The following is a 266,007-nucleotide window of genomic DNA, read 5'->3' as shown; positions in this document are numbered from 1 at the left end:
GTGTTTCATTATTACTTCTACCTGGCCAGTTTATTTCGTGTACCTTTCTATTTTATTTTCTAACATTATTAAACAGATTAGAAGAATATTGTGTTAACCTAAAGAGACTTTTTTTTTTATTGTAGCAGATGGTCTTGTCTTCTGCCTGTTGATTGTCTCTTAACAAGGAAAAGGTTTTATTCCAGCCCACTTCATGGTGGAGGTAAAAATATTTTGAGTTGTCACCACTAGGGGGCACCTGAGGACCGAGCTAAATGCAATCTAAGCCAGAAGCCTCTGCTGAGATTGGAAGGTGTCCCCCATCCAAACAGCTAATTGCATTTGGTGACACGGATACTCAAAAATTATTTGATGATAGTTTTATAATGAAGTTAGTAAATATGCATACACTCCCCATTAAGATACTAAATTAAAACACTTCCTTTTCTTTTCCATACAATGCAAACTGGCTAATTCCGTAATTAGAATTAAATTTGCAAATGCCAAGTACAATAATGGCAATTATGCATCATATTATATTTACAGCTGCACCTGCCCGCATTTTAAAAGCTGGTAGGCAACTGCAAACAAACTGCTCACTAAAGGATGTGGGGCCCACTGGGCCAGACTGTGGTGGTGAAGCCTGTGTGTTCCCGTCCACAACCTTCCCCCACACACACACCTTGGAAACCTCCCAGCTGAAGGGGCTTTGGAGTCCCGGGCACTGGGGGTGTCCTGGGTGCACTGCAAGGAGGAAGGAGCAGCAGACGAACAGACAGATGGTCCTGTAGGTGCACTGCTGGTGCAGCATGGCTGGGGGTGTCTGTCCTGCAGGGGAGTGCCCGCACCCCTCAAAGGCAAATCTCTGCCTGTCTCAGACAGTGGCTCTCCAGCACAGGAACCTGCTGGCCTCGGGGCAGAGGTTTCTGTCCTCTCCCACCTCCTTCCGAGCCTCAGTTTCCCCTCGGAGAAGGGGTATCCCAGAGCCCCCACATTCAGTACACAGGTATGCAAGCAATCGTCACCTGGCTGGTTTTCTGGTGCTATCTGGAGCCAAGGACCCAGGTAGGGACACCCTAGACAGGAGGTACTGGTGTCCACTGCACCCAGGAGTGAGCTGGCACCGTGGGTGCCCTCTGACACAAGAGGGGGCCAAGGCTTTCCCATAAGAATCAGTATCCCCCTTTGGGCACTGTAGCTGGGACATTTTCATGCTTCTCTTAATCCTAGAGTCAGCCTTCCTCTTCCCTCCTTCTCCCTCACTCCCACCTCCCTGCCTCCTTCCTTCCTCCTCCCTCCCTCCATTTTCCCTCCCTTTCTTTCCCTCCCTTCTTCCTTGCTTTCCTCCTTCCTTCTTCTCTCCCTTCCTTCCTTCCTTCTTTCTTCCTCCCTTTGTCCCTCCCTCCTTTCTTCCTTCTCCCTCCCTCCTCTTCCTCCTTCCCTCCTTCTTTCCTTCCTTTCTTCCTCCCTATCTCTCCCTCCTTCCCTCCCTCTCTTCCCCTCCCACCCTTCCTTCTTTCCCTCTTTCCCACCTTCCTTATTCTTATTGTCCCAGAGTCTCAGGGTGGCTAGAACCATTATTTTTCTCTGTCAAACATGACTTTTACAAATGAAACCTACTCCTACTGCATCTGTGCACGAGTTTAACACTCCATGGCTGTCTTGTATGATATCATAATTCAGTCTTCATTTCTTAAAAGAAAAAGAAATCTCATCCGCGGAGTGCTAGGACTGGAGGACAATCACAAGTCACGTGTGTTTTTATTTTTCTTCAACCTATTTTTTTCTTTTGTTTTTTAAACTCTTATTTGCTGAGGCCTGGAAAGGCAGCCCCCAAACCAGAACCAGATGGCGACAGACGTGATCCTAGTCTCTCTCACTGAGGCTCAGTGTGTGGACCAAGGTTAACACTGTGAGGGGGCAGAAACGCCCAGTCGGGCTGCCCCTTGGATGCAGCAGAGTGAGAACATGGGCTGGGGGACCCTCAGGTGGGACGAGGCTGAAGCAGTGCTCTTTCAGCCTCCCCTCTGCTTTGGTTTTTGTTTTTTGCTTTTTTGCTTTTTGAGTCACACCCGGCAATGCACAGGGGTTTCTCCTAGTTCTGCACTCAGGAATTACTCCTGGTGGTGCTCAGGGGACCATATGGGATGCTGGGATTCGAACCTCGGTTGGCCGCATGCAAGGCAAACGCCCTACCCACTGTGCTATCGCTCCAACCCCTCCCCTCTGCTTTGGGCAGTCCTGTCCTGTGCTTGGCCCTTGCAGAGTCACCCAGGAAACACTTCTGTTAAACATCCAGGGCAGGGGTCCTTCGGGTTTGTTTCTGGGGAGCAGCCACAATCGCGCAGAGATTTTCTGTGTGGGGACGCAGGCCTGGCCTCCTGTGAGATGGAGCCAGAGGCCAGCAGAGCTGCGGTCAGTGGCTTGGCACGTGGGGGCCAGTCCTCAGGCCCCCAGCACTGCTGGGAGAGACGCCCAGCTCCGCCGGGTGTGGCAAACATGTGTTTGGATGAAAAGTCAATCAGTGTAAGCCAAGTGACTGCGTCAGAGCAATGAGGTTGGAGCAGGCGAGACGGGGGTGCCTGATGCCCCTTCACTCCCAGCCCATCCAGGCTACTCTGTTAATATGAACACTCCCTGGAGTGGGCTCAGGGAAGAGAGAGCCTGGTGGTTAGTGCCACTGTGGCTTCTCCCGTCCAGGGAGCCGCAGTGCAGTCGGTGTTTCTATCCTGTGTGGAAATCAGCCTTGACCCGGGCAGCTCTGCTCACGCGCCTGTGGGTCTCACATAACACAGAGCCTTGCTCACGCGTTTGTGGGGGGCACCACATAGCTCAGAACCTCGCCCTTATGCCTGAAGAGGGCGGGAGAGAGACGCTTGGGTGAGGAAAAGGGCTCGAACAGTCCCGGTCCCCGAAGCATGTTATTCTGCCCCGCGGCTTTATTTCTGGCTATTCTCATGGCCACCTGCAACCCACAGAGCTCCAAATGAAGCAAAACCATTTCCCAGAATGGGGCTTGGTTTCTACCGGGTACCCCATGCCGCCAGCTTGGGGTGTGTGAGGAGTAAGGACTGGGGGTGCTGGGGAAGTGGGTGGGCACAGGCCTTTCCCACTGTTTCAATAAAAACCTCAGGAGACTTTCTGAGCACTAATCAATTGTTTCAAGAGCCTAATTTGGTGACTTCAGAATCAGAAAATCAGAAGCAGATGGAGGAAATATTCCTTGAAGTGTGTCTGAGTTCCAAAATAAGGGGGGAAGGCATTTGGCAATATCCAGTCTGCCTTTGCCAAACCTAAGTGTTTGAAAAATAATTTGAGAGGCTTTTGCCAAACCCCACATGCCACTGTGTTCTCGATTCCCACCCAGGTCTCAGGACGGGGAGAGCCAAAGTGCCTGCTCTGCATTCCGAGTGGGTGGGGGTGGGGGCCTGGGTTGTCGGGCACTGTGGCAGAAGCTGGGGGTGGTGAGAGTGGGGGGGGGGGCAGAAGAAAACAGGGGAGACTGGGGAAACGCAGTGTGGGGAAACAGGGACGTGGGGAAACCAGGGGAACAGAGGGAAAGCGGGAGACGTCTCCTCCCTAGCATCAAGGGTCCAGAGCATTTTCTGGAGAAGCATGCTCTGAGCCACTCTCTGCTTCCCCTCCCTGCTCTGATCTCCCAGATCTCCATCTAACAATCTCTCTTTAAAAATCAGTCCAGGGTCACCCAAGGACCGTAGATACAAGGGCCAGGGGGATTGCCCCATAGCTGGAAGCCTGCTTCATGAGTGGAGGGGAGAAGGCAGATGGAATAAAGAAGGGATCACTAAGAAAATGATGGCTGGAGGAACCAGTTGGGATGGGAGATGCATGCCGAAAGTAGACAATGGACCAAACATGATGACCTCTCAGTGTCTGTGTTGCAAGCTATAATGCCCAAAAGTAGAGAGAGAGTATGAGGGATATTGTCTGCCCTAGAGGCAGGAGGAGGGAGGGAAAGGGGGGGTATACCTGGGATATTGGTGGTGGGGAATGTGCACTGGTGGAGGGATGGGTGTTTGATCATTGTAAGATTGTAACCCAAGCATGAAAGTTTGTAACTATCTCACGGTGATTCAATAAAATTTTAAATTTTTTTAAAAAACCTAATAAATAAATAAATAAATAAAAATCAGTGGGGGGGGAGGGCTAGAGCAATAGTACAGTGGGTAGGGCATTTGCCTTGCACTCGGCCAACCCGGGTTCGATTCCCAGCATCCCATATGATCCCCTGAGTACCGCCAGGAGTAATTCCTGAGTGCAGAGCCAGGAGTAACCCCAGTGCATCACCGGGTGTGACCCAAAAAGCAAAAATAAATAAATAAAAATCAGTCCAGGGCGGGAGAGAGGGACAGCAGGGGTTGGGGGAGGGGTGGAGCACTTGTCTCAAGTGGGGTCCCCCAAGCCCTGCCAGGAGTTACCCGGACACCTGTAGGGTGTGGCTCAAACACCAAACAAACAAACAAGGTTGGGAGACTGCGGTTGGGGGGCATCACTGAGATTCAACAGGAGGGATTTCACGAAGAGCAAGTGGAAGCTGTTACCCTAAAACGTGCAGAAGCCCCTCCTAGCCCCCGTCCCTCTCTCTGGCATGTTTCTGCCACCCCAATTCTTTCCGCTCAGAGGTCTCTGAACTCAAGCCGAATCTGAAAGATGGTCTGCTAGGAGGGGGGCTACTGGGGCCAAGATCCGGGAGGCCAGTGACACACCCTTGGGATCTGGTCCCCTCCTCACCTGTGTGCCTTCACCTGGGCAGGACCTTGCCACTGATGGCCACCAGGCTTTGTCACTTTGCTCTGAAAAGGGCCGGGACTCCCACCTGTGCCTTCCCACTGCACCCGGGGGGCCCAGGTTCCCCCTGCCCCGCAACGAGGCCCAGGCCTTTTATTCTGGGTGGACCTGGCTGGATTTTCCCATTTTTCTCTTCTTTCTAATTGTGTCTTGTATTCTTGATATTTTTTTAAAGGGGGCCCTTTATATCATGTCTCAAATATTTGCCGTTTGTGGAAACTCAGATGAGAGGCTCAGAAATGTTTTGTTCAGAAATAGGTTACGTTGCCTCTGAATCATTTTGGGTGGGGACAATTCATCCCCCCCACCCCACCACACCCCAGAACTTGATTTAAAATGCACTTTACTGAAGGGGAAGCTCTGGTGCGATTGCCCTCAAACTGATGAGATGGGGCTTCTTTGCCTCGGACGCATCCCTTGACGACCCAGCGGTGCCTGACTGTGGGAACGGTCCTGTGCGTATTGTCCAGCCTCGGGGGGCAAGAACAGGCTCCCTGGAAATGTCAACCTGGGCCGGGGGTGGCTTCTGCCCACAGACACTGACGTGGAAACAGGCCTGAGCCAGTAGCTGCACCGGCCGCCCTGCAGGGCACTAGCGTGCCAGGGCACCCAGGAGTGCACTGCAAAGGAGCCGTGAGGGCTGGAGAGAGAGCCCAGGACTGACGGCGCCAGCCTTGCACATGGCCAGACCCAGCTCACTCCCCAGCATCACCAAGGGTCCCCGAACCCCGTGGGAGTGACCCCCCTACTAACATAGCCACGAAGAAAACGTGGGACATTTGCAGACCCGGAATACCACATGCCACACAGCTTAGAGGGGGAGAATGTTCTGGAAGACCAGCAGAGAGACCAGGATGGCCCAGGCAATCAACGACTTCCCATAGAACCCTCCTGTAGACCCGTGTGGGTGGGAACACATCACAGCTCTGCCCCTGGGCCTTGCTGTGTAGATGGAGATGCAGGTGACAGCTCTGACCCTTGCTGTGTAGATGGGGGTGCAAGTGACAGCTCTGGCCCTCTGTGTGTGTGTCTGAGGCACAGTGCAGTATTTGGGGGTCCTGAGGTCTCTAGGTAGGTCAGGTTCTTTGCATAGATCTAGAACATTCCTGTCATTACTAATTTTTTGCTTTGGTCCCACGCCTGTCCTAGCCAGCCGAGGCCGCACAGCTCTGTGTTCTGGGCTCACTGCCAGTGGGCCAGGAGGTGCCGAGGGTCTATCCAGGCCCCCTGCATGATGCTTGGCCCATGAGCCATGTCTGAGGCCCCCAGATTAATTTTTTAAAATAAAAGCATTTCCCAAATCTCCTCTCTGGGGACTGATCTCTTCAGCAGGGCACCAACACGCTACTTCAGCCTTGGCTCTCCTGAGACAGATTTGCTCATCTATCCTCAGACAGCAGGGGGGTGGGTCCCCACAAGGCCGCGTCCCGGGCGCCAAGGCCGGCCGACAGATGAGCCCTCGGGAGCCCTGTTTGACGTGACACGTGGAACCGGGCGAGACTTGTCTGGGTGATGTCAGTGCTGAGAGCTGGGGGCGAGTTCAGGCAGGGAGGAGGAATGGAAGGGGGAGGGGTCCCACATGCCTGCAAGCTGCTAGACGGACCAAGGCAGGGGACACGGGGAAGGAGCAAGGCGGGAGCTTGGGCACGGGCAGCAAGGGTCCTGCTTCCCTGGGGGGGGGCGCCTCCACCCCCCACAGCCCCAGAATGGGGTCAGAGTTGGCTGCGCTCCCTTCTCTGCCCTCCAGCTCTGGAGAAAGTGGCCTTGGGAGCACAGGGGGCTCTGGGGCCGTGGCTCAGGACTGAGAAGAGCTTGTCACTGGGAAGAGCCCCTGCCCGTGTCCTAGCCGGGTGAGTGTGTTCGGGAAGGAGCCTGGAACCCTGCTTTGCTTACAGCCCCCCGGGTGCAGGGAGAGACACCTACACACGCCTCTCAGACTGTCCCCTCAAGGGCCCCACCCGGCCCGTCATACCCATCCCCCAGGGTGACCTTCTGCTACCCTGGGTGGGCCATTTCCAGGCAGGTGGCAGCACCTGTCCCTGCTCGCCCCCACAAGACGTGGCCAAGTCCCCATGGGCCCTGATGGGGCTCAGGGTCACCCACACATTGGGCCCTTCCCTTCAGGCTCTCCCACCCCACCCCCAGGCACTGTGCTAAGAGACTTCTGCCCCGTGCCTGTGCTCCCAGGGGCTTCCTCCCCCACGCCTCAGAGAAGGCTGAGGAGCGGCTCACGGTCCTTTACCACAGGACCAAGTCCACCCATTTACTTCTGGCCCCTTCTAGCTCCTTCCATGACCTCAGTCTGCCCCCGACCTCTGCCCTCAGCCTGCACACGTGCTTGGGCGTCACCGGTGGTTCAACCATCCAGCCCAACACGGCCCTCCCCTCCCCCACGCTCCTCCTCCAGCAGCCAGCCCAGCCTCACGGCCCGCCCTACACCCCAGGTCTAAAAATAAAGCTGGTCTCAGCCCAGGCTTGGCTTCCCGGCTCCCACCCCCTCGTCAGGCACCTGTAATCTTGGCAGCCTCCCCCCACTGTCCCTGAGATCACACTCCTGAAACTCTCCCGTCAGTGGGTCAGCCGGTGGCCACCGAAACCCAGGCCCTTACCTCATCCTGGCCTCTAATTGCCCCTCTGCCCTGGCCAGGCCTTTGTGTCGTTGCCTGGCTCACGGCGCGTGGGTCGCTCCTCGGCTGGCGGGTCTGTCCTGGGGCTGCATCTGACGAAGCCTCCCGAGTCACCCATCATCTCTGGCACCTTCACTGCTCGTTACTTCTTGCCCAGGTCACTGCGGCAGCTCCTCGTTGCACTCCGGCTGTGTCACGAGGGTCCCCGCACGTGAAGGCTTCTGAGGGGTCCATGCTGCGGTGTGGGGAGGGCATCTCGCCACGGGCCTCCAGGAGCACCTGGAGGGGCCTCAGCACGGCCCCCTGGAGGCTCCCTAGGACCCAGCCTTGCTCTTGGGCCTCTTCCTCTCCTCTGTGCATATCTCCAGGCCTCTGCATCTTCCTTGTCCTCTGCCTCAGTTTCTCTCCCTGATCTCTTCGGCAGGTGACACAACTGAGCTGTTTCCAATGCGTCTGAAGCCTCTCACTCTCTTGCTGTTTCACCCAAAGTCGCACAGGCAGGAGGTGGCTTTGCACGGACCTCGCTGTCCCCATGCTCATCTCCATCACGCTGGCACAGCGGCTTTGTAAAGGGCTGGCAGTCGATGGCAGGGACATGGAGTTGGTAGCAGGGGCTGAAGAGATGGCACTGCTGGCAAGGAGCTTTCCTGGCATGTGGCTGACTCTGGTTCAATTCTCAACACCCCCTAGGGTCTCCCATGACCCGCCAGGAGTGATTCCTGAGCCCAGAGCCAAGAGTAAGCCTGAGTATCACCAGGTGTGCCCCCTCGCCCCACAAAATAAAAATAAAAGGAACAGCAATAATTAATTTTGAGAGCCAGAAAGAGCACAAGTACAGAGGTTAAGGTGCTCGTCTTGCCTGGTTGGATCCTGGCACCTCCGGGGGGGGGGGGGAGCATCACCAGGGAGTCAGGGAGTGACCTCCCCCAACACAGAGCCAGAAGTGACCCTGAGCACTGCTGGGTGTAGCCAAACACCCCCTCCCCTAAGTGAAAAAAAAAGTGCATTTCCAAAGAGATCTGGCGGGTGATGGTTTCTCGGCACAGACCCATGGCTGGAGCCAGAGGCCAAGTTAAGGCTTGTTCCTTGCACCTGGGAGCCGGTCAGGGCTGTGTGTCGCCGTGAGCCCCTCCTGAAGGGACTAAGACCCCTGCTTCGAGATCTCCCCTGTCCTGGGAAGGGGCCAGGCCATGGACCAGCCTCGAGGGGGAGTTCTGCTCTGTGACGTTGTATGTTTACACTTTCTGCCCATGTTCAGGATGCCGGGATGCTGGCAACAGAGTCCTCCTGCACTGAGGGGTCCCCATCCTCAGCCCCACGGACAGGAGAGTCCGGCCTGTGGATGTGGTGACTCCTGGGCCCTGCTGACCCCTGAGGCATGAATGTCTGGTTCTGTTGCACCTGGGGTCCTGCTGTGTTCCTTCCCCCACCCCCATACTGCCATAGCATGGTGAGAGCCAAGGGGCCGTGGGGTTGGGGGTGATTTTGCCTGGGTCTTGACTACCTAGAGCTGCTGCCTCAGCAGAACCTGCACTTTGCAGCACTTAATAGCCCTTTGTGACACTTCGCAGCACTTTATAGCACTTTGTGACACTTTGCAGCACTTTGTGATACTTTGTAGCACTTTGTAGCCCTTTGCAGCAGCTGGCACATGAGGCAAGCAGGGAAGGGGAATGACGGATGTCTCCCACCTGCTTACCAAGCCGGCAGAGGAGACCAATGAGCCAGAGGTGGTGGCCCTTGGCGTGCGCTCTGTTTGTGGTGCCCATGAGAAGCCCGGGCCCAGGAGTCAGAGAGGTGGGTTTTGGCAGTGGCAAGGCAGGAAATTCTCTCCCCACAACAGGACTGACGCCAACAGAGGGGCCCCACAGAGCTGTCCTGGGCGGGGTGTGAACACCCCCGGGTTCCCACAGAAGTCACCCTGCACGGACACAGGAGGGTGAGTCACAGACCCCGTGCCTGCCCCCATGTTCCCGTGTGTGTGTCTCGCTTCTCCTTGGTGGCCTGTGTAAGTGGCTCCTGCAGCCCCCAGAGAATAGTTGGCTCCCCGCAGTGTGTTCACAGGATGGATGAGCAAGGGACATGCAGATGACACTCAGCGGGGCCTGGCCACAGTGCTTCTGTGCCTCAGCCACTTTCTACCTGGTCAGTCTGTGTGGGAGCCTCTGAATCCCACCGTGAGAGGCTTAGGGGGTCTGTCACATGCCGATGACTTCATGTCCTTTGGGGATTGGCAAATTTCTGTCTAATCACACCACTGCTCCCACATCCACTTCTTTAGGAGTCGCTCAGGGCCCTGAGGTCCAAGGGGCTCATCAGGAACCCCCGGGGCCCGTTTTCAACATCTGTGACTCCTTGGGGCTAGAGCCAAGGACAGTGGGTCAGGCTCTTGCCTTGCTCGCGCCCCCACCTGGGTGAGGTGCCAGCACCCCATGTGGTCCCCCGAGCCCACCAGGAGGGAGTCCTGAGCACAGAGGCAGGAGTAAACGCTGAGCATTTCCAGGAGTGGCCCTCAAAACAAACAAAACAAACAAATCTGGGAACACATTCCAAAATTGGACCAACTACTCTCCAGCAGCCCAGAACTCAGCTTCTTCAGCTCAGCTGCCTCTGGTCCAGACCCCCAGCCAGTGTGCCTGGTCTCACCCCTTCCCCAGTCAGTGAGGCAGTGACCCGCCCCCGCCCCCACTCTAACATGCTAAGAGGCTGCATGAGTCAGAACACTCCTGACTGCAAGAACACTCAATTCACAGTCACTTAAACAGTACGGAGGATGTGTTATGTCACAGAAATGACACATTACAGGCTCCAGAGTTGATAATTATGGGCTCAGTTGCTTTATCAAGGACTTAAATCCTTGTTTCCCCTCTCCCATCCCCACAGAACTGGCTTTGTCCTCTGCCATACGCCATCGAAATTGCTGACGCGTTTCCAGGAGTAGAAAATCCTGTTTCTTCCTCGGGGTTTCTTCTTATGTAAGGAAACCTTCTGAAAACAAACCTGGGCATAGACTCTCTTTTATATATCAGTCGCCACAATGATACCAACGTGTCCCTCGATAAGGCAAACTATGGTGAGGAACTGGCGGTGTCTGATTAGGATTTATCCTGAAGTAGGAATAGGCATCCAAAGAAACTTACCTCAACAACAACAAAATTATTCAGCTAATAAACAAAGGGAAAAAATGCCCTCTGCAAGTGTTTTGACACATTATTTGGGTCAATCAAAATCTTAGAGACTCTCAGAACAGAGCAGCTGGTTGAAATCCTTTCACCTATTCTTTTTTATTTTTTTTTAAATTGAATCACTGCGAGATAGACCCTTACAAAGATGTTCATGATTAGATTTCAGCCATACAATGTTCCAACACCCATCTTTCCTTCCGTGTGCATTTACCAGAACCAGTGTCTCCAGGTTCCCTCCCATCAACCCTCACTCTCCACCCCCTACCTGCCTATACAGCAGGTGCTTTTCTTCTCTCTCTCTCTCTCTCTCTCTCTCTCTCTCTCTCTCTCTCTCTCTCTCTCTCTCTCTCTCTCTCAATCTCTCACTCTCTCTCTCGCTCACTCTCGCTCTCCCTCTCACGCATGCACTCTCTCTCTGTGTCTCTGTCTCTGTCTCTGTATCTTTCTCTCTTGCTATCCTTTTGGACCTTGTGGTTTGCAATATTGGCACTGGGATTATCAAGAATATCCCTTTCCCTACATATAACACTCGGTTCTTGTCCAGCGTACTCATTTCCAGCTATACTGTCCTACTGGTCTCTTCTCTATCTTACGTACCCTCAGCCCCACATCACTTGTGGTTGCTTCCAACCATAGGAGGAGTGGTCAATGGTTGGAATCGCTTCATCTATTCTTATGGTGCTAAAGGTTAGTGAAGAGCATGTCTGCGCCAGTCTCTCTACAAACCACCTCACACAGCAGGGCGCTGGCTTGAAAATCAGCTGGAGAGGGCCCTGCTAGAGTGGACCCCGCCATTGCCTGTGTGTGCCAGGCACTCTCCCTCCCCTTGAAGGAGAGTGAAACTCCTCTCTGCTCAGGACTCACTCTGGGCTCTGTGCTCAGGGCTCACTCCTGGTGGGGACTGGGGGACCATGCATGCCAGGGATCGAACCCAGGCTGGCAGCGCTGCAAGGGAAGTGCCCGAACCCTGTGCTGTCTCTCTTCAGCGTGATTCTGAGCCGGCTCCTGGCTCCTCTGCGCCCTGCTTCAGATGACTCCTCCTCTGCCCTAGTCATCCAGACCTCAGGCTCATGAGCCTGTCAAATCAATCATAAAACTAATCAGTGCCATTGATTCTTTTTTAAAAATTTATTTTTATAGTTGTTCACAATCATTTATTACATTCAATATTTTAACACCAATCCCACTCCATTACACCTTCCCACCACCATTGTTTCGAATTTTACCACCACCACCCAAGCCTGCCCCAAAGGTAGATACTAAATAATTTATGTATTGCTTGTTATGAATAATCCACTAAAAGTGATCCAAAAAAGATTTCCTTAGAGGAAGGTGTGTGAAAATTGTTGTATCTCACCTTGTGGTCATTAAGCCCCTGTATGAGAGATCACTAACATGTTGTTATGGGTTGAGTCTTGTGTGCTCATATATATATATACACATATATATGTATATATATACATGTATATATGTATGTTTTTATTAAGATCAATTGCCTTCTACTTTACACACCCTCAAATGTGGTGTGCTACTCTTGGCTTATCAGTGGCATGAAGTATGAGATATAGCTTCAGGAATTTAAAAATTTTAAAAGGATGCTAGAGATGGAGTTAAATTTTTAACTGGATGGTGATTTTAGGGTCCAGAGGCATCCCTGCAGTATGTTGATCTCTTCTGAGATTTATTTGTGAGTCTCTGAATCATGGCTGATAATGAGCTTATAGGGCACCCAGAGGCAGCTCATGGTTCATGACTGCCAGGCACCCGGAAGTACAGGGAGATGGTGGGGAGGGTGCCCATTTCTGACTCCGTGTGAGCCTGGAGTTTCAGGCACAAAACCCACATACCTGGGCTTTTCAGCGGATTTATTCTCATGTGTGAGGGGCTCGTCCCAAGCCTGTGAAGGTTGGCCATGAGCATGGCGGTGATTGGGTTCTGGGGTTTGCAGCCACCAGGGTTCTGTTGGGGCAGGAGGAGGAACTCACCTGCCCCCACTCCGAGGTACCCAGGATGAAGTCAGCCTAGGTGCCACTGATTCTTATGTAGTAACTTCTTTGAAAACACCCTTTGCTTTTCTCAGATCCCATTCCTCGATTTCTTGGCGAGAAACCCTATCACACTTGCTCTGAGGAATATTTTCTGGGGAGCCAGTCAAGATCGTGGCAAGCTCTTGAGTTGGGCACAGGTTTGTGAGCTGCTGGAGGCAGCAGTGATGTCCAGTGTCTGCTCTGGGCCCTGCTGCCCCATCCTCCCCTCTGTAAAGCCACGTAGTGTGGCCCCATCCCTGGGGATCCAAAGTTCTAGTGTCTTCCAGAAGCACATTCAGCACATTGCCTAGAGGCTGGAGCACAATGCTGTAGGAACAGTGGTCCCTCGTGGTCAAAGAGGTAACCAGAGCAACCTGTACCCTCAACGGGTGGTGTGGGGGGTGACAGAGAGGAGAGCCAACTTTGGAAAGCAGAGGACACAGAGCCTGGGGATCCAACATCCCTGCAGAGCTTCCACAAATGCACCCTGGGTCTCGGTCACCTCCCTTTCATGACGCTTCTCAGCCGTTATTGCTGTAATTGTGTCCCATGGCCCTGAGCATTGAAGAAGGCAACGGAGGCCGTGGGTCTTGCCCTCGCTTGGTGGGAGACTCGGATGGAATGTGGGCCCAGACTTGGACCTTCTGAGGCCACTGGGTCTGGCAGGGTGGTGGAAGCCTGAGGTCCCCTGACATGGGGAGAGAGCTGGGAGGTAGGACAGGGAAGGTCCAGGCAGATGAGATGGGTACAAGGCATGATGGGGACCCGAGCGCGCAGGACAGTGCATGCAAGGCTCAGCCTTCCCCACCTCTGCAGCCTGCCACGTGCTTCTTATATGTTGCATCTGAGTCCACATCTCAGTCCATGGCTGCAGTGAGCGTCGGTGACTCCCCAAGAGAAGGTTGGTGTTTGACCCCCACAGTGCCCACACAGGAGCTATTACAGGTAAACCAGGAAACGGTCCCCATGGGGAAGATTATAGCCGTTGGGTTCCTTAGAAATAACAGGTCCTTCTGCAGTCCACAATTAAGCCAGAGTAACAGAAGATAATCACTAGATACTTTTATTATTATTTTTTTTTACTTTCCCCGTGTGTCCAGAAGCCCGTGTACACAGGACTCTGAGTTCTTTTCTCTGTCTCTTTTTTGTTTTTTTTCTATTATTGTTTTTAAAAGGACTGGAGCGATAGCACAGCGGGTAGGGTGTTTGCCTTGCACACGGCTGACCCGGGTTCGATTCCTCCGTCCCTCTCAGAGAGCCCAGCAAGCTACTGAGAGTATCCTGACCTCACGGCAGAGCCTGGCAAGCTACCCGTGGTGTATTTAATATGCCCCAAACAGTAACAACAAGTCTCACAATGGAGACGTTACTGGTGCCTGCTCGAGCAAATTGATGAACAATGGAATGTCAGTGCTATAACAGACAGTGCAGTGCTACTGTTTTTAACTTGGGGGAAAGTCAAGAGGAGGAGGAGAAGAAGCAGGGGAAGGAGGAGGAGGAGGAGAAGGAGAAAAAGAAGAGAAGGAAAAGAAGAGGAAGAAGAAGAAGAAGAAGAAGAAGAAGAAGAAGAAGAAGAAGAGGAGGAGGAGGAGGAGGAGGAAAAGAAGAGGAAGAAGAAGAAGAAGAGGAAGAAGAAGAAGAGGAAGAAGAAGAAGAAGAGGAGGAGGAGGAAAAGAAGAGGAAGAAGAAGAAGAAGAGGAAGAAGAAGAAGAAGAAGAAGAAGAAGAGGAAGAAGAAGAAGAGGAAGAAGAGGAAAAGAAGAAGAAGAAGAAGAAGAAGAAGAAGAAGAAGAAGAAGAAGAAGAAGAAGAAGAAGAAGAAGAAGAAGAAGAAGAAGAAGAAGAAGAAGAAGAAGAAGAAGAAGATGATGATGATGAGGAGGAGGAGGAGGAAAAGAAGAGGAAGAAGAGAAATAAGAAAAGGAAGAGGGCTGGAGAAATAGTACAGTGGGTAGGGTGTTTGCCTTGCACGCAGCTGACCTGCGTTCGATTCCCAGCATCCCATATGGTCCCCTGAGCACTGCCATGGGGTAATTCCTGAGTGCAGAGCCAGGAGTAACCCTTGTGCATTGCCGGGTGTGACCCAAAAAGGGAAAAAATAAAAGAGAAAAAAAGAAGAGGAAGAGGAAGAGGAGAAGGAGAAGGAGAAGGAGAAGGAGAAGGAGAAGGAGAAGGAGAAAGAGAAGGAGAAGGAGAAGGAGGAGGAGGAGGAGGAGGAGGAGGAGGAGGAGGAGGAGGAAGAGGAGGAGAGATGGGGGGAGGAGGAGAGATGGGGGGAGGAGGGGGAAAGGGGATGGGGAGGGGCAGGTGGAGGAGGTGGACAAGATCGGCTTCATGGAGTCCTGCAACACCGGGTTTGATTTTGAGTTTTCCCTCCGCTCTGGCCTCTTTGCCATATGGCAGGTGAGGCCAGGCCAGCTCCTCCCCACCAGCTATCTGGCCTGAGCGCTGCTCCTCCCCAAAGCACCTGCTCTGACCAACTCCAGAATCCTCACCCTATCACAGAACATGGAGCACTGGAACCAACAGAATGTGCATCCAGGGAGAGTTAGGGAAATGAGGAGAGGCAGAGCCATGGAGGCGTTGGGGTGTTAAAGTTCCAAATGCATATTAGGTCAGAAAATGACTCAAATTGCACAGGGACGGAAGGGGCACAGCAGGCCGGGCACTGGCCTCACTAGCTATTGCCCCGAGTTTGGTCCTGAGCACTGCAGATGATCCTGAGACCAGCAAAGGGGATGCCTGCATGCAGAAGATCCAGGGAGGGGAGGACACAGCCAGCAGTGACCTTGACCGCAGCACAGAGATGCTGCCCTTGCCCCAGGCTCTTGCCTCTTGTCCACACCCCTGGGATTCACACAAACGAAGATTCAGATACCTGGGTCTGGGTGGAGTGGGGCAGGGTGTGCCGTGTCCTCTGTGTGAGGCCTGGAGCAGCTTCGGGGCACAGACGAGGGGCCAGCAAACACCAGAGGGAAGTGTGGAAGTGTTAGAACTGAGTGTCCTGCCACATCCCCGCCATGAAGGACATGAAGCAACAGGGTCCCCAGCACCACCCTCAGGGGCAGAGAGGGGCTGAAACCCAGGAAAGGCCGCAGAGACGTCAGGAGGTGGGGGATGAGGAGGGGGTGAGGGAGAAAGTTCTAGGACCCAAACAGGAAGTGAGTCAGAGGGCCAGAGCCCAGAGTCAGGACTCAGAAATGTAAATATTTGCAGCTGCGGCTGTGGGTGCCGGAAGCACAGAGGAGAGGGCTGGAGGAGAGCATCTGTCCTCAGAGGAGAGCTGCACCCCAAGAAGGTGGGCTCTGCCTCTCTCCCCAGTGCTCCCTCCCGTGTGCACCTGCCCTGGGACAGGGGTCTGTGGCTCATCCCTCCGCGAGCTGCTCTCACCATTCCCAGGTCCACCGTGCAGCCTGGGGCTGGCTCTGGCTTCCTGTCCTGCCCTTCCCCGGGGCTGCGCTCACCAGTCTTGCTCCTGTAACTCCCTTTGACCATGGCCTGCAGGATCCAAGAGCATCCCTCTTCCCTCAGTCTCAGTGGCCCAAATGCATGTCCTTCCCAGGATTGCCCAGTCCACAGGCCTGAAGAACAAAAGCAACTGCGAAAGCACTGGTCAGGGCAGGACCCCTAATCAGACCAGTTCCACTTGTGTCCATCCCAGAGGCGTCTACTCACTGACCAGCAGTGACTGAGGCACTGAGCTCTGAGTGGAGCTGGGGGCAGTGTTGGGCACCGATACCACGGGCAGTGCGCATCTCTGTGGCACTGACCCCATGGGCAGTGGGCATCTCTGTGGCGGTGACCCAGAGGCCAGTGCACCTCTGTGGCACTGACCCAGCAGCCAGTGCACATCTCTGTGGCAGTGACCCTGTGGCCAATGTGTATCTCTGTGGCCCTGACCCTGTGGCCAGTGTGCGTCATCATGTGGAGGGAGAAGCGGGTCTCCGGGGGCACTGCTGGGTGCCACGAGTGCCATTTCCCAGGTCCAGGGGTTTGCCACCATTTAACGGGAATTTTCAGGGGCGGAGGAGATAGGACAGTGGGCAGGGCACTTGCCTTGCGCATGGCCAAGCTGGCTACATCCCAGCACCACGTAAAGTCTCCTGAGCACTGCCAGGAGTGATCCCTGAGCAGAGCCAGTGGTAAGCCCTGAGTACCACCAGGTGTGGGCCAACCCTCTCACATCCCCTCCCCACAGAAAGAAAGGAAACTGTTTAATGAAGCCAGAAGCCAACGTGTCCTTCCTCCCGGATGGCTGCTCCCAGCAGACTTCACACTGGGAGACCTGGCCACGGCCTTCTGGCCCCGCTGCTTTACCCCACAGAGCCTGTTGTCAGGGGCACGGGCTGCTGTTTGCAGGACTCCCTCTCACATTGTGTGGATTTTGTTTTCCCCTCACTGTGGGCCCCTGGTTGCAGCTCGTGAGCCCTCTCACTGCTTGAATACGTTACCCGAATCACAGCAGTCCTATAGTTACAGGGGTACATGTGGAAATTACCAGAAAGTCACCTCTAGGAGCCAGATTTCATGCCCCTTTGAGAGAAAGGGTGAGAACCCAGCAGGCTGGGCAATGCTTATGGCTGTTAGATTACCATTTAGAGTGCCCTAGGTCCAACATTTGTGCAGGAAAAGGCAGGCATTGGCCTCTGCTGCCGTCAAACTTGGAGTTGGTCGGGGAGATGGATGTTTACCCAGATCACACAAGGACATGGAAAGTCCCGTGGCAGGAACAATAGAGCAGGGGCCCAGGGAAACAGGCCCTTCCAGGGCCGGGAGTCTCCTTCGAAGGGGGTTTAGCACTGAGCACAGGAGGAGGAGAGAAAAGAGAAAAAGGCCCCAGGAAAGAGAAGAGTGTTGGGGACAGTAGAGGTCAGTGAAACTGAACTGAGGGCTCTGGGGAGCAGCAGCTGGATTCAAGAAATGTTTAAACAGTCAAAGCCTTACCATGATGTCATGGATCAGTCACAAAACCAGGGCTCACTGTGGCCACTGGCCATTCGTGACCTGCACAAATTAGCCCAAGGTCTTATTCAAGGCACCAGCAGAAAAGCTACTCAGTAACCATCAGCATCACAGAAATACGCACATCTTCAGGATCACAGAAGGCATGCAAGCCAAATCCCCACAGTGCTGGGACGGCCATGCAGGAGGACAGAACTGAGAGGCAGCCTGGGAAGATGAGGCACAGAGTGTTCTATGGAGAGCTGTGAGAGAGAACAGCCCCTGTCAGGGATACTGTGAGGCTAACTCCAAAACCTCAGGATGGAGTTATTATGCAACCCTTCCGTCGTTTCTGAGAAAACAGACTTTAAAACACCTCAAAGTAGGATCTCAGAGAAGTGTCTGCACACTCACGCTTCTCCTACAGCAGGCACCATATAAGCCAAGAGGCAGGGGGGACCGGATGTCCCTTAATGCCACCCGGATAAAGAAGATACTGCACATGCCTACAGGTGCATACAGGCAGAGAGATGGAGCACACACATGTATGTGTGCACACCAATGGCTGACTACCAAGTCTGTGCAAGCAGATGGAGCTCATGCATATGTGTGCACCAGTGGTTGACTACCATGTGCATGCGAGCAGAGAATTGAGGCACACACATGCATGTAGGTGCATCAATGACTGACTACTGTGTACATGCAAGCAGAGAGATGGATATGGACCATCATGTATCTGGGTACAACAACAGCCAACTACTGTGTGCATGTGAGCAGAGAGATGGAGCTCATGTATGTATGCACCAGGGAGAAAAGCCTGATGCTGGCCACAGACTGGATTAACCCCAAGGCGTTGTTCAAAGTGAAATCTGCCTGTTCCTTCAGGACAGCTACTAAATAGTCCCACGGGTACACATGAAACCTGGAATGAAAATTCGACTAATGGGAACAGGGAGAGAAGGTACTGTCCACAACTGTCCGTGGCTTGGAGATGGTGTTCAACAGTGCAGGTCTGCAGAGTTCCATGATCTAGCAGAGGCCAGGTAGCTACCAGTCTCTGAGTCACGGAGGTGGACAGCAGAGTGAAGAAGGCAGCCCTTTGTTTACAGATGCACTCAGGCTCAGTCTCAGCAGGACCCGAAAGGCTAATGACAGGAAATACAAAGGGACACCGGAAAGCAGATCAGACGGAAGGAGATCACGGGAAATGGCCGCCGAATGGAAGCTGAGAGCCTTGGGGGACCATCCGGGCTTCGGGCATGGGACCCAGGTCAGCTGTGTGCGAGGCAAGGACCCTCCCCACTCTGCTCTCTCTCCAGCCAACCCCCCACCCTCCTGGGTCTGCTTGATCTAGTCCTGCTGAGTATGAAACTGATGCTCTGCTTTCTCTATGCAGTTTCTTTTTCCTAATTTTTATTTTTATTGAGAAAAAAAGGGGTCTCTCTGACTGGGTTTCAGGGGACAGGTTTCCACCTCTGTCTTTTCACGGAGTACTCTGTCTGCCTCTGCCATCATAATATCATGGCGGGCATTTATCCCTCGCTTAAAAATAGATCTGAAGACAGGTGAGAATTTGAGGCTACTCACACAGTCTGCATCATGTCGGCCATCTAGATGTTGACAGAAGCCTTCCATTTGGATGAGCTTGCCAAAGAGGAGCAGAGTGAAAGGATTTGTTCTCTTCAGAGGGGGCTCTCCTCTACTTAATGATTTATTAAACATGCACACATGCAGCCATTAGAATCGAGAAAACTAGAAGCGACAATAGTAACATTGTCATGTGTCATTTTCTTTTTTCTTTTTTTCTTTTTGGGTCACACCCAGCAATGCTCAGGGGTTACTCCTGGCTCTGCACTCAGGAATCATTCCTGTCAGTGCTCAGGGGACCATATGGGATGCTGGGAATCGAACCCAGGTCGGCCACGTGCAAGGCAAACGCTCTACTTGCTGTACTATCGCTCCAGCCCCAAAGGCTTTTTTATTCTTTTTGGGGGGTGGGGGTCATACCCAGTGATGATCAGAGGTTACTCCTGGCTCTGCACTCAGAAATTACTCCTGGTGGTGCTTGAGGGACCATATGGGATGCCAGGGATTGAATTTGGGTCAGCTGGGTGCAAGGCAAATGCCCTACCCAATGTACTATCACTTCAGCCCCCGTGTATCATTTTCAAAGCAGGTTTCAAAATTGAGGAATGACGGGGAACGTGGAGCCAGGCACCAGGGCTACAGAGGGCACTGAGCCCATCTGTGGGCACCACACCTAAGCTTAAGAGAAGGATCAGAAGCCCTTGGTCCCTGACATCTCCCTCAGTACCCCAAGTGCAGGGGGTCTCTACATGGAGGGTGTCTTCAGACCTTCTCCCTCGCCTTCTCTAGGAGCGGAGGAGCGGCTGGGATTCCCTCGCTGTTTTAGATGATCCTGAAGGAGGAAGGACAGAGGTTCTGAAGCCATCAGCTGATTAGACTGCTTACCCCACCCCCTCGTCCCCCAGTGACTACCGAGTTGGTGATGCCTGATCTTGCCCTGTGCTGTGACCGCAGAAACGCCCATAGAACTAACTGGGTGAAGAAGGAACAGTTGGGTTTTGTTTTCCTTATCACAAAAGTTTAAACAGAAATGTTAAAGGAATCAGAAATGCAGAAAAGTAAAAAAGTTTCCCATGAAGACTGTTCACAGTTCCACTGCTAGAAATAGCCTCTGAACATGATGAAGGATTATTTTTAATAGCATCTTCTTGAGGGATGCTCATCCTTACCATACTGCAAATGTACACATGGGCATTCTGTGGATCCATGATTGTGGACATACACCATGCATGCTTGCTATTCCAGCATAGGGAGACAATGACCATGCCTCCGTCATCAGGGCCAATGAGCTCAGTGAGCTCTGCTCTTTAAGACTGTGAAGTTAGGAGTTGAAGATGGGCTGGCATCAGCCTCTATCGTGGCCCACGGCCCCATGTTCAAGGCCAGGGACGTGACTAAGCCCCTTCCAGAATCCCAGGCTTGTGGGGTTCTGTGGGGGGAGGGAGGGTGTATTTCCAGCACTCAGGACAGACTTGTCTTAGTAGGAAAACAAAAACCACAGGTATCACGACTGAGAAATTTTATTCTGACACAATTGGTTCAGTCGCTATGGGAGAACTGAAATGTGAAATACCACATCACACTGCATCACTGGGGCAGATCTGATGGCAAGTTTGGGTGGTCTTATGCAGACAAGTGTGGTGCAACCATTATGGACTCTTTTTAAAAGTTGTACCCGATTTGCTTAAAAAATAGGACATGGTGGAATGCAGCAGTGTGCTGAGGAGCCCTGTCACCTCAGCCGTGCAGGTGGAGAAGAGCACTGGGTGACTTATGCCAACTGTGAGGGACCCCGTCACCCCTGTGTCCCCTCCCCATGCCTGCCCCTGAGCTCCTGAGCACACCTTGACTGGCGGCTCTTGGTTCTCTCCACTGAGAAGTGTTCCGGAGCTTGGAGCACTTGTTTCTGTGGGGGGGGAGGGGGTCAGGGTAGGCTACTGCTGAGGGCTCAGGGGTTGGTCCTCAGGTTGAATTGTCTGGATTCAAATCCCGAACCTTTGCTTTGTTCGGGTCTTGCAGGAATTCTGAGAAGTGCCTGGGAGCACGCGGAGCTTGGGGTCAGGCCCTCGGGTTCCTGTCCCCTGCCCTCATGTCTCGTGTCCAGTAGTTACTAGCTGTGTGTGAGGATAGAAAGTCTGTGTTCCTGTTAGCAGAATTCGAATTCCGTGACTGAGTAGAATATCAAACCGGGCTAGTCATGTTAAGACAGAAAATTCCACAACCAAGCCCCAAAGGGAGTAGAGTCCCTTCTTTCCCTCTTGCAGGTTAGAACAATGCATGTGTGTTCACATTGTTTTTTTCCCAGCCCTGTGCACACAACCCAGCTGGTGATAGGTATTGAATAAATATTTGCCGAACGGATAGAGCCGTGGCACTTATCAGCCCTCTTCCCCCATGGGAAGTGCTGAGAAATGGTGGGGACAGTGCTGGCACATTGCAGAGAAAACTTAATTTTCAAACAAGGTGCAGTGAGTTCCTTAAGTCACCTGGAAGAACTGTGGCTTCTAGGTTCCCAGCACTTAGCCCTCTCCCTCTCGGTTCTCCTCAGCTTCCCATTTGGAACAGAAGCCAAAGAGAGAGTGGTGGTTCAGGGCATGGAGAGGAAGAACTGGAAGCAAGAGAGAACGTAGAGTGGGGGAAGGAAGGCATTTGCCACGCAGGTGACCCACCCTGGTTCAGATCCCCAGCACTGCAGACTGTGGCATGGCACTCTTAGAGGGTGATTCCTGAGCACAGAGCCAGAAATAGCCCATGAGCACTGCTGGGGGTGGCCCCAAGATTCCCACCCCCACCGACGTAAGCATCTCCAGGATTTCAGCTTCTGGGGAAAGCAAGAACAGGTGCTGGGGGCTGACACCACAGGAGGACATACTGTGGCTGGAAGAAGTCATTTCATATGTGCTGGAGTTGCCCAGATTAAATATCACTGTTGGTTTGTACTGCGTTGGAATTAAAAACTGGGGGTGCAGGGTGGGCACGGGGAGTTGGGGCCCGAACCACACCTGCTGGTTCTCAGTGAGACCATGTTGGAGATGGCAGCAGTCCCCGCACCTTCACCCTCAGTGCTCTCTCATCCCCTGTGCTCTCTCTCCTTCACCCTGCACTCTCTTTCCGTCACCCCTGCACTCTCTCTTTCACTCCTGAGCTTTCTCTCTCCTCTCCTGTGCTCTCTCTCCTTCACCCTTGCACTGTCTCTTTCACCCCTACACTTTCTCTCTCCTTCTCCCCCCCCCCCGCACTCTCTCTCCTTCACCCCTGTGCTCTTTCACCCCTGCGCTCTTTCTCCTTCACCCCTGCGCTCCCTCACCTTCACCCCCATGTTCTCTGTCTCCTTCACTCCTGTACTCTCTCTCCTTCACCCCTGTGTTCTCCCTCCAGCCCATGAATATTCCTTAAAATACCACCTCAGACCCCAATTCAGAATGACTTAGCAAGATCCCTCTGGTTCTCTCCAATAATCGTCAATGTCCACTTTATGAGGAAACCCTGGGAGCAAGAGGAAAATGACTCTTCCCAGGTCTCCCAGGGAGCAGCAGGGCATAATCACCAGTTAAATATTCAAAGACTCAAAGCAGCACTTGAGAAACAAGCAGGTAAGCACATGGGACCATTGTACTGGAAACTCCAGAGGGTTTTGTAAATCTCAATTAATGAGTATTTATAAACGACTATGAGATCATTAGATAAATAGTGGATAATAATTAAGTGCTATTATGTGAAATGCATGATTACTTCTAGCCTCTCATGAAAATCCCTAAAATGAAAAAAAGGAATGCCAAAAGGCAAAGCCCATGAAAGTTGTTTTCCCATGTGGGGAGCTACTCTGGGCTGAACCCAGAGAGAGGCTGGACACCGCTGGTGGCCAGGCAGTGACCCCACGTCTGGGCAGAGTGGACCCTGAGGAGGCTGGGGCAGCAGGAACAAGGCGGCTTTTTCCGGCCGTCTCCACGTCAGTGGGGAGCAGAGACTGATTCTGGGGATTCTGTGGAAGCACCGTGCTTGGGAGTCCACCCCCTCGGGACAGTCAGGGACATGGGAGACACTGGCCGAGAACAGTCGGTGCATGTTTTCTTGGCGAAACAGACTAAACTCTTGTTCTTCACCCGGTGCAGAGGTGCCAATGCCTTCAGTCCCACAAAGACGGACTGTTCAGAGGTCGGTGGGCACTGAAGTGTGCGTGCTGGGTTAGGAACATGGCTGGGAGTTGTGAGCGGGGGGGTGGGGAGGGGTAGAACCTGGTCCCCTGGACAGCCTCGTCCCCCACAGGCCCTTCCTCAGGCATTGCTCAGACATCAAACAGGCCCGTCTGTGCTTAGGCACCAGGGGACACGGCAAGAGTCTGCTTTGAATCCACCCAAGACCACGTCCACAGTTTGCGGTCAGTGCCTGCCCCGTGCCCCAGGGAGCAGGAAGCTGCTCATTCGTCCATGGAGACAGGCGAGCCAAGTGTGCAAAGAGAGGAGGGCAACACGGAACAGCGGGACAGCCGCCCTGGTCAGCCAGGACCTGGGGCATCAGAGCTGCCCATTTGCCCTTCCCTTCTAACCATAAAAACAAAGCTAATCTGATTTAGATAACAAGAGTTGGCACAGACTGCTTTAGAGCTACTAAGAATATCTTTTTTTCTGCTTCAGAAGACCATAAATGAATACCACGAGGTGATAATCTAGGGAAACATGATAACTAAAGGACAATAATTTAAAACTAAGGGCTGGAGCTCTACACAGGCAAGACACTGGCCTTGCTCGTGGTCAACCCCAGTTCAGATCCCCGGCCTGACATACAGTCCCCTGAGCAACCCCAGAAGAGAGCCCTGGGCACCATGCCAGGAACAAGAATTCTGCCAAATATGGCTCCAACCCAAAAATTAAAAATAAAAAGACATTTCAGGGGGAAGGCATTTGTCTTGTACAAGGACCAACCCGGGTTCAATTCCTCAGCCCCTCCTGGAGAGCCCAGCAAGCTACCAAGAGTATCTTGCCTGCACGGGAGACCCTGGCAAGCTCCCCATGACATATATCGAATATCGATGCCAAAAACAGTAACAAGTCTCACAATGGAGACATTACTGGTGCCTGATTGAGCAAATCGATGAGCAATGGGATGACAGTGATACAGTGATTCAGAAAAAAAGACAAACCAAGGGTGAAATAGCCTAAGCTTACCATAATGTGCCCACTCCTTACTAAAAGTTAAGCTTTGGAACAGTTTTGCAAATGTTCCCAGCAATCCCTTTCATTAATAACTGAATGTGAACCCCTTGTCAAATTTTACTGTCAACATGGGGTCATAGATTGCTCCTTTGACTGACTCAAGAAACGTAGTTCACTTTACAGGCACCGAACGCCTTCAATTTCTCACATGTCTATTTCCCTGAAACCAAGTATTGTGCTGTTTTCACAGCAAAAAGCCACAAGACTATTTTAAGCTCTAGGCTACCTTTTTTTGAGAAACCCCTTAATTAGCGGGCAAGAGGCTTTTATTGCTTATGAAATATTTCTAAGTGATGGTCATTTTCTCCCTCAGACCTCAAGACCCATGATCCATGAATTTGCTTCACAAGAGAGATATGCTTATAATTGCTCTGGGTTTGTTGATCTAATACGATTTTCCATGAATTCTAATTGATTTTTCTTTACTGGTCCATCAGAAACCTACATCCATGAAGGGTTTCTGCCCACCCCAGTGTAACCTTCCTTGGATGCGTTTGTCTGCGCTATTCTTTGCAGAATTTTTACCGACAACTCTTCCAATTTTTAATTTTAACTTTCTTCTAAAATTCTATTTTGGGGGAGGGTGAGTGGGTGGGTAGGGGTGGTTTGGGCCCCACCTGACTGTGCTCAGGGATCACTCCTGATGGTGTTCAGGAAGCCATATGGAACATCGGGGATCAAACCTGGGCCCATCACATGCAAGGCAAATGCCCTCCCCGCTGTGCTAGCTATCCAGCCCTTTCTAAGTCTCTCGCTGTCATATCCAGATGCTTTCCATGGATGGAAGGAGTCTCACAGTACAAGAAAGTGTTGAGGTGGGCTTGGTCTTACCCAGCAGGTCGCGTTCCACCAGTTGTATAGCTCTGGCTCGGGGGTGTTGAGGTTTGGAGATGGAGGTGCACAGTCCTACTTGCCACTGCAGACCAGACTTTTATCTTCCGGACCCAGGACCCCCCACCCCCAGCCTGTAGAAACTCTCTTGAGCCCAAGAGGTAGAGCCCTCAGGGCCATTCATTCTCATCTGCTTTCTCTGCACGTTCATCCAGGATCCCTGAGGAATACTCATGGGAAAGTGCATTTAGTGTGTCTCGTGAGTGTCTTTCAGTGCTCAGGAAGCTGCCTCTGGGGGTTACTTGGGGCCCCTGGTGGTGATTTGGCCCTCGCAGGGCTGTACCTAGAGATGCCCTGGGGGCCACGTGGGGGCGGGGCTGGAAGCAGGGTTAACCACAGGCAAAGGCAAAGCCCCCCAGCCCTGGACTGTGTCTCTGGTCCTGAGAGTTTGTTCAAAGCAAATTTCACTTCCTGGAGGAGGTTTTCCTTTTCCATGCCGGTGGTGTTCACAAATTAAGATGATAAAAATAAACCCAAATATGATGTCAGATTGATGTCACCATCACCTGACATCCTAACTGTGTTTATTCTTACAGAATGTTATTTCCAATCAGTGGAGAAAGTCATAACAAAACCGATGCCCAGTTTGGAGTTTGGGTGTTGAGGACTGCAGTGTATTGAGAGTGGCCATTTGCAGGTAACCCCGGCCAGCCCAGAGCACCCAGCTCTCTCGCCTTCTCACTCTCTCTCTCTTTCTCTCTCTCTCTCTCTCTCTCCCTCTCTCTCTGGAGCCAGCTACTATGTTGGTGTTTGCCCTTCTATTGAGAACAAAGCGTTTTTATTTGTTTGTTTTGGAGTCCAACCCCAGTGGTGCTCAGGGCTCACTCCTGAGGGCCCTGGGGGACCCTCTGGGACCCTGGGCACTGAACCCAGGATGACTGCATGCAAGGCAAACACCCAACCCACGGGGCTATCACTCTGTTCCCTGAGAATAAAGTATTTTTAAAAGCAATGAATGCGTTTTCTCATCTGAAGATCTGCAAAGAAAACCAAGAGAACAGGTCTGACTTAGCCCCTTAATGGTCCTGTGGACTTTTGCCAACCAGCCTCCCTGGGGCTCTCAGCAGGAGGGAGGGTCCTGTTCCAGGCATCCAAAATGACACAGTGGATGGTGTTGGCGAACCCTCCCTTGGGGCAGACCTCTGCACCCACGGAGCTCTCCTTCTGCCTCTAAGGAGTCATTTTCACTAGTGTTAGCTTCCCCGGCTTTGTTTCCTTTGCTGTGCTGGTGGGGGCTGGGGTGAGTGCCTGTTGTAGTTCTGTGCAGTTCTGGCACTGATCCTTGGCCCTGTTGACTTTGTGAGCACTCACGGGGCCTCCTCAGTGGGGACACTAGAGGTGGAGATAGACCCAGCTTGCTTTTTGCAGTGGCCTCGAAAGCTGCTAGTCCTCTTGGCCCTGGGCGATGGGCAGGCCTTTGGGAAGGACACTGCCTTGTCAGGGGCCTTGCCAGACCTCCCCTCTCCACCCCTTTTCTGGTGCTTTCTGAGTCCTGGTTGTGGGTATGGCCACACAGCAGTGCGATCCTGCTTGTCGCACATGAGAGCCCGGGGGTTTGAGCTCATGACCATCTGCAGGGCCCTCCACGGCACCACTCCAGATGGTTCTGATCCAAGATGAACCTCAGAAGCGCCGATCTCCGATGACCTGAGCTGGTCTGTTTGAATTTGCCCCTCTGCTGTAATTGGGCACCCGAGTCCCCAGGCACCTGGTGAGGGGGTGGGGGATCTGGAGAGGAGTGGGGGTAGCGTGAAGTCTTGGCCAGGTGAGCAGGTGGGTGTTGAAGGTCCCAGCTGGACCTGCGGAAGGTGGACTTCCCCAGCCACCCCATCCCCGCTTCCTGCCTCCCTGGAGCATGCTGGTCACTCACAGCCAAAAGGTGGGATTGACAAAGCATCGACGAAGGAAACAAGAGCAGAGGGACCTCGGCAGCTCCAGGGGGACAGAGGCAGCTCGTGCCCTCCCCCCCCACAGCCCAGAGCCAAAGCGGGGTCCTTCCTCCTAGGGTGGCTTCGAAGGCCACACCCTAGGAACAGCAGCTGCCACTCGCCACTGCACTGCCCCTTTCCTTGGGGCTGTCTTGTGCATAGACCTGAGCTGGCCTCTGATGGGCCCCTCTTCCTGGCTCTCCCGGGGGGCTCTGCTGACATCCCTGCACCACCACTCCCCACCCCTCTCCCCCGCCCATTCTGCCAGGCTGTGGCCTTAAAAGGCTGAGACGTGGCTGTGCCCGGCTGTAAACAGGCTGTGGTTAGTGAAGGCATCGGGAGGTTCAGAATGCGGCTGTGGCTTCCACCCCGCTGCAGGCAGGACCCCCAGGAGAGCCGTCTGCTTGGAGGTGGACACAGTGTCCAGCCTGGGAGAAGGGGCCAGGTAGTGCCTGGGCTGCGCTGGGTGCCAGACAGGGAGACGCCCAGCCCTCCTCCAGGACACGCGTATCTCACACATCCAGCATGCAAGGGAGAATCACTTGTTAGTCTGTGTCTTTCTCTTTTGGGAGTGGGGAGAGGGGAGTTGGCGCCACACCTGGGGGTGTGCAAGGGATACTCCTGGCTCTGTGCTCGGGGGTTGCTGCTGGCAGTTGCTTTGGGGAAAGTGTGGTGCCTGGGGAAAGCATTAGCGGGGGGCTACATGCAGGGAAGGGGCTCCCCCACTGTGTGACGGCTGTAGCCCTGGACTACCGGCAGCGGGTCTGCAATGTGCACTGAGGACAGGAGTGTGAGCCGAGGGCAGACAGGAGCTGGGGAGGTGGGCATGTCCTACCAACTCAGCCCCCTGCCCTGAGCTGCACGTACATGGTGAGGGGGGCAAGACAGAGGAACGCCCAGCAAAGGCTGCACTCGGGCCCCCCAGGAAGGGGCAGGGCTCTACTGGAAGTTCCTCTGTGCCTCCTCGCTACCTGGGAGACCGAGCTGGGGCCTGACCCTGGCCAGGGCTGTTCCCGGGTTGGGGTGAGGGTGGAGAGTCAGCATGCATGAGGCCCCTCTGTGGACAGTGGGCACCACCGAACACAGGACATCTGCTGTGCTGTCGGGACTGGGCAGCTGACTGCCAAGAGATTTTGGAGAGTGGCCACAACTTGGAGTCCGGGTTCAAGGACTGCAGAGTGTGAGGCAGAAGGCTGAGGGAGCCGGAGGAGAATCCCCTGTCCTCCTCGAGTCTCTCTTTAACAGAGATTCTCTCCGAGAGAGACAGGCTAGAACGAGTGAAGCACTGCATCCAGGGGTCTTGTGTGATAAGGCACAGGTGGCAGCTAGACTCACCAAACAGAACCCAGTGTACAACTTCACAGCTCTCCTCTCTGATGGGGGTGAAGGCCCGTCTCTGGCCATGGTAGTAGGGAATGGACAGAATAGGATGGCACCTACGTTGCGTCTCCAAGATCCACTCCCAATCCCCACTGTCTATCTCCCTCGTTAATGCCCACAGCAGACGGGGCTCTCAGGAAGAAGCCGCAGCCATTCTTGCCATCAAGTGTGCTCGACTCTATTCTCTCCTCGGAGGCAAGCTGAGGTCTGGCCCTTCGTGCAGTTCCAGGGACAGAGCTGGCTGAGCTCTGCCCTTTCATGCAATTCCCGGGACGGTGCTGCCCCAAACCCAAGGGTGAAGCCGAAACCGGAGTTGGGCCTGCCACCGCCACCAGGGGCTGCAGACCGTCCTGCTTGGCCAGGGGCCAGAAGCCCCCATTCCTGCTCACCCACCACGCCGAGCTGTCTTTTGCTGGAGGTTTGACTAGAGGTTTTTCAATCTTTCCATTCTATTTTTAGTTCTGATGAGGCATCAACCAAAATGTAATCACAATGTTCTTTGCACATTCTTTGAAAACTCTCTAAACGTTAACCTCAACATTCAGACCTCTGGGAGGTTAGTGAAAATAGAGACTGAACAGATTCTCTAGGGCTCAAGTTTAAAACAAAAAAAAAATTAATGTAAAAATAAATTTACATGCAGAAGAATGTTGCGATACTTTTTATTATCAAGCCATACTCAATAATGAGGGGGTCACCCTTGGCGGTGCCGGGGGGCCATGCAGTGTGATGGATGGACCCCGGGCTGTTGCATGCACAGCACACCATTGAGTTATGGACCTTCACAGCATTTTGTTTTTTATACTCGAGATGTTCCACATTCAGGAATCTAAACAGTCAGTCCGTGGACGCACTCTTTTTCTCCGCCTTACGCAGGAGCAAGCTGGTTTTATAGGCGTTCGGAAAATGTTTACTGAGCAAGTGACATGTGCCCAGGGCTGAACAAACAGAGCCAGGGAGGCCTTTGTCCCTGGGATAGAAGTAACAGCCTGGGCAGGGAGCAAACAGCAGACGATCAGCCACAAAGTGCTGGGGACGTCATCACAGAAACCAGGCCAAGTACAGTTAGAGCGAAAGGCGCAGCCAGGAGCCAGGATGGAGCCTGACAAGGAGCCATGGAGGGAAGTGGCCACTTGCCTAGTAGACGGGATGGGGACAGAGTCCACCAGCCATTCAGGAAGGGCAGAGGCAACGGCCCAGACAAGGGCCCAGTATGACTCACTCCAGTGTTTCTGCACCTTGACCTCTTACAAAACAGCCGACAAGGGTTGCTCTAAACTGTTTCCTGAACTGTAGCCGCCTAACACTGAGTTAAAGTCTAATGTTTACAGCTATCATATGATAACTGTCACTGTCACTGTCACTGTCATCCCGTTGCTCATCGATTTGTTCAAATGAGCACCAGTAACGTATCTCATTGTGAGACTAATTGTTACTGTTTTTGGCATATCCAATACGCCACAGGTAGCTTGCCAGGCTCTGCCGTGCGGGCGCGATACTCTCGGTAGCTTGCCAGGCTCTCTGAGAGGGGTGGAGGAATCGAACACGGGTCGGCGGCATGAAAGGCGAATGCCCTACTGCTATGCTGACACCAAGACAAATGGTTAAAGTCATTGCAGAGAAAAATATAGAGCTGGTATTGTTTGGGTGACCAAATCCAGTTGATGAGCTGAGGATAGTTGAGGCTGGGTTACTCTTCTTCATGCAGGTAATGACTCAGTTTGGCACCTTTTCTTTCATGGTGTCATGGATCAAAGGCACACACACACACAACACACACACACACACAACACACACACACATGCACACACACACACACACACACACACGGCAAGGGCTTCCCCACTGAGCTGCAGCCCCAGCCTTAGTGCCTTCCTCACTTTATGTTTAACCAGAACCATTGCAAGATCCCCATTCACACAGCAAGATATGACACCCCTCGGTCTGCATTTGTTTTTGTTTGTTTTGTTTTCAGTTGGTGAGCCACACCCGGCCGTGCTCAGGGATCCACTCTTGGTGGTGCTCAGGATACCATTTGTGGTGCCAAGGACGGAGCCAGAGTTGGCTGCCACCACGTGCAAGGCAGGCACCCTGCCCACTGTATTCTCTTGGGACAGAACTTCATTAGTAATGGATTTTTTGTTGGAAATAGCAAATGCCCCCTGTGCTAAGTCTGTGACAATGAGACATCCAGGATCGTGCAGAACCAGCCCCTTTGCAACAGCATCATGCCAGGGAGGAGCTGGTTGGAAACTCAGGACACACAGGATTAGAACCAGAGTGAGCACTTAACAAGGTCTTCAGGGGATCCCAACGAATTCTCAATTTTGAAAAGCACTAAAAAGATCTAGAAGATTCCAAACATACTTCTAGGGATTGGGGCCATTGTAGAGCAGGGAGGGCATTTGCCTTGAACAGGGCTGACCTGGTTCGTTCCCCCCATCCCACATGGTCTCTGAGCACTGCCAAGAGTGATCCCTGACTGTAGAGCCAGGCATACACCCTGAGCATTATCAGGTGTAGCTCCCCCCAAAAAACCTAAATAACAACCAAACATGCTTACTGTAGTGCTGTAGCACTGGTATCCCATTGTTCATCAATTTGCTCAAGTGGGCACCAATAATGTCTCCCTTGTGAGACTTGTTGTTACTATTTTTGGCATATTGAATACGCCACGGGTAGCTTGCCAGGCTCTGCTGTGAGGGCAGGATACTCTTGGTAGCTTGCTGGGCTCCCCAAGGGGATGGAGGAATTGAACCTGGGTCAGCCGCATACAAGGCAAATGCCTTACCCTGTAAAACAACTAAGCATGCCAAAGGGCGTGTGCACTCGCTGGCGGCTGTCTCACCGCCCGTGTTTAGTGCTCTGGAACCGCTGTGTATGGGCTGGATCAGGACGGCTGTTGGCCAAGGACAGGCAAAGGAAGAATGAGGACCAAGCTGGTTACTGATTAGTTACCATTTATTCAGTTTTCCATTGTTCTCATCTCCTACACTCCTAGCTCTGTCCTCTTCCTCTCTCTGGATCTACCACTGGATTTTCCCTCTTCCCTAGTCTCTCCTACTTGTCTCTCTCTACCTTGCCCTCTAGGCTGCACACAGCCAGTTAGCAAAAATCAACATAAGAAAGCCCTTCCTGAGGGCTGCCAGGTTCAAAGGGAACACAACCTAGGGGCATTCCAAAGCCCTTCCTGACTACCAGTAGGCAAAATACCTCTTAAGGTGTTTTTCTCCTTTCCTTAGTCCAAACACTCATTAACATCTTAATACTAATTATTTTTGTATGGACATAGCAAGAGATACACTGAGGCTTGCAAGGCAGCTCTCCTGGCAACATCTTGCCACAGACTCAGGCTACAGCACTCAGGCCAGATTAATCATTCCTAACCCTAGCAGGATCTGAATCTAGTTATTACTTTTTGGATCATGACACCATTTGTCCATGACCAAGCTCTTAACTTATAGTTAAGCATTAGGCACTTTGGCCAGGCCCATCTCGGTGCCAGGGTAGCACATAACTCACCACTTGCTCTGGGTCCGTCCCGTCCCTCATCGGGACCCTGCTTTTGGCAGTGCTAGGAAGTAAGGGCAGCTGAGGCTTAGGTCTAGAGGAAAATATCACGTAGAGGCAAATGACTCTCAGGTTACAAAAGCATAGCATTTGCTACAGTTTTCCTGTGTCCATACAAAAGGACATGGCTCTGAATAAACTATGCAAAGGACTCAAGGAGAAGAGAAAAACAATATATACAAGTCAACAGAACACTAAGAAACAAATAAACACAGGAATGGGAGCACTGTGATGGGAGTAACCCAATAAACCTAAACTACCTGAGGCTATGTTATCCTACATTACCCACTGTTCTATTGTTATTTTTTATTTGGTGGATGCATTCCAATTTGTGTTCCAGTGGTGTCCTGGAGACTCTCTGCGGAAGACACCTTCTCACTAGGAGAGTCCAAGGGCTCAGCCCTGGACTCAGGCCCTTTGGTATCAGGATGGCCTGGGTCACCCTGGCAGTGCTGGGGGCCTCAGGGCCATAGTGGGCAATGCTTGGGTGACCACAGGGTGCCAGGGACTGAACCCGCATTTGGGACAGGTCTGGTGAGCTCTTTCAGCCCTGCACTATCCTTCGGGTCCCAGAGCTTCTCTTTCCATAAGAGATACTCACCAAGATTAAAAGCTAATATGGAAAATTTCTCCTACAGAACCCAGACTCCTGATGATCCCTCCGTCTCGCCCAGGAAGGACACTTGAAGAGATTCGGCTTGTCTGTTGTAGAGTTTCAGGGGTAAAAATGCGGCAGCTGGCATGGCGAGGGCTCTGACAGAGCCTTATGCAGAGCTGGAGTCAGGCCCTCTCAGTCAGCAGGGGCAAAGGATGCAGAGAGTGATGGGAGTGGTGCTGGATGCCCTCCCTAGTCAGAGTGGAGGCTGAAGCCTGAGCAGCATGCTCGAGGCTTATTTTTAATTGCAGGGCTGAGAGCTGACCTAGTGCTGAAGCTGGGGAGACAGAAGGGCTGGCCAGAGGCTGGAGCAGGGATATGGGGTCTGGGCTCCTCTCTCTGCTGACTGAGGCAGGACCAGGACTCAAGAGCTTGCTTAGGAAGAGGGTTGAAGGGAGCCAAGTGGACCCCTGGAGCTCACCTATGCTCCCCTGGGAGGGCTGAGGGACGGCTACAAAGAGGCCAGCTGAAATGCACAACAGGGATCCCTGAGCATAGGGCCACGAGCAGCTCCTGAGTTCTACTGGGGGTGGCCCAGAGGCAAAATATCCATAAGAATGTTCAAACGCTTTAACTCCCACTTACTGTGAAACAGGGACTGTATAAGGACCATGAGCCTCACTTTTGCCAGGTGATGATTTGAATGTTAGTTTGGGAGTGGAGAGAGAGCTCAAGAGTGCAGCTGAGTTTTACATACGTATATATATACATATATATACACATATATGTACATATATATATATCACTGTGTCACTGTCATCCCGTTGTTCATCTATTTGCTCAAGCGGGCATCAGTAATGTCTCCATTCATCCCTCTTTCATGCTAGTGTAGCCCAATGGCATGTTGGGGGCTCTTTCAGAGTCAGGGGAATGAGGACCGTCATTGTTACTGTTTTTGGCATATCGAGTACGCCATGGGTACCTTGCCAGGCTTTGCTGTGCATATATATATATTATTTTCATAAAAGAAGTTCATAATAGTTCATTACAGATAATATGCAAACACCAATCCACTACTGAGTACCTGCAGCTGAGTTTGATCCCCAAGCCCTGAGCACTGCCTCTGAGATGACTCTTCTGCCCCCAGTCCCAAAGAACCATTTGCTTGCCCCTAAATGGTAGCTAGAGTGGCGCCTTCTCCTTGGAAGGTGCCTTAGGAGAGAACTGGGATTTATTTTCATTTATGTATTTATGGTTTGGGTATCTGAGTTGTCCTCAGGAGTCACTCCTGGCAGGGCTCAGAGGCCCTGTGTGGTCTGGGGACCAAACCTGGCCACATGCTGGGCCAGGAGGTACAGCAATGTGTTAGCCCCCACTCCCTGTTCCAGGCTTCCTTTCCCTCGGCATCCTGCCTCTACTCTCTCTTTCCAGCCTTTTCCGTGGAGACCCTTCTCAGTGAAGCTCACTGACAGTTCCTCATGCTTTAGATTGCATTTCTCCAATCATAACAGATGGTGAAGGTTTGTTTCATGTGCTATCTTCTTTGAAGAAAAATTCTCCACGGGGTGGGGAGGCAAAGCAACAGTACAGCAGGTAGGGCACTTGCCTTGCATGCAGCTGACTTGGGTTCGATCCCCAGCGTCCCATATGGTCTCCAAGCAGTGCCAGGAGTAATTCCTGAGTGCAGAGCCAGGAGGAACCCCTGAACATGGGTATGCACACACACACACACACACACACACACACACACACACACACACACCACTGCCAAATCATCTATAAGTGATTTTGCATCTTTTTTGACTGTCTTACTTGCTTTTTCCATGTTGTGTGAGGGTTTTATGTGTGTGTGTATTGACCCATTGTAGTTTATGACATGCAGACATCTTCTCCCTATTGCTTGCTTGTCTTCTTCTAGTTGTTCTTTTCTCTGTGTGAAACATTTTAGTCAATCTAGTCCCATTTGTTTCCTTTTTATTTGTTTCTCCTGCCATAGAGGCTGGGGCTTTGAATCTATCTCTGATACTGATGTCCTAAAATGTCTCACCTACCAATATTTTTGCAGCTATTGATAATTAGTCAAGTCCAGGTGGAGAACCATGACTTGGTAGCTGCTGTACTGTTGCTTAAACCTCTGTGTGTTTGGAAAAATTCGTAATGAAGTCTGGGGAAGAGGTTCAGGAGAGTTAGAACAATTCATCAAATATTCATCCGCCATAGCAATAAGGGTCTTCACTCCCAGGCAAATGTTTGGATACTAAGTGGAAATCTTGACACTAGGAAGCAACAGTTCAGAGCTTTCCGACTCTTTGAAACATTCTCAGAAGAATGGCAGAGGAAAGGATTAGAAGGTGAAGTGTAAAGCAGGATTAAGAGGGACACAGCCCATGTGCGCCACTGCCACTTTCATCTGGTAAACTGAAGTTCTCTCCCTAATCCATAATCCACCTGTCTTGTGTGGAAGCGTCCAATAAACTGGCAGCAGGAGAAAAGGGCTCTACTAGCAACTGTAACAAAGTAAAAACTCTTCCTCTCTGCAAAAATAACCTTGTCAGTTGTACCATAACATTTTGCATTCTGTTCTGTGAAGGTTTCCAATGCTACTGTCAGGTATAACGCAGCATGTCTGCTGATGTACTTTATTTTTTTGGATGATTTTTTTTGTTTTTGAAATACCAGGGTGTTGTTTGCTTGATTTGGTTTGTTTTGTTTTTTATTCTAGGCATGGTGGGGTGGCAGGTCATCTTCTGACTTTGTACCTGGGAGTGCTGGAAAGAGTGAAAAGTGACTAGATCCCCCTAGAGCATGTGGCGACTGCCCCTAACTCACTAGTCTGAAGTCCCCTGGGGGCGGTGAGGCCCGTGTTTGCAGCCCTATACCAGTGTTCACAGATCCCCAGGGCCCTGGCTGTGCTCTTCCAGGCCCTGCTGCTCAGACTGGGCTGAAATTCCAGCTCCTGGAGTTTTAGCTCTTGGTAATCAGCGGCAAGCAAACCCCTTCCTTTACGGCTGGAGGCAGTGGTGGTCTCAGAGGCAGTTTGGCAGTCAAACTGGGCTGCACCCTTGAGCTCTCTCCCCACCCTCAAGTTAATATTCAAATCATAACCTGGTGAAACAGGGGCTCATGGTCCTTACACAGTCCCTGCTTCACAGCCTGTGACATGCTCCGCTCAACCCTGGCCATACCAGTATCCAGCAGGTGCTCTGGGGCTGGCCTCGGTGCCCTTGTTCAGGGTTTGGAGCCAGCACCGTGGTCTGCCACAGGGGGGCGATACGAAGTGGAAGTCTAAATCTATAAATCAAACCCGAACCTAAACATCTTCTCTTTCTCTCAGCAAGGGACACCTGCTTGCAGTTCTGTCCTCTCCTTCCTGGTTTCTCCTGAAACTGACATCAGAGTGAAGCCCTAACTCTCAGGGGCCTTTCGGAGCCTTGTGGGAGGTTTCCACTCGCTGCTGCATCCACGGTCCTCGATGCCATGAACCACACACCCCAGAGCATCCCAGAGCATGGGTATCCTCATCCCCTTTGCCCTGCTCCCGCTGCCCAAACACACACCCCACCTCCCACTTAAACTCACCTGAGCTCATCATGGACCGCTAAGCCTATCTGTATTTATCAGGAAAAAAAAATGACTTCTGGAACAAGAATACAGCGGGGAGAGTATTTGCCTTGCACGTGGTCAACCCAGGTTCGATCCCTGGCATCCCATAGGGTCCCCCAAGCACCACCAGGAGTAATTCCTAAGTGCAGAGCCAGGAGTAACCCCTGGGCATCACAAGGTGTGACACCCCTATTGTCACTGCACCCATATCAAAAGATAACTTCTGGGTTCTGTAAACTCAGCTCTCAGGTCCTGTCCGGCTCCTGCCTGGTTCAGGCAGCCAAGAGTCCTTCCTGTTTAATCTGCTCCTTGCTTGCCTTGCCCCCATCCTCCTGTCTTCCCAGCTGGTCCAAGTGCCCTTTCTCACTCTCAGCTTGCTGTGCTTTGCTCTGTTGTCTTGCTGTCTAGTTCAATCCCCAGGCATGAAGCGTTTGGAGTCAGCTCTCACACGTGCGTGGTCTGAGTTTGCTCTTCTGGAACAGGTGTCCATTTCTTTTCTTTCTTTCGTGTGTGTGTGTGTGTGTGTGTGTGTGTGTGTGTGTGTGTGTGTGGTGGGGGGTGGGGTGGGGGTAGGGGGTTATACTCTGTGGTACTCGGGACTATTCCTGACTCTGTGCTCAGGAAGGACTATATATGGTGCCAGGGATTTGAATGATGGTTACTGGCAAGCAGGGCAAGTACCTTAACCCTTGCATGATCTCTATGATTCTTTAGGAGAAATACTTTTAGGGGAGCTACACTCAGGGGTGCTTAGGGGTTACTCCGGGCTCAGTACTCAGGAGACTCAGCAACCCTGGGCATCAAACCCAGGTCTCTTACACACTCCACCCATGCAGCTCTCTCTGGACCAACACTTGCCCCACTCACTCCCAGGACATAGAAGCCTCTTCTCTCTCACCGCATGACGCACTGCCTCTGTTTCCTGACAGCGGCGAGAGGAAGCAGCACAGACCGGCCTTCAGTGGACTCTGCCCTCCTGAGACTGTGCAGGGCGGTGTTGGCCAGCTCCTGGCTCATGGCTGCTGCTCCATGCACCCCCCTCCCCGAGTCCCATGGCTTGCTGGTAAGATATCTTCATCCATCCAGCATCACAAGCAGCAGGAAGGATTCGGAGCACACATTCTTTCTTGTTTTATATTTTGGGTCATGTGTGGCAGTGCTCAGTGTTGACTTCTGGCTCTGTGCTCAGGGATGACTCCTGGCTCAGTGCTCAGGGCTGACTCCTGGCAACCTTGGGGGACCATACAGGGTGCTGGGGATGGAACCTGGGTGAGCCACATGCAAGAGAAGAGCTCTATCTGTTGTATCCCCTGACGCACATGTTCTTGCTCATTTGGTTTTTGTGTTTGGGCCACATGCAGCCTGTTCCCAGGATGTTGCTCCCAGTGGTGCCTGGGAAGCCACATAGCGGGTGCAGAGGATCAAGCTCAAAGCCCCACAGGCGGTGGCTTTTCAGTGGGACCATTTTGGTTTGGGACATAGGGGAAGTCCAGAGGATGGATGGTGGCAATGGTTTCACAGCACCACCGTGAAATTGCTGGTAAATGTCTTTCTTAAGATATCTTCATTGTTTTTGTCATGAGGGGAAATAACACCACCATAGCTCTGAGGGGTTGGATGTGAATGATTTGTGTGATCATTCAGTAACATGCACAGATTCAGTTTATACCAAAAGGTGGGATGGCATATGTTGATGATATTCCTCGGTATCATATATATCATATTCATATTCATATATACATCATCATATATCATATTCCTTGATAGCAATATATATATATTTTGGGAGGGTCACAACCAGCATTGCACAGGGGTACTCCTGGCTCTGCACTCAGTAATTACTCCTGGAGGTGCTGGGGGACCATATGGGATGCTGGGAATCGAACCTGGGTCAGCTGCATACAAGGCAAACGCCCTACCCACTGTGCTATCACTCCAGCCCCTCGATACAATATTTTTCAAAAGGAAAAAAATGTTGAGAATAGCACTGATGGATTTCATATAAAGCTTCAGGCGTATAAGTCCCAGGCTCTGTTCAGCCCAGGAAGTCACCGGCAGATGTTTTTGTGCCATCTGCTCATTTCCTGTCGACCCAAGGCCACTGTGGCCTGTCTGTCTGTCTGTCTGTCTGTCTGTCACCACAGGCAGACAGACCTACGCATTCCATTTCGGCAAAGGAAGCAGAGCCAGGACTTTATCTGTGCCAGTGAGCGTGTCCTGAGCACCTGCAACACTGGCCGAGTAGCTGTTGGCCCCGTGTTGGGGGGTGGAGACCCCAGGGGCTGTCTTTGAGCCCATTATGTGTCCAGGGTGCTCTTTCCTCAGAAGACCTACTCTCTGAGGAAGAAGCCTGGGGAACACGGAGGGGAAACAGCATGGGAACACCAATTTGACGCTGGCTATAAATCTACCTCAAAGCAGAGCCACTTGTGGAGTGTCTCAGGCATGGGGTGACTGTGGCAGGAGGGAGAAGCTGCAGAGCAGGTATGACCAACGCGTGACTCACAGCCACCAGCTGGGAGGCGCTGAGCCACCTGACAGGAAGAATGTCCTGGGCCAGCAGCTAAGCTCAGAGACAAAGGGATGAGGGAAGAGAGGGGGGTCGGACCCCAGGTCAGTGCACAGATGGGCCTCGCAGAGACAGGATGATTAGGACACAGACACTCGGGGAGATCCAGGCCATGAGGGACATGGTATTCGCTCCCTGAACTGTGCCAAGTGCATGGACCCTGTAGGTCTAAGGCTTGTGAGACACACGGGAGTGGGCAAACAAGAGCCTGTCTTAGGCCCTAGAAAACACACATGGCACACAGACTTCCAGAGCTGTGAAGTTTGGGACCACTCCTGACAGTGCTCAGATTTGACTCCTGGTTATGTGCTCAGTGATCATTCCTGAGGCTCATGGGTCCTGTTTGGTGTAGGGGAAGAACCAGTGATGTCTGCACGCAAGACGTTAAGGGAAGACTTTAAAGAGGAAACCAGAAATTGACAGCCAGTCTACTAGGGGCTATTGGCCAAGGACAGTGGGTGCATTTCAAAAGACTAAGGCACAGGGACTTTCATCCAGTGAAAAACAGGCAGAGATTGTCTTTCATCCCATCTTTTCTCTCACTGTTGGCAACGGATCTGGTGGAAGTTGAAAGTAAACTGTTTTTGTGTCTCTTGGGCCAACCGGAATCTAGTACATGTGAAATCGCTTTAGGTGGAAGACCGGACTGGCTTCTGTCACTCCAGCACAAAGGACAGGTGTGTCTACCAGGCGTCCCGCCCACTGGCTTCTCTGTATGGGGGTGCATATGGGCGAGGGCCCAGCGTCAACCCCAGGCTCCTGGCTCGTCCCAGGACTATGTAAGAGACCATCAAATTCCCTGGTCACATTGCGTGTCTCAGTTTCAGGATCTCCTGTTGTTTACAATAGTCATTCCGCACTTAAGAAAAAATAAATTAAAACTAAGAATCTTGAACAGTCCCTGAAACCCAAACCCAGTGTGTGTGTGTGTGTGTGTGTGTGTGTGTGTGTGTGTGTGTGTGTGTGTGTGTAGTGGGGGATGTCCAGCATTTTAACGATTTTAACGGGATTCAACAGATGGTCCAGATGGCACAGGCAAGGAAAAGTCAGAAGCAGAGGGAGCCCGGGTATCGGGAGTCCTAAGGATGGGGCGGGGTGGGGCTGCGAGAGGCCTTCTGGGGACTGTGCAGGACCCCGGGCCGCCAGGTGAGGTCCCGGCCGCTGCGCCGTGCATGCAGACAGGTGCTGCGGGAGCCCTGTTCCCGGAGCGGCGGGGGGTGGGTGGGGAGGGCGACCTGGGGCCCTGTCCTTCGAGCCGGCAGCAGAGATACCACCTCCCCAGCGGCCAGGCCTGGACCGCCTCTCACCGGAACAGGCACCCGGCCCCCACCCGACGTCCCCCGCACACTTCCCCCGCCGGGTGGGCGCGGGCTGCGGCCCGGTCCGTGTGTCGGGCAGGCCCGTGCGCGTGCCGGGGGCGGGGCGCGGCGGGGCGGGGAGCGCGGGGCCTGCGCGCGCCGAGGGGGCCGGACTCCCGCGGCCGACGGGCGGGCGCGGCCGGGCCCGGGGCGCGCAGGAAGCGGGTGCGCGGCGCGGAGACGCCCCAGCTCGGGGCCGGCATGCGCCGACGCGCGCCCCGAGCCTGAGCGGCGCGGGGTCCCCCCGAGCCAGGGGCCATGGGGCTGCCCACGCTGGAGTTCAGCGACTCCTACCTGGACAGCCCCGACTTCAGGGAGCGCCTGCAGTGCCACGAGATCGAGCTGGAGCGCACCAACAAGTTCATCAAGGAGCTCATCAAGGACGGCTCGCTGCTCATCGGGGCTCTGCGCAGTGAGTGCGGGGCGCGGGGCGCGGGGGGCGCTGCGCAGTGAGTGCGGGAAGCCGGGGTCGCGGGGCGCGGGCAGGGGCGCGGGCGCGGGGCTTCTTTTGTTTGAATGGGGCCGGGGACAAAAGCCCGAGGGCTCCCCTGCTGGCGGCGCCGCACGCCGGACCCGGGACAGACTGTCCCTGCAGCTGCCGGCGCCAGACCGCGACTCCCGAGGAAATGTCGGGGTTGACACCCCCCTATATATGTGTGTGTGTGTGTGTGTGTGTGTGTGTACACACACACACACACACACACACACACACACACACATATATATATATATATTCATTTTAGTGTGCTGCGTTTGAACGCTGTAAAAAAAAAAGTCCTTAATGAGTTTTTGCTTTAAGGTAGAATCCAGCTACTTTGTCCAGTGAGACTTAAAGCTATTTCTTTATGTTTTCGGTGTTTCGGCCACACCCGGAGGTGATCAGGGATCGCTCCTAGTTCCGAGGCATTCAGGGGGCGCTCCTGGCGGTGCTCAGGGGACCATATGGGGTGCCAGGGGGCGAGCTCAGGTCAGCCTCGTGCAGGACAAGTGCCTAACCGCTGTACTAACTCTCCAGACCCTTCCCTCCCTCCCTCCCTCCCTCCTTCCTTCCTTCCTTCCTTCCTTCCTTCCTTCCTTCCTTCCTTCCTTCCTTCCTTCCTTCCTTCCTTCCTTCCTTCCTTCCTTCCTTCTTTCCTCCACCTCTCTCCATCTCTCTGTCTCTGTCTTTCTCTCTCTGTCTCTCTCTCCTTTCGTATTTGGGGACACGCTCTGATGCCCAGACCTTACTCCTCTGATGCCCAGACCTTACTCCTGGCTCTGTGCTCAGGGATCACCCATGGCAGGGCTTGTGGGACCCTGTGTGGTACCGAGCAGGGATTGAACCCCTGTCAACTTCCTGCAAGATATTCTCTCTCTGGCCCTCAATGACATTTCTCAGAGGCAGCGTCCAGCGGGTACGGTGGGTGGGTTGGCTTTCTGTCCGTGCCCATTTGTAGTTGGACAATACAGCAGGATGACCGGATGACCGGAGGAGCCCTGACACCAGTGGATCTTATCTCCTCTCCCTGCATGGTTTCCGCCTATCTGGTTCTGAACTGCATCCCGCCTGGGAATCTGGTGCTGGCTAAGGCCAGATGGGGCTAAACAGCCACTCGGAGCTGCCAGGCGCCCTGGAATTCCAAGGCTGCTGCTGGGGGCGTCTCCCTGCACTTTTCCCAGCTGCCTCCCCGGGGAGTCCCACCCTCCTGAACACCCGCAGACCTGCAGGAGTCCCAGTCAAAGCTCCAGGAGTTGCTGTCCCCTCCAGAAAGTGAGAAGTGATAAGGCTTGGCTGGTTGCCATTCCCAGGGTGTATTTGCATTTTAATAGAGGTTTGGGAATCTTTCAGCTGCTCTCTTGAAGCCCTGGAAACTGGCCTCTGAGGGCCTGAAGGATGGGGAGTGAGGACTTCTCACTGGGTGGACAGGCCTTTGGGTGATCTGACTGCAACCCTCCCCCCACCCAGCAGACGCTGTGTTCCTTGTCATGTGAGGGTGGATGACAGGGTGTTGTGAGCACCCGTGGCACCTGATTCACACCAGTGTCCAATCTGATTTTTTGTTTCTTTGGGGAGGGACAGGGCGGGGTGGGGGGGAGGCCTTCCACCCAGCAGTGCTTGGGCTGCTTCCTGGCTCTGTGCTCAGGGGTCATTTTTTGTTGGGATTCAGGGGAACATACGCCATGTGTCCAGGATCAAACCACGGCCTGCGGCACGCCAGGCAGGCGCCTCAAACTCCATGCCCTCCCTCTGTGCCCTCCCTTGGTCCCTGACCTCTGTTTTTAAGTATGGTCAGGATGGAGCGCACCAACATTGTCTTGAAGTGTGCTTCCAGTCTGTTTTTTTTCTAACCATCCCAAACCTGAAGCGGTCCCTTATCTCTTGGGTTCCAGGGCTCAGAGAAGAAAATAGGCCTAATTTCTGTGTCTAAGGTTACTGCTGATAGCAGTGTTTACTGGTTTGTGAGAAGTGCAGCTTATCTGCAGCGTGGCTCCTCCCATGGATACACAAACAGCTTCCTTCTGGCTTGCGAATTCTGGTGGAGGTCTCTGCAGCTGGGCTCCTGCATCGCGTCCCAAAGCTCCAGGCCCGAGCAGCTGCCAGGGCAGCGAGGGGGCCAGATGCCAAGCCCACTCTTGCCGGATGTTTTCTACAAATGACCCAGTGTTTCACGGAAAGGACTTGCATAGCTCCGTGCTGAAGAGTACTCTGAAATGGACATTATTTGACCAGGGTTGTGACGTACTTTTCCAGGGTTTTCCATTCTGGTCTTGCAAATGGCCCGGGCGGTTCCCAGCCTCCGGGTTGGGGCTTTGTTTAAGCCCTTGCAGATACTCTGGTATCTCTCCAGGCTGAGTGTGTAACTAGAATCCACGGGTGCATTACTGCTTCTCCATGTGTGTGTGTGTGGGGGGAGTGGGGGGCAGCTTGTTTCATTCCTCACTCAAAGAATCCCCAGCCTAGGCTGCCAAGTCCTTCCATCAGCACAGGGAGGAACTCTGAAGTCCCTTGATGGCATTGTTCTTCCACCATGCCACCCTGTCCCTAAGCTGCTGACAGCAGTGTCTGAGGACATGAAGCCTTGTCCTCCTCTAGCTAGAGGGGCCTGCGGCATGCCAGGCAGGTGTCTCGACCCCTGTACCCCTGTGCCCTCCCTCCATGCCCTCCCTTGGTCCCTGATCTCTGTTTTTTAAGTATGGTCAGGATGGAATGCACCAACATTGTCTTGAAGTAAGTGTGCTTCCAGTCTATGTGCTTCCAGCACCCTCTTTCCCCGAGACCGGGGCAGCCCCTGAAGCAAACCTCTGCATTGAGCCCCCTTGGTGCTCCTTCCCTCATCCTTAGCACTGGTGTGTAATTCTTACTGATAACAGCTGTCACTCACGAAGGCTTTCCTGAGCATCTAACCTTGTTTCTGTCCTGGGGAATTCACTTTCCCGGGGAAAGTTCCAGCCTTCCTTCTCAAGCTGACCCAAGGAAGGTGCCCACATCCACTTCTCCATCTGTTCCCAGCAGATGTTCCTTTAGGAGAATGAATATTGGGAGGGTTCTGATGCAGACTTTAAATAGGCGATCTCAAGATTTAAGGGTTATGGGGATCAGAACCATAGTCGAGGAGTATCAGGGTTAAGGAGTGTGCATTGTAATGCAGCAGGCATGACATAGGATCCCTGGCTGCATATGTGATCACTGGACACTGCTAAGGGTCACTCCTGAGCACAGAGCCAGGAGTAAGCTCTGGGTGCTGCTGGGTGTGGCTCCCACAACAAACAAAATTTATGTCAGGTACTTAAAATAGTTTAGAAATACAACTGTTGCATTTCATATTTTCACCTGCTCTGAAAAAATGAGGGTCCAGTTACTGGATTGGCTTAAAGCTTAAATTCTGCAGCTGTTAGCTTCTGCATAACTGGCAAATTACTTCACCTCTCTGGGTCTTTCTTTGAGGCACAGAGAATGAGGAGACATCATTTTTCTTACCCCAGTTTATCTGTTCACTTTGCCACATGCCACAGGGGCATTTGGTGGCATGTGAGAATATCTGATAGGATGAATCAAGTTTTAGTTCATGCCGCATGACTCAAAGCCCCACCTTGATCAGCCATAGTTCTGTGAACTTTGCTCCTTTCCCAGATGCCAGCCTTCAAGAGTTGAAGGTGAAACCAGGGCTCTTTTTGCATATTCCTCTCCTTGATTTAACAGATTATATCCCAAGACACATTTCAAAGTGACTTCCCTTATAATTTTCCTGCTTTTTTTTTTTTTATACTTTTCAGTTCCAGTGTGAATGTGAATAGGTAGATTCCTCCTTCCAGTGCAGTGAAGAGGAGAGATTCCCCCTTCTAGTGCAGTGAAGAGGAGAGAGTCGGTGGACAGAAGGAGAGAGACATGATGGAACGAAGTACACTGGCCCCTAGAAGGGCTGTGTTGGCACCGCCACCTTCCTGGCTGGTCCCTGTGGCATTCGGCCTCTCCCTCACCTCTGGCTCCTGTCCCATTGCCCTCAGAGGAACTGGGCAGCTGGCTCCTCCCCCCCTCAAGCTAGCATCTAAGCTCAGTTTGCAAGGGCAGCAAAGATGTTGGCGGGTGAGCTTTAAGCACTTCACCTCTGTCCTCTCTCCTGCTGTACTTTCTCTCTGGTCCCAGGCTGCTTGGTGTTTTTTTTCTCTTTTTTCCCCCCTTTGGACCACACTCTGAGGCTTTCAAGGCTTACTCCAGGCTCTGTTCTTAGACATCACACATGGAAACTCCAGCCAAGCACACTACTCGTGCTCTTTATTATCTTTCTCTTTGATGCCCAGGTTTCTGTTCTGGTTCTTTTTTTTTGGGAGGGGGGCGGTTTGGAACCACCCCTGCTGATGCCCAGGGGATTACCTGGGGTGCCCAGTCCTCTGCTCTTGGGTCAGGTGTCCCTCAATCCAGGTGAGGAGGCAGCTGTGGCTGTGGGGAAAAGCACGTGTCAAGGCAAGCTGCCTTGGTGGGAGCAGGAGGAGCTGGAGGAGGAAGAGAAAGTGGGGGGGAGGGAGGGAAGGTGAAGGGGGAGCAGGAGAAGCAGACTCACGCTTGGTGGGGGCAGCATCTCCCCAGCCCACCTTCCCCTTCCCCCCACCCCCTCTGTCCTCTTCCCAGAGCTTGTCTTCACTCGGACCCACTCCATCCCGTGTTTGGTGGCACAGGGCGAGGATTTCATGAGGGACAGAGAGCAGGCGTCAGCTGTTAGCAAGCCTTCCCTCTGCACCTGCCTCTGCCTTTCTGCTGGGCTGGGCTGTGGGGGCTGGGGGCAGGGGGTTTTTCTCTGAGGACTGCTGTGCTGTTCTTTCCGTTCTTTCCGTCCTGGCAGGGTTTGAATTGGGTGCAGTGAGTGGAAGGACCTGTCCCACAGAGGAGGGGAGTCAAGCTGGGGTCTGCATCATGGACAAGGAAGGCGCCTTCTGCCCTGCCCTACCCCTCCCCTGCAGACACAGGTGGATGGTTCATCTGGGGCTTGCCTGCTCCTTGTCCCCTGGCTTGTCCTGTTGTGTCCCTTGGTTCTGGTGGAGCTCGGGGGCTGATTCAGTGTCTCGGGGGGATTCTCAGAAAAAGCCAAGGGGCATCTTCAGGTTACTGAGCTGCCTCTGGGGGTCTGCAGCCTTGCGGGGTGACTGGAGGGGAGGGGAGACGGAAGAAAAGGGGACTCCCGGCCTTGGGGGCTGGGCACCCCTGTTTCTCCTTTTGCTTGCTAATTCCCTTCCTAAGTCCATTCAGACACTGCTTTAGTCCTGTTCCTGGTGGTTTTCTGGTCACTCCAGCACCACACTCCTGCCCGGTGTGCAGGATCCTTGGTCCTTGGCAGGTGCTGCTCTGGAGCTCCTGAAATAATCTGGGGATGGGGAACCCCCACTGCCCTCCGCCAACCTGCGGGAGTCTTGCTCGGCCCCGTGGATTTGTCCTCAGATGCCCAGCTCTTGCCACTTGCTTCCTGTTTGCGTCCACGCTGTAGTGGTCTGACTACCTGCACGGGCAGCTGTGGCTCAGGCCTGGGCTCAGGCCACTGTTGTGTGCAGAGTGCCCAGCTGGCTTGGTGTCAGCTCAGGGACTGAGAGTGTATGGCTGCCAGGTGGACGGAGCCTTCGGCCTGGCCTCTCTGCAGGACCACCTCCCTCTGGAATATCGGCTCAGGTCTGTGGCATTCACCCTCGTCACCAAGCACAGGCCTGTTATGTTGGAGTGTTTGGCAGAATACACATGTGCAGCAGACACTCGCAGGTACTGAGTACACAGGTCTCTGTGTGTGGAATGTGGACAGCTCCCCCAAAGGTGCATGTGGCTCCAGGTGGCACCTTCGGAAGCAGGACCGGGCAGCCAGGCCTGTGCGTGCCGGCGTCCACCTTGAGTGAAGGTGGGGAGGACCGGACAGGGCTTGCTGGGTTGTGTTTTGGGGTGATCCTGGCAGTGGCTGCTGCTGAGGTGCTTGCTCAGGCCTGCACCCTCCAATGCCTCTTTACTGTCTCTCCAGTTTCCCCTCCATGTGGCAACCACCCTCCCCCGCCTCTCCAAACTTGCGTGTCTCTTCAGAGTCCACCCATCTTCTGTTTTTCAGTGTCTTTTTTTTTCTGCATCCAGAGATGCTCGGGGCGCACTCCTGGCTCTGTTCTTAAGGGTCTTGCCTGATGGGGCCCCAGGAATCAGAGATGTTGCCTGGGATCAAGCCCTGTGTGGCCGTGTGCAACCCACCCTACTCTCTCCCTGGACCTCCATCTATGTCTTTCTCTGCCTTTAAAAAATTCCATTTCCTCTCACACCCTCAAGGTCCTTCCAAGTTGTCATACATGGCCAGATTTCCATTACTTGTGGCTGAGGGATGATCCAGGGAGTGTATCGCCCCCATCTGTTTGTCCATCTGCCTGCGCATGGTCACTGTGGCGGGGTCTGTGTCTCGGTGCTGCGGACAGTGCTGCAGTGAGCCCAGGGTGCCGGAGTCCCTATGAGACTATCTGCATCTCCCTGGGATGGTGTCCCGAAGTGGACCAGGAGCCCCGGAAGGATGCTTTGTTCTGGTTCCCACTGTGGCTGCCTGGTTGACATTCCCCCGGCCCTGCTCTGGGGCTGCCTTTTCTTCCTCCTCACAAACATGTACCATCGCTCACCTTTGACAGCTGTGTGAGGGCCAGTGGGGAGGAACATAGCCCGGTGGGGCTGAGTGCAGCCCCCTGGTCCTTAGTGATGGTGACACCTTTGGGCATTTGTCCATGGGGGCCGTGTCCGTCCTGGCCCTCGACACATCTCAGCCAAAGGCTCATCTCTTCTAATGAGCTAGATGGGCTCTGGGGTGGAGCCACTGTCTGAATTTAGGGTCTTTGTCCCCCCTCGCCACCCCGCTCCCCCACTCTCTGGCTCTCTGTCTTCTCTAGTCCTGGATGGGCAGTGAGAACTGTTCCCCTCACACTTTACTTCTCTGTGCTGCTTGTCCTGGGCTCTTTGAGTGGACAGGATTCTGTCGCCATGATTTTTTGTGAGTGATTCTTTCACTTAGCTTATTGGTACTCTATTCCTTTGTACTGCATGTTCTGTCTAATGGACACACCACATCTCTTTAGCTTATTCATGAGTTGAAGGACTTCCGGTGGTTTCTGCTTTTCATGTCTTTTAATTGTTCTCATCAATAATGCTACAAACATTTGTGTGCTGATTCTGTATAGAAATATTTGAATTTCCCTGGACATACTCCTTGCTGTGGAATTGCCGGGTATACGTCATGTGGTAACTGTATTTGGACTCTGTTATAAATAGAAGCAACAGGTTCATAAATGTTTACATTCTATTCTTTATGTTGGAAAGCAGTTTGGGAACTAAATGTATATTTAAAGAATGGCAAGGACTTCCTAGAGCATATTGAGCTATAGCCTTTGTATTTGTTGGAGAAGGCAGAATCTTTTGGTTATTTAAGGAGCAAACATTTCCATGTCCTATTAATTTTAATTATAGATGGATACACACTTAAGTCCCATGTAAATAGCAGATCAATAGTGATCTGGCGTACATGCTAAGAGAGGCCTAAGATGAGGAGGAAGGAGAAAATCTAAGAACCATGTGCCAGGCAGAATAGTACAGAAGGAAGAGAATGAAACTCACAGATCCATTCCACTTTTGTATCATTTGCTTTATGTCAGCCTCTGCTCTAGGTTCTAGGCCTTGGTAATAGAACACAGAGGCCCAGCTCTTACTGGTCTGTGTTCCGAGGCCATGCTGCTAATACTCTCTCTCTCTCTCTCTCTCTCTCTCTCTGTGTGTGTGTGTGTGTATGTGTCTAAGTTCTACATTCCTAACCCTAGCAAGGTCCTAATCTACTTGTTACTTTTTGGATCATGACAGAATTTGTCCATTACCATGCTCTTAACTTATAGTTAAGCACTTTGGCTTGGCCCATTTCAATGCCAGAGTAGCTCACAGCTTGCCCTGGGCCCATCCAGTCCCTCATCTGGACCCTGCTTTTGGAGTGCTAGGAAGTAAAGACAACTGAGGCTTAAGTTGAGAGAACAGATGCCCAGGAGTGAATATTATTCAGAGTCAGTTAACTCCCAAGTTACAAAAGCATAGCATTAACTATCTTCCTGTGTATATACAAAAAGGACATTTCTCTAAAATAACTATGCAAAGGACAAAAGGAGAAGAGAAAAGCAATATTTACAAGTTAGCAGAGTCTGATTAGGAGATAAAGGTGATTGACTGGTTGGGGAAGCAAAGCACAAAGAAAGAGGTTACAGATAAACACAGAGGAATGGGAGTGCCTTGGGAGCACTGTGAATGGATGTAACCCAATAAACCTAAGCTCCCTGTGGCAAGGCAGAAAGGACAAACCAATGTTAATTCTACAGTTGGGTGGGTGGATGGATGGATGGGTAGATGGATGTTGGATGGGTGGGGGGATGGATGGATGGTTGCATGGATGGATGGTTGCATGGATGGGTAGGAGAACAGATGGTTGTATGGATGGTTGGGTGCATGGATGGAGGGTTGGATTGATGGAGGTTGGCTGAGTGAATGGATGATTGATAGGTGAGTAGATGAGTAATGGATGGATGGATAGATAATCAGTTAGACTGTGTGCTAGTAAATTACTCTCTTCTTAAACCCTGGATTTCTCATTTTTACAATGGGGATAATAGAACTTATTCATGTTCGTGAGGATTAAATCCTTTTGTGAGCTCTGCTCAGCATATAGAAATAAGCCAATGGTTGATATAATCACACCTTAGCCTTTAATGCCAAAGGTGAAGTAGCATCCATATTAAATGTTTTAAAGGGAAACATTTTGTGTCTATGATGACAAACTTAATTTTATGCCCATAGAAACACTTAAAAACTATCAGTACAATAAAAGATACATAAATATTTATGCCATAGTGTCACCTATTTTTAATTTTTTATTAGTGAATCACCGTGTGGTACAGTTACAGACTTAGAATTTTTCATGCTTATGTTTCAGTCATACAATGCTCGAGTACCCATCCTTCCACTAGTGCCCATTCTGCACCACCAATGATCCCAATATCCCTCCCACGCCCCCACGCCACCCCACCTCTGTGGCAGGGCATTCCCTTTTTGGAGGCGTGTTGAGGTTTGCAATAGAGGTATTGAGTGGCCATCATGTTTGATCTATAGTCTACTTTTCAGTGCGCATCTCCCATCCCCAGCAAGTCCTGAACCACACTTTACCTGGTTTTTCCTTCTCTATCTGAGCTGCCTTTTCCTCCAGCTTGTGAGGCCAGCTTCCAAGCCATGGAGCCAACCTCCTGGTACTTATCTCTACTATTGTTCATGCTTTTTCATTTGTTTTATTAACATATTTATGGCTTGCAGCAGCCAGCTTGAAGGTGAGGCTTACTTGTTAAGTAATGTAAAACAGTCTACATAGGAAGTGTAACTCACACCGGAGAGATGACATTCTGAGTAAAGAAACATCTGCAGTTTGCTCCGGCTCCCCAAAAGGAAATTGGATCATGTGTCAGCTATGCGGCGGAATGGGACTTTCATCTTTCTAGGCATTCTTTCCGCCTCCACTGTGCCGTCATTGGCTCTCGGGATGCTCAGCCTGTGGGTTCGTGTCATGACGCAGAGTCTGGGAGCCCCGGCATCTTCCCTGACACGGGCCTGCAGCCACTGCTCCGGGGTGAGCCCATCCTCCCCTACACACAGCTCTATCCTGCGCTGTGGCATCGCAGGCCCACGAAGGCCTGTTTCTTCCTTTCCTTTCTTTTTTAAATAGTATTTTTAGATAAAAAATAATATTTAAAAAACTATATCTTACAGAGTTGTTGATAGTTGAGTTTTAGGCATATAATATTTCAATACCAGTCCCACTCCCAGTGCCAAAATCCTTCCACCAGCATTCCCAAACTCCATGCCCTTTACCTTCCACCCCACCTGCCACCTGCCGGGCTCGGTGCCAAGTCATTGGAGCTGGGATCTTCTGTGTCGCGGGTTGCTGGGTCAGGGCCTTGGGTGTGTGTAGACATTGCTCTTCCCACCCTTGGATGCTGTTCCCTCTCCCACATGTTCCCTGCACCACGGCAGGAAGGAAGGGGGGCTCTCCACATCACAGAGGAGAAAGTCACCCCTCAGGACGGATCTGCCCTGCCCTGTGTTCCTGTCCCCTGCCGGCCCTGCACACACAGGTGCCCCCCCCCCCTTGTTCTTCCCACAGTGTGTCCTCTGCTGGGTGACACAAGTTCAGCCCAAAATACCCTGATGTGAGGATTCTGGTGACCTCAGAGGGGCCAGGGTGGAACCCAGGTGTTCCCGCTAAGGCCCTGAACGTCTCCAGTTTCCTGTCTCAAGCTGTGACTCTACTTCCTTCCCATCCCTTAGTACTCTGGGGATGGTTTTGTTGTGTCTGTGACTTCCCCCACTTCCCCGCCAGTTCCTGGCTCCTGGATGGGCACTCTCCTCCATCGCTCCACTGCTGTAGAGATGGCTTGGCAGGGCCGTGACAGAATGTCACAGCCAGGGCGGGACAGTGTCTTCCGGCTGTGGGTGGCACACTCCCAACCGCCCGGGCTCATCTGCCCAACAGATGCGCTTGTGAGACTGGAGAATGCGCTGCTGCTGAGGGCTGAGACACGGAACCAAGGCTGGTTTGACTTCTTTCGTGAAGTTTCAGAAACCACCCACAGCAGATCTAGTTCCTGTGAAAACCCTTTGTCAGGAAGTGGGACCTTGGGGCAGGAACTGTAGTCCTGGGGGAGGGGGAGGGCCTGTGCCTTGAACACACACGACCAACCCAGGTTTGATCCCTGATACCCACTGGGAGTGGACCTGGAGTACAGAATAAGTTGGGAATAAGCCCTGAGCATCTCTGGGTGTGTTTCCACCCCCCCCCCCCCCCCATAAAAGATGAATAGAAAATAAGACTTAATTGTCTTCAAGGTACTAGCGACCCAGCTGTGGTGACTGGGGAGCTCTGCCTTCTAGGGGCTCTGGCCTCAGACACTCTGTGGGTGGTCAGGGCCCCTGGGGGGGGGGGTCCTCGCCACATCCCCCCTCCAGAACATCTGCAGCCCTGCCAGGCAGTGCCCCCTCCTTTGTATTTGGGACAGGCTATTTTTGCTAGGATCATTAAATCCATTCCTTCACCAGATTAATGTTTAATTATCTGCTGTGGGATTCCGCATTGCTCCGGGAACACACGTTCCCAGGCACAGTCTCCTGAAGGAGGCCCAGGAAGGGGGCAATGGAGCTGCCCCCTAGTAGCTGGCATTTGTTGGAGGGATTCAGCTCCCCTCACTGGGGTGTGGGTCACAGGGCCCCTGGGGACCTTGCTTCTTTGCTGGGTGACTGGGAGCCATGGGGACGTCAGGCCCACAGACTGGTACTCAGGGGCTCAGGTCACTCCCAATAGATCTGGACGGGTTTGTGACCTGACATCAGGTTCTGCTCTTCTGCTGCTTAAACTAAGAGGGAGTTTCCTTGGCAGAGCGATGCAGAGATTTCTCAAATCCTGTTTTTGTGGGAGTGGGCAGCCGTTTTAAATCATCTCTAGACAATGCAGTGATTTGCTTGAAGACGATTAAAACATACTAACCCTGTGAAGTCAGGGGGAAGAAGTCATTTTCATCTTTATTCTTGGTGCCATATATGGTGCCAGGGATTGAACCCGGGATGGTCATGTGCAAGGCAAGTGCCTTACCCACTGTATTATCTTTCTAGCTCCTTCAAAGGTAATTTTGTTATTGTTGTGGGGCCACACCGGTGGTGCTTGGGTGTACTCCTGGCTCTGTGGTCAGGAATCACTTCTGGAGGGTTCCTGGAGGGCTCAGGGGGATCAAATGGTGCATGCTGGGGATCAAGCCCCCATCAGCCATGAGCAAGAGTGGCTCCTTACCTGCTTTGGCCTCTTCAAAGGTTATTTTCTAATTTTTTTTTAGCTTTTTGGGTCACATCCAGCGATGCTCAGGGGTTACTCCTGGCTCTGCACTCAGGAATTACTCCTGGCAGTGCTCAGGGGACTATATGGGATGCTGTCTTTGCTAGGATCATTAAATCCATTCCTTCACCAGATTAATGTTTAATTACCTGCTGTGGGATCGAACCTGGGTTGGCTGCATGCAAGGCAAACACCCTCCTATTGCTTTGGCCCCTCCAAGATAATTTTTAAGGATGCCTCATATTCCCAGATTTTCTAACTTATTCTTTAAAGGAGGTTCCGTGAGTAGACCTGAAGCCCCCTCTGTGAGACTGGCAAGCACTTGTGTCTGCTGTGGGCAATGAGTGACATTTGAGCCTGTTCACTGCTCCCTGAAGCAGCTGCTCCCCCCTTACCCCTGTTTCCAAAGTGTTTTCTTGATCCATCGCCGACCACCAGTGGGAAAGGATTCCCGGGTCCCCATATGTGTGGATTTGGTGGAGCAGATGTGACCGCTGGCCTTCCAACATCTGGAGCAGGGTGCGCCAGGGAGGTGCTGGGCTCTGCCTTCCTGTGTTTTATTTTTCCAGCCCAGATTGACGGGGCAGCACTGGCCCAAAGTCGCCCCGCTTAGGCGTGTCTTTGTCCCATTAGCTCCTACCTGTTCCCGCACCATAGGAGAAACTCTTACTTCTGTCCGTATCTGTGGGGACCAGGACATGGCCTGCCTGGTGAGGTGACTGTCTGCCTGCTCTCTGGGCTTGCTGCCCATGTGGAGCTGGAAGGATGGGAACATGGAGAAGGTGCCCTGCAGGCCTGTGTCGGGGGGCAGTGCAGGTGCTCGCCCCATCTCTTCTACCTGGAACTAACTTCGTTTTCCTTGCTAAAATATTCTCAGGGAAGGAGATCACAAAAAGGAACACGGGGAAAGGTAAATGTGGACGGGATTTCGGTAGCCTTGACCAGGCAGACACAGCCTGAGGGTTGTGAGTCAGGAAGCAGCGAGTTTGTTCCTGACCATAGATGTGAGGGAGTCGTGGTGGGTGGGCCCGGGGGTGGGTGGGCTCCCATTGGGCTGCACACTGGGTACGGGGGATGAGGAGCTCGAAGGGCCTTGCACTAGGAACATCTTTGACAGTGACCCTGACCACAACCCTGATGAACCTGAGGCCCAGCCTAACTATGTCCATCCCAGATGTGGGTCCATTTCCGCTTCTGGCTCTGGAATTGAGTGGTCTGGAGTTAGACTTGGGCTGCAGTCATTCCTGTGGCACATGCCAATGGGTGCCTGGCAGTTTTAAATGGTCATTTGTTACTTAATATTTTTTTAAAAGTCTAATGTTAAATCTTTTTGGGTTCTTGTTTTAAATTTTTAAAAAGATAAACAACAGAAGTTTACTTTTGTAAGTAAATGTAATAAACAGATTCTGATTCTTTTTTATAAAAAATTTATTTTAATTGAATCACTGAGATATAGTTGCAAAGCTTTCATGTTTGAGTTTCAGCCATACAATGATCAAACACCCATCCCTCCACCAGTGCACATTTTCCACCACCAATGTCCCCAATATCCCCCTCACTTCCACCCATCCCAACCCTCCCCCTGCCTCTGTGGCAGACAGTTTCCCCCATACTCTCTCTCTACTTTGGGGTATTATGGCTTGCAATATAGATACTGAGAGGCTATAACATTTGGTCCTTTATCTACTTTCAGCACACATCTCCCATCTCGAATCATCATTGACTTAGTGACCCCATCTCTATCCCAGCTGCCTTCTCCCCCAGTTCGTGAGGGAACTTCGTGAGCAAGCTTCCAACTATGGGGCAATATTCCTGGCCCTTGTCTCTACTGCCCTTGGGTGTCAGTCTTATATTATATTCTGATTCTGATTCTGCATTGAAGAAACGATGAGTGTTGCTAAGGAAGATAGTAAAATTGAGTACGTAAGAAATAAGCCCATAAAAAGACGTCCTCTGGTTCATGAATCTACTAATTGTTGATTCTTGAAATTTCAGTTCTTTCTCTTGGCTTACTCATGTGTTTATTACGTGAAATAGAATTTTGGCCTGTGGTTTCATATCCTTTGGGTTTCAGATTTGTTTTCGGAGATTACAGAGAAGATGATATTATCAGAAAGTAACTTGAGTTTCATCATCAAAATGTACCCAAAGGACCGGGGAGAGAGTTCAGTGGGCTGAGCTCTTGCTGCCGTGCGGGAGGCTGGGTGTGATTGTAGCTGCTCGTGGTCCTTGGGCATTGCCAGGTGTGGCCCCCAAGCTAGAAACAAAAAATGTGCCCCAAATAGAAATGTGGTGAGTAGTATTATTTTCCTAGTAGAGATTTCTGAAAAGAAGGAAGTTATACAAAATACTTTCTGGAGGAATAGTTGCATGATCAGAAGATTATTTTGAGCTTAAGTCTGTTGAGTGGTGCAGCAACAACCACTGCTCAAGGGTGCTGAGAAAGCGGGTGTCTGAGTACAGAGAGGAGGGTGAGCTGTCCAGGATGAGCTGTCCAGATCTCAGGGCTGCGGGACTCAGCACCCAGGGGTCCCCAGCAGTTTAGACACCTGCCGAGTAGTAGCACCACTGTACATCTGGGGACCCAGGATAGTTCAGGGTTATGTGGGGGACTTGACTTTGGAAGGAGCCATAGAGAAGCATCCCTGGCTGATGTGCCATGAGCAGTGATGGAGCCCCAGGTGCACTCTGGGTTCAGCTCTCACCAGCTGCGCTGGGCTCGTCCTGGCACTCAGGGTCACTCACCTGAGGCATGACCTGCTCCAGTGCCTGTCCCAGGGGGTCTCACATCTGCCGAGCTATTGCCTCATGTCCTTGGGGAGGTGGGGGGCAGGGGCAAGATAGGTGCATGGGGAAAAGAGCAATTCTTTAGTTCTCCAAACGGTCTTTGGGATCTCTGAGCTTAGGGTTCAGATACTGAGCCCTCTGGGAGCAGTAGGCCCCGGCATTGCAGTGGCCTTCCATAGCTGCGGCTCTGAAGCTGCTCTCCCCTCCCCACTGCTGCAAGCAGCTCCCTTTTAGAGACATGGATGGCAGAGAGAGGGATTTACCTGGGCCTTTTAGAAGCAGAGCCAGAGGCCACTGTCCACGGTTTCCAGGTGACCCTAAGTCAATGAGGCAAAGTTTCAGACTCAGTAGGATGAGAAAAATTAAGATTCCGTGTACATGGAGCATTCAGAAATGGGGTTCAGGCTGGGGAGAACTCAGTGAGCTGAATGTCAAGACCTGGGTTCGCTCCCAGCTCCACACAGTCCTGGATCACTCCTAGGGCTGCCACCAAACAGCGCCCAGGCCCCAAAACCTGGGAGACGCCCAGATAGTGTGGTTGAAAGAGGAAAATGAATAATCCTATTGTTTGACCAAGGCAGCCCTGTTGTATGGGATACAGGTTATCAGGAAACCTCATAGCGAGTCCTGTATTGAGACAAGCATGTCAGTTTGTCCAAGTAATGGTTGAGACTCTCATGCAAGGTATTTACGTGTGTCTTGCCAGATCAGGTTGGTTCTGGCTGTCTGATTCAGGGTTCACATAGTTGCATGAAACTTAGGTGACATGTGACTCCCCACACCCCCACACATATGGGGGGTTTCGTGACCAGAGTCCCCAAGGGAAGGGAAGGACTGTGTGTGTGGGAAAGGGAGGGGCTGACCACAGGGCTAATTGAGAGCCTGACTTCCCAAATTGCCAGGACTTGGTGGCACGGACTCAGATCTTTTGCTTCCCACCCTGGGCTCTGGCCACCCCTGGACTCTGTCCTTGACTCTGCCATGTTGAGTACTGTCCGGCGACAGTGGCATTCCTGGCAGTGTGGAGTGACCTCTTCATGGGGGCGCAGGTTCGGGCAGGTAGGGATTTTATTGCTGCTTGAGGCTCCGGCTGCCGGATGCACCTTCAGCGAGTCCAGGCTGGAAGTTTCGGCCCTGAGATTTATTTAGCATCAGCTCCCTGGGAACAAGGGGGACGCCTCTCAGCAGCCACACTGACGGTCTGGGAAGAGCAAGGAGAGCTCTGGCCTGCCTGGCCGCCTCCTGTCTGTCCCTGGGCTGAGTTGGAGCCCGCAGCTGCCTGCAGGCTGGTTTCTGGTGTTGTTCCCACACCACCCCCAGCTCTCTGCCCTGTTCTCCCGCCGCTCTGCTGCCCTTCCGTTTTCCTGTATTTCTGTGTGTGTGTGTGTGTGTGTGTGTGTGTGTGTGTGTGTGTGAGAGAGAGAGAGAGAGAGAGAGAGAGAGAGAGAGAGAGAGAGAGAGAGAGGAAGAGAGGAGAGAGGTTGAGTAGTGAGAGGAAGAGAGGAGAGGGAGAGAGAGGAGAGGGAGACACACACAGAGAGAGAGAGAGAGAGAGAGAGAGAGAGAGAGAGAGAGAGAGAGAGAATGAGAGAGAGAATGTATGCATGTAGGTAGGTTCATAAGCCAGTGGAGAAGCTGGCACCCTGGGACACTCTTGTCCGCCCATGCTTCCTATCAGGATGCAGAAACTGCACCCACCTTGTGCCCAGGTGGCAGAGCCCAGAGGTCTGCCACACTCCCAGGCCTGGTGTCAGCAGTGAGCAGGGCAGAGGAGAGCGGGGCCACTGCGCTTTGCTCCTTCTGGCATTGGTGGGAGCCGGGTCTTTGCTGCTGGCTCTGGTGCCTGGCACTCTTGTCCCGCAGTCCACATCGATGGCTGTGTCTGCTGTGTCCCCGCCGTGGGGACTCCCTGTCCGTGCTGCTGACAGTTGTCCCTGGAGGTGACTAAGGCGCTGTCCAGGGGATAGGCCTTAGGCTGGCTCACCCCAGCTCACCTGGCATGATGTCACAACTCCTTTTGTTCTTCGGTGTCAGTGGCAGGGTAGGTGTGAGGAGGGACTCGGTGAAGTTCTGTATTTGGGTGCTTCTGGTCCTTCTTGTTCCTTGCTTTCGGGGTATGGGGATAGGATTCGTGCAAATGGTTGCTGGTGAGAACATGGTTGTTTTTGTTGCTTTCCTTCCCCCCCACCCCCCCGAACTTCCTCTAATGCCTCAGTATTGTTTATGCAGTGTTAGGAATCGTTTTCAGTAACAACAGAACTTGGTTTTGTTCTCGTGGGGAAAGAAAGTGTCCAAGATGAAAATCCCAGATTTATTAAAGTAAAAACATGCCCATGTTCTTGATCTTTAAAAATTAAAAACAAAAACATCCCAAGCTTGACATGAGGGCGTTGGTTAATTTTATCTGACTGAATCGTTGGAGGTAATGTTTGCTTATTTGCGGGTGTGGGGGGGACTCCCACATGCATATCTCCCTAGCAGTCATTGAGCATAGAGGCTCTAATCTGTCTTGCAGGGCTGGCGCTGACATAGCAGGTCATAGAATTGGGGGAGGGGGGTCGGGGGTGCAGGAATCTGCCCAGGCTGGGCAGGACTGGGGTGCATTGTGGGGGCCAGGGCTTTGCTTGGTTCTGGTTGCCGTCTCCGGGGTAAAGGCCCCTCAGATGCTGTTTCTGTTCGCGCCTTGCAGGTCCCATCAGCACACACACAGAAGGACTGCCAAGATTGAGCTCCCAGGGTAGAGACTGTGACATCCTTGGGGCTCTGGTCAGTGGAGTCCTGTCTGTGTCCCCAGGGTGCAGCTGTGGTCCCTTCTCTCACGTGTCCCACTGCTTCTGAGTACTTGAGTACTGCTGCCCTGGACAAGGTCACCCCCTGTCGCTCCCTTCCCGCCTCTCAGACCCACCAAATGCAGGGCACAATCACTGCTCAGTGGGGCAGTGCCCTGCGGTGGGCGGGCGGGCAGGCAGCTGGCACCTGCCCTCATCTCTCTGTGCTCACAGAAGACTCAGCACTGGAGGGGAAGCTACAGCAGCCGCCTGGAGGGGGCTGGGGTCGTGGGGTGCCACGATGCCTGCTGTAGGCATAGCAGGTGTGTGTGTGTGGGGGGGGGGGTGGGGGGTGGAGGCGTTTCTTGTCTCTCTTAGGGTCACAGCACTTTTAAAGGAGTATTTTAAAATTTATATTTTTTGGGGTGGGGGCCACACCCAGTGGTGCTCAGAGCTTACTCCTTGGTCCGAGCACCACCGCTCTTGGTGGTGCTCAGGAGACATATGGGGTGCCAGTGATGGAACCCAGGTCTGCCATGTGCTAGGCAAGTTCCTTATCCACGGTCCCATCTCTCTGGCCCCAGATAACTCTGAAGCCACAGATGTGGGGGGGTCATTTCTTCCTTGTCTGTCTGTCTCCGCCTCTTTGTCTCACGTCTCCGTTCATCAAGGGAACATTCTTTAAACATCAAATTCCACGCATTTCTTGTGTTGTCATTCCTGTAAATATCGGCTGGGACCATTTCCGTTCGGTGGAGAATGCATGAGAAGAAAGACCGTGTGAGAACCCCCCGTCCCCTGTTCCCTGTGTTTAGAACCGTCCACCAGCATCTCCTCAAAATGGGGTTCACAGGGCAGTGCTCCTGCAGCCCCACATCCTGTTTTGTGCACTCTGGGGATCTGCCACAGCCCATGGCACCAGTGCCTGTGTTTCACAGAACCCCCCAGGAGACCTCTGGGCCCCAAGCTTGCAAGGCTGCAGCCTACACGCAGTCACCTGCAGCAGCTGTGCCACACGGAGCGACCCATGGTGCGGGATGACTCCATCGTCCTTTCTGCTTCTATGGGACATGTCAGCCCGTGGTTCTGCCATGCAGTGGCAGCGCAGCAAAGCTCCCTGGCTGATTCCCTCCCAGTGCCCACAGAGCCCAGGCCGGCCCCAGCAAGGGAAGGGGCGCTTCTTGTGTCCTGCTCTTTGGTGTGACTGACTTCCATTCTCCTGGGGGCTCTGAGTCTGCATGTGCAGCTTGGCCCACCGTGGCTGGACCGTGGGGAGCGGGGTGCATGCCCAGTCTTTTCCCACGCAGGAGTGCCCCTGTGTGTTATTTGCCTTTGGATTGGTTGGTTACTGATTGGGGCCGCATCTGGTGGTGCTGGGGGTTGCTCTCAGCAGTGCGTGGGGGACTGAGTGCTTGGGATTTCCTGCAAGCAAAGCCTGGACGCCAGCCCTTTGAGCATCTCTGCAGCCCAGCACTCCTCAGTTTGGAAGGGCTTCAAAACTCATTGAAAAGAATTCCACTCGGCCACCTGTGACTGATTCCCCCCCCCCACACACCATGCACTAATCCCCCGTGCACAGAGGGGCGTCCCTGCATTCCAGAACATTCCCTGATGCTGAGGAGAGGCGCGGTGGCAAATGCCTTCCAGCTTCTGCTCTCCCCTGGGCTCCCAGTGTCCTGGGACCAGCTGGGCCGTGGGCAGCTGTGCAATGGAGGAAATTGTTTGCATGATGAAAAGTAAAAAGTGAACTACTGATGCGCATTTAGGGCTTTAGGAAAGAATTTTAAAAAGCAAAACAGACCCCCCCCCAAAAAAAAAACTGACTGAGGTGTTTGGGCCTTGACTCCTGGATACTGTGGGCCCCCCAGGAGGTGAAGGACCCATGAGCAAGCTCAGATGTCCCGAATTGCTTTTCCTCTTTTACCTGCATGTGCAGTGGACTGGATGCCACGGCCGTGCCAGGCCAGCGGGGTGGGTGCTGCCCCATGCTCAGGCTCTCCCCTTAGTGTCCAGGCCACTTTCTCAAGAGGCCCCATGCTCTGAAAGAGGAAATGCCAAGAATGACTCCAAGAGCAAAGTCCCTTGACGTCATTTTCTCTCTGCAGCTTGCTCTGGGAGTGATCTGCATGGGCCGCCTTGCAGAGCCTTAATTTATGAGCCAGCCCCTGGGTGCAGAGGGCAAAGGTCAGCCTAGGAGGGAAGAGGCTTTGGGGGAACTGTCCACCCACAGGTCCTGTGGCCTCATGAGGGAAGGAAAGGGTTAAAGTGCCTTCCTAGCTGGACCCCATGGGTACCCCCTGGCTGGCTTTCTGTTACAGCTCGGGCTGAGAAGGGCAACGAGTCCCACCGCAGAGCAAACACCACAAACTGGCGAGAGTCATGGGCCAGGCTGAGGTGGCCGTGTCCCCCGCACCTGTCTCTTGCTCCCCGCTCAGCCTCTGGGTGATGTATAGGTTTCTGGAAGAACTTGCAATGGGTCTCTCTCTTTCTGGTTTGCCTACACCCGTCTGTACCCAGGGCTTTCCTCCGGCCTCTGCACTCAGGAGTCACCCCTGGCAGGGCTGGCCAGCCCCTTACCTACTGGCCTATGTCTCCTGTCCTAACATTATATTGTTTCGTTTCTCTCTGGGGCCACACCAGGCTGTGCGAGGGGCTGACCCCTGGCTCTGTGCCCTGCGACCACCCCTGGCAGGACTGGGCCAGCCCCTTACCTGCTGGACTAGCCAAGATTTACTCATTTCTTGACTTAGAATGCCCAAGCTGGTCTGGCAGTACGGGGCCTGGTGGTCAGGGGCCACTTGGGTCAGCGGTGACAAGGCCACCCAGGCCACACCTGGCCGTGCTGCATAGGTGGGGGCATGAGGTGCCGCAGAGAACTCAGGGCTCTGAGTGTGCCAGGCCCGTGCCCAGTGCTGCCAATGGACTGAGCACCCAAGGGTGTCTGTCCCTGTTTTATGCCCGCGGTTCTGTGGGAGCGGCAGCAGGGAAGGTGCTGTGCTGAGGGAGTCCAGCCAGGGCCCTCGCCCGCGTTTTGTCACGGGTGGTTCTGAGTTTCTGAGGGACACACCACAGCCTCAGGGAAGAGCGGTTCGTTTCCTGCATTCCAGGTGAGCCCAGGAGGTCAGCTCCGAGAGAAGCGTGTGGATCTGGCAGTCCCTTCCCTGCTTTAAGTTGAATAGAGTCTCTTAAGCAAAGGAAAACTGGAATAAAAAAGGAGGGGTCGCTGATGTTCATCATGGCACCGGGTCTCTGTTAACTAGTTTTCTTAGTTTGAGTGTCAGCAGGGGTTGGGATAAGGAACTCTGGGCCCTCAGGATCCGAACCAAGCGTTTGTGGTACTGAGTGTTGTATCTGATCTGAGATACTTTACCTGGGCCCTAAAAATATCACCTTTCAACATGACATGAAAGTTGGAATTTTTGAGATTTTGTTTTTCCCCATTAGTTAGAAAAACAACTTTGTTTTTGATTTTTGGCCCACAGCTGGCAATGCTCAGGACTTGACTCTGTACTCCGGCTCTGTGCTCAGGGACCCCTCCTGGTGGGGCTCAAAGGATCCTCTGGGGTCCTGGGGTTTAGACCAGTCGACAGCCTGCAAGGCAGACATCATACCCACTGGACTATCTCTCTATCCCGAGAAAAAAAACCCTTTGTGTTTCTATTTTTCCTCCATGAAAATGATCTTGTAGACTGGGGCTTGAGTGTTTTCTTTCTTAAGTGAGCTGCATTTGGGACTGAATTGAGTAAAATCGCTGGGGTTGAAGTAGGCAGTTCGGGTGTAGAGGCTGAGGGTTCAGAGTGGAGCCCCAGGCATTCCATGTATGTGTGTATGTGTGTGCATGCGTGCGTGCACATGCCATGTGTGCACATGTGTATGTGCGTGTGTGTGCATGTGTATATGCATGTGTGTGCAAGTGTGTGCATGCTTGTGCATATGTGTGCACATGTGTGTGGTATGTGTGCGTATGTGGTGTGTGCGTGTGTTGTTGCCGCCCTGCCCGGAAAGCCCTCTGTGCCTGTCGCCCGTGTAAACACAGGGGCCGCCTGTGACCGTCCGGAGCGGGCTGCCAGGAAGTGGGGTGAGCAGAGCTGCTTTTCCCACGACCCTGGCTCTCATGTTGTTCCAAGGGCTCCCGCTTAAAATGCCTTGAGAACCGCAGTCATTCCTGCTGGCCTCCCCCATGGCTGCTCTTCCCACTGGGGCCTGCAGGCACTGGGCATCCCAGCAGTGGGCAGAGGGTAGGGTCAGGGGCCACAGGTGGTGCACGCATGTGAAAAAGAAATTTTTTAAAAAATAAATTAAGTCACTTGGTGTCATCTTGCAAATTAAAAGTTGATTAATAGGGCATGGGTGCTAGTATGGGAGTAAGGTGCTTGTCCTGAATGCCGCTGGCTGGGGCTCTACCCCTAGCCCCCCATATGGTGCCTTGAGCTCTGCCAGGAGGGATCCCTGAGGTGCCACCGCTGTGTGCCACCCCACCATCTCTGGGGTTTTTGGAGGCCCCCTTTGGTTTGATTTTGTGAATGCTTCCTCCTGATGTTGAAATCCAAAGTGCTGAAACAGTCACTGGATCCCCTGGTCACACCACTTGTATGTGAACATAAACATTTGTTTGAAAGAATCACACCTGGCGCCCACCCGACACGGGCACTCAGTGGGCAGACGCCATGAGCCAGGAGAGATCAGACAGGGTTTGGGGAAGGTGCTGGCCCCTAGTGACAGGCCTCAGGCCGATCCCTGAGCACTGTAGGCGACACCCTCTGCCCCTCTGAGTGCCTGACCCCGCCTCACTGTGAGGGTGCGGACGGGTCAGGCAACAGAACCCAGTTGCCCCAGAATTGGGGACTTCAGCCTGCCTGAGGGTGGAGGCTCAGCTTTGCCTTTTGGTTGCTGCTGACTCTTCAGGCTTGTGTCCCCAGGTGGGAGGAAAATGCCTTGAAGGTTCCTGAAATGAGGGACAGCTCGTCACTGCAGCCCACACCATGGCCGCCCATCCTCCGTCCACCAGCTTGCTGGGAGGCCGCGCACTGACAGAGCATGCAGTGCTCACTGGCATGTTTCAGCCAGTGCTGAGGCCTTAGTCAGCTTCTCCTGTGGGCAGGAGATTCAGGCACGTCCATGTATGAGACCCAGTTGGTCCTGGGTGAGGCGCCGAGACCCCCTGCCCACCCCGAACTCGGGGGAAAGCTTGGCCCCATGCAGGCCAGGCTAGGGTAGGCAGAGGAGAACCTTGCTCGGTCAGCAGTGATGGACAGAAGGGACAGGAAGGGCCTCCCCTCAGCCACGTGTCCCCCATCCCACCTGTCTCAGTGACAGGGCCAGTATCACTCATAGCCCATTATTATTTTGGAGGGAGAGGTATTAATATTTTTAATGTTTCACATTGCTTCTCTAAAGAGACTTACCAAAGAAATACATGAAATCCTGACGCGTTTCAATACACAGAATCTGAACAAGATTTTTTTTTTTTTTTTTTAGCCACGGCTCTTTATTTCCTCACAAGCCATGTTTCTGGGGCCCAGTGTTCTCACATGACAGTAGAAAACCAAAATTGTCCCTTAAAGAATTGAGTACTTATTTAAAAAAAAAAAAAGAATTGAGTACAAAAAACATAACCTTCCATCACTGTTCAGAGGAGAGGAATGTAGTTGTTTCTGAACGGTGCTCCAGTTCTGGCCTAGCACTTGGCACACATTTCTGCTACCCACTCCTGGGAAGGACGAGGAGGAAGCAGCCACCGAAACATTTCTTTCTGGGCCAGAGTTACAGACAGCAGGTGGGGCTTTTGCCCTGCATGCAGCCAACCTGGGTTGGATCCCTGGCACCCCGTATGGTCTCCCAAGTTCTTCTAGGAGTGGCCCCTGAGTGCAAAGCCAGGACTAAGCCTTGAGCACCTCCAGGTATGGGCCAAAAAGAAAATAATAATAAATTTTAAAGTTACACATTATATGAATAACAGTGATCACCAAGTACATCTGTATATGCCTTCTAGCCTGGCTTTAGAAAAACCGTTTTCAGGCTACTACAAAAAAGTATTTAGGAAGAAAATCCCTTAAGCCCCTTAAAACTACCATTTACTTGTGATATGCTAATTTCTGTTAGATTTGCTGCCCCAACTGCAAAACCACAAGGAGTTGTGTTTGGTCAGGACTCCAGAGGAGGCCCCTGGGGAAGTGCCTTGGCTGCGTCCACGGAGACCTGGAGGTTCAGAGCATGCGGCTTTCCTGGTGCTCGAATTGGGGGCCGGAATGTGTGCGAGGAAGGAGAGGCTGAGGAGGGGCGTGGTCCTGGTCTCCTCACACAGAGAGTAGATTTGCTCCCAGTGTGGGGATGGCTCATTGGCTTCCAGAGGTGACTGTGCGCTGGGTCCTGGCAGTGACTGAGGCAGGGGCACAGCTGGACGTGGTCACACCACTCTCCGAAGGCAGCGTTCCCCTGGGGCCCCCCTCATACCCAAGGCTTGAGCGGACCTTTGTTCCTCCCCACTGAGTCAGTGCCTCGCCACCAGGGGAAGGTTGGGTGCTGAGGAACGTGGGTTCATGTGCCAGGGCCAGGCTGCTTGATGGCTGGCTGTGGGCACGCTGCAAAGCAAGAATCTCCCTTTCAGAGCCGGGAGCGGTTCCCGCAGCCGTTGTCACTCCTGCGTTTCATTGTTGGGTGGCGCTTGGGTGGCACTAAGTTTGCTGTACCCCAGATGGTGAGTTGGCCCCTTCTGGGCCATCCTGTCCCATCGTATTGTTGAGCTGTTCCCTTCTGGCCCCAGAGGCCCCTGTATGCAAGGGGAGAACCAGGAAGCCCGGCCGTGTGTGTGCTTTTCGTCATTCCCCTCTGAAATGGCAGTGAGTGAAGTGAGGAGCATCTATCACTCTCTTGCTTGCTCCATGCCTAAACACGTCTGTAGCCCTCTGACAGACTCATGAGAGTGTCACTGTCCCATGGGTGGGAAGCCCACAGCTTGCAGTGTCCGATCACTTACCTGACCGCCTGGAGCTGGGAGTTGGTCAGACTCCCAAATCCCCACTCGCAAACCTTTTCCAAGCAGGTCTTACTGTGTTAGCAGGTCACATAAGGGGCCAATAATCATCACTAGTGTTCTTTAAGCAGGGTTAGGGGGTGGATCTTGACTACTGTGAACGGTGCCAGAAAGAGAGCCCAGTGGTCTGTTTATTGCCAAGATGAGAGACATCAGCATCAAAACCCAGATTATTGAAGCAGAGTTCTGAGTTCTCTGTACTGTCTCCCTACACTGGATTAGCATGGATGTCCCTAGAAATGAATTTACAGATTGTTCCTGCAGGCAGGCCAGCATCTAATTAAAAATAGAAACAAGAAGGGCTGGAGCCATAGCACGAAAGGTAGGGCATTTGCCTTGCACACAGCTACTTCAGGTTCGATTCCCAGCATCCCATATAGTCCCCCAAGCATTGTGCATGAGCCAGGAGTAACTCCTGTGGAACACCAGGTGTGACCCAAAAAGAAAAAAAAGAAAGAGAAACAAGAACTTTTGATTTTTGATATCTTTCAATTGCTGTTTGCAAGTAATTTTCCACTTGTTTTATAACTGATCAAATGATGGCGGTTTAACTGAACATAGTGTTGAGAGAGCTTCAAAGTCTTTGGGCTTAAATATAAAGTTGCATGATACATGCCGTGGGTCCTCTATGGAAACAGGGTGTCCACGGGTCAGTTATTTGCAGCCTCTGCAAAACAGAACAGTGGCAGCCAGCGTGCAGCACTTGTTTTCACATTCTGCTGCTTTCTGTAACTTCTGGTATATAATATTGTGGAGTACTTATACTCTTTCGAGTAAAATAAAATTTTTTTAATGCAGGAGAGAGAGAGAGAGAGAGAGAGAGGGAAAGAGAGAGAGAGAGGGGGGAGAGAGAGCGCACTCAGTGGACTAAGCTCTGCGTGCAGAACCTTTGCATGCAGAACCTTTGCGTGCAGGAACCTTTGCATGCAGGAACCTTTGCGTATATAATATTGTGGAGTACTTACACTCTTTCGAGTAAAATAAAAAATTTTAAATGCAGGAGAGAGAGAGAGAGAGAGGAGAGAGAGAGAGCTCAGTGGACTAAGCTCTGCGTGCAGAACCTTTGCATGCAGGAACCTTTGTGAGGAGGACGTTCAAGGGCTCCCTAGGCAGAGTTGGAAAGTGCTGGAACACTGCAAATGGTGATCCCCAAAATCAGAACAGCAATGACAGGGACAGATTCTGTAGCCGAAAGCTCTCAGACTCACCCACATCAGCTTCAGGCGTCTAATGTTGAGGCTGTAGGTCGCTTACCAGCTCCCAGGGCTGCCCTGGGCTTGTCCTCACTTCCCCTAGCCCAGCTGCCTGCCCAGCAGACCGCCCTGGGAAGTACCTTCAGCCCTGCTCTCTGCTGGAGGCAAACCTGTGCCTGGCCTCCAGTCCTTTTCCTTTCCCAGCCCCAGGAGACCTGGGAGACTGCCGCTCACCTTCCTGTATACCAAGGGTGCCTTCTCTGCGTCCCTGGACAGCGGCCACCTGGAGGGCCTACTCTGCGGAATGGGCCAAGATGAAGCAGTTTTTACAGTGAGGGACCGGACTTCAGGCACTGGAGTGTGATGGCAGGAGGTTGCAGTCGCAGGGAGTGTCCCTGGTCACCCTAGGGGGAGAGAGCTTGCACCTATGGCATAAGGGAAGCTGTCCTGCCAGGTGTGTTCCAGAATATTCTGCTTTATCCACAGGCGAGGCCGTGCTGTTCCAGTGTGCACCGCTGTGTAGCTCCCCTCCCTGCAGTGCTCTTGAGTGGGGCTTGGCTATGTCCATCACTGCAGTCTGTAAAGCATCAGGCTTGTGCTGGAGGACACGCCCCAGGGCTGGGCTCTGCCCCTGTGTGTAGCTGCTGTAAAGCTATGTGATGCATGCGGGGTGCATGTTGCCATGGGGTGATTTAGCTTGGCTCTCGGATTACCCTGACATTAGACAGGTCTCGAAGGCACCTTCAATGCTGCTCTGGGCCATCCTGGGGAAGGTTTCTGCTTGTGGACAGACCCGAGGCTGCTTTCTAGGCCGTGAGGGCACCCCCGTGGGTAAGCTGCTCCGAGGAGGTCCCCCCATGACCTTGGAAGGTTGCAGCAGAGACCAAGGGCTGTTGACTACCGTGAACCATGGATGTTGAGAGAGTGAAGGTTTGGACTGTTTGTCTGGAGGGAAGGCTGTGGGTGCAAAGAGGAATCTGAGTAAAGGGATTAGTTAGTAACTGATGGCCAGCCAAGTATGGATTGAAAGGGGTGGGATTTTACAAGTTCTCCATATCTATACTTCGTGAAAGTGTTTGGTATTTTTTTGGGTGTTTGTTTGTTTGTTTTTTGCTTTTCGGGTCACACCCAGCGATGCACAGAGGTTATTCCTGGCTCTGCACTCAGGAATTACTCCTGGCGGTGCTGGGGGACCATACGGGATGCTGGAAATTGAACCCGGGTCAGCCGCATGCAAGGCAAATGCCCTACCCACTGTGCTATCACTCTAGCCCCGAAAGTGTTGTTTTAAAAGAAGTTCTAATGGAAGTCAGATTTGATAGCACAGCAAGGAGGGCACCACTGGATGTGTGTGTGTGTGTGGGGGGGGGGCTTGACCCAAAAAACCAGCAAACGAACAAGGAAGCAAAAACCCCAAGAAGTTCTAATCATTGACAATAGGCTGGCCAGGTCCCTGAGAGAAGACGCAGCACCTGCCCCCCTTGCCCCAGAGGCCAGAGGGAAGTGGCCTGGAGGGCAGGTAGGTCAGTGGCTCTGTGGGCTCATACTCACGCTGCAGGTGCTGAACAAATTTTGGAGAAGAGTGGTGAGTGGACTAGGAAGAGGCCCGGAGTCAGGGGCGGGTAATGCAGAAGGCCCAGGATGCACGCAGCCATCCCCGCCCTGTGCTGCCAGGAAGACACAAGCCCCACGTGGGGGGCATCTCAATGCTCTCCATTAAATCATAAAAGGCAAAGGGATATTCTGGAAGATTCCAGACTTCAGTCCCCACGGGGACATGGCCTGTGTGTTGAGTCGCCGGCACATTCTTCAGTGTGAAAAAACAAGCCAAGTGGTTAAAGATGAGTCCCTGTGAAGAAGGGAAAAAACCAACAGAACGTGGGGATGAGCAGAAGGATGCTGAGACCGGAAGAGACTCTTACGGAGAAGTGGCCTTGAGGTGTTGCCCGCCCCCCTCCACCCCCACCCACCACATTTTTCAAGTTTCCCCAGGGTAGAAGATGGGGGTGGGGCTGTCTCTCCCTTTGAACTTACTATTTTTAACTGGAATTGTGGCGATGGCGGAGTCCCTGTGGTTGGGAGTCTAGATTTTTATGGGACTTTCAGCTTCATAGAAACGGGATAAAAATCTGGCCCAGTGTGGGTCCTTGTTTGTTATTTTTAGGCTGGAATCTTCATCAAGTAGGGGATCGAATGCTCCTTTGTCTTCCGGAGAGGCTGATGATGGCTGAAGGTGCCCTGAGGCTAGGAAGCCAAGGCTTGGGTCCCATAGATCCTGCTGACAGGGAAAAGGTTCCGAGTTGGCGTTTGCCACCGTCATCAGTCATGAGGGCATCATTTACGCAGTGCCAGTTTCTGTCCTCGCCCTTGGTGCTGGGCCAGTCTCGTAGTATTGCTCAGGGCCTTGTGTGGGTTAGCATCTTCCTATGGAATATGGAGAGCTTGGTATGGGAACAAGTGAATGAGGCCATTCGACACAGAGGCCTCCAGAAGACAAAAGTGGGAGTGGCCACTTCGGGTCACAGACCTGAAGTTGGCCGGCTGTGCGCCGCTGCTGATTCTGGCCCGTGACCGTCAGTGAACACTGTGGGTGCTGGGCAGTTTTGTTTTTTTTCTTTCGGTGACGTTGGCTTCCATCCCTGTGTGTGCTCTGAGAGTCTAAATGCATGCGGCACCATCCACCCAGCCCCCAGCACCCGGGACCCCTCACACCATCCACCCACCCCGAAGCACCCAGGACCCCTCCACCTTTGCTCCCACCTGCCTCCCCTCCCCTTGACACCTCATTCTGATCTGGGGCTGGCTTCAGCTTGGTTTTGTTTGTTGTGTTGTTGTGTTGCTGAACATCTGGTGCTCAGGGGTTGCTTCTGGCTCTTTGCTCAGAGATCACTCCTGGTGGGGCCTGGGGGACCGTATGGGGTGCTGAGGTGAGGGTGGGGTGAACCAGGCTCAGCTGCATGCAGGCCAAGTGCCTTAACCCTGTGCTGTCTCTGGCCCTGCTATTTTATTTTTCTCATCACTTTAAATGGATTTTTTTCCCTCATAACTTGAAATGAATTTTTTCCTTCTTTTTGGTTTGTCATTTGCATAGAGGAATGCAACCAAGTTTTTTTTTTTAATTAACTCTCCATAACCAGTGTTGAATGGGTAGCCTGCACTTTACTGATTTAACATGTCTAACAGTTTTTAATGGAATCTTTAGGGCTTTTAAAAAAATCTCTAGTTAATCAGCAAATGTTGCAGGTTTCTTTTGTTGCCAATGTGGGATTCTTTGGATTTTCTTCCTTAATTGTTCTGCAGAGGACTTTTAATACTATGTTGCATAATAGTGGAGAGGGTGGAGATCCTTGTCTTGTGCCTGATCTTAGAGGGAAAGTATGCAGTTGTCGTTGCTGATTATGACAAACTTGCAGTGGGTTTGTGGTATACAGCCTATAGCATGTGGAGGGATGTTCTGCCTGTCCTCATTCTGTTGGGTTTTTAACCATAATCAGACGTGGATTCTTATTGGCATTCCTGTGTGTCTCTGCATCTTTTGACATGATTCCACACTCTGCATCTTTCTGTTGCTGGGGTACGTGACATTAATCAGTTTGTGGACCTTGAAGTCTAGCCTCAAGTCTCTGATTTTTTTTTTCTTTTTGGGTCATACCCGGTGATGCACAGGGGTCACTCCTGGCTCTGCACTAGCTCAGGAATTACCCTTGGCGGTGCTCAGGGGACCATATGGGATGCTGGGAATCGAACCCGGGTTGGCCGCATGCAAGACAAATGTCCTACCCGCTGTGCTATCACTCCAGCCCCAAGTCTCTGATTGTTTCACTGGGTCACCGTGTGATCCTTTCATCTTTTATAAGTCCATTGAGTTTGGCTCTTGTATATTTTGTTTTTTGTTTTTTTTTTTTTTACTTTTTGGGTCACACCCAGCAATGCACAGGGGTTACTCCTGGTTCTACACTCAGGAATTACCCCTGGCGGTGCTCAGGGGACCATATGGGATGCTGGGATTCGAACCTGGGTCAGCCTGGGTTGGCCGCGTGCAAGGCAAGCGCCCTACCCGCTGTGCTATTGCTCCAGCCCCAGCTCTTGTATATTTTGTTGAGGATTAATTACATTGGGGTCTGTGCTTTTTTTTTTTTTTTTCATGCCTCTGCCTGCTTTTGGTATTAGGGCAATGCTGGTGTTGTAAAATGTGTGTGGGGAGCATTTGCTCCCCTTGCAATATTTTGAAGGAAAAGCTTGTCTTAAAGGTTGTATTTTCTTTTGAACACTCAGCTAAGGACGCTGAGAAAGATAGGCCTGTGGTCTTGGAGACTTGTAATTGTTGGTTTCAGGTGGCTCCTGTTTTCTAGCCATTGGCATGGAGCAGAAAACAGCAGATGATATTTCAAGATTTTAGTTAAGAATCAGAGATGCTTTTTGTTAACAGGAAGCTTCATGGTGCTTGTCACAGGTTTTGCTGTCCTCAATCTTTTCTCTAGTTTGGGCTTTTTAGTTCAACCCTTGGGTTCCCAAGTGCAGTCAACTAACAATCAAGTCATTTGGTGATTGCTTGGCATATCAGTGTGCTGTGTGTGTGTGTGTGTGTGTGTGTGTGTGTGTGTGTGTGTGTGTGTGTGTGTGTGTGTGTGTGTGTGTGTGTGTGTGTGTGCCACTGAGCTGAGATTCGTGATGGTACCTGCGTGTTCCCTGCACTATAGCTTTCCAGGAATTTGCCATAGTGGCTTCTCAACATGGTGCACGTGCTTTCCCTTTCTGCTTCTCTCTGCTTTTGTGTCTCTTTTCTCCTGGAAATGCCACAAATGGTTAAGGAATATGCACCTTCCTGCCTTCGAGAAGCTCAGCAAGGAAGCCACATTGTGCAAGCGAGCTGCGGTGTTGGGAAGCAGAGAACCTTCTTGCCGGGGATTCTCTTTTTTTAAAAAATGTTTATTTTATTTTTAATTTAATTTTTATCTTTTTTTTTTCTTTTTGGGTCACACCTAGTGATGCACAAGGGTTACTCCTGGTGGTATTCAGGGGACCATATGGGATGCTGGAAATTGAACCCGGGTCAGCCGTGTGCAAGGCAAATGCCCTACCCGCTGTGCTATTGCTCCAGCCCCTTTATTCTTAGCTTTATAAAGTTATTCGCAGTAATTCATTACAAATAATGTTCAAACACCAATTTCACCACCATGCACCTTCCCACCACCATAAGAGGAAAGCATGTGAAGATGGTTGTATTTCACCCTGGAGCCATCTAAGCCCTTACATAAGAGATTACAAGCATGTATATTAAAACCAAACAAATGTGCACTTTTGGTACATCAGCGGGCTAGAGTGTGAGAGGACACGTGGCCGCATTTGTTCCAGGATGTTCTGTGTTGCTTTCTTCTGGGAGCTTTATTTCATAGTCTCTGGGTCTTGGCCATTGATGACATGGCACTGGGGGCAGTTTGTGGGTGTGACTGCCAAGCCACTGGAAAACTGGGGAGCTGGAGGGAGGAGGCCCAGTCCCATTCCGAGTGGGGTTGGAAATCTCAGTCACGCGTTCCCGAGTACTTTGCCAGGGACTCTTGGAAGGACCCAAATTTCTGCAGGCTGATGCCAAGCTCTCCGACTTCCAGCCATGATTCGGGGTCGGGATCCGGATAACAGCTTGCCTTACTGGGCTCTTGTCTGACAGCCCCACTTTCCCTGGTTCTGACATGTGTTGGAAGAGAGGCTGACTCAGAGCAGAGCCCTCCCTGTCCAGGCGACAGCTTAGCTCTGACTCTGCAGGTGGTTACTGAAGAGTTTCAGAGCTTTGGTGTTCGCAGTTTGTGTGAGAATTGATAAAAGCTGTAAGAACCTTGAACCGGTCAGACATCTTTTGCTTCTGTCACTGTAAACTTGTATTAAAGCGTCTTGTGAATAATGAAACTTTTTTATTATTACTGAAAGTGGTTAACCCATGTTTTACAAGTGGTTGAAAAGGCCTCCTGGGCAGCTTGCAAGAGCATGAAAGGGAAGAAGGAAGGTTAAAAAGCTTTTGGAAGTTTCTGTCTCTCAGAAACTGTATTTCAACAGTTTTACTCTTACAAGCAAGCTGTGGGGCCTGGATCCTTGAGTACTGTTTATAGGCGGTAAAGGTTCTATCCTTAATACATTGTAAGCCATAGGAGAGCAGGGACAAGTGTTGGCCTTGCATGCGGCTGACCTGGGTTCAATCTCCTGCATCCCACATTGTCCCCCAAGCATCACCAGAGGTAACTAACTCTTGAGCACCACCGGGTGTGGCCCCCAAACAAAAAGGACTAGAAAGATAAACTAGCTTCATGAGTAATTGGATTAAAGGCAAAATAAAGTCAGCCTAGCTAGGGTGTGGTGGAGGTGCTAGTTAATTTTTTTTTTTTTTTGCCTCTTGGGGCCACACCCAGTGGTGCGTAGGGCTAACTCCTGGCTCTGGCTCAGGTGTTGCTCCTGGCTGTTTGTTTTGGGTGTTGGGGATTGAATCCTGGTCAGCAGCACTCAAGGCAAGCTTCCTCCCTGCTGGAGTACCGCCAGCCCTGTAAGGATAATTAACCCCCATGTCTGGGCATGTTTATTACTCCTCTGGGTCTTCGTTTTTGAATTTTTGTTTGTTTGTTTGTTTTTTGGGCCCATACCCAACAGTGCTCAGTCAGAAATGACTCCTGGCTGTGCTCGGGGGACCATAAGGGATGTTGGGGATCGAGCCTGGGTCAAGCGCATGCAAGGCAGACACCCTCCCCACTGTGCTCTTGCTCCAGTCCCCATCTGAGACTTTTGAGTCCCTTGCCAAGCCGGGGGGCTTCTGCAGGGCTCTATTGTGTGTGCTGGCCGGCTCTGCCCGGGGCGACATTCCCAGCCCCAGACACTGCCACAGTACACTCTCAGCTCACACCAGCTCTTCTGTCCCAGTGCCAGGAAAGGGCCACCGTGAAACATTGAAGAGTTTTAAGTCTGTCTGCACACAGTGACTTTTGAGAGCCTGGCAGCACCCTCGGCTCCTAAAGCCACAGGAGAAGAAAAGTGTTTGCTGACTGAGTGAAACCTGGGACTCTCTCTCAAGTGCTCCCGTACCTAACATGGGGCTCCTGCCTCTTGAGGGAAGCATTTCTCTGACATTGCATTAATGGTTGGACTGGGCCCTGGTGCAGAGGGGCCACAGCAGGAGGCAGGGCAGGGGTGTGGCGGCGGCTTTTAGCTGGGAGGGGATTCAGGAGGGAGGAGGAAGGATGGGGTGGGAGGATTCTGATATTTGATCTGTGTGTGTGGCAGGGAAGGGGCTCCCCCACAATGCTCATAATCAGCCTGGCTGCATCCTGATGATCGGTGTTGGGGGTCCCCAGAGTCCCTGGCAGCAGTGCTGGGGAGTCACAGGGCCATACCGGCCATGCGGGGGGGGGGAGGAGGCTTTAGGGCACACGGAGCAGACTCCTACCTCAGCTCTGGGCTACAGTGCTCCAACGAGGGGCAGGCTGATCCCTTCAGTGCCGGGCCCTGCCCAGAGCACTTGGCAGGGGTTGGTGCCCGTCCTCATCCTCAGAAGAGCCTGGGGTGGGGGTGGGCTGTGCCTTTGTTTCTCACTTCGTACAGACCAGCCACTAAGGTGATGGGGGGCTCAAAGAGGAGCCGGGGAGCTGGACCAGGCAGCCTGGTGCCCGAGTCCACTCTCTGCTGCATCACGGGCACCTGCCGCCCCCATTTACCGCTCACTGTTCAGGCTTGGCTTTCGTTCACTCTCAGGCCTGTGCTTGGCTCGTCTCCTCAGCAACAGGCTGCAGATGGCTCCAGCTTTCCCCGTCAACAGCTATGGGTCAGCAGAGGCGCCTTCCCTACCTGCTCTCCTACCAGTTCCACTTGGCTTCGCTTTCATTCCACTTGGCTTCGCTTTCCTTCCTTTACAGCCACTCGCGGGTAGGGGGTGTATGGGGGTTCTCCAGGCCCAGCCCCACAGTTCTGTTAAAGGCCCTTCCCCTCTGGGCAGAGAGCGCCCAGCTCTGAAATATTCCTGTCTGCTCCCAGCACGCTGCTCGCCTTGGTCACGCTGGTATTTTGAAAGGGCTGGTTCACAAAGTGTTAAAGATCCAAGTTTCATATAACTTGTTTTATACCCACTGCTCTGAACCATTCCATGGTATCTTTGGTGTCATGTTTTTGATTTGTTTTGTTTGGTGGGGGAGGGGGCTACAGCCAGGGTGCTCAGAGGCCCAGTGTCTAGAGGCTACTCCCGGTTCAGTGCTCAGAGGCTACTCCTGGCTCTGTGCTCAGCAGTGATCCCTGGCAATCCTCAGGGGGCCATATATGGCATCAGGAATTCAAACCAAAGTTGGCAGCGAGCAAGATAAGTGCATTTTCCTAGGACTCTGGCCTGTCAACCTAATGATTTTTTTTTCTTTTTTTCAAAATTTTCACTGCAGATCTGTCTATGGCGGTACAGAAGTTTTCGCAGTCGCTACAAGATTTCCAGTTCGAGTGTATTGGCGATGCGGAAACGGATGATGAAATTAGTATTGGTGAGTAGAGTTCCTCCACCTGCAGCATTTTCACCGTTCTCTTTCAGATACTGCCGTCGTTGAAACAAATAGTTCCACACGCCCAGCTGGGACACATCTAAAATACTCTGACTTTGTTCTAACCTTAATGATAGTTTTTGATCCCGACAGAAGAGAGTATTTCTTGTGGCTTTTCCCATAAGGAAATTACTTAAGCGTTCTATCACTCAGGTCAGCCCCTGAGAGGCTGTGGATAACAGTGTTTGTCTCTGCCTCAGTGAGTGACTCACTCAGACCAATACGTGCTGGGCGTTTGTTTGCCAGTGTCCACAGCACAGGTCACAGGCTGGAGGCATCTTCTTTTCTATAATGTAGTGCCCACTGCTCCTTAAACTGATATTTATGAAGAGACAGATCGGCTGTGAGGTGTTAAGCCCGTGCTTATGTAGACACGGGACTTCCTTAAGCCAATGCTAGTGTAGACACAGAACTTTACTGGTGTCACTGACCTGAGCCCGAATCTGACTTTGGAGGGGGGGGTAGGGGAGTGTCCCCGAGTCAGATGGCCAAAGCTGGGGTGATGGGTGTGAACGCTCTGCTTCTGTTCCTCTGTCTCCCTAGCAGTGTCCAGGGCCCCAGACCACTGCCCTTTGTCTCCAATAAGCAGCAAAGGACAGTTTGGTGCCAGGGTTCACTAGGGTTCAAGGAGAGACTGCTGCTTGGGCCCCATAGTGCCAGAGACGAAGCCACGATTTACACTCACAGAGCGTGTCCCCGGCCCCCGTCTGCCCAATCCCCTGTTTCCTGACCCCCATGTGTCCCAACCTCTGTGCGTATCTCGGCACAACTGTTCCCCGTCCCCTGTGTGTCCCGGCCCCTGATCTCAGAAGCCCTTTGTGTGTCTGAGGACAAGCCCAGGTAGCTTTTTCCCCCCCTTCAGGGTCCTGAAGCCCCTGCTGTCCAGATGTGAAGGCCTCTGAGGGGCAGGATCCGAGTCAGCACACTTAATTCTAGTGCCTGGAATATATGTGTGTGCTGGCTTTGGGGGGATGTGTTGGGGAAAGAGGGGAATTGAGCAGCCCTCCCCCCCTCGCCGGCGGTGCTCAGGGTTTGCTCCTGGCTCTGTGCTCTGGGGTCACTCCTGATGGGCAACCTTGCAGTCCCGGGGATGGACTCCCAGTCAGCCACACGGGGAGGTGAGGCCCTGCCTGTGCTCTCGGCCCCTGTGTGTGACTTTATTGATTGCTTGATTGATAGGATTACTAGTAATTTTTATTTTATTTGGGTTTTTAAATTTTTTAAAATTTTATAAGGTAGTTTGCAATATTTGATTACATTTAATATTCAAGCACCAGTCCTACCACCATTACACCTTCCCACCACCATATTTCGAATGTTTGCAGCCTGATCCCCAATCCCTGATCCAAAGCAGAACTGAAATAATATATTTTGTATTGTTTAATATAAAAGACCACTGATAATGCTACAAAAAGTATCCTTAGAGGAAAGAGTGTGAAGATTGTTATATTTCACCCAGGGGCCTTCTATAAGAGATCACTTACATGTTGTTAAAGGTTGAGCCTTGTGTGCTTTTTATATATCTATCTGTGAAAAAAAAATGTATATTTTCCTTTAAGATTGGTTGCCTCCTACTTTGAACCCTATCAAATGCAGTGTGGCAATCTTGGAGTATGTGTAAGGTATGTGGTTTGAAGTATCTTGCTGCCGCATTTGCGGCCGTGCAATCAGGAATAGATTCACTGGTGGGTGATGGTCAGCCCAAGTGTGTGGAGAGCGGCCGTGAGCATGGCGGTGGCTGAGTTCTGGAGGCTCGGTCCCTTGGGGCAGGGAAGGCTCTCACCCCCCCCCCCCCCTCCTGGGTGCCCTGAGTGAAACAGCTGGTGCGGGGTCTGGCGGCATGGTTATGGAGAGCCTCATGTTATGCTCCCTTCTGGAAGAGAGGAAGTGTGATCTGACCTGTGTGTGACTTTAAAGACTGACTCCAGATATGCCCACCTCATGGGCACTGAGCCCACCAGAGTCTCTGAAATATCAGTTCTGGGGCTCTGCCATCGATGGGGCTGTGTGGGGCGTCTCCGGAAGTGCAGATTCTGCCTTGGCATGTCTGGTGTGTGGGGGGGGTGCATCTGAGTCGGGGGACAGAGCGCTGTGTTGACCCCAGTTCCACGCTCTGTCCCTGTAGTGCCCTGACTCGGAGACCGAGTGATGTGTCCATCCCAGCCCCATAGTACTCTGTGCCCTTCTGCAGCCCCTCTGGGCCCAGTGCTGGCTGGCTGCCCGCTGCCCCATGTGCTGACCAATCAGATGTCACTGGCCTACGGGATGGGTGTCTGGGATCCAGTAGTGGATCCTGGGGCTCCGCAGGGTGGTGGCCTGGGATCTGGGGGTCCGAGCGGGGCGTGGCTGTCGTGGAACTGGCCACTCCTGCCCGTCCCAGTGGGGCCCATGTGTGAGAAGGAGCCGCTGGCCACTGGCCATCCCTCTTCCTGGCCCTCCAGAGTCCCCAGGGCCTGCTGCGGCCAGGCAGACACGGGAGCTGGGGAAGCAGTTTGGTCTCCTGGGCCAGAGGAATCGGGGACGGGACACGGTGGCCAACAGCTGGAGGAGTTGGTCCTCGCGCCTCGGTTGACGGGTCACTCGGTGAGGGCCACTGGCTGGGACACAGACACTGCGGGAGTATGTTCCAGAAGGTATCCCAGGCGCAGCCTGCCCTCGGGCCTGCTTGCAGGAACCGGCCGGACCGTCTGGCTCTGGAGAACCTGGAATCCCATTCTTCCATCAGCGGTGCCTCCAGGCCAGAGTAAACCCCAGGCCTTTCAGAGCCGACTGTCTTGGGCTTCAGGAGTGGGGCCTGTGCCCGGTCAGCCCTGACCTAGCCTCCAGGACACTGAGCCCTGACCCAGCACAGGACAGTGAGCTCTTGGTCACTGCGTTCCTGCCTGCACTTTGCGTGGACCATTGGAAATCACCTGTAACCCGTCTTGGTGGCCCTTGAGATTTAAACAAAAAATAAACAAAACAAAAACAAACCCACAGCAGATGTCCCGAGTCAGGCTGGAGGGAGCGCAGAACCCGGTGGGCTACTGCAGAGTGATCTCCAGAAGCTGTGGACATCAAACATTATGGTGGGGGGAGGGGGGTGGCGAGTGATAGCACAGCGGGTAGGGCGTTTACCTTGCACCTGGCCGACCCGGGTTTGATTCCCAGCATCCCATATGGTCCCCTGAGCACTGCCAGGAGTAATTCTTGAGTGCAGAGAGAGGAGTAACCCCTGAGCATTGCCGGCTATGACCCCTTGTATCACTTGTATCACTTGTCATCCTGTTGATCTTTGATTTGCTCGAGCGGGCGCCAGTAATGCCTTCATTCATCCCTGTAGTGTGCTAGTGTAGCCCAATGATATCTGCTCGCTCCAGGAACAGGGAGCGAGCAGATATCAAACTGTTCATTCAGGGTTTTGACGAAGTCTGACCATCTATGACCCCTACAAGAAACAAAAAACCAAAAAAACACGATGGGGATGGAGCCAGGCTTGCAGGTGGGGACCTGGATCCTGGAGGCATTTTCGGGGGCCCTGTCGGAGAAACCCCCATGAGCATCCCCCTGTCAGCACCTGCTGCAGATGTGCAGATTCTGCCCTGGTGGGCTGGTGCAAGATGGGCATTGGGCTGCAATCTGGGCACCCTGTCCTGGCACCCAGGGACTACAACCAAACCCAGCTTCACCACACGTGTCCACTGCGCCTGTGCACCTCTAAGCAGTGAAGATGTATGGCACAGGGTCCCCCAGGCTGTCCTGCAGGGAACACTGCTATGGCCAAACACACACACACACACACACACACACACACACACACACACACACACACACACACACATGCACGCACACGCAGGTCTGGGAGCCATTAGGGATGTCCGCTCAGGGGCTGTCAGAACCAGCAGCTCTTTGAGGGAGTGGCTGGGAAACATTTCTTTATTTTTCTTGCTAGAGGAATTAATGTGGAGGAAAAATGAGTAAACTCTCTGCCAAGTGAGTCCGTTCCCTTTGAGGATGCATCTGTCAGGCACAGAGGAAAGGTGGTGTTTGGGCCAGGGTTCCCATGCGGGGGAGGATGTGGCCGGGCAGGGAGGGGCACGGTGTGTGTGTGTGTGTGTGTGTGTGTGTGTGTCTTTGATTTGGGGTCCACCCCAGGCAGTGCTCAGAGTTTACTCTGGAGTTACTCCTGGCAGTGCCAAAGAAGCGTATGGGATACTCCTGTTGGCTGCTTGCAAGGCAAGTGCCCCGCCCGCTGTACTATCTCTCCAGCCCGCTGTGAGTGTTTTGAAGGAATTCCCACCTGGTGTAGAAACACACCCACCACTCATGGCCCGTCGAGGTGGTCAGCAGGAGCTTATATTGACTAATCCAGGAAATGCCTGGAAAACCGAACAAGAAAAACAACTTAAACTCACATAATCTCCAATGATGGAACTCGGGCTATGAAGTCCCACATGAATTAGATGACCAGAGAGGCTGTAATTTGGTTATTTCTATAGCCGATCCCTCGTGTTTGTTGAGATTTTGCTGTAAAAGTGTAGGAACTGATCAGAAATCACTTTCTGGGCATTTCTTAGGGGGGGAAAGTTTGCAAAAGCAGAGGACAGTACCATTTACTGCCATACTCAAGTTCTTCAAAAAGGAGACCTGTGATTTCTGTTAAATCCCAGGAAACAAATTACCTCCTCCTTTGCTAAATCAAAAGAGAATCCACCCTTGTCTCGAGCCCTCATTACACAGCCCACTTGCATGTGGTTCTATGAATCAGGAAGTCTTCTATTAAAGTGGAACATTTCCAAATGCCTAAATTGTTTATACAAATAACATTTTCTTTTGAACTCTGTAGAGGAAGCATATTTTACTTTTTTAATGGCTCTCAGTTGGACCATTGAAAGGTTGTTTTTCAAAAGTTTTGACCGCCCTCCTCCCTGCACCCACCCACCCCCCACCCACCGCCCGCCGCAGATGGGAACACTGGGAAAGTGGCCGGTTCAGGTGCTCTCCGCGCCCCGGAAAGCATTCCACACTAGAGAGGTGCTTTGCGCTGTTAATTATGTTATTTCATTGAATGTGGGACTCAGGGGCTTAGGGGTGTGTGTGTGTGTGTGTGTGTGTGTGTGTGTGTGGCTTGTGGAAAAGCTTATGTCACAAGTCACATGTGAAAGAATGCTTTATTTTAACTGACTGAGCCGGATTAATCCCCTGAAGTTTCTTTTGTTGTAATTTGTTCTGCTAAATAGAAAGCAGTTGATTTCCCCCCCTCCCATCCCAACCAACCAAGCTGGCCTCTTATCTCCTCTGGCAAATCCTGGCCTTTGAGGTTGGGAACTTAGTTTCACTCACATTTCTGCTTTTTTTCTGTGCCCTATTTAGGTTTAAAAAAAAAGGGGGGAAAACTTAGACCTGTATGTGGCTAGCACTGTTCTTTTCAGTGTGGTAATAAGCCAGATTTTGGGGGTGGGGGGTTCTGGGTTGGATCTAGGTGTGGGGTCAGAGCTTGGGTGGGCTGGGGAGGGGGGTACCTGCTGCTCTGCCCACACCCTGACTTCTCGGCCGCACCCTGCAGTGTCAGAAACAGAAGCCGAGTGCTGCTGATGACCTGGTGACCCATGTTTGGTCCTCGGACCCTTGCACTGACCTGCTGGTCTGGCCGCTGAGAGCCACAGCAAGGCCACCGAGGCTTCTGTGCGGCGTGTGGGACCCGCATTCCCCTGGCTACCCCCACAAGCCCATTTCAGGGTGAGCGCTGGGGGAGAGAGAGAGCACTGGTGCAGCTGGAGAGGCCGTGGCTCAGGCATCGGTGCAGTGATGAGCCTTAAGTTCCGGGCCCTGTCTCCAGTTCTCTCCCGGCATCTTCTCCTCCAGGAGGTCTTGGCGCCTTCAGCCTCCACCCATGGTGCCTCACCTGCCATTCTTGGCTTCCTGTAAGGCAGCAGAAGGCTGGACAGCAGCCCCCAGAGCTGGGGGTGAGGGGGTGGCACTCACTGCCTCCCCGTCCCTGCTGACAAGCCCAGGAGTGACTCTGGGCTGGAGTCAGCACCCGCCTTCCCTCACCACGCTCACTCACCTGTCTGCCTCCCTGGACAGTGCTCACTTACCCACCCGCTTTCCCAGGTCGATTCATTTACCCACCTGCCTCCAACTCTGGCTAAGTCATGTCTGTGGAGTGACTGCCACCTGCTGCTTCCACAGGGGGCCTTGGGCGCAGGTTTCCAGGTGGCCGCCAGTCACCTCCACATGGTTAAACAGTCGTGAGAGTCGAGTCTGGCTGCTTGGCCACTGCGTGATCCGAAATGTGCTGACTGGTCCCCGGTCAAAAGGGAATAACTGGGGAGCTGGTGCCGTAGGTGGGGTCTGGAGAGAATGTCAGCAGGTGGTCGGAGGCAGATGGAAGGGGGGGTCCATATCTGCTTCTTTTTGTTTTGTTTTGTTTCGTTTTGTTTTTGCCTTTTGGGTCACACCCAGCGATGCTCAGGGCTAACTCCTGGCTCTGCACTCAGGAATTACTCCTGGCAGTGCTCGGGGGACTATATGGGATGCTGGTAATCGAACCTGGGTTGGCCGTGTGCAAGGCAAACACCCTACCCACTGTGTTATCGCTCCAGCCCCCCAGGTCTGCTCTGTCCAGATGCTAAAGCATGAGACTGATGCTTGGGATGGCCGAGCTCCCCTATGGGGGAAACCACCCCGGGCCATTGGCTACTGGAGACCCCGTGGTAAGCAGGGAGACGGGGAAGAAGGACGGAGAAGGCAGGAAGAAGGATAACCTTTGTAAAGGTTCTCACCAGCACATTTGACTTGTGGGCTGGCACCTAAGTTTCCGGCTGTACATTGGAGCAGACGGCCTGGGAAGTGCTCCTTCTCCGGTCCATCACCTCAGGGCCAGCTGGTCAGGATCTTGGAAAAGTGCCAGTAGTGGTCACTCATGCAGAACAGTCAGGGAGGAGAGCAGGCGCTGCAGGTGTGTACTCTCTCCAGCCTTTCTCCAGTTTGCTCTTTGCCAACTATGCTTTCTGGTGCTTCTCCCCGGGCGTGGACCTGCTGAGGGGCCAGGCCAGCGCACTGGACACCGATTGCCTTTGAATCTGTGGAGCTGAGAAAGATGAGGTGGGGTGTGTGTGGGGGGGGGGGTGGGAGACAATGGATTCCCAGCTGGACTCCAGGGTTGGGGAACTGGGGGCATCCCCAGGGCTCTGTCAGCTGGAGTTGGATCTCTGCGTTCTCAGGAGATGCCCGTCTGGCCTTGGGCTGCAGCTGCCCGGGAGGGGATAGTTCTGGCATGTGCATGAATCATGGCGCTCAGGAATTGCCAGTTCTCTGTGTCGGAGATGGGCCTCAGCAGCCCTACGGCAAGCAAGAGAGCCTTTGAAAACGTGAGGGAAACAGAAGTGCAGTTTCAATTCAGACATAAAATGTTCGGACCACACAGCAAGGGCTCCCATGCTGCACCTGGGGTCTGAGTATGCCCCCAGCTCTGCCTGCCTGCACCCACTGCCCAGGGCCTGAGCTATCCCGAATCCTCGGGGCTCCTGGCTGTTGCACTGAGCCGTCTGCCCCTGATGATCCAGTACTGCGAGGAATCCCTCAGCACCCCGAATGCTGCTCAGAGCCCCCTCCACCCCACTCACACAGGAGTAACATTTGCGTCCCGGAAACTGGCTGAACTCTGGGAGGTGCTCGGAGGCAGCTCGGTGACCCCGGAGGTGGTGGGGAATTCCAACGAGAGTGAACACGGATGTGGGCTGTGGGGAGAGGCTTCAGGCAGGGAGGAGGCAGTGTAGATGGTGCAAGGGAGCAGCCGGGCTGAAGAACGGATGGAGCGGGGAGAGCCTTATCCTTGGGCCCCGTGTAGTCCCCTGCAGACAGAAGGTGGGCAGCTGCAGACTCGGGAGGCTCGGGAGGCTGCAGAGGGGCACTGGGTGCTTCCCCTCCACCGGGCACAGACTGGCCTTCTGCACCTCTGCGGAGACCCTAGCCTGCGGGGATAGCCTGGAGTTTGGACAAAGTGCACATCCTTGGTGAAGGCATTGTTTGAATCTCCTGCTTGCAGTCAGCACCTCGGGGAGGAGAGCCCTCGGGAGAGCACTTCATGCAGGAGCACCCCAGGCAGGGGCAGCCGGGTAGGAGCGCTGGTTGCTGTCCTGTGTGAAGCCACTGCCATTGATGGGACTGAGCAGCTGACCATGGACTATGGGTCCCAGGACCTCTCTGTCGCTAAATCTTCTGGGTGTGAAGATGTTAATCCCTGCAAATGAGAGTGAGGGTTTGTGTCCCTGTCGGACTTACAGAGTAGAGGGGTGTGGAAACAAGCTCGCATCAGCTTCTGGCTGTGATGGCTGTGATGCCAGGGGCAGGTGGGGACACTGAGAGTGGGAGGCTGAGGGACACTGCAGGGAGGCTAGGCTGGGTCTGAGCCTGGGCGAGAGTAGCAGTGGGGTCCGCAGTGCATGGCTGGAGGCCAGAAGCACCGGGAAGTGGGGGGTCTTGGAACAGGCCCCAGGGTCCAGTGACAAGAGCTTTGCGTGATGCGCTGGAGAATGGTGTGGTCTCAGGGGTGCCCTCTGGGAGTCTGGCCCATCCTAAGTGTGCCTGATGTCCGTCCTGCAGGTCGGGAAATGGGACATCCCAGTGGGTACGAGAGGTGGCATGGGAGGTGGGTGCAGGGCGGCACTGGGCTGGCAGGTAGCGAGCAAGGGTGGGCAGAGCATGCTTGGGGTATGGAGAAGGACTCTAGGCACCTTGCAACACGGTGGAGTGTGGCACACGCTGCCCACAGGTCAGAGGACTGAGCTGGAACAGTGGTGGTGTGTAAGACGGGGGGCAGGAGTGTGGGTCTGGGTCTAGGATGTGGGGTCCTGGTGTAGTGGTGTGGGTTTTGGGTATAGGGTTCTTGTGTGGGGTCTGTGTGTAGGGTGTGGGGTTTGGGTATAGGGTGTGGGGTCCAGGTGTAGGGTCCGGATGTGGGGTCCAGGTGTAGAAGTATGGGGTTTGGATGTAGGGTCCTTGTGTGAAGTTTGGGTGTAGGGTGTGAGTCCAGGTATAGGGTGTTGGGTCCAAGTGTAAGGTCCTTGTGTGGGGTCTGGGTGTAGGGTGTGGGCTCTGGGTATAGGGTGTGAGGTCCAGGTGTAGGGTCCAGGTGTGGGGTCCGGGTGTAACTCTGCCAGCGCCTTAGACAGGCGCTGGCTCACCGATGCTCTGGTGCATGCACATTTTCTTAGCTGGAAACTGGGGAGGGTCGGGAGAGGAGATGCAAGTATGTGTGGCCATCTTTGGGGGTGCATGGACAGCGCAGCTGCCTCCTTGCCTGTCTCAGCACTTTCTCCATAGGGAGGGACAGGCTGGCCCTGGAGCCCCTTTGGAGGAAGGGCCCATAGGAGCAATGGGGACACATCTCCTGGACTGGAAGGGGAGTGTCAGGCCTCTGGGCTCCCATCAGAGGAATGAATGACATTGAGGGCTGCCCATGGGGCCTGCCCAGGATAGGGGCAGTGGGGGCCATCTGGTAGGGAGGGTAAGGCTGGGGAAAGAGCAGCTTCTTCCGAGAGGTACTGTGGGAAAGATCCGGAGTAGTCAGGGCTGGGCTCCGCTCTCCGTGGGCAGGCCTCCTGCTGGTCATGGGCTAGCCATGGCCTTGGGGAAGAGGCTGGACTGGACTAGGTGTATAAGGAAGCTTCAGAGACCGTGCCCGGGTACTGGGTGGAGGGGGACTGGGTGCCAGGGACTGGGTCCTGGGGTACTGTACTGGGGGCACTGGGTGCTAGGGACCAGGTGCCAGGGAACTGGTGAGGAGGTGCTCGTCTCAGGAGTGTGGGTGGGTATTTTCCGACTGTCCTCTGAGGCAGGGCATGAGGCCTGGTCTCTCTGCCTCTAGCACATGCCTCTAGCCATCTTACCCCTCTTTGGCCGCAGTGTTCTGTCTTGGAGGAAGCCTGGGCGGCCCCCTCTCCACCAACACAGACAGGCTTCCCAGCGCCTCCCCCTCCCTGTGCCCTGGCCGGGTCCCTATGCAGCCCCTCCCCTCCCGAAGAGAGAGATATGTGTGTCGTCCTGGACAGCGGAGCCCGAGCACGGTGCTAGCTGGACTTTGGGATCAGCTCAGATTCCCAGAATTACTGTGAGGACAGAAACTATGAAACCAGGCAATGCTGAGCCCCGAGGTGTGGCTGCAGTGGCTGTCAGGGGCCCTGGGCACCTCCATGTGGCCGAGCCGGGTTCTGTCTCAGCATTGCACCACTGGACCTTTCCCCCAGTACCTGCAGTCAACACTACTCTTCGCAGAAACAAGGACATGTGATTGGTCGATCACCATCCCCAAGACAGGGCCTACTGCGTTCACCGTGTCCCACCTGGCATCTTTGCTGAGGTCACTGGCCAGGAACCGGCTCAAGAGAAGCATTGGAACTGTGTGAGACAGAAATGCTTGTGTGTGTGTGTGTGTGTATGTGTGTATGAAGGTGTGTGTGTATGTGAAGGTATATGTGTAAAGGTGTCTGTGTGTGAAGATGTATGTATATGTGAAGATGTCTCTGTGTGTGTGTGAAGGAGTATCTCTGTGTGAAGGTGTGTTAGTATGTGTGAAGGTGTGTCTGTGTGTGAGTGAAGGTGTGTGTATGTGAAAGGGTGTGTGTGAAGATGTGTGTGTTTGTGTGTGTGAAGGTATGTCGGTGTGTGAGTTGAAGGTGTGTGTGTGTGTGTGTGTGTGTGTGTGTGTGTGTGTGTGAGAAGGTGTGTCTGTGTGTATTTATTGGTCAAGTTTGCCCTTTGTGAATTTATAGCTAATGCACAAACCCAGAGGATCGCATTGAACACACATATAAGAACTCTCAAACAACCTTGGAGTTGGGTCCTTTTCTTCGTATTTTGGGCCACACCTGGCTATGCACAGGACTCACCCCTGCTCTGTGCTCAGGGGTTCCTCCCGGCAGTGCCTGGGGACTATTACCGTGGCCATTTTCAAGACCTGCTGTTTGCTAGGAGCCAGCCTTGGTGATGGCTGGGCAGTGTTGAGCAGCCTTGTCTGAGCCTGGTGCGGGTGTGGCAGGTGCAGGAGAGGCCCACTCAGCCTCCGTGCCAGGGGAGCGCCTGGGCAGAGCGGCTGGTCGGCGGTTGAATGGCTCTGCAGGGACGAGGGGAGGAGCACATTTCCTTAGTCGCTCCTTCTGACTTGCAGACACTAACCAGGTTTTCCACCGTCTAAAGCAGTGAGGTGCTCTGGAGGCTGCTGAGAGACTGTGAGGAAATGGGTTTTTCAGACCGCCGAGTGGAAGGTTTGCTCAGGACCAAATGGCGAGCCGATGAGCTAGTGACACATTCCCGGAATCTAAGGTCACTGCACAGGACTGTATTCCACCAGGTGGCATTCCATCTGCCCCCTGGTTAGTGGAATGCCAGACAGAATGCCAGCACCATACTCCACCTCCCTCTCAGAAAGCATGCCTTCCTTTTGTCCTCTTTCTGCCAGACTTAAAAACACACACACACAAAAAAAAACCACTGAGCTTCTCCCAGTGCAGCTCTGACCCCAAACTCACTAGAGGTCAGGAGGGCCCACACCCAGGATCGCATCTCTAAACTCCTATTTCTTCACTTTTCTTGTCTTGTCCTTCTGTCTGCGCCAGGCATGGTCCCAGGTCTTACCCGGAGAGCTTTGGAAAGTGTTCTTATGATTGAACTATTGGGGTGGAGGGTAATGGTGATAGTCAGCTTTAAGCTCGAACTGTTCCTGCCATACCCAGCACCGAGTACCAGCACTCTGCACTGTCCACTTCCTGCTGGCAGAGACACCGAAGGATGTTTTGGAATTTATGATAATGGTAAATAGAGACGCCATTATTCCACTTCCTCACTGCCCAGAACCTGTCATAAATATATCTAATTAATGGATTTCTTTTGTTCCAGAAGTGTTTTTCTAGTATCATATTGTAGAGACTAAAAATAAATAAATAAATAAACGAATACATAAATAAATAAATAAATAAATGAATGAATAAAGAAAGCCTATAGAATACTTCCTTTTGAAAGCTCAGGTTTGTATGTGAAAGCCTTTTTTATTGCTCACCAGTGATCCCGTGGTCCTGATGGTGGGGAAGGTTATGACTGGCAAATGTTGCTGGCCGAGCCCTGGGCAGGTGGTGAGACCATGGAGAGTGAGCGTGACTTTCCCAAGTAGGCGTCGCTCCTTCCCAGGGTAGTTCACGAAGCCCCGATTTGGGCTTGTGCATGCTCCTGATGGGGCTAGCGGTCGGCAGGGCATTGTTAAATTCGTGAATTAATTTCACAGTCCTCTGTTGGAAGTCTGCTGCGTATGAGGTATTGTTCTTGGAATGCTGGTTGTCATTCGGAATCCGGTCCTAAGCAGGGGTATGGTCAAGGGCTCCAATTGCAGAACCAGATGTTGCATTTGACACTAACTCCAGGCCTCCAGATTGTCACTCTGAGGGAATATTAATAGTGACCAGTAAAATCAGGACCTCACTGAGGACGGCCAGGGCAGATGGTGGTGGAGAAATGTTGGTGCAATAGAAAGTGTCCTCAGATGGGCTCAGAGCTGCTCCATCCTCTGTGGGGGAGCAGAGGGCTCTTATCACATGTGGATCGGGGTGACAGATGAGACCCCAGGCCTCCCCCTTGCTCCCCGGCTCTACCTCTGCTCTCACCCTGGTCCCGGGGTACTAACAGTGCCCGCTAGCAGGTCACCTTCAAGGTCACAGTTTCCAGGGCAGAGCTTGGGATGCAGTTTCCCAGGTAGGGGCTTGGGGTAACCCACATGGGGCCATAATGCTGCTGCTGGGAGGACTAGCCCTGTCCCCTCAGACCCAGTGGACATGGGAATACTGCGCATGTCTGCTCCTGCTCAGGGGGGGGGTCATTTACCCAAGTTTTCTGTGTTCTGCTGTGACTGGTGTTGACCAAGAGATGGGCAGTGGCTGTTCCTGGCTATTTTTCCTCAGGAACAACAGCGAACCTGAGTGTTTGTGTTTCCATGAAATAAGGAAAAAAAAAAGAAATAATAAGAGGGGAAAGTAACAAAATTCACTGTCAAATTAAGGGGGAGTTGGTATGAATCCACAGTCCTTAAGCTCGTGCATGTCCAGTCTCCTCTTAGACACCTCATTAACCACCTCGAGATTGTGTGAATCTATAAATAGTGTTTATGTGCAGAACAGGCCAGAGGACACTCTGGAAGTGGAAACAGCATCATTCATTCATTCTTGCATTAAGAGGAACCGCGGCTAATGCAGACTAGACTCTCATGCTCATCCGCCCAGTGGATGGAGGCCTGGGGGGTATCTTGGGGACCCCTCATGGTACGGATGCCCCTCCCCCAACTCAGTGCCAGTCTCCGTTTTCTGAGTTGACAAAGCAGAGGTCACAGCATAACTTGTCAGTTCAATTTGATTTCTTTCTTTGGGGAGAGGGGTGGTGAAGGGAGTTTTGGACCTCAGGAAGAGATACTCTCTCCTGGCTCTTTGTTCAGGGATCACTTCTGGTGGGGCTTAGGGGAACAGTGTAGTGTGCCAGGGATAGAACCTGGGTCACCTACTCCCCTGCATGCAAAAAAAAACACTTTGCCCACTATGTTATCTCTTTTACCTCACCTCATTTCTTTCTGTGTTTCATTAGAGTGCATTATCTACTCATTTCTGATTTTGAAAACAACCATAGAAGAATACTTTGTGTAGATATATACACATATATATGTCTATATATAAAATCATTATTATTATTATCAAAACTTGGGCCTGGAAGTGGCAGTGCAAGGTTCAAGTGCTGCTTCTGCACCTCTGACCTCTCTCTCGTGTCAGCACCTGAGCATCTCACTCGCAAGAGTATTTGCTGCCTTCAGTTCTTGCAGCCCAAACCCACTGGCTTTCTGGGCCACTTCTTACCCTTCATGGCCTGTCACCAGACCCACCCTCATCACTGGTTACCATGGAGACCCACTCGCAGGACACAGCTGTTGTGATGTTTATAGGACGATTCCTTTACCCAAAGTACCAACTTCCATGACGCAGACCGCTCCATCTTTCAGAGCAAAGTTTGTATTATTTGTACTGTTTTTTTTTTTGTTTGTTTGGTGTGCTCAGCCCAGAGTTGTAATACTGATAGCACTTGTGGTAGAAATTAAAAACAAAAAAAAAAACCCATCTCATTTTTCAAACACACTCTTTGAATCCTGCTGGGCCGTGAACATGGTGTCCCGGCCCCTCGCTCTGTTCTGTTCTGGCTCCTGATGGAAACCCCAGGTCAGGTGAGACTGCAGTGCTGTCCGGGCCAGTGTCCGCCTTGCCTTTCTGAGGAGGGGAGAGAGTCCTACTTGGCACTGCTCATTCGTGGGCGGAAATGTGTTTCCTGCTTCCTTCGTGGATGTGACTGATGAGACCAGGCTTCTCTCCCTGCCCTTCCTGCGGCCTTCCTGACGGAATCTCCAGGCTTTGGCTTATATGGGGTGGTGACGGGATCCCGGGGCATGAGGCCACAAGGAAGTTCCAGCTTCAGTGAATCACCACGTGCGGTGTCAAGGGTGGAAATCCACAGGGATGGAATCCACAGGTTTGAAGAATAAGCCACTCTGACACCCCCCATCCTGACCCCATCCCATTTATTTCCTTTTGGTTTGCTTTCCCACAGTTTCTGTATACTTGGTGCTTTTTCCAGGATCTAGTGGTGTAGGTTGAGAGAGTTTTATGGAGTCTGATGGCTTTAAAGGTGTCACCCAGGGGTTCCACTACAGAGTAGCTCCTGCTACCGTGGGACCTGCAGGTTCCCCTTGCTCGCCCACATTCCTGGAGAGGTCCGTGCTGCAGCCTATAGCTTGGCCTAGAAGTGGGAGTCCCTGACGCAGGTCCCAGAAGCCTGTGTCTGTTGTTGGGCATCTAGAAAGAAGCTTCAGGGGTTAGGCTGGTGGTGACTGCTGCACGCATGGGTCAGACACCCTAGAGTTCCCGCTACTGGAAGCTGCTGTTTGGAAAAGACTTCATACAACTGGGGGAATACTCTTCTCTTGCTGGCTCTGACAGTTTCATAAACTCTACTTTTCTCGAGTCTTTGAGATAGAACTGTTGTCCTCCCTGCATTCCAGACATCACTGGAGCATGTAGACAGACCTATACTGCTCATCCCCATACCCGTGATTAAAACCTCTTGTCAATTCTGGCTTATTCTTCTACAAATGTAAAAGAGCAGAACATAATATGCAGTGTCCCACTCCCTGACCCACGGGGGTCAGATCAAGACCCCCAGTGGTTTACTAGAACCTTGAATAGTATTTGAGCACTTGGTGCATTCCTATTTACTTGTCTATCATAACATTTGATTTATGAATTAGACATCATTCATAAATTAGGGTAACATAGCAACAGCAGAATAGTAGTCACAGTAAGCTTTATTACAAGGGCTGTGGATTCAGTCTTCTGCCTGATTGCACAGAGTATTTCCAGATAATGGTTGGCTTCTTGTTTATTTATTTATTGGGCCACATCTGATGATGCCCAGGGTTTACTCCTGTCTCTGCCCTCAGAAATTACTCCTGGCAGTGTTCAGGGGACCATATGGGATGCTAGGGATAGAACCCAGGTTGGCTGCATGCAAGGCAAGTACCCTGACCACTGTACTATCTCTCTGGCTTCTCATGATTGGTTGCTTGTAAATGATACTGCAGAAGCAAAACCACAGATGGGGTACTGCTCTGCAGAGATCTTTCTGTTTGTTGGTACAGTAAGAGATCAGCAGTGAACAAAGGTTGATACTACTTTTCCATTTTATCTTTTAAACAGCTCAGTCTCTGAAAGAATTTGCAAGACTGCTCATTGCAGTGGAAGAGGAAAGGAGAAGGCTGGTAAGTTTACTTCTTATTGCCTCTGCATCCTGCTATGTTCGCATTTACTAGCAGACCTGGAGTATGCCCAGCAGCTATTCCAGACATGATGATTCAGTGTATGCGCTAAGTGTTACACAAAAGATTGATGAGTGTAACTATCAAATATTGCTAATGAGACATGTCATTTGCTCTGTATTCGATTGATTTGGCAGGTGTAAGTTACCGTCATTGGCGTTTTAGTTCTGAGGATTAGAAATACAGAACCGGTTCCCATTAAGAAACCTTTTTGTTGGCATTGAGCAAACCTATAAATCCGGATGGCGTAATGGAGCTAGATATGTTAGACGCATTCAAGACCCTGTTTCCAGAGCCTTAGCAGGAGACTTTCTTGAAAAGGTGACAGTTGAGCGTGCATATGCTGCCTGAGCCCATATGCTGCTTGTGCCCGCGTAGCCGAGCACATGTGTGGCCCGAGCACATGTGTCGCCCGCATCTCCCCTCTTGAGATGTGTATACTTTCATACTTTTGTGTCTAAAGCTCGGTTATGTGTAGGGGCTTCCTCCATCCTTGGAGAAGCCCGCATTCTCTCTTGAGCACATTATTCTTACTGTTCTCTCTCCCACTTATCCCTTCCTCCTTCCCTCAGAAACCTCTAAATAAAATCTATTTACTTCAAAAAAGAAAAAAGAAAAGAAAAAAAGAAAAGGTGACAGTTGAGTTAGACCTTGAAGACTTGAACTTTGGGAATGTAGGAAGAGTGGGGAGGGCACTGAAATAGGTGTATCGACATCCGTGATTGACCAGACATGTTATCCGAGCTCAGGTAGAGCTCCTTTTCAGAGTTCCATGATGACCCCTGAGGGCGTTTGCCTTGTCTCATTCTTCTCACTTGAAAAAACCATCTCATCTTCTGTGACGCCACCGAATGAGAGGTGAACCCCTGTCTGCATGGGACTCAGCTAAGAACAGCTTTCAGAGATGCAGATAGGACACAGAGACGTACCTGGCCCCAGGGAAAGGTTTATTTGTGAGTGACACTGACTTTTTAAAAGTGCATCTTTGTTGGAAATGCTGTCATTTCCCCTGTGGATGCAGATGTCAGATTCAGTCATCCATCAGCTGTATAGGGTGAGGCACTGAGACGGTCTCTCCTCAAGTAAAGAGGGTCTTGGACGAAGTGTAGACGCGGAAAGAGGTGTCCTGAGCCTCTGCCTTCAGATCCTGCTGACTGGGCTACACACATGCCTCGTCCTCCCCACGGGTGGTTTTGAGTGAATATGAAGAAGGCTGAGATACCCAGAGATGCCGCCTGGCAGCGGGAACTCTCCGAGGAGCCTTCTGGAAGAGAACCCTGTAGCCTCCTCTTGTTATTTGTAACTTGATAGTGAACTTGCTTTGCCTTTAGGCTTTTGGCTTTGAGTTTCTTCTCCCTGTTGCTGGGGGCCCTGTGGCCAGACAGCTGCTCCCCATCCCCCCAGCCTCAGTGCCCTGGGCTTCTTCCCACTCCCCAGCCCTCTGGCCCTCCCAGGGTGGCGGTCACCCCAAGCTGTTTCTGGACAGGACATAGGCATCTGCACTTGTCACCTCCTGCGCCCTGGACATCCGATCCACTTCCTCTCACAATTGGCTCTGTCTGTCTCATCTTTCAGATTTCAGCCCAGCTGTGTCCTGGTCACTTGCCTTCTCCATAATGGGGCTAAGTTAGTCCCTTTCCGTTCTTCTTTGTGGTGACAGGAATAACCTGGTGATGCAGTTTGTGTTCCATCACCAGAGAAAAGGATTTTGAAGAAAGATATTGTCTCTGCAGGGGATGAGAGAGAGAGAGAGAGACAGAGAGACAGAGAGAGAGAGACAGAGACAGAGAGACAGAGAGGTGGTGTTGGCATTTAATGAGATGAAGGGAAATGAGGAGTCAAGAGTTGAATTCTGAGTGGAGATGCCTGTTGGGTGTCCTGTCTGTTGGGGCAGGCCAGCGGGGCCCTCTGACACCCCTGCAGTACCCTGGAGCACCCTCTCGGCTCTGCTGGCTGGAGAATGGCGGCACTTCCTGTGGAGATGCAGGGCTGGCTGCCTCTGAAACTTTTCTCCATGGGACTCTGGGTTGCATGTTCACATCATTTCCAGTGAAGCTCCCATCTTATTTCTGTTAGGAAGCGCTGCTTATCTCTCACAGCTGACCCAGAGCGTGTCCAAGGCCCCGGGCCCAGCCATAACATCTTTATCCGTTGTTCTCAATTCTTGGCTCAGCTGCCCTCTGAGATGTAGTCTGTTAACTTCCCTGTGGAGAAATGGTGCAAACCCAAACAGCTCACAGTGGGCCAGGAAGGTTTCCCCTGCTGCTGGGCCCCAGAGCCGTCCCCTAATCTATGGTGTCACCACCTCAGACTTGTCGGGTTGAGTCAAGAATTGTGTGATGACATCAGTAGACGTGTGCGGTTGATGGAGTGTGTGAGATGCTCGATTAAGTGCGTTCCATGTATTCTGATGTTGTAAACAATTGAGAGGCCGGGGACGTGGCTCAGTGTAGGACAGATGCCTCACACTGCCTTGACATGGCCGAAACAGAGCAGACAAACAGCAAACCAATAACAAAGACCCCAGGCATTGCCGTATTTTATTTTATTTTATTTTGCTTTTTGGGTCACACCCACCGATGCTCGGGGGTTACTCCTGGCTCTGCACTCAGGAATTATTCCTGATGGTGCTTGGGGGATCATACGAGATGCTGGGGATTGAACCTGGGTTGGCTGCATGCAAGGCAAACGCCCTACCCACTGTACTATTGCTCCAGCCCCATTGTTATATTTTAATTCTAGACTAAATCCCAAAGTCATCCAAGAGGAGCCTGTTAGTGTTTTAGCAGAAAGTCCATCCAGGATTGGATTAATAGCACAGCGGGAAGGGCATTGGCCTTGCTTGCAACCGACCCCCCTCCCCCTAGTTTCATTCCCCAGCATCCCATATGGTCCCCTGAGCCCCGCCAGGAGTGGTCCGTGAGTGCAGAGCCAGGAGTAAGCCCTGAGCACAGCCAGGTGTAACCGAAAAGCAAACAAAAAGTTGATCCAAGTTGATCCATTATCCCATTCACAGTTTCCACAACAAATTCTTAGCACGTGAAAGCCAATGATTGCATTTGTTAGACCTAGTTAAGCCTCTGGGTCTCCCTGTGTTTCAGCAAGGACCCCTGAAATTGGAGAATATTTTAGAATGTTCAGCATTGCATGTATCTCTTTCTCTTGATGAAAGATTTTCCTTTGTTTTATCTTGAGCCATAAATTCTTGTCTTGCATGTGTGCTGTCGGTGGGTGATATTGATTATCTGTGATTCTGGCACTCGCCCTTGTACACTTCGGTCCAGTTATCCATGAAGTAATCCGGTTTCTTTGCTTGTCCCAGAGAGGTGAGACAGTATGCCAGCATTCCACATGCATGAGTGTGTCTTGGAGTTCGATTGTATCTTAAACTTAATTTTTATTAGAAACAAACTTTAGGTACACTGGCCTGCAGACCAGCATTTTTATACATTGACTTCTCCTGAAATTAAAAAAAAATAATAATAAAAAGAGAAAACGAATCTGCCTGTTCTTTTTACCCAAATTCTGATTTTCATCCATCGAGTGTGGTAGTTTCCCGTGTGTCCCCAAGTTCCCACTTGCCTGCAGGGTCTTGAGGCTGAGCCAAGAAGGGGCAGATCACACACAGTTCGTGACCTCCGTCTCGGTGGCTTCGGGTGGTTTTATTGCAGACAGTCATAGCATCCATTTGTGTGTTTTAAACACTGCAAATTGCTTTTATATACATTTTTATTTGATCCTTACAACAATCTGAAACTGAGCCCAGACTCATTAAATGAATCACTTGGGGTGATGGAGACGGGGACCGAGCCCATGCCTGGGCTTTCCTCTCCTGCCTCTCCTGCTCCACCTGATTCCTCAAGCCCCTGGACACTGCACTCCCCAGAGCTCACACCAGTGGGCAGCCCCTGGACACTGCACTCTACACAGAGTCTACACCAGTGGGCAGCCCTTGGACACTGCACTCTATACAGAGTCTACACCAGTGGGCAGCCCTTGGACACTGCACTCTACACAGAGTCTACACCAGTGGGAAGCCCTTGGACACTGCACTCTACACAGAGTCTACACCAGTGGGCAGCCCTTGGACACTGCACTCTACACAGAGTCTACACCAGTGGGCAGCCCTTGGACACTGCACTCTACACAGAGTCTACACCAGTGGGCAGCCCTTGGACACTGCACTCTACACAGAATCCATACCAGCGGGCAGTCCTTGGACACTGCACTCTATAGTGTCTACACCAGTGGGCAGCCCCTGGACACTGCACTCTCCAGAGCCCGTGCCAGTGGCACAGTGAAATCCATCAGCTTTCAGCTTTCACTGTGAAACATTGAGTCTCTGGTGCTGGCCCAAATTTTCATTGATGCTATTGGGACTGCGTTTGACTTCAGTGCGCTCATGCTTACACGCCGTGTTTTGTGTTTGATTTTGGTTTGGAGACTTAAGAAGCACAAGCAGGATGCTTGGAAATTCTAGAAGGTATATAGAAGTCATCGTGTAAACCCCTCTCTCTGCCCCCAGGGTTCGTTTTTAAGTGCCTGTGAAATGAGCCTGAGAAGACACAGGTAGAGAAACACATCAGCAAAAGACCCGGTGAAGGTCAATTTGAAACGCTGTAATCACTCGTGGTTGGCTGGGAAATCCCAGCTGGGAAAATCCCAGCCAGCAGCCCCTGAGCCAAGGGTGGTGCCTTGGAGTCCTGGGGCTGATGCCTGGGCAAGAAACTGCAGGTTTCATTTACACCAAGAGAAGAAACAAAGGCTTTCTGGAATCAAGCCCCTTCCCCCCAGGTCCCACACGGTCTGGAGAGGGGTGGCGGGGACCCCTGCTCTCCTGGTATTCAGCCTTCATGCCTGCGTTTCGATTGCCGAGGGATGCCACATCGACGTGAAACTCTAGACACGCAGGGACCTTCCATCCAGAAGCCATGTTAGAAGTCAATCTGCACAGACTTGGTGTGCTTTGTGTCCAGACATCCTGTGCCAGGCCCGGTTGCGGTTCGGCACTGTCCGTCCTTCTGTCTGTTTCCTTGGGTCTGACAGCCCGCGTGGGCCTCGAGGTCGGGGCCTGCAGTGGTCCGGTGATCCAGTTTTCCCTTTCTTAAAATCCGCAGCCCGTAGCCGAGGGCTGCATTTCTTCCCTCTTGCTGGTGGAATAATAAATAACCTATTGTCTGTCAAAAAACGGGCTCTCTCGGAGATGGTGGCTTTTTTGGGGGTCCCAGCCTGAGCTCTCCCACCGAGAGGGTCTGAGGGGGGGCAGTGCTCTTTGGGCACCATCTAAGCTTTCTCCTGGCAGGCTATCATCATGTCTGGTGTTTTCCCAGAGTTCCCCAGAAAGCTTTGAAGCCTTGGGGACGCTAGGCTGGTCAAAGCAGGGGCGTTAATAGGAGTTTTGAGTTGTTAAATGACCAGGAACAATTCCCAGACTATCTCTGAAGTACTGCGTATTCAGTGGATAATTGAGTCATATTTGAAGCTTTTTCATTTTAATTGACAATAGTTAAGTAATGGTAATTTCCTTTACTTTTGATTCTTTTCAGGCAAAACTCAAAAGGTTTTACTGCCCAGTCAGACTATTAAAAATAACAACAAGCAGAGCTGTAGCTTGATACTTTCTTGCAAACCGCCCTTTGTTACCTTCTTTCGAACTCCCTTTGTTGTTGTAAGGGAGCAGGTGAAACCGGGAGGGATGGCAGTGCAGGGCTGGCCTTGTAGGGGTGGGGCCAAAGAGCTGGAAGCAAAGGAGGAGCTGGAGGCAGAGGAGGAAGAAGAGGAGGATAGGAAGGATGGGGGAAAGAAGCAGGAACAGGAAGAGGAGAAAGGAGAGGAGGAGCAGGAGGAGGGAGAGGAGGAAGAGGGAGATGGGGAACTGAAGCAGGAGGAGGAAGAGGAAGACAGGTAGATGGAGCAGGAGGTGGAGCAGGAGGTGGAGGAGGAGGAGGGAGAGGTGGGAGAGGAGGAAGGAGAGGAGGAGGAGGAGGAGCTAGAGGAAACTCTGCCAAGGAGTGACCCAGCTGCTTGGGTTACTGGGGAGAGGGATGGAAGTTGCCACTGGGGTCTCTTTGGGCCATGGACAGCAGCCTGAGCCCTGCTGACCCCTGTGCAGGGCCCCACCCACTTAGGTGGGGGTGAGGCACATGGGGCTGGAGTGGGGGGAGTTCCCACCAGGACCAGCAGAAATGGCTCCCAAGTAGCACTATAGGACTGTCATCCCTCTGTTCATCGATTTACTCGAGTGGGCACCAGTAGTGTCTCCATTGTGACATATTACTGTTTTCAGCATATCGAATACGCCACGGGTAGCTTGCCAGGCTCTGCCGTGCAGGCGAGATACTTTCGGTAGCTTGCTGGGCTCTCCGAGAGGGACGGAGAAATCAAACCCGGGTGGGCCGCGTGCAAGGCAAATGCCATACCCGCTGTGCTCTCAAGTACCAGGGGAAAATCACTGGGGCATTTGCCGCTAGCCCCTGCCAGTCTGTCTGGCAGGCACTGTGTTTGAGTCTCAGCACTGTGTGTCCCCAGGCACTGTGTCTGTGCTCCCAAGCACTGTGTTCAAGCCCTCAGGGACTGTGTCTGTGTCCTGAAGCACTGTGTCTGAGTCCCTGAGCACCATGTTTATGTTCCCGAGCACTGTGTCTGAGTCCCTGGGCACTGTGTCTGTGTCACCTAGCACTGTGTCCGAAACTCTGAACACTGTCTGTGTCCCCAAGCACCGTGTCAGTCCCGAGCACTGTGTCCAAGCCCCCAAGCACTGTGTCCGAGACCCCAAGTATTGTGTCTGAGCCCCAAGCACTGTGTCGAGCCATGCTGCTAGAGTTGACTGTAGGTCGTGCCACTGGTGCTTGCCGGGCCCCATGACTGCAGGCAGAGGCTGTTGGCAGCTGGGTGGGTTCAGACGAAGTGTTGGATGGTGTCCGGCTGGAGGCGGCACACCCGCTTCCTGCTGCCTGGCAGATGCGGGCACAGCGGTGTCTCCCCAAGAACCTTCCCAGACCCTCCACAGCAGGTGGCAGCTCTGGCCTCTGTCTCTGCTCAGCTGCGCGGGGCAGGCGCTTCCTGCCAGACCCCACTGCAGAAGCCACCATGAGACAATAAAGGGGTCTGGGGGCTTGGGGGGGGTATGTTTAAATCAGCCTGACCTTGCCAGCACAGTGGAAGAAATTGAACCAGACCCAGAGGCAGAGAGTGGGGCACAGGGCTGGGAGAAACAGCGTCTGCAGGGCTGCCTTCTCTGGGGGTCTGGGAACGCTGCCCTTCCCCCCCAAATAAATGATAGCACATTCCCAGCCCCCCACAAGACAGCTCCTGGGTCTCCCAGGGAGCGCCCACTTTCCAGAGTCAGGGCACCCGCTCCTTCTCCAGGATGTAAATCTTCTCCCTGATCTGCAAGACAAAAGGAAATGGGACTGATTTTCGAAGTATCGCCTGCCCTGGTCCTGAGTTCATTCGGGAAGTTCAAGGTGTTGGTCTGGGCTGTGGCCCCGGGGTGGGAGTTGCCTTCCATCCACATCCTCAGGCCCTCGGTGCACAGAAGGAAAATAGCACAAATATTCAGGGTGTATCTCTGGAAGCACTCGTGTTTTGAAATATTTTTGTTTTTGCTTTTTTTTTTTTTTCTCTGTGATCCTACAGATAAATTCTGGTTGACTGGCTGGTGGAATATGGGGCGGGTGGGGGTTTGCCACACGCTTCAGCCTTTCAAGCTAGTGCTGCATGTGTGGAATGCTCCTTACTTCAGTTCCATTTTTTTTCTTGTTTAAAAACATGGAGTTCACGGGATTTCCCGTGCGGAGTTTCTCCAGAAAGGTCTTGGTCCTCCACTCTGCTCTGCTGCAGGGGGACCTGAAGCTCTGCTGAGCCCCGTTCCCGCCCACCCGGAATCCCCTCCCTGCTCACTTCTATTCCCTGCAGAAGGCAGAACAGGAAGTGCACAAGCAAAGGCCAGGCGGTCTCCTGAGGAGGGACAGGCCCCACCACTGACCCCCAGGGATGAACCAGGATGCTCAGTGCCTGCAGAATCGTGTCTGGGTTCTGAGGCCTGGCTCGTGTGGCACCTGTCCCTGTGGGCCGGAAGCGCGTGGCCAGGTCACGTGTCTGAGCCGCAGGAATGAGCCCAGCTGTGGCTCTGCTCCAGCCTCCGGCGGCGGCGGCGTCAGTCGGCAGGAGACCGCGCCCCATGTGAGAACTGGCCCTGACGCCCAGAGCTCCACTCATGCGAGCAGTCCCAGGGGTGTTTGCTTTGGAGAGTCTTGACATGCCTCGAGCTCTCGAGCTCGGCAGCAGCCAGGGAAGCCAGAGACGCTTTTCTTGCCGGGACAAAGGGTGTTGTTCTCTTCCCCCCTGCGTCTTGCAGGCTGTCACTGTAGAGGGCTGGAGCTGGGAGGTTCCTGGAATGTCACCAGGCCATCACGGTGCCAAGCAAGCCTTCAGCTGCGCTAGTCGCTATCCCCGCCTGCATCACACCCACCTGAAGAGGTCGTAAATGACATTTGGAGCAATCACAGCAGATCTCTGAAAGGAAGATTCACTCAGGGCCAGAGAGTGAACACCGAGTTGGCCTTGCATGCAGCCTGCATCCCCGGCACCCCATCCCCAAATCAGACACCTCCATGAGTCACTGCCGAACACAGAACCTGGAATAGCTTCTGAGCACTCCTGAGTGTGACCCCCTCCAGCCCATCCCCTTGCACTCCCTGATTGTCAGGAAGTTGAAAGGCTGGCTTCGAAAACTAAGCTCCTGAACTGGCCACCACATACCCCTAACAGGTTGGCCATCACCCACGTGGCTTCCTGTTCTCCCTTCCTGCTAGCTGGGACCCTGTGTCCTGTCTCACCCCCACTTTCCAAGGTGAAGTGATTTTCCTTATGGCCATCGTCACCTTCCACCTGTAGCCTTTGGAAGAGGTGAAGTTTTTCCAGGGAGAAGGAGGTGCCAAGAGGGCCAGCTGTGAAATGGCAGGAAGATGCCCTCAATTCCAGAGCCTGGAGACGGTTCATCTGAGCCCCTGGCTGGCCTGGAACTCAGATGCAGACCCAGGCAGGCCGGGGAGTCTGTGCCAGGCGGGGTGTGCTGGGCACTTTTGTCCAGGCACTGCCAGCTGCCCGATTTCGGGGAAGTCCCTGCTCTGTAGTAACAGAGGTTTCCACTCAATGCTCTTCTGCTCCATGACTTAACGTCATGAACTGCATTGATCCCTGGGAGGTTTGACTGTGAGGATTTGACATGGACGCGCTGTCTGTGGTGGGTTTCATGCTGTTGCTTCTCCTCATTCTGTCAGTTCTTAGCCAGGGGTGAGCTGAGCTCCATCATTAGCAAATATTTGTGTGAATGAACCATTCGAGGAACCAAGGAGAAGAGTGAAACGGGACTGGAGGTGTTGCTTGTTAGCCCTGAGAAGTCACATTCCAACAATAGCAGTGGAAGTGCTTGCTGGGAAAATTTTGGAGCATTTGATGCAGTTAAGAATAAATAGCTCTTTGCAAACCATAAAATCCAAAAGGGCAGAGAGAGTAAGAGGGATTGTGCTTGCCACAGAGGCTGGATGGGGGGAGGGGTGGGGTTGGGGGGAGGGATACTGGGAGCATTGGGGGTGGGGAATGGGCACTGGTGGAGGGGTGGGCACTTGCTCATTCTTGACTGAAATGCAATCATGAAAGTCTGTAAGTCTGTAGAAGTATTTCATGATGATTCATTAAAATAAAAAATTAAAAAGAAAGAAAATTAAAAAAAAGAAAAAAGAAAAATGCTTTGCATGTATAATTATGGGAGCGCATCATTATTTATCTGTCTCAAACCACGGAATTTATAATGCCATATATTTGCCTTAGGATTCATAAGTGAACCCTAAGGCAAAGCCATGGACTTTGAGTGATTATGATGTGTCAGTGCAGGTTCATTCTTGGTAAAAACAAAATAAAATGTGCCATTTTTAGAGGGTGATATTTAATACTGAGAGAGGATATATATGTGTGGGAAAGGCAGGCAAAAGAATAATAAATTGCTGTAGCATCTCTCAATTTTGTTGTTAACCCGCAACTACTATGAAAAATAAAGTAAAGCCAAAGCCTCAAAATAAATAAATAAATAAATAAATAGTTCCAGGGGTATGGCATTTGGCTTGCCCAAGGCTGACCCCGGTTCAATCCCCAGCATCCATGTGGTCCCCTGAGCACTGCCAGGGGTGATTCCTGAGTGCAGAGCCAGGAGTCAGCCCTGAGTACTGCTGGGTGTGGCCCCCAAACCAAAAAAGAATGAATAATGCTGGAGAGATAGTATAGCAGGAAGGCAGTTGCCTTGCAAGTGGCTGACTTGGGTCCAATCCCTGGCACCCCACGTGTTCCCTTAAGCTGCACCCTTCATGATCCCTGAGTGCAGAGCCAGGAGTACACCCTGAACACCTCCAGGTGTTGCCACAAAACAAAATAGGAATAAATAACTCCAGCGTAGTCGAAACACCTTATAATCCATTATTAGTCTAGCGATTCTCATTTAAAAGTTAAAACAATGTTAGCTCAGATTTCAGATGCAATGTGTGGTCATGCCACATTCTGTGCTTGTGACCTCTTCTGGCTCCTTCAGATCTGAGGGGACGTTATTTGTGATAACATCTATTTATTTATTTACTTATTGGCTTTTTGGGGGGGCGGGGGGGTCACACCTGGTGATGCACAGGGGTTACTCCTGGCTCTGCACTCAGGAATCACTCCTGGCAGTGCTCGGAGGACCATATGGGATGCTGGAGATTGAACCCAGGTTGGCCTCCCAGCTGTGCTGTCACTCTGGCCCTATTTGGGATCACATTTAATGGAAAGGGGTGTAGCCTTTTTGCAGGATAGGGGTTCACACAGCAGCCTTCCTTGCACTTTGTTTTGGGCTGCACCAAGTTGTGCTCACGGCTTATTCCTGGCTATGAGGATATACCCCTGGTGGGTTTGAGGGACCATCTGTGGTGCTCTAGGAGTCAGGCTCAGTTTGGCGGTCACTCAAAGCCAGCACCTCCTCCCTTGCTCTGTGGCCCCGAGTCAGTGCAATGCTTTTAACATCACGGGGCAATTGACTGTGCCCCACATAGTGTTTGGAGGACATGAACTCTGAAACCATGAACAAGAAGCATTGCAGTGCTTTTTCCCGACCGGTCACTGTGTGGAAGCACCTTCCATCCCTCTTCTGGCAGGGGAGAGAAGTCGGCTCCATCCTGGAAAGGATGGAGGGATACTGCGGAAGCCACAGAGGGACCACTGCCAGGTTCCTCGTGGCTTCCCTCGGCGTCTGGCCCATGTGGGCTTGCCACCACGTTCCGCGCGTGCGTTTGGCTGTTCCTGATCAGGTAGCTGTTTTTGAGGATAGAGTCTTTGGTGTCGGTTTATTTATTTGTTTTGACGTGGCTGCCAGCCACAAGCATCTGCACGTGTTCCGAGGCAGGGACCAGTCTCTGAGCCTCCCCCAGGACCCTGCACGCTCCCCCCTCCTCCCCGCCATGGATGCCCGAGGCCTCGTGAGAGGCAGCTGCTCTTGGCACTAGCCCAAGACATGCTGTGTCCCCCCTCTGTGTGCGGGAGACTGTGGCGCTGACAGCCCTCCCTCCCCCCCGCCCCGGCACCTATGCCAGGGGTTCTGAGTCTGCGCAGTGTTTCTGGCAAAGGCATTTGTGGCTCTGCAGGGAATCCATCCTATAATTTCCTGTCGGGAAAGGCATGAATCAGCTGGCGGAGGGACTGTGCGTGCCATCCATTTGGGGGCCTTCCTTTGGTTTAATTGTGAGTTCCCCCACCGGCCACCACTGCCACTCGACAGGCTTCTGGTTGAGTGGGCTCCATCCCCGCCCTCCTAAGATGAACGCTGGGGCCAGTTCCCCTGACTCACTCCCTACCTCTCAGGACCGAACAGACGCAGTTTCCAGTCTGTGGTGGCCTCTGCGGGTGTGTGTGTGTGTGTCCAAGAATTCACCCACGTATTTCTCAGTCAATGGGATTTGTGTCTTTTCCACCCACCCTCAAACCATTTGAGGAGTTGTGGTCTGTGTTTCACCGGCGTCCGGCCACCGTGCCTCAGGCTCCTGGGTTCATGGTCAGGAGCCTCAAAGGGAGGCGCCATCTGCCCTTCGTTGGAGCCCTGCCTGGCCCTCAGGTGCCAGACGGAGTATTTGGCTGTGGTCACCTGTGGCTTCTGATGGAGGTGCCACGTGGCCGAGGGCAGTGTGTGGGTGTGGACGGGTTCGCTGGAAGCCCCCGATTACTGGGCTTTGGAGATGGGAGCCAGAAAGGAGCACCGGCTGCTCTGACATGCCCAGAAATGGCACATCCCGGGGCACATGGTATAGACGGCCGGTCCTGTCGGGAGTATGTGCTTCTCTGCAGTGGGAGGGGGTGCTGGGTGCCAAGGAGGAAGCGTTTGTCCGGGGTCCTGGGATAGGTCATTCCAAGGGGACAGAGAATTCTGTCCCCTGAGAAGCTCTGTTGGGGATGAGTGGGGATGAGTGAGGACCAGCTGGCTAAAGGGAAGTTGCCTGAGGATCTCCTCGTGGGGAGTGAGCCCCTAAACAACCTCAGAAGGGCCCACAGCAGTGGGGAGGGTGCTGGCCTTGCACATAGCTGACTGGATTCAAACCCTGGGATCTCATACGGTCTGCTGAGCCCTGCCAAGAGCCAGGAGTAAGCCCTGAGCACTGCTGTGTGTGACTCCCCCCAAACAAAAACAACAGTACGGCATGGGGGAGAAAATACAAAATGTTCTCAAAGGGGGCTTCCCATGCAGACTGTGTTAGAAGCACTAGTGGGTGGGCAGACTTAGTGGCCTCCCTTGGGTGTCCAGCCTGTGTTCCTGTGGCCCCCAATGGCGGTGCCCATGGAGGGGCCCCATTCTGTGCCTGTGGGGGCTGTGGCAGATGCATCTCTGCCCTGTTTCCCTGGGAACGGAGGGCAGGGGCCATTCCCAGCCAAACGCTGGCAACTATAAATGGCTACAGTGTCTCAAGAGCTAATTTGAGCCGAGGGCAAATATATCACTTTAGTAGGAAAGTGCCTTCCTGCTCCCGTGCCTGCACTGACATGGGCAAACTTCTCTGTCATGACCCACATGGAAGCTGATGCCTTCGCCTCCTCATCAGACAGACCAGTCAGCAAAGGACGTGGGCTCCAGTGGGCTTGCAAACTGTCCCAGTCCCTTCTGTGGTGTCAGCTGGTTCCTCTCCAGGAACCTCCTCGCGACTGCACCCCCCCCCCCCAATTCCCCTGTTTGACTCAGCTCTCAGCAGGTGGGGAGTGAGGGGCGGACAGAAGGGTTAGCTTCTTCCTTACCTAGCCAGCACTTTGCTCATCAGAAGGCAGAGCCCAGTTACCATGCTCTGAACCATGATTTTGGGTGAATTCAGGTGTGTGCAGCTCCTGCTAAAGGACATGAACCTCAGACATAGACACACATGCACGGAGACAGACACAGATACAGACACAGAGAGACATACAGACACATACACAGACAGACACACACACTCATACACAGACACAGACACACAGGCCCGCACACAGACACAGGCACAGGCACAGTCACAGACACAGTCACAGACACAGAGACACACAGACACACGCAGACACACACAACAGACACACACACAGGCACACACACAAACACACATAAACACAGATACACACACAGACGCACAAGCACACATAACACAGACACACAGACTGGGTAACGCTCTTCGTTGGCTGAGAGCTCGGTGGGTGCCTGACGATGCAGAAGAAGGTTGGAATTTGTCCCCATGAGTGAGTTGACGGGAGTTCATGTACGGTCAGCTGGGGGTTGGTCTGGTGCTGTTGTTCAGCGCAGGTGAAATTTCCCCGGGGCAGCTCAGTGCTCCCTTTAGCTCCTGATTATTTCCCATCTAGCCGAACCTTGACTTGTGACAATACATTCAACTTGTAGATTGTAGCATAAAATAGTCTCTCGGCAGATCAAGACATACACACATGGGTGTGCAGACGTTTGCTTTAGAGTTAGGTGGCACTGGCTAGAGTAGATGGAGAGTCACTCCCTCCTCAGATTCACTCCGATGCAGAAATCCCCTTTCCTTCACCCCGGACAGCAGTTGCTTTGCCCTTGGAAGTGCTCGTCTGTCTCAAGTCATAACTGAAAGATGGGGAGTATTTGGGTTCATTTGATGGGAAGTTCTTGGCAGGGACCGCTAAAGGGTTTTTCCACAGTTCTCCTGTGGCTGCTGCTCGCGTTTGCAGTTCAGCTGAGGGGCAGAATTTCCCTTCAGCTCTAGGTGGCTGTCACGCTGCTCTGCCCTGGTCTGGGCTGAGGCACCCCGCCGGGTGAAAGCTTTGAGGAGTCATGCTTTGTCATGGCATGAGCTATCTATTTACATATGCTTTGGGTCCCTTTGTCCCATGCCTTGGAACCTGCAACTAAGTCTTAATTTTACTGTGTTCCTCAAGGCCTGGCCCATGCTGCCCAGGCCTTATTCTCTTCTCTGCCCTTCTAGATATGACTGCAGCTTGGGGGCATGAGAAGTTATTACAGTTCAGGCACATTTACACACGCACTTACACACACTCATGCACAGTCATATATGCACACACATCCACGCATGCACATACTCATTCACACACGCTCATGCACATAATCATACATGTATACACACATGCTTACAGACATGTGCATGCATACAGCACACATGCACTCATTCACACATGCACATACTCGTACATGCACACACATTCACACACCCATGCACACACTCATGCATGTACACACACGTGCACGTGTGTGCGCACGCGCACACACACACACACACACACACACACACACACACTCACGTTCTCCAGCCTGCATCACTTCCCTCAAAGTTCACATCACAGGAACGGTTGTGTTTATTTTGTAGTTGAACTTCCTTCTAGGTGACCCATCACCCCCCACCTTACAAGTCTGCCAGAAAACAATTTGCATCATAGTCGTGACAGGACCTGCCACCTAATGGCTGAAGTGCCACAGACTCGGATAATGGAGACATTCAGTCACGGTTCTTTGGCATTTCTTTGGGGAGTTTAGACTCTCACCTTGAGAACTGAGACCGCTCTATGGTGGCTTCGGTAGGGACAGCAATGTCACTGGGTGTGTCCCGTGGTCCTGCACTCCCTTGTCACTGCACAGAAGCAGCATCCCCAGCCCAGGTCCTGCTGCAGAGCTGATGGGCCATTACATACATTGTCTATTCCTGGGTAAACACCTGCTCCATTCCTGGTATGTGTGTGCACAGAGCAGGTTGCTGTTCCTCCCCTCACCCTTTCTTTGTCGGTGCCCGCTGAGGGGCTGGATTCCCACCATGGCTTTGGGGGTTGGACTTGCATTAGTTGGGAAACAGACCTGGTGGTTGCTAGGAAGCTGGAGAGGCTCTCGGAAGAGGAAGCCATGGAAGTATAAAGAGGCTGAGGGTGTGCCACTCGGGAAAGGCGGGGAATGCCCAGGGCTCAGCGTCCTTTGGAGCAGGCACCAGGGCAGAGGCCCACGGGGTGGAGGTGTATGAACTGCCCAGACTAAAGGCCACGGTAGGGCCTGCTTGGGGCGATCGAAGGGCCGCAAGCTTCTGAAAGATTGCTTGATCCGGCTTGCCCTTGCTCTCTCTCTGACTGCTTTAGCACTGACGGCTGGTCAGCTCCGGGCCCTGGGCAGTAGGGTGCTCGCTTCCTCGTTCTCCCAGGCTTGTTTAGAAGCTTGATTGCAGTTCTGGCATGGGGCCCATGGGAAGGCTTCGGCCGGGCTCCCGCGCCCCTGGTAATGGCATCGAGAGCGTCTCGGCTCTTCCCTCTGGTATTTATTCGAGCTCAATTTCCAAAAGGGTAACAAGAGCTGATAAAGAAGTTCCAGAAGTGACTGTGATTCATTCACCTTCTGGAGAGTACGAATGAAGATAGAAAGGCCCCCGCCTTGACGTGCCTGATCAAGACGCGGCCTGTGTTTTTCCTAAAACTCCCCCTTTCCAGCCCACCCCTGAAAGGCTGAGGGCGGTCTTACCAGCGACCCATATTCTTCCTTCTCCCTCCTTCGCTCCCTCAGAGCGCTTCTTGTTCAGCCCTCCCTGAAGGAGGAATGGGGAGAGGGTAGCCCTGGCTGCTGTGTCGCCACCAGACTCTCATTTCAGCACTGCAGGTCCCCAAATTCTTCCACTTTTCCCCTCACTCCTACTTTCCAACTGATGTACCTGTGTGAAGGACTTGGGGGCCATGATGGGACTTTGGATTCTGCCCTTTGCCAATTGGTGGGCGGTGCCAGATGGAAGATGGAGCCACAGTGCCCAGGCCCAGGATCCGGGCAAGAATTCACGGGAAGCTTCTGAGTTCTGAGGACTGCCATAGGAGTCTGAGGAATGTGGGCTAGTGAGCACTGGCCAGTGAGCTCACACGAGGCTGAGGAATCCAGGAGGGAGTGATGCTGGCACCAGAAGTGGATCAGGGAAACAGGGAGAGAATATTTTGGAAAAGGACAGAATGTTCTGGAAAGGGATGTATGTGTGCTTGTGTGAGTGTGTGTATATGTAAGAGTGTGTTTTCTCATGTGTGCTTGTGTGTGTGTTCCTGTGAGTGTTTGTGTGTGTGGTGTGTGTGTGTGCTTGTGTGAGTGTGTGTACTTATGTATTTGTTCTCATGTGTGTGCTTATGTGTGTGTGCTTGTGTGTGTGGTTTGTGTGTGTATATATGAGTATGTATTCTCGTTTGTGCTTGTGTGTGTCCTTGTGTGTATGTGCTCATGTGAGTGGAAGTGTGCTTGTGTGTGTGGTTTGTGTATATGTATATGTGAGTGTGTGTATTCTCGTGTATGCTTGTTTGTGTCCTTGTGTGTGTGTACTCATGTGAATGAGTGTGGTGTGTATATGTAAGAGTGTGTGTGTTCTCATGTGTGTGCTTGGTGTGTGTGAGTGTGTGCTTGTGTGTGTAATTGTGTGTGCTCATGTGTGTGTGGTGTATGTGCTCGTGTGTGTGCTCGTGTGTGTGCTTCTGTGTGTATGTGCAAGGTTTTGTGTGCATGATCGTGTGTATGAGAGTGTGTGTGCATGTGTGTGAGTGTGTGTGTGTGTTGTGTGTGTGGCCCCTGGTGCCAGAGAAGCAACCCCATGCATCGGGAGCTGGGGGTTCCCCTGGATTCAGGCCCAGGGGTGCTGGGTGAGGGAAACTGGTCCTGTTGGCGGTTGGGGACAGGAGACAGCAGAGCCCGAGGAGAGACGCTCTCTCCAGAGACTCTGGCACTGGGGTCAGCCCAGCCCTCAGCGGGGGCCGGCAGGGGGTCATGGGCAGGGTGAGGGGACTCAGAGCTCAGGGTGCCTGCACGCCCCACCCACCCAGCTATGCCTGGGCATTGCGGGGGACGTGGCCTGACCTCCCGCCCTCCGGCCTAGAGCTGCGAGGGTCCCTCAGCACCCCCTGGGACCCCAGGATGAGGGGATCCATCTGGGCTGTCCCCAGTCCTCTGTCTGCAGTAAACAGAGTTCTGATGCAGCCACAGAACAGGGCTGCGTGTCCCAGCATGACACCACCGGCTTCCTGTCAGCAGTGGCGAGAACGTGCCTGACGCCCGCTCAGCATCTGTGTGTGAGGTGCCCAAGACCCCTGTGGTTTGGGTTGGGGGCCTGCATTACGGAGGCACTACGGACCCATGTGATCAGTCACCGGTGGTCAGCCTCCAGCCCAGCCTTTGGGAGATCAAGACTGAAAGTTTTGATTCCAGAGCAGACTTTAGTGCAGACAGACAGACAGACAGACAGACAGACAGACACACACACACACACACACACACACACACACACACACACACATACCACAGCATAAATCGTTCTTGTTGTTAGGGATGGAGATTCCATCCCTGGGAATTTCCAAGTGTGTTTCGAGATTCGTGCCAGAGGGCAGTGATGGCTGTGCCTGCGTGTCCCCTGTGACCATGGCCACAGTGCCACGGAGCCTTTCTCTGCCTCCAGGTCTGACACATGTGGGCTTTTGTCTATTTGGGCCTGAGGCCAGTCCTGGTAGTGCTGGGGGGACCCTGTGGGACAGGGCCCACCCCCAGGCCTCCCACATTCGCACATGCTCCCGCCTTTGGAATTGTCTGGTCTGGGACCGCACCCAGCTGTGCTCAGGGATCACTCCTGGTGGGGTTCAGGGGTACCACGTGCAGTGTGGGGGGTTGAACCAGGCCACCACCTGCGAGGCCAGGCCCCTGCCCACTGTCCTATCTCGCCAGGCCCCTGGGCATGTGTTTGAAAGTACCTGTATGGAGGGGACACTCACGGGGCATTCAGTGACCGTGTCTGGGCTGGGCACACGTGGGTGAGTGGACACAGTGTGACTGACTGCTGTTGTGAGGAGTGGGTCAGGGTCCACTAGGCCTGCGCTCGCCGGTGCTCCCCCGACAGCAGGTTTGAGGGGGGCCCACAAGAGGCTGGGGGCAGCCACACCACGCTGGCGATGCTCCCATCGATGGCTGTTCAGTTTTATTAGACTCCCCGGTTACTGGACAGGATGTGTTTTCCCGTCTAGCATTTCCAGAGTCAGTAAAGCCGTCTTAGACTAATTAGAGCATTCCTGCCCGATAGTCCTGGGCCAGCATCTGGTAGGAATTACAAAGGCAAGCTGGGCTGCAGGATGTGATGGGGAGGGGCAGGGCAGCTTCTTGGAGTGTGTGTACAGGGGCCCGGGAACATGCCCTGTCGGGAGAGGGGCCGGAGTCTCACGCTCTCGGCCGCCTGTCCCTAGGTGGAGACACCGTGGCGTTTCCCACTTAGCAGGGGGCTCTTGAACATGCCAGGAACTGCTTCTGGGAACTGAGCGCCATGGCCGTGACCAGGCTGTGTCCACGGTGAAGTGTTCTGGGTTACACCCGCATGGGCTTTCCATCAATGATAAGGGAGGTTTGGTTGACCCTGCCGTTTATTTGTCCTGAGTGACAGAGAATTCCTCTGCCACTGAGTCACTCTCCCATGGGGCTGAGCCAGTCCCTGGTGGGAAACACCTCCAACAGCCGGGTGGCGTGGATGGTGACCCGGAGCCTGCGGGGACACTGACTTGGGAGCACCAGGTCTTACCCAGAGGCTGCGCCCAGCTGGCCCCAAAACCTGGGTAGCGTGAGGGGACAGTCCAGCCCGCCCCATCCCATTGCAGATCGTGGGACTCCAGTAACTTCCCGCCCTCTGGCGGACCCCCCTGCTCGCACTTTCATTTTCCCTGGCTTTATTTTTAACCACCCTGATTCAGTTTGCTGGTTCATTCAATTAGGGAATTATTTATTTTCAAGGGTTTTCTTACCCTGTGTCTCCCCAAGGTCCTTCAGACCGTCTGCATCCCTGCCACCACTCCCGGCACTTTATAGGACAGACCCAAGGACTGTGCACTGACTTCTGCTGCTGTTTGTTCTCAGCGGTGCAAGTTCCAATTACATTGTTTCCTGTGTTTATTTATACCAAGATAGTGTGTCACATAAACATCCCCAGTCAGCTTCGTCCGGGCGTTGGCACTTCTGACTGCTCTCTCATACCCTACATCTGAAGTGGGCAGAATGGTGTGGGGTGGGGGCAGAAGTGCTCTCTCTCTCTCTCTCTCTCTCTCTCTCTTTCTCTCTCTCTCTTTCTCCCCCCTCTCTCTCTCACTCTCACTTTCACTCTCCCTCCCTCCCTCTCTCTCACTATCTCTCTCCTTCTCTCTCATTCATTCACTCTTACTCTCTCGCTCTCCCTTCCTCTTTCTCTCTCTCTCTCACGTGCATGCTCATTTACTCTCACTCTCCTTCCCTCCCTCCCTCCCTCCCTCTCTCTCTTGCTCTCTGTCTCTGTCTCTCTGTCTCTGTTTCTCTCTCTCTGTCTCTCTCTCTCTCTCCCTCTCTCTGTTTTTGTTTGGAAACCACTCAGGGCTTATGCCTGACTCTGCACTCAGGAATTCCTCCTGGCAGTGCTCAAGAAACTCAGTGGGATCCAGGGATGAAACCGGTCAGCTGCTTGCAAGGCCCTACCTACTGAACTATCCCTCTGGCCCCAGAAGCTCTTTAATGGATGCCCTCAGTCACTGCATTCTCTTCCAAGTCCTGCCTCTTTCCACGCTGTTAGCAGTGCTTTGGGGGAGCATTTCCTATGCCAAGAAAAGCCATTCTTGTTCTTTTTCTGCCCAGCTAGACTTTCTATCACATAGAAGGAAGCCCAGCATCCACACAAGGTAAACTGGGGCGTGGCGAGCACTGGACTCAGCAGACAAAACGGGACTAGTCCGATTTAGAAATGAGAAGATGGGGCAGGAAGACCCTCATGCCAAGCCATGAACATGCAGTCCTCTTGAGTGATCCCTCCTGTTTTTGATTGCTAGACTCTTCTATATTTAGTTACTATTAGAGATAGAGGGAGACCACACAGCCTTTCTCGGGGATAACTCCTGCAGTGCTCAGGGGACCCAAGGTGGTGCCAGGGATGAAAATGAGCTTGGTTGCAGCCAAGGCAGTACTGTAACCCCTGCGCCATCTCTCTGCCACCCCCTGCCTTTATTTTTCTTGTGACTTAAAATGGGATTTTTGTTGAACTGTTTCTTGTAGTTTGTCATCACATATAGGAATGCTTTGGTCTTTGGAAAGAGAAGCCCAGATAGCTGTGCAAGCACTTAGATAGGAGTCTAAAAGAGATGGCTTAGGGGCCACACAGGTAGTACAATGGGTAGGACTCTTACCCTGAGCACTCCCAGGTGTGGCCCCCAAATAAAAGAGAGACTTCTTTAAGTAAATAAAGAGCAGAGAGATGATCCCAGTGGCTGGACATGAGGCCCTAAATTTTATTCCTGATACCTCAGGCCACTCTCTTCTTCCCCACCCCACAAACACCTCCAGATGTGGCCCTAGTGACCCCAAGCCCTGCCAGTCAGAGTCCCTCTGCCTTGTAAAATGTGCAGGACTGTCTCTGAGAGTTAGCACCCTGTACTGGCATCAGATTCACTATCTGTGTCATGTTTGACTTTAAGAAGTTGTTGTGGGGGGGCGCTGGAGCAATAGCACAGCGGGTAGGGCGTTTGCCTTGCACGTGGCTGACCCGGGTTCAATCCCTGGCATCCCATCTGGTGCCCTGAGCACTGCCAGGAGTCATTCCTGAGTGCAGAGCCAGGAGTAACCCCTGTGCATTGCTGGGTGTGACCCAAAAAGCAAAAAAAAGGGGAGGGCTGGCGGGGAGAGAACATTCATTCTTGAGGTACCCTTGTGTTCTAGCACCTCCCCTCCCAGTCTGCACCTTCCCTGCACATGTTCTTCCTCTCTTCTCTTCCCACCCCCTTCTCTCCTCACCCCTGGGTTTATCCAGAACTGCAGTAAGCAATTCGAGAAATTGCATAGACTTGGGGATATCTTAAATCTTAAGGTTTGAACAGTGTGCCATTACATAAATACTGAGCAATTATAATTAAAGTACATTAACATTTCGCTACTAAAATGTAATTGGTGTAAAACAACTGTGACTCTGGGAATTAATTTAATGAATTTTCATTTGTTTTATAAACTTACCGAGATGATTAGAAATTTGCTGGAGTGTACAAATGAAGAATTTAAAACAGATGAATGACTTGAATGTTTCTCTCCAAAGATCATTTTGGTCATGAGAAACAGCTCTGAGAGGGGCAGAGATACACAAATCATCGTTGTGTTGAAAACTTCTGCCCAGCCCTACCCCACCCCACCCCAAAGCCTCTTAGACGCCCTCCAAGCCTCAGGATGCAAGCCTGGGAAAAGTCCCGAGACCACTGTTAGTTGCAACCTCGATGAGGCTGGGGTGCGGGTGGGAGGGAGAGATGTTTCCATCAGCACAAAAGACCCAGGCCAGCTGGACTAGGGGCATCCTGGCATCTCCTGAGGCGCTCACCAGCCTGTTAGCATCTCCGCGTGGGCAGGACCCGGGGCTTCCTGATTGGGCCCAGGCTCGAGGAGCAGCAAATGTGCAGAACGTCGAGCTAGGGGGACCCAGCACCCCACTGCCCTGACCCCGGGTGCAGCTCGACCCTCCGGGAGAGGCTCACTGACAGTGTCTTCGTCATGTGGCTGTGGAGGTGACACGCCACCCAGGAGGCTGTGGAAAAGCGTCTCTGCATGCGCACTCAGGGTCAGTCTGGAAAGAAAAGCGTCTGTTCCAGTGACCGGGTGTGGAGAACATCTGGAGCGATTATTTTAAGTAGCTTTTACTGTGTCAGTTCTGATTTGACCCTTCATATATCTTTGTCATTTACAGCTGCAAAGAGTTTGACCTTTTGCTGATTTTTCTTTCTCCCTTTGGCCTCAATCATGGTGGAGTTATAAATGAGCGAGTAATTACTAGGATGGCTGAGCTGTGAGGAGGAACTGTATCGCTGTGATAGCAAATGTTTAACATATTTTTCCCCAGTAAATGGATGCTTTGGAAATGTTCTCAGTTTAAATTAGAGAATTCTGGTTTAGGAGAAATAAAATGAAGTTTTAGAACAACAACAACAACAACAACGAATCTTTTTAAAAAACGTGCCCCTCTGCTAGAGTAATCCAGTGCTCCGAGAATTTGATTTGGAACGGCCCAGAGTTATGACTCAATCATCAAATTGCTGGGTTCTATGAAATCTTGCAGATTTCCCACTCCTCCTGCTCTCTCAGCTCCAGTCTGAGAAAATAGCAGTTCCTTGGCTGAATTCCTTAGTTTATGAGTCTGCATGGTTTCATTAAAGACTTTGATTTCAGTCAGCGTAGCCAGGAGCCCGGAAAGGCGAGTCGCTTGCCTACTGCCTGCCTCAGCTGCTTCTCTACCTGGGAAGTCCGCCGGGGCCTGCCTTCAGCTCACACTCCACCCGGCAGTTAGAAAAAAAAACAAAAACAAAAAACGACACGGGCACTGCGATTGGCTGCACGAAAGAAGGAAAGTCCAGGAGGCTGCCCACACTGTCCATTTTCGTTAGGAATTAATGCCCTTGTGTATCTTGCCATTGCCATTGCTATTTTTTTTAAGCGTTCTATAGCCGCTCTACAGGAAATTCGAGTTTCTCCCTCTCCTTTCGGCTGGTGCCACCCACACAGCTGATGCCCTCCAGGGCTTCTCTCCCCCCCCCCCCCCCTTCTTGCTTCCAGAATGTTCTTTCTTTCCGGTGTCTGCAGCCCTCAGTCTGTCCAAACAGGACTCCAGCTCATCCCGCCCTCCTGGATCTTTCCTGTGGCGGTATTGATACAGAGATTTGCGGCATTGGCCGGTGGCCGTTCTTGCTGTTCTTGCTGTCTGTGTCTGTCTGGTTTTCCAGAAACGTGCATTCCCCCTACCCCCGCCCCCTCCCCCAGCCACCCTCTTCCCAGGGCTACGGCCTTCTGGGAAGCCTTGGCTGACACCTTCCCCTAGCCCCCACCCCGCCAGTATGCATGTGGGCACATGCCCGGGCACAGCTGTGGGGGGGAGGGGCGAGGAGGGGGGCTCTGTCCCACCCCTGCCTTTCTGGACTCTGCGGGGGCGGCTTGGAAACCAGTGCCCCACTGTGCAGCTGGGCGGCTCTCAGCCAGAAGGGCCTGCGGCGGGCTCGGGGGTAGGAGCAGAGAGAGAGGCTCCTTATCCCAGACTCTTGGGAAACAGGCACCCAGTGACCTTCGTTCTTGGAGCCATCACTGGCCACCATCAGTAGAGGGACAGCTGGTCAGGCCCCTCTGCCCTCCCTCCCCCTCACCCCCCACCGTCTCAGACAGACAGCTGGTCAGACCCCACCGTCCGTAGAGGGGCAACTGGTCAGGCCCCACTGTCTGTAGAGAGACAGCTAAGAAGGCTCCGGAGGGCTCAGTCAGTGGCACGAGGCTGAGGATGGCCTCAACCCTGCCTCCCCTTCCGCCTCTCCACTTGAGCGTGTCTCCCTGCTTTGAATCCTTGTTGCCAGCCAAGAATGAATTGAATAGCGAAATTCCCTCTTCTGGTTTTTTGGGTCACACCCGGCGATGCACAGGAGTTACTCCTGGCTTTGCACTCAGGAATTTCTCCTGGTGGTGCTCAGGGACCATATGGGATGCTGGGAATCGAACCCGGGTCGGCAGCATGCAAGGCAAATGCCCTACCCGCTGTGCTATCGCTCCAGCCCCAAAATTCCCTCTTCTGGGATAACTGCTTCCCAAGCGGACGCCGAGGTCTTCAGGACACTCTTTCCTCTAGGCCAGCTTCTTTCCTAAACACCATTCTTTGTGGGGCCAGAGGTTTTGTAGAGGTCTCTTTTGTTTGGTTGGGCTTGGTTTGGTGTGGGGGCACACCCAGTGGTGCTCAGGGCTTACTCTTGCCTTGGGGCTCAGGAATCATGCCTGTCTGGACTCCTGGGACCCTATGGGGTGCCAGATATTGAACCTGGCTTGGCCAGGAGCAGGGCAAAGACTGCGATCATTCTGGCCCAGAAAGTCTATTTTTAATGGCCTCAGACTGTGCTCTGCCTGCGGGGGGCCTGAGTTCAGTCCCTGGCACCGAGTGGTTCCCTCAAGCTCCTGGGGGAGTAATCTAGCTCCGAGCTGGGAGCAGACCCTAAGCATGGGACGGAGGGAGAAGAGAGTGTGAAGGTGGGGGGTGCCCAAACAGCAGATGACAAAGCACTTCACTGGGGCCAACATGTTAGGGGGCAGTGCTGACGCAGCTGAAAGCCAGGTGCTGCTGGCGCTCAGGCTAAGGGCGTCCCTTGTGAGGTCTCTGCCCCTCCCGGCCCCTTCAGACTTCCTTAAGGGTGGGGTCCCTGTTCGGTGCCTCTGTGCAGTTGACACCTGTGCATCTGTTCAGGTGTGGACTGTGGGTGTGTGGAGACAAAAGGACTAGAGGGAAGGAAGGAAGAGTAAAGATGGAGCTGCTCTAGAGGAATTGCCCACAGGAGTTCTGAGGAAGATGGAGGGAGCCGGGTGCTGGGGGCCAACGCCCCAGGGCCACCCACAGCATGGGGCTGTCTTGGGCCAGTGCCCTGTGTTCCTGCAGAATCGTGGAGGGAGCTCACATCCGAGTCCGTACTTTCATGCACATCCCCTCTGTCCTTGATCTTGGGGAGAATGTGATGAGGGTGCACTCACCCCCCTGGTCCAGTTATTCTGGTCCCAGCCGGCCGCTCCCTAAAGCTTTATTGAGACACGTTTGGCACGTGACCCCATGTGGGGTGGTTGTGCATTGTGTATTGTGAAGAAGAGCCTGGTGTGGAGACTGGACACGTTTTTACAGGACAGAACATCGTGGCCCCGTTCACCACATAACTTCTATTTCTGCTTTGTGGTCAAACAAAGCACTTACGACCTTACATTTAATTTTTTTAATGTTTTTTAATGTTCTTGTTTACTTTCTGGAGATTTTCCTCCCAGCCTGAAGCTACCCTCACTGCATCCATCCTAGTGATGGTCTCTGTCCCCTTCCCCGTCCCTGTCTTACAGATTGTTCCCCAAATACTGCTGTGTTTTAAAGTTGAAGTAAATCCCAATTAGGGCTCCAGTGCTATTCATGGAATTGAAACCAAGATACTATTTTAGTGGGGCTGGAAATATAATGAGAACATGCCGGCAAATCTCAAGTGTAAAAAAAAAAATCTAATTAAATAGGGAAAAAAAGTGAACCTGACTTTATTTTGCAGCTGTCAACTTCTAGAATTCTAGTGGCAAAACAAAAGAGCTTTTCAATGGGCTGTTTTTAAAGTGATGCTGGAGCTGGCTAAATTAAGCCCGTGTCATTAAAGGTATTTGTAAGTTTAATATTAGTGTGCTATCCTTGTTGAATCTTTGACATGCAGGTTAAATATTCAAGCTGAGATCTCACCCCTCCCCCCCCCCCACACTTGTTTTGATTGTTAGAATCATGTGAGCTGATTTGTAAGAAGTACACTCCCAGTAAAAACTTGGAGGTGTGGCTGGTTGGCAAAATAATGTCCACGTGTACTGCTCCAGGCTGGATTCTTGTGCCACAAACAAGCAAATAACCCTGACAACAACAGCAAAAATTAAAATAGAAAAACAAAGACATCACGCAAGCTATTTTTTAAAACATGTATTTAGATATGTATATGCAAGAGAACAAAGGTTTCATAGTTAAATAAGTTGAATAAAGGAATTGAATAATAAGTTGAATAAAGAAGTTAAATAAGTTGAATAAAGGAGTTATCCTTTTCACTATTGCTTGAATGAAATGATGCCTGATTTAATGTGTTTGCATTTTTAATTTCAGATTCAAAACGCCAACGATGTGTTAATTGCACCACTTGAGAAGTTTCGAAAAGAGCAGATAGGGGCGGCAAAAGTAAGTATTACGTGTTCCTTATCTTTTGGACGGTCTCCTGATGATTAAATCTGATATCATTTCAGATGTTAACGGTTTTGAAATTAGAATGACCTTTTAAAAAATCCCAGACGTCATTTTAACTTTTGCATAGAGCCCATCACAAAGACTAGAATTCTTTTCAACATACAAGATTCTATTCCATTGAGAGAGGAAAAGTCAGCCTGTTCTAAGCACATTCCTTTCTCCCAACAAGGGTTGGAAGTGAAGTATTTTCTTTCTTTTGAAATGAAGTCTTTTCAAAAGAGGATAAAGTTCTGATGAAATAGTGAGTCCTAATCCCAAAACACACCACATGAAAATGGTAGTAGAATTTACACTGAAATTCCAGGCAGTAATTCTGAAGTCACTTATTTCTCATGTTCGTTTGATTGCTGTTATAAAAATGTGTTTGGGAAGTTAGGTCTGTCAGTCACGAGCCCTTTGCATCTTTGTTTGGTCAATCACAGATCTATTTGCTTTGTCCTGAGCTGCATGGCCTCTGTCTTTGATATGGTTTCTCACTTAGCTCCACGTCCTAACCACCTGCCCACCGTCATGATCGCCCTTGAAACACAGGGTCTGTGACATGCAGAAAGACCCTGTGCCCACTCCCTGCCTTTGGTCTGGGCAGTTCCCAGCCTGCCATTACCTCTGGGCAGAACGTTCCGCCCTCTGCATAGATCTGGCTCCTCCTCACAGCTCCTCCTTTATTGCTTGTTTTTTTTTTGTGTGTGTGTATATGTGAGTGCATGTGTGTGTATGTGTGTGTTTGTGGGTGCATGTGTGTACGTGTGTGTGTGTGCGCATATGCATGTGTGCACATGTGTTTGCATGTGTGTATGTGTGAGTATATGTGTGTGCGTGTGTGTGCATGTGTGTTTGCATATGTGTGCATGTGTATATGTGAATGTGTGCATGTGTGTGCTATGTGTGTGTACATGTGTTGAGCCTTGGGGGCCATACCCGACTGTGCTCAGGGCTAAGTCTGGGCTCTGTGCTAAAGATGGTTCCTGGTGATGCTCCAAGGACCGTGTGTGCCACCAGGGATTGAGCTGGTGCCCACTATGGGCATGGAGAGACCCTTAACCCGTCCCATTCCCCAGCCCAACACTAATAGCATTTTCCCGTCTCAGATGGCCTTTTCTTCTGAGGAGCCCATCCCTGTCTCTCTCCATCCCTGTCTCTCTCCATCCCTGTCTCTCTCCATCCCTGTCTCTTTCAATCCCTGTCTCTCTCAATCCCTGTCTCTCTCCATCCCCTTCTCTCTCCGTCCCCATCTCTCCCAGTCCCTTCTCTCAATTGCCGTCTCTCTCCATCCCTGTCTCTCTCCGTGCCCGTCTCTCCGTGAGAGCTGGCTGGGCCTGGTCACAGGGGGGCACCTGCTCCCCGGGCAGCGCAGCTGTCTTGCGGGGTCTGCTGCTCACCCCTGACCTCGCCCTGGTCTCTGGCCCCCGCTTCGGGCCTGGCCCATCTCTCCAGGCCCACTTCATACCCGGCCCCCAAGGAAATCTCCTTATAAAACATTTTTGTTCCACACATCCAGCCCTTCCGGAATTGCTTCTTCCCCCCTTCCAGAATCAAGCCACTTTCTGTTTGCTTCCTGTGAGAAACTGGGCAGACTGTCTGGGTCGGGGGTGGAATATACTTGGCTCTGCCAGCCGGGAGCCCTTCTCACAGGCCTGGCCCTTCTTGTGTTCATCTGGCAGATTCAGTGTCTGGCAAGGTGAAGGCCAGCTGTGGATGGAACGGGGCTGCCCCTGTTACCTTTAGTGCTGGGTGGGGGACATTGTGGGCAGCCCCTCGCCTGGGGAATCAGGAGGTGCCTCCAGAGGAGGTGAGGATTAAGCAGAGGCCACATGCAGAGAGGGTAGTAGGTGTGGAGGGTGCTCGGAAAGGGGAGGGTACCATGTCAGGAGGGGCCACAGTATTTTGGCACTTTCTGGGGGCCTCGTGCTGTGGGCGCCCTGTGGGGGTTGGCTGTGGGCGTCACTGGGGGATTCAGTTCTCATAGAGGCCTGTGCTCAGGGCGTCCTTGCTAGTGTGTGGATGCTGAGGGTGAGTGTCGTTCTGGGGGAGCTGAAGATGGGAACTGACTGGACATGAGTTGTGGGACAGATTGGCTGCCTGCTGGGGTGGCCGCTGAGGGCAGTGCTGGGAGGGCTCCTGGGCCCTGGGTGACCTGGGACCTGTCCGTGTCTGACACTGGAAAAGGAAAGCCCGGCCAGGAAAGACAAGGCAGTGCTCCCCTAGGGCCCCAGGGTGGGTTTATTGGCATCGATGTGTGGGGTTTTTACTGTGACACACCTGCAACCTCATCAATACCCCCAACACATGCATGCACGCACACACCCAGACACACACACACATATACACATACAGAAAAAACACAAAGACACAAACACACAGAAACACACAAAAAACAAAGACACACACAGATAGACACAGACACACAGGCACACAAACACACATACATAGATACACTGACACACACAGACAGACACACAGCCAGGCACACAGACACACAGACACACATGCACACAACCTGTAAGGTGAGAGCTGGCTTTACAACCTGCCCAGCTCTGAGTGACCAAGGGGCCAGTGCCAAGAGCTAGGGACCCTGGAGCTACCCAGTACTGGCCTCAGGGCCTTGGCTGGGCTGTGAGTGGGCTCTGAAGAGGAAGAGGCCCCGGGTTGGTCTCCCTCAGTGTAGGGCGCAGGGCACAGGGCATGGGGCATCGTTAGTCATCAATCCCGTTCATTTCTAGAGCTTTCTTACTTTCCTTTTAATTTTGACAGTGCTCAGGGCTTGCTCCTGGCTCTGCACTAGGGGTCACTCAGGGGATGCTCAGAGGACTGTGCGGGGCACTGGGAATCGAACCCAGGTTGACTGCATGCAAGGCAAACGCCCTCCCTGCTGTGCTGTCACTCTGGAGACACATCTCTCTCACTTGAAGGTTGGTGTTAGCCGTCGTTGCGTGGGCAATGATACCCACTCTCTTCTCCATAATGAGTGGACCTGGGTCAGCATGGGCAGTGGGCCGGGAAGTTGAAGGGGTCCCCGCGAATCTGAGCGTGATTGCTCATGGCCTTTGGGGCTTGGGGAGGGTGTACCCAGGGATTTGTCGGCCTGATGCTCTGGGCTAAGTGTCTTTCCTAGTAGAGTGAGGCCAGGCCAGGCCGTTCTCCTGTGTTCTTCTGTGGCGAGTCGGCTTGATCCTGCTTCTCCCATCTTTACAGGACCAGGTCCCCGAGTAGGTGCCGACACAGGACATGGCTGGAGGTCAGGGGGAGCGACAGCACAGCGGGGAGGGCGTTAGCCTTACACACAGCTGTCCCAGGTTCCATCCCAGCATCCCATAGGGTCCCCTGAGCATCGTCGGGCGTGACCCAAAAAAACAAAACAAAACAAAACAGAACAGAAGTGGCTGGAGCCAGCGGCCTCCTGCCGCAACACCCAGCCTGGGCCGGTGGGAGACGCTGAGTGAGCGTGGCCCCTCCGCAGCCGCGGGACCGTCTAGCTGTGGAAAGCGCTGTCCGGAGAGAGCTGCAGCTGTGGAAAGAAAGCACCGAGAACCTTCCGGAAGGTTCCCAGGCGGCTGCTGAGCTGGATGGGGATGGCTGGATCAGGGGGATGGGCGAGAGTGGGTTGCTGGTGTGTTGCTGTGTGCACGTGAAATTGGACTGCGGGCCTGGCAGAAGTCAGGGTTTGCACTCTGGAGTGCCCCCAGAACTGCCAGGCTAGAGGAGGAGAGGAAAGCAGAGTGACACCCACCATCACTCCCTCCTCCCCCCGCCCCACAACCCTGTCCAGTGGGAGGGCAGAGCCAGCGCCGCCCCACGTTCCCCCAGCCCACTCGTGCCCCCGGCTGTGCCTCAGCTTCCACGCCAGCTTTTTAGTCTGGCAGCAGATCCGAGGAATGTGCGCTGACTCCAGGCCATCAGGGCGGGGGGGGGGGGAGGGGATTCTATGCCCAAAGGCCTCGTCATCGGGGGCAGGACACCTCCTGCCCGCACACCTGCACACAGGACCAGGTGTGTTGGGGCTGAGGGCGCTGGCAGCTGGCCGGGTCTGCCCATAGGCAATTGCAACCCCTCTGATCTGCCACTTTCCACTTTCTCTCCCCTCCATGCAGTTCTCAAGGCCGTTTTGTGATGCTGGGGTGTAGGGACCGCTGCCCTCCCCTCCCCCATCCATTGCTCTGGGTTCTTTCCGGGAGAACTTCATGGCCAGAGGAAACATCAGTCCGGCTTTGGGTAGCAGGAAGCTGTCCAGGAGGTGCTCACCAGGGGCGCCCAGGGGTGGGGGGATGACCTCATCTTACGCCTCCACAGATGATACCACCCCTCCGCCCCTGCGGCTCCTACATGGGGGCAGCCATGGTCTCTGCGAAGGTGGAGGGTGAAGGAGGGAGACGGACTCAGGCCCTCTCCCTATGTTCCTGCATCCCGAGCGTCTGCCCAGGCCACGGGCACCCAGGGACCTGCAGGCCACACGGAGGCCTTACCTGAGCCCTTGTTTACCAGAGAAGCCCATGACGTGCAGAGATGGCGCAGCCCCATGGGCGTCTCGGTTGCCCAAACTTGTCTGCTTGGCATCAGGCCTCAATAACCAGTTTCCCAGGATCTGGACATGCCACAGCCCCTCCACACGGCTGTTTCCCTGAGAGGCAGAGACGGATGCACCCAGGTGCCACGTTTCTTTTCGAGCTGGGCTCAGAGAAGAGGATCTGTGCTTAGTGCTTGTGAGGGGCACGGTTCAGTTCTGAGCCCCCCCCCCCCAACTCGCAACGCACATATATCCATACATCCATACACAACCTACATGTACAATATACATGCACACATACATGCAGGCATACCCAACACACATACATGCACACACACATATATCCATGCACAATATGCATGCATATATACACATATGCAGGCATATGCAACACAAATACACATATATGCACACACCGATATATTCATGCACAACATACATGCATACATACATGCAGGCATACCCAGCTTGCACACACACATGCACACACACTGCACAACCAGTTCCTCCATGAGTAAGGCCCCCCCTTTTTTTTTTGCTTTTTGGGTCACACCCAGCAATGCTCAGGGGTTACTCCGGGCTCTGCACTCAGGAATTACTCCAGGGTATTATATGGGATGACTTGGAATTAAACCTGGGTAGGCCTTGTAAAGGCAAATGCCCTACCCGCTGGACTACCAGGCCCCTTTTAAAATCAGCCCTGAAGCTGGAGTGATAGCACAGCAAATAGGGCGTTTGCCTTGCATGCGGCCGACACAGGTTCGATTCCCAGCATCCAATATGGTCCCCCAAGCACCACCAGGAGTAATTCCTGAGTGCAGAGCCAGGAGTAACCACTGACCATTGCTGGGTGTGACCCAAAAAGAAAAAAAAAAACAGTCCTATCTCAGGGTTATTTTTCAAGTCTTTATTATTATTGTTGTTGTTGTTGTTGTTGTTGTTGTTGTTGTTATTATTATTAGATCTCAGTGCAAATGTGAATCTTCCAGGGTCATTTTAATGGAAAAACAGTACAGGGAAGTCATTCCAGAGTAAGACTGGGTCTCTTTGCATTGGTTTCACGGTGTTGAAGATTGTACAGGACCCAGAACACTTTCTCTGCTCTGTGTAGCAGAGTTTGGGCCTGTGTTCTTGCTGTTTCGTTAAAAAGGGCTGCATGGTGATGTTTCATGGTATAGTTTCCCAAGCACCGACAATGATAGAAGGTAGAGGGGACTGTCCTGGCAGGTTCCCAACTCGGCCTTAGGCTCCATGAAGATGCCCCCAAGATGCTTCCATCCAGGGGCTGCAGGCAGGGGACATGAGCAACCGCACAAAGGGCCCTTCTCCACCCCCCTTGCCCTGTTGGACCATGATGCAGAGACAGTTTTCCTGACACTGTCTGTCAGTATGTCTGTCTGTCCGTTGGCTGCAGGAGAGAGCCAATCCCAGCCTTTCCAGTGGTCCTCAGAGTGGTGGGACGCTCTGGGGGCCTCTCCTATTCAAAGATAAATGGTCACGAATATTCTCCAATCCTTTCCTCCCCTAATGGTGCTCAGGGGAACCATGTGGAGTAGGGCTCCCTCCAGGGGCAGACTCCTTAACCCCGCGCTCTCTCTCTGACCCACTTATGGACTCATTGGGGCCGGGGCAGGCCGAGGTTGCCTGTTGGGACCACTCAGCAGTGCTCAGGGTCGCTGCTGGTGGTGCTGGGGATCAAACTGCCATTGGCCACCCGGCCTACCCACTGTACTGTCTGGAATTATCAGAGACATCCTGTTGACTCCTGTAGAAATCCAAAGAACACTGACTAGGGCGTGCTGCGGGGCGCCCGGGGGGGGGGGGCGGCGGGTGGAGAGGTAATAGTGCAGGAGGAGGCGCATTCATTGCCTTGCACACAGTCTTCTCTGCTCCAGACTCCCGCTATTGGCACATGGCCCCCTTGAGCACCGCCAGGGGTCACCCGTGAGCACAGCACCAGGAGTAGTCCCTGACTTCCCTGGGTGTGGCCCAAATCCTTTCCCCCTGTAGGAAACCCTCTAGAACTTGACATTTCATAATTCAGAACAAGTTCCGGCCACATGTGCATGTGGTGTGCCAGTGGCCAGGTGGACGTGAGGCTGAGTGGAGTGGGGAGCCTCAGAACGCTGATGAAGAAGAGCCCGCCCCAGGTCACGGCACTCTGCTGGAGGTTACACCCTAACGGCTGCTTGGTTTTGAGAAAACATGCCAAAAACATACTAGTTATTATTAGGGTGATCCTAGGAAAGAAGGAGAAAACATGGAATATTCACTCGGGCCCCTTGTCAAGTTCATGATGCAGCCTCCGGCCCAGGTGGTCTGGAGCCCACCTCCCTCCTTACCCTGACCCTCCATGAGGCCAGCGCACAGCTGGGGACCCTCTGTTGCCACAGCCACCTCCCGGCAGTTCATTGGCTTCCTACAGTGTTTACGGGGGGATAAACTTGGGCGTGACCTTGCAGAGACCAAGCTAAAAGGGTCATTTTGGTAACACAAGCACCAGAAATCACTCTGTCAAGGCTCTCTATCTTGATGATGACCTTTAGCCTCTGAAGTTGGCTGAGGGGCTCCGGCCTGAAGCCCAGGCCCCCAAGACCTCGGAGACTCTTCTTGGCCCCGGAGCAGAGCTTGGTGAAGTACGGAAGAGAGAACAAAGCAGCTAACGCCCTGTGCAGTCCGCAGTTCCTGCTGTCCCTACTCTGCAAATTTCCACACAGGGCTTTTTGTTGTTGTTTTGTTTTTGCTTTTGGGGTCACACCTGGTGATGCTCAGAGCTCACTTCTGGCTCTGCATTCAGGAATCATTCCTGGCGGTGCTTGGGGGACCCTATGGGATGCTAGGGATGGAACCCAGTTGGCCAAATGCAAGGCAAACACACCCTCCCTGCAGTACTATTTTAAGAATGGGGTAAATCTCAATGTTAGATTTAATTTTTCTTTCATCCACATTTTGCTTTTCCTACACTTTTTTTTTTTTTTTTTTGCTTTTTGAGTCACCCAGCGATGCACAGGGGTTACTCCTGGTTCTGCACTTAGGAACAGAGCTTAGGGGACCATTTGGGATGCTGGGAATCAACCCGGGTCAGTCAGACTCATTGACCAGAATGAAGAAACACTTGACTTTTAGGGGTTCGTGCAGTTAAGAAGGCTCATGGGTTGGCCCAAGACAAAATTTGTGCCCAGGCTATGGGGACTTGGCCTGAAGCAGACCCCCAGGCCGTAGCTTTCACCCACGGCAGAGTCGGGCTCTGACTGGGCAGGCAGCTTGTCTCAGGCCCTCCTCACCACTCAACATCCTCAGCGTCGTTCCTGTCTTTTCTCCTCTGCCTCCAGTGGGCATTGCTGTGCAGACAAACTCGAATGCTCTCCGGGGCCCGGGCAGCTCACGCTGCAGCGAGGGCCTGCTGATTTCCTGGCTCCGTGCCGGGGAGATGACCTCCGCAGTTCCTGGAGAAGCCGCGAGCATGAGCTCACTGCACAAGGATTTCAAGCCCGGGAAAAAAACTCGCCTTATTTGGTAAAAGGAGTTAACTGGTCACAGCTGGTCACGCTGGTGAGCTCATGGTGAGAGGGATTGTCTCCTTAGGCCAGCTTCTTATGTAAATGTGTATGTATACACACACACACACACACATATGTTAATTCGAGCTGGAGTGCTCAGGGAAATGTTACTTTCCTTGATTCACCCTAGACTAAATCAAGTTCAGTGCGCAGAGCTGCGTTTGCAAGTGCCAGCAGAGTCTCGGACATTCAGCATTTGGCCGTGGAGCGTTTTCTGGCCTAGCGCGTCGCTGACTTCCTTGGGGTTTGGTCTGGGGCGAGTGGTCACTCCCCTCAGGAGCAGGTCAGCTGTGCGCTGGGGCTGGGCTCTGTCTCTCTGCTGGCCTCCACGTTTGCCCAACCTGGGCCAGTATCCCGTAGCTCTCCTTGGGCAGAAGAGAAAGGCTGCATCTCCGGGGCTTCTCGGAGGCAGCGCCCGGAACCTGGCTCTTTATTCCTTGGATTTATAATTTATAATTTATTTGGGGGTCACACCTCGGCGGTGCACAGGGCTGACTCCTGGCAGGACTTGGGGAGCCCTCAGGGGTGCCAGGGATGGAGCCCAGCTCATGTGGGGAGGCGGCTCATGGCTGCAGGGATTCTCCACAGTGAGGACCAGACTCGCTGAGAGGGTGGACATGGAGAGCACTTGGCTGGCAAGTCCCGCAGCCCTGCCCCGCTCTCCTGTGCCCCAAAACTCTGCTTCCCATCCTCCTCCCTGGACTCCGCAGGCTGGGACATGGATACAAGGGGGGTTCAGCACTCTGTGGTGCCACCCAGAAGGAAGGTGAAAGCTGCGACCCCCAAGGAAGCGCCCATCCTCCCCATGCCCGTGAGAAGTGGGCAGTGTCGGGCGCCAACAGCCACTACTACCCGATGCACCCTCAACTGTGGAGTGGGCTCTGGCTACTGGACACAACCTGGCTGGAAGCGGAGCTGGGTGGATGCTGACCACCCCATGGCCCACTCAAGCAGAGGATTATCCTTTCTGTGGTGCGGCCCGGCCACTGCCCAGTTCCACGGTATCCTCCCACTGGACCCGTGGCTTCTGTGTCCCTCGACAGGAGCGGAGGGAGCAGGTCTCCCATCACGGAGCCTGACCCTGAGCCTGGCTGGGCTCCAGCTGCTGCCCACGTACTGGGCATTTCATTGACCACATCAGGCTGGTGCCTCACTACGGTGACGGAGGTTCTGTCCTCCTCCGGAAACAAGAAGAAACCTCATATTAACTCCGTAAGGTCCCAAAGTCCAGTTTGGTAAAGGGGTTTCCAAAGCGAGCCATCTATCTGAACGCTTCCTCAACTTCATGTTCTTGACAGCCCTAGGCCCTTGTCGTGCTGGCCAGGCTCTCTGGAACCTGCAGCTGCCCACTTTCAAGGAACTTTGCTTGTTGAGCTGCGTGCAGTGGTGCTGGGGACCCCTCCTGGGCAGAGCTGAACCACGGGGAGCTGTCTGCGTGGGGAGTGGATTCCGGCAGGGCAGAGGTCATTCCTGAGAAACGAGGGTCATCCACTCTGCCCCTGGGTGCAGAGAGTAGGGGCCAATTTGCCATTCTTTATGGGACGGGCGAGACCCAGTGAGGTTGCGGGAGACTGACCCCGTCTGTTCTCGGCATGAATTCTGTGCACGGGCCTAGTCTGAGCTCATGAAAGACTCAACGACGGTGACAAGAGTGTTTGTGAGCTGGCAGAGAGCAGACACCTGAGACCCAGAAGATGCTGCCCGATGTCCACCAGGCACCTCCAGCACAGCCCTAACAACCACATGGTCAGGCCATGAACTGGCTCAGCACTGCTGCTCCCCGCCCCTCTGCGTGTGCTCCACCTGTCGGGGAGAGAAGTTACACCAGTCATAGCCTTTGCACAACACGATTGCTGGACTTTAAAGTGTTGTCAGTGTACGAAATAGGATAATGCTTTCCTTTTAATGTCTTTAACCACAATAAATGACCCCAAAATCCATGAACTGTAAGGAGGTGGCAAGGAAACTTCTAAGTGCAAATAGTTGGAAAACTGTGTTTACTCTATTGGATTCCTGATCTCCAAGGCCTCCATTGCACCTGTCTTGCAATGTAAAGGGGAGGTTCAGAGGGCTGCGGCAGTAGTGCAGCACATAGGGTGTTTGCCCTGCACGTGGCTGACCTAGGTTCGATCCCCGGGACCCCATATAGTTCCCTGAACCCTGCCGGGAGTTATTCCTGTGTGCAGAGCTAGGAATAAACCCTGAGTACTGTTGTGACCCCTTAAAAAATAAAAAAGGAAAAAATAGAAAAAGTTAATGTGAGAAGCTGTGTCGTGGGAGATGTATTTAAGTCTATGGAATTCCCTGCACTGCAGATGTATCTGTTTGGCGTGTTGATATGTGGAGGAAGGAGGGCACTGGCTGTGTTGATAAGCGGCTGTGAAATACCTGCCACCACTACCACTGAGTAGGCTTTGAAGAATGAGCGTGCTACCTCGTGCTGTTGAGTTCCCGCCCCCGAGTCGAGAGTCTGGAGGTGGGAAGCCGCACTGAGCAGTGCAGAGACCCACCCACAGGGGGATGGAGCCTGGCCTGACCCTTGAAGCCCCCCCCGCCCCTCCTGCCCCCCACACACTGGGTTCTAGGTTTCTGAGCATTTCTGAAACGTTTGGCGATTACCCTTCACCGCTGCTCTTCATTCTCTCCTTCCTGTGAATTATGCATTGGCGGGAAGAAAGATTTTTCAAGAGTTACGTGTAGTATTTCTGTAGCAAACATTTGTAACAACAACACGTGACATAGCTGCTGCATGGGAAATCTAGCCATGACACAGAGAGAGAGAGAGAGAGAGAGAGAGAGAGAGAGAGAGAGAGAGAGAGAGAGAGAGAGAGAGAGAGAGAGAGAGAGAGAGAATATTTTTGAATCTTACTTATTTTTAAAATGTATGGCCCGGTAGCATTAACAGTTGCTCAGGCAATTGTTTAATGAAAGTTTAATTTGAGTCCTTTATAGAAAAAACAGGATCTAATACATTGGGAAATTTTTCTCTTGGGCCTCATCTCTGGCGCCCTCTGTTGGTAGCCATTGGAAGTTGGTGGCTCTGCGGCCAGCCCACTTCTGAACTTTTTCGGAGTGGAATTGGACTTGCCCGTTTGTAAACGGTGGCCTCTGTGCCCCCGCTTTCCAGCAGTGCTTATCTCCCAGGGCTTCTTTTCCCCCTTCTATAACAGGAGTGTTTCCCCACTTGCAAGCAGCCTGCTTTAGTGACGGCTTGTCCGGGTTTTGTTAAATGTCTCAAGGTGCCTCAAATTCTTTTTTGCTTTCAGGGTTGTTTGTGGCCATGCAGGAGGTGCTAGGGCTTGGGGATTGGCCCTGGGCCTCCCCGCTGGAACCTGTGCCCCCCCCCTCCGCAGTGCCGGAATCTGAAAGCTGGGTGGACCCCCGACTCTGGTCTCACTGCTTCTGAGTTTCTGTCCATGGAGCTGCATTGCACTGGGGGCCTGCATAGCCCCCCATGGAGGCTGCCGCTTGTGCCCCCTTCTTCTTCCCCTGCCCCTCTTTCCCTCATGGTGCTTAAGCACTCTTCCCCCCGTCTCACTCTCACCCCCCCTCCCACCCCAGGTTCTTAGCAAGCAAAGAGGAGCCTGGACAGAGGCGACAGTTCAGGGGCACAGTGCTCCCTGAGGAGAGTCCAGGTGCTAATGCAGGCTTTAAGGTGAAAGCCCGGGGGTGGGGGGTCTGCAGGAGGACCTGGGGCAGTGATGGATGGAGCGGCCACTCTAGTGGGCAGGTGAACGGTGGGGGCTGTGTTGGCCACGCGTGAAGCAATGCCATGGGCCAGGTGTCTGAAATAGAGTAATGGTCCTCCAAAGTCGGTCACTGCCAAGACTGGCCCTCATCCTGGAACTCTAATGGAGGAAGGAAAAGACCTTGGAGGCCTGTGCAGAGCAGAGGCCCCTCCCCTGGGCCTGTCTCAGGGGGCTTGGAGGGTGAAGGGGGAGGGGGAGTCCTTCCAGGGTGTGTGTGCGTATGTGTGTATATGCCTACGTGTATGTGTATGTATGTGTGTATATGTGTGTATATGTATATATGTGTATATATGTATGTGTATATATGTGTATGTGTGTATATGTATGTGTATATGTGTATGTGTGTTGTATCTGTGTGTATGTGCATGTATGTGTGTATGTGTATGTATGTGTGTATTGTGAATAGGAGTGTGTTTATGTGTGCGTATGTATGTGTATATTTTGTGTATATGTGTGTCTGTGTATTGTGTGTATGTGTATGTTTGTGTATTGTGTGTATGTGAGTGTGTGTGTGTGTGTGTGTGTGTGTGAGCATGTTGGAGGGAATGGGGGTGAGCCAGGTGCCACCGGGTCTCTGGATTCTGCTGTCTTGTGATTCCCGTTGGTGGCCCTGAGCGCCTCCCTTCCCAGAAAGCCCAGATGGCGGGGGGGGGGGGGGGCGGAGAGGGGGAGAGCAGTGATGGGCGTATGTCCAACCCCTGTTCCCCGGGCAGCGCCACACCCTCGGACCCGCACCTGCACCCCTGGCCCAGGTGTCCTGAGCACCTGTGTCCTGAGCACCTGTGTCCTGAGCACCTGTGCCATCCCCGTCCCCACTCCTACAAGTCAACACACAAAGTCCCGGTTTCTCCAAGGCCAAGGCTGTTGCACACTGCACACGGCTGATGAGCTCACCCTGAGAATCCTCTGCACAGTGCTCGCAGGGCTTGCTCACAGGCCGCCCCCTGCAGGCTGTGGCTCCAGAAGCTTCTCAGTGGGCAGCCAAGTCCCTCCCCTCCTGGCTCACCCGTCAGTCTGGGTGAAACTCTGGGTTCTCTCCATGCTGGTGTTTGACTCTGGGGTTTTGTTGTTGATTCTTCTTCTAGGATGGAAAGAAGAAATTCGACAAGGAGAGTGAAAAGTACTATTCGATTCTTGACAAGCACCTGAATTTGTCTGCCAAGAAGAAGGAATCTCACTTGCAAGAGGTAACTTTCCCCCCTGCATGTGGGAGCAAGGGGCAGGGTGGGTATCCTAACTTGATCCCCCTTTTCTCTCCTTCCTTTCCCAATGGGGTCTCCCGGGGACTCTTACCGATGTCTTTGTCTTCCCAACATCTAACTGTTGCCATGCTCACTTGGCCCCGGGCTTAGCAGCCGCTGACCTTCAAGGGTTCCAGGGTCCCTACACCTTGCAGCCCTCACGGGGGTCTCTTCTCTTCCTCAGGCAGACACGCAGCTCGACCGGGAGCACCAGAACTTCTATGAAGCATCACTGGAGTATGTCTTTAAGATTCAGGAGGTTCAGGAGAAAAAGAAGTTTGAATTCGTTGAACCGGTGAGTTTGTGTTTCCCTACAAAAGGGTCCATCCAGAGCACTCAGCGATAAAACTTGGATTGTTTTCCCATTAAGGGTTGTTGCTGCTGTTTCCCATTTGGGGGCCATATGCAGCTGGGCTTGGGGGGCCGTGAGGTGCTCCGGCCTTGGAGCCCCTCCCTGGTGTCTTTCTCAAGGTTTCTGAGAATTAAGGAGGCATGGGGTGAGCTGACTGAGGGCAGTGGAATATTCTCTATCACGGGTGGTGAATTGGGGCCACTGTGTGTTTTTCAGAGCCCACGGGATACGCAGCACAGAGGGGGGCTCTGGGTAGCCAGGGGGCTTCACTATGACATCTCAGAGCTGGATTATCATTTGTGACAAATGCCCCTTGTTGGTACCAGGTGCGGATGATAGGGGAACTGGGTGGGAGTGAAGACAGGATACAGGAACATTTTCTCTGCTCTCTGGCAAACAGCTCTCAAAGAGCCACGAATCAAGTCCATCATGCAGTGCCAGGTGTAAGCCGAGGCATCGGGAAGGGGCCTGGTTGCAGCCCACCCTACCAGCTTCCAGCTGAGAGGTCTACCCAGGCATCCACAGAGAGATTCCTCACAGATGCTCTCTAGTCCCTCCTGGGGGGGGGGGTTGTTCATTAAGTTCCTGGTGCCTGGGGATTATTGGAAGGGCCCCTCCTGTGTCTGGCATTGGGTCAGGACCACTTCTTACAGATTGATGCAGTTACAGGCACATGTAGCCATCCTCTGAACAACTGCGTGGTTATAAGTATTAAGAAGACAAGTGTAGTCCACATCTTTTAAGGCATTTTCCTACTTGCCTCTGAAAACCTCTGCATCTACATAGTCAAGTCCCAATTAAGGAAACATTTGATTGCGAGCTGGTTTTTGGTTTTTATTTTTTAAAATTAAGCTACAGCGTGTGCATATTCTATACTTTAAATGAGTGAATAATTTGGCAAATATGTCAAATTTGGCCAGTTTTAGCATCGTTTTAGTAGAGACCAATGTACTGAACACCGCTTTGATAACCATTACCAGTTAATGCAAAACTGGCAGTGCAGAATCATTCTACAGTTGGCAGACAATGTATCTTGACACATTGTCGAAAGCTGCCAAAGAAGAGAAATATTTAAAATGCGTCAACTCCAACATAAAAGCGTGTGCTTTCTGAAATGAGCGTAACTTCGGAAGCAGGATACCGGTATCAGGGAGAACCAGCGTTTCCCTGTGGGAACCCAAACACATCTGGTCTCCTGGTCCCGGCCCCTGCCGCCGGCAGGAAGTGACAGGATGTCACTCACAGAGGGTGGTGCTTTCAGATCCTGCCTTCCTTGGCCTGGAGGAGCAGCTTCGGACCTGCTCTGTCTGAATGGGGAAAAGTCCATCGCACCTCTCCGGGGTTGGGGTTCTCTGTTGTAGGAGGTGGTTGGGGGGGGGATGGCGTGGGTGGTCAAGTCTGGAATATGACCTGGGGAATAGAGCTTTAAATGCCTTATCATCTTTTGCTCGTGACTTCCTTGCCATAGGCAGCTGACCTGGGGACTCGGGAGAGCGGTAAGGAAGTCACGGGGATTGGGGTTGGAAGGCTTGGAGCAAATAAACGGTGGTTTCCCAAAGATTTCCCCCAACTTCTGGCTTCCGGTTCTGGCTGGGATCTGTAGTTTTGAGTCCGTGCCTGGGCTCTGCTGCCGCCCAGTGGTGGCCTGTGCCCTCACCCACCTCCTTGCTCCCCGAGTATCCCAGCCTGTTCCTTCTCCCCACATCTGCCCCAGCCGCATTAGGGACTCTGCAAGGGCAGGACAAGTGTTGCTCTCTACCTCCCGCCCCCCATGCTCCCATCTGGGGGCTTCCTTCCTTGTGTTAGAGTATCAGGGTTCTTAGCACACGCCTGGACGGCCAGACGCCCGCATCCAGTCTCTGTCACCCACACTGGACCCAGAGTTACCCTCTGTGTTTGCCTTCACGCCCCTGACTCTAGGGCCAGCCCGGAGGCTGGAGGCGCATCGCCAGCGGGAGGAGGGCGTAACGGGTCCCCTGTTTGCTCTAGTTGGCCGCTGTTCCCCTGAAGAACACGCCTTCACGGGCTTTTATTTTTCCAGCTCTTGTCCTTCCTCCAGGGCTTATTCACGTTCTACCATGAAGGCTACGAGCTCGCCCAGGAATTCGCGCCCTACAAGCAACAGCTGCAGTTCAACCTCCAGAACGTGAGTCTCCCACGCCTCAGCCTGGCCACCAGGAACCACCTGGGGCCACACGAACTATGCGGTCTCAGGCACAGGGGTGAAGGCGCTTGGGGACGCGGGGAGAGTTTCTTCCTTTTCCCTCACTGCCGATCGGGGAGTGCCCGGGAAGGATCGATTCCACATCAAAAGAGTTGCCCACTGGGCCCCGTACAGGAGTGGCTGAGTTCTGAGATTGTGCAGACACAGCCCTTCTGGCCATGGAGGGGCAGCAGCTGTGTGCAGTGAAGGAGCTTCTCAATACACACATACTCAAACTCACACACATAAACACATACACACTCACACACACATACACAAGCTCACATGTACATACACATACACAGCCTCACACACTCACATTCACACTCACACAAACACGTGAACACACACGCTCACACACATATAAACACTCACACATATACACTCACATGCATTCTCACACATATATTACACACTCACATGCATACACACTCACACGCGCATACACACTCACATACATAGCCATGCAAATACCTCACACACATTCACACTCACACACTCAAACACATACACTCATACACACATACACTCGCACACACACACACACCCTCACACACAGTCACGTGCACACACGCTCACACACACCCTCACACAGATGCACATAAACACATACACACATACACAGCCACACAAACACCTCACACACCACTCACACACTCAAACACATACACTCACACACATTCACACTCACACACACATACCCTCACACACACTCACGCACCCTCACACACACACATACACACACTCACACATCCTACACATTCACACACACTCAGACACACATACACTCACACATATATTCACATACATATACACATAAACACCCCCCCACACATCCACACATCCATGCACACACATCCATATCCATACACATGTCCACACACATTTACACCCACATCCACACTCACACGCCCATACTGCTCCACCCCCCCACATACACACTGACACCCACAAACATACCCCAAACATACCCCCCACACACATATACACACATACACACATATATTCACACACACACACACACACACACACACACACCCCAGTCTAAAACTGCACATTCTTGTGAAGCTTTAAAATAGCTCTTCAGGCTTCCCTAGAACTGCTCTCGGCATCCCTTCTGTTTCTGTTTGACTTTGTGGGTGAAGCTGACCAATGGAGCCTTCTGATCTCAGCACCGGCCACACGGATCCCGTCACCAGTGGCCATGCTCTTCGCACACTTGGGAACCCAACACATCTCACCCCATCACTGTCCAACAAGTGGTGCATCCTGTTGTTGGGGGTTTGCCTGAGATGAGAGTTCTGTCTGATCCTGTGGCCTAAATGCCGAGGAGAGACCTAACCTAGTCTCCGAGGAAAGCTTGTGCCTAGTGGTTCTCTAGGTTTTGCGATTGCCGAGCTGTTTGGTAAATAAAACTCTGGCATGGAAATGTCCCTTGAAATGTGGGTAACTGGATTTATTTCCTGTGTGTTTGAGTTGCAGCTTTTTAAAATTTAATCGAGGGGTGTGTTTTGTTTTTGTTTTTGTTTTTTTGCTTTTTGAGTCACACCCAGCGATGCACAGGGGTTACTCCTGGCTCTGCACTCAGGAATTACTCCTGGCGGTGCTCAGGGGACCGTATGGGATGATGGGAATTGAACCCAGGTCAGCTGTGTGAAAGGCAAACGCTGTACCCACTGTGCTACCGCTCCAGCCCCTGGTTTGTTTTGAGTGGAATTGATTTCACATGCAGTTCATCCCATTGTTTTTCAATAAGAAACACATTTGGGCCTTTTCAGTAGATACTGAATAGAAATATTATAAAAGGCAAAATGCCTTTATGATTTATTTCCATCTTCAATAAAAATGTATCATAATTTGTAGACCCCGGGGCTTCCTCCACCGCCTGCTGAGGGAGCGTTTTCCTGGGGACCCTGGTGGCCGCAGTGGGTGAGACTGTCGCTTCTCTGTCCTTAAGACACGGAATAACTTCGAGAGCACACGCCAGGAGGTGGAACGGCTGATGCAGAGGATGAAGTCGGCCAACCAGGACTACCGCGCCCCGGGTCAGTGGAGCATGGAGGGGTACCTGTACGTGCAGGAGAAACGTGAGTCCCGCGTTCGCGCCGTCCAGGGCTGGCTGATGCTTGGTGCTGCCTTGGGTTGGGGGCAGGATTGTGGTGTCTGAGTATGAGGCATAGAGAAGGAGAAGGGAGCTGAGTGCAGGGGTGTCAGGGTGGGGATGGCATCAGGCATGTGCAAAGAGTCTGGGGTAGCCACAGTGAGAGCAGAGGAGGGGATGCTGGGGAGATGTCTGCAGGGGCTGTCCAGGGGCTGCGCAAGGGCTGTGGCTCCGTTTCAGCAGGGCCTTGGGTGGGTTTGTGTGTGGACAATGGAGTTGGGAGAGGCCTGGCAGCTCCCACTCGTTTCCATGACCTGCCTTTGGAGGAGCAGCTCCGTCTCTGTTCCCAGGCCTCAGCACTCGGCAGCCAAGCCCGGCTGCTCACTGTGGGGGTGCAGGCCTCGGGGTGCTCTTTGCACAGAGCACAGTCCCCAGCCTAGATTTGTGCTCTGACCGGCCCCTGTCCCGTCCCGCAGGGCCGCTGGGCTTCACGTGGATCAAACACTACTGCACCTACGACAAGAGCAGCAAGACCTTCACCATGAGCGTCTCGGAGGTGAAGTCCAGCGGGAAGATGGTGAGTGGGGGCAGGGCCGTGAGACGGAGCCGGAGGGCGGTGCTGAGTGGGGGCACACACCCCGAGTCCAGCCCCAGTGCCACCAGGTGCAGGCCCTGAGCTCCACTGTCAGAGTGGCCGGGGGGACCATTGACAGACCATTTCGGGGTCACCCCACTTCTTCACTGGACACTGAGTGGCTCTGGGTGCCTGTCCTGGCCACATTCAGGCCCTCGGGGTCCCCGCCTGGTCCCAGGAGCCGCCGGCCCCTGCACCTCCATTCTGTCCTGCTGGGCGAGGTGCTGGCCAGCTGAACTCTCACAGGAGAAGCCGCCAGTGCTCACTAACTCCAGGCACAGATGACACCCGGGTGGGGTGGCCGGTGGCCGCTGAGGTAGCCGTGCAGCCTGGGCACCTTCCGGGGCTGTGTGCAGGCTGGCACTGCCCGAAGATAGATGGGTCGTAGATTGGCCCTGGGGACGAGGCGCCTCAGGCCATGCTCTGCGAATGGACAGCACCTTGTCCCCTCGATGTAGGATGACATTGCGTTGTCCTTTCCGCCCTTGCCACAAGGAGCTTAGGTTCATCCCCGTCACACCCATTAAGGTGCTCCCGAGTCACTCCCATTCCTTTGTTTAGCTGTAACCACTTCTGTAGAGAACTCTCCCCCAAAACAGTTAATCAGCTTTCCCCCTAATCTGACTCTGTTAATTTGTAAGGTCAGATCTTCCTAGGACACTGAACTTTATATTATAAGTTAATATTGAATATTATGACATTGAATATTATAATATTGCCTTTCTCCTCTCCTTATGCCTTTTGAATAATTTACTTTAAAGCAATGTCCTTTTTGTATAAACACAAGAAGACAATATTATGCTTTTGTAGCTTGGGACTTAATTGGCTTCGAATATTATTCATTCCCAGGCATCTGCTTTCTCCACTTAAGCCTCAGTTGCCCTCAGTTCCTAGCACCCCCAAAACAGGGTCCTGATGAGGGACGGGACGGATCCAGGGCAAGCGGTGAGTTATGTGGTACTCTGGCATTGAGATGGGCCTGGCCAAAGTGCCTAATTCTTAACTATAAGTTAAGAGCTTGATCATGGACGAATGCTGTCATGATCCAAAAGTAACGATGAGACTAGGACCCTGCTAGGGATAGGAAAGACTAATCTGGCCTGAGCACTGTAGTCTGAGATCGAGATGGCCCCAGGAGAGCAATTCTATAAGCTTTAATGCATTTCTTATTGTGTCCATACAAAATGATTAATATTATGAATGCTTATATGTTTGCTGGATAAGGAGAGGAGAAACACACTCATGGGACTCCGCCCTTGGGTGGATCCTCCTGCTGAAAGAGAATCAGTCCTAGGAGAAGCATCCCCTGAGGGAAAGGAACCTTACCCCTATTGATTGTGACCATACCTATGTGTAGCCCCAAGCCCCTCATGCTGGGGGGATTTAACTAGGCTGTAAGAGGGGGCCAGTTCCACAGAGAGAGATCCAGAACCGGGAGACAAGCAGAGAGAGAGAGAATGAAATAAACTGATCGAGCAACCAGTTTGGCTTTCTTCGTTCTGTTGCCTTCCCTTGACCAACAGCCACACACAGCGGTTCCAGGGTACCGAACTCGGGCAGTGAGACAGAGCCGCCCGGGGAGCCCACAAGTGCACACGCCCGTCGGCGTGCTTTAGGTTTTTACAGCAATGTCATCCTACACTCCCAGCTCAGCCGGCAGGGAAATGAGGGTGGCAGGTAGGGGCCTGCCTCCTGGCATGGGGGCTGACACGGGGCAGCCGTCAGGTGTGATCCCACCTTGGTTCATATGGGTCAGCCAAGATGCAGGTGTGTATCCACGGGGTGACCCTGCTCATCCAAACCCAGAGACTCGAAATCCAGGGGCACAAGGCAGAGGAAGGGAGTCGTGAGTGGGTGTGTCCCTGGAATTCGGGGCGTCGTGAGTAAACTCACTGCCCAATCAGCTTAGGAGAGAGTTGGGGAGCTGCTCGCAGAAGCAGGAGTCTAACGGTAAGGCTCCAGTGAGCAACAGAGAGGATGGCTGCATGCTCCGGACTAACGTGGGGAGGTGACTGTGTGAGGAGAGTTCTAGTAGCAGGCACATGGGTGATGAGAGGGATGGCCTGAGGGCCTGTGGGGACGAGCGCTCAGCTCGGCTGTGTCAAGGCCGGGCACCATGCCCACGAGCTCCTGAACCAGGCCAAGCCCCCAGCCTACCTCATTTCAAAGCTCTGAGCCCGCTGCTATGTAAGCCAATGGGCCGGGAAGCCTACCTACTCGTAACCCATCTCGCAGGGCACAGGCTGCTGGGGTCCGAGCATGTGCCGCGTCTTTGTGGCCATTCTGTGAGGCTCCAGGAAGAGCAGCTCCGAGTCTTCTGTGCGTCAGGAAAGCCAAGGGCTACACGGTCCGGGTGAAGGCGCTCAGTTAGCAGTGAACGGTCCTGGGCAGTGTGTGTATTATGATGAGTGGCTGGGATAGTGTGATTAATCAGGCGGTTGACATCAGTGAGCGGAAAGGCCCCGAGTGGAAGCAGGGACGGAGCCTGCTCCTGTGAGCTGTGCCTTGAACGTGCTTCTGCTCACCTTGTCCTAATGTCCCCTTCTTGTTTCAGAATGGACTTGTCACCGGCTCGCCTGAAATGTTTAAATTAAAATCTTGTATCAGACGAAAGACAGATTCGATTGACAAACGATTCTGCTTCGACATTGAAGTGGTTGAAAGGTTCGGAGCTTTCCTTTTCCCCCAAGTTTTTTTGTTGGATAAGTTGTGTGTGTTCTCAGAGATAAAGCAGCTCCTGTGGGTGTTTCTCGGCCTCCTTGGAGCTGGGGTGCATGCTTCATTCTCCCCAGCATTATTCAACAAATGCTCAGTGCCTGATGCTTTTGGAAGAAACAGCAGACACAGTGTTTGTTAGAAGCCCAGATTTCACTGCAGAAACCTGGGGAAGTAGAAGTGGCTGTGGCCAGGGAAGTGCATGACTGGCGCCTTCCCAGCCTGCCTGGAAATGAGCACTGAAGCCCAGACACAGCTGCAGACCTGCAATGCGCACAGCACAGCATAGCATGTGGAGGGGAGAAGCATCAGGACATGTCTGAGGGATGGTGCCTTTCTGTCTGCCATTTCAGGAACAAGACTGATTTCGGTTTCTGTCCTGCTCTCATCCACTCCTCTCTCCATTCCTCTCCTCCTTGTCTGAGGGCTTGAGAGGTGTGAATGATTCTCTCCTAGGGGACTCTAGCAGTGTGAGTACCCTAGTGGTTGTGCCAGTATACTCTAGCAGTGTGTGACAGTACTCTAGCAGTGTGAGTACTCTAGTGAGTTGTGAGTACTTTTGCAGTGTGTACTCTAGTAGGGTTTGTGGGTACTTAGTGGGGTGTGAGTACTTTTGCAGTGTGTGTGAGTACTCTAGCTATATGTGGGAGTATTCTTGCAGGGAGTGTGAGTACTCTAACGCTGTGAGTACTCTAGTGGTGTGTGTGAATATTCTAGTAGTGTGTGTGTGTAAGTACTATAGCAGTGTGTGAGTACTCTAGTGGTTGCAGTGTGTGAGTGTTCTAGTGGTTTGAGTACTCTAGCAGTATGCGTGAATATTCCAGTGGTATGTGTGAGTACTCTAGCAGTGTGTGAGTACTCTAGTGGGGTATATGAGTATTCTAGCAGTACTCTAGTAGTATGAGTACTCCAGTGGGCTGTGAATACTCTAGTAGTGTGTGAGTACTTAGCAGGGTGTGAATTTATTGCAGTGTATGAGAATACTCTAGTGCGTAAGAGTACTCCAGGGGTATTTGTGAGTACTCTAACTTCTGGTATGTGAAAGTACTCTTTGCTCTATCACTGTGACACATAGGAGCCCCAAATGTGATTCCTCTTTGCAGTAGTTGGCTATTTGGCCTTGCGTTCTTGAGTATTTCAGGTCTCAGAGTTGCCTTCCCCTGCAGAAACACCCCTTGGGACTTTGTTTTGTTTGAGTTTGGGCCACAGCGCTCCTCCCAGCTCAGTGTTCAGGCTGTGTGGCACTGGGGATGACCTTGAACTCTTGCCTGCCTGGAGCTCCCATCCACCAGCCCTCTGGGAGTTTTCACTAGAATCACGTTTACATTATTAATGTCTGGAATGTTCGCCTGTCTTTGAGGATGTCTTACATCTTTTTATTCATATTGGCTCTGGGACACCTTTTGATCCAGGCTTTGGAGAGCATTACACTCCCAGTAGTTGTGGCTGCTGTACAGAAAGGCAATAAACCAATAGGTTTATTCTATTTGTTGCTCAGATGTCACAGTCTTGTAACTTGGAGGTTCTGAGAATTTGCTGTCGGACTGTCTGATTTTCTACATAGACATCTGCCAGCCAAGTCTGCTTTCTCCTGATTTCAGAGCTGCCTGCTTCTGTAGCTTTGGGGCTTGTGGCTAAACTTCTCTGCTCTTCCCTGTAACGTAAGGCCAGTGGGGCCAACCCAGCAGGGTTGTCCAAGGAGTAAATAAATAGTCACCGTGGAAGGTGTTAGTGACGCAGCTGCAGGGACGTGGTCTGTAATTTTATGATTGATCTGTCCATTGGTTTGGATTCTCCATGATTAAGCTGCTGCATCTTTTACACATTGGTCCTTTTCTTGTCATTTGAGTGATCTGTTTTCCTGTTTACGAAAGAGATGTTTATGCCTTTATCACTGTTTCAAGTCATTCCAATTTTCATGATGAGACATCTAAATGGCATTTCCTTCATGGGATGCTTCTTCACAAAGCCCTCTGATTTCCTGTTCAAATTATTTTCCGATCGTCTACGGCATGAGCAGATTTCACTGTTGCTCCTTTCGTCATTTTTCTTTGTTCTCCTTGGTCCCTCCCTCCCTCTGCTGTTTTTTCCTCAAAGAACTAATAAACTAACTCAGAAGGGTTGCTTGGGAGTGAATTGTCTTTAAATGTACTGACTTGAATATTGTAATAAATGCTTTTGTTTTAGTGTTTTCTTAAGAATGAGCCATAACACTGCAAGGTCATAATTATGATTCCTGTGACCACTTGAGGGTCAGAATCTTCTCACTCCATGGAGCACTGAATGTGGGTGCTGTTGAACTTTGCTGGGTCTTCCTTCTGGGCCCATTGAGAGAAACAGTGAAACCAATCTCCTTAGTCCTGTACACTAAGCACTGAAAAAAATATACTGCCTGCAATCGTTGAACATTTCACCTGTGACCCTACAGTGCTTCATCTTCTTTTCATTTTCTACATTCTTTCTTTCCTGTCCCTTTTGCTGCTCCCTCCCCGCTTCCCCAGCCCCACTTATGTCACTTTGCTAGTGAAGAATTTAAAACTCACTGACCTTCACGGTCCGCCCTGCTGACCTGTCCCTGCCCCATGGCCGGCCCTGCTGATCTGTCCCCTGTCCCTTAGGCATGGCATCATCACCCTGCAGGCCTTCTCGGAGGCGAACCGCAAGCTCTGGCTGGAAGCCATGGACGGGAAAGAGCCGGTAAGGAGGCAGCCCAGCCCGTAAGCGTCATCCTGACGGCTGCAGGTCCTCTGGGAATGGCACTGAACCACCTGTGGTGGCTGGAGATGCTAAACAGGGATCCAGAGTCTGGGGATGGGTGCTGTTCCCAGCCTCTCAGGAGGAGCTTCTGGGACTCCTAAATATCTGACTCCTTCTTCTTCTTTATCTGTGTGGGGTAGGGGGAGGGCACACCCAGCAGTGCTCAGAGCCTGTTCCTGGCTCTACACTCAGGGATCCCTCCTGGTGGGCTCAGGGGACCATCTGGGGTGCAGGGGATCAAACCCAGGTGGGCCGCATGCGAGGCCAGTGCCCTCCCTGCTGTGCTGCGGCTCGGCTCCAGACCTGAGCGTGCCGAGTACCTACTCTCGGTGCAGCCCATCCCTGGAAGGCTCCTCAGGGTTGCGGGTGAGACACGTGTCTGACAGAGCCACTGCCCTGGTGTCGCCCAGCTTCCTCCTGACCCTCCGCTGCTGGCCTGACACCCCCTCAACAGCGTCAGGCTGTAGCTCAGCAGGAGGGCGGGGCATGAGCACCCCCTTCACCCCTTCAGCTCGCCGGGAGCCCCGAGTCCTAGGAGGAGTGGGGAGCGGGCAGGGGCTACAGCATGGTGGGCATGGACGCTGCCCAGTGCTGCTCTCTGCAGAAGCCTTCTGGGCCAGGGCTGAGGACCTTTCTGGATGCTCCATCTGCTCTCCATTTGTCACTCGCAGTTCTGCTGGAGTTTGTTTTAAAAACAAATGACAGTTGGGGACAGAGGATACACAATCCACCTGGGCCCTCCAGAGACTGGGGCTCACCCATGGTTAGAGGCTCCTGGGATTCAGGGAACCCCCCGGAGGGTGTGCTGGAAGGTGGGGCGGGGCGAGCCGCTGGGCAGTGAGTCTGCTCAGGGCAGGGGTGAAAACACTGGATTGGGTACAGGTGGGGGGCAAGGGGGACAGTGAGCATAGGGGCTGTAGCCACATCCCCCTCTCCTGGACATCCTGACCACTGCCTGTGGCCTCTGGGGAACCAACTCTTGCCCTCTGTTCCCTTTTCCAGATTTACACGCTACCTGCCATAATCAGCAAGAAGGAAGAAAGTAAGTTCCTTTCCCTCGTTCCCTCCAGCTTTCTGAGCATCCTTTGTATTAAAAGACCCTGAGTGATGGCAAGTTCGTGTGTGGAATCGTGGCCACGTGCCACTGAGCTGAGGCTACAGCAGACTGGAAGCTTCCGGAGAACTTTATGGAAGTTCCAGCCATGAGCTATTGGCCTCGTGGTCACCAGAACTTATTTCTTTATTTCTTTACTGCTTCCCCCTGCACGCCTGCCTGGTTTTCTTCTTTAATGATATGGGGCAGCTGATGCTTAGTGTTTTGTTGTTTTTGTTGTTGCTGTTGGGCTTTCATGGTGGCAGAGGGTTTATCTTACTTCCCCTGTGTGGCGGGGAGGGAACCTGGCACGCCCACCACCCTGGTTCTTACCCAGCTCTGGATGACTGGATGGAGGCCTCTCCATGTCTCCTGGTGTCCATGTTCCAGGCTTCTTGGTGTCTGCCCTGTCCACTCCAGGCCAGAGACAAGCCTGGGGAGGAGCTGACTGCAGGGCTTCTGTGGACTGGCCAGTGCTGGCCCCGGAGAGGCCGGTCACCGTAGGCCCCACGCAGCTGCCTTTTTCAGAGGAGGCTGGGGCTCTTCCCATCTTTGCTCCACTGAGGATGACCCTTGGGGCAGGCTCAGCTGCTGGGACCTGGCTGGGCAATGCCCACCTCACCCAGGGGCTCTGCTACACAGTGACAACTGAGATTGCTGCTGTGGCGGGACTTGGCAACACCCATTTCACCCAGACTGCTGCTTAGCAACACCCGCTGCATCCATTCTCTGCATCGCAACACCCGCTGCATCCAGTCTCTGCTGCTTAGCAACACCCAGTGCATCCAGTTTGCCGCTTAGCAACACCCACTTCACCCAGACTTCTGCTTAGCAACACCCACTTCACCCAGACTTCTGCTTAGCAACACCCACTTCACCCAGACTTCTGCTTAGCAACACCCACTTCACCCAGACTGCTGCTTAGCAACACCCACTTCACCCAGACTGCTGCTTAGCAACACCCCTGCATCTAGTCTGCTGCTTAACAACACTCACTGCATCCAGTCTGCTGCTTTACAACACCCCACCCGCCACATCCAGTCTCTGCTACTTAGCAACACCCGCTGCATCCAGTCTCTGCTGCTTAGCAATACCCGCTGCATCCAGTCTCTGCTTCTTGGCAACACCCGTAGCACCCATTCTGCTGCTTAGTAATACCCTACATTTTGTTTGGCCCCCAGGGAGCTCCCGGCTTTCCTTTATTGGGTTTTGAGACCTGTTTTCAATGGTATGTGCATGTCAACAGACATGCAGTAATAGAGTATCTGTATCTGTGCTGAGCGCACAGCTATTTCACCAACCATCTGTAAATGGTGACCAGCTGGAATTCCTCCTTGTTATAAGGCTAAACCCCGCCATGCCAGGGGTACTGGGCATGTGCCACACCTCCACCCCCAGTTATAGTTCAGTGGTTTGGACCATCTTTACCATCATCTTCCTGTTTCCTAGTCTTGCACTATGTCACCTGGAAATGCTATGGAAGAATAATCATTTCTTCGCTATTTGTGATGAAATGTCCATAATGATTCCATAACATGTTGGCCTTTTCCTCTGGGTTATTAGTTTATAGTCTCTAATTAAGTGCTCTCTCTTCAAACAGTGATATCATTTTATCTCACAACCCAAATCTTAAGAAACTTAGAACAGGAGAAAGTAAGAGTTAGGCACTTGCCCTGGATGCTGGACCCCAGTGTCACATGTGGTCCCTCAAGACAGACTAAGCCCTGAACATGGCCGGGTGTGGGTGCCCAAAACAGAAGGAAAGGGGGAAGGAAGAAGAGAAAGGGAGGAGGAAAGAAGAAGGAAGAAAGGGAGGGAGGAGGAAAGAAGAAGGAAAAAAGGGAGGGAGGGAGGGAGGGAGGGAGAGAGAGAGAGGAGGGTGAGAGGGAGAGGGAAAAAAGGAAGGAAGGAAGGAAGGAAGGAAGGAAGGAAGGAAGGAAGGAAGGAAGGAAGGAAGGAAGGAAGGAAGGAAGGAAGGAAGGAAGGAAGGAAGGAAGGAAGGAAGGAAGGAAGGAAGGAAGGAAGGAAGGAAGGAAGGAAGGAAGGAAGGAAGGAAGGAAGGAAGGAAGGAAGGAAGGAAGGTGAGGGCAGAGGAGGGCAGAGCAGAGGCGAGGCTGGAGGGGAAGCTCAGGGGTTGGTTTCAGGTCCTGGCTTGCAGGGACCCCAGATGTGGTCGTCGGTTCCTCGTGACTCCTGAGCTGCAGGGTGCAGTCCTGGTACTGCCCAGACCCCCAGAGATGCCCACAAACTGTCCCTGTTCTTCACAGTGTACCTCAATGAGGCTGGTTTCAACTTCGTGCGGAAATGCATCCAGGCTGTGGAGACGAGAGGTGAGCATGGCCATGCAGTTCTGCCTGGGAACTGCCCAGAAAACCTAGAGACGGAGCCTTGTCACCCTGGGGCGTTCTGGAGCACCAGAGCCGGCCAGTGCAGGAATGCCATGTGTCCACGCCAACTCTTCCATTCTGGCTCCACCCGTGGCTCTCAGCCTCGCTGGGTGTGTTCCCAGGGGCCTTGGCCCTGTTCCCGGAGGTTTCGTCCTGTCACGGCCACCCCTTGTCATGGCCTCTCCCAGCACCCCTGGGTGCCCTTGAGGCCCCTCCACCTGTTGAGAGCAGGAGCCCCATTGGGTTTGGGACACAGCCTGGCGCCCCTTTCAGGTCCCTTCCCTTCTCCGCGATGTGATTCCTGGGGCTGCGCCACCCTGTGGGTCAGGCCTTGGCCTCGAGTCCAGGCTGGAGCATCGTGCTCGTCCGTCCATGCCCTGAGGACCCTCTACACAGATCTGTGCCTCGGGGACAGTCCAGGGGCCTCCCACCAGCCTCTGTGTCTGCTCCAGGCCAAATGCTTGTCCCAGCGCCTCAGCCCAGCCCTGTCCTCCCTTCCTGCCAGGCATCACCATCCTGGGCCTCTACCGGATCGGCGGTGTGAACTCCAAGGTGCAGAAGCTCATGAACACGACGTTCTGTAAGTCATGGGCAAGCCCGGTTCTGTTCCGGCGCTGCTGCCGAGAGCCCAAGCTTGTTTGGAGGTGGTGTCAGGCTGCCCGGCCCGGCTGCCCCTATTCACATGTGCCATGTTGAAGTCCACTGCCCACGGAGGGGCAGCCGGTTCGGAAGGCCCTGGATGAGCTTGGGCATGGCCTGAATCCACTCGCTCCAGCCACCTGTGCTCAAGGGCCCCATTGGGGGCAGGGTCCGGCCTGATGTAGGGCATGTGCTGTCTGTAGGTGTGTGTGTGTGTGTGTGTCTCTCTCTCTCTCTCTCTCTCTCTCTCTCTCTCTCACACACACACACACACACACGGACAGGTGCCAGGTGCAGATGCATCCAGGGCTGTGGGCACTGGCTTCGTGCTGCCTGGCCTGGACTTGGGACAGGCCCTGGACCACTGTGTGACCCCAGCTCCTTCGCTGCACCTCTCAGGGTTGCCTCCTTATTTCTACAGTGAGGGGAAGGGCAGCGCCTGCCCCTCTGGCCCCTGCGAGGCCTGCCAGGCTGGGTCTGCACATGGACGAACCCCAAGCTGTATAGCTAGCAAACAGGCAACAAGCTTGAGGGACAGACGAGCCTTCCATCCCCGGCCCGCAGCTTCACCCTCTGACTTCTCTTCCAGCCCCCAAGTCTCCTCCCGACATTGACATTGACATCGACCTGTGGGACAACAAGACCATCACCAGTGGCCTGAAGAACTACCTCAGGTGAGCAGCCGCCTGGCCCTCGTTCCCTCAGAGCTGGGTGTAGGGCTCATGTCCCCACAGCAGCCTGGAGTCTGCTCTCCTCTGAATGTCTAGCCTGTCTCTAGCGTCCAGGCTGTGGGTGCCCCACGAGCCTCAGACGGTCAGGAACCCCCTCCCAGTGACAGGGTGCTACTGAGGCCTCGGTGTCTGGGGAGGCTCTGGGTTCCTCTGGGGGGGCTCTGGGGCCGCCCAGCCTGAGGCAGGCTGAGGCTGCCAGAGACACCACACCGGCCCTGACTGTAGCTCTGTCCACACAGGTGCCTTGCGGAGCCACTGATGACCTACCGGCTACACAAGGACTTCATCATGGCCGTCAGTAAGTGCCAGAGCTCATGCCAGCCACCTGTGCTCAGGGCCCCGCTGGGGGCAGGGGCAGGCCTGATGTAGGGCACGTGCTGTCTGTAGGTGTGTCAGGAGCTGAGGGGTGTGGATATGTGCACACACATAGGGACACACACACAGGGACACATACAGAGGGACACAGGGACACACACACACAAAGGGACACACATACACAGACACATAAGGACACATGCACAAACATACACAGGGGCACACACAGGGACCCAGGTATACATACACACACAAAGGAACACACATAAACAGACACATAGGGATACACGGACAAACACAGGGGCATACACTTAGTAACACACACACACAGGGACACACATACACACACATAAAGGGACACACACAGGTGCCAGTGGCAACCCCTGTACCTGTCTTTTAGATCAGTGACCCTGTCATGGGCGCGAGCAGACTGGATTCGGGGACCAGGGAAAGGGGATCGGTGAGAGATGTGACACCCCAGAAGTTGCCCTCCAAAATCCAAGAGCAAGACCTCGGGTTTATTACCACACACCACAAGTTTACATTGATGTCTCAGGAAAACATCTCCCAGGAAAGGCATGACCTTGGTGTTCAGTCCAGTTGACCCAACTGACCAGATGGTCCCACAGACTAGCTTTCTCCTAGCTCCTCATGCAACACCCTCTTCAAAACCCACTGTCACAACAGTCCGAATCTGAGCTCATTTCACAGACCGGGCAGTGAGGACAAAGCCTGGACTTGGTCCCAGGCCAGCAGTAAATCCACAGCAGGACGAGAACCCTGGAGCCAGTCCTGTGGACTCTCAGTTCTCCCCAGAGACCGTTGGTTGTCATGGAAGAGAGACGCTTGGGGCCGGGCGCAAGCCCTGCATGCTGAATCCCTGGTGCCAGCCCCCTAAATAGAAGCAGAAATACTGTGCTTGTAATCAATGAAACTCAAGCCACAAGCCACTAACAGGGCTCACCTTGCTCCTCAGCTGTGAGCCCGTGTCTACATGTCCAGGCATCCCATTTGCTAGGTGCCCTGCGAAGATGCTGCCCCAGGGCTGGGTGGTGCTTCTCTCCCTGCCCGAGGGGCAGCTCTTGCCCCTCCCCACTACCTGTGGGTCTCCTCCCAGCTTCCTCTCCTGTGCTCACCTTGGCTGCGATGACGTATGTGCAGACACTCGGGTCCCAACTCCCAGGTGATGCCTTCTGCTTGTCCCGGGTGGAGCTGTGCTCTTGACTCTCCCGTCACACCTGGACAGCTGTGAGCAGATGGTGGTGCTCCAGATGTGTGCTCCTACGGGGTCAGGCCCCTTCCGGGGAAAGGACTGGTCAGTGTGAGCTGCCTCCCCCAGAATGTCCAGTACTTGATCTGCATGTGCTTGACACTTCTATAGCAGAGGTGTCACCCTCTGGGCCTTTGCAGACCAGACTGGCCCGGGCTCAGTGATTTCAGGTTGGACCGTGGTCACATGGCTTCCATCTGCACAGGAGTCCTGGGGCCCTGGGCCAAGAACTCTGTTGACCCAAGTTTGTGGCTCACAGGAGGCTCACTGCCTCCTTTGGCCTGGTGGGGTCATGAGGTGGCTTCCCTGTCAGCTGACATCTTCCTCTCCGTGGCATGTCACAAAGTACATGACAGCGGCCGAGGTCACTGCACCAGCAACTCGCATATGCACATTCGAATGCGTTGAGCACTGAACGCATTCGTGGGTTTTTCTCTTCCAGAATCTGATGACCAGAACTACCGGGTGGAGGCTGTCCATGCGTTGGTGCACAAATTGCCTGAGAAAAACAGAGAGATGCTGGACATCCTGATAAAGCACCTGGTCAAGTAATTCTCTTCCCTTGTTATCTGAACCTCCTCGTGTCTATTTAAGGCACAGGATGGGGCCGTGTGCGGTGATTGTAATCACAGCTGCGGAATAGGCTGAAATACGGCTGTTTGCTCCCCTGTGTCTGCTTACCATGAGTCAGCCCTTTGCGAGTGGTCCAGTGGCAGGGCAGTAAAGACATACACAGGCATTTGCTGTGTTGAGCAAGCACAGTGGCAGGGTTGGGCACTGGGGTGGAGGTGGGCAGAACCCGTCTCACATGCAAGGCCTGTGCTCCACTCGCCCACAAACCCAGTTTCCTGCTGTTCTCTTTGGTCACGTGGCTCGACCAGGCCAACTGTTCCTGCAGTGTCTGCCCCCGCCTCTGCAGTCGGTCCCCGAGTAGGGAGGGCCCCATGTGTCTGTTTACGAGCACAAAGCCCCGTGAGGAGAAGACTTGGATTAGCAGGGCTGGTTCAGGAACGAAGAAAGCCAGTGTGCACTGGCCAGTCCCCGACCAGCACCCAGGGGGAGCCCAGATGCCTCTTCTCCAGGATGCCTGAGCTCCCAGGAAGCTGTGATGCAGGAGGAAGGGATGTCGTGGGAAGGCTCGGGGCAGTCATGCCAGTGAGAACCTGTGAGCAGGGTTGCCGCTAGGTCTGAGTCTCAGTGCAGGGATGGAGTTGAGCTACTTCTGTGTGTGTGGGGTCAGGGATGGACCCCAGGGTCTCACGTGGGCAAGGCGACTGGCGCCCACTCTGACTGCATCCCTGGCCCACAGCCTCCGCTCATGACTGTCGGCTGTAGAAGAACAAATCTCTGCCTAAAAGCAGAGCCAAGCCAGTGGTCATCCCAGGGGCGTGGGGGCGGGGGTTGGACTCTACTAAGGATATGGGGATCATTTCCCACTGGATCCATCAACCTTTTAACTATGGGCCAACTTTTTTTTTTTTTTTTTTTACACCCTATGAGTCTAGACCCGTGAGTTGAAAGTGGCGGAAGCTCTCTGGGAAAAGATGCGTCCAGTGCCATATTCTCTTTGGCCGAGGAAGTCATGTCCCAGTGATTAGACCTTTAACTCAAGGCCTTCCTGTCCCTCTCATCTGCAGAGTGTCCATGCACAGCCAGCAGAACCTCATGACCGTCTCCAACCTCGGAGTCATATTTGGCCCAACTCTGATGAGGGCGCAGGAAGAGACCGTGGCAGCCATGATGAATATTAAATTTCAGAACATTGTAGTTGAAATCCTAATAGAGCACTATGAAAAGGTGAGCCGGGCAGTGCCCAGGAAAGTGAGACTTCCTCGAGTTCCCACAAAGGGTTCTGGCATTCATCCTTGAGCTCTACGCTAGATCTCTGCTTCCTCTCTGCTCTCTTACATGCTGTTGGATTTCCTTCTTCTGGCAGACTTTCACTTCTTGGGTTCCGCATGTGAGAGCTTTCAGAATCCTGCAGTGGATGGTTTCCTTGGCTTCTGGTTACTGACTTCTCAGATTCTCCTCTTTAGCATTTATGTATCACTGTCATCCCATTACTCATCGATTTGCTCAAGCGGGCACCAGTAACACGTCCATGTGAGACTTCTTGTTACTGTTTTTGGCATAATGAATACGCCACAGGTAGCTTGCCAGGCTCTGCCGTGTAGGCGAGATACTCTCGGTATCTTGCCGGGCTCTCCGAGAGGGGCGGAGAAATTGAGCATTTCCATAACCAGTATTTTATGCAGTACTTAGACTCAGAGAATACTTTAGAGTCACTTCTAGTTCACTTGCAATATTTTTGTCTGTTATAATCAGACAGTTAGAACAATTAAGGAATAGAGTCTTGAAGTCCTCTCTGTGTGCAGTTCCTAAGGAAGGAGAATCTCTTTAGCACAGGGAGGTCTTCACATAATTATGGAAAGGGAGCACGTGGATGTTTCACCGATCAGCATCTGAGCCCAAAATACCTGCAACCTGCCAGTGTCTGCTTCGGCATCTCTGGCCGTTCTTGTTCCTTCGGGCCATTCTGAGTGCCCAGCATGTGGGGGCAGCTTGTTCTCACTACCCCAGAGCCCGTGGCCACCTTCTGCCACATTCCTTGGCACCTTTCTTGAAGCCAGGGGCAGCGCCCACCTCAGCCCCTGCCTGGTTGCATGAGCCACGGGGTGGCCTGAAGGGGCCCTCCCTTGGGAGGTTGGGGGTGTCTTCAGCTACTGGGAAGCCTGGACATCTGTCCTGTGCAGCTGGCAGGGATGAGGAGTGATGCTCCCAGTGGCTCGGTTTGGGGTGGGGGAGAGCTTTTCTTAAGGCTCCAAGGCTGCTGCTGCTCACACTTCTGGCCCCGGGGTGGGCCCGGCTGTTTTTCTTGTAGATCTTCCATTCGGCCCCAGACCCGAACATCCCTCTGCCCCAGCCTCAGCCCCGATCCGGATCCCGAAGGACGCGTGCCATCTGCCTCTCCACAGGCCCCCGCAAGCCCAGGGGCCGGTATACTCCATGCCTGGCGGAGCCCGACAGTAAGTGTCTCTGCCTGCAGGGAACGAGGGGGAACGAGCTGCAGGCACAGCCCCGACAGATTCAGGCCTGTGCCATGGGGAGGAGTTTGCCCAGTCCATTCCCCAGCAACTGTGGTCAGGTCAGGGACATAAGTGCCAGCTTGGAGGGACAGCAAAGAGAGCAAGAGCAAGTCTGGCCCAGGTGCCTTTTACTCCCTCCCTCTCACACTGGGTCCTTGAGGCGGTCCCTCGGGTATTGGAGTCTGACAGAAAAGATGCCCTGTGTGGCCTTGGCTTGCTCCTGGCTGGACTGCAGTCCGGGGCCCGCAGCAGGGTCCCAAGACTCTCCCCGACCTGGTCCTCATCTCTGTCATCAGTAATGTATGAAACATTAAGGGATTTGCATATATTTTACATTTCTGATATCTTACACTTTTAGGAGCATTTTTGTTTTCTTTTTGGCTCACACCCAGTGGTGCTCAGGGGTTACTCCTGGCTCTGCACTTAGGAATTACTCCTGGCAGTGCTCAGGGGACCATATGAGATGCTGGGAATCGAACCTGGGTTAGCCACATGCAGGGCAAACGCCCTACCCGCTGTGCTATTGCTCCAGCTCCTTAAGAGCACTTATTTAAAAGCTGAGTTTGAAAGCCAATTTCTTCTGTTGTGAGATACATCGTTCCGTTTTTTCAAGCCAGAGAAGGTGCTGTTCTCCCCGTAAGGGTTGAGGGTGGCAGCCTCGGGTGAGGGGGACAGTGCAGTGCTCTGTCCGGGTGAAGCCTGTCCCCTCCCTCCTGCTGAGCCCTCAGCCCGGGTGATGTGACTTTCCTTAATTCTGAGTCTTTTCTGAGTGGAGGTCACCCACTGGTGCTTCTCTGGGTGGGGGTCCCGAGCATAGAAAGGTCTGGGGGCATCTTCCCCCCACTGAAGGCTGCCTCCCCATCCAGGTGACTCCTACAGCAGCAGCCCCGACAGCACGCCCATGGGCAGCCTCGAGTCTCTGTCCTCGCACTCCTCCGAGCAGAACAGTGCCGCGAAGCCTGCCTGTGGGCAGCCCCGGGAGAAGGCGGGGGCCGTTCCCTGGATTGCATCCCCCTCCACTTCCAATGGCCAGAAGAGCCTTGGCCTCTGGACCACCACGAGCCCTGAGTCCAGCTCTCGGGAGGACGCCACGAGAACGGACGCTGAGTCGGACGGGCAGAGCGTGGCTTCGGTCACCAGCCCCGGGGATGTCTCCCCACCCATAGACCTGCTCAAGAAAGGGCCCTATGGGCTGTCGGGGCTGAAAAGGGCCTCGGCGTGCTCTCTCCGGTCCATCTCCGCAGCTGAAGGTATGTGTGAACGTGGCGGGGCCAGCTGCCTTGGTCTCACCATCGTCTCTGTCCCCAGGGAAAGTTAGTGAGGATGCTCAGCGGCTTTGTCACCGAGCTGCGACTCCCCCCACCCCCACCCCCAGCTCCTCTGTCTCTGCAAGGCGATGGCGCTGTAATTGCTGGAGATTTCGATCTCCCCGAGTGACGGCTCCCAGGCTCAGAGAACATTCTGTGCCTTCCCATTTGGGCGCTGAGGAAAATGCTTCCTTTTGTTGGGTGCCGGTGCCGTGTTATTGCTGTAATTTTGTCTAATGACTCCTCGCCCATTTTTCGGGCTTTCTTTTCTTAGGAAGCAAGAGCTACGGTGGCTCCATTCAGAGCTTGACTTCCATCGGCTCCAAAGAGACGCCCAAAACCCCGGCCAACCCGGACCTGCCGCCCAAGACGTGCAGGCGGTCCAGGCTGGACACGGCCTCGAGCAACGGCTACCAGCGGCCTGGCTCCGTGTAAGTGGGAGCTCAGGGATGCCCAGGAATGGGCCTGTGCTCTAGGACCCTTGGGGGTCCCAGTGCTGAGTGCTCTGCCCACAGGATAGGCATGGTCAGCGATTGGGTGGAGCTGAGGCATGTTTTAAGGACTTGGAACATGAAAGACTGTAACACACGGGTCCTGGAAGCCATGTGTCCCGCTGAGGCACCTGCTCTGCACTTGCTGGGGCCACTCTCCCAGCCTGAGTTTCACTAAGCACAGAGAACAAATTTGTAGAGAGTCAGGGCATGGGAGCAAGGGGTGGGCAGTCAATCCCCTGATGGAAAGAATCACCCCCCAAAAAATGTGGAGGCTGCTTGGGCGGAAAGCACAGGGATAGGGCAGGGTGGAGAAGCAGCTGGGAGTTCTCGCACGGTTTCTTCCCCTCATGACGGGGAGAGCGAGGAAACCTGTCCAGGAGAGAAGCGTCACGAGACAGGGGTAAGGAACCGGCTCTGCTCAGAGGTGGAGCTCAACCAGCAAAGCTGAGTTCCAATCCAGACTCCTCGGCTTTGAAGCTCCCATCTCCCGCTGGGCCTGGGCTGATGTTGAATAAGGTGACATTTCTGACATTTTAATTACTTGGTGAAAGTCAAGTAAGACATTTTACTCATCCTGTCTCCGAGGAAGGACCGGGCCGGGCACGCAGTCACCCCTTACTTCCTTTGACGGGAGCCTTGGGGTGCCGGCAACTGATCAGAGTCTTTCACTCCAGCCGCCACAACACAGGCAAACTGTCTGTACATCTGTCTGCTGCCCAGTGCTTAGGGTTCCAGGCCGCAAGGGAAATTAAATTTTAAGGCAATATGTCAAGGAAGAACGCCAGCTCGTCCTCGGGGCTGCTCATGGTGGCCATGGAAAGGGAGGAGGCGTGGCACGACAGGTGGACCCTGGAGCTGAACAGCACACCAGCTCTGCACAGACTGTCAGAGAAGAGATTTTTAAAGCACAGAGACCTCTGTGTGGATGCTCTCCGAGTAAATGCAGAAGCTTTTCTGAGCACCTTGAGTGCCCGGCCTCTGTTCCTTCTGCTCTGCCTGCCAAGAGAGTCTCTCTCGCTGCTGGGGACCACGCCTTTCTCTGGCACTTGAAACAGGGTTTGAGCTCACAAGTGTATTTATGGGCCACAGTTTCAGAGTTCTTTCTTTCCACTTTGCAGGAAGTATGTTCAAATTGGTTTGTCTCGGGGCCACAGCAGATGGTGCTCAGGGCTCACTCCTGGTGGGCCCAGGGGAATCCTAGGGGGTGCAGGGGGGTTGAACCTGTGTTGGTCATGTGCAGGGCAAGCACTCTCCCCATTGTACTAGTGCTCTGGCTCTATAGTATTTTAAAATGCATAGAGTGGTTTTCAAATTCGTTTTTGTCTTTACCATCACTGTGAACCACCCTTCTTCCCGGTGGCTCCCCTGAGTCAGCAGGAACCCCTCTGCATGGGGTGGAAGTGATGTGGAAGACAGATGACCATGTGTCTGGACCTACAGGAAGTCCAGGGACAGTGAGAATATCTGATCCTCAGAGACCGTCAAAACCTCTCCCACATCAGAACCTGAAACAGTTAAAGCTCAGGTCCACTGGGGAGGTAGTTCTTACCTAACGTTTGGGTTGACTTGATAACCAACCCTAAATCTCACATGGGGCTGAGTGATTTAATTGACTGTGAAACTCGGCACTGTTTCATTTTTTTCAGGGTGGCAGCAAAAGCCCAGCTGTTTGAAAATGCCAGTTCGCTGAAGCCAGTTTCTTCTGGGCGGTAAGTTCTCCACCCCGTAACTGTTATCTGGGGACGGGGTCTGTGGCGTGGCTGACACGGTGAACATGTCCCAGAGCCCTGCTCGGTGCAGGCAGCACACATTGACAGCAGTGAGTGTCTCTGAGAAGCATCGCCAGTTCACCTCCATCAAGGGAGGCTTCCAAGGAGTCTGTCACCCCGAATTGTCATTTTCATCTACGAACCAAAGCCTCCTATAGCTCTGGAAAAATTCCTACAGGTGCGCGCCCATAGAGAATTTTTCCTGGATTGAAGGAGCTTGCCACGCATCTGAACACCTGTTTTCCCCATCCATGGAGGCTCAGGGGTGCTGACCACGTAGACCGGAGTTTTGTTTTGCCTTTTTTGCTTTTGTTTTTGAGTCACACCAAGCAGTGCTCAGGAATCACTCCTGGTGGGGCTCAGGGGACCCTATGAGGTGCAGGGGATTGAACCCAGGTGCCCTGCAAGCAAAGCAAATGCCCTACCCATTGTGCTCTCACTCCAGCTGGCCCTAGGATTTGCATTTTGACCTTCCCACAGGCTTTGCAGAATTTCCCTCGGCGTGCCTGCTAAAAGGACCCAGGTGGTCAGGTCACCGCGTGGGTTTTAGAGTGTGTTTGGATCGGGAGAACTGGCACAGAGGGAGATGTTTGCCTTGCACACTGCTGGCCCAGGTCCATCCGGCATGCACAACAGCCCTGCAAGCACCAAAACTAAAAAATCAGATGAAGAAATGTGTGTATTGGGCCAGGGCTCCTTAAACTTGTCCCACTCAGGTCCCCTGGGTGCCTGAGAAGTTTTCACGTGACCCTGGGCACATAAAATACAGGTATATCAAACCAAATATCCACATATTATCAGAAAGATATGTATTTAAAAACACATTTTTACAAAGTTCTACAACTCACAGTGGAGGACGCCGGGGCCTTGCTTTCTCTTCTCACGTCCCAAACTGTTGCTTCTAATCGGCAGCAGTTTGGTATTTTAAATTTGTATGTGCTGAAACAATGAATATTCTTAGCGGTTTTCTATTTGCAGTTCTTTACCATCAACAGCTGGTAGAGGCAGGAGGTCTTTGGGAGGCCTGTGCTGTGGGAAGAGACTCCAGAGAATGGACCCTGTCCACTAAGGCCATCTCGAGTCTGGATGATTGTATGTGCGGTGTGGCTGAGTCCCAGAGCACCGAGGGGCAGTTGTGTAGTCTAGACGTCTCCTGGCCAGAGCCGGTGACTCTTAGAAGATTCGGGGCGGCTTCCCCAGTGCACTGTGTGCTGTTTCCCGGGGACCCTGCACTCAGTGCTGAGGCGACAGGCAACTTATGTGTCCCTCTGTCTCAACATGTCCCTCTGCCAAGCTCTGGGGAGGTTCGGCTTTGAGTATGTCAGACCACTTGGTCTCTGAATCTGGTCTTCAGTCAGAAAATGGCAATGAACTTCGAGGCTTTTTTTTCTATCTTGCCATGTGGTTGATCACTAGATGGAGCCCTTCCATTAGGAAACTGTTCCTGCACCGGCTGTCAGTGAAGAGCTCACTGAGCTTGTAAGGCACAAGCTCAGAGTGCCATCAGCCACAGGCCAGGTCCTGAGTGCCATCAGTCAGAGGCCGGGCTCAGAGTAAGTCAGTCAGAGGCCAAGTCCTGAGTATAGTCAGTCAGAGGCCAGGCCCTGCTTGTAGTCAGTCTGTCAGAGGCTGAACCTTGAGTGCCATCAGTCAGTGGCCGGGCGCTGCATATAGTCAGAGGCAGGGCCCTGAGGTCACCCAGACTCAACATGGTCTTAGTGGACAGATCAGGGTGTGTTCTCCGGAGTCTCTTCCCACAGCATATGTGTCCTGAAGGCCTCCTGCCTCTACTAGCTGCTGATGGTAAAGAACCGCAAATAGAAAACCACTAAGAATGTTCAGAGGCTGGGCCCTGAGTACACTCAGTCAGTCAGAGGCCAGGCCCTGCATGTAGTCAGTCTGCCAGAGGCTGGACCCTGCATGCAGTTGTCAGAGGGTGGGCCCATAGTATAGTCAGTCAGAGACCAGGCCCTGAGTATAGTCAGTCTGTCAGAGGGCTGGCCCTGCGTGCAGTTAGTCAATGGCTATACCCTGAGTATAGTCAATCAGAGGCTGGGCACTGAGTATAGTTAATCAGAGACCAGGCCCTGAGTATAGTCAGTCTGTCAGAGGCCTGGCCCTGCGTGCAGTTAGTCAGTGGCTTTACCCTGAGTATAGTCAGTCAGAGGCTGGGCCCTGAGTATAGTCAGTCAGAGGCCGGGCCCTGAGTATAGTCAGTCAGAGGCCGGGCCCTGAGTATGGTCAGTCAGAGGGAAGGCCCTGCGTGCAGCCAGTTGAGCCTTCAGTGTAGTTAGAGGCATCTGTGTAGTGGAGATTTCTTCAGGTAGCCCGTGAGCAACCTATTTGCATTATGATTTTGCCAAGTCAGCTTCAGACCCGCTCAGGGCACATTAAGGCGCCTGTGACCTGTGTGGGAACTTTGCCCCGAGATGCGTGCACTGGGGTCCATGGCTTCCTGGCTATATAACCACAAATTCCATTCTGAGGAAACCCACTTATTTATGATTCTCTTTTCCAAGGTGTTGTCAATGTACAGAGTAATGACTCCAAAGTTTGTGGTCAGATCTGTGTGGATGGTCACAAATGACAGGCAGGTGATCACAAACGACAGGCAGCCTCCTGCAGTCCCTCTCTGCAGTGCTTCCAGTCAGAACTCGGCATCCAGGAAAAAATCGTGGGGCGTAGGGGGAGGAGTAGCAGCCATTTGGGAAGGAGCAGTGGGGAGAGAATCGCAGTGGCCTTGTGTAAGAGCAAGACAGTGCCTGCATCCAGGGGTCTGTGAGGAGAGGGGGCCCTCCCTGATAGGGGTACCGTAAAGGGAAGAGACACATAGGCTGGAACTAGAGACACTTACTCAGAATAGTAACAGATGCTTGAAGGATAAGTTTACAGAAAAGACCAAGATTAGAAACGAACTTTGCTAAGAGTGAGAGACAGGTAAAACGCACACACACACACACACACACACACACACACACACACACACACACACACACACACACACAGAGTCAAAAGCCAAAGAAAGGTGCCTAGTCTTTGAAGATTGTGGTGGTTGGGGGGGGGATGTCAAAATAGCTTGTGAGCACACGGGTGGTTTGAGCCTCGGCTTTTGAGGACTGTGGACCACTGAGAGTGACTGTGAGGTGATTAAAAATATTCAGCTCGGCTGGCAAGATGGAGCACAGGCTGGTGAGATGGTGCATGCCACCACTCATGGGTCCCTGAGCCCCACCAGGGCAGCCCTTAGCCCCTTGAAGAGAAAGGGGGAGGGGGAGGAAGAGGAAAAGGGGGAGGGAGAGAGGTAGGGGGAGGGGAGAAGAGGGGGTAGAGAGAAAAGGAGAGAAGAGGGAGAGGGAAGAGGGAGGGAGGGAGAGAGAGAGAGAGAGAGAGAGAGAGAGAGCCTGAGCTTGGAGCACTTCTGTGGCACAGGGGAGAGTCGCCATGATATGGCTCTCTGGGTGCTGAAGGAAATGTGACCGACCGAATGCTGGTCTGTGGAGAACAGTTTTGTTTAAGAGTTGGGCAAAGATGCTGTGGTCCCTGGTGGTAGGAGCTGCAAAAACTAAAAAAATAAATAAAAGAGGAAACGCTCATTTGCAGCCTGACTAAGGCCAAGATCTTCTGGAAGGTTGGGACAGTGGAATAGAAGGGCCCGTATGGGGAGTGGTGCCTGAAGACTCATCCCAACCAGCAAATCTGTGAAGAATGCCTATATTCTCTCAGTTAGTTGGGGGCTACTCTTGGCTGAGTGCTCAGGGTGGTTGAGGGGCCACGTGAAGTCCAGGGTAGCACCCAGGCCTCCCACATGCAGTGTGCACCCAGCCATCATTCCTGCTCCCCCAATTAAAAAAAAAAATCCAGAACCACAGCAATAGAGAAAAACGGCGAAGTCCCCAAGCACAGCCCTGCAGCAGACTCCGGGGACTGGTAATGTCCACTCTGAAGGTGTCCATGATCCACCGAAAGCTCTCAGCCCTGTCCCCATCAGACACACTGGGAAAGCTGTCGAGACATGGCATGCTGCAGGGAGCCTCACTGCCTCTCTCCGCTGCCGTCGTCATCATTTCAAATCAGTGTTTCACCCTCAGTCGTACTACACATGGAAACTAAGGCTGGGCCAAGTGAGTGAGGTCAGAAAAACACACCGAAAGACCAAAAAAATTTTAAAAAGGCTGGATTGTTTCCAGCTCCATGCTGTTTCCTTCTTAAATTAGTGGCGAGTACTGCTGAGTTGGTGCAAAAGCCATCGTGTCTCATGAGTGCGGCCCCCACGGCCTGGGAACCCCCAGAGACTTAGGAGGTTCCTGGCGCGCTGCCAGGAGTGTTCTATGGGGCGTTAGGAAATTGTGCATGATATTTTCCAGAGCGTGGATCTGCGTTGCCTTCACAGTCCTGTCACAGCCGGTAATGGGAAAGGTTTCTCGAGTATATTCCATTAGCCACCAGAACTGTGTCGTCCTGGGGACCCTCCTCGTCCCTGGACCACACTTGGAGATACACTCCAGGGATGAATGCAGGAAAGGAGCCAGGGGACTGATGTTCCCGGGAACATTCCCACCTTTGTGCCAAACAGAGGCCAAGCAGACTGCCAGCCGGACAGATCAGATGCACATTTTTAACATGCAAAGACCGTTACTCACCCTTTCACTTCATTTTCAAGGGAGTTACTGGGCGGTCAGTGTCTTTTTCAGAAGCCGTTTTTATCATGGAGGCATCCAGTATTCATTTGGACATCCAAGCCAGTATTTGTAGACAAAAATCTGAAAAATGAGCACCGGAATGATTTTAACTACACTGTAGCCCGAGGCCATGAAGCAAATGCTGCATTGTTTATTGTAAATTGCCGTGGTCCATGTCGGCCACTTGCCAGGGAGACGTCTATGCCTGTTACCTGTCTTGCACCATGCAGCAGCATTACTAGCTCTGTGTACATCACTGGACGGCTGCTATTTCCTTCTCTGAGCTGACACTGCTGAGCTCAGGTTATTTAAGGTGTGCTTCTTTGCTTTAGCTCTTCTCTGTTATCTATTATTGCCTCCTAACCTATGTCTGTGTACATCCCCACGCCCTTCAGCACTGAAGGCAAGTATACAGAAAAAACCTAGAGAAATGTGTATGTCACGAAGCACTGCATGCCAAGCCTTTGCACTGGGCAGCACTTGGACTTTTGCATGGTGAGGGGTTATGCTCACATGCCTTCCAAATGAGGAAGAGAGACCTTTTGGGGTTGTGCTAATTCCTCCCCCACACAGTGAGAAGCAGGATTTTCAAGAGCCTCTTCAAAGGATATTAGAACCTTCTGGAGAGAAAGTCAATAGGAGACAGAGGTTTTTCATGTCCTCTTCACTACACCAAGGCACTAAAAGAAGCATTAGCACCTGCAGAGAAGCCTTCACCACCTCAGACATTAAATCACTCCAAGCTCTCTGTGGAGATAACACCTGTAGTTACATATCTCAGCAGAGACATTATACCTGTCTGGTTGCTTGCACAGATAATTGAAAAGTCATGATCAATAGGAAGGATTTGGCGCTGTGCATTTTGACACACTCAACCATATCCATTTAGCTTAGCAGAATGCTTATTCTGCAGGCAGCCACAAAAGACAGTATAAGAGCAGTCACATTTGAAAAATTAAAACATTCCGGTTGCATTTTTAAAGTGCAATTTCAATTGCTGTGAGGACTGTATAATTCTGGAAATTGTTTCCTTAAGCATCTTTATTGTTTTCAGCCAGTTATTACTGAAAGAAATGATTGCTGTTGGAACATTCCATTAAAAAAAAAAAATTCTTGGTGTATACATCTGTGATTCACTTCTATCCAAACTCAGGTCAAATGGGTATGCCTGACTAGAAGCTTACAGGAAAATTACTCTATTGGACGAGACCCTAACCGATTCCTACCATTCTCCAGAACTTTGTAGCATCATTTGGCAAGAATCATTTTAAGTAGAGCAGTTCTCCAGCGAGGCCAGTGGTTTGAACAAGTTGTTCTCTGCTCTTTCAGCCACGCCAAAGCCATGTACTCCTGTAAGGCGGAGCACAGCCATGAGCTCTCCTTCCCGCAGGGGGCGATCTTCTCCAACGGTGAGTAGCCGGTCACCGCCCTGTCTCCTGCACAGAGCCCGGAAACTCAGAGATCAGGCCCCGTGGTCCCTCCCTCACGAGAGGCCACAACATCCCCACACCCTGGGGACCTGCTTTCTCCCCATGCGTGGCCGTGCCCTGCTTAGCCGTTACATAGCCCGTGTGTGTGTGTGTGTGTGTGTGTGTGTGTGTGTGTGTGTCTGTCTGTCTGTCTGTCTGTCTGTGTGTCTGTCTGTCTGTCAGCTAATGCTCACTGACATCTTTCTGTTTACATTGCCAGTGTACCCGTCAGTGGAACCAGGATGGCTGAAGGCAACTTATGAAGGCAAAACAGGACTAGTTCCAGAAAATTATGTTGTCTTCCTCTAATACTATTTAGTGGATGGTAGTATCTTCATGGTATCCATGGTAACAAGTGCTATGATTTTATCTGACACAGATATGGGATCAGCCCATGAAATCAAACGCTCAATCTCTACCAAGTCCTATACCAGCAGACTATGTAGCTTCCTGTCAATGGAAAAGGAAAGAAGTTTGATTTGCCAATCTTTCACTCTTTGGCTGGTTTCTTATTTAAAACCGTCTTGCCTTTTTTTGGATAAGTAACTTTATACAATGTCTCTTCGATAACAATTGTGAAATCTCAGATACCGTTTTTCAGAACTATATCTCAGAAATTTGGAAACCCAGAAATCTGCCCTTTATTGCCTTGCTGTTCTCTGAGGAACCTTGAAATCATTATTTAGAAATGTAATTTAAATTGTTCACTTATTATTCTGTCTTAAAAATATACTGCTTTTATATGATTGTTTTTGCTGGTCCTAAACATTTCAGGAACATTAAGTTTTTGAAACAATAGTATTCCAAATAGTAATAACTGTCTAATGGCCTTAAGTTTAAAGGCCCAGTAAGTCATCTATGACTCCATTCTAAGCATTCCAGACCCCTTACATGGGTTCCAAGCCGGGGCCAACATACTGATTCTCTACAGGCCTGGGAAGCAACCTGGGTCTGCAGCCGTAAGACTGATGAGCATGAACTGTACACTTTAAACATCTATTTAAATGTATTTGGTTGGGGGCCATCCTAAAGTAGGTGGCCAGCCCGATGGAGGGATGGTTTGCTGACTGTGTAGAGGGTGTGTGATATGGACGGACGTGGGGACTCTGCCACGGCACTACAGTGGCATTAGAAACAAATACAATCGGAGGAAAATAGCTCAGAAAGATGCCACAGCATCAGTTCTACTCATGGGCAATTGATGTGTGTGTGTGTGTGTGTGTGTGTGTGTGTTTTACTGATATTTAATTGTGGCTTATGAGGGATTTTTCATTTTCCACTTCCAAATGTTAAGTGTGTTGTTTTAAAGTGCTGTTAGGGACACGCCACTTATAAAAAGTCTAGTTGAAGCAGGATACTTCAATTAGCAAAGTTTAAAATGGTTTCATCGCTTTTAGGAAGCATCAAATCTACCTGATCCTTTTGCTGTTCCTAATTCAGTCTACTGCCTCCGTAGGAATCTCACTGAACTTAAAGAGCATGGGAATAGAGGTATTTTCTCTATGCTATCAGAATTTACATCAACCGTTATTTTAATAAATCCAGATTCCACAGAGCTGGCTTCCTGCCTGTGTCTGACCCATCATGGACCCTCTTGTTTTGTCCTCATTCTCTACTGCCCACGCTGGCATGAACAGAGTTGAAGCATGTATCTGGGAGTTAGCCAGTTGGATGACATGGAAGGGAGGGGGGAGCTGTAAACACCAGCGATCCCTGGTGCTGGGTGGTCTGGTGCCCCCCACCCAACCCCATCTCCTCAGCAGCCTCGGCCCTGAGTCACATGGCCGAGCACTTCTTGGGAGCCATCTGTGGTTTGCCCCCATCCTAGATATTTCGAGACCCCTGCCCCCAATATATCAAATTAAAATTGGAATAAGTAGGCTTTGAATGTAAAGAGAGTCATCACAGAATCCTATCCAGACATGGACGCAAATGCTCTAACAAGGGCGAGTCCAACCAAGGAGGAAGTTTGTCCTCCCAAAGTCCCCTCCCCTACTGTCTGCCCGCCCGCTGGCGGCCCCTGACCTTCGTGCTGGAACAGAAAGTTGTCTTCCAATGTACCAGTTTCCGCACTAGCACTCTTGCCATCCTGCTTGCTGCATCCTGCTGGATTAGAACCTCTTAAAGCAAATTGATTTTCTTTCAGAGACCAACTTGACTCCAAAAAGGGATTCAGAATCCTACTTCACTTGCTACTGCAGAAAGAAATCTTTTTAAAAAAAAAAAAAAAAAAAAACCACAGACCAGAGTGTTCCTGCATCTAGTTGTCTGGGAGCTACTTCCACTGACACTCGGTGATGAATCGGAGCCTCTGTGCTTCAAAGGCCTGGGGTGTGAAATCTAGCTCTCCTTTCTCATGAGAAGGCACTAGGGAGAGTACTTGAGGCTCCTTTCTTAAAACAAGCTACAAAAAAAAAAAAAAATGCTTGTTTAGTTTGTGCTTTTGCTCCAACTTGTGTGGAATTTTAGGGCCCTACTGGGCAGTGCTCAGGGGTTGCTCCTGACTCTTCTCTCAGATATTGCTCCTGGCAGTGCTCGGGATTGAAAGTGTGTCAGCTGTATGCCAGTGCCCTACCCACTCCCACCCTCAACTTTAAATTGTGCAGATTTGGGAGGCTGATGCCTTGTGTTCACTTGATTGCTCGTGTAAGCAAGTCTTGGCTATTTGCTGGCCATGCACTCATTCTGCACCCAGGGAAGATTGTTTCTGGTGAGCACTGAAAAATAATCAGGGCCAGCTGTCCCCTAAATTGTTCGGGGCATTAACCGCAAATATAGGTCTTTGAAAGAGGAGACTCAAATTCAAAACTCATGCATCTCAGTGACAGCTTAGCTTTTCAGAGTCAGTGTGATACTAGGAAATGTGAGGACGACCACCATAGTGGACCTCTCACTGCACCATGATAAAATACTTCCCGAGCACAGAACACCCACTCACCACCAGGGAACTGTGTCATGGCCAGTGCTTCAGGCTGGGAGAAGAGAGATGCCTCAGGCTTTCCCTGCTGGGAAGGCTGGTGTCTGAAACCCCCAACCAAGTGCCCTTTGCCCTTGTGAATGGCCTGGCAAGCTCTTGTGTTTTGTCATTCAAGTGAGGTTTCTGGACCCATGGCCCTCTGACAGGTGTAGGGGGAAAGGAAAAAAAGAGAACTGTAGGTCAGTCTCACTCATCTGGGTTCCCTAGCAGGATGCACTCACCTGGGTCACACCCGGGCAAGGCGCCAGCCCCCAGCCTCGGAGCAGCTCAGCCAGAGTCCCTCAGCTTTCCTCCCTGCAGACAGCACTGACAGACCATCTGCCACACTCAGAGGCCTGATTTGCACTTGGGACTTGTGGGAGTGCAGTTTAAGACAGACTGTGCCCTGGGTAAGCAGCTTGATTTGACAGTGACAGGACAGCTCCGAGGAGGAGTTCTGACTCCAGGAGCAGAAACCCCAAGTGGCACGGTGGGAACACAGGAATGTGTGTCCTTGTTCTTGTGCTTTGCTGAGAACCTAGTGGCCATCTCCTTCAGTCGCATACACTGTCGGGTCCCAGCTGGTCCCGTGGGCCAGGATCTCCCACATCCGTCCTGGAAAACACACATGGACCAACAGCTCTACTGTCCAGTCTCAGATCCATGAAGTGACTTTGTTCTGCAAAGAATCTTCCTGCAGTTTCTTAAACCCAGAATCTCAAACCTGACGTCACCCATCCCCACTAGCAGCAGGTGCCCAGAGGCTGATCTGAGCTCAAGGCCACTGCCCAGGGCAGGGGGCCCATTGCAGGGGAGACTGGGTCTGTGAGCCACCCCTGAGGCACGGCCACCCCCCTCTACTGCCTCTGTCCCCACGGCACGCTGCTGGGCACAGCTGGGCTGACTTTCCGAAACCCAAGGGAACACACGGTGGCCCCGAGCTGACACCTTGGCAAGTAAATAGAGAGTTTGGCAGGGATACGATGTTGCTTTGAATTCAGATCCTATTTATATACTGCTAAAATCCGAGGTACTATAGTTTATATAAAGGTTGACTAGATATTTTATTTCAGTACTAGGGGGTTTCTTGGCAGCCATTAACATGACTAAGAAATATGAAAATGATTGTCAGTTAAATTATCATTGAATTTTTTGTTTATTTTGTAGTGTTTCTGTATTTATCTGCACTTTGTGTATATATATATATACACACATACATACATACACAATCATGTAAATAACCTCATGCTGTTTCTAAACTAAATCGCCACACTATCTTTAATGTATGTTTACACTGTGTTTTAAATCACTTTAAAAATAAACTATGTAAGCATGTCTTTAGTCTTGGATTCATACAGAGAAAATGAAACATTTCAAGTACCATGAATGTTTGGGTGTGGCTGCATGGAAATCAGAGCAAGTCGACAAACCTCCCTGAGAAACTGGTGTTTAGAAAGATCAGGAGAACCTTCACAATATAGAATCACACACACACACACACATACACACACACACACACACACACACACACACACACACACACACACACACACCCCTCCTCCCACTTTCTCTATCTTTGGGGAGGAGGGGGCAACACCCAGTGGTGTTCAGGGCTTCCTCCTGCCTCTGCAGTCAGAGTCACTCCTGGCTGGGCTCAGGGACCGTATGAGGTGATGGGGATGAAGCCCAGGTTGACCATGTGCAAGGCAAGAGCCCTCTGCGCTGTCGCTCTGGCCCTGCTTCACAACTCTCACAACCCTTTCATAGCTAAGCTTTTTCTTTTTCTGCATCCAAGTCTAAAATACAGCCACACTGCAGGGATGCTATGGGACTACAAGAGAGTGCTATGAGCTTCCTTGCTTCCTTGGTGCATTTGAATGACACTAGTCTACAAGTGGATACAGAACTGGATCTTTAAAGCAAGAACCACCCTGCTGGCCACGGCAGTGGACAGCAGGTCAGGGCACTTGCCTTGCACAGGGTTGACCTGGATCCCTGACATTTCATATGGTTCCCCAGGCCCACCAGGGGTGATCCTAGAGCACAGAGCCAAGAAAAGGCCTCTTGAGTGTGGCCCCCAAACAAAACAAAAACACTGCCTTGCTTCATTTAAAAATACTTTATTGGGGCCCGAAGCCATAGGTCAGCGGGTGGGACATTTGCCTTGCACATGTTGAACCCAGGTTTGATCCCCAGCACCTCAAATGGTCCCCTGGAACCCTACCAGGAGTGACTCCTGAGTGCAGAGCCAAGAGTAAGTTCTGGCACCACCAGGTGTGGCCCCCAAACCAAAAAAATAAGAAAGTATTGCAAAATCAGGCTAGCCATTATCTGACCTTGCAGGGGATCAAACCTGCTTTGTTTTGGGAGGTCCCGTGTGCATCGGTGCTGGTCCTAGAGGGAATCACTAAAGGCAATTCTGGCCATTAAAAAGAAATTAAACAATGAAATGCTCTACACCCCTGAACAATGAAATTCACTACACCACTGGACTCTTTCACAAAGTGCTTCTCGGTACTGCCTGATGCCGTTAGAAAACATTTTTGCCACAGCAGAATTTCATTCAAAACTCATCAGTTCTTTCAAACCCTTCCACACCATTGTGGTATTTTGTGGTGTCTGCATTGGTGGTTCTAACCGCCAGTGCCAATCTGCACACATTTCCTGCTGAACACAAGAAAGTCACTGCAGCAGGTCCAACTGCATCAGCTCCAGGCCCTGGGCAGCATGTGCTCAGAGCCTTAGACAGAGCATCACCCTTCCAAGTGTGACCTCTGGAGAGACCTCTGAGATCTACAGGAGCTCCTTACAAATGCAGATCATCTGTAGCAGAATCTCCACTCTAACAGGGTCACTCGATGATTTACGAATGCAGGACCGTTTGAAAGCACAGGGTTAGCAGAGTTCTGCTCGAGGGCGGTGGGACCATCTTGGCCAAGGAAAGGCTGCACTCTCGTCTCATCATCCCAGAGACCAAAACCAGGAAGCGCCACCCCCAAACCCCCACCTTGGGAAAAGCTGTGAGGAAACAGCTCTCAATCACAGGAGTGTTCGTGTGTGTGTGTGTGTGTGTGTGTGTGTGTGTGTGTGTGTGTGTGTGTGTGTAGAGATGCGTTAGAAGCTGAGATGGAGGTGGTGAGGAGAGAGAGAGAGAGAGAGAGAGAGAGTATGTAGAGATGATTTGAAACAGCTGAGGCAGTGAGGAGAGAGGAGAAAGAGGAGAGAGTTTGTGTGTGTGTGCGAGTGTGTGTATGTAGAGATGGTCTGAAGCTGAGCTGGAGGCAGTGAGGAGTGAGTGAGTATATACGCATGAGTGTATGAGTGTGTATGTGTGTGTGAATGTATGCATATGTGTGTGAATGTGTGCATCTGTGTGTGAGTGTGTAGAGATGAGTGAGAAGCTGGGCTTAAGGTGGTGAGGAGCGAGTATGTGTATACGCATTAATGTGTATGAATGTGTGAGTATGTGTATGTGTATGTGTGTGAATGTGTGCATGTGTGTGTGAGTGTAGAGATGAGTGAGAAGCTAAGCTAAAGGTAGTGAGGAGTGAGTGTGTATATGCATAAGTGTGTGAGTATGTGTGTGCATGTGTGTGTGAATGTGTGCATGTGTGTGAGTATGTAGAGATGAGTTAGAAGCTGGGCTGAAGGCAGTGAGCAGTGAGTGTATAAGCATGAGTGTGTATGATTGAGACTGTATATGTGCACGGGTGTGTGTGCAGAGATAGCAGAAAGCTGGGCTGGAGGCAGTGATGAGTGCATGTGTGTGAGTATGTATGAGAGTGTGTGTGTGTGTGTGTGTGTGTGTGTGTGTGTATGAGAGAGAGAGAGAGAGAGAGAGAGAGAGAGAGAGAGAGAGAGAGTATGCGCGCGCATGCAGGGCTGTACCCTGGTGAATGGCATGCATCCTCATCCAAACTAGCTTCACTGCATGAGCAGCTGCGTCCCTGCAGGCCAGGCCTGAGAGAGCTGAGGCAGGAAGTGAGGGCACAGGGGAGGGGACATGAAGACTCAGATAAACTGCATTTATTCTCTTGTCATCTCTGTCCTTTCAGCTAATGGTGTGACAAGTATCTTTCTTGTTGCTTGCCACTGTAAAAGATGGAAAGGCTGGGGAGACCGTACGGGGTGAAAGCGCTGGCCCCGCATGTGGCTGCCCTGATTCCATCACCAACAACAAAGGTCCCCCATGCACAGAGCTGGGAGTAGCCCCTGAGCAGTACTGGGGGTGGCCCCAGACACTAAAGAGACTGACCAGTGAGGGAGCCAGATGGTTGCTGGTCAGTGTGACATGGGGGGTGGGGGGGAGAGGGAGGAAGCTGCTCACACAAGCTGAGTCTCTGTTGGACCTGGGTGGGTGCCATGGGGCAGGAAGGCCCCGGGTGGACTTAGCCAGGAGGACAGTGCTGTCCAGTGTGACCTGGCCTGGGCGTGGGAGCTCTGGCCAGACACCATCCCGGGAGCAGCTGCGGCGTGTGCCCAGGCATGCTGGGTGTGTCCTGTCCTGTGAGCAGACAGGAGTGGGAGTCTAAGCTGCCCCAGTTCTCAGTGGTGCTGTGGGGGGGCACGGGGAGAGGGCTGGGAGGCAGCTCAGGCCGCATCAACCCAGAAGAGACAAACAAGGCCCCAAAGGAGGAAGTGACTCACTTCAGAGGTCAGGGTGACATAATTCCTTTCTGAGTAGCCTGAGGGGCTCTGGGGGCTCAGATGTTGAGGGTGCCGGGGAAAGGGGCGCAGGAAAGGCTGAAGGCAGCAGGCGGGTGGCTGACTGAGCCTGCCCCATGCTTTGGGGAGCCCTGTGGGCATGGGCAGCGATGCCAAGGACCCCTCAACCCCCCCAGAAAGCCAGAGGCTGCATGCTGGGTCTCCAAGTTTCCTGGGGCTAAAATCTCATTCCACCTGGACACGCAGTTTCTCCTAGAAGAGGGCATGCAGACCCGAGCATCCCTGGGGGATCCCCCCTCATCTCTCCCTCGCCCCTCCCCGCCTCATGCTCCTGGCAGGTGCAAGTGTGACCAGGAAGTCGCTCTGACCCAGGACCAGCTTGGTGGCAGGTGGCAGTGGAGACGCCCTTCATCGCTCCCACAACCAGACCCACAAGGAAAGAGGCCTCTGCTGGCTGTGCACAGATGCTCAGCCGTGAGGCTTCTGAAGGCAGCCAGGCTGACCACAGCAGCACTGACCACAGAGGGCTGACCACGGGAGACTGACTACAGCAGCACTGACCACGGCAGGACTGACCACAGTAGGGCTAACCACAGCAGCACTGACCATGGTAGAGCTGACCACAGTAGAACTGACTACAGCAGGGCTGACCACAGTAGAGAAGACCACAGCAGGGCTGATCACAGTAGAGCTGACCACAGGATGGCTGACCATAGGCAGTGCTGACCATGGTATGACTGACCACAGCAGGGCTGACTGTGGTAGGATGGACCAGGCAGAGCTGACCATGGTAGGGTTGTGTCCCCAGGGTCACTGTGGAACAAGGTCAGTAGTGAGGGAGAAACAGGGAATGACTGAACCATGTGCTGGCCCCACACTCCCCTCCTTTCTCCCAGGGTCCAGCACAGCCCACAGCCTCCCGGAAGGAAGGAGGATGGTGGAAGGCTGATCCTGGGCAGGAGGTGCCCTGTCTCCCTGCAGACCCCATCCTGACAAGGGCTTGGGGGGCATCCAGTGTGAGAAGAACAGAAGATAAAGCGGGAAGGAGAACTTCTTAGATACAGAGGGTCTCTGGAGACAGTAATTAATCTGAAAAGGCCAATATCACCATAAACTAAGTGGCCAGCAGCTAGGGAAGAGCTGGCCAGCAGGCTCTGGGGAAGAGAGAGAGAGCAAAAAGGGGCACCCTCAGACCCGGTGAGAGGAGGTCCTCTCCCATCCCTCCTTCAGTGGACATAGCCCACCCCGCCCCAGGACACCCATCAGGGTCGAGGGATATTTTGGTAGTGAAGATTACAGATTGGTCACTGACACAGGGCAAAAACTGATTTTCAGATCAGCAGCTAAAAGGCACTCAAGTGTTAAAACAATTCAAAAAGGACAGTATTATATTAACATTAGATTTAACTGTATTAGAATCAGTGTTTTTGTTTGTTTTTTGCTTTTGGGGTCATACCTGGTGGTGTACAGGGGTGACTCCTGGCTCTGCACTCAGGAGTTACTCCTGGCAGTGCTTGGGGGAATAATATGGGATGCCGGAGATCAAACCTAGGTCGTCTGCATACAAGGCAAATGCCCTTTCTGCTGTACTCTGGCCCCTAGAATTTTTCTATTCCACGAGAATCTTTTCTATTCCGCTAAAATTCAGACAAGAGGGGCTAGAAACATAGTATTCCTGACCACCACCAGAAATAATTCTTGGGCACAGAACCAGGAGTAATCCTTGAGCATCACCAGGTGGGTGACCCCCAAAACAAAAACAAAAATATCAGATGAGATTTCAGTCTTCGCAAGTCGTTAAAACTGTAAATGGGTTTTTTAAAAAAAGGAGTAACAAAATTAAATCAGTGGCATATGATTTGCATAAGACCATAGTACTATGAGAAGAGGTATGTTTGTATGTGCCTAAAAAGGCAAGGACTCTACCAAAAACAAACAAAACAAGCCACTGGGACAAATCAAAAAGTTGTTGAGGTAAATAGATTAAAAATGTAGCAACTAAAATTTTAGATATTTTCTATAGTAGCAATATCCAAGAACCTCCTCAAACTGCCAAGCCACTAAGTGTTCCAGGCCTATGGCTCCTCCACCCCATGGCCTCCGCGCGCGGCTGCATGCCTCCAAACTACATAGGACTGTCAGCCCAGTAGGATCTCGGCAGATTTGATGGGAAAGACACGCAGACACTCCCCAAGCTCAAGGAGCCTAAACAGTGACTAACACGGGAGGCTCAGCTAGCACCAGCCGGCCGGTTAATCCACACACAATGACTGCAGTGCACTATTGTGAGATATCACAATTATAACAATTATCACAAATTGGCTTTTACTGATCTGAGTTTTGATAATTCCATTTGCCTTTGTGTTGTAACAATATCAGGTAACTTTGTTCATGCCTGCAAAGCAGGCTGGAGTGGTGGGTAGAAAATTGGGGACTTTGGTGGAGGGAAGGTCACAATGGTGAGGGGATTGATGCTGGAACATTTAATGCTTGAAACACTGTATTATGAACAACTCTGTAAATTACGGTGTTCTAATAAAACCTTTTTTTAAAGAATAAGGACAAATTGTTTTCATAATCTTAGAAAATAAGTCATAAGAATACTTGAAGAAAGTGAGGGGAATCTATGAGCAATCCAACTTCTTATGGAATGACCAAAAATTGGACTCAAGTAAGACCCACCAACTAGGATGGTAAGAATATTCTAAAAATATCAACACCCTGTATTTCTAGTTTTAATTGATATTAAGATTCTATCAGCAAATTTTTTCATCACTCATCTAAATAATTCTTAAAAGGCCTTATATGTGAGGGTAATAGGGACTACAGTTATTAAGAAAACTGAAAATTATAAAATTCAGAACAGTACACTTCCATCGATAGCACAGTGCATAGAGCATTTGCCTTGCATGTGGCCACCCTGGGTTCGATTCCTCTGTCCCTCTCGGAGAGCCCGGCAAGCTACTGAGAGTATCTCTCCCCCACGGCAGAGCCTGGCAAGCTACCCGTGGCGTATTCGATATGCCAAAAACAGTAACAACAAGTCTCACAATGGAGACATTACTGGTGCCTGCTCAAGCAAATTAATTAACAGGACGACAGTGCTACAGTGCTACACTACCATCATTAGGCTAAAAATTGACTGGAAGAGACAAAGATACCAGGGGAGATGGTGGCACAGGAGAACCCCAGCTCTCCTGCGGATGTGCCATGGATGGGGGTGCCGAGGTCAGGTGGGCTGGATGTGGTGGGGCGGCATACAGATGCCCTGGGCTCTAGGTCCAGCCTGCATCCCGGGTGTGGCTCTCACCAAAGATCCACTCGGCTCCTCACACAGCTCGGCCAGTCTGGCCAGGGGCCCGTGATGGGGCCCAGCGAGTACACTTCTGAACAGGAGCGACCCAAAGCCAGGGGGCTGGTGGACCTGAAGCTCCTGCTGCTGAGACAGCTGGGGTGGCACTCAGGGCAGGGGTGCAGGAGTCGGGCAGCCTGGAGAGGCCCCTTAGGGCTCCCAGTGTGAGCCTGAGCCTTCATGGAAAGCACACAAGCAGGCTTGATATTTGGGGGGCAGGGAACACCCATAATGCTCAAGGGTTATTCCTGGCTCTACACCCAGGAAATACTCCTAGAGGGGCTCAGGGGGACCATGGGGATGCTGGGGATAGAACCCCGGTCAGCCGCGTGCAAGGCAGACATACCTGTTGGACTATTGCTCTGGACCCAACAGGCTTCATCTCACAGAGGAAAGAATAAGGTAAGCTGAAGCTAAAAAATCTAATACTGACTCTGATGCACAGAGAAAGACGGTTTCAAACAAATGAGCCCCCTTGGAGAGTGCTCAGACTCTGTCAGAAGGGGTGATGTCAGCAGGCTGGGGGTGCAGGCGGCAGGGCGAGCAGGGCAGTGAGGGCCATGAAAGCTGAGAACATCCCCAACTGAAGGGACATTGAGGGAACACCCACATCTCAAAGAGAAACAGACTTACACCGAGATATATCATTGTTATTATCCAAAGACATCAGTAGAAAGTAGAGTAACAGCTTGTGGGGAGAGCAGGGTGGGCCCCAAGAGCTGGCCACTGACTTGGCAGGTGCAGCCCCCGATGTCATCTCCACCACCACCAAGACTGGGTCCTGAATCCCTTCCAATGTGGTCCCCAAAGCGAGAACTGAAAATCATAGAGATGCTGATACACGTGCTTGGCCACCATTGGCTGCCGGTGATGAAAGGGGGTGACGCGGTGACTGTGGTGAAGGAATCCGAACAGAGCCCCAGTCAAGAGGAGAAGCAGCAGACCCTCGGGACCAACACAAGGAAGAGGATGGAATGAGTCACCACCCAAACAGGAAAAGGGGAGGAAAGACGGGGCAGAAATGTTGGAGGACAAAGATGGCCAAGCAATGGCAGCTCAAGGAACAGGCAGGCCACCAGAACTCTGGAGCAGACATTTGAAAGGGGCAAAGCCCATGAAAAGGTAGAGAGAAAGCAACTGGAAAAAAGAAAAGAGGTGAAACTGCTGGGAGTAAAAGGTCCAGGGGCAGCAGCCACGCTGAGGCGGCCCCTTGGTCAGACGCCCTCAGAAAGAGTGAGGAAAACAGGGCAGGAGTCAGTGCAAACCCCAGTCTCTCCTCTGCAGCTCCCTCTAGGGTCACCGGAGGCCTGGGCTGTGATGCTGACCATTGTGCAGCTGTCTGCCCAGTGATGACCTCGGCTCTCCCCGGGGGCACTGTCTGTCCAGCCTGCGTGGCGGCTGCCCGGGAATGCTCGTTGACCTTCTAAGCAGAACACTCTGGATCACTCAAGCAATGGTCACAGGGAGCCGGAAACCCTTCTTCATGTAATTGATTCATTACATTTTCCTTTCGATTACTGTTCCTGGTAGTGGATCCAATCTGTCCTTATAAGGAATCTTAATTTGCCATTCGACCCTGAGATAGCCTTTCCGTCCCCAGAGAGAGAGACAGAGAGAGAGATAGAGACAGAGAGACAGAGACAGAGAGAAACAGAGAGCGCGTGCATGTGTGTGTGTATGTGTGCATGGGCTCTCTCACAGAGCCCCCCATAAAGGGACTTGGTGCTGTGCTGACTTACTTTAGTTTGAGTCCTTCAGAGGATGTTTTGGATTTTGTTGGTACAAGAAACAAATATGTCCTAAGAGCAATGGAGCTTTTGCTGCTGAATGACCTCTTGCGTGGTTCTGATTGCAGGCCAGGGCAGCTGACTGGGGTGACAAGGCCCATTCACAGACCTTTTTATGTGAAACTACTTGTTTAACTGGCTTCAAGGTCTAAGTTTTCTTCTCATTGTCAGGAAAGTTTCCTATTTATCTTACATACAGCTTCAAAGGCACTGTCAAACTACGGCTGATTTTCTACATAATGAATGCCTCAAATCCCTACTTTCTTGCAAAATTCACTTCACTGCAATTTTTACAGTGCCTTTCTAAAATATCCATGGCCAGCATAAACAGGGGTTAGGAGGCCCAGTCAGTGGTTGAAACTAACCACAAATATGTATGGGGCTGAGGGTAGTTAGACAGAGAGACAGAGAAGAGACCACTATGACAATAATAGCTGGGAATGATCACGCTGGACAAGATCTGAGGGTTAAAAATAGGTAAGAGATATTCTTGATAAACTTTTAGTATCAATATTGCAAAGCACAATACCCAACAGCAGGGAGAGAGAGTGACAGAGACAGAGAGAGAGAGGGAGAGAGAGAGAGATAGAGAGAGAGAGATAGAGAGATAGAGAGAGAGAGAGAGAGAGAGAGAGAGAGAGAGAGAGAGAGAGAGAGAGAGAGAGAGAGAAGCACCTGCCACAGAGGCAGGCAAGGGATGGGGGTGGAGAATGATGGGAAGGAATCTGGGAACACTGGTGCTAGGATATGTACACCGGTGGATGGATGGGTGTTTGAATACTATATGACTGAAATCCAATCATGAATGGCTTTGTAATGCTCTAAAAATAAATAATAATAAAATAAATTTAAAAAAATTAACACTTAGGTACTTTATATATTTAAAACAGGAAACATTTGTCTTTTTTTTCTCACTTGTATTCTCGAAAGACTCTGGGGAAAGTGTGTATGAAGCTGTCACCCATGACTTGCTCTTCCTCTCAACATCCCCAACCGTAACCCAACAAGCTCCAGACTGCATCTGTTGGGTCCACTTTAGCTTCTCTCTTCTCCAGAACCTAATGCCAGGCCTCTCAGATTTATTTCTATCATGGCTTAAATGGCCTTGAATGCTTCCTATCCATGCAGACCTTTCCTCTCTAATAAAGCTTTGACGGGACTGAGGTGGGCGCAGCCTTTGTTATTTTTGTTTTCGAGCCACGCCCAACGGTGCTCAGATCTCACTCCTGGCTGAGTACATGGGGTGCAGGAGCTCAAGCCAGGTCCGGCCTGCTGTGCCATCTCTCCGGCCCTGAACTGCCTTTTATTTTGATGCCCCAAGCAGCACCCTAGAGGAACTCGAAGCAGCTGTTCAGCTCAGAATCAAAGTTACTGTCTGATTGGGTTTGCTGTGAAGAAATATCTCCTCAGTGCCCCTTCAATCAACTAATCTAGGTCTTTGTTAATGAAAACAGAATTTTATCTTAATTGTCACTGGATTAAGTGCAAAGATGATCATTTAAACCTTATGTGACATTATTATTATTATTATTATTATTATTATTATTATTATTATTATTATTTGCTTTTTGGGTCACACCCAGCGATGCTCAGGGGTTACTCCTGGCTTTGCACTCAGGAATTACTCCTGGGGGTGCTTGGGGGACCATATGGGATGCCGGGGATCGAACCCGGGTCAGCCGCGTGCAAGGCAAACGCCCTACCCGCTGTGCTATCGCTCCAGCCCCCAGTGACTTTTTTTTTTTTTTTTAAATCATGGTCACTTTCAGAAAATAATGCACTTACCAGAATGAACTAGATTTTAGGCATCAAGATTTTAACACAAAGTGGTTATTATAGAGCCTGCTTTTCCTTGGTTGGGGGGTACCCCTGGCAGTGCCAGGAAGCCATGGGGGTGGGCGGCTCTGTGCTCGGGCTCACTCTGAGTTGAGGGATAGATATGGTGCTGGGGAGAGCATCCCCGGTCAGCAGTGAGCTAGGCAAGCACACCACCCTCTGTACCAACTCTCCGGCTCTGAGAAAACCTTTTCAATCAGGACAACTCTCAGAGATTCTCAGGTTTCTGTACCACCCCTCACCCACACCCCCAGGCCAGATAACGTGCCCTACCTCTGCATTTCTCTTCTTGGCCCTGAAAGGTAAGATGAAGTTCACTACTTTAATTCTTCATCAACAAAATTCAGGGGAACCTACGATTTAGCAGCCTCTGTGCTGATCAACCATCAATTTAGCAATCCCAGACTTGGTTCTCTCTCCCTCTGTGCCTCCACTGCTGGTTTGCTCACGCCCCAGATGCCTTCTCTTTTACAAGGAGCTGAAGGAATTGATTAGGTTCTTAATTTTGAAAAGTTACAAAGGTCTTTGACTTGGTGAAAGTAGGAGAAGATACGTGCACACAGACACTAACAGAGTGATACACTAGTAGCTAGGAATCCCCAAAGCAAGCCCTTAAGCACAGATAAGGGCCCCCAGGGACCAGATGGTGAGCCCCTGGCACTGTGACCATGTTTTCCTTTTAAAGCAGCTTTTACTTAATACTGAGTGGGGGAAGAAAGAACAGACAAAGAAGGAATGTGTTTATAAGCAACAAGAGTTTTCCAGTGCAACTCTCATCCAGGTAAGAAGTGATAATTTAGATGTTAGATTGTTTGAAATGTGACAACACAATGAATCTTATCTGCACAGGTGAATGAAATTTATTAGTACTAACAATGTAATTAGCAGTGAAATTTCAGAGTCACACTGTTCTTTATTACAAGAGTAATTTATACATAGCTAGAGGTACATGTTCTCAGCTTATTCAAAAATTTAATATAGAAAACATACTGATTTCAAAGAAAAAATTAAGATAGGACTTTCCAATTAATACAGAAGGCACTAAAGTTTGAAATATGTACTTTGAAGATGATTTTTAAATAATTAATTTTTTCAGTCAGCATGAATACTGTTAAAAACTCCAGCTGAAATTTTTTCAATTTGAACTCAATCAATAAACTCCTAATTTTGTTTTAACAGATTATCCTTTAGGTGCTTTGAAGCTGTTTATTATTTTGAGCAGTTAAAACAAAAAGAATTTTCTGAATATAGCTGCAAAGAATACAATTCAAATTAACATTCTGAACTGTAATGGCAAATTCAATTCTAAGAATTCATGGAAAAGTATGTTTTTAATAACCAAGGTTTTGTGAAATGGCCTGGGTGGGTGGAGGAAATGGAAAGAAAGACAAAAGAAAAATTCCTTTTACATATAAAAATTGCTTTCAAAAGAGTGTTAAAATTTACTAATGGCTGGAAAAATGAAATGCTTAACAAAATGAAAATGTTAAAATGTTCTACCCCTTCATTCTCAGCAATGGAAAACAAATTATCAAATGCTTTCTTTTCAGCAGGTCGACTTTAGGGGGGAGAAACTCCAAATCAATAATAGTGAGTTTTTTGTTGAAATATTGAATGTAATCAAAGGAAAGTGAAAGGAAAGTGAAATTTACCAGTTACACATGCGGGGTGGGGGACTGGGGAGGTGGGGGGAGGGGGGAGATATACTGTGATTCTTGGTGGTGGAATATGTGCACTGGTGAAGGGATGGGTGTTCAAGCATTGTATAACTGAGACTTAAACCTGAAAGCTTTGTAACTTTCCACATGGTGATTCAATAAAAGAATAAATTAATAATAATTTAAAAATTACTAATGGCAGCATACAGAAAATAAATGAGTTAACAGGAGAAACATACATTAGGTTTGAAAGTATCACAAATAAAAATAAAAATATTCATATACTATACTTATTCAGTTTTATAATTCAATAGGTAAGACAGGGTTAAAAACATTTTGGTGAATTTTGATTAAGTACCAGAAATTACTTCCCAGTATTGACAGAAAATAAAAAAGAAAATTTTTATTGCAATTTTGCACAAGTGAAGTCTTAGATTTAATACCCAACCCCACATAAAACTGTTTTTTGAGCATTATGAGATACGTGTATATCATGAGTTCACTTTTCAGACAGGAAGAATTTGGCTGAGATTCATTGGGTGACTCAGGAAATATATAGAACTCGAGTTTTCTCATTCAAGTCTCCAAAATCTTTTCCTTACAGGTTATCCTGCAATATAACCCGTTTTCTTTTGTAAAAGTCACTATTACATCTTTCTCAATTGTGATGTTTCTCTTGTCTGCACACACACACAAAAGAGCAGACATATCCCATCCCAGAAAAATTTTGAAATATTTTCCCTCTTTAAAAGAAGTTGGGAGAATGAGTTAAAGAAATACGGTGCTAGGGCAATATTGCCTTACACACAGCTGACCCAGGTTTGATCTTCAGCATCGCATATGGTTCCCCAAGCACCACAAAGAATGAGCCCTGAGCACTGCTACTGTTACCCTAAAAGAGAATGTTTGTGTGGTGGTGGTGGTGTGTGAGTGTGTGTGTGTGTGTGTGTGTGTGTGTGTGTATGAAAGAGAGACATCGAGAGCATATATGTCCACATAATATATGTAACTTAATTCTACTCAAAAAATTTATAAAACATGAAAAGAATCTCTAAAGTATGAATAGTTCTTCACTGTAAATTCAACATTTTCTGAGTCCTTAGAAGAAATGTATTTGGTATTTACATAGCTAAAGTCAAATTACCAGATAAGAATCCAGTGAATACAGCCCAGTTTAGATAGCCAAGTCAGATAATTTAGGTACAAACAATAATCTCTTGTCCCCAGATAACCCCTACTTAATCCTGTTTTCTGACTGCAAATACTTCTCTGTTGCCCAGAGGCAGTTATAAACTATATTTAACTGAGATGCAGGTAGAGAAGAGTTTTGTTTTGTTAAGCATACATAAATCTTAATTTAAAATGCTTTATATATATTTTTTATAAAGTCTGTTTATAAAGGAAAGTCTCTTATAGTCATGAAACACTCTCCAAGAGGAAAAAACCCGGGAAATCCACAAGGATGTGCAACCCTCCCTGACATCCTGTTTTCCATGCCTGATTCTCCCACATCTCCCATCACAAGGCAAGGTCTGTGGACAGAGACCTGGTGAGTGAAGTGAGAAAGGGCCAGGGGGAGAGAGCCAGGCCTGAATGTCCATGGGGGGCTCCACAGTTCTAGTCTCCTAACTTCAGCTTCCACAAAAACTGTCTGTTTCCCCCAGATCAGCATTTTACGTTTGGAGGGAGGGTACTATTTTTCGGGGCCTTTCCATAAAACAGGCAGCTTTCTCCGTGTGGTTTTTGTTGTTACTTAAAGTTTTATTTGCCCAGTTGGATTTGTTTGTTGTCCATGCTATTGCCTACAATGGAAAGCAGATCTATTAAGAATCTTTTGTCTGGGTTGGGGTGATGGTAGAGTGGGTAGGGCACTGACCCCCCGCACACAATCAACCCGGGTTCAATTCCCACCCACCCCCCATATGATCACCGGAGCCTAGAGCCAGGAGTAAATGCTGAGCACTGCTAGGTGTGCCCCCCCCCCCCGCAACAACAACAAAATAAACAAATAAAAGCAAAGTTCTCTGTTGAAAATGTTCTTTTCTTTGTAGGTAAAATATTGGGCTTCAGAAAGCTGGAGATCATCACTCTAAGCATTGCGTTTCAGGGGGCGACACTTGGGGAAGTCTCTTGGTGGGTGCTTCTGTGCCATGAACAAGTGTCTGAAACCACTCAGTGACCATGTGTGATTCACTCGTGACACATTCCTAGCTGCATATTGCCAAGTATCACTGTGCTTTTGATTTTCAGTTCTTGGGGATATTCTTTAATAAACGCAACCTCACTGGATGCATTCTGGCTAGACACAGAGGGGTCTCACATGGTGGGTTCAGCTCAGTCTGATCCTGTCCTGTGTACGACTGTGTAACTCAGAAACATTCATGACTTCATTAATTGAAATGCTATTTAGAAACTTCCAGGACCAGAGCACTTGTGGAAACTAACAGGGCCCCGGGTTTGAGCCTTGGCACTGCATGGACTTCTAGAGACCACTGGGTTCAGCCTTCAGTGCTAATCATCTGTAACTAATCATCTGTCAAAGAAAAGCACACTCTCACTCATTGTAGCACTATATACAAAAGCCAAGAGCTGACCACTGGTGGGTAAACATGCAGTTCACAGAGAGCTACTGTTTTCAAATGGCAAAATGCTACCATTAACAACAACCCCATGGAGAATATTATACTTAGTGAAATAGATCATACAGAGAAGGGCAAATTGCATTTGGTTTAATTCATTTGTAACACTCATTAAAACCAAACAAATGAATTAAATAAGACAAAAATGTTTAGGCATACGGCCAAATTAGGGTTATCAGGGGGAAAGAGGCAAGAGTATGAAAGGAGTAGATTTAAAAAGGGGGGATGGTAAATTGGAGGGTGAAGTACTTTTAGAAATGAACTTTACATAGTACAAATCACTGTATCACTGTCATCCCATTGCTCATCGATTTGCTCGAGCAGGCACCAGTAACAGCTCCATTGTGAGACTTGTTGTTACTGTTTTTGGCATATTGGATATGCCACAGGTACCTTGCCAGGCTCTGCCATGTGGGTGAGATACTCTCAGTAGATTGCCGGACTCTCAGAGAGGGGTGGAGGAATTGTACCTGGGTCAGCCTCATGCAAGGCAAATGCCCTACCCACTGTGCTATTAAAAGCACAGAAGGCTAAACCAATGGTACAAGTACTGGATTTTAATAATGTACACCTGAAGCACTACTACAGTGCAATGTGACTGAAATAAAACTTTATCTTATTGTCAAAGAACAAGTGTTTTGGGAAATGAAATCAAAAGCTGCTAAAATGGACAAGTTTACCTATACAGCATGTCACCTGTGCCAATCCCTCTTCCAAGTCTACACTCATACACCTCATTCAATCCTCAAATCCCCAAAGAAATTTTCCAACTGCAGTATTCCCATTCAACAGGTAAGGCAACTGAGGCAGAGAAATGAAATGGCAAATGGTACAACCACATCAGAGAGATAGTGTGTTCACAAATCACAGCCTCCAACACTGAGTACCGCCAGTCAACAGCAGAAAAGCCAGGACTGAAAGCATCTCGCCTTCAGGGGGATGCTTCAAACTTCATGAAACCCAGGCTGCCCCTAAAGTTGCCACTCACAGATCTCTGCATTTCATAAAAGATTCTATTTTTTGTTTTGTTTTGGGGCCACACATAGCAATGTTCAGGGGTTACTCCTGGCTCTGCACTCCAGAATCACTCAGAAATCACCTGGCAGTGTTAGGGGGTATTATAAGGGGTTCTGGGAATGAAACCAGGGTCAGCCACATGCAAGGCAATTGCCCTCCCCACTCAACTGTCACTCTAGACTGGAAAAATATTCTTCTATCCTCCTTCTTCTCCTTCTCCTTCTCCTTCTCCTTCTCCTTCTCCTTCTCCTTCTCCTTCTCCTTCTCTTCCTTCTTCTCTTTCTCCTTCTCCTTCTCCTTCTCCCCCTTCTCCTTCTCCTTCTTTTAAAAGAAACAGATTGTTTGGAAGGTGAAATTCAACACCACCAGATAAGGTTAGTGCATCATTCTCCAACTGGACAAAATGCTGCTGTTTAAGAGGTGGAGGGGCCAAGTGTCAGGGTGCTTATCCTGCACGCTGCAGCCCCGGGGGTAAATCAGAAACACAGAGACACTCTCATATCCACAGTCACTCACGCCGGGGCACCCTTGCCCGGGCATTTACAACCGCAACCAACGCTCCTGTCTTCATAAATTCACATTAGAGAAACCCCACTATCAACATCAGGTACTTTAAAAAGGGGCGGGGGCAAGGGGGGGAGCCCATGGTTTCACAAACATCAAGTTTCTCAGCATCATTTCTGCTCATAAACCCTGATGGAAGCCTGGGGAGAAGCTGGAGATGGGGGCCGCGGAGCCAGAGACAAAGGGTCAGTTCTCTGTGGCCTGAAGCAAGCTCAGGAGGAGGGGAGGACCCCCCTGAAGCTGCCTCCATTCGGAGCAGGCCTGAGAGGCTGGCGGAGGGCAGCAGACGGGCCTTGGTCTCCCAGGGGTACAGGCCGAGCCCCAACAAGCACACATTCCAACTCCCAGGTCCCGCAGCCAGATACCAGCCCACTCCCCCCCACACACACCTGGTGCTTCTTCCAGGGCGTTTTCCCGCAGGGGACACTGCCAGGTCCCGACTTTGTTCCCTCCTAAGTTTGGCCCTGGGCATAGCGCAGGCAGCAGGGGTACAGCCTGGACCATATGCGAACAGGAACCACTCAGTGACCTTAGACCGACAGCCGGGGTGCAAGCGCTGTGCACATGATGCAGCTGCCCAGGGACACACCGGGTTGTTCGCCTCGTGCTGTGCGCACAAGCGGGACCAGGACTGCAGAAAGGAGTCCGGCGCATGCGCACCACATCATCCCTGCATCTCAGCCCCCCCCCACCCGCCCCGGGGCAGCATCCGACACATGCAGCAATGCTCAGGGCTTATTCCTGGCTCTGCGCTCAGGGATCACTCCTGGTGGAGCCCAGGGCACCACAGGAAATGCGGGGATCAAATCAAGGTCGGCCAAGTGCAAGGCAAGCCCCCTCCCTGCTCTACTCTCTGGCACGCCTCCTAATTGCTCTACTGCCTGGCAAGCACCCTGCCTGCTATACTGTCAAAGCAAGCACCCTACCTGTTCTGGCCCCATCATAGTTTTTAAGCCCTGTTAGATTTCATTCAGCTCTTTGTTAAGTTCATTAAATTTTTTATAAGGAAACAATGTGAGTAGCCAAAGCTGTACAATATTGAATCTTACCAAAAAAGAGTTGCGTGTATTTAGTCTTTATGAACAACTGATTGAATTCAATGTAATTCTTTGAGAATCACTCCTTACTTCCGTAAATTGCACACACATTAAGGATATTGCCAACATAATGCCAAACTTATCTCTATTAATATCCACTCAGGTCACATACACTAGCTATATACATGGAAATGCTGGTTATTAATTTAAAACATCAGGTAAAGAAAGTGTTTTGATGATTTTATTGCACTCTGTACATAATTTCATGTATTTGCACTAAAGTTGGTTTTTTGGTTTGTTTGTTTTTTTTTTTTTTTTTGCTTTTTGGGTTACACTTGGCGATGCACAGGGGTCACTCCTGGTTCTGCACTCAGGAATTACCCCCCTGGCGGTGCTCAGGGGACCAAGTGGGATGCTGGGAGTCGAACCTGAGTCAGCTGCATGGAAGGCAAACGCCCTACCCCCTGTGCTATCGCTCCAGCCCCTGTATTAAAGTTTTGAGTGTACTAATTCATTAGTAGAGAGATATATCAGTAAGATACATAGCAATTTGTTACTATCACACCTTAGTAAATTTGTGTTACTATCACACAGTAGAAGGTTTTGGGTGTACTAATTTATCAGTAGAGAGATACATCTGTAGCACTGTAGCACTGTCCTCTGGTTGTTCGTTGATTTGCTCGAGTGGGCACCAGTAACATCTCTATTGTGAGACTTGTTGTTACTGTTTTTGTCACATCGAGTACGCCACATCAGTAAGCTATAAAGCAATTAGTTTTTTATTATCACATAGTAGTAAAATTAATTGTTGGTAAGTTGCTTTAAAAATACACATGCAATAATGCCAAACCTCCAGCTATCTGAAGTGGAGCAAACCAATTCAATCTACTCTTGTGAAATGCAAGAAATTTCCTCTAAAAATCTACCTTTAGTTGAAAAACATAGATGAAATATTAAGCATTATATTGAAAACGGATTCATCATGCTGTTGTTAACTGCCCACCATAACTGAATTTTCACAGCTTTGCATTTGCCTTATGACTGTCACCTGGAAACCCACATCAGACAGAAGCAGATGGAGTCTCACTTTCTCGGCAAGGTGAATTTCCAATGTCCTTCCCAATATGCCTTCCACTGTAGATGTATGAAAATGAACTCAAAAGGTGAGCATTCTCCTGTGACAAACCAAGTCATGCGGCATATTGCTGTCAGCAGGAATCAAGCCCATGTGAGTCTAACAAAGCACTGAAGACTCCATGATCTGGACCCAGTTTTCTTTTCAGTGTCCTCATCGGCCCGACTGCACACAGGCTTCCTCTCTCATCTGCTCTGTGCGTTTATGCTGCCCACCTGTTTGGAATGCTCTTGCCTCTTCCTGCCTTCCACATCTCCTGATTCCGCATGTTCAGCCAAATTCTAACCACTTTTTGGTCTGGCTTAGACTTCCCAGGACAACTCTGCCATGCTTTAGGTAGTGGCCCAATAGTTTCTGGCATTTCCTCAATGTAGCATTCACTATACCATATTGTAATGTCTGTTTCCCTGTCTCTGCCCCCACTGTGCATTCAGAGAAGGTAGAAGCTCGAATGTTATTGGCTGACTCAGTCTGGCAGATTGATGGTCACATAACACAGCAAACACTTAATTATTAAAGAATAAAATAGTTCTAAAGGAAGATCTTTTGACTTTGAGGGGGAAAAATGAAAACGTGTGTGAGTGTTTTAAGGTCTATTTTTTCTTATATTGAGTAGAAAATTGAGTGTTAGTTACTTATTTTTTATGCAAAATACTGATAGGAAGTTATTTTTTTCAGACTTAAAACAGAATTGAAAGGATACTTTGATTCTTACCTTCTCTCTTGCATTCTCCCTTCTCCCCTCCTCCCTTCCCTACCTCCTCAATCCCAATTAAGATACTCAAATAACTCACAGATAAATGGAGAAGTGCATTTTGGTTTTGTTTTTGTCCCACGCCTGGCTGTATTCAGGGCTTACTGCTGGCTGTGAACTCAGGGTCCACTCCTAGCAGGGCTCAAGGGACCACATGTTATGCTTGAGTTGGCTACATGCAAAGTACTATCTCATCTATTTCTTAATAGTAATAGTTTGATGTGTGGATACTTCAAATTAGAATCTTTTTCTGGAAAGTAGTAAGAAGGCACTTTAGCTGCAAAAAATTTGATAACTTCTCTCTATAAATAAGGAACCCCGCGCCCCAAATAACTCATAGGAAAGTAAACATAGTAAAATAGATGTCAATATTTCTATACTATTAACCAAGGAAAACATATTTAAGTGGGTTTCATGTAGAATAGTTTGATTCTTTAAATTAGACACATTAGAATTTGATGCCTTAAGAGCAGATTCAAATATTTCTGAACGTAAACTACAGGCAGTTATTTGCAAATACCATATAATTATGTTATTCATATATATTTTATTTCTATTTCTATTAATTGCAAAACAACTAATAATCTGAGATGACAACCTAAATATTAACTGTGACAAGGGTGTCACATTGCTGTTATTTACACCGTACATTTTCTTTAAAGCCGCGGGCAGGGGATGCTTTCTTAGCTGCTCAATTCTCATTTCTCTGAAAGAGTTTGTCAGTTAAAGCTTAAAAGTAATGGTTTCCTCCTTGCTCTGTGAGTGGAAAGAAAGCAAACAAATGTGTGTTTAACTGTCGGGTCAGCATGACATAAAGCAACCAGAGCCAGTAAATTGAAAACGAGGTTGACATTCTGGGGTGGATCCAGCAGTCAGCCGCTCCCACCACACAGCTGCAGAAGGCCCCTGGCGAGTGTGGGCGCAGCCTCTGGGCATGTGTGCTGAGCTGGCGGCAGAGCGAGGTCGGTCCAGTGGGGACAGATCCCTTCCTGTTTTCATCGCCCTGGATTTAGGATACTCAGATAATGTCTGCGCTAAATCACTGCTACTATGAACAGCTGCTTTTCGATTTATCCACGATGCCTCAGGTGTTTTAAATCTCCTCCAAAGATGAGCGGGAGCAATTATGAAAGGAAAACAACTCTGAGCTTCCTATTTTCAGTTGTTCCAGGTTTTAGGGCTTCAGGCCTAATTCTGGAGATAGAGGTTCTCTGTGTCCCAGCCAGCGTCCAGAAGACCTCCATGAGGAGGGCAGGTTATCCCCCTCATACAGTATGGTTATCTGAATGTAAACTAGTCTGCGTTGGGCTGGAATCTGTACTAGGGGATGAGAAATCATTTGTTTTACTGCTTTTTAGTCTGTCAATGGGTTTGACAAGGACCAGAGTAGAGAATGATGGTACATTTCTTAGATTTTAAAAGCTTGGTAAAGAGAGACCATCCATTTCTCCAAACCCAGGAGAGGAAAATACAGTGATTCAAGTGCTATTCCTTTCCATTAAACTCATTACATGACTCAAGTCATGTGAGGACAAGCAATTTGGACAAGACAAACTTTTGCTAAATTATCTGCCTGTGTACTTTCTATAAAATTGAAGCAACATGGAAATTCTCTGTATCTAATGACTATGTAAAAGCCATTCCTTGGGGGAAAGAAAGTTAACCATTCCTTGGTGTGTTTGCTTATCTGTTCACAGTAAGGAAATATTGGTTGAGATTTTGAGTAGAACAGTGAGATACTTTTCAACTCAAAAATCAATTGAGTTTTGAGTCTTTGGAGAATGGGTTGGAGACCTGAAAATATATTTGAAAGAATTTATATTCCATCCTGAAATTTTGTGTGTAAATGAGAGACATTGCTCAGATGTTCCCGAAAAAAAAACTAGAAATTTTATAACCATCTCATGAAGGGAAAGCAAACTATGAGATGAAGGTGCCCGGTGGGCATTTTGTATCCAATCCTCCAAAAGAATGGAGAGGTTGGAAGGCAGAGAAAACTCAAAGGAAGCATGTTCCCTCTGCATTCAGAAGCCCTGTATCTGATCCTGGCACAGGCCCTCAGCACTATCCTCAGCAACAGACAAGGAGCCCCTGAGCACCTCTATGGGGAAAAAACCCTCCCCCACCAAAAAAGAATAGGGTTGTTATTTGAATGGCAGTAGGTTATACATCATTATTTCTAGAACCATTGTTTCATTTTGTGGAATTATAACCAAAGTCAAAATAATCTGAGCATGTATTAGCAAAGATTTCCAGTAGGGCTGTGCATTAGTCACGTTCTCTCCATTATCCTGGGATAGCACAAACTTCACATATGTGCATTCCACCTTCTTCTTACCCCCCCAAAGATTCATAAGCTCAAAATCAATATCATTAAGAAAATATAATCACATTTACAATTATACCAGATTAATGTGATAGAATCAGAGCCAGAGCTAGGGCTTAATAAAAACATAACAATAACAGTTACTATTTCTGAATATCTCATTTGTTTTCAGTTCTTTTAATGGTAAAATAATTTTAGGCAAAAGAATATTTAATCAAAGAGGTTAAATGACACGTGTAAGGTCATTTAGTTGTGTATGGTAGAGAAATGGTACAGAGGCCTACGTTAGCTCTTTCCATGGAAACATCAAATATATAATGGTCGTTGAGTGTGATTTACAAGCCATAGGTTGACCTATTTAAAGGGCATAGTTTTGGCAGAAAATATTGCCTACACTATATGTATATTATATGTAGATCATTTGAACACTGACTATGAAGAGTAAGTGTAGTAGAATCAAAAAGTACCATGTTTTTAATAAAACCACCACAAAATTGTTACTTTGCTGATATTGGAAATAGAATTGCTTCAAATTCATATGACTTCTCAAGTATTTTTAACAAAATATTTTTGGTAACTCAATAACCCATTTCAGCAACTTCTGTATTATACTCTGATAAAAAAATTGTCTTTTTGTGATTTAATTTTTTTTAGCACTACTCAAAAGAACATGACTAGTAAAATAAAAATAAAATTGTAATGATGACACTGGAATGGGGATCTAGTAGATAGGAATTTATGGAAGATAAAATTTAGAAACTGCATATTTTCCACTGGTAAAGTTATGTTCTTTTTGAAAAGATTTTTTAAAGCATAGCCTGCTATACTAAATCATGGTCTTTAGATATTTTTTACTGTGGATCAAAATCAATATGAAGAATATAAAACTTTCTTGCAACACAACTGCCACAGTGATAAAACTCAGTCCTTGGATCACCACATTTTCTTCCCTCATAATGGAATAAAACCAGGAAAATTAGAAAATATGTTGGAAATTAAATGTTATGGAAATTATTCCTATAATTATTGTATTCATACAAAATAACAAGGCTAGGATAATAAAATTATCATATTGTGCATCCTGAAAGATAGTACAGGGGTTAAGGTGCTTGTCTTGCTTGTGGTAGACCAAAGACCAATTCTCAGCACTACATGGTCCTCCAAGGACCACTGGGAGCAATCTGCAAGAAAAGGCCTGGGAAAAGACCCTTAGTACTGCCTGGTATGGCCCAAAGTAAAATAAAATAAATGCCCAAATCATCCATTGTTCTCTGGGTTCTTACTTGAGTGTAAAAACAATGACTTTTTTTTTTAACCATACCTAATTTATTTACTTATGTCACATAATCCATTCTGAAAGGAACCAACCACTCATGTCTTTGTAGATTTCTGTATATGGGAGAAATTCAAGATGCATTTACTGAGAAAACATTTATGAGAGAACATTTATGCAAGAACTTTTTCGAGTTCTTTTCAGTCGTTGAGTGTACATAATAGGTTTCAGTCAAAGAAATCACTGAGACAACTCGATTAGCAATAATTTCATATTTATTTTAAAGTTACTATCTTCATGCTTCATTTGCCTCAACAGTAATATATAAATAATAATATTTTGCATCTAGCAAGATAAAATTATATTTTTATTTGCATACTCAACAAATATTTGAGTACCTGCTATTTGCTGGGTACTGTAGTTTGCATCTATTATTAAAATATATCTCTCGAGTTAGAATCTCTCTTCAGGTCTAAATTCTGATATTATTGTTACCAGACTCTTCCTCACAGGTACTCCACAAGTATTTGTTGCATGAAATCAGAAATGAGGAAAATTTGTGTCATGAGTTAAATAGTACAAAACACTTCAGACTACTGATACATAGAAACAACGATATTTGTGGAATTTTTCCAAGGAGGCAAATAAAATTTCATCCATTAAATTTTATTGTTTACAGAGACATATGGAGACACCAGAAAAGAGGGAAAGTGTCGATCAATTGCTTAGCAAGAAATGTTATTTTCTACCGCAGTGAAGCTCACAGGCATGTGGAATAGTCAGAATCAGTATTACCGAGCACTGCTGTAATTTCTACACTAGAAACAGAGATGAGAGAATCACTGTCTGGGAGATAGAAGGAAGATGTTACAGAATGATTGAAGGCTGACACATGAGTGGGATTGTAGGAAAGTGCAAAAAAGTGATGGTTAGAGCTGTGCATGTCTAAGCAGAGTTAGGACAATGGTAAGAAGAGAACACACACAGGAACAGATGCTTAAACACCATCTTGGAACATGAACATGTGCCCACCTCAATAAGAAGAGTGAATCAAAACAGTTTTGGTGTTAGGTTTCCCAACCTTTATCCATCCACACATGAACTCTTCCAACCTGTTTCTTTCCCGTGCCCCACTCTGTCCTACTGGTGGGACCCCTAGTCTCAGATCTTGGCAACCCCAACCCCCATTGATGTGGTCCCTCAGTGGTCATATGGCCCTCAGATGAAAAATGTTTCAGAGGATGGAGCCCCTTTATTATTTAAAAGCTTATGTGGAGAGTCTAGTGTGAGGCTATAGTTGAGTACCAGTTGGCCACTGGAGTCTGTGCCACTTTTAAGTGAGGAATTAGGAAGGCAACTTAGTGTAGTTGTAAGAGAACAAATCTAGATACAGACTCCGAAAGACTGAATGGCAGTCAATGGCATGTTAAACTTACATGTTCACAGGAAAAGATACGCAGATGATGTACTAACGAGACTGCTAAAGTGATTTGGAACACGGGTTAAACTTACTATAATGAACTTTATACTATCTATTATTTTGAAATATAGATCTAATAAATTCAAGACTAGAATCTTGGTTGGAGCTATTTTATATTCCCAATGAAAATTCATTTCTTTTATATTCCATAAAGAAGTTATTGGTAAGAAACAGCTATGTGATATTATCATCTCAATTTTTACTCAGATGAAAACACTTCATCTTGTTTTGGGGGTTATGTCAATTCTTATTAAGATTGTTTTGATATGGTTCTTTGGAAAGTATTTCTTCCTTGAAGGGATGGGAAGCGAGGAGATGACTTAAACAGCTTCAATGACCACAGCACAGGCTTTGCGTGCATAAACCCTGCGTGGCATGGATCCCGGAGCACTGCAAGACCAGCCTCTCAGTACTAAACTGAGAGTAGCTCCCGAAGACTCCCAAATAAAGAAATGAAGAAAGAATAGCAGAAGTAAATGGGTGATTAAAAAAGCACAAGATTTAATGCTAACCTTTCAGTACCTGTACTGCAATAATGCCCAAAAATGTCCAAAAGGAAAGAGAAACAGAGAGAACAAAAGAGAGATGAGAGAGCAAAAATAGAAAGAGATGAGAAAGAGAGGGAGTGAGAGAACAAAAGAGAGAGCACAAAAGAGAGAGATGAGAGAGAACAAAAGAGAGATGAGAGAAAAGTAGAGAGGGAGAAAGAGAGGAAGAGCGGGAGAGGGAGAGGAGAATAGAGGGAGAGAGAGAAAAATAGAGAAGAAAAGTGCTTGTCATAAAGGCTGACTGAGGATGGGGGGGGTGGAAGGAGGGAAACTGGGGCATTGGTGGTGGGAAATGTACACTGGTGAGGACATAGATGTTTGAACATTGTATGACCAAAACCCAATCATTAACAACTTAATAGCTGTGTATCTCACAGTGATTTAATAAAAATAAAAATACATAAATAAATGGGAATAAAAGGAAAAACTTAGAAGTGATAGAATAAAACACAGAATATCTTTATAACCTCGAAATGCAGAGAAATCTTAAGCAATAAAAATTTCACATCCTAAAGTTATACTACATTGGAATTCAATGCAGTTCACAAAGACATTAAAAGTGGATAAGGCAGAGTTAAAGATTTTTGGCACACATATATTTAACAAAGGACTTATCTGTAGGATCAATATGAAAAACAACTCAACAGAAAAATGAGCAAGTCTCTGAACAGGCATTTCACAGCAAATGCCATACTAATATCCTTAACACATGAAATGATGCCTTTTTCTCATTAAAGCCATAGTGAGAAATGATGAATCAATTTAAAAACCAGAATGGTAATAAAATTATAAGTAAAAATTAAAAATTTTTAAATGGTCTTTAACAACACACTGCCTTGATGATTTACAGCCACTTGGAAAATTTTTTATCCTAATAGGAAATTAATCTCATGTACATCCAGTGATCCAGCAATACTATTTCTGAATGCCCATGTCCCTACAAAATTCATATCAACACCTACTTCCTAATGTAATGTTACTATGAGGGGGTGCTTTGGCAAGGGGTTATGCAATAGGATATGACTAGAATTACTGTCTTTATAAAATAGCCCATGGGGAAGGCTTTCTCCACAGCAAAAAGACATAGCTAAATGTTAGGTCCTCACCGGAACAGAACTTTGATGCCATGATCTTGGATTTTCCCATCGTCTACAAGCTGTTTATGAGAAAAAAAAAGGAAAAAGAAAATGCACAGGACTAGGGGAGCTAGCTCAAAGGGCTAGTGTGCATTCTTTGCCTTCAGAAAACCTGAGTGGAAGATCCCTCCCCCGACTGTGAGGTTCCCCCAAGCAAACCTGAGTGACAGATCCCTCCCCCCACTTCGTGGTCCTCCAGCCCTGAGGTGAAGCATCCCTGAGCAACACAGGGTGTGGCCCAAACAGCAAAACATGCATTAAGAAATCAAGACTTTAGTAAATATTTTCAAAATTACTTTGATTTTCTTAATAACTAGTAATTTGCAGAAAGTGGTATGGAGATAAGATAATACAGAGACTTGTAAGATAAGGTCTCATTTGAAAGAAGTTTCAAAAATAATTTGATAGACTACTTTCTCTAATCTTTTAAAAAAGATATATATCTACATATATATTTTCCATAGAGGCCTAAAATTGTCATAAATTATTTTTTCTAGGAAAGAGAACCTTTTTCCATTGGAGCATTTGCAATTGATATGAACTTGGTGCTTCCTGTTAAGTGTGTATCTATTTTTAAAAATTGGATCTCCCATGATTCACTTCAGGAAAAGAGTTCCTTTTCATCTCCTAATGGATCACTTCAGTTCATATAATGATATGAATCATGTGTTTCCTAGTTATTATAATTGGATGTATTTTTTCAAGCCAATAGAGAGTACTTCCTGGCTATCTCTCTTAGAAATGGACCAAAGGCACTCAAAAAATTTCAACCTGTGATTCATCGACTAAGTCCCACTAAGTGAAGAAAGAGAATAATATTTGTGCCCTTTCCCCCTCTTTCTTCCTCCTTATTCTCTTTCTTCTTTCCTTCCTTCCTCAGCTTAGGAAAATGTTAATGAGAAGCTCTGGAGCAAGGAACACTTGGTAGGGATATATAACCTCACAGTGTCCATGGTGAGGAAGCAGGATGCAGGGGTTTTGAGACCATGTTCGGGGTTCATACAGTAGAAAGTGGACTCAGTCACAGTCTCGGACACCCGGCTTTGATTCACACATCTCAGGAGAGGGCAGCCCCCAAAGGCAATGTGCAAGAACCCAGAAGCCCTGTCATCCTGCCGTTCTCTTTCCAGACATCTAGTGGGGCCCTGCCCAGTCTGAGAGACATCAGTCCATAGCAGAGATTTCCAAGATTTTTCATCCTGATGTTTTTTTCATCCAAAACCCTAATGAAAATCTGATGGAGTTCACAAACTTTCACAACAAAGTACATACATTGATGTAGATAAATTTTACATATCGCTCTAAAGGTTCATTTTGTTAATACAACCAACAACACAAAGGAAGGTACCTAGAATTAACATGTACAATAAGTCTTTATTTTCACACATAAACTATTTTCCTGTGAAGAGTTATATTAAATGTAAAGGTTAAAAATATTCACCTAAATGATATGAAATGATATGGGCATATTGTTTACTTTAGCGATCGAGTTTAGTACTTTTTTCAAACTTGTAAACACTTAAAGAAAAATATGGGTACACAAACAATACAAAAATTCTAATTTTACTTTATAAAGTAAAATAAAATCTCACAATTTTCTCGAAACTTTACACAGCATGATGTCACAAATGTACTTGAAGACAAAAATGGCATTACTTTTTATGAAAGAGAAGCGGTTTCACCATTCCTGCCAAAATCTTGGGTAACTGTGCAGCAATAACTTCTGACATCATTTCTGGAAATTCAACACTTAGTGACCGGGACTGGATAAATGTATTCAAGCAGTAGAGATGAAGTTGTTTCACAAGCTGTTGATTTAGCAAATGGATAAAGAAAAAAGTGAAATAAACAATAAATCATATACTATTCAAACAAAATTTTCTCCTTTGCAGTATGAAAGTAACATCTTCCACTTTCTAGGATAATATGTGAAAGTTATTTTTTTATGATGAAACACTGCTGACTTAAAGCAGTGTTTCCCAAAGTAGATGATACTGCCAGCCCATCCCCTACCCACACCCAGGTAGTAGTTTGCTAGTGATATTTGGAGCAAATGGAGAGGAGGCTTAAGTTGGGGGCACTGTTTATTCACTTAAAAAAGATAGATTTCTGGAGGGTGAAAATTGAGTGATTTTTTTTCTGTAAAGGGAATTGTAGACTAAATAAGTTTGGAGACGTCTGACAAAGAAATGAAAGCAATTCATAGCACAACAGGATAACAAATGTGAAGTGTCATCCCACTGCTCATCGATTTGCTCGAGTGGACACCAGTAACGTCTCCATTGTGAGACTTGTTGTTACTGTTTTTGGCATATCGAATATGCCACGGGTAGCTTGCCAGGCTCTGCCGTAGGGGTGGGATACTCTCGGTAGCTAGCTGGGCTCTCCGAGAGGGACAGAGGAATCGAACCTGGGTTGGCTGCATGCAAAGCAAACACCCTACCCGCTGTGCTATTGCTTTAGTTCAATGTGAACATTTTTATGCCAATGTGAATTATGCCAATGTGAGCATACTGGCATAATTCTTTCAAGGTTGTTTTTCTTGTATAGAGACATTCTTGCATAGAGACAAACCAGGTATAAGCACAATATATACACATATATTTTAAAAATCCAATAATTTTCTAAAGCCTATACATTCTGGCTTTCCACATGATAATCTATTAATTCCTCCTTGTACAACTGAGCATGATTCATTGTAATCTAACTTTAAAAAAACCATTTCATGTAGTGGACTGTGATTTATTTATTTGTTTGGGGGACCACACTGTTCAGGGATTATTCTGGGCTGGGCTCTGGGACCATATGGGATTCCAGGGATTGAATTTGCTAGGTTTCATGCAAGGTAAATAAGCAGGTACAGACTTACCTGCTGTACTATCACTCTGGCTCCTTAATTTAACATTTTTATGTCAAAGTAATTGATGCATATAATTTTTTTTTTTGCTTTTTGGGTCACACCTGGCAATGCACAGGGGTCACTCCTGGCTCTGCACTCAGGAATCACCCCTGGCGGTGCTCAGGGGACCATATGGGATGCTGGGATTAGAACCCGGGTCGGCCGCGTGCAAGGCAAACACCCTACCCGCTGTGCTATCGCTCCAGCCCCTGATGCATATAATTTTAAAAGTCAACTTATATTGCAAACACAAAACAAAAATAAAAAATTTTGAAAAGCAGAATCAACAATAAAACCATCCTCTTCCCATCCTTATTGCAATCTTAGACAATACTTTCAAGCTGATCTAATTTTCAAATGAACTTTGTTTTTTTTTTTTTTTTGACTTTTGGCTTTTATTTTATTTTTTTTTATTTTTTTTTAATTATTTATTTTTATTTATTTATTTTTAATTAGAGAATCACCGTGAGGGTACAGTTACAGATTTATACACTTTTGTGCTTATACTTCCCTCATACAAAGTTTGGAACCCATCCCTTCACCAGTGCCCATTCTCCACCACCCGTAAACCCAGTGTCCCTCCCACCCTCCCCAATCCCATCTCCCCCCCACCCCACCCTGCCACTGTGGCAAGGCATTCCCTTCTGTTCTCTCTCTCTAATTAGCTGTTGTGGTTTGCAATAAAGGTGTTGAGTGGCCGCTGTGCTCAGTCTCTAGCCCTCATTCAGCCCGCAACTCCCTTCCCCCACATGGCCTTCGACTACAATGTAGTTGGTGATCGCTTCTCTGAGCTGACCTTTCCCCGGAACGTGAGGCCAGCCTCGAAGCCATGGAGTCAACCTCCTGGTACTTATTTCTACAGTTCTTGAGTGTTAGTCTCCCACTCTGTTATTCTATATACCATAGATGAGTGCAATCTTTCTATGTCTGTCTCTCTCTTTCTGACTCATTTCACTCAGCATGAAACTTTTCATGCCCATCCACTTGACTACAAAATTCTTGACCTCCTTTTTTCTAACAGCTGCATAGTATTCCATTGTATAGATGTACCAAAGTTTCCTCAACCAGTCATCCGTTCTGGGGCATTCGGGTTTTTTCCAGATTCTGGCTATTGTAAACAGTGCTGCGATGAACATACATGTGCAGATGTTGTTTCGATTGTACTTTTTTGCCTCTCTGGGATATATTCCCAGCAGTGGTATTGCTGGGTCAAATGGGAATTCAATATCTAATTTTTTGAGAGTCGTCCAAATTGTTTTCCAGAAGGGCTGAACCAGTCGGCATTCCCACCAGCAGTGAAGAAGGGTCCCTTTCTCCCCACATCCTCTCCAACAGCGGTTGCTTTTGTTCTTTTGGATGTGTGCTAGTCTCTGTGGTGTGAGGTGGTATCTCAAAGTTGTTTTGATCTGCATCTCTCTGATGATTAGTGATGCAGAGCACTTTTTCATGTGCCTTTTGGCCATTCGTATTTCTTCCTTGGTAAAGTTTCTTGAACTTTGTTTTTTTTAATTTAAAACTTTAACTTCACATTACTAAGTTTTTATATAGAAAAGTAAGGATTCACACACTCTACTCACACTCTATACCACCTTCTTAACTACACACACATTTCCTCCTCATTCCCTAAATGGCATTATTCCTCTTTTTCCCTTTTTCTTTTGGCTAAATCAATGTCAACAATTTTATATGATAAATATTGCTTTCTGATGGACTATATTTTTTTTCTTAAAGAACTTATTTTTATTTTTTTTTATTTTGGGGTTTTACACCTGACTATGCTCAGGGCTTACTCCTGGCTCTAAGTGACCAGGATCATTCCTGGCAGGCAGCCAGATGTGACCCAAAAAACAAAATGAACTCAGGACTAAAATGTAAAGACATTCTACTGAATGGGAACAAATACATATTCTTGATATATCTGAAAGGGAAACTATTAAAAAATTATTAAGACTCCCCAAACTCAACTATAATAAAACAAATAATCCTGGCAAAGAATGAGGAGAGATGACAGACCAGAGGGATAGCTGATCAATGTATGAGAAAGTTTTCATAGCAGTCATTACCAGGAAGATGAGGATCAAAACAACAACGAGATCACCTCCTACAGTAGAGAGAACAGCCTATGTGAAAAAGACCAGAAACAGCCAGTGCTGGTGGAAATGAGGAGAGAAAGATACCCTTCTCCACCGTTGGTGGGGATAGAATATTGAGGCAATTCCCCCTTTATGGAAAATGGCATCAAGGCTGCTCAAGAAATGAACACTAGAACTACCATACGGCCCAGCTACTCAGATTCTTGGTATCTGTCTCCAGACAACAAAACTATTACTTCAAAAAGTTACATGCACTCCTATGCTCATTGCAGCACTTTTTTACTTTGTTTTGTTTTGTTTCTTTTTGGGTCACACCCAGCATTGCTCAGGGGTACTCCTGGATCTGCACTCAGGAATTACTCCTGGTGGTGCTTGGGGGAACATACGGGATGTGGGGGGATTGAACCCAGGTGGGCCATGTGCAAAGCAAACACCCTACCCGCTGTGCTATCATTCCAGCCCCTGCAGCACGTTTTATTCCCAGCTGTTTACAATAGCAAAAATCTGGTAACAACTCAAATATATTACAGATGAACTGATAAAGAAGTTGTGGTAGTGGGGGTGCTGTGCCACACTTTTGTTGCGCAATACTATCAACTTAAGCACTTTAGTAACCACATTGTCTAAACTATAATGCTTTTTTTAAAAAAAAATCAAGGACTAGGGGGTTGGGCTATACCTGGCTCACTCCTGGCTCTGTGCTCAGGATCATTTCTGACAGTGCTCAGGAAACTATACGTGGTACTCAAGATCAAACCCTAGGTCACAAGCTACTTTTCCACAGTACTATGTCTCTTGTCCTTGTAATATTTTTTAAAAGAAAAAGTAATCATGGTATATATAATTAATGAAATACTAGTAAGCTATGAGAAAAGATGAAATCTCGACTTTTGCTTGGATGGAGCTCAGGTGGGGTCAAGTTCTGTGAAATCTGTCACCAGGAGAAAGACAAATAGCAAAGGTCTCAGTCACAGATGGTTTCTAAAGAAACAAAGCAAATAGTGGGCAAAATACTTACATCATGCAAGCTATCCAGGAGCTTTGTAAGTTGATAGAAACGCTGTGAGCTAGAGACGACTCCTTTTTGCCTCAGACCAATGGCCTTGATGAGCTCTCTGATGTAACTTGATCTCATCTCTTCAAATTGGTTCTGACTTCGTAGACCTTCCAAAGGAACTGGAAGACATGAGAACAGTCACATTTTTTATTTTCAAAATTACATAAAACTGGGGCGGGTAAGGCACTTGCCTTGCATGTGGCCGACCTGGGTTCAATCCCTGGCATTCCATATGGTCCCCCAAGCACCACCAGCAGTAATTCCTGAGTGCAGAGCCAGGAATGACCCATGAGCATTGCTGGTGTGACCCAAAAAGCAAAAAAAAAGAAAAAAAAGACATAAAAGTTATATATAAATTTGAGCTGTGTAGTGATTTCTTTTGATAAATAACTAAGATACAAATAAGGGGCTGGAGCGATAGCACAGTGGGTAGGGCGTTTGCCTTGCACGCGGCCGACCCGGGTTCGAATCCCAGCATCCCATATGGTCCCCTGAGCACCGCTAGGGGTGATTCCTGAGTGCATGAGCCAGGAGTGACCCCTGTGCATTGCTGGGTGTGACCCAAAAAGCAAAAAAAAAATAATTAAGATACAAATAAATAGATAAAAGATAATGCTATTTTAGGATATATAGACATTGAGTTTTAGGGACAATATAACAGAAGCAACTAAGTAAATATAAGAAAACTTTAGTTTATGAAACAACTTTATCAACAGTCTGATGATTTTATCTTGCTCAAAAGCACACCCACTGGGCAAGGGCTAACTCCACAATACTTTAGCACCACAAGAAAAAGTGCACCAATCATTCATCAATCTTTTCTCAAATACTTGCTTTGGTTTAGTTTATAGCTGCATGTATGCTGGATCACTTTCCCCCTATATTTTTAACAAATTTATTTCTCTTCAATTTTTTGTCTTCATGTAAGTCTCTAGAATATCTTATTCCTGAAAACTTCTAAGAGTAATTTTAGAAATATGCAAAATTTGGGAATATGTTGCCTAATGGAAAACGAGACAGTTGTATTCACATTTGTCTGTATAAACTCTATATTTATGATCTAGCTTTCTAGTAATTTCATATAACAGCAATTACAAACCTTCATAACTCTTCATAAACTTCTAAGTCTCTACAACTTCCTTGCTCTTAAACACAACTATGAAGTTGTTTATTTTCTTTTAATTATTGAAGTATATTTTCCCACCGAGATTTCAAGAGCTGAAATCTAGCGGCCCTAAATATTTACTCCAGCCATCTGTCTTTCAGGATGAAAAACAAATCTAATATCCTAACTCTAAAAGCCAATCAAGTTTCATCCTACTCTGCCTGTCATACTTTAATATCACTACCAACCACAGGTTCAAATACGTGATGATAAAATCCAGTAAGATCTTATCCCATGCTACTGGGATATCTCTGAAATTGTTCTCCTATAAATTTATCACTTCTATAAATTTCAGATCTATGAACCAGCTCTCTGAATTCCTTCTGACTCTCTCCTTTGAGCTCCTTACCTTGACCACTATAATATGATTGGAAAATTTTCTTCCATGTTCTTGATCCCACATGCTGTGTGTTTTACGATGTTTTGTAAAACTCTTAACGGAAAATTAGGAGAAGCTGAGTCAAAGGCAGTTAGATGCTAGATAGAAAGCTTCCCTCCCTTTTTTGTGGACTTCAGTAAAAACTTTACTTGAGAAAAGAAAGGGAAGGATAAGTAAACAAGATAGTTTCACTGTTCTAAAATTGGATATTATTTTTATTGTAGATATATAATTTTCAAATATTTTCACCCATTTAGTGGACTGTCTTTTCACAGTTCCTTTCACAAAGGACTGTGTCCTTTGATGCAGAGGTATCTTAAATTTTGATGAAGTCATTTATCTACTTTTTTCTTTCATGGAAGATGTTTTTGAAGCAAAATTATATAAACCATTGTCAAGTACAATGTTAACAAATATTTCTCCCTCTGTGTGCTAAGAACGTCATTTAAGATAAAGTCTTTAGTCTATGTTAATATTTGTTTTTCCCTCTTCTTGAAGTTGCAAGTGGCCAAGAACATTGCTTTTAAAACTACGTGAGAACACTTGGAGATCATATGCCTGTCACTTAACTCCCTTATGATAGGGATGTGACATGATAGCCCATGTCAATATAGCGTCTTCAAAGTTCCACACATCTGGGTACAACCTATCTGTAGACCTACACTGAATGCAGAGTGGAGCAAATACACACTTAGAAATAGTTTATTAAGCTACTGAGACTTTGGGGTTGTTTGGTTTGCCAGCATAATGGAGCCCATTAACCTGGAATTAGGCTCTCAATTTCCACTAATTTGGGAGATCTTAAAATCATCTCTGGCCTAACTGCTGTAGGATCTATTATTATCCAGAGAAGAGGGACAGGTATTAACAATAGAAATATTAAGTTTATTCCAGTTGACTCTCTGGACTAGTCAACATCTGTTATGCTTTGCATCTAATTAAGTTGGGAGGTTTCTGCTCCAAATAGGGTTCCCAAGGGTGGAAGGATGGGGCTGGGGTGGATTTGCAGAAATTGCACTGCTCCCTGTCTTCACCCAGGTTTCATGCAGGAAACTCTCTCATTAAGTGCTTCATTCTCTCCTGCCATTCCTCCTGGTGGTTTTTCTGCCATTTTCTCCACACTATGCTCTTAGCCACCTCCACTACTAGTGGTTGTGTTACAAGAAAGATGCTCCTGCACAGAAGCTATTGAGAGAGACCCTTGCCTCACCATCTACCTAAGATCCCTGTGGCTCTCTTTTAAATCTCTATGGCTGAACTAGGGAGCGACTCACGTATTCAAGCACTGAGCCTACATGTGCATGGAAAAGGCACATAAAACATACAAAGTACAACAATCAGTTTTACACATCCCAAACACACACAGACTCCACTGAGGCATGAGAATTCTTTGTCTACGTGAAAGCATGAGGAGGCTGGGTACCCATCTTTTTAGTCAGCGAGGAATGTGGGTCTCTGAATCAGCACCTCTTTCCCTTCCAGGTGTGTAGCTTGGGGTGGTGAGCATGTCTCAGCCTCTCTAAGGTTAGAGGGGGTTCAGCAGTACATTGTCCCTCCAGGCCTCACCTGCAGACCTTTTCTCTCTCACTCAGTTCTTTCCTTCTAGCAGATCTGAGAAGATTCTAAGCCTCAAGAAAAGGGAGGAATCCTGTGTTTTCTTGCTAACCGACTGTTCTGTGGCTATGGTGATAAACAAACTGTGGATGTGTCAAGTTACTCATCTTTGTAGTAGATTATCCGAACATGAAGAGAAGAGAGAAAAGCAAACTGGTGTATTTTAGGGAGTGAATTCCAGAGTTTGTGCATATACAGCATTGATTATGATACCTATTGGGAGGAGTCATTCCACCGTGTTTAAAAAAATCAGCATTTGCAGAATAGCTAAGCTAGTCTGATATCATAGAGTCAGCAGAATCCTCAGAAGTCGGATCTAATTTCATTTATGTATTTGACACTAGATCGGCTTTTCCTCCTTTGCACTTTCTGTGATTCATACATGATAGGCATGTATGAATACATGATATCATACATGATATGGAAAGTTGTCTGAGGTTTCCTAGAGAATTAGGAGGGTCTCGTGCTATGTTTCTTGTGATCACTCACTTGTATTAAGCAGCAGCAGGACTTTCATACAGAGGAACTCCTCATGGCTGACCTGGAGCTTCACGAACTCCTGTGGGATCTGCCACATGGTGAGGCATAAGGAATAGAATGACGATTCCTTCATCCGTTGCCTTGGACAGCGAATGGCACATGCAAGAAAAGGCAACGGGGGAAAAACAAATGGAGTCTTAACCAGTTAAATAATGTATCAGAGCACATGAGAGTTAGTAATTGCCTTACTCCTATTAAGAAGGGCTTTTTACAAACAAATTCAATATCACATACTGATTTTTAAGTGCAAGAAAACTTAAAGATAGGAAATCTATGAAACACAGCCTATTAACATTTATTCTTCTCATCACATTTTAGAACCTAAAACGAGAAAGTAGAACAAAGTAGTAGGAGTTGAGAATATGGAGCTGATGAATGTTCTGGAAATATATTTACTGATCCCTTTTTTGATTTAAAAAATGTTCAAAATGTGTGCAATCCAAGGGAACAATAGACTCAGCACATTAAAACTGAGCAGTATAGAATAGTTCAGAGTATTTAGTTCCTGTTGAATAATCACAGTGTGAACTATTCTTGGGGAACGTACAGTGATATAGAAAAGAACATTAGGAGCATTAAATAATTACAAGGTCAAACAAAGTCTAAAGGTTGAGAAAGTTTACTTAAGGTACTTTTCAATCGTTCTGTTTTGTAGCATTTTATGTTAGTCTGATGAAGTTAGTAGGAAGAGTAAAGACAAAACGAGATTTTGACTCAGAAGAGCAAAAATTAATCCTGCCATACAGGTTCTAATAAAATATAATAAAACATATTAAATTTATATGTAAACTAAAAATAAAAAATTATTATTATGAAATCTGTCAGCATTAGAGAATAATGTAAATAATTCCAATCGGAGTATTTTTTAGTTTAAGATTCTACGTAGAAAAATATTCAAGCAAATTAAAATATTTATATTTTGTTTAAAAAGTTACCAGCCAAATTTATCCTCTAGGTAAGAGGGTAATTTTACTTTTAAAAAGTAAATTAGGACTTTTGGGGCTAGAGCCATAGCACAGCGAGTAGGGTATTTGCCTTGCACGCGGCCGACCCAGGTTTGATTCCCAGCATCCCATACAATACCCTGAGCACCGACAGGAGTAATTACTAAGTGCAGAGCCAGGATTAACCCCTGTGCATCGCTGGATATGACCCAGAAAGAAAAAAAAATGTAAGTTAGGACTTTCAAATATTTAGTTTTACTTTTTTCAGTAGTGGGGGCACACCCAGAAGTGGTCAGAGCTTTCTCCTGGCTCTATGTTCAGAGATCATTCCTGGAAAGGCTCAGGGAACTACATGGCATGCCAGGATTGAACCTGGGGTCTGCCATGTGCAAGGCAAGCACCCTCTCTGCTGCACACCATTCCGGCTCTCTTTTCACTTTTTCGTCTATTTTGTGACCACACCCAATGGTGCTTGGGGTTTACTCCTAGCTCTGTGCTCAGGGCTTACTCTGAGGAACCATATATGATACTGCCAATGATCCTGGATTTAGATACATGCAAGGCAAGCATATAATATATATATGTATATACATATAATTTGCTTCATTTCATTCTTTAATATCAAGTTTTATGCATTTTTAATTTGACAAACTAAAATAGTTCATTTTACTTTTAAGTATATTCATAAATACGCAGTTGAATTTTTTTTAAAGTTAACTCACTATATATTGAGACAAAGATAAGTTCCAAATATGAAATACTAAATAACAATATAAATTTGTTAACATTGTCAAATCAAGTTATATACTAAGATTTTTTCTTTGCTCTTTTTTAGGGGGCCACACCTGACAATGCTCACGGGTTTCTTCTAGCTCTGCACTCAGGAATCACTCCTGGCAGGGCTCAGGGGACCATATGGGATGCTGGGGATTAAATCTGGGTCAGCTGTGTGAAAGGCCAGTGCCCTGCCTGCTGTACTACCCCCAGCCCCCAGCCTCTTCTGGGATCATTCTAAGACATCATTTAGAAAAATTATATGATTTAGAATACTAAATATATGATCATGTCTGGAAGTTACTACTTTCAAGATAATCCTACATATACACTTTTAATGCTAATAAAAACAAAAATCAAATCTCTACTCACTCATTTAGTATCAGATCAGGTGCAAAGTACAACATCTTCCCGCTCACATGTTTGTAGGATCTCCACCCAAGCCCAAACACCATTAAGCTCATCCATGAATACTGGATTAGAGTGATCTGGTCATCAATGTGCAAGTTTCGAAAACCTGTAAAATTTTTTAAAAAAATTTTTAAAAAGTGATGTGAAGATCACTTGCATTAAAAATACTGAAAATAAATAGAAACTTGAAAATGCATTGCAACTAGGTTAATAAAATGTTTTGGATCTCAGTATGTTTTTACACTAAAAATCACAAATAAGAAATAACTGATAAATATTTGTATATATTTATATAATTGATAAATATTTTTATATATAAGTAATAGAGCCTACAAAACTGAAAAAGCAGCAGCATTTGAAGCCATTAAAATTATCATTATAGTTTTGCATTTATAGAATCCACCAATTGAATCAGCATACATCATTCATTCATGCAATTCTCATGTATTTAGTACCATTTGCGTGCTAGGAACTGTGTTTAAATGCTACAGTTACGGTAACTGCATCACAACTCTTGTTCATAAGAGAAACTCTTAGATAGCTCAATGGGCTGAGCAAATGCTTTCGATGTGCCAGGCCCAGGTTCAATCCCCAGCACCACAGGTCCCCAAGCACAGCCCAAGTGACTCTTAAGCACAAAACTGGTAGTAGCCTCTTAGCATCACTTGATGTGGCCTCAAAACAACAAAATAAAGGTGTGGGGCCAGAGCATAGTACAGTGTGTACGGTACTCGCTTGCACACAGCCAACCCAGGCTCTATCTCTAGCACCCCATATGGTCCCCTGAGCAGCACCTGGAGTGATCCTGAGTGTAGAGCCAGAAAGAAGCCCTGAGACCAGTGGGAGTGGCCCAAAGCCTGCCAAAAAGTTATCAAAAATAAAGATGAAAGTTCAGGGAAAAAAATAGAAAAGGGGAAAAAAAGAAACTCATAACACAACAGGAGAGATCAATTTAATGGAGGGAGAGGTAGCCTACAGTTTGGAGGGAGGGGTAGCCTAAAGACATCTTGTTCTTAATGACGAGGTATGGAAGAGAAGAGAGCCAGGAAAGTACAGGCAAGAACTCTGCGCTCCCATGTGAGATGTGTGCTGATTGCAAAGTCAAAGGGAAGAAATTAGAATCTCTTGAATTGGGACATTTGGAGTAAAGGGTAGCCTAAAGTTCTTATGACAAGTCCTGAGTGCATTAGGGATGAAGGAGAGCATCATGGGCTTGTTTGTGTTTAAGAATGGATGTAACTTTGGTGGTTGTATGGGAGATGCAATAAAGGGATTTAATGTACAGTTAGAGATGGTGGAAGTTATTACTAAAGTCCAGGTGAGAGATGATGAAAGTCTAAGTCAACAGGTAGAAATATAGAGGATGGAATACATCAAAAATATTTAAAGTGTAAAATTAAATTGGAAATATAAATAAATGTGTGTAGGTAGAACAAGGGATCAGAGAGGTCTCCAATATTTATACTTGAATAAAGGATGATGATAACAATTTTACTTATATTGAGAAATTTTTAAGATATAGACTAGAGAGAAATATGAAGTTCTAGACATGGTCTCTGGATATCAAGACAGCAGTTAGACGTGTGTTAGAAGTTAGAAGCAATTAGAAGTTACAGTGCTGGAAATACAAATTTGGCTGGAAATATAAATTTGGAAATTATTTGTGACTGAGTGTAGCTGAAAGAATGAAAGAGAATGAAGCATTTGACTAAATATGTCTTAAAAAAAAACCAAGTATTCCAGTAGGAACAGTCACTTTCTATAAAGCTATTATAATCACATATACTTCCTCTAAGAACCCATTCAATTAACTTACAAGTGATTTATTCCAAAAGTAAAATCAAAACAAAAGTAAGTTCTTTAGATCTCAAGGACAAAAGATATTCATTTCCCTATTCTGTTAATCATCACAAAGTAGGCAGCAGAAAACCCAGCCCTTTCTACCCACTCAAAATCTTCATGTGCATAGTAGGAAAAACCTATTCTCTAAGAAATTTCCTCCATCCCCCCACCCCCATTTTTCATTTCTTTTCCTTCTTTTCTTTTTCTTTTATCTTTCTTTTCTTTTCCACTTTCTGTATTGCCAGGGATCAAATCCAAAATCTCACACATGCAAGGTAAATGATCTGTAAGCTACATCCTTAGCCCCCATTTAAAAATGTTTATCTTCTGCGTGCTGAAAGTAGACTAGAGACTAAACAGGATGACCACTCAATACCCCTATTTTAAACCACAACATCCAAAAGGAAAGAGAGATATCAAATTGGAATGCCCCGACACAGAGGCGGGGTGGGGTGGAGGGTATGGGACTGGGGGAGTGGGAGGGATACTGGGTTCATTGGTGGTGGAGAATGGACACTGGTGGAGGGATGGGCTCTTAAGCATTGCATGAGGGAAAAACAAGCACGAAAATGTGTGAATCTGTAACTGTACCCTCACTGTGACTCACTAATTAAAAAATAAATAAATTTTAAAATGTTAAAGCAGAAAAAAATGTTTATCTTCAAAGGCCCCAAAAGCACTTGTCTTGCATGCATGAGGCCACAGACCGACCCCCAGGCGCATCTGCCCTGCCACTGGCCCATCCCTGCAACTCTGCTAACGGGACCCCCAACCCCTAAGTTGGTCCTTGTGAGCACCTCCGAGTGTGCACACGTCAGAAGGTGTGCAGCTGTGCATCATGACACAGCAGCAATGGGAAGGGAAGGTAGAAAGTCTGACCGCCAGGCAGACATCTGTTTTGGGGTGGGGGTGGGGAGGTTGGCTTTTGGTGCCCACTTTGTCCCCCTCTGCCCTTCCTTCCTCCATGAATTTGGATTCCCCTTGGTGTCCCCTGGTGTCTGCTTCTCCAGGGAAATGCATACATCTGCTTCTCTGGGCTTGTGATCTGGGTTGAGCTGGCGGGACAACATACAAACTAGCCTGTAAATTTTTAAAAAGTCGCAAACAAAGAATTTTTATGGTTAGATTTTTCTTTTTAGTCCTCTTCTCTCCTCCTCCTTCTCCTGCTTCTCTCTCTTCCTCCTCCTTCTTTTTCTCCACCTTCCTCTTCTTTTAAAAACTGTTTATTCAGTTCTTATTAGAACCCAAGTTATATTTATTCCAAATATGTTGCATGTATATTTATCCTATGTTTATTTAAAAAGTTTTATGGAGGGCAGGGAGAAAACTCAAAAGGCTGGGGCACAAGCCTTGCATGTGTAAGGGTCTCTTCAGCATTATAGATCCCAACTGCTGGGGAGCACCCTGCAATTTTTATTGAGGGAACATGGATGCATCTCTGTGTATTTTTCAAAAGTGCTTTTTCATTTCCCTCCCAAAGTAAGTTGTTATGTCATGTGACAGGGCTTTATTCTTGATGGTGACAATGCCCAATGAAGGGACCGAAAGGGGTCAGTTGTGGTGACTATTAGTGACCCACCAGAAATGCCCGGTTTCTGCTGATTTTCCAAGCTTTTCCTCTAGTTTCTATTCAGTGACTCCCGGGTGACTTTCCAGGGAAATTTTGTTTCTAAGAGACTTTTTGTCTTTGAAATGAACAAAGATTCATTTTTTTAATTGTTTATATCCTGGTTTGTGCAGGCTCAGAAAGACGCCCTAATAAGTAGCCTGAATCAGAACAATTCAGCTTTCAATTTTCATAATTCTGTTTCCATATGATGTACATGGACCTTCAAGTTCATAGCTATATATTACTTCTCTTTCAAAGAAAATTACGTATCTATTGCTACATAATCAAAGCAGTCCAGAACTGCTGCTGGTAAACAAAATCTTTAACAAGTTTCATGAACAATAGATAATTATTTTATAAGTACAGAATGATCTCCAGAAGAGAAGGGTCTCCCCTACTTTTCATGGAGAAGATTCCCAAGTGGGGGACCAGAGACTGACAGCTGCTGCTCCCTCTTCTGGCGGAAGATTCTGGAGAAAAGTCAGTCAGCTTCCAATCCTACTCACCACATGCTCAGTGCCCCTCCGTGCAGTTCATTTGCTCACTCTGAGTGTAAGTTTCTTCGGAAACCAAATCGCAGTGATGCAGTGATGATGACAACCAGTACTGAGTGGCAATGATTCACCAGATAAATAAGCATAACAGCACTCTGCAGATACTGATTATCCATTTATCAATGAATCCTTGACCAGAACTAATCATGGGATCGATTCCTGTATTGAAATCCCCCATCAGTGTGATAGGAAACCTCAAATACTAAGCTACAATGAGATTCAGGAGACATGTAATATTATAGCATATGTAAATTTGTATGCTTTAGTAATATTTATGAAAACTTGCTTTTTCAGGATACCCAAAATTATGTTACTATTAGCAATACAATTTAAAATGAAGTATACTGTCTAAAATTTCTATGGAATTAAAATGGTATTAAATATATAGTGAATTATGCACTGTAGCACTGTCATCCCATTGTTCATCGATTTGATCAAACAGGCACCAGTAATGTCTCCATTATAAGACTTGTTACTGTTCTTGGCATATCGAATACGCCATGCGTAGCTTGCCAGGCTCTGCCCTGTGGGTGGGATACTCTCGGTAGCTTGTTGGGCTCTAACTTTATATGCTCTATAGCTTGCCGGGCTTTATAACTTCATAAATACACATGAAAAGTGACACTCAGAGTATGACTTAATTAGATATGTTGCAATGTTAATAGAATGTTCAATATAATCTCCCGGAATATGTATATTATTCTCTATACTGTCTTAGTCATTTTATAACTGTTTTTGTTTGTTACGTGGGACAGGGGACCTATTTAGCAGTGCTCAGGGACTACTTCTGGCTCTGTGAGGCACTGGTCCTGGTGGTCTTAGGGGGACTGTATGCAGCTCTATGGATACAGGTGGGGCAGAAGCAAGTAAGGCACATGCTTTAACTTCTGTGCAATCTCTCTAGCCCCTCAATTTAATAACCTTTAAAATAAAGTATTTTATAATGTCTAAATATTGATTTTACTATGTTACATATTTCATTCTAGGACATTGTTTTATGATGGTCTCTAAGATAATTTTATAAAATTGTTTATAGTTAATTTGTATATGTTTAAAAAGGCAACAACAGATTCTTCATATATTTACTTGAAGTTTACTGTACCCTATCCTTTGTCCTTTGTTTTTGGTTTCTCTTTTGGAGGGTGTGGGGTTTGCATTACAGGATAATTAGGAACCAGAAATAAGCACTTTAATTATAATATGATATAGAAATATTACTGAAACAACTAAAAGCCTAGGAAACTACCAATATTTATAGTAGAGAAAATATTCTTTCAATTTAGCAAAATGACATACAAGCCAGTAAATAGCTTTACTTACTCCCTTATCTCTGATAAATACACAGTGTTAAATTGACTTGAACCTACCTGGTACAGCAGAGCCTTTTTTTCTCCCACTAACTATAATATTATTCATTACTTTATTCTGAAACAAAGACGGGAACACCGAGACCAAATTCCCATTGATGATAATGATCAAGTGAACCTGGTACACTGGAGACGAGGATCAAAATGAAAACCTTCACATGGAGCAGTGATGGATAGTCTTTAATTGTGTTTAACAAGTAGGAAAGAAAAATACCCTATCCCTTTTAAGTGACTTGAGCTGATAATTTCTGACAAAACTTCTATTACAAGATGTCCAAACCTAATGCTTTAAAAAAAGTAAGAAAGTGCATTGCCATGCTTGGCCTCTATGGCTTTTTCAGTCTCCAGTTTTATCTTCCGAGTTCTGAGACAACTGTGCTTTTATCAAGACTAGGGCAGATCAATAATCACATCAGCTCCTCCTGACATAGAAATGAGAACTTTGAGGAGAGTCAGGAAGTTTCAGCACAAAATGTGTAACATACCCTGGGAGACTTATAAGGAAATGCTCATTGGTTAATGATCCAAGGAGGCATAATGCTCCCCGTGTCCATTCCATAACTGATATCTCTAGAAATATCCCTTAAACACCTCATTGAGATGAAGCATCATGCTCGCAATGAGACAGGAGGACTAGAAAGATGTTCCCCCTCTAATAACAGCAGTCTCTCCTGTGCCACATAATTATGATTCAGTGTGGGAGAATAATTACTGACAAACACCAGGAAGGCAGGGGAGAGCAAAGGGGACTTTGGGTCCAGTCTGGGAAGGTTTGGGGGAATCTTGCTGGGTAATAACAGGTATGTGGAATCCTGAAAGTTCAATAGAAACCCATCAGAGGAGAAGATGTGGAGAAGGGACTCTAGGGAGGGGAAAGGATATGGCAAAAGAAGACAGAGAACTGAGAGAAGAGCACTGTGGGAGCTGACCCTTGGACCTGAGGAGGAGGGACAGGAAGTAACGGTGTGAGTCCAGAAGCCAGATCGTAGAAGGGGGAGCTGGAGCGATAGCACAGTGGGTAGGGTGTTTGCCTTGCATATGGCTGAGCTGGGTTCAATTCCCAGCATCCTGTATGTTCCCCCAAGCACTTCCAGGAGTAATTCCTGAGTGCAGAGCCAGGAGGTAACCCCTGTTTATCAACAGGGTGTGACCCCAAAAGCTAAAAAAAAAACCAAACAGATCGTAGAAGAGTCTTGTATCATAAGACTAACATGTTGGGCTTTTGTTTTGAAAAGGAAAGAGAATCAGGCCCTTATTACAGTTGCTTCAGAATGATGTTTCTGGCAGCAGAACAGGTGCTGACTGGGCAGGGTCAGTGAGAATGATTTCTTCCATGGAGAAATGACAAGGGTCTGAGCAAAGTGAAGGCCATCACAGAGGGGTATCATGGATGCAAGGTCATCGCTGCAATGTGGAGAACCGGCAGGATTTGAGAACTCATTGGACCAGCATGAAGGAAAAAATGAGGCAAGGAAGAGACTCCTCAGTTGACCAGGGGGTCAGCTCGGGTACAGAAGGCTTTAGGGCATAAAGCTAGTGGTTCTGTTGGAAGTTCACCCAGGTGGAAATGTGCAATGAGCACCTGAGCCATGGGTCGAGTTGATGCTGTGTTTAGGAGTCATCAGAACTCTGGGAGGCAGAGACATGAATACACATGAGCATCACCCACATTGTCTAAGGTTAGACCCCACTGGAGTCAAAGACGAAGCACAGAAAATGCCAAATATATGGTGTGAATGAAGACCAAATCTACAAAGGAAATGAAAAATGCAATGTTGACTTAAAAAATACCTGGGAGGGAGGTGATAAACACCAAAGAAGGGTTCAGTAAGAAAGGTTCCTCTGAACCCAGGAATGCAGGACCTGTGGCTAAGCTTTCCAAGCCTGCTCTGATCAGGACTGGGGCTCCTCCACCCAGGTCCCCAGTTTTCCAGTAGCTTGGCAGTCACATCCACAAACTGCCCCCCAGTGCCATGTAATCTCATCAATGGCCAAGATCCAGAGACTATAAAATAAAGCGCCCGGAAGAGAACAATGCAGTATTTCCTGGACCTCTTATATTCTAGCCCACTGATGTACCTAAAGTAGAACATGTGTGTTGTTTTTTAACATACTTGCTTGTATTCTTGTGTTTTCGGGTTTAAATGGCTCCAGAATGAAATACAACAACCTTCCATACTTCCCTCTTCTTGTGGTTGGAAGATGCTAGCTGGTGGGGTGGGTGTTTGAATATTATCTATAATGAACTACTGTGAACTACTTCATGAAAATAATATGTATAAAAATCTTAAAAAAAAAGAATCGTTCCTCTGCCACTGGCCCCAAAAGACTGCCAGGCAGGAAAAGCCTTCATTTGATTTAAGTCTAAAAAAATGATGATATTGACAGTAGTAATTTCAGTGGGATAAGGGTTCAAAAAATATTTTGACAATCGTCATAGAATCATTATTAAGACCTGACTTTATTCCTGATAGATTAATCTCATTTCTTTCTGATTCCTTTTTTTGGAGGGATGGGTGGTGGGGAGTAATTTGATGTATTAATTTAATTTGGGGAGAAAGGAAAGGATTGCTGGAACTCAAGAGGAAGTATAGTGAGTAATGCACTTGCTTTGCATGGCAGACCTAGGGTCCATCTCTGGCACCCCATGTGGACCTCCAAGCTCTGCCAGCAGTGATCTGGGTACAGAGCCAGGGGTAAGCCCTCAGCACTGCTGGGTGTGGCCCCCAAACAAAAACAGAAATAAACTGACTCCAAAGGTATCTTGACACATTTCAAAGTCAAAAAATGCGACCAAGTACTTTTCTTGTTTTCTGATGCTTTTCATGGTAGTCTGGCTGAATGAGGCTCAGTAATAAGGTATGTCATGTAAGATGTGGCATTAAAACACTAAGTGCATCCATCTGGGTAGATTTTTCACCAAATAAATAGAAAAATCAAGATATAATATTTAAAATACGTGTTTATCACACAGCTTTGGATATTTTACTGATATACTGAATCAAGAATAAAGGTAAAACTGAGTTGGGAATAAATCCTCCTTATTAATATCTCTAGCCTCTCCTGACTTTCAAGAAGCTCCTTGATGATCATGTAACTTATACTTCTACACTTACTTCCCCAAACTCTCCTCAAAACAGTTTTACTGTCAGTGTTTGTTTTTTAATGCTTTAATGCCCCAGCCCCCAGAAGGCCATTCTGATCATAGCAGAGTTTTAGAAAGCATATATATATATATATATATATATATATATATATATGATAAATGTAATTTTATTTCATCTGTGGCTTTTAACAGTTTTCATTCCTGTGCTGAGGGGGTGAAGATGAAGCATTTTGTATGTTAGGAGGGAACTTCACACTGAAGAGATTAAGAATGATTTTTATGCTCGCCTACTTCATTAATCTCCATATCTGTCTCGTGCTTTCCTTACTTCTCTTGGCTGCCTTCTATCTGTCTGGAGGCTCTCTCTTCTTCCTTCTAGGGACAACTCTCAGAGGTGCCAGCAGGGCCTCCAGAGCCAGACCTGACTGGGTTCAGGAGACCATGAAGTCCCAGAGAGAGAAGGCGTCCTGAGCCCCTACCCCAGTTTGGCTTTCTCTTGCTGCGACGGATGTGTCTCACTTCTTCATGGTGACTGACACCTTGTCTCTAAAGCCTTTTCCAGTCCCTGAAGGAAAAATTGTGAGGCTGTGCCTGTTTCCTTTGACCTGTGTTGTCTGTCATACTGGATGTCCCACTCTGGTTGTTGGAGGTCTTTCCTGAGCCCTTTAACTGAAAGTTCCCTAACAGAGAGTAGATATTATGTTCATTTTTACAAATTTTGCAAATATTACATGTTGCTTCAAAGTCCAATAAGAAAAAAAATGACCCAGGGGCCAAAGAGACAGTGCAGTGGGTAAGGTGCTTCCCTTCCACACAAAAGGCCCAGGTTTGATCCACTGTGCCAGAAAGGATTCCCCAGCTTCCTGAGTGCATAGCCATGGAGCAAGCCCTGAGCACTGCTGCTGGGTGTGGCCCCAAAACTCAAAGAGGAAAGAAAATATTTCCAATCAAAGTCACAGCTAAAAGTCAATGTGAAATCATTGCCAGCCGGGTAGGTAGATGCAATATATCCTGAACAATAACTTGCAAAAATGTTAACGGGGGCTAAGCATTTTGCAGGTACCCAAGAGATTACTTAACAGGCTCAACAGAATAGAAGATTTGAGACAAAGAAAAAAATGAGGAAGTGCTGGCCAGGGAACAAAACCCCCTCAGGGACCCGCAGATGACTGTTCTGGGTGCTCAGGATTGCGGTCACCTTTGTTAGTATTATCTTCGGACATCTCATCTAACTGACTTCCCCAATACATTTTCCTATTGTCAAAGTATAGCCTGACTGGCTAACCCAGTTTCCTCCGAGTGTCTTTCCTTGTACTGTGAATAAGTGAGTTGACATCACTTATACTGGCCTATTAGTAAGCCTCATTGAACAAGTCCATCTTTTATTAAACAGACCTATAACATAGTAATGGATGGGTAAAACAAGCTTTTCATGGGTCTGGGAGGTGACTCAAAGGGCTGGAGCTAATAATTCACAGGACTATTCCCCAGCTCCTTTGCAATGCCTTGAGCACCTCTGGGTATGACCTCCACATAAAAAAAAAACAACAACAAAAAAACCCCAAAAAACCCAAGAGACCAAAAAAATCAAAATATACTATAAGCCCTCTATTTTGGCTTTTTCTTCCCTATATTCCCTTTCAATTGTTAGTTATTGCACACAAAGTAGTGTGACACTAATGGGGGCTACAGTGTTGAAATGTTGTGACCATGAAACCTTATTTGACAGAATTATAAAATTGTAAACCACAGAGACTAAAATTTTTAAAAACTTAGAAAAGAGAAGTGAAACCTTTTAGGAGAAGGAAAGAACAAAAGAATGAAAGAGAGGGTTTTAATGGCTAATGGTACTTGATTTACAGACGAGTCTCTACAAGCCCTTTAGCAGAGGTAAAAACAGTTGCTCTGGTCAGCTGACTTTTTCCACCACTGACTGATTGCATGACTTTCAGAATAGGTGTCATGGCAATAAACTGTGAAAGAAGCTACAACATTTCTATCAGTAACACTACCCTGAAGCTACCATTGATTGGAAACAAGGAATGCATATTCAGACATTATAATTTTACTTACACATGAGTTACATTTTGCAACATGAAAAAGCTGCCACTCAATTTAATGTAAAAATTTTCCCTCATTTCTTTTGAGGGTTGTGAGTAGGTGTGTGTCAAAAAAAATCTTTGGCAGGTATCTCAGCTTTAAAAAAGTTCACTTAGCTTTCATCTCAATGAATATATTATTTTTTCAATCTATAGTCAGTTATTATAAATTTTGTAAGCTGACAGTAGAATCTTTTAAAAATATAGCCTCCAAAATGAATACAAAAGAAATATGAGTTATACCCACAAAAATAAATTACCTTATTCAAATAATAGGAAAACTTACAAAAGTTGAACAGTTTTAAGTGCTCATTTTTAGGAAGAAAAAGTTCACTATTGATATTGCAATAGTTTTATTTAATAAAGCTGTCAAATTTGATAATCACTTTCAAGTAAGTTCTAAACATACAAAACTTTTCTAATGGGGGAAAAATTACCCATACAAGGTATTTCAGAAGGAAAGAAGCTAATAAGAATCTGAGCATTTTCATTTTCCTATAAAATTACTTTATCTATCACAATGGTGAATCTTATTAACTTTTCTTAGCATGGATTTTTTTTTTAGAAAATTCAACAAACAGAAATATATCTTTCTGTTTCACCAAACCTTGAATTTTTCTGTAACAATTCATCTATTGTATTTCAAACCTTTCAGGAGAATAATAACTGAGAAATGTTAAGGAAAAATGGGAGAGAAAAAATTTCTTAAAGGCTTTTGAATTAGTCGGAGACTAAAATGACATAATATGTTTAATTCTTGATCAGGCATTTGGAAAATAAATTGATGGAAAGGAGGATGAGAGTATGACTGAAGAGAATGTAATTTTAAAATGTTCCCTTTCTAATTATGAGAGTAGCACCCCCCATGCAATTAGTGTGTTCCAGCTCTGCGGCAGACTCGGCAGACTCGGCTGAGCGCTTTCAATGCTGGCGTCTATGGAGCTCTGCTAAAAGACCCAAAGCAGCTTGCTGCTAAGTGACTAAAATTCTTGCATGATGATATCATCTAGCTTCTCTCTGTTCACCCATTGGGGGTATAAATGAGAGAAGAGAGGAACTGGAGGCCCATTTCCCCACATCTGAATTATCAATCCCTTTGTTTCGGAACCAGTTTCTTGACTAAACTTAGATCCCCAGCTGTCCTCTGGATTTTGATTTGGTGTAGGGCTAGATATAGTCACTTTACGTTCATCAACTAGCTGAGATGATTTAAACTAGGGTGTGATGTGAAGCCGACATGTCTACAAAGGTCTCTTGCTCTGTAGAAAAATTTATCGGATGTTTATCAAACAATCATGGCTGGACACATTAACTTTCTTGACTTTCATGCATGTCATTTTCTTTTTGGCTTACAGTGGAGCTTGGGGTTTGCTCCTGGCTCTGTGCTCAGGGATCATTCCTGGTGGGGCTCAGGGGACCAGAGAGGGTGCCGAGATCAAACCTGGTTTGGTCGTGTGGGAAGCCAGAGCCCTACCTGCTGTACTATCTCTCCGGCCCTCTCCATGGATGTCACGCTCGATGCCCCCAGCAAACGCCTGTACCTCCCCCTGGCTTCTTTATGTCTCCAGAACACAAAGTTGGACTCCAGACAAGCAGCAGAGCCTATGAGATCCTCGGTAACTGTGTGAGCTGCTGAAACACTTACTCCTCCCTGCATATCTGCTTATATCTACTGTACATGCATTCTTAGTTCATTGAATGAACCACCGCTCCCTCTGAAATGTAGTGAAAATCTTGTTGCATGCTAAGTAGACTATAGACCGAACATGAAGGCCACTCAATACCTCTACTGCAAACTACAACACCCAAAAGGAGAGAGAACAAAAGGGAATGCCCTGCTGCAGAGGCAGGGTGAGGTGGTAGGGGACAGGGTAGGGGTGGTGAGAGGGATACTGGGATCATTGGTGGAGGAGAATGGGCACTGGTGGAGGGATGGGTAAACGATCACTGTATGAGTGAAATGCAAACACAGAAAGAAGTTCATATGTTTGTAACTGTACATCACAGTGATTCTCTAATAAAAAATTTAAAAAAAAAGAAATTCTCATTACCTGGTAGGGACTTTGACCACTTGACGACGGAGAGAAGCTGCCTCTCGCCCAGCTGGTTGAGACTCGTCAGGAGGGAGCTGGAGGTGTCAGGCTTGGAGTTGTCGTGGCCCGCATAGACGACCTCAGGCTCAATGCTCATCAGCAGGCTGATGAGGGAGGGGATGAGCTGGATATCTTGAGATGGCGAGAAGCTCATCCTCTGGCCCAGGGCCTGGCCCTCATTAGGAAGGCCCACCTGCTGCTGGAGGGACACCGCATCCAGTGCTCTCATGACCCGGACTTTGTTGAACTTTTTAAACTTTCGACCTGTAGCAGGGGAAAGACATTCACCTAAATACACATCAACTTAATTCTCCACGCATTAAGCTGTTTCCATTGTATACAGAATTATACAGTATAGGCTTGAGCCTCAATCCAGTAACATAAAACGAGGAAGGTAAAAGATGAGGTTTCAGACTTGAATGAAAGAACTGCTCAGGCCAGCACTCAGTGTGTTAGTGGGTGTGTGGCATGAAGGATTGTAGAAACACATGACAAGGCAGAGGGCTTTTGTAGAGACTGAACAGGGCTAGTGAGCACTCTGATGAGAATGCCTCTCCAACTGTGCTGACTTGGCAATAGTCCTTAGCAAATGCTGACTGTTCTTTTTTTTTTTTTTTTGAGACTGTTGTACAAAAGGTATGGCATTTGTCTCATATGTGGTGGGCTGTTTCAATTCCCTGCACCCTATATAGTACCCTGAGTCTACCAGGAGTGATTCCTGAGTGTTGAGCACCTTTGGGTATGTGCTCCCCAACCCCCAGAGAATAAATACGCATTGAAAGACATTCATACACATATGCACGGGGCTGGAGCGATAGCACAGCGGGTAGGGCGTTTGCCTTGCACGCGGCCGACCCAGGTTCTAATCCCAGCATCCCATATGGTCCCCTGAGCACTGCCAGGGGTAATTCCTAAGTGAAGAGCCAGGAGTAACCCCTGTGCATCGCCGGGTGTGACCCAAAAACCAAAAAAAAAAAAAAGAATGCATATACATATGCAGGCTTTGCAGAATCCTGCTCACAATTTCAGCAAGTTCACAGAACTCCTGAATTTAATATATGCATCATGATGAGATCTAAGGACACACGCTTAAAAAGTCCTCTGCAAGACCGTATTTGTTATTCACAGACCATTTCTGAATTCCTTCTTTGATGAACTGCATCCAGTGTGTAAAGAAGAGTAAGTTTGAGGGTGATAGGAACTTAAAAAAAAGTCTGCCCCTCTGGCATGATGGGAAATGATCAGTAGGTGGAGAGCTTGGGGGTAGATTTTGGCACCTGCCTGTTCTGTGCCAGGTGAGGACTGTTGTGGAGCATGTGAAGTGTGGGGTGGCAGTGGTGTTTAGCAGAGAAAAAGGTGAAGGGGGGCTCGTTCACTCTAGACTGCAACCTGCTACTTCTACAGCTGGATGTGCCCTGTCAATGCATTTCTTTGATGCTCACTGTGTTTCCCAGAGTTAGACAGACACTCCTGGATTGACCAGGAGGCAGTGCACTGTCACAGCTGGTTGGAATAGTTCATGAGGTGCCCTGGGTCCCAGTCTCACCACACACTGGCAGGAAGCTGTAGGTCAGTTTTCTTAAGCCTTATCCTGCTTCCAATGAACTGACCTGCCAGGTCTCTGTAAGCATTTGCCTATGGCTTCTGTGTTGGGACCCTGTCACAACTGACACTTATAAGAAAAGGACTTAGACTTGTTCTGTGATGCCTCAAGGAGGTAGACAAGGAAACAACAAGAATTCAGAACTATTCTAGGGCTCCGGGAAGGAATGAGTCATGAGCGCGGAGGGAAGCAGAGTTTATGGAGACTCCACTCCCTGGCAGGACCTGGAGCCCTGCATCACGACTTGGAAGGTCGTTGTGACAGATTCCACTTGTAGATTCCAACGTTGAGGGAAGCGGAGGAGACGGCGGGCCCACGGGCAGAACACGAGAGTGCAGATGACCTGGAGTACGGGGTGCTGCTTCCTGCTCCCAAAGACAAGGGCCCTGGAATTCCAGACGTGCTCATTTGCGGGGTGCAGGGTGGGACGTTTAGGCAAGAGTTGTGGGAAAGAGCATTTGGTTGTTTCCAACCCTAAAACACTACCATTACCAAAAAACAGGACACCCTTCCATTCCAGTCCAGTAATGACTCCGGGACGAGTCTCCTTTTTATTCATTTTAACTGCTTTTCTCTTTCTCATGCCTCTACAATGCTGGTTTTTATCAGGATTTGATTACACTGTGGAATCCTGGAATCACTTTGAAAAACAAAAGCAAATATCATGCACTTTAAACAGACTTTAGAAAGTCTTATACCCAAAATAAATTCCAAGGAATTTTTCAATGTGCTGATTCTATAAAGTAAAATTCAAAAATGATACACATTTCTGTTCACGAACCAGGCCTTTCATGAGTCCCAGTGAAAGAAATGCTTCCTTTTCAGCAGGTCTGACTTTAGGGGAGAGACTCTCCAAACAATAATAGTGAGTTTTGTTGAAATATTGTATGCAATCAAAGTGAAAGTAAAGTGAAATTTATTAGTTACACAGGCGGGGGGGGCTTAGGGTGGGGGGGCTAGGGGCGTGGGGGGGTAGGGGTGTGAGGGGGTGGGGTGGAGCTATACTGGGATTCTTGGTGGTGGAATATGAGCACTGGTGAAGGGATGGATATTTGAGCATTGTATAACTGAGATTTAAACCTGAAAACTTTGTAACTTTCCACATGGTGACTCAATAAAAAATTTTAAAAAAAAATAAAATAAATATCAGCACTTCCATTTTATTTTATTTTTTTGCTTTTTGGGTCATACCCAGCGATGCACAGGGGTCACTCCTGGCTCTGCACTCAGGAAATAACCCTGGCGGTGCTCAGGGGACCATATGGGATGCTGGGAATCGAACCCAGGTCGGCCATGTGCAAGGCAAACGCTCTACCTGCTGTACTACTGCTCCAGCCCTGGTATTTCCATTTTTAAGATGAGGAGTCTTAAGGAGGCTGAGTAACTAGGAAGCTAATAAATACTACAGCAAAAATGCTGCTCAAAGAACATCTTCCTTCATTCCTTCTTTGACTCTCAAAATACTTATTAATCAGTTTTACATGCTAGGCGTATTAGATTTTCAGAAATGACAGCAGTGAACAATCATACAAAGCCTCTACTTTCATGGGTTTTTATTCTGGAGAAAAGTGGAGGAAGATGGACAGGACTTAGATCAAGAGTAAGGTGGCCTTAAATATTAGTACATGCTATAAATCAACCGTGTGTGTTGCCTTTTTTTAAAATTTAGAAATATTACAGTGACTTGAATTAATGGAAAACATTAGATAATATTAGAATCCAAGGTTAGCTATGGTTCTCCCACTGCACTAGACTCCTTCCCCTTCAGAGAGCCATTGCTTCTCTACACCTGTAAGCTGAGGGTGCTTTCAGAGACAATCAAGCAGAGCACATCAAAAAAGAACTTTACTCACCAGATCTATGATAAAGAATTATTAAAAGGCAAAACAGTACGAAGAGAAGTTTTCCTAAAGCACTAAATTATTGTGATCCTGCTACAGCTATAATTACATCCTACAATAACTATGCATTTGGTCTTGTAAAAAATATATCGTGGGGCTGGAGTGATAGCACAGCAGGTAGGGCATCTGCCTTGCACACAGCCGACCTGGGTTTGATTTCCAGCATTCCATATGGTCCCCTGAGCACTGTCAGGAGTAACTCCTGAGTGTAGAGCCAGGAGTAACTCCTGTGCATCGCCAGATGGGACCCAAAAAGCAAATATAAATATATATATATTTGCTCAACAAATAGAGCAAAGCAAAGCAGAGCCTTGACAGTTGAAGACCTAGGGAACCCAGCCACAGCCATGCTCAAGGCCACTCTTCACATGTTCAGATGAGCCTCACGCATGAAGGAGCTGTAAGAGGAACCCAGGTGTGCGGGACCCAGGGCCGAGATCTCCAAAGCTGCTCAGATCAGGACTGGGCCTCTTCCAACTAGATCCCCCATTTTCCAGTAGCTAGGCTGTCACACCCAGAAACTGCCCCTAGCGCTGTGTAATCCTGGAAGCGTGTGGCCTTGCGACATCTAATAGCCTAGTTCTCACTCTTGGAGAACTTGACATCTACCGAGAGTCTATTGCCCACTCAGGAGAACCTGGCAAGCTCCCCATGGCATATTCATATTCCAAATACAGTAACAGATATATACATACCTCTTGGAGAGCCTGGCAAGCTACCGAGAGTATCCCGCCCACATGGCAGAGCCTGGCAAGCTACCCGTGGCATATTCAATATGCCAAAAACACTAATGATAAGTCTCATTCCCCTGACCCTGAAAGAGCCTCCATCGTTTGGAAAGACGAGTAAGGAGAGGTTGCTAAAATCTCAGGGCTGAGTGTAATAGAGACATTGCTGGTGTCTGCTTGAGTAAATCGACAAACAACAGGATGACAGTGATACAGTGATAGTGATATATAGTAAGAGATCTGATAACTTCTCTGCTTCTACAGCTTCAGTGAATGTGGCATACTGGCAGGGGGAAGAAGCACAGGTCGCCATTCTGGGAATGCCTCTTGCAAGTTCAAAGCTTTGCCCCAGAGGTAGACTATTTTACTTGTTCAAGGACCAGTTTATTATTCTTAAAGTAAGGTACCTCATAGTACCACTCCTTCCCATCATGTTGTTTCACTCATATGACATGAGAGGAAGACAGATTTCAAAGGGACTCCTCGGGATGAGGAATGTTAAGTATTGGGGAAAGTGGGAAATTAGAGGAAAGCTTAGAAATGACCAAATGACCTCACCACCTGGGGGTGAGGTGGGGGTGAGAGCAAAGTTGGAAGAGGCAGTTAGCAAAGTCAGGAAGGGATAAAGAAAGCACCACAAGAGCTGTGGAAACAGCAAACAGTGTGTCTGAAGAACCAGAAGCTTAAAATCAGACTGTCCCAATAAATGTTAACAGATGGAACTCTTCTCTTGAGGACAAAGGTCAACCTGGGTTAAAAACCAAAGTTCTACTTGTAGTTTACAAGAAATATGATACAAACAAAGGGAAGTGGGGCCGGAGAGATAGTACGGGGGTTGGAGCTTGGCTTGCATGTGGTCGAGCCGAGACTTTCCCTCCAGTAAAAGGAGAGGTCGAAGGCAGGAGCATGCAGATGTTTCACAGCTTGATACAGGGACCTCCAGATACTTCCAAACCTTTGTACCACAGCTGCATTTATGTCACCAACCTCTTTTTCCTTTTCTTTTGTGCCAAACTTAAGAGCTGAGATGAGAGAGTCTAGCTCGAATTATAAAGGGACGTTCAAAACAAGAACAAAGCATAGTGCAGCCAGCTACCAAGAGCTCAGTGAAACAGGAGACCAAGACAGAAGTAGGCAGGCTTTAAAGTATTGTAACAGCAGGCATCAGTTAGTGATTAAGCAAAAATATATTCAGGAACAATAAAGGGAGAATGTGGGAAACACAAGTTAGCGGAAGAATGACTGGATGATGGATTTAAGCAATCCTTCACTGTATCTCAAACTTGAAGTGGCATTTCAGCTTCAAGAAATTAGAGATTAAATCAAATTGAAGATCTGAAATGACAAAACGAAATTGGAGAAAGTGGGCGATAGGCGAGGAGAAAAAGGACGCCATTGCAGATTGTAAACATTATTAGACAAGTAAAAGAGAAGTACTGGTTGAAGATTGGACTCATTCAGATTCTAAGATTCTGAGGGGATAGAAGCAACCAAAATACTAAATGAGGTGTGAAAGGAGAAACAGCAAGCAAAGATGATGGATGCAAAAGAGGAAACAGAATCAGCTAACAGATGATTACTGGGGGTGTGAGAAGCAGGGAGAAAATATGAAATAAGAAATCTTTGAAGATAGCATAAAGATTAAATCTTGCTCACACTGAAGCATGAATGTTCACGTCCCAAAAGGGCTTCCTCTGAGGAAGTGAAGCTGAGGGGTGACCCAAATCTTTCTGGAGGAAGAAGTTTCCAGGCAGGCAGAGGAGCAGGTCGTTAACAAAGGGCAAAATAGAGTCTCAGGTAGGTTTCTCTCCTGTCTCATGAGATTCCAGAGACAAAAGCCACAGATGGGAGGGGAAGGGGTCGGGCCTTACATTTCCATGTTTGACCAGGATTTTATGGATGATGCAGGGACCCATGGAAGGAGCATTCGCAGTACCTGGCTTTGCTCGGCCAGGTACTCTTCTACCTACCTCTCCCTGCTCTGTCCCAACCTAAGACACAAATGCTCCCTTCTGCCTTTGGAAAATCAAATGAGCAAAAATATCTTTGTAATTTCAGTATGCTTCTGGGGTCATGGGCTTTATCCTGAACAGTGTGTAGAGCACTTCTAAAAATAGAAAACAAAAACGGACATTTCCACCAAAGGAAACAAAAACTTTATCTGAGAAATATTTACAATCACTTAGAAAATTCCCTACCCTTTGAAAATATACCCGTATTCTTTTAGATGATATCTCCAGGGGTGAAATGAGGGCTGAGAGCATAAATATATACGGTAACACTATTAACAATCAATACATTCATTAAACACCTCTATTAGTCAAGATTCTGTAAATTAATTTTGGTTTCGAGATATCTGTACAGATTTTTTTAATGTTTCCTACAAATAAGCAAAAACTTTTCAAAGGTACAAGAATATGTTTTGCATCAAAGTTGAACCTTTGCCTTGCCAATGATGTTTGTACAAATGGCTTTGAGACAAACAAGACACTTAAAGTCACTATTCATTAAACCATTGTGTAGGCCAATCACTGTGTTAAAGGCTTCGACTGTGTCACTTTGTTGACCCTCCTAATAACTCATTGTGTGGGCTTCAGAGGGAGGAAGGGATGCGTGTTGGTCAGGTGGTGTTGGGTCTGCGGTCCCGGCAGTCAGTGAGGAGGGAGAAGCAGGCTTGGCTGCTCTGACTCTCACTGTTCTACACTGTTACTCTCTCCTGCACAGAGAGGATGTTTTGTTGTTGTTGTTGTTGTTTATTTTTGCAGGAAAGGGGACTCCCAAGCACTGCTTGGAGGTGTGGGGGGTCACTCCTCAGCCAGGGCTATCGAGGGCACCCACTAGTGCTCAGGGGTCCCTGGGTGTCCTGAAAATCCTTTCAAACTTATAATAACATTTAAACTGGAAAAGAAAACGATTTCCTGGGCCACACCCAGCAGTGCTGGTGGCAGTGGGACATATTGCCCCTGGGATGGAGTGTGGGTTCTCACACGTGCCAGGCACGCACTTTGCCATCTGAGCTATCTCCCTGATTCCTCCAGTCAATTCTTTTGGGGGGCAGGGAGTGGGCCAATATGCTGACCCTGTGCTCAGGGGTGATGCCTCGTGGTGCTCAGGGGACCATAGGTGGTTCTGGGGATTCAAACCCAGGTTGAATTACTTTTATTCTCCCAGGCTCCTTAGGAATTCTATCACCAAGGGCCACTCTTTCTCCAGATACTTGCCTGCACTTCAAAGAAGAACAAAGGCCAGGAAATAGTGAATATAAAAATAAGGCAGACCTCTCCCCCCACCCCCAACTATACTAGAATTCATTAATTTTGTTCTTTACTCTCCCCCGCACCCCCCCCAGGGTAGTGGGGGACTCTCCACGTTCACTGTTGGTGGGGTGTCTCTTGTCATGCTGGGATGATGTGATGACAGGGGTTAATCCTAGAACTGTAAAGCATGCCCTCTAAAGTTCTTTGAGCTGCCTCTTCAGTCCTGGAATTGATTTTTTATTTTTAGAATTCAATTTCTCAATTAATTAGAAATTGAGTACCTATTACTGGCTCTGTGCTCAGGAATGCCCCCTGCTGGTGCTCAGGGGAAACATATGTGGTGCCAGGGATTCAAACTGGTTAAAATAAAGACAAATGGCCAATGGAGGAAGATCTTTGTACCTCACAAACCTGATTTTTTTTTCAGGTCTAGGAAACTGCAGACTATGAAATAACTAATAAACAATTCTAGTTGGCAGCCATAAAACTAGTCCATACAACCCCTTCCTCTCAAATGCCCAAACAACAACCTCTAGGCAAAGACCTGAGAATGAATACACCGAGAACTGTGAACTGTGTGCATCCAGGGTGATGAGGCTGGTGAACTGGATGGAGCATCAGGCCCACATCCTCAGGGCATTGTTGGGGACTAAAGGCCAGGGGTAAGAACATAGTCCCTGGGAGGCTGATGCAAAGACCAGGACCAAAGAGTTGCTGCTTAGACCAGAAAAACTAGAGAAGGAGCCAAGCAGAGCCCACAGAGGCAGGTGACCGCCTGCCCCGGCAGCTCTTGCATGAAAAAGAGAATGGCCATTCCCATTGTGACATCGACGGGCATCCAAACTTCCAAAAAAGGTTCTGTTCAAGTGTTCCAATTTTAGGAATTTCAGAATTCTTCAAACAAGGAGTTGAAGTTTAATTGGCTTTCAGTGTAGGAAAAAGAGACCTTTCCCCTCCTAGATATATACTTTACTACACAGGGTATACTCTGCGGTCCTAAAAGCTGTTATTCTCTTTGCCATGAAATGTGGGGGTGACTCTGGGTGTAGGAGGAGGTGGGGGAGAAGCTGACTTTATAACACAACCTTTTAAAATGTGAGGATAAGAGTCTCCACCAAAAACAAAACAAAAGCAACCCTATAAAAATAGTCTCCGGCTTAAAAAAAGTTCAGCAAACAGAACACATTTAAGTCATTTCTTTATATCAAGCTGCCTGCTTTTGAAATATGGAATTACCTCTACAGTTGGGTATTTTTACCACAAGTTAAAGATACAGAGCTATATTTCTCTCGGATTTTTTGAGTCATTATGCAAAAATGTTTTGTAAAGAGTTGCTAGAAGCAAAACACCTAAACTTGAAGATATATTAGATGTATTACTATCCTTCAGGGTATAACTATTCTTTTAAGTTAATACTAAACAGCAAGCGAACAAAAAAAATAAAAGTTCACTGTGACCTAGAGAAAGTAAGGGAAGTGATTCATTGAAATCAAGCATCATAAGCTACAGAAAGAGCAAACAACCCAAACATCCTTCTGCTAATTGGGAAGCGGCTGCTGAAGCAGACACGGGCTCCTGAAACCCACATCATGGATCATTGAGATATTAATGTGGTAAGCTCTGATATTTGTCCCTGGGAAGCAATCTCTTCTTTGTTCACATTTCTAGTGTTCTCTCTTGCTTCTTCTTTTGTTATTCAGCCACTGTCTCAGAAATGAGAAATCTCAAGGAGTGACAAGCTTGAAGGGGCTGAAGCGAGAAGGAACATTGCAGGTAATTCTCACTTCAGCAAACCACCCTGGTAAGAAAGCTCGCTCTCTCCCCAAAGGCCCAGGCACTAGGACTGTGATTAGCTTCTCATCTTTGGACTTGATTACCTTCTTCCTGGTTAAGGAGTTGGTTAACTCACTACCCAGAATTTTGCTACCTCCCGGGCAAAACAATACCAGGACTCTGATATCTCAGAGAGGCTCTTCCTCAAGAGCCTCTGTGCAAATCCATGGGCAAAATAATTATAGGCACCATTATGTGCTGCTGGCTACAGGATAACATCAAGATTGAATAAGCATTTCCTCCATAGAGGCTTGGATTACTGAATCCTGTAAGGACTGTAAGGACTCTTTATTTTAAAAAAAAACTGTATACTCTAAGAACCCTTTAAAAAAATGCCCAAACTACTCTCATTAATGAAGATAGGCATTGTGTCACATATAAATTATATGGGTTATTTAATATGATTGAATTAAAATATTTTGGAATGACAATTTGGTGCCTGAAAATAACAAACGTATTGATAAGAAAGGTTCCGGAGGTCTTCAGCCGTGAGAGTTCTGCTCGGGGCGGGGAGGGAAGCTGAAGCCCATCCCCTTTGAGGGGCCCCAGGGAAGACAACCAGGCGTGCGGGCAAGAGACTCTCGGATGAGCCTCACGCATGAAGGTACCGGCAAAGGAACCCAGGTGTGTTCGACACGGGGCTGAGACCTCTAAGCCTGCTCAGAGTGGGACTGGGCCTCTTCAGCCCAGATTTCCCATTTTCCAGTAGCTAGGCGGTCACACCCAGGGACTGTCCCCGGCACTGTTAACGTTGGCCCACCAATGGCCAACATCCAGAGACTTAAAACCAAGCTTCTGTAAGTGCGAGGCTGCTTTGCGACATCTTATAGCCTAGTTTTCCCTCTGGGAGAAACTGGCATGCTATCGAGAATTTCCTGCCCACATAGGAGAGTTTCACAACTTCCCATGGTGTATTCATATGCCAAAGCCAGTAACAATGATGGGTTACTGGCCCTGAAAGAGCCTCCAATGGGGCATCATTGGGAAGGACGAGTAAAGAGAGGCTTCTAAAATCTCAGGTCTAGGATGAATAGAGATGTTACTGAGACCGCTTGAGAAATTCGACGATCAATGGGATAATGATGATGAAGATGATGATTGACAGGAAATGACGAGGTGTTGGCAGAGATTATTTGACATAAAAAGTTTGAGAAATTTAATATATATCTGATTATTCCCAGAGGTAAGAAACCATAACCTGGGCCTGGAGCAATAGGACAGCAGGGAGGGCATTTGCCTTGCCCACAGCTAACCTGGGTTTGAGCCCTGGCATCCCATATGGTCCCCTGAGCACCTCCAGGAGTAATTCCTGAGTTCAGAGCCAGGAGTGAGCCCTGAGCATCACTGGGTATGTCCCAAAAAGCCAAAAATAATTTTTTTTAAAAAAACAATAACTCTTAAATATTTTTTAAAAACCCATTTTTTAACAAAACCCATTTTTTATTCTATCCAGGGCCTCACATATGCAAAGCATTTGCTCTTCTGTAATCTCTATGCAAGCCCCTTCTCTCGTTTCTTAGTAAGCATGTCTTGCTGCAGGATGGAACCCTTGGCTGAATCCAGCTCTAGCCCAGGTGAACCTGTGAAGACACCGGCTCATCTTAACTCACTCTCCATGGTATTAGCAGGACCACTGTAATAATCCTTATAGACATGGCACCACCGACTCCCATGAGATCAGTGCCCTTCTGCAAACAAGAACCACTCCCTTAGAACAAGGCTTCTGACACTGTCTCCACCCAGGAAATACACCATGGACAAGCACTGCCAGAAACACCTCTGATTTATGATGCCGGTGATCTTTAATGACTTTTTGATTGTTGAATGTTCAGAAATATTTAACTATTGCAAAATTTTTCATGAGCCCCACATGTAGATACCTGGCCCAATACAGGCTCATGAACCCAGTTTAAGATGCTGGGACAACAGAAATAGCACAGCAGTTAGGGTGTTTGCCTTGCACATGGCTGACCCAGGTTCATTTCCTGGAATCCTATATGGTCCCCCGAGTACCGGCAGGAGTGATTCCTGAGCAAGAGGCAGGAGTGAGTCCCAAGCATCGCCAGGTGTGACTCAAAAACCAAACCAACAAACAAGAAGACTAAGTGAAAAAAAATATTAATCAGGGTAAAAGTTTGGAGGACTCCTTTCCCTGGGATACTGTGTCATCTCCCCCTGCTGAATATTTCCAGAGCCTGACATTGCTTAAATCAGATTTCTGCCGCCCCCACCCACCCCAGAAGGGAAGTTCTCCAAGGACAAGATTCTACCCTTGGGTTGGTTACTCTGCCCCCAGCACTGGAAATGCTGAACTCAACCTGAACTCAACAGAACTGTTGGCACTTACATAAAGAGAGGGAGGTAGGAAGGGAGAGCCTAACAGTGAAGAGCGGGAGGCAGGAGACGAGTGCAGTAGATCAATGCACAGAACCTACTTTCAGCTGGAAGGAACTTCAGAACTCTCCTCTTGGGAAGGGAAATGACAACCTGGAAGGACTGGCAATGGGGCCCTGTCCAGACAGGCAATGAGTCATAGAATTGAGACTTCAACCATGTTGCTGAACAGGAGGCCCGTGGATGTCCTGTAATATCCACGTATACACATTACAGGCAGAGACCATGGAGAACTTCTCTTGACAGCCCTCAGCGGGCCAAAGAGCTCCCAAGAGAAAGAGATAGCACTGGGGGTTTCCTTCAGAAACGCAGAATCAGTGCAGTAAAGCAAAGCAATAACAAAGATGGAAGACAACTTTTAAAGGAGAGGGACAATCATAGAATGACTCCACTCATTTGTGGCATTAAAAACAAACCAGTATGTGACTAACACCCAAGGACAGTAGAAACAAGGGACAGGAGGATTGATCTGTGATTGGAAGACTGCCTCAGGATAAAGAATAGACCACTATGACAATGATGGCTGAAAGGAATCACTCTGGATGGGAGATGTGTGCTGAAAATAGGTAAAGGACCAAACATAGATGGCCTCTCAGTATCTGTATTGTAAACCATAATGCCCCAAATGGGGGAGACAGAGAGAGAAGAAAAGCACCTACCATAGAGGCAGGCTGGAAGATGGTGGTAGTAGGGATATAGGGGACATTGGTAGTGGGAAATGTACACTTGTAGAAGGATGGGTGTTGGAACATTGTATGATTAAAATCAGATCATAAAAACTTTGTAACTGTATCTCAATTTAAAAAAAGAAAGAAAAAATGAAAGAAAGAGAAGGAAGGAAGGAAGGAAGGAAGGAAGGAAGGAAGGAAGGAAGGAAGGAAGGAAGGAAGGAAGGAAGGGAGGGAGGGAGGGAGGGAGGGAGGGAGGGAGGGAGGGAGGGAGGGAAGGGAGGGAGGGAGGGAGGGAGGGAAGGGAGGGAGGGAGGGAGGGAGGGAGGGAGGGAAGGGAGGGAGGGAGGGAGGGAGGGAAGGGAGGGAGGGAGGGAGGGAGGGAAGGAAGGAAGGAAGGAAGGAAGGAAGGGAGGGAGGGAGGGAGGGAGGGAAGGAAGGAAGGAAGGAAGGAAGGAAGGAAGGAAGGAAGGAAGGAAGGAAGGAAGGAAGGGAAGGAGAGGAAGGAAGGAAGGAGGGAGGGAGGGAGGGAGGGAGGAAGGAAGGAAGGAAGGAGGGAGGGAATGAGGGAAGGAAGGAAGGAAGGAAGGGAGGGAGGGAGGGAGGAAGGAAGGAAGGAAGGAAGGAAGGAAGGAAGGAAGGAAGGAAGGAAGGAAGGAAGGAAGGAAGGAGGGAGGGAATGAGGGAAGGAAGGAAGGAAGGAAGGAAGGAAGGAAGGAAGGAAGGAAGGAAGGGAGGGAGGGAGGAAGGGAGAAAGGGAGGGAGGGAGGGAGGGAGGGAGGGAGGGAGGAAGGGAGGAAGGGAGGGAGGGAGGGAGGAAGGGAGGAAGGAAGGAAGGAAGGAAGGAAGGAAGGAAGGGAGGAAGGGAGGGAGGGAGGAAGGAAGGGAGGGAGGGAGGAAGTGAGGAAGGAAGGAAGGGAGGGAGGGAGGGAGGAAGGAAGGAAGGAAGGAAGGAAGGGAGGGAGGGAATGAGGGAGGAAGGAAGGAAGGAAGGAAGGGAGGGAGGGAGGGAGGGAGGGAGGAGGGAAGGAAGGAAGGGAGGAAGGAAGGAAGGAAGGATGGAAGGAAGGAAGGAAGGAAGGAAGGAAGGAAGGAAGGAAGGAAGGAAGGAAGGAAGGAAGGAAGGAGGGAGGGAGGGAGGAAAGGAAGGAAGGGAGGGAGGAAGGAAGGAAGGAAGGAAGGAAGGAAGGAAGGAAGGAAGGAAGGAAGGAAGGAAGGAAGGAAGGAAGGAAGGAAGGAAGGAAGGAAGGAAGGAAGGAAGGAAGGGAGGAAGGCAGGGAGGCAAGCTTCTTAGTAGTGATATTGGGGGTAAAAATAAGTTCATTGTGGTGGCTGGGGAGAAAGTGTAAAGGGCTGTGGGTGACAAGATTTGCATGCTGGAGTGCCAAGTTTGATCCTTGGTACAAGGTCCCTCAGACACTGCTAAGAGCAACGATTCCTCTCATACGCCTGCCCCCACCCCTAGTGCCCAAACATCAATCCTGGAATAGCCCATGAGCACCACTGGGTGTGGCTCCCAAACAAATAATCCCCAATCCATTACTGTTGAGAAGAAACAGCCTACCTCCAAGGACCATGCCAGCCTGGCAGCACTTTCTGAGACGACATGCAGGGCAGTTTTTCCTGCGGATTTTATCCACGATGCAATCATTTCTTCCAGCACATAAATAATTATGCTGCCCTACAAAAAAATGAAAATGAAAATCATTTCTGATGTCTAATTTCTGGGAAATTTACATCATGAGGACTGAAAAGGGGTAGGAGCAGAGAGGCAAGTGGATAACGAGCCAGAGACACGTCCAGCCCTGAGGTGTCCATCACCTATGCCTGCCTTCACCAGCCTGAGTGAAGGCTACACAGATTAGACACCAACTCCAGGAGCCGCCACACACCTACAGAGGCCAGAACCTTGGCCACCGCTAGATTACTCGAACATGGTACTTGTGAGCATTGGCTGGGAAAGACAATCAAGGTCTAATGAATCCTTTGTCTCTAACATCTAACTCTCCAAGTAAAACAGCAACAGCTAATAGAATCAGAGAGGCTTCTCCTTTGATGAAGCCCAGTCCTTTAACTCTGCTGGAAAATGCTGGACTGGGCCACTTAGGTCCGTGTGTTCTTCTGGTAGTGCTCCTGGTCCTGTTTAGAAATTCTGGGTCTCAGATTTTCCTCTTAATAGTTTCAAAGCTTCCTTTCTAGGCCCGCTAGGTTAGTACATAACATGATGCTTCCTGATTTAACTCTGAATTATTATTATTATTATTATTATTATTATTATTATTATTTGGTTTTGAGTACACATTCAATGGTGCCTAGGGCCAATTTCTTGTTCAGCGCTCAGGGTTCACTCTTGTCAGGCTCAGGGAACCCTATAGGGTACTGAGGATTGAACCTGCATAAGATGAATGCAAGGCAAATGCCTTATCTACTATATCACTCCAGCTTCTCTGGCTTATTATTATTATTTTTTACTACAAGTTAATTTGCAGGATACAGGAGTGATGGTGGGAAGCTTATACATATCTGACCATCCACCTGTCATTTATATTTCTAGATCCTACACTGATCTATCATGAGAGACCTGAAAACAAGGAGTAAGATTTTCCAGTTCATAAGTAATAAATCTAAGCACAGTGCACAAAGGATGTCACTGCTCTCTTACTCTCTATCCCACCATCACACATTGCCAGAAAAAAATCATTTGTTAAAAATATTAGCAACATTCTCTTCTTCTGTGTCTGAAAGATTTCTACTTACCAGTCTCTCAGTGTGTTCTCTTGAAGCTATCCCTTCCCACCTGCTTTCAAGTTTGTCCCCATCAATTTCCCTTGAAATCATTAGTCTCTTCCTCTCCAACTGCTGTCCTACTTCAAATATTTTTCATTCCTCAAAATTCCAGCATTGAGAAAAAAAACCGGCTTCAGTCTAAATCTTCCCCAACTCCATATCTTTGTTTGTTATCTAAACTGGTGCAAAAGCCCTCTATGCTTGAAATCTCTCATTACCCAATTTTCTTTCTCCTCTCTATCCTGTAATTTGGTTTGTATGCTCACTATTTCTATAAAGTGATTTGAGGTCAGCAGAGATTTCTTCACCCCTCAAAGTACTGTGGATTCTTTGTTGACTTTGAATATAATTCGTTCCTGGGATTTTCTCTGAGCTCCCCTGCTTTGTTTTTTTCTGGAGGGAGGACATCTCTTCTGAGTCTCCATCTTTCTGACAGTTCCCTGGAGCTCCCTTTGCCAGTCCCTCACCACATTCCTGTTCCCTGCACGTTCTCTGCTCTACACACCTGGTTCATCACATGATTTTTCTTGTGGCTCTAAAAGCTCACCTTGAGCTTTGACCTTCCAATCATCTCTATAAATACTTCAAGTCCAGTGTACAAAAGAAAGAACATGGAGGTTATCTGTTCAAATTTCACAGATTTCATTATTTTAGGGGAACTTTGCAACAAATTAAGGAAATTTAAAACATAAAATCACCTACACTCTCCTTACACTGCAACTATTTTCCTGTTTAATTTTGGTGTCTGTAAATGTAGAAGTTAGATAATACCTGTTAATGTTTGCTAAGTGAATGTTTATACCCTTCTTGTTATTTAAAATAAAACTCTCATTCGACAAGTTTTTATTGAGTGGTTACCCAACACTGTCAAATAATCCCTTTTTCTGCTAACCTGAATAGCATCTTAATTGTTACTTAATTATACTATATTGTGAAAGAGCACAGGTAATGAAGTTAGACTGTTTGGTTATAACCCAGATCTGCAGCCTACAAATATTAACTCATTTAATTATCACAGCAACCTCAGAAGGTAAATATTAGTCCAATTTTATAGGTAACTCAGGCAAGAGAAGTTAAGTAATAGGCTTACACTATATAGTTCAGTTAACCTCAGAGACTATATTGAATTTAAAATGGGGATTATGGAACAACACTTCTTAAATTCTCATCTTAAGTCCATTATCTACTAGCTGGGTCACTTTGGGCAGGTAAAATGTAGGTCAGATTAACACCTGGGGTTGCATTTAAGGATTAAATGAGCTCATGGGTGGACTCTAGCAATAGGACAGTGGAAGGGCACTTGCACATGGCCAACCTGGGTTCATTCCCCATCATCCCATATGGTCCCTGATCACTGCCAGGCAAGAATAATTTCCTGAGTGCAGACCCAGGAATAATCCCCGAGCATTGTTGGGTGTGGCCCCAAAACAAAGACAAAAAAAGAAACAAAATAAAACAAAACAAATGAGTTTATGTAAGAGGTTATAATAGTTACACATAGCAGATAGCTAGTGAGAACTAGTATGATTATAATGATCACCTTCCCAAATCTTAAAGACAGTCATAGTTGTCTCAGATGTTTCCCAATAATTCTACAGCTAATTAATTTAGTCCATTATTTTGAAAACAACTAAAATGTATTCTTTTCCTAAATATGAATAAAAGCAGGAAGTACAGTATTGATATACTCTTCCTAATAGGCTCTACCAGGTAGAACTTAGACAACAATAAATGAGTTGCAGTAGCGAATCCACAAGGAAAGAAGCCTGGCATGAGAAATTGATGATGAACAGTAAAATGTTTTTACACCTATTTTAGCACAAATGAAGAAATAGTTGCCAAATAGAATGCAATTATTATACTTAAATAGGTGGGGGAGATGCTGAGCATTTCACAATGTCATGTCATGAGGGGGAAGAAAAAACGATTTTTCACTGCCTTGGCACCACTCATATTTTGTGCCATCTGCAGGAAAAAAATGCAAACCCTGCAAAAAGTCTGCAAGATGAATTTAATACATAATGCTGAGGAGCTGCGGGTCTTCTTTGTTTTTGAATTATATCTTTTCGTGTTCATGAGTTGCTCCTGGAGGACCATGAGATGCCAGGGATTGAACCTAGAGTTTCTTCACGAAAAACATGTATTTCAACCTTTTGAGTCATTTTCTTGGTTCTCAATAATCAACATTTGGGGTGAACGCCTTTCAAAAATTTTTCTGGGGCACTCCTGGAGATACGCAGCCCACCAAGCCAACAATTCAATGCTTGAGCCTCACAGTGCTGGAGACCAGTCAGGAGGCACCAGTGAGCCTGAGAAGCAAGGAATCGCCAGACCTGGGCACTGAACTGCCTAACTGGTTGTGGATTTCCAGGCGTGATCCCTGACCTCACAGAGCACTGCCTGGGAGGCTACTCCCTCACAAAAAGTTAAATAAAATTAAAAGAACCAGGGCTCAAGAAATCTCTGGCCCAGGGCTGGGGCAGGAAAGGTCCCAGTTGAACCTGGGATACTTAATTGTGACAGAGTTTGATGATGTTTGGGATTAATGAAACTGGGTCTAAGTCACTCTGACCAGAGATAAGGCGATATGAACATCAAAAAGAATGTAGTTCAAGTGATGGAAGCCACAGTGACTGTATAAAAAGCCATGAGTCATAATGATATGTAATAAATGAAATAAGGAGAAAAAAACACTCACTGGAAACTACTGGGAGTTGCTAGGGCACAAACTCATTATTTCCAGTATAAATTGTATTTTAAGATCACCAAAATTCCTTTTGAGAGAGAGAAAGAAATATAAAAGAGATTTATTGGTGATAAAATCAGGAGGGATAACAAAAGTAGAAAATCATCCTTTTGCAATCTTAATGAAATGACTACCACTTGTCAAGTCTGAGAAAACAATTAAAATACTGCTCTAGTTTCCAACTGCATATCTATGTGACGCCACATTTTCTTTATATGCTTTGACCAAAACAACATATTGCAACAGATTGAATGTGGACAAAGATATGAGACACAGCTGCATTGTGTTAAGGCAGACATTAAAGTGACTTGTAAAAATGTAAAACACTGTCATTCTTGTCATTAAAAGTTTTGGCTTGGAAAACCAATGTCTAATGGGTTTGCTAGCCTTTTAAATAAGATAATACATTCAAAAATTATTTGTTTTAATATGACTAAGTATTCATATAATTCACATAAGCAAAAATTTCTGGACTCAATAATTTTCAAGCATACAAAGGAGAGACAAGCAGAGGCTCTGAGAAGCTATGAGTGATTCCTGTCAAAACATGCAACATCGGGGCTGGAGTGATAGCATAGAGGGTAGAACATTTGCCTTGCACTCGGTTGTCCCGGGTTCGATTCCCAGCATCCCATATGGTCCCCCGAGCACCGCCAGGAGTACTTCCTGAGTGCATGATCCAGGAGTAACTTCTGTGCATGTTGACCCAAAAAGCAAAAAAAGAAAAAATGTGCAACGCAAATTTAATCATGTGGGAATCATCCGGATTATGGGAATTTCTATAAAACAGATGGCCTGGATTTCTCAAAAATGTCGATATACAAAAATGCACCTTCTTTCTGAAAGACCAGGGGGAAAGTGTGGGAGACATCATTTTATTTACTTATTTGTGAGCAGACACCTGGGATACTGCTCAGGAGCTCCCAACTCAGTACTCGGAAGTCATTCCTGGCAGTGCCATGCAGAGGACCATGCAGTGCCAGCCATCCAATCTGAGGTTCCACTAGCACAACCCAGGCTCAAGCCCACTGGGATCTTTGTGTATTTTGCCAGCCCTGACACCTAACAAGGCTTGATAACCCAGTGAAGCAATAGGTTTTGATTGAATCCCACTGAATAAACAATCTATACAAAGAAATTTGCTGGAAATTGGGATGATCTGAATGTTAGCTACATATACATATATATATGTATGATCAAAAGATATATTATAAACAATGTTAAATTTCGGTTGCATATTACCGTAGAGGTTATAATGTAGAACATCCTTGCCCCTCAGAGATATTTTAAAATCTTGAAAGGTAAACTACAATGCTTGCAACTTAAATTTTCTTAAAAGAACTGAACCCAATTATTAATCATACTTTTTAAAGTAATCATACTTTTTAAAGTATGAGCGATAGCAGGGGCTGGAGTGATAGCACAGCGGGTAGGGCGTTTGCCTTGCACATGGCCAACCCGAGTTTGATTCCTCCGTCCCTCTTGGAGTGCCCAGCAAGCTACCAAGAGCAGCAGAGCCTGGCAAGCTACCTGTGGTGTATTCAATATGCCCAAAACAGTAACAACAAGTCTCACAATGGAGAGAGCAAATTGATGAACAACTGGATGACAGTGCTACAGTGCTACTTTTTAAAAGGAATTTGGGCACCATGATTTACAAAACTGTAAATTACGGAATTTCAGTCATACAATGTTCCCACTTCAATCCCACCATCAGTGTCAGCATCCCTCCGCCAATGTCCCCAGCTGACCACCCCTGAGGCCCTTCCCTTTTTTTAGGGGTGCACATCTGGCTGTGCTTAAGGCTCACTCCTGCTCTGAGCTCAGGGACTCACTCCTGGTGGGACTCAAAGTACCATATTTGGTGCCAGGGATCAAACCAGGGTCCTCTGCATTTGATAAGTGCCTAAATTCCTGTATTATCTCTTCAGCCCCCCCAGGACGCACCCTTAACAGACACATTTTTGGCTTAATTATTGTAATGTTGGGGCTGTTTACAGTAGTGTTGGCTCTTATTGTTTTATGTCTACAGGTACTTTGCATCCCATCACTAATGTGTCCAAGGTCCCTGTCACTGACTTGTTATGCGTTCACTTATTAATCATACTATGTTTCAGTTTCTCAAATGGCTCTCTAGAAGATAATGGATTCTGAAGACATACACATAATGAGATAAAGGTTGGATTCATTTCTCCAACCTAATATAAAGCTGGTCTTGTAATACTGGAAAGATGAGGAAGAGGGAAAACTGCTTCTCACAGAGTATTAGAGATCAGAATATTTGCTTGAACCCCAGTTATACTCCAGTATTAGTCAAATGTGTCCTACACTACACTTGAGCATATTCCTAAATCATTTCACATATTCAGAATCTATCTTATCTTCACCTACCTTGAAAAAATTCCTGCCAACCACAGAAGTGAGTGCTTCAAACAGGAAATATAACACCAACCCACCTTTTTTCTTGGTGGTTAATCCACTTTTCCCCATTTTAACACTCATGTTTTTCTTCTATGTACTATTTTGAAAGTATTAAATCTATGCCAAAGTGTAGCTTTTTCCACTACATTTGTTTGGGACAGTGAATAGTTCTAACATACTGAGAAAATATGTTATTTAATGATAAATTTTACTTCTCCTGCCTGAGTAAACTTGACTTCTTCTATACCTATTAATTATAAGATCTTGAATAAACTATGTAACTTTTTGTGCCTTCATTTTCCACACCTACAAAATAATTATTCAAATGTTATCTTGAGAGATGAAATGTGTTAATACCTGTACCACTATGACAGAAATAATGTTTTTTAGATAATAACTTACGACAGTTCATTACTGACTGTCCCCAAGGCACTGCCTAGGTGCTGATAACAAGATTCCAGAAGTTTACTTTTCATAATTGGCTGAAATTTCTGTTTAAAATTTAACTTATTTTTCAGAAACACTGAATATTTTTGGTTAGATTCTACTTTCTTTTTGTTCATAATACCAACCACACAGTGATAAGACCATGTACGTTAAAGACTTTCACACACTTTTCAGTTCCATTGCTAGCTATAATCTGAGAGCATCAACTCATTGAAGTCTTGGTTTGCCCACCTATAAGATGAAAAGAAAGATAAATACTATATAAGGTTGTTAGACAGAACAGATGAGCTAAATTAGAAGAAATGCTTGGCACAAGCTGGTCCATAGTAAAACCAATAAATCAGAGCTTGAAATTTTCATTAACTTGCCCTTGTTTCTTCATTGTGAGGTAACTCCTTAAATATAAACTCTCTGTTACTGGTTTTATTTTCTCTGTTTTATGGCTCCCAACATAGATCTTTAACTCTGTTTGCATTTTTGGATTACACAGTAGTATTTTCTTATCTGATCCAGTTACATTTTTATCTTGTCTGCTTCTTTCCTGTGTCACTTTCTTTTATGGTGCCAGCGATGGAACCCAGGGCCGAGGGACGTACACATCTGAAGCGTGTGCTTTTCCACTCACCAAGAGATGCTCTTGGACATTCATGGCCAACCAGGCAGGACCACTGAAGGCCAGGGCCCCAGGATGTCCTGCTTAGGTCCTGTGATGCTGGGGACCACCAAGGCTAGCCCAGAGGGCTTGGAGAACTTCTGAGCTATACCCAGCAATAACTATAGGGCCACTGTAGGATAACATGGGGTTTGTCCTTTTAGCCTTGCTGCAGGGAACTTAGTTTACCTTAAAGCAATATCCTTTCTGTATGGGCACAGGAAGACAGTTCATATTATTCTTTGTAACTTGGGAGCTGATTGACTCCAATAATATTTACTTCCAGGCATCTGCTTTCTCAACTCAGTTGCCCTTAGTACCTAGCACCCCAAAAGCAGGGTACCAACAAGGGACAGAATGGACACAGGGCAAGCTGTGAGCTACCCTGGCATCGAAATGGGCCAGGCCAAAGTGCCACAATACTCAACTATAAGTTGAGAGCATGGTCATAGACAAATGCTGTCATGATCCAAAAGTAACGATGAGACTAGGACCCTGCTGGGGTTAGGAAGATAACCTGGTTTGAGGACTATGGTCTGGAATATATAGTGAGATGTCCTCAGAAAGAACCAAACTTTAAGTTTGATATACCTCTTACTGTGCTCATACAGAATGACATTGCTAGAAATACTAGAGTAAATTTACTATAAATATTTTAGTGGATTACTAGCTGAGGAAAGAAGAAAGTGACACACCCTTGTTTGGATCCCACCCTTGAGCGAATCTCCTAGTAATCTGGAATAATCTCCTTAGATGAGATTTTGTTAATCTCCTGGAGAAATGGTCTTACCCTTCTTTGTTGATTTCTTAATGTTCAACCCACCTTTGTGTCACCACCCTATGTAATTGATATATAAACTTAGACTGTAAGCGGGAGAGAGGCAGAGGCAAGACAGAAGGGAAAGGTAAGACAGAAGCAAGGAGAAGAGACAGAAGTGGAGAGAAAAAAACAGAGGCAAGACAGAAGACACAAGAGAAGAAAGAGAAGCAAGAGGAAGACACAGTAGCAGAGAGAAGACACAGAAGCAGAGACAGAGAGAGGTCAGAAAAAACCAGAGGAGAGACTACAGAGACAGAGACAGAGATAGAGAGACAGACAGAAGAGAGCACAGCGGCACACACAGAAGCAGAGCATAAGGAGGAGCCATCCCGATCTGGTCCATACACAGCATCTCGAGAACACCAAACTCAAGGGGTGAGAGAGAGTGGAGCCTCAGGAGCCCTCAACAACACAACACATACATGCCCCCTCCCGAGTGTGTGTCTTTGTAGTTTTTACAGGCCACATGGTGCCAGGAGTGAGGCAGCCATGCTGCCATTGGACCATCTGCGCAGCCCCCACTTCATTCCTTTGTTCAAACTCCTGTTTAGGGACCTGAGGTGACTTAAGACTGGAAAATTCCAGAGCCTCCGCAGCCTCTCTGTAACTGGCTGGTGGGAACAGCTGCAATCACATCAGCATTTCGGACTCCTCACCGAGGTCTGGCCCCCCTCAGCCTCAAATTGCAAGGCTGCAGCATATGACCAGGTTTTCAAAGCTTTTCTGAAGCATCTCTTCCTTGCTACTCCCATGTCTTACTTCACTGTGCGGGATGCCGGGAAGTAGCAAAAGTGGTTTCATAGGGAGTCTGACAGCACTGGAGCTTGACTAGCAGCTCCTCCACCATCTGGCTGGGTGACTTGGTTCCCTTTTCTACTCGGGGAAAGGCAGTGACTCCTCCACAAAGTGCTGAGAATGAGCGGGGAGGGGCACTCCCACAGGCCAGCAGGGTCCCAGAACAAGAGGAGGCTGCCCTGTCTCTGCCTACCCTTCCTGGGGAAAGAGCAAACCCCACTCTGCTTCCTGCACATTAATGTCATGACTTTATGGGGAAGAAACGGGCACATTCTCAAGCTTCTCAGCCCTCTAGTTTCACTCTCCGTCCATCTTCCTTCCTTCCCCTTCGCTCCTAGAGAGCGTTTCTCGAAGCAAAGTGGAGCAGCCCAGTCTGGAGAGATGCTTTTAGCCTACAGCTGCCCCCTGTGAGCAGAGCGTGTGTTTGGTTAGGCAGGCAGGTTGTTAGTGGAACAGCTCACCAGCAAGCTAACTCAGGCCTCTTTCCTAGGTGATCTGATTGATCCTCTCTGGGCAAGGTAAAGTCTGGGGCCTGGGCCAAACCAGAGGTGCTCAGGGATCACTCCTAGTGGGGTTTGGGGGATCATATGTGATGCTGGGGATTAAACCTGAGCCAGCTGTGCACTAGGCAAGCACCTCCCTCCCTATACTGTCTCTCCAGCCCAGGAATCTGCACCCTACACTAACACCCAAGGGCATTTTGAGCAGAGTGTTCTGAAGAGCAGATTGGGAGGAAGATTCATGGCTTGGAGAAGCCATGAAGACTCATGAAGACCAACTTTGGACTGACTAGCCCAAGAAGCTGAACGGCTGAACAGCTGAACACTTGGCTCTGTAGGTCTGGATTCAGGGCAGAGAGAAAGAAACTGCAGAGAGGTCTAGAGGTGGCTAAGTGCTTTCAAACCACATTTTTCAAAAAGGGGAAAGACAGAGCCAGCAAGGAAAATCAAGCAAACAGGTGCATAGTTTTCTATGGCAAGTGAAGGAAGAACTTTCAGGAGGAGGGGACGATCAGAGACTTACAGAGACTGAGAACCGACCGTTGCATTACACTGCACAGAAACCTTGGCAGACTTTGGTGGAGTGAAGAGCACAGGCGGAGGGCTGCTGGATGACGTTTAAGAGAGAATGGAAGAAAACTCCGAGATGCTGGGCTCCATAAGGAGCAGAGACCAGGCTGCAGAAGGAGGAGTGTCATCAACCAAGTATTTCAGTTTTATTTTAAGGTGGGAGAAATTATAGCACAGTTACATGCTGAAGAAAGTGATGCAGCAGAGGAAGGCAAAAAAATGATTTACGAGGGAAGGGAAGAGTTTCTGAACCCTGCCCCTGACTCAGTGGACTGGACCTGCTGCACAAGGAGACAGGGGTGTGGTCCCCGAAGAGGAGAAGAAAGAGCGCTGGCTGGTCAATGCCTGAATCAAAGTGGCTTTAGAAGTTCCAGACAAGGCCCCAAGATCAGGGAGAGGGGAAGAGGGAAGAGGCGAAGGAGAGGGAAAAAGAGTAGACACTCTTCCCAGGCACAGACTGTGTACAGGGCAGAATCGCATCAGAACTCTCCATTGTTCTGTCCCATCGACAGTTACACTAAGTTTCTCTTCCCCTGAAACTAAGCAAGCAAGTTTCTACCCTCTCAGACACCAATCCATTATACATATACAGACTGGAGTGATAGCACAATGGGTAGGGTGTTTGCCTTGCATGCGGCCGACCTGGGTTTGATTCCTCTGTCCCTCCCGGAGAGCCCGGCAAGCTACTGAAAGTATCTCGCCTACAGTAACAAGTCTCACAATAAAGATGTTACTGGTGCCCGCTGAAACAAATCAATGAGCAATGGGATGACAGTGATACATATATATATATATCATCATCATCATCATCATTCTGTTGCTCATCGATTACTGAGATTGCTTGAGCAAATTGACAAGCAATGGGTGACAGTGATACATATATATACATATATATATATCACCATCATCATCATTATCTCATTGCTCATCAATTTGCTCAAGCGGTCTCAGTAATGTCTCCATTTGTCCTAGCCCTGGGATTTTAGAAGTCTCTCTTTACTCATCCTTCCCATTTCCATGGGTCTTATTCCCCTGACCCTGCAAGAGCCTCCAATGAGGCACCATATATATATATAATTAGGTCAAAGACACAAAATGTAATGGATAAGAGAGAAGGTTCTCTGGGTTGCACTCCCAAGATTAATTTATTTGCCTGTGCAAATGATTTAAGTTCCTTTATTCATGTAAGACATATAGCCTAGTTCCTGCAAATATGTTTTCCATATATGTCATTATTATCATGTTCAGAATCTTATTATCATGTTCCAAAACTTTTGGGAAGAATTTAAAGACTTTGGTTAATCTTATTTCCAAGTATCTGCTACTTTATTTATCATGTCCTCACAATGCCTTCACAGCAAAATCAAATAAAGGAATTGCCTGAAGACAGCTGTCTTTCAAAATGTTCTCCAAATTGCAATGATGTTTTACAAAATGGATTTACTTCCTTGTCTTTAATATCATAAGTGATACCTTTAAAACTTGAAGGATTGTATTAAGTCTCCATTAACTAAGTGTCTTCTTAGTCGTCCATGGCAGATCCAGTTGGCAACCTTGGGAAAGCCGGTGATTTGGGATGCATACCTTCTCAGAAAGAACGGGAGTCCACTTGTAAAATGGACACCTCCTTGAAGAACTATGCCATGAGGAGATGACTGGGAGGTCAAAAGGGTTTTCATGGCCACGCCTCATCTTGATTGCTAGCATCATTAAGATTCTAATGAATTTGTCAAAAATCAACCATAGTAAGGCCATCTCCAGATCTTTTTTCATTTAAGATTTTAACCTGCTTGCTTGTGCTGCATTATGAAGCTTGCCTGAAAACGAAGCAATGCCTAAATTTCATCTGAGATGATGCCTGTAACCTTAACTCGAAATTATTTATTTGGCCACACCCAGTCATACCCAGGAACTTCCTTGCAGTGTCTGGGGAACCATATGGTGTTAGGAGTCAAGCCCTGGCCCTATTACTGAACTATCTCTTCAGCCCAACCTGGAGAAAAAACATTTTTTAACAGCAAGAGCAATAATCCTATCAGTGATTTATGTAATCTTTCTGTAAAATATCCCTTACAGGAGAGAAGGCAATTATTGTTCAGTCTATCTTCTTTAGACAGACTTACTCTACTGATTCACCAAGGAACTGTTTTTGAAAATGCACATATATTTCACGACTTAAAAGGATCCAAAACCAGCCAAACCCCACTCTAGAGTATTGAGTGATAACATTAACTCCAAGAAAGTTTTCCTCTCAAATGACTCCTGTTCTCCATCCAGTTATTAGAGTCAAAAATCAAGAGAAAAGCGAGTTGGAATGGAAAAAAGGCAAGCAAATCTCACTAACAAGACCAATAAAGCTATACTTCTTGACTTATACCTACAGGTACAGAATATTTTCAACTGGCTTAAATATGCTGTACACCCCACACTGGGACTGTTACCTGGCCTTGGATTACACAGGGACCCCCTGACAGCAAGCCACGGGCAGTCTTCCCCCATCACCTCATCTGCTTCCTGGTGATGCGAACCCACATTTTGCTGAACTGAATTTTTTGGTGATTACCTTTTGGCAACCATTCACTGTACTATAAACCAAAGCTTATGAAATTCTGCTCTTTTATCTGTGTAGTAAAACTCCCACACTGTTGTTTATCCTAATGATTATTTCTTTAATTTTGAGCAATGTTTTCTATGTATCTTTCAAAGATATTTGCTGAATTTGTTTAGCTTCCTATCAAGATGTTTTTATCTCAGTCATTTACAGTGGTAGGATGAACATCAGAATTTGTGTGTGTGAGTGTGTGTGTATGTGTGTACATGTGTATTCATTTTTTTAAAGCTTGGGAATCCTCAGAGGTAAGCTTCTTTTCATTCTATTCTATGAAATTTGCAAATGGTCAAAGAGAGTATTGCGACCTTTAAACATTGTTGAGAAAACGATAAAGGACCAACATTTTCAAATCCCATCTTGAAATGTCTTATTTGCAGTTAATGACTATATGAGCCAATGATATAATAGTTATTTGTAGTTAATTAACTACTACTTATTTGTAGCTAATTAACTTATTTGTAGTTAATGACTATATGAGCCAATGATAATACAGTCGCAAGCCAATTATCTCTAGCAAAACATATTCTGAGATTAAGACTCATCTTTGACAGTGTATAGAAATCCACATTTCAATGGTCTTGATAATTCCATTTTTTCTTCATTTCCTTGACAGCTCTGATTACTCTAAGTTATACATCTGGCTGCTGAGAAGCTGTTACTAGAGACAGAAGAAAAGTCAGCTTTATCATTTACCTTGCTCGTGCTTACATTAATTGGTGTTATCCTTAATCTGTGGCTTGTGTGCAGGTCCAGAGAAGCTGCAGTCCGCTGTCAAACCCTAGGTGTGAGTTAAGGGGAAGCTTCATGCATTTGTGTTTCTGTGTCCTTGTGGCGAGGATGTGGGGATTATCAGGGGCCTGTATGGTGTGTGTAGGGGGAAACATTCTAACTAGAGCTCCCATAAATATACAGTTGTTCTATTAGTGTGTTCATATTCCTTTCATTCTAAATTATGAACTTGTCTCATTCATTTCTGAGTCTAATATGAATCCTAGTACACACCAGGACTTGTCTTTGGTTTTGACTTTATGAATGAATAAACAAATGCATGCAGGACAGAGCACATTCTTAATTCTCGAAAGTTAAATGTGCACCAAAGATTATACCATCTCATGACTGCAGTGGGTATATTATGTAGTCTACAATATATACAAGTAGAAATTAAGTAACATCCCTTAAGCTATGTATCAGCTGCACAAGTGTTCTCTCTGACTAAAAGGTACCCAAGCTCTGTTTAAATCCATTTTGCATGGTACTACTAGTACTGCTTACAACAGTACTTTTTTTTTCTCTTTTTGGGTCACACCCGGCGATGCTCAGGGGTTACTCCTGGCTCTGCATTCAGGAATCACTCCTGGCAGTACTCAGGGAACTATTTGTGGTGCCGGGGATCGAACTCAGGTTGGTTGCATGCAGGACAAATGCCCTCCCCGCTGCTCTATTGCTCCTGGCCCCACAAAAGTACTTCTTGTATTGCTCAAATAATTAGGTACTCCCTACTTCTCCAGGTCAAAACCCTCTTTAGATCATAATTCCTCATTGATATGGGTCAGTGCTTCTCTGGACGTCTCCTTCTTCCTTGGCTACTGTGTAGAACTTTTCTTACCTCACTCATTGGTAAGGAGCCCACTGAGCCCCTCAGCCACCAGCCTGGCTTGAATCTTTTTGACCAACCCCAGACTTTGCTCAGTTCTCTACCCTGTTGAGCTAATGGGGTCCCCAGCATCCCCAGTGGAGTATGTATCATAGTGTTCAGAGTCTCTCAGGCCCTTCCCACACTTGCTCAGTCAAGTGTCAAACCTCACACTGTGTGCCAGTGTGGGGCACTACTGAACATGCTACACTTTCCCAAGCTTCCATTTATTCCTAGCTACTGTTAATTTTGGGCTGGAGTGATAGCACAGCGGTTGGGCGTTCGCCTTTCACGAGGCTGACCCGTGTTCGATTCCTCCGCCCCTCTCGGAGAGCCCAGCAAGCTACCGAGAGTATCACGCCTGCATGGCAGAGCCTGGCAAGCTACCCATGCTGTATTGGATATGCCAAAAACAGTAATAATAAGTCTCTCAATGAGACGTTACTGGTGCCCGCTCGAACAAATCGATGAGCAACGGGATGACAGGCAGTGTGTTTTACTGTTAATTTATAGGAGTGGTGCCTCATTTTGTGTAACTTCTGAGAACTGAGGGGCAATGCCAATGATACTTTCGAATATTTAATGAGAGAGCAATCATTTCAGAGAAAACAATTACATGTAATTACAAAGGACTCTTGGATTCCTGATCATGCGCCCTGTATTTCGGCTCATGTTATACTTCTTTAGAACACTCACTATTGAAAGTCCTGTGAAAATCATGCACGCTTAAGAAATTTATCCTCAGCAATAATCTATCATGCTACCATCCTCCTCATAAAACACATTTTGGTGTCTCCATTTAAATATGAGCCTCTCTTGCTCCCTCAAAAACCAAATAGCATTCAGTTTATATCACCTCTTTAATATTTGTGGGGTTGTTTTATCTCCCTGATGAAGTGAAAAACTCTGTTAAGTTAGGTATTATGGGCTATTTTGCAGCCATCTGCAGCATAATGATGAGAACAGTAAGAAGAGCTATCAAAAATGCACGAATATTTACTGCAATTTTCAGGGCTGTTCCACTGCCAACCCTTAGAGGTAGCATTCTAACATAAATTTATTTCTTGACATTTGTCTGAAATGTCTTAGATAAAAATCCCTTGGACAGATAAGTTTCAGAATTTGGAACTGGTTAGATTTTAGAACAAAACTTTGTCAGGAAGCATATGAATAGTTATGTAAGTTGCGTGACTATTCAGTCAACTTATAAAATGTGAGCTCAGGTCAGTCTGGGCTGCCAGTGAGTTCAGGTCAGGTCAGGTCAGCCCGAGATGGGTATTGTTCACAGTAACTACAACGAACTTTCTTTTGCAGGTCTTTTCGAGTTTGAAATTGTGAGGGAGGAATCCAAGGCCTCAGTTAGTTTTGGGTTCCATCAAGTCAGGCTGGACTCCATTAATTCACAAGGCAAGTTGACCTCAAACTCTGGAACTGCACTCTCCTGCCATGAGTATTATTCTTTGCTGGTCTTGTTCAATGATTTCAGGTACCTGGAGATCAAAGTGGTCACAGACCCCAGGAGAGCAGTGGCTAGCTGCTACTGGCAGATGCAAGGGACCAATGTCCCAGGCTGCTCTGGAAATCCATGCTTCAGAAACAAAGCCTGGCAGTATGCAAGGCGGTGCACAGAATGTTGCAGATGGTTTTCTATATATACTGATACCAAATGGGTGGAATTATTTTTATTTAAAGTGATACTGTTGACTTTTCCACAAAATTACATAATTAAGATACCTTCTAAAATTTCTAATACACATACCTAGCTCACTCTTCTTTTTTGTTGTTTGTTTGCTTTTTGGGTCACAGCCAGCGATGCTCAGGGGTCACTCCTGGCTCTGCACTCAGGAATTACCCCTGGCCATGCTCAGAGGACCATATGGGATGCTGGGAATTGAACCCGGGTCGGCAGCATGCAAGGCCAGCACCCTACCTGCTGTGCTATCACTCCAGCCCCAAGCTCACTCTTCTTAAACTGCACAATCTCAATGTAGAGGCATATCTTGCCAATCTCTTAGTAAAAGAAATTTGGATCATTCTCAACTTCTCAGTACTGAAAATAATGTAATAATAAACATCCATCTAGAAATAGCTTGCCTTTTTTTTCAGTTCTTCTGAAGCCAATTTCTAGAATATTAATAGTTACAACAGATAGTACCAAATTATTCTCAATTCTCAGAAGATTTTTTAATTCATGCCTTTTTAAATCAAGCTAATTGCTGAAATGCCTATCATTGTAATCAGTAGTAACTACCAGTGATTGAAGAATTTGTTGTTACTATATAGCCATATTTTGTCTATTGTATTTATAGATTTTTTCAGTTTTTATTGTCTTTTTTCTTGATGTTCAGTAATAAGATTTTGCATATTAATAACATTCTTTTGACTTATAAATAAATTACAGCTGGTATCCAATCTGCCATGTCTTTTGACTTCCTAATGCTCAATTTATTTACTTTTTGTCTGATAGAAGTTTAAAATTTATGTCTAGCAAATTGACAGATTTGGTTTCAATTCTGAATTTCAGTCAATATCAGAAAGTTTTACCATTCATTCCAACGTATAAGTATCCACCTTTTCTTTCCAAGCTCTTAAGAGTTGGTTATTTAAAAAGTAAGTACTTAAAGTGTTAAAGTGTTGACACATCTGAAATTTTTATTTTGTATAATAAGCCAGTTGACCCAAGTCTTACATCCAATAACCCATCTAAAAAGAAATGCTTCTTAATTCCTAACACCTATCAACTTTTAATTTTATCTATTGATTTTTACCAAGGCACCATGACTAATAAAGTTGTTCCTAATAGAGTTTCAGGCATCTAGAGAGATTCCTTCCCTATGCCCCTCCGCATAAACTTTTTAAAGATTGTAAGGCATACTGCTTTTTGCATAACATAAGTACCACATTTTCACATTTATTTCTGAATGGGCTTGGGGTAACCCCCAGCAGTGCCCAGGGCTACTCCTTACTGTGTCAGGGGAACCATGCGGTGCCAGGAATTGAACCTGGGCTGCAGGTGAGACAATTAAGTGCTTTAATCCCTGTATTTTCTCATCAGTCAGACTTTCCTAATTTTAACAGGCAAACTAAATAATCTCTTTGAGAACTTCTGGTTGCTTTTGGTATGTTAAAGACATGATATCTGCTCTTATCTTAAGTGTAAGCAGAGACTGTGAATGTTAAGCCATGACAGAGTTCCTAGTACATGTGGTTCTTGGTACTTGTTCCTCCAAACCACTCCATGTCTGTCTCACACACTTCCTTCAGGCACTAACCTCTCTGTGTGTGTGTGCGCGCAAGAGAGAGAGCATGTGTGTATGTGTGTGTGTGTGTGTGTGTGTGTGTGTATTTCTCATATCCCTGTACACCTGTGCACGGGTCATGCCACCAAGGGCTACCCCCACTGCTAAAGTCATTTCTCCATGTGAGAGTAAGCAGTGTGCCTGCTTTGGAGTCTGTTTTCAAGTACCAATGATATTAATAAGTCTTTTACAGAAGTTATCCACAAAAAGTTTTTGTAGTTAGTTTAGCTGATAATAAGGGGTGTGACTCTAGGGTGACAAATATTGACATTAGAATAGTGAACAATTAAATTTGAAATCTTAACCAAATGTTCATCCTGTCTCTGCAAAGATGTCAAAAGGGGTATCAGCAAGGAAAGAAAGTTGAAATTGACTCAAGTACCCAAAGAAACACTTCATTGAAGCCTAAGTGTTTCTTGTCATGAGTGGTGGCAATTTTTTAAGTGTTGGCAAAGGAGAGGAAGACTGCTTGAAATGGAAAAAGATTTTGCAGAGCATTCTTTGTTCAAATGAAATCTGGGGTGAAGGCCCAAACCAAATAAGCAGAAGTAGAGTTCTAGGCTAAAGAAGAGATGGAGATGCATGGAGAAGCACAACACAAAAACCAGCCATCCCAAGAGATTAAGTCTTCATTAAAACATTTTCATAAAGTTATTGCTAAATGCAAAAAGGTCTGATGGAGCACAGGAACATAACAAAAACAGAAGCAGCAGTGAAATGTCCCAGATGCGAATCTTGGCCCCTGTCCTCTGCAGACCCTCTCTCTGAAACCCTCATTAGTGGAATACAGGTAAGACGCCCTCCACCTACTAGGCTTCCTATGCTGGTTAAATGAGCACTTAGAGCCTGGGCCACAGTCAAGGGTCACTCGGTGTTTGTCAAATGAATAAACCTCTCAGACATCATGACATGTTAACAGAACAAAGATCAATTCTTCTAGTTTTGCCTAAATGAACCCCACGATGTGTCATTCATGGCTCTAGCATAACTCCTAGCCCTATATTCTTATGTTCACTAATTGGATGATAGTGTTTTTTGTTTGTTTTCTTTTCTTTTTGGTTTTAGGTATATTGAAACAGAAATTGCTCACATCATATTCATCTTTGTAGTTGCAGCACAAGCAAGTTTTAAGTATCTAGAGTAAGTTTTAGTGTTTAGCATTAAATTATGTTAGCAGCATGGAGGAAAGAAATCCTCTATTTAATTAAAACTAAAATATATTATGGAAAGAGGAGAAAGGTATATATAATCAAGGAGGCAAGTACAAAAAGTGATTTCCGATGTAATGGTAAAGTACCTTACTGAGAAAATATTTCTTCTACAAAGTATGCAATAGTTAAAAGAACATTCCAGAAAAGCTATATACATAGACAAGACCTCAAATTATTGTGGAATAAAAAAATAAGATAGGAAATGGTACACAAATTATGGCATGTTACATGATTTATATAATAACTAATCCCAAACAATACAACATATCACACTTACAATCTAAGGCCTTATTGGCAATATTTTAATTTTTTAAACAAGCTTTTCTTATTCTATTACTTTGAGCACTTTACAAAACTCAAAGGCTGAAGGAGTAGGAATACTGGCTGTGGGCACTGACACAGTGCAATGGACCCCTCAGGTGCTTGCAGTGAAGTGAAGATGCACATTCTGAAGAAGCATTAACAATTCACAACAAAATGATGAACAGATAACAATAAGTTATCTCTTTCCATCCATTTCTTTTTCAGTCAACTGGACATTTCCTTTAATGGGTTGTAAGGTAACATTGTGCTTAAAACCAGCTTACTGCCCCTACTTTTAGTATTAAACAGATTTTCAGGATGAGAAGATATATTACTGACTTATTATTTCTTAATAAAATCAATAATAATAAATGTGTAATTAATTTAAGCATTTAGAAGTGAAATTCAGTGGTTTGCAACCAGTTCACTTTTAGGGGAACAGAAAAGCTGTTTAAATAGACTCCACTGGAAAAAAATTATTATTGGCAAATATCTTCTGAAGAATACCTCAAATATTTATCAAAACATTATGGTGCAAAAGATTATTAGGTAAGTTTTCTCCATCTATAAGGCTCAAAAAAGAGTACAAGTAATTCATGAGTTTGTGAAAAAAATGAGTATACAAAGAGTTGAATGAAAAGTAAGAAAAATTATTAGGGATAAGAAGGGGCAATATATACATATAAAGGAGTCAGTTCTCCAAGAAGACATAACAATACTTAATATATATGTATCTAATAACAAAGCAACACATTTTATGGGGCAAAAAAAAGAGAACTTCAAGGAGAGATAGATAAATTATGGTTATAGTGGAGGCTCTGAAAATTCTCTTGGAAAGAGACAAACTCTTGAAGACAAAAAATCAGGATGACATGGTAAAACTCAACAACACCCTCAATCAGCTGGACATACCTGACCTCTGTAAACAACTGTGTCCAATAGCAGCAGAATATACTCTTCACAAGCTCTGGTGGACATTCACCAAGAGAATCTGACTTTCAAGTTCTGGACATTTTGGCATCCACACACATCTTTGAATCAGTTCAAACCACAGTCCTACTCTATTTCAGACATCAAACTTGCTATTTCTCTTCCTAATAAAAGTACTACCACTTATATTTCTTACTTTTCAAAACTGCCAGAATCATCTTTTTCTTTCTAATCTTTTGGTTTTTTTTTTTTTTGCTTTTTGGGTCACACCTGGCAATGCACAGGGGTTACTCCTGGCTCTGCATTTAGGAATCATCCCTGGTGGTGCTCAGAGGACCACATGGCATGCTGGGAATCGAACCCGGGTCAGCCTTGTGCAAGGCAAATGCCCTACCCGCTGTACTATTGCTCCAGCCCCTTTTCTTTCTAATCTTAAATCACTTAAATCATTCCCAATTTATCTGAACATTATATAATCTTCCCAAACTTTAACTCTCATAATTTCCTAATATGACCTGCCAGCCTATCCATATATCAATCTTTTCAGTTTTTTAAATATGTAAACTTAAAAGTCTTCCTCAATACCCAGAGATCTGTAATCTGACTTGCTCTTGAATAACCACAAGCAGTTGACAAATTCTATGAAGACATTTATCACCCAGAACATGCACATTGCACCCTACCATCACTGTCTCCTGCCCAAATACACAAACTTACACAAATCTATATACTTACAACATTATTTATTGGGGCCTTGAATGAGACTCCATTTTATAGGCATGTGTTTTCATGTATACCTGTTATTCCTCACCTCTATTTTCAACTTTTCAAAGGTATAAGCAACCCTACCTGAAGCTGGTGGCTGAGTAGATGCTCTATCTAAATACTATTCACATGTTAATCTTGAGTTAGCAGCTATTTCCCTAATTTTATACTAAGGAAGAGCTGAAGTCAGGTAAAGAAATCTTTGGCATTAATCTATATGATAATGGGAAAATGATTTTTTTAGATTCTAATCTTGCTCATTTCATAACATCTATCATAACTTTTGAGGGTTAAAAATGTCAAATAAAGGCACTTCATTGCTACTACTTATGACTATCAGGATCATGCAAAATAACAGGCTCCCACAAATGTATTCTAAGAGCAAACTTGAAAAACAGCTTTAGATAGTATTCCAATAATAAAGATGTGAAAGCTTTTGTCGTGTTCAGTAGGGTGTTCTTCATCATATATGTTCACCTTTTGAAGTAACTTCCAAGAATTAAAGTAGGATTTATCATTAGTCTACAATGCATACCATTTCTGATCATAAGCACTGAAATTATAGAATATATCTAGCCTGTATTGACTAATATTCAGCTGCTATATTTAGCATGTGCACTCAAAAAACTCAGACTTACATTTGTGAACTTCATTTGTAATAAAAAATAAGGGGGGGGGGAACTGGGTGAGAATATGCCAGTACGCCAAACTCCTTTGATAGTCTCCTTAAAGTTAAAAATTCCCTATTGCCCCCCTTTTTTCCTGCAGGACTTTTGAAATGAGAAAAACCAAAACAGAAAGCAAAAAAGCAAACTTTTGAGCCTTCAGTTCCTTGTCTAAGTGCAATCTTAGCATTCTAAATAACACTAGAAACTCTCATTTCAGTTCATTATAAAGTCAACAACAGAATTCCAATGTAAAAGCAATGTTTAAATACATTTTCCCCCTTCAAATATAAGTGTGCGTGGCTTTGGGTTTAGTGTAGGGGGACATTTAAAAATGTTTTCTATGAAAGTTCAAGTCTGAAATACATCAGGAAGTCAAACCAAAAATCATTAAACTGATGCTACAATTTAGCTGATTTAAAAAACAAAAACAAAAACAAGAGCCTCACTTACAGCAAAACATGTCCTTAGGAATTTATTGTGGTGAGGTGCTTTAAGTGTCTATTCCTATTTCCCCTTACACAGGTATTAAAACTAAAAGAAAGAAGGAATTGAAAAACTTTGTTGTGAAATGACATTATATAAATACAGAAAAAGCCAAATCATACCAAATATTTGTAACTTGTCAAATAGATGACTACATAAACACACACACACAAGTAAGTAAATACGATTTAGAGTACTTTTGCCGGGTTACTCTTGATGGACATTTCAGATACTTTATATATAGGTAAGAGAACTATAAAATAGTCCTTAGAAAAGTAAAATCCTTAAAGTAAAATCATTAATGAGCAATAAATAGTAGCACCGCTTCCAAGATAAGCATGAATTGTAACATCCACAGTTTGGATCCAAAACGGTCATGCCCAACCACACAGTTTCAAATATCACAAATGAAAGCTCCAGCCAATGGCATCGGGCCCTGAAGTTGCCCAGGGAACTGGCCATTCAGGGCAGAATGGGGTCCCCGAGGACGCACCCAGGGGACGCGCGGCGGGACCCCGCGGGGACCGGGGTTACACCCACCTTCCATGGCCCTTTTGAAGAAGACCTTGCAGCTCCCGCATGTCAGCACGCCGTAGTGACAGCCGGACGCCTCGTCCCCACAGATCAGACAGATCTTCTGGGGCAACGACTCGAAGCCATACTGGGGGCTCGGGGTAGCTTCTGCATCTGGCCTTCAAAGGCAAAACAGAAGACCCCTCTTAATGCCAAGCAGCGACCCGGAAAGAGGGGGGACCTGACCACTGAGCCCCTGGGAGATGGTTAGAGCCCACCCGATGCGCTCCCGGCCAGGGGCCTGCGCCAAGGCATGACCCCTACCTCCCCCAGACTGTGTTTCCGTCCGAGATAGGCCGAGGCCGAGGGTCCAACGCAAAGGGCTTCCCCGCAAACTCCTCCTAAGGCGCGCGCGGCTGCCCGGCCTCCACCCCGCGCCCGGCCGCTGAGTCTTTTGCGCGCGGCCCCGACCCGACCTGCTCTCGGGACATCCCAGCCCGAACCCCCTCCTCCCCTGGCTCTCTGAGAATGTGCGTTCGAGCCCGGCGTGGGGGAGAAAGAAGCTGGGGCGCCGGGGAGAAGCTGGGACGACCCCCAGACCCCATCAACCCCGTCCTGCGGGCTTCGGAGCGGACCCGGTGGGGGCAGCTCTGCTGGGAACGCGCGGCCGGCAGGACACTCCCGCCCCCTACGCGGCCATCCTAGGCGGGTGCTTTGGGGCTGCGCTGTCTCCGCTCACTCCCCGGGCCCCCTGGACACCCGAGCTGGGAGCGACCGCGGCCCCGCCAGGTGGCGCGCGGGGAACCCCTTGGCACCGCCGGGCTGTGCGCGCGCGCGGGTCCCCGGCCCATGCGGGACCCCCACCCCGACGCGCCTTACCTCAGGTAGTTGAGATAGGGCGGGTAGACCTGGGGCAGCGCGTCCTTGAGCACGGCTGCTTGGTAGCCGAGTGGCGGCAGCCCGTTGAAGCCGAGCGGAGGATAGAGCGCGGGGCCCGCGGCCGCTGGGGTGGACAAGGCGTCGCGGGGCAGCAGGCAGGCGCCCCCGGCCGGGGCCTTGCAGGGGGGCGGCGGAGCGGGCGGCGTGGGCGGCGCGCCCTCTGCCTTGTACAGGAGACACTCGAGCGCCGATCCCGACGGCGCGGGCCCTGCTGCCAGCTCCCCTGGCCGTGCCGACGGCGCGCGCGGAGGCAGTGGCGGCGCCAGCGCCAAGTCGGTGTAGACGGCGGCGGGAGCTGACGGGAAGGCCCGCGGGGGTCGTGCGGCACCCTCGCCGCCCTCCTCTTCCTCCTTGATCTTCAGCGCGGCGGGGTGCGAGTCGCCATAGAGAGCGAAGGCGGCCACGTCGTCGCGGGGCTCGGCTGCGTTGGCGGCAGGCGCGTAGGCGCAGGCGGGGAGGTCGCCCGGCGAGGCGCGCGCCGCGGGGCCCGCGCCGTCGGGGCCGTCGGCCTCCAGCAGCTGCCGCGTGCGGGCGGCCAGGATGGCCGGCTTTAGAGGCAGGATGGGCACGTGGATGAAGTCCACCACGGCTGTGCCCAGCGGGGAGCGGCCGGGCGCTTCGGCCTCCGCCAGGGCCGTGCGCGGCGCCGCGAAGCGCGGGTCCTCCCTGGGTACCAGCGCGACGCCCCCCGCGGCCCCGGCCCCGGACGCGGCCAGAGGGTCCTCCAGAGCCCGTGCTTTGCCCTGCAGTAGAGACCCCACCGCGGCTTCCTCGGCCTCGGCCTCCAAGTCCTCGTCCTCGTCGTCGTCGTCGTCGTCGTCGTCGTTGTCGTCCTCCACGTCCACAACGGCGGGCTGCGGAGACGGCTGCAGGGTGGGCCGGGGCCAGTGGGGCGCCCCCGAGGGCGCGGGCAACAGCTGCCTGGACGGCGACAGGCCCCTGGGCAGCGCTTTCTGGGCGGCCACGGGGCACTCGCCCCCCTTGGCTTCTGGCCGGCTCATGAGCGAGGACAGCGGCCCCCGGCTGGCAGGGGCTCCTCGGGGGTCTTCGGGCAGCTCAGGCCCGAAGAAGCACCAGGGGCTGGCGGCCTCCGAGGAGGGAGGGGTGGGGTGACTCTGCCCGCGACCCGACGGTGCCAGGAGCGTGTCTAGGACGCTGTCCAGCAGCCCGCTGTCCTTCTCGGCGGGCCTCGAGCCGCCGGCCACTTCGGCTCGGGGGTACCCAGTGTCCACGTCGGGAGGCGCGGGCCGGTCCGCGGTCTTGGCGTCGGGGCCGCGCGGAAAGAGCAGCCCGTCCAGGGAGAGGGGCGCGGCGGGCGGGCCGGCCGCGAAGGGCAGCGGGGAGGTGCCGGCGGCCGGGGACAGCGCGCCACCCTCCACGTGCGCAGCGCGGGGACCCTTGGCCTTCAGCTCCGTCATGACGACCCGGGCCCCCCTTTTCTCCTCCCCTGCGTCTATGCCGGTCCGGGGCGGCGGGCGGAGAGAGCGGCCACTGGGCCGGGCCGGGCTGGGCAGGGCAGCGCGATCTCCTCCTCCAGGCGGGCCAGGGGGCGGCGCCCGCAGCCACTGCCCGGGCCCGGGGAGAAGGAGGGCGGGGGCCGCGAGACGGGTTCTCCGACGAGAGTCCCGTGGCGGACACGCGGATACTCACGGGTCCGGTCACCGGGCACTCTGGAAGTGCCCGCGGCTGCAGAGCGGTGGGCCGCGGCTGTGTCCACCGACCTTTCCTCCTGCTGCTTCCAGTCCTGGGCCGCGAGCCGTGCACTCGCTCCCCTTCTTCCCGCAGAGCGCTGGGCTACTCGCACCCCAGGACGCTGCCCCGGTTCGGGCACCGCCGCGCCCTGCCCGCTCCACCGCTCCCTGCCCGCTCCGCTGCGCCCGACACTGTCCTCTCCGCAGCGCCCGCGGGTCTGCACGCCTCTGCCCGCAGCGCCCGCCCCACTGCCCAGAGAAACTGCCTCTCCCGGAGGTCGCCCCGCGCGCCCCGGATCCCCATCCACGCCGGTTCTCCGGAGCCTCCCCCTCCTCTCCGGGAGTGACAGCCAGCGCCGGCCCGCCCCAGGCCCCGCCCCATGGACAGGCACCGCGCTGGAGCATTCTGCGCTTAGAACAGCCCCAAACACACACACACACACACACACACACACACACACACACACACACACACACACACACGATACAGGTGCACGCGCCCTCCTTAGCATAGTAGGGTTTGCCCTGTCAGTGAAGAAGGATGTTCTTCCTACCTGCAAGGGCCGGTGGTGTGTTCTATCAGAAGCAGAAGTTTCTGAAAAGATGCAAAGCTCGTGAAGACATTTGGCGACAGTATCTTTTGGAATAGACGTGTCCAGGGCCATCCTACCTGATGAAAAGGAGACTGTTTTTTCGCGTAGGATTTCGACCGAAGCCAGTCTTTTCAAATCCCTGTGCCCACCGCACCCTGCTCTACCTGTTGCCATGTGGCAGAGAAACTTGGGCAGAAGTCTGGACGGTGTTACCTGCATGTGTCCTAAGGAGAACCTTTAATAGATAACAGTTTCATAAAATTTCCTTTAACTTTAACTTACACTCCACATCGCATCTTAAGATAGGGATCTTCCTACTTTAAGATAAATGATTTAAGTAAAAAATAAAATTAGGTATTTTCTCTCCTGAGCATTATTATTCTTGAAAAAGATGTTTGGGGTGGGGAACTGAAGAACATGTTTTGCATGCTGGGACCCCAGGGTCAGTCCCCATCACTGCTAAGCCTCCTCAACACCACTGGAAGCTGGGGATAACAGTGTGTGACTCCTCCCCCCAAATTTTACATGTATACCTATGTGTATGTACACACATCTGTACTTTTAAAACTGGGGACCCTCTGTTCTTGAGAAATGCAGAGATTGGAGATTCCTGCAGTCATTTGGGATGACGGCTTATTAGCAATCTCTTTGTGGAGTTCCACATCATCTTCCTCAGGCCCCCTGGAAAAATCATTCATTTGCAAAGTTACAATTCTCTGTGTGCTGATGTCTCTTTGTTTCTCAGGTCTGGAGAGTACAAAAAAAAGAAGGCAGAAGTCTAGAGGGTTGCAGTCACTGGCTGGAGGATTCTGGATGCCTAGATTACCTGGGGATGGTGAGTGAAAAGTATTTACACATTAAAGATCACTGGATTTGGCAACCAATTATTCAGTGATTGACTTGTACTGACAAAAGAGTGTTACATTGGAGTCAGAAGACAGGATAGGGGGAGAGAACCCCAGGGCACAGGACAACAAACTGGACAAAATACGGGAACGGGACATTTCTAGGTCTCTTTTATTAAAGCCTTCCTAGTATGTGTGAAGTTGCCTCTCTGTGATTTTGATTTACATTTTCCTATTGGCAAATGTCATGGAATCTGAAGAATTTGCACAGACTGGCCTGGGAGTCTTCTAAAACCTGTACATGTGTTCATTTGTTTGTTCCTCAACGGTCCATGAGGTTTGTACCATTGTCCCATTTCGTAGCCGAGAATACAGAGGCACATAATTGCCAATACTGCCAAGGTAGCAAGCAGCCTCACCAGATTGGACCTAGGCAGTCTAACTGAAGCCTTCTTAGGACTTGAAAATTGCAGATGGATCAGAATTTTGAGTCCAGTTTGCTGTGACCACAAAATGGGTACCTGATCTCAACTTAAATCTGACTAATTATGGTGGCATGAATTTTGATTGGCTATCAAAACTCCCTAAAGCCAGACTAGGTTGTTGCCATAAGATCAAAAATCTTGGCGGGCCAGAGCAGCTAGGGTACTCACTGACCGCACAACTGACCTGTGTCCAACTCCTCACATGGTTCTCTGTGTCGGCTAGGAGGGGTCCCTGAGCACAGTCAGGAGGAAGCCCTGAGCACAGTAAAGTGTGGCCCAAAGACAAACAAATCTTTTCGGAGTTGGGAACACTGGTAAAGATCCCTGCATGTCCAGCATTCTCCACTCTGAAAGTGGATTACGGGCTATTAGTTCTGTTGGCACAGGAATTTCTCAAATATATAGGAATATTTTATGAAGCAAAATGTATGGGTTAAATCCAGGTGTGATGGGGTCACTCCCCAAATATCATGAGATATCTTTGGAGAAAACAAGCCAATATAGAAAGATGCGTGTTTTTTTGGGGGGAGGGGGTTGCTTGAATTTTGAATAAAATATTTTTCTAATTAACATATAATAAGTTTCATGTCTTGAAAATAAACACTTTGTTGTTTTGACATACATATGTACCTAAAGCACAGACCAGATGTCAAATACAACTCTGACCTCTAGAAGTTTCCTTCTCCCATTTTAAATCTCCTCACTGCCCTTTCCCATCCTCTCACCTGCCAATCTCTTTCTAAGCAACTTACCTCCTGTTATCAAATGCTTGCTCTTTTTTTTGATTCCTATATGATTTGGTGAAGTTTGTATTAAACTATGCCCACCTGTCTGTAGGACTAAATATTTGCTTTAAATTTTTTCCATAGCCTGTACTTTGTAGAATACATCTTTTGGACCCCCAGATCATCCGCCCTCTCCAGCCATCCAGCTTGGTGGGTAGTTCGGTGCCAGTGCCCGAGGCTGCAGGGCAAGGCAAGCACCGTAACTCTGTACTCGGTCCCTAGCCCCCCACCCCCTTTTTGTATTTTGGGCCACATGTGGCTGTGCTCAGAGTTCTCTTCTGACTATGGGTTCAGGAATAGCTCTTGCTGGTGCTCAAGGGTCAGATGTGGTGATTGAAGCAGAGTTGTTCATGGGCAAGGCAGACACCTTAATGTCTGTACTGTCTCTTGAGCTCTCTCCAGCCCCTTTTTGGGAATATTTTCACAGAAAATTTGAGCAGATAATACAGTTCCGATATATGCTTTGTATACAGTTTCCTCTAATATTACTGAGGCACTCTTGTTACCATTGATGAGCTACAACTGATCTGTAATTATTAACTAGCACGCACACAATTTACTCAGATTTCCTTCATGTCTGGCTGTCTGTATTTGCCGCGGCCAGTCCCAGTAATGTCCAGCTTGCACTCCAAGCCTGGTGGTGAGTCCAGGGCTGCCTGTGCTCCAGTCCTCTGAACTGTGTTCCTGGCCCCATCAGATTACCATAACCTTCCCCAGATGTTCCTTTTCTTTCCCAGGATCCCATGGGGATATCGTATCACCTGGTGTTGTGTCTCTGGGCTCCTCTTGGCTATGAGGCATCCTGGAGGTTGCTGTTCCATTGCAATGTCATGTTTTCCTAATGATTCAATGGGGGTGAAGGATTTTCGAGAGGAGCCTCAGAGAAGTGCAGCTCTACGCTTCTTACCTGAGACCATGGCTACATACTGTCGACCTGATTTATGACTGTTCACAGTGACCTGGCTCACAGGACTGAAGTCTTACTCATTAGGCCATTCCCACTGCCCCATTGCTTTTCCTTCTTTGTCCTAGCCTCCGCTTGGGAAGGTTGTAAACATGGGTACCCACACTTACGAGTGTGTGAGTCTTATTTGAATCACTGTGGACTTACAGACATTTATTTTATATTTGAATTATAACCCAATGATATTTTATTTTGCTTCCCAAATAATTCTAGTTTGAAATACTGAAAACTGCATAGGCTGTGTGTGCATGAACTTGGATTTTCTTACTTTTTGGCACTACGAGATGCTCTAGGCTCATCTTTTATTATTATTATTATTATTATTATTATTATTATTATTGAATCATTGTGAGACAAAGTTACAGACTTAAAGGGTTTCGTGTTTACATTTCAGTCAGACAATGATTGAGTACCTATCCCTCCATCAGTGCCCATTTTCCACCACCAATGGTCTCAGCATCCCTCCCACCACTCCTATCCTGTCCCCTTCACCCCACCCTGCCTCTGTGGCAGGGCATTCCCACTTGCTCGCTCTCTCTTTTTGGGTGTTGTGGTTTGCTTCAGAGGTATTAAGTAGGCATCATATTCAGTCTATAGTCTATTTTCAGCCCGTATCTCCCATCCCTAGTGGGGATGGGAGCACCCTTTGCTAAGCCTAGCACCCTTTGTTCAGTGATCCCTTCTCTATCAGAGCTGCTTCTTCACCTAGCATGTGAGGTCAGCTTCCAAGCTGTGGAGTACTCCTCTTGGTACTTATCTCTACTATTTTTGGATGTTAGTCTTCCATTCTGTTACTTTATATTTCACAAATGACTGCAATCTTTCTATGTCTGTCCCTCTCTTTCTGACTCATTTCACTTAATATGATACTTTCAATGTTGATCCACCTATATGCAAATTTTATGACTTCATCTTTTCTAACAGCTGCATAGTATTCCATTGTGTAGATGTACCAAAGTTTCTTTTTACCAGTCATCTGTTCTCGGGCACTTGGTTTTTTTCCAGATTCTGGCTGTTGTGAACAGTGCTGCAATGAACATATAGGTGCAGATGTCACTTTTACTATACTTTTTTGCATCTCCGGCATATATTCCCAGAAGTAGTATAGCTGGGTCAAATGGGAGCTCAATTTCTAATTTTTTGAAAAGCGTTCATACTGTTTTCCAAAAGGGCTGAACCAGTCGGCATTCCCACCAGCAGTGAAGGAGAGTTCGTTTCTCTCCACATCATGCTAACACCGGTCACTTTTGTTCTTTTGGATGTGGCCTAGTCTCTGTGGTGTGAGATGGCCTCTCATTGTTGTTTTGATCTGCATCTCCCTGATGATTAATGAGGAGCACTTTTTCATGAGTCTTTTAGCCATTCGGATTTCTTCCTTGAGAAAGTTTCTGTTAATTTCATCACCCCATTTTCTGATGGGATTGGATGTTTTCTTCTTGTGGAGTTCACAATTCTTGTGAACTTGTAAATCCTTGATATCAACCCCTTATCTGATGGGTATTGGGTGAATATCCTTTCCCATTCTGTAGATTGTCTTTGTATTCTGGTCGTTGTGTCTTTTGAGGTACAGAAGCTTCTCAGTTAAAGATAGTCCCATTTGTTTATCTCTGTTTCCACTTGCCTGGTCAGTGGTGAGTCCCCTTTGAAGATACCTGTAGCTTCAATGTTGTGGAGGGGTTTGCCGACCTTGTCTTCAATGTACCTTATGTATTCTGGCCTAATGTTGAGGTCTTTAATCCATTTTGATCTGACTTTTGTGCTTGGTATTAGGTATAAGTCTGAGCCCATTTCTTTGCATGTAACTGTCCAGTGTTGCCAGCACCATTTGTTAAAAAGGCTTTCCTTGCTCCACTTTATATTTCTTGCTCCCTTATCAAAGATTAGATGATCATATATTTGAGATTGTGTGTAAGGATATTCTACCCTGTCTCATTGGTCTACTGCTCTGTCTAGGCTGATCTTTAAAAAAAATTTTTTTTATTGAATTACTGTAAATTGCAAAGTTATTCATGATTGAGATTCAGGCTTTCATGTTCCAATACCAATCCCTTTCACCATTATCCACTTACCTCCACCAGTGTCCTTAGTTTCCCTCCTGCCCTCAGTTGGCCTCTATGGCAGACACTATTTTCCATTTTCCTGCCTACCCCATCTTTTGGGCACTGTGCTTTACAATACTGTTATAGATAGTTGGTGTCATTCATGTCAGTTTCCATCCTTTGAGCGCCTAGTCCTGGTCCAGAGTCACCACTTTCCCCTATCATTGTCGTCATGGTCCCTTCCCTGGCCTGTCCCATCTCCCCCGTAAACCCTAGTGCCAAGTTTCCTACTAAGGACCAGTTCTGCTTTTTCCTTTCTACTATCCAGGCTCATCTTACCTATTTCCTATCCATGTACTAGAAACATTTATTAGAAAATAATCAGATGAAGATTTGTATGATAAATGTATTTATTTATTTTTAGAATTTTCTATAATATAGTATATGTTTTTTCATGTAGCTTTTTAATGTCTTGTTCAGTGTAATTTTTTTGATATTTATATTTAAGAGGTATAAATCAGTTCATTTTTTTTTATTGCTGAGGAGTAGTCCACTGCATGGACCTACCTAAGTTGATTTAACTGTTGCTATACATTTGGATTGTTTCCAGTCTTTTTTTTTTTTTTGCTTGCTTTTGGTTTAGGGGCCACCCCCAACTGTGTTCAGGGCTTATTTGAGGCTTTGTGTTCTGGAATCACTCTGGTCGTGCTCTGGGGAACAAGTATGGTGCTAGGGACCAAAATGGTGCTGGTCATGGAACCAGTACCTCTACCTATGCACACTAATGCTTTGTGATATATCCTGGTATCTTACTTTTAACAATTTTCATAGGTATCTATTTCGTGGCATCTAATTTTCATGAGATTTGAATTGCATTCTCTTAATGAGTAATTATGTTGGTGTTGTCTTCACTGACTATAGCATGCAAACAAAGCCATTAAAAGTCCACAAATTTGAAGAGAAAATTGATTTTTTTGGTCAGGTTTGACCATCTTTCAGAGTGAACAAAGGAATCATTCATTTCACAAATATCCATCTATAGTATGTCATTAAATAGTGTGTTTTAAATATTATTTTATAGTACATACAAAATTTTCCATACAATCACTTATAATGTTCCTAATGCTTCATAATGTAAGCATTATTCTCTTGATTTTACAGAGGAGAAAACTAAACTCTGCGCTTACTAGAACCAGGACTTATGCCTAGGGCTTCTGTTTTCAAACCAATTTCTATTTTCACTTTACACACTGTGTTCTGTCATTTTTATATGTTCAAAGTATTGAGTGTTTGACAAGGCTCATGGGATTGGGTGGAAACATTGGCTTGATCTAAGGCCCAAACGTACAAGCACCTTCAGTAAGCCAATCCTAGGATCTGGTTAGTTTGGATTTTTAAAATTATTTATGTAACTTGGAAAATTAGAATCTTATCATTGTGATTCCATATTTGAAGCAATTCTTACATATATTTACAAAGGGATGATCATAGGTGAAGTCTGGCATGTGAAGCCGGGGTCACGTCTCTGACCTTCTTGGCTCCCCCGCATGGTTCTGAGCCCAGTGCCCCTATAACACCCAGGTTACTCAGACCCCTCCACAGACATAATGACTACTGCACATGTATACTTGTTGTTTTAAAAAATTGAGATGCTATGGTTTACAATACTATAAATAATGGTTTCTCATGCACATTATTCCTATACCCACCCATCCGCTAGTGTACCCACCTTTGTGCTCAAGGACCCCAACACCTGTCACCCTCGTCTCCACCCCCCAACTCAATTGTGTGGGTCACCTTACACTGCCTTTGGCCTGCATGGCTGCCCGGCCATGCATGAGAGATCAGTTTTCTACCAACTCTTTCTGCCATTGTCACCTGGGCATGTTTGTATCCCAGACCACAGTGTGTTTGGCACAGTGAGTTTATAGATTGTTATTGTCTCACTGGACAGGAAATCTGGCCTACAGCAGCTCTCACTGCCCATCACAGCCTCCAAGGGCCCCACTCTCCATCTCTCTGGTTCATTGGTATCAGAAGCGAGGGCTTCATCTTTGTCCTTGAGATGGGGACAGGGCTGTAAGTGTCAAGTGTCTCCTATAATTGCCCCAACAATCAGGACCAGGGACAGTTTCTCCTGCATTGTTTTTGGTCAAGGAAGAAAGCCTTCGCCGGAGGCTGACCCTCAGACATGCGGTAAGGACTTACTGGCCGGAACTGAGTCATATGCCGCCACTGCTCCAACTCCGCTGAGGAGAATGTCATTCAGTTAATTGTGGTTCATCTTCTGCAGCTGAGTCCTGCTCCAAGTACCTTGATATCAATATATAAATAAAATTGGGGTTCTGTTAGAAAGGCATGCGGGAGAGAGATGGGAATTCAACAAATAATATCTGACATTATGCTAAAATCTCGTTTCCCTCACAATCCTAAATATGATTCAATCATAACTGAAATGTTCACACTAGTGTATAATGAATGTAATGACCTATTTATTTTGTTAATAACTTTTCACATATGTTTATTTTTAATATCTAGAAACATACTATATATGTATACTGTAAAATGATTATATAATATATAGTATACTTCATAATCTATACTAACTGATGTGTATTTTGCATATATAATATATTATTTTATAGTATATGTTATACTTAATTTAATTTTTATTAAGATATCATGATTTAGAGTTGTTCCTAATACAGTTGTTTCAAGCATACAATGTTTCAACACCTATATGACCACCAGTATCCCTTTCCCTCCATCAAGGTCTCCAAGTTCCCACCCCCAGCCTGACCCCCTTGACAGATATATAACAAATTTATTTCATATTACTTGTTCCAACAAAATTGAAAGGAATAGCAAATAGAATTATCAGAAAATAAATAAAAGTCAATTTGTGATGATTGGTTGCTATATTTTAACCTATGCAGCACTGTAGCACTATTGTAAAGAAAATTCAAAATTAGTTAATACAGTATACTGTCTATTCTTATTCACATAACTAACTTTTTAAAAAAATTATTTATTTTTTAATTAGTGAGTCACAGTGAGGGTACAGTAACAGATTCACACATTTTAGTGCTTGTTTTTCCCTCATGCAATGTTTAAGAGCCCATCCCTCTACCAGTGTCCATTCTCCACCACCCATGAACCCAATATCCCTCCCATCCCCCCAGTCCCATCCCTCTGCCCCACCCCGCCTCTGTAGCTGGGCATTCCAATTTGATATCTCTCTTTCCTTTTGGGTGTTGTGGTTCCAAATAGGGGTATTGAGTGGTCATCCTGTTCAGTCTCTAGTCTACTTTCAGCATGCATCTCCCTTCCCTCACAGGATCTCCAATCACATATTACTTGGTGTTCCCCTCTATATCTGGGATGACTTTCCCTCAGCGTGTGAGGCCAGCTTCCAAGCTATGGAGCCAACCTCCTGGTATTATATACTACTATTCTTGGGTATTAGTCTCCTACTCTGTTGTTCTATATTCCACGGATGAGTGCAATCTTTCTATGTCTGTCCCTCTCCTTCTGGCTCATTTCACTTAGCATGATACTTTCCATGTTGATCCACTTATATGCAAAGTTCATGACTTCATCCTTTCTAACTGCTGCATAGTATTCCATTGTATAGATGTACCAAAGTTTCTTTAACCAGTCATCTGTTCTCAGGCACTCGGGTTTTTCCAGATTCTGGCTATTGTAAACAGTGCTGCGATGAACATATAAGTGCAGATGTCATTTCTACTATACTTTTTTATTTCTCCAGGATATATTCCCAGAAGTGGTATTGCTGGATCAAATGGAAGCTCAATTTCTAATTTTTTGAGAATCGTCCATAATGTTTTCCAAAGGGGCTGGACCGGTCAGCATTCCCACCAGCAGTGGAGAAGGGTCCCCTTCTCCCCACATCCTCTCCAACAGCGATTGCTTTTATTCTTTTGGATGTGTGCCATTCTCTGTGGTGTGAGGTGGTATCTCATGGTTGTTTTGATTTGCATCTCCCTGATGATTAGTGATGCAGAACATTTTTTCATGTGCCTTTTGGCCATTCATATCTCTTCCTTAGAAAAGTTTCTGGTCATTTCTTCGGCCCATTTTCTGATAGGATTGGATGTTTTCTTCTTGTAGAGTTCAACCAGTGCTTTATATACTCTTGTTATCAACCCTTTATCGGATGGGTATTGGGTGAATATCCTTTCCCATTCTGTAGATTGCCTTTGAATTCTGGTCACTGTGTCTTTTGCTGTGCAGAAGCTTTTTAGTTTAATATAGTCCCATTTGTTTATCTCTGTTTCTACTTGATTGCTTAGTTCCGTGTCATCTTTGAAGATACCTTTAGCTTCAGTATGGTGAAGGGTTTTGCCGACCTTGTCTTTGATGTACCTTATTGATTGTGGTCTGATGTTGAGGTCTTTAATCCATTTTGATCTGATTTTTGTGCATGGTGTCAGGTCAAGGTCTAAGTCCATTCTTTTGCATATGGATTTCCAGTTATGCCAGCACCATTTGTTGAAGAGACTTTCCTTTGCTCCACTTCACATTTCTTGCCCCCTTATCAAAGATTAGATGATCATACATTTGGGGTTGTGTGTAAGGATATTCCACTCTGTTCCATTGACACATAACTAACTTTTCAACCCTGTCATCTAAAATATATTGCATTAGATTTTATTTTGTAGTTGGATGTTATTGTGGTAATAATCATGTCTTCTCTGTCATAAATAAACTTTAAAAGAATTCTGTGCTAAAATGTGCTATATAAATTTAGTAAGCATTAAGAGAATTAAGAAAATTTAAATGGAAAAATATGAATAACCTAAAAGAGCACAGAGTGTTTTATTCTAAGCAAGGTAATATTGGTTGTATAAAAAATATTATAGGTAATATTATTTTAAAGATACTGCATAAGTGTCTGAATAAGACATTGCAATAAATTCTCTAGATGTCAAATAAAACCTGATCATATATAGAGAACAATCAATGTCAATAAGAGGTTAATTCATTATTTAAAATATGTAAAATCTTTTAGCAAGCAGGAGTAAACATACCTTTCTTAATCTAGTGGTAGGCCATCATATGTGCCATTAATGGGTGCCATACTCAATGTCACATGTAGGGAAGTTTGTCCTGTCCTTTAAAGTAGCCCTTCTTATATTTCTTGCAAAACTGATTTAAAGGCTCATAAATTCCATAAGTGTCGCCTGTGCATGAAGCTCTGTTTCATTCCTTCAAATCTGAATGCCGATCTATCTGCACAGAGTATTCTTGGTGAGGTGTTTATTTGATTGAATTTTTGTACTATATCCCTCTATATATTTCAGGTTTGCACAGTTTCATTTGATAAATCTACTGTGAGTTTTGTGGGCTTTCCTTTGTACATAAATTCCTTTTTTTATCTTTCTGCTTTCAATATTCTGTCTCTATCTTTGGCTTTTGTCATTTTGACTACAGTGTGTTTTGGAGTTTTACTCATTTATCCTATTTTCATCAGGGTCCTTCAGGCCTCTTGGATCTCAGCGTCTATATCTCCCAACTCTGGAAATACTTTTTAAAAATTGATTAATTATTATAAAGTTGTGTGTGATTTATAACACTCAATATTCCAACACCAATTCCACCATCATTGCACCTTCCCACCACCATTATTTCCGATTTTCACAACCACCCCTCAAGCCTGCTCCTATAGCAGACTCTGAATAATTTATTTTATATTGCTTGTCATAATTAACTAAAAAATGATCAAAAACTATTTCCTTAGAAGAAAGTGTGTGAATATTGTTGTATATCACCATGGAGCCATTAAGCTCTTGTACATGAGGTTACTAACGTGTTGTTACAGGTTAAGCCTTACTACATTTTATATTTATATAAAATAATGTAATTAATATACTAATCAACATAGAAATATATAAATTTATGTAAATTTATATTTATATTTGTATTTATATTTTCTTAATCAAAATTGGTTGTCTTCTACTTTATCGAAGATTTTTTTATTGTTCCCTCAAATTTGTCATTCTTCAGGGACTCCGATGATTCTTGCATTCATGTTGAACTCATCCGGAGTTCTCTGGTATGCCGCTCATTTCTTTTCAGACTATTTTCTATGTTCTGTTGTTTCCTAGTGGTTTCCTCCTCCTTCTGAAGCTCTATTGATCTCTTGCTCAGTGGCTGTTATCCAATGGCTCAGTGCCTCTGT

The 266,007-nt window shown here is 48.7% G+C and overlaps 2 protein-coding genes across 3 annotated transcripts; one reads left to right on the top strand and one right to left on the bottom strand.

Moving 5' to 3' along the window:
• The first annotated feature begins 40,402 nt into the window (after positions 1-40,402).
• On the top strand, positions 40,403-164,508 carry ARHGAP42 (Rho GTPase activating protein 42). Of its 2 annotated transcripts, none has more exons than XM_055133547.1 (24): positions 40,403-40,672; positions 74,827-74,922; positions 90,735-90,796; positions 117,028-117,099; positions 130,061-130,162; positions 130,401-130,511; positions 132,628-132,714; positions 134,729-134,858; positions 135,349-135,449; positions 138,061-138,170; positions 140,840-140,918; positions 141,981-142,020; positions 144,339-144,401; positions 144,964-145,038; positions 145,687-145,771; positions 146,068-146,126; positions 147,856-147,961; positions 149,051-149,210; positions 150,295-150,439; positions 151,366-151,749; positions 152,081-152,237; positions 153,947-154,009; positions 160,078-160,157; positions 160,438-164,508. In XM_055133547.1, exons 1-24 carry the CDS (start codon positions 40,519-40,521, stop codon positions 160,524-160,526), a joined length of 2,610 nt encoding a protein of 869 aa, XP_054989522.1. In that variant the 5' UTR covers positions 40,403-40,518; the 3' UTR covers positions 160,527-164,508. The 2 variants fall into 2 exon arrangements, with proteins under 2 accessions (XP_054989522.1, XP_054989521.1); XM_055133546.1 differs by having other exon boundaries at positions 132,610-132,714.
• Positions 164,509-187,488: 22,980 nt separating this feature from the next.
• Positions 187,489-254,303, bottom strand: PGR (progesterone receptor). The gene is made up of 8 exons (XM_004605162.2): positions 252,344-254,303; positions 251,492-251,643; positions 228,875-228,991; positions 214,885-215,190; positions 202,218-202,362; positions 200,077-200,207; positions 196,391-196,548; positions 187,489-192,188 (listed from the first exon to the last, which is right to left on the bottom strand). The coding sequence occupies exons 1-8, from the start codon at positions 253,819-253,821 to the stop codon at positions 192,033-192,035; spliced, it is 2,643 nt and encodes an 880-aa protein (XP_004605219.2). The 5' UTR covers positions 253,822-254,303; the 3' UTR covers positions 187,489-192,032.
• Positions 254,304-266,007: the final 11,704 nt, after the last annotated feature.

The sequence above is a fragment of the Sorex araneus genome, chromosome 3 (genome assembly GCF_027595985.1).
Source record: "Sorex araneus isolate mSorAra2 chromosome 3, mSorAra2.pri, whole genome shotgun sequence".
In the NCBI taxonomy this organism is placed as follows: domain Eukaryota; kingdom Metazoa; phylum Chordata; class Mammalia; order Eulipotyphla; family Soricidae; genus Sorex; species Sorex araneus.
Note: the sequence above shows the minus strand (reverse complement) of the source record. Positions and strands in the feature narration are given on the sequence as shown.

Excerpts from the sequence above, each read along its gene's own strand:
- ARHGAP42 (XM_055133546.1), top strand. The coding sequence starts at position 40,519 with ATGGGGCTGCCCACGCTGGAGTTCAGCGACTCCTACCTGGACAGCCCC. Across the intron at positions 147,962-149,050 it reads CTGATAAAGCACCTGGTCAA|AGTGTCCATGCACAGCCAGC; the intron begins GTAATTCTCTTC and ends TCTCATCTGCAG. Across the intron at positions 160,158-160,437 it reads GGGGGCGATCTTCTCCAACG|TGTACCCGTCAGTGGAACCA; the intron begins GTGAGTAGCCGG and ends TTACATTGCCAG.
- PGR (XM_004605162.2), bottom strand. The coding sequence starts at position 253,821 with ATGACGGAGCTGAAGGCCAAGGGTCCCCGCGCTGCGCACGTGGAGGGT. Across the intron at positions 228,992-251,491 it reads CTTCAAAAGGGCCATGGAAG|GGCAGCATAATTATTTATGT; the intron begins GTGGGTGTAACC and ends ATTTTTTTGTAG. Across the intron at positions 215,191-228,874 it reads GGCTGGCATGGTCCTTGGAG|GTCGAAAGTTTAAAAAGTTC; the intron begins GTAGGCTGTTTC and ends CCCCTGCTACAG.